The following is a 270,945-nucleotide window of genomic DNA, read 5'->3' on the forward strand; positions in this document are numbered from 1 at the left end:
ACAGGGAAGGAGCCTGTGGACCCTGCTGAGAGGGTCCCCATTTTGGTTCAGGCAGCATGCCCAGAATATCACCATTCCTGATAACCTGGACCCTGGGAGAGAGGTGTTTCACGTCCAGGCACGGGGCTCCGACGTGCGCTACGAAATCCTCTCCCCGGTGCCCAGCCCGTTCTACTCCATCGGCCGTGGTGAGGGGTGTGGGGCTGTGGGTACTGTGATGCCTCTGTGACCAGCCCAGAGGTGACCCTTGCTACCTCCTCACCCTCCTGAGAAAGGAGGCCAGAGCCAGGGCTGAGACTGGGGTGACGTCGGGTTTTGTGGGCCTGGCCTTGGAGGAGAGGTGGCAGGAGCGATCAGCCCCTCCTGGATGAATCCAGCGGGAATGGTGAGTGGGAGTGGGGGCAGGGCTGAACTCTGCGTCGCCGCCCTCCCACCTTGCCCATCAGCCGACGGCGTGATCCGGACCACTGCGTCCCTGGAGCTGGCTCGTGCCCCAGATGCGGCAGTCACCAGGCTGCAGGTGAAGGCTTTTGAGCGGCTCCAGCCGTGGGCCGGCGCCAAGCTCGATCTCACAGTGATTGTTCAGGGGGCCAACCACTGGCCCCCACGCTGCTTCCCGGCACTCCTTGTGTGAGTACGCGCTGGGCTGTGGGGCGAGGCCGGTGGGTGGTTGACAGCTAGGCCAGACTTCCCGCCTGGCCACCCACCTGCCCTACCCTCTCAGGACTCAGATCCCTGAGACTGCACCTGTGGGCATGGTGCTGCGCACCCTGGACTGCACTGACCCGGACGCTGCTGACACCATCCTCGACTACCAGCTGTGGTTCCACAGCCCTCTCAGCCCTGCCAGCCTTCGCCTTCGAGACAGTGTCCTGGAGGTGCCTGGCCCCTGGCTCCCAGGCCCACTCGTAGGGTGCCTGGGGCTGGAAGCCATGGATGGGCCAGGGGGCTGGGGGAGGGAGATGGTGGGGGAAGGGGCCTGGCAAATGGCAGTCAGGGTGGCTCATGGCTCCCTCAGGCCTTGACTGGGCCTCCTCCTCTGCCCCCCTGGCCAGGTGAATGCCACCCTGGACTGTGACGCTCCTGGGGCCTGCATGCAGCTTGCAGCCTCCATCCTGGTGCTCGATGGTGGTCAGCCCCAGATGACCAGTGAGTGCCCATGCCCAGGACAGGGCTTTCCCATTCCCCACTTCCCATCTGCAAAACAATTTCTCTCCCTCTTTAGAAACCAATGGGGCTGGCACTGCGGCTCAATAGGCTAATCCTCCACCTTGTGGTGCCGGCACACCGGGTTCTAGTCCCGGTTGGGGCGCTGGATTCTGTCCTGGTTGCCCCTTTTCCAGGCCAGCTCTCTGCTGTGGCCAGGGAGTGCAGTGGAGGATGGCCCAAGTGCTTGGGCCCTGCACCCCATGGGAGACCAGGAGAAGCACCTGGCTCCTGCCTTTGGATCAGCACGGTGTGCCGGCTGCGGTGGCCATTGGAGGGTGAACCAATGGCAAAAGGAAGACCTTTCTCTTTGTCTCTCTCTCTCACCGTCCACTCTGCCTGTAAAAAAAAAAAAAAAAAAAAAAGAAAAGAAAAGAAAAAGAAAAAGAAACCAACGGGGCAGGATCCTCTCCAGTCTGGACCCCAGGGGTATCTTAGACTCCAGCTGGGGTGGGCTCTCCTCTCCAGTCTCCCTCCAGACCATCTCCCTCCTTAGGCCCCCAGGGCAGGGCTGGGCATCCCAGGCCAGATTTCTGACTGTCAAATGGCCCCCAGCTGAGGTGCCAGTATTGGTGATGGTGACACCCGTCAATGAGTTCTCCCCAGCCTGTGTGCCACAAACGTTCCGGGTTCGGGAGGATGCAGGGCCCCACACTCTGCTGGGCTCCGTGGTAGGCACAGATCTGGATTACCCACACAACAGCATTGAGTACTACGTCTCAGGTGGGCCTGCCACCTTCGCCGTGGACCGTCTCAGTGGTACTTCCACCCAAGGGCTGGGAGGGAGGGCTGGGGCCAGCATTGGCTCCGCAGGCTGAGGCTGTGGCCGCCCCCTCCAGGAGAGGTTCAGCTCCTGGGGCCTCTGGATTATGAGCAGCAGAGGTTGTACAGGCTGGCTGTCCTGCTGATTGACCATGGCCAAGACCAGGACCCCACTTACCACCGCTCAGGCTCCTGTACCATTACCATCGAGGTTGAGGTGATTGAGCCCTGAGGCCTTGCAAGGGCCTGGAAAGACAAGTGTTCGGATTGCCTTTTGGCGTTCTGCTTTTCTATTCTGGGCCTCAATTTCTTCCACTGGTTGGCTGGAAGGGAGTGGGAGTGATGCCTAGGCTCTGGCTGTGGGTGGGGGGGAGTCCGAGGTGCTGGCCTGGGGGTTTGGGGAGTGGGCTGTGCCCATGCCTAACCTGGCTGCCTTTCTACAGGACGTGAATGACCAAGCCCCTGAGTGTGAGCCCCCCTTTCAGGAACTCACCATCTACCCTCCCCCGGGCCGTAGCGTGGAGGTGACTAAGATGTCATGTCAGATCCCCCAGGAGCCCCAGCGCCTGGCCTTCTCCTACAGCATCGTGAGAGGTGGGGTCTGTGGGGACCACAAGGCTCTGGGAGCCGGGCAGGCCAAGGCCAGCCAAGGAGCCCTCCGGCTGCTTCTCTGCTTTCAGGGAATAGCCAGAGGCGATTCAGCCTGCAAGGGGCAGTCCTCATGCACAATGGCCCTGTGTTGGGGCTCCCCTGGCCAGAGCAGCCCCGTACCTATGAGCTGCTTATCCGTGTGGCGGACAAAGGCCCCTCCAGCCCCCACCTCAGCACCACGGCCACCATTATTGTGCATCTCATTCCCTGGAGGGCCAGCACAGTGGCTACCAGCACCCACAGAACCACAATGAGGGTATCGGCAGGCCCTCAGGGTGTGGGAGAGAGGAACTTGGAGGGGGGTGAGGGGTGCCAGTGTGTCCAATGGAACAATGGGGAAGGCATTCCAGAGAAAACTGTTGATTGCGGAGAGACTGATGTGGAAGAATGACCCTGGGGTGTGGGATGGCCGGACTTCTGCCAGGGCAGTGGTGAAGTTGTGCCCCTTTCAGGTTTCCTCAACGATGACACCCCTGCTTGTGACAAGCACAGAGGTTGTCTGGCAGCCAGAGTCCTGGTTTGTGGTGGTACTGACAGCGACTGGTGTGCTTGTCCTCTTGGCTCTGAGCTGGTCCCTTAGCAAGCTCACCCAGGGGTAAGACTCCTAGCCCTAAACCCTCTGTCTGCGTCTGGCCCGCCCATGGCTATAATAGGTGGTCTCACCCAAGATTTCATGACAGTGCCCACACTGGTGGGCAGACAGACTGAGATTGAGGAGGGCCTTTCCTCTAGAGGCCTTCCGATGAAAGTCAGAGAACACTAGGAGGAAGAAGCTCCCATCACTGGCAAAGTCCATTCTTGGGGTGGGATGGATGGGGAGGAGGCTCTGGCCTTGGTCTGTTGTCCATGGGGCATTTATCTCTGTTCCTGACCCCTGCCCTCCACTTGAAACCTGCCTGTCTCCCATAAACTCTTAATTCCTTGTGGGTATAGGACTGAGCCCAAGGAGGAAGGGTGACAATGCGGGCATCACATACAGACATTGGCTGGCCCCGACATAAATAGACAAATGAGTGGCACTAGCTTGTGGAGCCAGCAGGCTTGCTTCCCTCACTGTTTGGTTCCTCCTTTAGGTTGACCCAAGTGCTGCAGGCACCAAGCAAACCAGCCCAGGCCCTCCGGCTAAACAGGTCAGTCTGCTTTGCACTCCCATGGCTGGGAGCCTCCCCTCTTAAACTCAGGCTGAGCTCAAGCCTTGTCCTACACTCCTGTTCCTCCTCTTCCCCAGCATCCAGGGAGCTGACGGGTCCTTTGAAGGGTTCATGGAGGCACAGAGGATGGAGCTGCCCCAGGCACCAAACGGCATCATGAGCTTGGTATATCAACTCCCCATCCCAACCAGGGGACACCAGATCTGCTCCAGGCACTCTCCTGTCCCTGCTGCCCTCCCTGCCTCTCCAGGGTGGGCCTCCCTCTACTCCCCCGTGGGCAGCGTTCAACTCACCCCGCCCTCTCCTTCTCTTCAGCAGCATTTTGATGGCAGAACACAGGACTCTTCTCAAACCCTTTTACGCATGGGCCCTCAGCTCAACTCAGGATTTCCTGCTACCACCAAGCACCTACCACCTGCTTTTTCCTGAATGGGGTATGCTCTCACCCCTACTCACTCTTCAGCCAATTTTTGCCAAATACCAGCGGGACCTGGTCCTGTCCATGGTGGGAAGGGAGATGGTGGTCAGGGGAGATGCCCTCAGAGGCACCAGTGGCACCAGTGAATGCTGGCAGAGAAGTCTGATGCTGGCCTAGGGAGCCGGTGTCCAGTTATGGAGGCTCAGACCTGAGAGATCCGCTGAGGGGGAAGGGGGAGGACAGGGTGAATCCCAGCCGAGGAGGAGGTCACATCAAGGGTCTGGAATGTCTTCGCTTCCCCTTGGGCGGGGGACAGTTCTGCTGATGCCAGCAGGGCCCTCCCCCTCTCCCTGTTATCTGGGCTTGGGTACAGGCCGAGACCACCTGTTCAACACGCACACCAGAGCCCGGCGCTGGGTCTGAGGCCAAGCAGCTGCTCCACTATGGGTGGAATTTTTTTTTCCCGTGATCTTGAGCCATGTTTCCAAGTTGATTCGATAATAAACAAAATTGCAAATAGAAAAGCCCCAGCCTTGTCATCTGCCTGTGGGAAAAGTGCTGAGATCTGTGCTTCCTTGTTCTCCCTTGGAGAAGCGCTCTCTCTGGGTACACTCTATGGAGAAGCAGGTTATTTTTCTTGGAAGAAGGCATTTTGCCATGTACCTACATTTGGAAGAAATGACGGCTATTACATTTGTCATTGTCTGAGGGGCCAGTTCATTCTTCCCCTCAGAGGCCACCTGCTTCCGTTTCCTACTAAGGGGAGCACACTATTGCTGTTTTTTCTTTTTCTTTTAATAAACTTATCTTTTAATTCCATTTTCCCACAAACTTTTGAAGTTTATTCATTTTCATTTTATTTGAAAGGCACAGAGAGAGAGAGAGAGAGAGAGAGGTATCTTCCAATGGCTGGTTCAGTCTCCAAATACCTGCAACAGCCAGGGTTGGGTCAGGCAGAAGCTGGGAGTCGAGTTCCAGCTGGGTCCCCTGTGTGGGCAGCAGGGGTCCAAGCACTTGACCACATCTGCTACCTCCCCAGGATGTGCCTTAGCAGGAAGCTGAAAGTGGAGTAGCTGGGATTTGAACCCAGGTGTGCCAACACGGGATGCGGGTGGCCCAAACAGTGACTTAACCGCTGTGCCAAACACCTGCCCATTGTTGTTTTCTGAGTGCACTTTACCAGCTGTGTGTAGAGATTTTCTTGGGAAGACTCCGAGTTTCTTCTCTGAGTTGAGTAATAGGATAGACTTGAGGACCCTGTAGTTTGGCTGGTCCTGGTGGGATTGATGGAAGCCCCTTTCTGAGGAGTGTTCCACTTTCTTCCTGATATTTCTCCTGCTCCCTCTGTCCTGACTCTCTCTGTGCTTAGCTGAGGTGGCCAGGTCGCCCACAACAACCTGTAGGAGGGCAGGCTTGCTGGACACAGCGCTGGCCTCCTCCCCATGCCAGCCTGGCGTCAGGTCCCAGGCTGCTAGTAGCTTTCCATCACCGTGAATGGGATGTCCCAGGTTATTTCAATCTTCCCTGCTCTGTCAAGTCTGTAGCCTGAACCATCTCAGGGTCCTGGAGGGCCCCCCTTTCTGAGCCAGGCGCAAGAAGAAGCTGAGGCTCTTTTGGGAGAAAAACCCCCTTCATGGGTCTCCCATCAAAGTGCAAGCATTCGAGCAGGCCTCGGGGACAGCCACGGAAGCAGGTGGATACAGAAAGTGGCTGCAGGTGGATTTTCCTGCTCTAAGTGTTACAGGAGCTGGCTGGAATGGAGGTTCTTGTCTTCCCATAAGAAAAGGGTCTCAGACGTGAGACAGACTAGTGGTAAGCAAGGCAGCAAGTTTCAACGAGGAAGGACATCTGTCAGAGCAGCTGGGCACCTCCGTAGACAGAGCTGAGAGAGTGCCCATTCAGGCTGGTGGAATGCATGGTTACAAAGCTTAGTGAAGAGAATGCACCTGACAGGCCACGGGACCCTCAGCAGAGGACTGGGAGCTGAGAGCTGGGAGCACAGCCTGCACTCAGATGGCTGCTGATAAGCGTAGGGGACCCAGGGTCTTACCACCATTCTCCCTCCCTCTAGTCTCTTCTCCTGGAAAACAAACAAACAAACAAACAAACAAACAAAAACACTTGCTGGGGGTGAAACAGGTGAAATTCCTCCTAACTTTATCACCTGATGATGATGACATTATCAAACTGGGTAGTCCTCTTGGGAGCGGGCAGAGAGGGTTCTCCTGGAGTGCTTTCCTTAGGGGGATGGCTAGGACCACCTCTAAAGTTACTGGGTTGCACTTTGTTGTGTAACGCACTGGCCTGCTTCCACCGCACAAGTTCTGAAGCTGCTACTCTGCTACTTGTGTTTGCTTTCCATACCTGCTGTTTTCTTTAGGCCCCTTTCCCACACAAAGACTAATTCCTATCTTTCTACCTAACATAAGGGATCATTTAATTTTTTTTAAAGATTTATCTACTTATTTGAAAGGCAGAGTTACAAGGAGGCAGAGAGAGAAGTTTTTCATCCACTGCCCCACTCCCCAGATGGCTGCAATGGCAGAAGCTGCGCCAATCAAGCCAGGAGCTGGGAGCTTCTTCTGGGTCTCCCACATGGGTGCAGGAGCCCAAGGACTTGGGCCATCTTCTACTGCTTTCCCAGGCCATAGCGGAGAGCTGGATTGGAAGTAGAGCAGCCAGGACTCGAATTGGCGTCTCCATGGGATGTCGGCACTGCAGGTGGTGGCTTTACCTGCTACAACACAGTGCGGCCCTCATTTTCTTTTTATAAAGATTTATTTATTTACTGGAAAGGCAGAGTTACAGAGAGGCAGAGGCAGAGAGGTGGCGGGGTGGGAGGGAGAGAGTCAGTCTTCTGTCCACTGGTTCACTCCCCAGGTGGCCACGCCCGTGCCACCTTCTTAAGTAGGAAGTCAGAAATTGAGCTTATGTGTATGTGTGAGACAGGCCTGAAGACCCACCTGCTCCAGAAGCCCAGCGTCTTGCACTTCAAAGTCCTGCTCAGACCCTGATAACCTCCCAGGTGCTCCCAGCCCTTCCCCCAGGGAAAGCTCCCAGGAGAATTCTCTTTCAGGACCAAAGGGGTTACCTGACCTGATAACATGGGGCAATAAAACCTTCACAGACGCCCTAAGGGAAGCCCCTCTACACTGCCCAGCACCAGCAAATCTGGGGAGGAATTTGCTTATTTTCACGCAACAAACCCTTCCTCTAGGACTCCCCGTCCTGTCCTTTGTCCTGGAGGAGAGGGGGAGGTGGGTAAACAGACTCCCTTAAAAACCTAGGGAGTCCAAACAGACTGCGGCTCAGCAGAGGCAGAGGGCTGGGCCGCTGGCCTGGCCTGCCCAGGTGTATTCTCTCCATTCAACCATGTAACCTCGCTCTCCCCCAGTCCAAGCCACTGGGCGCTCTCTGTGGCTTCCATTCTGATGCCCTATCCCCAATAAAGCCTTTTCATTTTGCTGTCTCACGCCTCTTCACCAGTGACAGCCTGAGCTGAGCCGATCTGAAGCCAGGAGCCAGGAGCTTTTCCAAGTCTCCCATGTGAACGCAGGGGCCCAAGGAGTTGGGCCATCTTCCTCTGCTTTCTCAAGCCACAGCAGAGAGCTGGATCCCTGGCTTTAGCCGCTATACCACAGCACTAGGCCCCCTTCATTTATTCTTTATCTCTAAGAAGCTCAACAAATGTCGTTTTACAGATGGAGCAACTAAGTTAAGAGACGCTAAGACTCACAGTCAGAGTTACCCTACTGGGCATCTGGGTGTGGCCCCAAGGGGTGTGACTGCATGAGGTACCTTAACTGAAGTTAAGCCCCAGGTTAGATGCTGGGATGATCAACGTCCTGCGACTCACAGGTGTGCCTTGGAGGCAGGAACAGGTAAGACGCTCTCAGGCAGAGAAGAGGGAGTTTCCGCTGTGTGCCATGGCTTGTGTTAGACCGAACTCCAGGCAGGACAAGTGTGGGTGAAGGGCCAGAGGCTGCTGGGACAGCGCCCGACAGCGGCGCTTGTCGCAGGTGAGGGGCAAGGCTGACCAAGACGCCAGGAAGAGGTCAGTAAGAGAGGTAGGAGACCCAGTGCCTTCACTTCAAGAGGTGGCGTGACCTTGGTGGTGGGCTCCCCTCTCACAGCCCCACAGTGCAGCAGGGACAACAGCCCCCTTCGGGTGAATGACAGAAAAAAACCAGCACACCGCGGACATTCCCCGTATGTGTGTGTATGTGTGAAGATGCTGCCAGCTCCTCACGGCGCACACGCACACAGATAAGCCAAGGGCGCTTCGGCCTTTGAGTCGCTAGCTAAAGATCCGCCGCCAGCACCTCACGGAATCGCGCGCATGCGCCAAATCGTGCCGTCACAGTCACGTGCCTCGGGCGTTCGGCACGGGCCTTGAGAGGGAGGCTCTGACTGACAGGCCAACCGACCTGTCAGCGGGAAGCATTTCCCCAGGCGGCGGGCAAAGGGACTGTTGATTGGGGGATATCCTCAGTTGGGGGCGGGTTCTTTGCCATGTTGGTTACTATGACGCCCGGCCCCCGCCCCCTCGGCTGGCCGCCATCTTGTTGTTGATCCGTACCCAGTGGGCAGCGCCAGGAGCTGGACCGAGCGGCCGGTTCGGGCCGCTGCTGCGGGGCTCAGCCGCCTGTGCTGCCTGCCAGGGGGCGGGCCGAAACCTGGAGGCCCGGGGGCCCCAGCTCCCGTCGGGAGCCGCGGGCGTTTGCTGTCCGGGCCTGGCCGGTGAGTGACAGGAGCCGGGCCGAAAAGACAAGCCTGACGCCCGCGGGGAGGGTGGCGGCCGGCGCGGGATTGGAGCGGGCGCGCGTGTGGCTGGGGCTTCGGCAGAGCATCTCTGCAGCACCGTTCGAGCGTCCGGACTGGCCGTCTGCCGAGCTGCTCAGGTGCTGCGCCGAGGCCGGGAGGACAGCCAGGGTGGAGGTCGGAGAGCCGGGTGCTCCGGGGCCAGCCGGCGGGATAGCGGGAAGCCCGGGGCTCGGCTGAGCCGCAGCACTGAGGCGTATCCAGTGCCAGCTTGATGCTCTGCGGAGCGGAGCGGTGATGCTGGGTGGCACAGACGCGTACCTCTTTCAGGTATCGCTCTTGTGGTGATGTTCACTCCGCTTGAATTAATCGTAGACGGAACGCTGAGGCTCCCGCGAGCCGGGCAGGCCCGTGTGGCGGTCCTGGGACTCTGCCTCCTTCCCGAGACGCCCAGGGAGCCTCAGGTGCTGCTTGGAGCTCCCCGTTTGTTTCTAGGGGCCTGGTTAAATGCCTGAATTTTATTTTGGAACATGATTTCTTTGGTTCTCGACGTCCGCTTTTTGGACTGTGTGCTTTAGGAGAGTCAGTATTTTATCTGTCTGAGGAGAGATTATGCCAGTTTGTTGAGACAAAGGAAATACGGGAGTGTTCGATTTGGAAAAATAAATGTGTTAGAATTGGAAAAATGAAACTTATGGGCGGTCTTGAGTTGGCGGATTAACTTTTAGTAGTACTGAGTGTTTTCTGCGCTATGAAAACAGCCAGGCACCATTCCTGGGAGGCGCGAGGGTTGGAAATTCAGGACAGAGTGTGTGTGTCTAGGAGGAGTTCTGACTTTTCCAAAACGCACTTTTCTGCCTTTGGTCACTTGGCTTCCCTGCACGGGCCTCTTGTGTGTGGTCAGACAAGGCCTGCATGAGACGACTGAGAAGTCAGGCAACAATACTTCGTGCATTTCTGGTGGGATTTTATCCCCTCTGATAGTTCGGTTTTGAAAGAAACCAGCTCCCTGGCCAGGAAAAACTTTTGAAAGTAGGTGGTGAAACCGGAGGAGGCTGGCAGCTTGTTGCTGTTCGCCTGATACTGTATTTGGAAGAGAGAAAAGTTGTCTTCCTTCCTCCCTTCCTCCCTTCCTCCCTTCCTCCCTTCCTCCCTTCCTCCCCTCCTCCCCCCCTTCCCTCCCTGCCTCCCTTCTTTCCTTCGTTCCTTTTTATTTTATTTATTTGAAAGATAGAGTTACAGAGCGAGGTAGAAACAGAGAGGTCTTCCATCCGATGGTTCACTCCCAGATGGCCACAACAGCTGGCTCTGCGCTTACCCTGAGCCAAGAGCCAGGAGCTTCTTCCAGGTCTCCCGTGTGGGTGCACGGGCCCAAGCACTTGGGCCATCTTCTGCTGCTTTCCCAGGCCGTAGCAGAGAGCTGGATTAAAGAGGAGCAGCTGAGACTAGAAACGGCACCCATATGGGATGCGGGCGCTTCAGGCCAGGGCTTTAACCCTCTGCTCCACAGTGCCGCGCCCCCCCCCCCCCTTTTAAGATTTATTTTCTTTCTTTCTTTCATTGACTTCCTTCAGGGCCATTTTCTGACTCTCTAATGATTTTTTAAGAACTTTTTAAAAAGTTGATTTTCATGTACTTGAAAGACAGTTTACAGAGATACCTTTTTATTGGTTGATTGGATGGGGATGGGAGAGATCTGTTCCATCTGTTGGTTCACTTCCCAAATGGACACATGGCCAGGCAGGTATCCTGCGTGGGTGACAAGAGTGTAAGTACCCTGGTCATCTTCGGCTTTCTCAAGGCACATTAGTAGGGAGTGGATGCAAAGCCGAGCAGCCTAGACAGGAACTGGTGTTTCAGTTTGGCATGCTGACACTGCAGGTGGGATATCTGTCTTCCATCCACTGATTCCCTCTCCAAATGCCCTGCAACAGCCATGAGTCTGGAACTCATCTCAAGCACTTGAGACACATCTGCTGCCGCCGAAGGTGCAGGTGTAGGAAGCTGAATAGGAAGTGGAGTAGCTGGAGCTCCTAGCTGGCACTGCAGTAGAATATGCAGGTGTCCCAAGTGTAGCTTAACTTGCTGTGCCATAACACCTACCCCAACACTGACTTTTATTTTAGGAGGTTCACAAGGATCTATTAAAGCCCAGGTAAGGGGGCTGGCATTGTAGTGCTCCAGTTAGGCCACTACTTGAGATGCCAGCATCCACCGTCAGAGTGCCCATTAGAGTCTGCTGCTCTGCCTTCAGTCAAGTTCTTGATAATGCATCCTGGAAGGCAGTGGGTGATGACTCAGTGCTGGACCTGTGTAAGAGACTTGGATGGGGGCTGGTGCTGTGGCACAGCGGGTTAAAAAGCCCCGGCCCGCATCCCACATGAGTGCCATTTCTAGTCCTGGCTTCTCCACTTCCAATCCAGTTCTCTGCTATGGCCTGGGAAAGCAGTAGAAGATGGCCCAAGTGCTTGGGCCTCTGCACCCACGTAGGAGACCCGAAGAGGCTCCTGGCTCCTGACTTTGGATCGGCGCAGCTCTGGCCATTGGAGCCATTTGGGGAGTGAATCAGCAGATGGAAACCTCTCACTTTATGCTCTGCCTCTCTGTAACTCTGCCTTTCTAATAAATAAATAAATCTTCAAAAAAATCCAAGAACTTCTATTGCTTTTGTTTAATGCTTTTAATACCTCGTGAATATTTACGAGTAGCGGATGATGCTTCATTCAACATAGTTATTACCCGGAAGAGGCTAATAGTGCTAAAGTAAATGAGACTATTATAGTAGTGGACCCTCCATTCATCTGTAAACTAACATTTTTAATAACGATGGATGGTGCCAGCATTAGCAGGGTAACGATACTGCCTGGGACGTTGGCATCACATATGGGCACTGTTTCATGTCGTGGTTGTTGTACTTCCGATCCAGCTCCCTGCTAATGGCCTGGGGAAAGCAGTGGAAGATGACCCTAATGCTTAGGCTCCTGTCACCCACATGAAAGACTGGGATGAAGTTCCTGGCTTCAGTCTGGCCCAGCCCTGGCTGTTGTGGTCATTTGGGCAGTGAACCAGCAGATAGAAGATCTCTTTCTGTGACTCTTCCTTGCTCTAGCTAACATGAATGAATGAATGAATGAAGATCTCTTTGTCTGTGACTCTTCCTCTCTCTGGCTAACATAAATGAATGAATGAATAAATAAATAAATAAATAAATCTTATTTTAAAGAATGACCGTAGGGGCTAGCATTGTGGCACAGCAGGTTAACGCCCTGGCCTGAAGCGCTGGCATCCCATATGGGTGCAGGTTCTAGTCCCGTCTGCTCTACTTCTGATCCAGCTCTCTGCTGTGGTCTGGGAAAGCAGTAGAGGATGGCTCAAATCCTTGGGCCCCTGCACGCATGTGGGGGACCCAGAGGGAGCTCCTGGTCCCTGGCTTCAGGTTAGTGCAGCTCTGGCCATTGTGGCCAATTGGGGAGTGAACCATCGGATGGAAGACCTCTCTCTCTGCCTCTCCTCTCTCTGTGTAACTCTTTGAATAAATAAATCTTAAAAAAAAAAAAATGACAGTAAACACATTTCACAGACTGGAGATCCTATCTTGAATTGGCTGTTTCAGGCTTAGGGGTGAGATCTGTGTTCCGATGTGGCATTCAAGGAACTACTGCCCAGCTAGACTCAGCCTGCCTCCCTCGGGTTTTATTAGTCCCTACTAATAAATGGTTTTTAAAATATGCTGGATGTGTTGTTTCTATTTTTTTTTATATATATTTACATTATTTGTTTGAAAGGCAAAGTTAAACAGAGACAGAGAAAGAAAGTCTTCCATCTGCTGGTTCACTCCCCAAATGGGTGCAACGGCCAGAGCGGGGCTGATTTGATCCGAAGCCGGGAGCCAGGAGCTTCCTCTGGGTCTCCCATATGGGTGCGGGATCTGAACTGGATAGGAAGTGGAGCAGCTGGGACTTGAACTGGCGCCCTTATAGGATGCTGGCACTTGCGGGTGGCGGCCTTATCTGCTAAGCCACAGCACTGGCTCTTCTTATTATTTCTTTTTTTTTTTTTTTTTTTTGACAGGCAGAGTGGACAGTGAGAGAGAGAGACAGAGAGAAAGGTCTTCCTTTGCCGTTGGTTCACCCTCCAATGGCTGCCGCGGCCGGCGCGCTGCAGCCGGAGCACCGCGCTGATCCGATGGCAGGAGCCAGGAGCCAGGTGCTTTTCCTGGTCTCCCATGGGGTGCAGGGCCCAAGCACCTGGGCCATCCTCCACTGCACTCCCTGGCCACAGCAGAGAGCTGGCCTGGAAGAGGGGCAACCGGGACAGAATCCGGCGCCCCAACCGGGACTAGAACCCGGTGTGCCGGCGCCGCTAGGCGGAGGATTAGCCTAGTGAGCCGCGGCGCTGGCCTTCCTCTTATTATTTCTTGGCACAGTTCCTCTTGCCAGCTGAATTCAGTGTCCTTTGCCTCCTTCTCCTTTACTTCCTTCTTCTCCACAGTCCAGTTTAGTTCATACTTCTTTATGAAACACCCCTAGAATACTTGAGCTCCTGGGATATTCTGCTCCCTCTGAACTGCAGTAGCATTATTGCCCTTGAACAAAAAATAGTATTTTCCCTTTTAAGAATAAAAGAATATAGGGGCCGGCTCTGTGGCGTAGTGGGTAAAGCTGCCGCCTGCAGTGCCTGCAACCCATATGGGCACCATTTTGAGTCCTGGTTGCTCCACTTCCAATCCAGCTCTCTGCTATGGCCTGGAAAGCAGTAGAAGATGGCCCAAGTCCTTGAGCTCCTGCATGCACGTGGGAGACCCAGAAGAAGCTCCTGGCTCCTGGCTTCGGGTCGGCGCAGCTCCGGATGTTTTGGGAGTGAACCAGCGGATGGAAGACCTCTCTTTCTGCCTCTCCTTCTCTATGTATAGCTCTGATTTTTAAAGAAATAAGTAAATCTTTTAAAAAAAGAATAAAAGAATATATATACATATATAGTGATGGCAGGTGTTTGGCTTAAGATTAAGGCACTGCTAGAGATACTTGTAACTAGGCTCTCAAGTCCTGGCTCCTCTGCTTCTGGTTAGGCTCTAATGCACACTCTCGGAGGCATCAAATGAAGCCTCAAATACGTGGGTCACTGCCATCCATGTGGGTGACCCAGATGGAGTTCTTGGCTTGGGCATTTGGGGATTGAACCAGCAGAAAGAAGTGCTCTCTCATAAGTCTGTCTGTGTCTCTCTGCCTTTCAAGTAAGATGAAATTAGATCCCAAATAAAAAAAAATTTGATCTGGTCAGACCTAACCTCTTTTCACAAAAGACTTTTTTTTTTTTTTTTAGGACTTATTTATTTATTTGAAAGAGTTACACAGACAGAGGAGGAGAGGCAGAGAGAGAGATAGGTCTTCCTATAAGTAAGTGGTAGTGTTTGTTGTCTTTCATCCCAGTGGTACCCTGACACTTCAGATGATGAGCAAAGCTGGAGAAAGACTGCGAAATGTAGTGTCTGGCTTTGGGCAAGAAGCAGTCAGACATTTTGTATTACACTGGATGTGTGCTTTTGTACTACTTCTGTGTGTGTGTGTGTGTATTTTTCAAGATTTATTTATTTGAAAGGCAGAGTTAGAAGGGCGGGGGGAGAAAAAGAGGTTTTCCATCTAATTGTTCACTCCCCAGATGGCCGCAACGGCTGGACCTGTGCCGATCTGCTGATCTGAAACCAGGAGCTTCTTCCAGGTCTCCCACGTGGGTGCAGGGGCACAAGCACTTGAGCCATCTTCCTCTGCTTTCCCAGGCCATAGCAGAGAGCTGGATCAGAAGTGGAGCAGCTGGGACTTGAACCAGTGCCCATATGGGATGCTGGCACTGCAGACAGTGGCCCTACCCACTAAGCCACAGCGCAGGCCCCTGTACTGCTTTTTTTTTTTTTTTTTTTTTTTTAACAGGCAGAGTGGACGGTGAGAGAGAGAGACAGAGGGAAAGGTCTTCCTTTGCCATTGGTTCACCCTCCAATGGCCGCTGCGGCCGGCGCGCTGCGGCCACCGCACCACGCTGATCCAATGGCAGGAGCCAGGTACTTAATCCTGGTCTCCCATGGGGTGCAGGGCCCAAGGACTTGGGCCATCCTCCACTGCACTCCCTGGCCACAGCAGAGAGCTGGCCTGGAAGAGGGGCAACCGGGACTAGAACCTGGTGTGCCGGCGCCGCAAGGCGGAGGATTAGCCTACCTGTACTACTTTTAAATACAACTTTTCTTCCCTCCCTTCCTCTCTTCCTTTTTTTTTTTTTTTTCTTTAAACATTTAGTTTTTTATTTGAAAGGTGGAGTTACAGAGAGGCAGAGACAGAGACACAGAAAGGTCTTTCATCTGCTGGTTCACTCCACAAATGGCCTCAATGGCAGGTGCTGAGCCATTCTGAAGACAGAAGCCTGGAGCTTTTTCTGAGTCTCCCACGTGCGGGCAGGGGCCCAAGGACTTGAGCCATCATCCACTGCTTTCCCAGGCCACAGCAGAGAGCTGGATCAGAAGAGGAGCAGCTGGGACTCAAAATGGTTTCCGTATGGGATGCTGACAATGCAAGCAGTGGCTTTATCCACTGTTCCACGGCGCTGACCCCTCTTTGTTCCTTCCTTCCTTCCTTCTTTTTTCTTTCTTTTCTTTTCTCTTTCTTTCTCTCTCTCCCCCCCCCTCCCCCTCCCTCTCCCCCTCCCTCTCTCTCTCTCTCCCTCCCTCCCACATCTGTGCTCCTGGGTTCTATTCCCAGCTTTAGCTCCCTATTGTGGCATCCTGCCAGTGCAGACCCTGGGAGCCAGAGCTGATGGCTCAAGTAATTGGGTTTCTGCCCTCCTTGTGTTTCCAGTTCCTGGCTCTGGCCCTGGCCCAGCCCCTGCCATCTCAAGCATTCAAGGAGGGAACCAACCAGAAGATGGAGAGCATTCTCTCTCCCTCCCTCCCTACCTCCCTTCCGAGTTAGAGATATCGAGATCTTCCATCCACTGGTTCACTCCCCAAGTGGCCACAGTGCCTGAGGCGGGGCCAGGCCAAAGCCAGATGCCAGGAGCTTTATCTGGGTCTCCCATGTGGATGGCAAGGACCCAAGTCCTTAGGCCATTCTCCACTGCTTTTCCCAGGTGCATTACCAGAGAGCTGGATTGGAAGTAGAGCAACCAGGACTCAACCCCGCGTTCCTAAGCTATGCTGGCATTGTAGGTGGCAGCTTAACCTGCTGTGCCACACCACCAATCCCAAATTCCCTTTTCTAAGCAGGATTTGAACAATAGATTCTGAGTGGGAAAATATAAAATATCTTGGCTCTTTTATGAAAGATGATACAGATCAAGACTTTCATATTTCCTGCTATGGTTTGCAGTTAGATTTATGTAGGAAGCATAAAAAAGTGAATTTTATTGGGAACACATGTTCACTTCAGTGCTGAATCTCCATTAGGGACTTTTTGTTGAGTACTTAGAAACTCGGCATCTGATCTGTTCTGTAAAAGTCTTACTTGTGGGGGCTGATGTTGTGGCATAATGGGTAAGGCTGCCGCCTGTGATGCTGGCATCCCATATGGGCACCGGTTTGTGTCCTGGCTGCTCCACTTCTATCCCAACTCCCTGGGAAAAGCGGCAGAAGATGGCCCAAGTATTTGGCCTCTGCCACCCCTGTGAGAAACGTGGATGAAGCTCCTGGCTTCAACCTGGCCCAGCCACAGCCATTGAGGCCATCTGGGGAGTGAAGTAGCAGATGGAAAATCTCTGTTTCTCCCTCTCTGTCTGTAACTCTGCCTTTAAAATAAATAAGTCGTCGTCGTCGTTGTCTTTTTTTTTTTTTTTTTTTTTGTAAAGCTTATTTGTGGCTTTAGCTAATTTATTCCTCTGCCGTAATTATATAAAAGGAGGACATGGGAGCAGGTCTGGGTCTGAACATTTTTTAAGTCTAAAATTTAATGTCAATGAGTAAAAGTGCCTGAAGTCTAAAATTCTGAGTGTATAGGCCGGCGCCGCGGCTCACTAGGCTAATCCTCCGCCTAGCGGCGCCGGCACACCGGGTTCTAGTCCCGGTCGGGGCGCCGGATTCTGTCCCGGTTGCTCCTCTTCCAGGCCAGCTCTCTGCTGTGGCCAGGGAGTGCAGTGGAGGATGGCCCAGGTGCTTGGGCCCTGCACCCCATGGGAGACCAGGAAAAGCACCTGGCTCCTGGCTCCTGCCATCGGATAAGCGTGGTGCGCCAGCCGCAGCGCGCTGGCCGCGGCGGCCATTGGAGGGTGAACCAACGGCAAAGGAAGACCTTTCTCTCTGTCTCTCTCTCTCACTGTCCACTCTGCCTGTCAAAAAAAAAAAAAAAAATCTGAGTGTATTATGATTGAATGAACAGTTATTAAATGGCTCAGTATGCAATCAAAAAGAGAATGACAGATGTTGATGGGGATGTGGTGAAACTGGAGCTCTCATACATTGTTGGGGGTGATGTAAAATGGTACAGCCACTTTGGAAAACACTTTGATAATTCTTTCAATGGTTAAATAGCGATCCTATATGTCCCAGCTGTTCCTCTCCTAGGTATTTACCCAGGAGAAGTTAAAACATGTTCACATTAAAGTTGTACAGGAATGTTTATTAGCAGCATTACTCATTAGCAAAGGGAGAAGCAATCGAGTGTCCATTAGCTGAATAGATAAAATGTAGTATATACATAAAGCGGACCATTATTCTGCAATAAAAAGCATTGAAGTAGTGATGCGTAGTATAGCATGGGTGAACCTTAAAATATGCATGTGGAAGGAGCCAAAGTCCACATTTATGTGAGTCCATGATGTGAAATAACCAGAATGGGCAATTCTGTATGATGGTTGTTTAGGGCTTAGGGGTGCTTAGGAATCTCTGTGGCTCAGTTCCAGTTAGTTGTTTTATTATCAGATCTCCAAATGCCTGTAACAGCCTGGGTTGGGGCAGGTCAGAGCCAGGAGCCCCATCTGGGTCTCCCACATGGGAGGAGAGACCCAAGTACTTAGGCCATCATTTGCTGCCTCTCAGGTGAATTGGGAAGCTAGAATGGAAGCCAAGGTGGTACGCCACCTCAGGCACTCCAATATGGCATGTGGGTGTCTCAGGTGGCAGCTTAACTTACTGTGCCCAAACACCTGCCCCCAGTGTCTACTCTTTGACGTCTAAGCTGTGTCATTTTATTAGATTAATTTTTCAGCTGAATCAAGGCATACTTTCCACACAGCATTATGTATCCATTTTAAGTATTCATGTAGTTAAGTGGGTTTTGACAAATATGTATGCATGTGAATACTTCAGTAAAAACATTTTTTTAAAAGATTTATTTATTTACTTGAAAGGAAGATTTACAGAGAGGCAGAAGGTAGAGGGAGGGAGAGAGGTCTTCGTCCCCTGGTTGCAATGGATGGAGCTTCGCTGATCCAAAGCCAGGAGCCTGGAGCTGCTTCTGTGCCTCCCATGTGGGTACAGGGGCCCAAGGATTTGGGCCATGTTCTACTGCTTTCCCAGGCCACAGCAGAGCTGGCCCGGAAGCGTAGCAGCCGGGACTTAAACCAGCTCCCATATGGGATGCCAGCACTGCAGGCGGTGGCCTTACCCGCTATGCCACAGCACCAGCCCCCAGTGAAAACATTTTAATCCGTCACAGAAGGTTCTCTTATTTCCCTTTCCAGTCAGCCACAGCCTGTTTCCTTGGGCACAGCCATGATCTTTCTTTCACTGTAGATTAATTTTGCATTGTTTAGAGTTTCACATAAGTGAAATCCTAATTTGCAACCAATCTTTATGCATGGAGTCTGCGTTTTTGAGTTTGCCTATCTGCCTGCATTCCCTATCAGAGTGCCTGGGTTCAGATGCTGAGTGCTTCTGATTTTGACTTCCTCCTGATGCACATCTGGGGAAATAGCAGGTGTTATTTCAAGTACTTGGGTTCCTAACACCCATGTGAAAAACCCGCATTGGGTTCTGGGCTCCAGGCTTCAGCCTGACCCATCCCTGCTGTTGTGGGCATTTGGGGAGTGAACTGTAGATTGGAAATTTTTTTGTGGACTCTTTCAAATAATAATGAACATTTCAAAAAAAAAAATTGTAAAAGTGTTCAGGCTACACAGCTAGGAAGTACCAGTGCTGGTACATTGCCCCTGCTATATCATAAATAGACTTTGCCTTCTAGTGTTAGTTTAAGCCCAGAATTTTTAATTAGAAAAATTTTATTTGAAAAAGAGACAGCTCCCATCCACAAGTTCACTCCCTAAATGGCCTCCATGGCCAGGGATGGAGTAGGCCAAAGTCAAAAGCCAGGAACTCAGTCCAGGTCTCCCATGTTAGTGACAGGGACCCAACTACTTGAGTCATCACCTGCTGCTTTTCAGGGTGCTCATCAGTGAGGAGCTGGAATCCAAAGTGGAGCTGGATCTCTAGCCTGGGTCCTAAGCACAGATTTCCACCCTCTAAATGATGAGTTTGCCTTGCCTGCTGCATCACAATGCCTACCCCAAATTTATTTATTTGAGGGACAGAGCTATCCTTGTATGTTCTGGCATTTTATTTATTTATGTTTTTAAAGATTTATTTATTTGAATGACACGTTACAGAGAGAGAGGGAGAGAGAGGGAGAGACAGGAGAGGGATCTTAATCTGCTGGTTTATTCCCCTTTGGCATTTTATACCCACAATGACTGGGACTAGGCTAGGCTGTGGCTGCCACATGGGTGGCAGGAACCCAATTACTTTTTCCCCCTTTAATAAAAGTTTACTTGTAAATGTACAGTAGACTGCACAAGATAACACTTCATTCTAGCTATGTTTGGCAGAAGATGCTATGGAGGGAGTGCAGATGTTTAGGAGTAGAATCAAGGGTCATCATCACTTCAGGCACAAGCAACAGCTTTGTCTTTTGCCAGATTGCCTAATTCCACCTGTGGCCTTTGCTTTTATCTGCCTGAGTTTCTTCTGGTCTTTTTGTTTTTGCTTGAAAACCTTATCTTCCTCTTCCATCTCCTTGGCCTGTTGGGCCCTTTCCAGGGTTTGCCGTCTTCCAGGCCAAACATGATGCCTGACATTGAAACTCAATTACTTGAGTCCTCATTGTTGCCTCCCAGAGTCTGCATTAGAGTAAGGAGTGGAACTGAGCATCAAACCCAGGTACTCCAGTACGGGACATGGTCATCCTGAGCACCATCTCAACTGCTAGGCTAGACACCTTTCTCATAGTGATTTTCTTAAGCATATACGGTGGGTGAAATGTGAGCCTAGTTTTGAAACTCGGTTATCCTGACCATTCTTTTCTTCATACCCTGTGGCTGTACTTCCTTACACTGTGAAAAAGCACAGAAATGGTGATGTCTGTTGTCTGAAAGGTTTTGGATTCCTACATCATTTTTCATTTTCTTTTTTTAAATTTTATTCTACTACATCCTTTTATTCTAGGTTTTTTTTTTTTTTTTTTTTTTTTGACAGAGAGAAAGGTCTTCCTTCCGTTGGTTTACCCCCCCCCCCCCAAATGGCCGCTACGACGGGCACTACGCTGATCCGAAGCCCGGAGCCAGGTACTTCCTCCTGGTCTCCCATGCAGGTGCAGGGCCCAAGCACCTGGGCCATTCTCCACTGCCTTCCCGGGCCACAGCAGAGAGCTGGACTGGAAGAGGAGCAACCGGGACTAGAACCCGGTGCCCATATGGGATACCGGCACCGCAGGCAGATGATTAACCAAGTGAGCCATGGCGCCGGCCCCTCCTACATCATTTTTCAAACTATGAGCAAATGATCCTACAGTTACTACTGAGAGCACTTAACCTCATTCAGCCTTGCAACTGAGTAACTGAGTGATGCTGGCTTTTGCAGACTAGACTGAAAGGACAGATATTGATACTCTCCTAGGAAACAGGCAAGGAAAGTGAATGCTGGTCTTCTAAGTACTTTGTAGCTGTGGAACCTGACTTAAGCAAGACTTTGGTGTCTACTACTTTTTCATATTAGTGGGTTGAGGATACCTACTTTCCCTACCTCATAGAGTTGGTTAGATGAAAAATTGTCAAGTGATTAACTTATTACTTGCTGTAGGATTTTTTTTTAAGATTTATTTATTTGAAGGAGTTACACACGCACAGAGAGAGAGAGAGAGAGAGAGAGAAAGAGAGAGATCTTCCATGCAGTGGTTCACATGGCCACAATGGCCAGAGCTGGGCTGATTCAAAGCCTGGAGCCAGAAGCTGCTTCTGGGTCTCCCATGCGGGTACAGGAGCCCAAGGACTTGGGCCATCTTCCGCCGCTTTCCTAGGTGCATTCACAGGGGGCTGGATCAGAAGTGGAATAGCTGGGATGCAAACCCTGGTGCCCATATAGGATGCTGGTGCTGCAGACCATGGCTTAACCTTCTGTGTCACATTGATTGCCGGCCCCTGTGCAGATTTTAATTTTTTTCAATTCTTTTTTTTTTTTTTTACAGGCAGAGTGGACAGTGAGAAAGGGAGATAGAGAGAAAGGTCTTCCTTTTGCCGTTGGTTGACCCTCCAATGGCCGCCGCTGATCCGAAGACAGGAGCCAGGTGCTTCTCCTGGTCTCCCATGGGGTGCAGGGCCCAAGCACTTGGGCCATCCTCCACTGCACTCCCTGGCCACAGCAGAGAGCTGGCCTGGAAGGGGGCAACCGGGACAGAATCCAGCGCTCCAACCAGGACTAGAACCCAGTGTGCCGGCGCGCTAGGTGGAGGATTAGCCTAATGAGCCGCTGCGCCGGCCAATTTTTTTCAATTCTTAAAAATTTTTTTTTAATCTATTTGAGTGTTAGGGAGAGAGAGCAAGTGAGCACTCTTTCTTTTTTATTTATTTATTTGAAAGAGTTACATAGAGAGGAGAGGCAGAGAGAGAGAGAGAGGTCTTCCATCTGCTGGTTCACTCCCCAATTGGCCCCAACGGCCAGAGCTACACTGATCCGAAGCCAGGAGCCAGGAGCTTCCTCCAGGTCTCCCACGCGGGTGCAGGGGCCCAAGGACCTGGGTTATCTTCCACTGCTGTCCCAGACCTAAGCAGAGAGCTGGATCGGAAGTAGAGCAGCCGGGACTCGAACCGGCGCCCATATAGGATGCCAGCACTGTGGGCAGTGGCTTTACCAGCTATGCCACATGCCGGGCCCTGTATTGAGTTCTAGGTTCCAGGTACATAGCTTTGGCCTGGATCAGTTGTGGCTGTTAGGGTATTTGGGGAGTAAGCAAGCCAGAGGATGGAGGTACTCTGTCTCTCTGCCTTTCAAATAAAATGCAAATGAATAAATTAAAAAAAAAATGCGTTTTTAGTCAGGGACAATTTCTGTTCTGAATTTTTTTTTTTTTTTTAACAGGTCTGACTGTTTATTGTGGGCAGGGGCTCAGGAGCTCTTGGTGGGGCGGGTGCGCTTCCTCTTCACCATCACGGGCTTCTGGCTGCGCAGGATGGCGCTGGCTCTGCGGATGGCGGCCATGCGCAGGTCGGGGTGGTACTTGTTCTTGCGAATCATGTGCCGGATGCTGCTGAGCGTGGCCCGGGCGTTCTTGTTGATGGTGGTGCGCACGTACGAGGTGGCCGGCTTCCGCTGGCCGGATCTGCGCTTCATGACCACCACGACGCCCTTGCCGTCGGCCGCCGGCTCCACGCCCACGGTCTTGCGGTGGATAAGCCCGTTGTAGCGGAACGAGTTGCGGGCCTTCAGGTTGTTGGGCTCCGTGCTGTACGTCTGCTTGTTCCTCTTGATCAGGAAGCTGGAGCAGTTGCGCACGACCATCCACTGCAGGTGCGCGGACATGGCGGCGACGGCTCCTCGCGCCGAGGCTGCCGGCGACGGAAAGACTCTGTTCTGAATTTTTAACAAAAGATTTATTTATTTGGAAGGCAGAGAGAGATGAGTCTTCGATCTGCTGGTACATTCCCCAAATGGCCGCAATGGCCCGGGCTGAACCAGGCTGAAGCCAGAGGCTTCTTGTGGGTCTCCCACATGGATGGCAGAGGCCCAAGGACTTGAGCCACCTTCTGCTGTCTTTCCCAGGCATGTTGTCAGGGAGGTGGATCAGAAGTGGAGCAGTTGGGACTCAAACCAGCATCCATATGGGATGTACTGCAGGTAGTGGCCTAACATTCTATGCCACAGTGCTGGCCCCCGTTCTGATTTTTTTTTTTTAAATCACAGATTTGTTTAGCATGTTCTAAAACTTAATATAAATGGAGTCATACTATATGTATTCTTGTGTGTGCTGCCTTTCACACAGCTTGATGTTTTTAGTGTATCCATGCTGATGTCTGTATCTGTAGTTTATTGCTGTGTAGTTTTTCATTGCATGAACACTTCATTTATTCTGCTAATGGACATCTGGACTATTTCCAGTGTTTGCTTTATGAGTAAAGCCTCAATGAAATTTTTTGTATTAATGTTTTTGTGAGCATAAACATTCATTTCTTTTGATGTTGGGTCTCAGGATAGATATACAAGAGTATTTTAGGGGGCCGGCGCCGTGGCTCACTTGGTTAATCCTCCGCCTGAGGTGCCGGCATCCCATATGGGTACCAGGTTCCAGTCCTGGTTGTTCCTTTTCCAGTCCAGCTCTCTGCTGTGGCCCGGGAAGGCAGTGGAGGATGGCCCAAGTGCTTGGGCCCTGCACCTGCATGGGAGACCAGGAGGAAGCACCTGGCTCCTAGCTTCGGTTCGGTGCAGCGTGCTGGCCATAGCGGCCATTTGGGGAGTGAAGTGAACCAACGGAAGGAAGACCTTTCTCTGTCTCTCTCTCTCACTGTCTAACTCTGTCAAATAAATTAAAAAAAAAAAAAGTACTTCAGAAAGTTTGTGGAGGGGCGGGCGTTTGTTGTAGTGATTAAAATGCCACTTGGAACATCCACATCTTCTGTAGGAGTGTCTGGGTTTGTGTCTAAGCTCTGCTGTCGATTCTAGCTTCCTTTTGATGTGCACTGTGCCAGGCAGCAAGTGATAGCTCAAGTAGTTGGGTTCTTGCTACCCAGGTGGGAGACCTGGATTGGGTTCCTGGCTATTGGCTTTGGCCTGGAACAGCCCTGGCTTTTGAGAGCATTTGAGGAATGAACCAGCAGGTGGGCTCTCTGTGACCTTGCTTTTCAAATAAATTTTTAAAATTAACAAGTTCATGGAAAATGCAATTTAAAAAAGGTGAGTTTTAGGTAGGCACTTGGCCTAGCAGTTAATATACCTGTATCCCACATTGGAGTACTTGTGGTCAGCTCTTAGTTTTGGTTCCTGATTCCAGCTTTTTGCTGATGTCTACTCAGGAAGACAGTGATGATGGCTCAAATAGTTAGGGTACCTGTCACTTATTTGGGAGATCTAGATTGAGTTCCTGGCTCCTGGCTTTAGCGCCCTGTGTGTTGCAGGGATTTGAAGGCTAAACTAGTAGAGGGGAATTATCTGTTTCAAAAAAAATTTTTTAAGTTAATTTTGGTGCAAAAATTTTAAAACTCCATTCATAGCTTTTTTATAGTACACATTTTGCACAGACTCTTTGAAGATCTCTTACACATGGAGTTAACAAATTTTTTATACCAAAGTAAACTTACCTGTTTAAGAATTGTTTATTTCTGGGGCCAACACTGTGGTGTAGCAGATACTTAGATAAAGCCACCGCCTGCAGTGCCGGCATCCCATATGGGCCCCGGTTTGAGTCCTGGATGCTTTGCTTCCGATCCAGCTATCTGCTGTGGCCTGGAAAGCAATAGAGGATGGCCTAAGTCCTTGGGCCCCTGCACCTGCCTGGGAAGACCTGGAGGAAGCTCCAGGCTCCTGGCTTTAGATCAGCTCTGCTCCAGCCATTGTGGCCAACTGGGGAATGAACCATCAAATGGAAATCCCTCCCTGAGGCTGAGGCTGATTTCGTGGAACACAATCACTTGAGCCATCACTGGTGCCTCCCAGGGTCTTCAGTAGTTAGCAGGAAGCTGGAGTCAGGAGCCAGAGCTGGGAATCAGACCTAGACAGTCTAGTGTGGGATGCAAGTGTCCCAACTACTAGGCCAAATGCCTGCTCTCATTTGTGTAGTTTAATAAGAAGCTGTAACTAGGGGCCGGCGCTGAGGCGTAGTGGGTAAGGCCACCACCTGCAGTGCTGGCATCCCATATGAGCACCTGTTCAAGTCTCAGCTGCTCCACTTCCAAACCAGTTCTCTGCTCTGGCCTGGGAGAGCAGTGGAAGATGGCCTAAGTCCTTGGGCCCCTGCACCAGCGTGGGAGACCTGGAGGAGGCTCCTGGCTTCAGATTGGCTCAGCTCTGGTCGTTGTGGCCAACTGGGGAGTGAACCAGTGGATGGAAGACCTCTCTCCCTCCCTCCCTCCCTCCCTCCCTCCCCTCCCCTCCCCTCCCCTCCCCTCCCCTCCCCTCCTCCCTCCCTCCCTCTCCTCTCTCTATGTAACTCTAACTTTCAAATAAATAAATCTTAAAAAAGAAAAATGCTGTAACTGTTTTTAAGATTTTATTGGGCCAGCCAGCGCCGCGGCTCAATAGGCTAATCCTCCACCTGTGGTGCCGGCACACCGGGTTCCAGTCCCGGTCAGGGCGCCAGATTCTGTCCCGGTTGCCCCTCTTCCAGGCCAGCTCTCTGCTGTGGCCCGGGAGTGCAGTGGAGGATGCCCAAGTCCTTGGGCCCTGCACCCTCTTGGGAGTCCAGAAGCACCTGGCTTCTGGCTTCAGATCAGCGCAGTGCACAGGCCACAGCGGCCATTGGAGTGTGAACCAACAATAAAAAGGAAGACCTGTCTCCCTCTCTCACTGTCCAATCTGCCTGTCAAAAAAAAAAAAAAAAAAAAAAAAAAAAGATTTTATTGGGCCGGTCGGCACCGCTGCTCAGTAGGCTAATCCTCCACCTGCGACGCCGGCACACCGGGTTCTAGTCCCGGTTGGGGCGCCGGATTCTGTCCCAGTTGCCCCTCTTCCAGTCCAGCTCTCTGCTGTGGCCAGGGAGTGCAGTGGAGGATGGCCCAAGTGCTTGAGCCCTTCACCCACATGGGAGACCAGGAGAAGCACCTGGCTTCTTCCTTCCCATCAGCGCGGTGCCCGGCCGCAGCGCGCTGGCCGTGGCGGCCATTGGAGGGTGAACCAACGGTAAAGGAAGACCTTTTTCCTCTGTCTCTCTCACTGTCCACTCTGCCTGTCAAAAAAAAAAAAAAAAAGATTTTATTTATTTATTTTAGATTTTTATTTTATTAATTTGAGAGGTATAGTTACAGAGAGAAGGACAGAGACAGGTCTTCCGTCCACTGGTTCACTTCCCAGGTGGTTGCAGTAGCTGGAGCTGGACCAGTCTGGAGCCAAGAGCCAGGAGGAGCGAGGAGCTTCTTTCATGCCGCCCGTGTAGGTGCAGGGGCCCAAGTGCTTGGGCCGTCTTCCACTACTTTCCCAGGCCATTAGCAGGGAGCTGGATCGAAAAGTGGAGCAGCTGGAAATTGAATTGGCGCCCATATGGGATGCCAGTGCCACAGGCCAAGGCTTAATCTACTGTGCCACAGTGCTGGCCCATACTTAGAAGTTTTACAGTTTTAGCTTTTGCTTATAGATGTCTGACCCACATTGAATTACTTTTTGTGTATTGTGTGAGATTGGGGTTATGGCTTATTTTTCCTCCCACATAATTATCTGGTGATTGTGGTATCAGCAACATTTGTTGAAAAACTTTTGTATTTATTATCTGTTGCTGTGTAACAAATTACTCCAAAATGTAGCTTAAAATAGCAAACATTTATTACCTTAATTTCTGAGGGTTAGGAATTCAGGAGTGGCTTCCCCAGTGGTTCTGAGTCAGTCTCTGAAGAAGTTAGATTGAAGATGTTTTTTGTAGTCCTGTGAAGGCTTGCCTGGGGCTAAAGGATCTGTTTCCAAGGTGATTTAACTCACACAGCTGTGACAGAAGGCTTCAGTTCAATACAGAGGCCTCTGCACAGGGCCCTCAGAGTGTGATTGTGGCATACGGTTGGTTATCTACTCTAGAGTGAAGAATGGAAGAAGCCATGATGCTCCTTACATCTAAGTCCCACCCTGTCCATTCTGCCATATTCTTTTTGTTGAAAGTGACTCACAGCCGGCACCGCAGCTCAACAGGCTAATCCTCTGCCTTGCGGCGCCAGCACACCGGGTTCTAGTCCCGGTCGGGGCGCCGGATTCTGTCCCGGTTGCCCCTCTTCCAGTCCAGCTCTCTGCTGTGGCCAGGGAGTGCAGTGGAGGATGGCCCAAGTGCTTAGGCCCTGCACCCCATGGGAGACCAGGAGAAGCACCTGGCTCCTGCCTTCGGATCAGCGTGGTGCGCCGGCCACAGCGCACCGGCCGCAGCGGCCATTGGAGGGTGTACCAATGGCAAAGGAAGACCTTTCTCTCTGTCTCTCTCTCTCACTATCCACTCTGCCTGTCCAAAAAAAAAAAAAAAAAAAAAAAGTGACTCACTAAGTTCAACCATATCCAAAGGAAAGAGCAGGACTCTATCTTTGGGAGGAAAGATGTTAAAAAATTTACAACCACCAATTTTGGTTTGCTTTGGTGCTTTTGTCAAGAAAGAGCTGACTGTATAGGTATGGACCTATTTCTGGAATCTCTGTCCTTCCTGTTTATATGCCAGTACCTCACTATTGTACCTTTATAGCAAGTGTTCAAGTAAAGTAGTGTAAATCCAATTTTATTTCTCTTTATCAAGAGTAACGCAACCATTCCGGGTTCCTTGTATTTCCATATAAAATTTAAAATTAGTTTTGTTGATTTGTATAAAAATGCCCTCTGGCATTATGTTTGGGATTTCATTGAAACTGCAGATTGATTAGGGCAGAAATGACATTTTTTTAAAGATTGATTGATTGATTTGAAAGAGTTACAGACAGAGGTAGAGACATAGACAGAAAGGTCTTCCATCCGCTGGTTCACTCCCCAGATGGCTGTTAACAGCCCGAGCTAAGCTGATCCAAAGCCAGTAACCAGGAGCTTCCTCCTAGTCTCCCATCTGGGTGTGTGTGTGGGGCCCAAAGACTTGGGCCATCCTCTACTGCCTTTCCAGGCCATAGCAGAGAGCTGGACTGGAAGTGGAGCAACTGGGACCTGAATCAGCATTCATATGGGATGCTGGCCCTGCAGGCAGTGGTTCCACCGGCTTCACCATAGCGCTGGCCCCAGAAATGACATCTTAACAATGTTGAGTCTTCTATACAAATGTTGTATCTCTCTATTTAGATTTTTGGTTTCTCCATGCTTTGTTTTCAAGTAATGAGATCCACCCCCACCCCACTCCCCGACGCCGCCAACTTTTTTTTAAGAGAGGTAGAGTTGGCCGGCGCCGTGGCTCACTAGGCTAATCCTCTGCCTAGCGGCGCTGGCACACCGGGTTCTAGTCCCGGTCAGGGCGCCGGATTCTGTCCCGGTTGCCACTCTTCCAGGCCAGCCCTCTGCTGTGGCCAGGGAGTGCAGTGGAGGATGGCCCAGGTGCTTGGGCCCTGCACCCCATGGGAGATCAGGAGAAGCTCCTGGCTCCTGGCTCCTGCCATCGGATCAGCGCGGTGCGCCGGCCGCAGCGCGCCGGCCGCGGCGGCCATTGGAGGGTGAACCAACGGCAAAGGAAGACCTTTCTCTCTGTCTCTCTCTCTCTCACTGTCCACTCTGCCTGTCAAAAAAAAAAAAAAAAGAGAGAGAGAGAGGTAGAGTTACAGACAGAGGAAGAGACAGAGACAAAGGTCTTCCTTCTGTTGGTTCACTCCCCAGATGGCTGCAACAGCCATAGCTGCACCGATCAGAAGCCAGGAGCTTCTTCCTGGTCTCCCATGTGGGTGCTGCTTTCCCAAGCCAAATCAGAGAGCTAGATTGGAAGAGGAGCAGCCGGGACTAGAACCGGCACCCATATGGGATGCCAGCTCTGCAGGCAGAGGATTGATCTGCGGCACGGCACCGGCCCTGCCTTTTTTTTTTTTTTTTTTAAGATTTATTTTTTATTTATTTGAAAGGCAGAGTTACAGAGAGAAAGGGAGAGACAGAGAGATCTTCCATTCAGTGGTTTACTCCCCAAGTGTTTACAACAGGCAGAGCTAAGCCAGGAGCCAGGAGCTTCATCTGGGTCTCTTAAATGGGTTCAGGGGCTCAAGCACTTACACTACCTTCTACTGCCTTCCCAGGCCATCAGCAGCGAGCTGATTGGAAGTTGAGTAGCTGGGTCTTGAAGAACCTGCGCCCGTATGAAATGCCAGTATCACAGGCTGTGGCTTTCTTTACCTGCCAGTCCCTACATATTTTGTTGTATTTATCCCAAGGTATTTGATTTTTTTGATAACATTGGAAATGAGCTTTGTTGTGATAACTATACATGATAAAATTCAAAATTTCAACCTTTTTTTAAAAGATTTATTTATTACTTGAAAGTTACAGAGAGAAAAGGGGAGGCAGAGAGAGAGAGAGAGACAGAGAGAGAGAGAGAGACAGAGAAAAAGGTCTTCCATTCGCTGGTTCACTCCCCAATCGGCTGCAACGGCCAGAGCTGCGCCGATCTGAAGCCAGGATCCAGGAGCTTCTTCTGGGTGTCCCTTGTGGGTGCAGGGGCCCAAGGACTTGGGTTATCTTCCACTGCTGTCCCAGGCCTAAGCAGAGAGCTGGATCGGAAGTGGAGCAGCTTGGACTTGAACTGGCACCCATATGGGATGCCGCCACTGCGGGTGGCGGCTTTACCCACTACGCCACAGCGCCGGCCCCTCAGCCTTTTTCTTTCTTTCTTTTTTTTTTTTTTTTAAGATTTATTTATTTATCTGAAAGTCAGAGTTAGACACATAGAGAAGTTCTACATCCACTGTCTCAGTCCCCAATTGGCTGCAATGGTTGGAGCTTTGCCAATCTGAAGCCAAAAGCTTCCTCCAGGTCTCCCACGTGTGTGAAGGGGCTCAAGGACCCGGGCCATCTTGTATTGCTCCCCAGGCCACAGCAGAGAGCTGGACTGAAAGTGTAGCAGCCAGAACTCAAACTGGGGCCCATATGGGATGCCAGCACTGCAAGCAGAGATTTTACCCATTATGCCACAGTGCCAGCCCCTTAACCTTTTTTTTTTTTTTTAAACTTATTGGTCGACATTATGGTGCAGTGGATTAAGCTGCTGCCTACAATGCTGACATCTCATATGGGTGCTATTCTGAATCAGTTCCCCTTTACAGTGCCTGGGAAGGCAGTGGAAGATGGCCTAAGTATTTGGGACCCTGCACTCAGGTGGGAGAACTGAAATTAAGCCCCAGGCTTTGGCCTGGCCCAGCATCAGTTGCTGTAGCCCCTTGGGGAGTGAGCCAGCAGATGCAAGATCTCTCTATGTCTCTGCCTATCTTTCTGTAACTCTGCCTTTCAGACTAGATAGACAGACAGACAGACAGACATACACACACACACAGAGCTCTTCCATCCGCTGCTTCACTCCCCACAGGGCCACAAGGGCTGGGGCTGAAACCAGGAGCCTGGAACTGCATCCTAGTCTGTCATGTGGGTCATAGGGACCCAAGTACTTGAGCCGTCTTCCTCTGCCATCCCTGGCTATCAGCAGGGAGCTGAATTGGAAGCAGAGCAGCTGGAACTTGTATCAGCACTCTGGTATGGGATGTGGGCATTAAGTAAAGGCTTAGCTTGCTGTGTCACAATGCTGACCCTGACATTTTAACTCTTTTTAAAGTATACATTAAAGAGTCATTGAGTCCATTCACACTGTTGTATAACCAGCATCACTAACTGTGTTTTTCGATTAACATGAAATACTTGTACATTTTTATGGGATATAGCACCATGCTTCGTCATATGTTTACATATATATGCACACAGCGTAACTGATAAATCAGGCAACTTGCCTTTTCATTTTGTTTTCTTTGTGCTTGAAGACTACCAGCATCTCTTTCAGTTCTCTATGTGGAATATAATACATCATTGTGTGTGAATCATAATCACCCCATTATGCTGTGGAACACTGGAACTTGTCACTTATGTGTGCTGGTGCCCCTTATCCAGTATCACTGTCTGTCTGGAGGACTTTTTTCATTATTCAAAATGGAAACTCTATTATACAATACTGCTCTATTTTCCCTTTACCCCAGCCCCTGGTACACTCTAATATGCTTTCTGTTTGTATGAATTTGCCTGTTCTAGATGTTTTATGTAAGTGGAATTATACAATTTTTGTTCTATTTTGTCTGGCTTATTTAGCAGAATGTTTTCAGGGTTCATTTATGTAGCATGTATAGAATTTCATTCCTTTTTAGGCTGAATAATGTTTCTGTATAGATAATTTTTTTATTCTTTTATTTGTTGACAGACTTAGGTTATATCTGTCTTTTTAGCTATTGTGAATAATGTTTCTGTGAACATTGTTGTATAGATGCCTGTTTGGATCCCTGCTTTCAGTTGTTTGGGTATGGACCTAAAAGTAGAGCTGTTGAATCATATGGTAATTTGTGTTTAGGTTTTTTAGAAACTGTTATATTCTCGTCTATAGCTGCTACATCTTTTATTATTAGTAGTATTATTATTTGACAGATAGAGTTAGACAGTGAGAGAGAGAGAGAGAGAGAGAGAGAGAGAGAAAGGTCTTCCTTCCATTGGTTCACCCCCCAAATGGCTGCTACGGCCGGTACTGCGCCGATCCGAAGCCAGGAGCCAGGAGCTTCTTCCTGGTCTCCCACGCGGGTACAGGCGCCCAAGCACTTGGGCCATCCTCTACTGCCTTCCCGGGCCTCAGCAGAGAGCTGGACTGGAAGAGGAACAGCTGGGACTAGAACCGGCGCCCATATGGGATGCCAGCACCGCAGGCAGAGGATTAACCAAGTAAGCCGCGGCGCCGGCCCCGCTGCTACATCTCTTTACATTCTAAGGTGTTACAAGTTCTCCACACTTTGTCAGCATTTATCTTCTAGTTTTGTTTTGTTTTACATAATAGAGTATGAAGTATTTTATCATTGTGGCTTTGATTGGCATTTTCCTAATGACTGATGATAGGGTACATCTTTTTTTTTGTTGTTGCCATTTGTAAATCTTTGGAGCACAATCTGTTTAGGTCCTTTGCCTGTTTTTTAGTTTTTATGGAAACTATTAACATTTTTGTGGTTTTTGTATCAAGAGACATTGAAACATATCAGCAAATCAGGATCTGGGTGGCGAAGCAGTTACTTTTTTTGTCCTTGAATTATTAGTTTCATGTTCTTGTATTATTAGGGCAATCTGTTAATAGACTAAAAAGTGGGGGGGAGATGTGGGGAGCTGGTGCTGTAGTATAGTAGATAAAGCCATTGTCTGCAGTGTTGGCATCCCATGTGGACACTGATTTGAGTCCCGGCTGCTTCACTTTTTTTTTTTTTTTTTTTTTTTTTAATTTTTTGACAGGCAGAGTGGACAGTGAGAGAGAGAGACAGAGAGAAAGGTCTTCCTTTGCCGTTGGTTCACCCTCCAATGGCCGCCGCGGCTGGCGCGCTGCGGCCGGCGCACCGCGCTGATCCGATGGCGGGAGCCAGGAGCCAGGTGCTTTTCCTGGTCTCCCATGGGGTGCAGGGCCCAAGCACCTGGGCCATCCTCCACTGCACTCCCTGGCCACAGCAGAGAGCTGGCCTGGAAGAGGGGCAACCGGGACAGAATCCGGCACCCCGACCGGGACTAGAACCCGGTGTGCCGGCGCCGCTAGACGGAGGATTAGCCTAGTGAGCTGCGGCGCTGGCCCCGGCTGCTTCACTTCTGATCCAGCTCTCTGCTGTGGCCTGGGGCAGCAGTGGAAAATGGCCCAAGTCCTTGGTTCCTTGCACCCGCGTGGGAGACCTGGATGAAGCTCCTGGTTCCTGGCTTCAGATCAGTGTAGCTCCGGCCATTGGGGCCACTTGGGGAGTGAACCAGCGAATGGAAGACCTCTCTCTCTCTCTCTGCCTCTCCTCTCTCTATATAACTCTGACTTTCAAATAAATAAATAAAAAACCAGAGAGAGAGAGAGAGTGCTCACTTGTTCTCTCTCCCTGCCACTCAAATAAATTTAAAAAAAATTTTTTTTAAGAATTGAAAAATTTAAAATCTGCACAGGGGCCAGAGTTACAGAGACACAGATCTTCCATCAGCTGGTTCACTCCCTAGATGGCCATCACAGCCATCTCTGGGCCAGGCCAAAGCTTGGAGCAAGGAACTTTGGGTCTCCCATGTGGGTACAGGGGCCCAAGCATTTGGGGCATCTTCTGCTGCTTTTCCAGGCAGGGAGCTGGACTGGAAGTGGAGCAGCACTCCTATGGGATGCCGGCATTGCAGGTGGCAGCTTTACCCACTATGCACAGCACTGGCCTGATACACTTTCTTCTAAAGTGAAAAGTTTTAGCTCTTATATTGAGGTTTTTGATCCATTTCATTCTTTTTTATGTGGATATCTAGTTTTCCTAGCACCATTTGTTAAAAAGACTGCCATTTCTGCAGCTCAGTTCACAGTAGCTAAGACATGGAATCAACTTAAATGCCCATCAACTGAAGACTGGATAAAGAAATTATGGGGGGCCCGGTTCTGTGGCACAGTGGGTAAAGCCACTGTTTGCAGTGCCGTCATCTCATATGGGCGCTGATTCGAGTCCTGGATGCTCCACTTCCAATCCAGCTCTCTGCTAAGGCCTGGGAAAGCAGTAGAAGATGGCCCAAGTCTGTGGGCCCCTTTTCCCACATGGGAGACCCAGAAGAAGCTCCTGGCTTCTGATCAGCACAGCTCCAGCCACTGTGGCCAACTGGGGAGTGACCCAGTGGATGGAAGACATCTCTCTGCTTCTCCTTTTCTCTCTGTGTAATTCTGACTCTCAAATAAATAAATAAATCTTTGAAAGAAAAAAAAATTATGGGATATGTACTAGGTGGAATACTGCACAGTGGTTAAAAAAAAAGGAATCTAGTCATTTGCAACAAAATGGATGAATCTGGAAATAAGTTCTCCCTGATCTGTGATAACTAATAGAGCTTAGACCTAAAAGGAATTCTGTAGAAGTGAAATTGACACTTTGAGAAACAGTGTCTTGAACAGCCTTTGTTTTGACTGTGGAAGAACATTTTTTTTTCCTCCGTACTATTTGTTAAACTCTTTATTTAACATAGAGATAATCGTATGTGTATAAAGTCAATTGAAAATAGATGTGGGCCGGCACTGTAGCTCACCAGGCTAATCCTCTGCCTTGCGGCGCCGGCACACTGGGTTCTAGTCCCCGTCGGGGCACTGGATTCTGTCCCGGTTGCCCCTCTTCCAGTCCAGCTCTCTGCTGTGGCCAGGGAGTGCAGTGGAGGATGGCCCAAGTGCTTAGGCCCTGCACCCCATGGGAGACCAGGAGAAGCACCTGGCTCCTGCCATCGGATCAGCGTGGTGCGCTGGCCGCAGCGCGCCAGCCGCAGCGGCCATTGGAGGGTGAACCAACGGCAAAGGAAGACCTTTCTCTCTGTCTCTCTTTCTCTCTCTCTCTCTGTCCACTCTGCCTGTCAAAAAAAAAAAAAAAAAAATAGATATGAGTATGGCCAGTGCCACGGCTCAATAGGCTAATCCTCTGCCTGCAGTGCTGGCACCCCGGGTTCTAGTCCTGGTTGGGGCGCTGGATTCTGTCCCGGTTGCCCCTCTTCCAGGCCAGCTCTCTGCTGTGGCCCAGGAATGCAGTGGAGGATGGCTCAAGTCCGTGGGCCCTGCACCCACATGGGAGACCAGGAGAGGCTCCTGGCTTCGGATCAGTGCGGTGTGCGGCCGCAGCGGCCATTGTGGGGTGAACCAATGGAAAAAGGAAGACATTTCTTCTCTCTGTCTCTCTCTCTGTCTACTCCGCCTGTCAAAAGCAAACAAACAAACAAACACCCCAAATCTCATTAAGCTGGGTGGTAAAAATACCATCTTAAGTTTTAAAGTGATCATTTTAAGTGATAAAGTGATCATACAGATATGATTACATGTTAAAGGGATCATATAAATAAAATCAAGTGTCTGATAATAGTAATAGATAGAATTAAAAAGGAGGGAATGTTCTAACATGGGAACCAGTCCACACAGCAGGCTCACAGAATGACAATAGCTTTAAATAGCACTCAGACCTCAGAATCAGCCTGTAAGGCATTCTGCTCTGGCTGAAAAGTCCATAAGAGCATTTCAGGCGTGGAAAAGCTGAAACATTCTGGCAAAATTAAAAGTCCTATATGAAGGATCTCTGTGAGAGAGACCCCAGTGGAAAGAAGGATGTACTTTTCCCTGAAGGGAGGAGATAACTTCCACTTTACTTATGGCGTTGTCTAAATACTGATGGAGATTGTGGATTCAAAAGGCTTCCATAGCTTTGGCAGCTCATGTCAAGAGCCTCAGGTGATCACTGACGCCATACATAAAGTTATTAATTGTTAAATTAACAACAGGAGTCACTGTGCACTTACTTTCCATGCAGGACTTCTGTCCTCAATGAGTTTGTGTGTGGGGGGGGGGGGCGCACGTATACTTAGTATAGAGTTGGTCTTCTATGTATAAAGTTAATTGAAAATGAATATTAATGGAGAATGGGACTGAGAATGGGAGAAGGAGGAGGAGGTTGGGTGGGAGGGTGGGTGTATTCCTAAAGTTGTAATAAGAGATTTGTACTTATTAAATAAAAGGTTCCTTAGGGAAACAACAACAACAAAAAATACTGCCATATCTTTTTTTTTTTTTTTTTTTAGATTTATTTATTTATTTGTAAGAGTTACACAGAAGAGAGGCAGAGAGAGGGGGAGAGAGAGAGCGGGAGGTCTCCCATCTGATGGTTTACTCCCGAATTGGCTACAATGGCTGGAGTTGCGCCAATCCGGAGCCAGGAACCAGGAGCTTCTTCCAGGTCTCCCACGTGGGTGCAGGGGTCCAAGGACTTGGGCCACCTTGCACTGCTTTCCCAGGCCATAGCAGAGAGCTGGATCGGAAGTGGAACAACCAAGACTTGAAACAGCTCCCACATGGGATGCCAGCGCTTCAGGCCAGGGTGTTAACCTGCTGCGCCACAGCACTAGCCCCGCCATTTCTTTTTTAAAAAGATTTATTTGAAAGAGTTACAGAGAGGTAGAGATAGAGTGGTCTTCCACCTGCTGGTTCACTCCCCAGATGGCCACAATGACAAGAGCTGAGCTGATCCAAAACCAGGAGCCAGGCGCTTCTTCTTGGTTTTCCACATGGGTGCAGGGTCCCAAGGACTTGGGCCATCTTCTGCTGCTTTCCCAGTTGCATTAGCAGGGAGCTGGATTGGAAGTGAAGCAGCCAGGACATGAACTGGCGCCCATATGGGATGCTGGTGCTGCAGGCCAGGGCTTTAACCTGTTACACTGCAATACTGACCCCAAGACTGCTGTTTCTCCGTTGAATGAGTTGACATTTTTGTTTAAGATTAACTAACCATATATGTGAGTTTTCCTCTGGGCTCTCCACTATATTCCATTGGTCTTTTTTTTATGCCAGTACTGTACTGTTTTGGTTACTGTAGCTTTGTACTTAGTTTTGAAATTAGGAAATAGCATTACTCTGATTTAGTCCATCATCTTCAAGAATATTTTGGTTATTTCAGGGTCCCTTGCAGTTCCACATGAATTTCTGGATAGATTTTTCTATTTTCACAAGACATACTGTTAGATTTTTTTTTTTTTTTTTTTTTTTGACAAGCAGAGTTAGACAGTGAGAGAGACAGAGAGAAAGATCTTCCTTCTGTTGGTTCACCCCCCAGATGGCCACCACGGCCGGCGTGCTGCGCTGATCCAAATCCAGGATCCAGGTGCTTCCTCCCAGTCTCCCATGTGGGTGCAGGGCTCAAGCACTTGGGCCATCCTCCACTGCCTTCCCAGGCCACAGCAGAGAGCTGGACTGGAAGAGGAGCAACCAGGACAGAATCTGGCGCCCCAACCGGGACTAGAACCCAGGGTGCCGGCGCCGCAGGCGGAGGATTAGCCTAGTGAACCGTGGCGCCAGCCAAAATACTGTTAGAATGTTGATGGAGATTGCATTCAATATGTAGATCTGCTTGGGTAGTATTATCTTTTTTTTTTTTTTTTATTTATTTGAAAGTCAGAGTTACACAGAGAGGAGAGGCAGAGAGAGAGAGAGGTCTTCCATCCGCTGGTTCACTCCTCAATTGGCTACAGCGGCTGGAGCTGCGCCGATCTGAAGCCAGGAGCCAGGAGCTTCTTCCAGGTCTCCCACGTGGGTGCAGGGGCCCCAGGACTTGGGCCATCCTCTGCTGCTTTCCCAGGCCATAGCAGAGAGCTGGATGAGAAGAGGAGCAGCTGGACTAGAACTGGCACCCATATGGGATGCCTGCACTTCAGGCTAGGGCGTTAACCCACTGCGCCACAGCACTGGTCCCAAGTAGTATTATCTTAATATGGGGAATTTTCCTTTGTGTCAACATGTGATTTTTTCCTATTTATTTAGATCTTTAATTTCTTTCAGCAGTGTTTTTGGTTTTTAGAAGGTAATCTTTTACCTCTTTGGTTAAGTTCATTCCTAAGTATTTTATTCTCTTTTTTTTTTTAAAGATTGATTTATCTATTTGAAAGTCAGAGTTACACAGAGAGAGAAGGAGATAGAGAGAGGTCTTCCATCTGCTGGTTCACTCCACAGTTGGTTGCCATGGCCAGAGCTGTACTGATCAGGAGCCAGGAACCAGGAGTTTCTTACAGGTCTCCCATGCGGGGGCAGGGGCCCAAGGACTTGGTCCATCTTCTGCTTTCCCAGGCCATAGCAGAGAGCTGGATTGAAAGTGGAGCAGCCGGGACTTGAACTGGCACCCATGTGGAATGCTGGCACTGTAGATGGTGGCTTTACCAGCTACGCCACAGCGCCGGCTCCAGTATTTTATTCTTTTATACTATGGTAAATAGAATTGCTTTCTTAATTGCCTTGATGGATGGTTCATTGTTAATGTATAGAAATGCATTTTATTTTTGTGTTGCTTTTGTATCCTGCAGGTTTTCTCTCTCTCTCTCTCTCTCTCTCTCTCTCTCTCTCTCTTTCTTTCTTTCTTTCTTTCTTTCTTTCTTTCTTTCTTTCTTTCTCCATTCCATTTCATTTCATTTCATTTCATTTCATTTCATTTATTTGAAAGGTAGAGTTAGACAGTGACAGAGAGAGAGAGACAGACCTTCCATTGCTGGCTCAGATGGCTGCAGCACTGGGACTGGGTCAGGCTGAAGCCAGTAGCCCCGTCCAGGTCTCTCACATGGGTACAGGGGCCAAATTCTTGAGCCATCCTCCACTGCTTTCCTACATTAGCAGGAAGCTGGATTGGAAGTGGAGCTGCCGGGAGTCGAACCAGAGTCCGTATGGGGAGACGTTAGCTTAACCTGCTGCACCACAATGCTGGCCCTCCACTTGCAGATTTTCTGATTCATTAGTTCTAACAATATTGTGTGTGTGTGTGTGTGTGTGTGTATAGGGGGAGTATACATTTGGGATCTTCCTGGATTTTTATGAAAGATTATGTCATCTGCAAACAGATGATAGTCGTCCTTTCCCATATGATTTCTTGCTTAATTGCTGTGGCTAGAATGTCCCTTGTGATTTACTTACCTTTATTGTCTTAAAATTTTCACTTATTTGTGAATTTCTCAATTTTTCTATTGACTTTGTTACATTCTATTGTTATTGGCAAACTTCTTTATAATTTTAGTCTTTGAAATTTCTTAGGGGCCGGTGCTGTGGCGTAGTGGGTAAAGCCACCACCTGGGGTGCCAACATCCCGTATAGGCGCCGGTTCGAGACCCGGTTGCTCTACTTCCGATCCAGCTCTCTGCTATAGCCTGGGAAAGCAGGAGTAGATGGCCCAAGTCCTTGGGCCCCTGCACCCACATGGGAGACCTGGAAGAAGCTCCTGGCTTCGGATTGGCACAGCTCCGGCCATTGCAGCCATCTGGGGAATGAACCAGTGGATAGAAGATTCTCTTTCCCTCTACTCTCTCTGTGTAATTCTGACTTTCGAAAAAATAAATAAATCTTTAAAAAAAAAGAAATTTACTAAAATTTGGGGTTGCCGTTGGGCCTAGCAGTTAAGATGTCCCACATCCCATATCAGAATACCTAGGTTTGGGTTCTGGCTCTGCTTCTGATTCCAACTTCTTGCTAATGCATACCCTGTGAGGCAGCAGGTGATGGTTCAAGTATTTAGATCTCTGCCACCCACATAGGAAACCTTGGGTGAAATTCTCAGCTCCTGCCAGGCTGATTTCAGGATGCAGGAACTCCATCCTGGTCTCCTCCATGGGTGGCAGGGGCCCAGGTACTTGAGTCATCTTCACTGCCTTCCCGGGCACATTAACAGTAAGGTGAATTGAAAGTGGAGCAGCTGGTACTTAAACCAGCACTCCAATAAGGGATACTTACGGGATTCCAGCATAACAAACATCTGTTAACCCACTGTGTCACAATTCCTGCCCCTCATGTATGTGAGGAATCACTTGATTCGTCATTTTAAATATTATTTGTTTCTTGGACCAGCATTTGCGTCCAGTTTGCGTCCTAGCTGCTTTGCTTCTGAACCAGCTCCCTATAGATTTGCCTTGGAAAGCAGTGGAAGATGGCTCAAGTACTTGAGCCCCTGCCACTGACATGGGAGACCTGGTTGGAGTTCCAGGCTCCTGGTTTTGGCCTGGCCTAGTCCCAGCTAATAGTTGCCATTTGGGGAGTGAACCAGCAGATAGAATATCTGTCAGTCTGCCCCGCCCCACGGCCTTTCAAGTAAATTAAATAAATCTGTAAAGAAATTCTTTGTCTTTGAGTCTCAACAATTTTATAATGTGTTTTTATTTTATAGTGTGTCTCCTGTGGGTCTCTAAATTTATCCTGCTTGGGGCTGTGGGATTCTTGGGGTTTGTGGGTATGTATATTCATGTCTTTTCCTCAGATTTGGAACGTTTTTGGCCTTTATTTTTTTGAGAGAGAGTGTGTGCATGTGTGCTTCCATTTACTGGCTCTCCTCAAATACCTGCAACCGCTGGGATCAGGCTGGGACTAGAGTCAGTTTCCAGCAGTGCAACCTAAGTCTCATGTTGGTGCAGGGACCCAATTACTTGAGCCATCATCTGCTGCTTCCCAGGGTCTGTATTTTAGGAATCTGGAATTAGGAGCCAGAGCCAGGAAATTAACGCCAGCACTTTGGTGTGGGAGATGAGCATCTTAACTTCTAGGTTGGCTTTCTGGCACCCTTTCTCAAAATATTTTTCTGCCTCTTTTTCTCTCTTTTCCTGAAATTTCTATACTGTATTTGTGTATGTTAGCATGTTTGATATTGTTTCACATGGTCTTCAGATTTTTTTCATGTTCATTCTTTTTGCCTCTCAGATGGAATAATCTGGTTGTCTTACCTTTAGGTTTGTAGATCCTTTCTTCTGCCTGTTCAGATCTGCTGTTGAACCCTTTGCTGATTTAAAGCTCTTGTGTTCATGCTCTCATTGATTTTTTTAAAATGATTTTTAAATTTATTTTAGAGGCAGAGTTAAAGAGAGACAGCTCCTGCATCCACTGGTTCACTCCCCAATTGCTGCGATGGCTGGGGCTGGTCCAGGCCAAAGCCAGGAGCCAGGAATTCTATCTGGATCTCCCATGCAGGTGGCAGGGATCCAGTTGCTTGGGCCATCATTTGCTTCTTAATGAATCTTTTTTTTTTTTTTAATTTTTTTGACAGGCAGAGTGGACAGTGAGAGAGAGACAGAGAGAAAGGTCTTGCTTTGCCGTTGGTTCACCCTCCAATGGCCGCCGCGGCTGGTGCGCTGCGGCCAGCGCACCGCGCCGCGCCGATCCGATGGCAGGAGCCAGGAGCCAGGAGCCAAGTGCTTTTCCTGGTCTCCCATGGGGTGCAGGGCCCAAGCACCTGGGCCATCCTCCACTGCACTCCCTGGCCACAGCAGAGAGCTGGCCTGGAAGAGGGGCAACCGGGACAGAATCCGGCGCCCCAACCGGGACTAGAACCCGGTGTGCCGGCGCCGCTAGACGGAGGATTAGCCTAGTGAGCCGCGGCGCTGGCCCCATCATTTGCTTCTTTCCCAGGTGTGTTGGCAAGAAGCTGGTTCAGAAGTGGAATAGCCGGGGTCGGAGCCGTGGCTCACTAGGTTAATCCTCCGCCTGCGGCGCTGGCATCCTGTATGGGTGCCAGGTTCTAGTCCTGGTGGCTCCTCTTCCAGTCCAGCTCTACTGTGGCCTGGGAAGGCAGTGGAGAATGGCCCAAATGCTTGGGCCCTGCACCCGCAAGGGAGACCAGGAAGAAGCACCTGGCTCCTGGCTTTGGATCGGCACAGTACTGGCCGTAGTGGCCATTTGAACCAACGGAAGGGAGAACTCTCTAACACTCTCTCTTTCTCTCTCTCTCTCTCTGCAAATAAATTAAAATAAAAGTGGAATAGCTAAAACTCCAGTTAGCACTCTGATATGGGATGCCAGTGTTATAAGTAGGGACTTCACTGCTGCAGCCACAGTGCTGTCCACTGCTTTGTAATTTTTTTTTTAAAGAGTTATTTATTTATTTGAAAGTCAGAGTTACACAGAGAGAGGAGAGGCAGAGAGAGAAAGGTCTTCCGTCCAATGGTTCACTCCCCAATTGGCCGCAACAGCTGGAGCTGCGCCGATCCGGAGCCAGGAGCTTCTTCTAGGTCTCCCACCCGGGTGCAGGGGCCCAAGGACTTGGGTCATCTTCCACTGCTTTCCCAGGCCATAGCAGAGAGCTGGATTTGAGGTGGAGCAGCCAGGACACGAACCGGCGCCCACATGGGATGCCTGTACTTCAGGCCAGGACGTTAACCCGCTGTGCCAGAGCGCCGGCCCCTGCTTTGTAGTTTAAGAACTGCACATGTGAGTATTACATAGTGGTAACTTAATTCTGCTCCTTAGGGATTGGTGATTTTTTTTTTTCATTGAATGCTAGAGCCTCCCTTGTGGCTTTTCCAAACCAGTTTTGCGTATATGTGTTCCTTATTGTGTGTGGCTTATGTTCCAGTGTCTCTGTGGTTAGCCAGTGAGAGATATATATATATATATATATTTTTTTTTTTTTTTTTTGACAGAGTGGACAGTGAGAGAGACAGAGAGAAAGGTCTTCCTTTGCCGTTGGTTCACCCTCCAATGGCCGCCGTGGCCAGCGCGCTGCGGCTGGCGCACCGCACTGATCCGATGGCAGGAGCCAGGAACCAGGTGCTTTTCCTGGTCTCCCATGGGGTGCAGGGCCCAAGCACTTGGACCGTCCTCTACTGCACTCCCTGGCCTCAGCAGAGAGCTGGCCTGGAAGAGGGGCAACCGGGACAGAATCCGGCACCCCGACCGGGACTAGAACCCGGTGTGCCGGCGCCGCAAGGCGGAGGATTAGCCTAGTGAGCCGCGGCGCCGGCCAGCCAGTGATATATTAAAGATTTCCTTGAATGGCTGGCTCCCTAAAAAGGAAAAAATAAAAACAAGTACAGTTATCATCTTAAATTCCCTGGAAGCTGTTTCAGCCTGTTGGTTTTGAAACAGTGTTCATGAGCCTCCTTTTCCTGCTGCTCAGTGATCAAAAACAGCTATATCATCCATTAGATTTCACAGCCCTTGTATTTGGAGGTCAAGAGCCTTATTGCCTATGCTCGCTCCTTCAGGACTGCAGGCAGCCATGCCCACTGCCTCATGCCATGGAGCAGGGGATGGGAGTGGGGGTTTGGGTAGCTACTTAAAGACTTAAGTTTGCCAAAATTTACCAGAATCTTTATCAAGCTTTCCTTTCTATCTGCATGTTTTCAGCAAGACCACGGAGTTCTAAAATGGAGTCTTGCCCTGTGTAACAATGTTTTGGTCGATGACAGTGGTGGTCCTTGGATTCTTTAACCTAGTGATATCATAACCATTCATTTTGAGTACATGAACAATGTGAGTTTGAGTACTGATGAAATTGCCTAGCCATGCATTTCTCAGAATGGATGCCTGTCCTTAAGTGATGCATGACTGATTGTAGTCATTTCTGCCAGCAGAAAACTTCCTGCTCTGCCATCTTCTATGATACCAGTCCTATGAATTGTTTTTTAAATCTTGTTTTCCAGTTGTTTTCTGCCAGCATATGAACATGTAACTGATTTTTTATATTGACCTTGAATCCTATGAACTTAATGAGTGTTAGAAATTGTTTTGTAGATTACTAAGGATTTTTATACAGTCATGTTATTTTTACATAGAAAAAATTTATTTTTTCCTTTCTTGTATTTATGCTTTTTATTTCATTTTTTAAAAGATTTTTTTTAATTTGAAAGTCAGTTACAGAGAGAGTCGTAGAAACAGATCTTCTATCCACTGGTTTATTCTCCAGATAGCTACAACATGTGAGGCTAGGCCAGGCCCAAGCCAGGAGTTTTTTCTGGGTTTCCCACATGGGTGGCAGGAGCCCGGGCTGCTCTTTGGGTATCTTCCTCTGCTTTTTGCGGGTCATTAGGAGGGAGCTGGATAGGAAGTGGAGCAGCCAGGACTCAAACCAGCACCTATATGAATGCCGTCATTGCAGGCAGTGGTTTTACTTGCTGTACTACAAACGCCAGCACCTTCCTCTTTTTTGTTATTGTGCTGGCAGATAGTGTTCAAGAAAGTTGTGAGAATGGACATCTTTGCCTTATTTCTGAGAGAAACATTAAGAATTCCACATTGAATATGATAAAGATTTTTCATAAATGCAGATTTTTCATAAATGCCTTTTATCACATGGGGAAGTTTCTGTTTATATTAGATTGTTGAGAGAGTTTTTGAAAATTTGAGAGTCAGAGAGCTATATAGATAGAGAGGTGCTGGTTCACTCCCCACATGCCCGCAACCGCCTAAACTTGATCCAGGTCTCACTCGTGAGGGGCAGGAACCCACAATTATTTGGACCATCAATGCTGCCTCCCAGGATATTATCAGGAAGCAGAGCCAAGTATTGAACTCAGGTGCTCAGATGTGGGACATGAATCTTTTACTCTCTAGGCTAAATGCCTACCCCTGTTGGAAGTTTTAAATGCAAATAGACATTCAATTTTGATTTTCTTGTGTTTTTGACCATATCTTATGTTTTTTCTCCTTGTTTCTGTTAGTATGATGAATAGCATTTTTTTTTTTTTGACAGGCAGAATGGACAGTGAGAGAGACAGAGAGAAAGGTCTTCCTTTGCCATTGGTACACCCTCCAATGGCCGCCGCGGCTGGCGCCCTGCAGCCGGCGCACCGCGCTTATCCGATGGCAGGAGCCAGGAGCCAGGTGCTTTTCCTGGTCTCCCATGGGGTGCAGGGCCCAAGCACCTGGGCCATCCTCCACTGCACTCCCTGGCCACAGCAGAGGGCTGGCCTGGAAGAGGGGCAACCGGGACAGAATCCGGCACCCCGACCGGGACTAGAACCCGGTGTGCCGGCGCCGCTAGGCGGAGGATTAGCCTAGTGAGCCGCGGCGCCGGCCTGAATAGCATTTTATTGATCCTTCTGATGTCTCAGTCTTTCATTACCCACTTCATTACCATATATTGTGTATCATTGCATTTGTTGTCCTAAAAACATTTTTTAAAGATTTATTTGTTTATTTGAGAGTCAGTTAAAGATAGAGGGAAGAGAGAAAGATATCTTTGATCCACTGGTTCATTACCCCAAATGACTGCAGTGGCCAGGGCCGAGTCAGGCTGAAGCCAGAACCGGGAGCCTTGTCTGAATCCCTGACATGGGTGCAGAGGGCCAAGCACTTGGGCCATCTTCTGCGTTCCCAGGCCATCAGCAGCAGGGAGTTAGATCAGAAGTGCAGCGAGCAGGACTTGAACTGGCCCCCGCTAAAAGAAAAATTTTTAAAGATTTACTTATTGGAAAGTTACAGACAGAGGGAGAGACAGAGGTCTTCCTTCTGTTGGTTTACCCCTCAAATGGCCGCGACGGCCAGAGCTGCACTGATCCGAAGCCAGGGGCCCAAGGAATTGGGCCATCTTCTACTATTATCCCAGGCCATAGCAGAAAGCTGGATTGGAAGTGGGGCAGCCAGGACTTGAACCGGCGCCCATATGGGATGCCAGCGCCACAGGCGGAAGATTAATCTATTGCGCCATGGTGCCGGCCCCTAAAAATTTTTTTAAAGAATTTTTGTGTCTGTGTTCATGATGGTTATTGATACGTAATTTTTTAAAAATTTAGGTAAGTAGGTTTTTTTTTGTTAACAGTGATAGTTGACTTCATAAAATGTTAGAAATTTTTCTTTTTCAATTATCAAAAAAAAGTTTGTAGATTGATTTTGCTTCTTCTTTCCAACCCAGAATGAATACAGGTAGTTGAAATTAGGATGAGTAACAAGACTTCTTGTTTTGTTTCTGTTTTGAAATACCAGATTTTATTCGAAAGATGTTATGGTGAAATAGAAATCCTCAGACGGTAGGCACGTTCTCGTCTCCCAGTCACCTCTGCCTCAGTCATGTCAGTTTGCCCTCATTGTGCTCAGCCTCTAATTTAGTTGCACTACAGTAGGACTGAAATGAAGAAAAAGAATCAGATTTGATTGGTTAGGCCAGAAACCTAGGCTGTGACAGTGAGCCTGGGAACATCCCCTTACTTCTTTCAGTGGTCAGAAACTTCTCTCTTTGGCTTTTGTCTTCAGTGAGATTGGTGGTAGGAAATAAATCCAAGAAGCTCCCATTCCATATTTTAGACACCTCATTTTAAGTGCTGTGATACTGTGTGTGTGTTTTTTTAGCTTTATGTACTTGAAAGAACTACAGAAAGAGGGAAAGATAGAGATCTTCCATTCGCTGACATTCTCCAAATGGCCTCAACAGCCAGCACTGGGCCAGGTTGAAGCCAGGAGCTCCCTCCTGGTCTGCCATGTAGGTGCAGGGGCCCAAGCACTCCTCTGCTACTTCTCCTAGGCCATCAGTAAGGAGGGAGCTGGATTGGAAGTGGAGCAGCCAGGACATGGACCAGTGCCCTAGAGGATGGCTTGACAAGCAGCAACTTTATCCACTGTGAAACAACACCAGTTTGGCCTCCTTGTGTTTCTTTTAGCACCATTGCTGCCATATTTCTACACATCTAGCTTTCTTTTTTTTTTTTTTTTTTTTTTGGCAGGCAGAGTGGACAGTGAGAGAGAGAAACAGGGAGAAAGGTCTTCCTTTACCGTTGGTTCACCCTCCAATGGCTGCTGCACACCTCGCTGATCCACAGCCAGGAGCCAGGTGCTTCTCCTGGTCCCCCATGCGGGTGCAGGGCCCAATTATTTGGGCATCCTCCACTGCCCTCCTGGGCCACAGCAGAGAGCTGGACTGGAAGAGGAGCAAATGGGACTAGTACCCGGCGCCCCGACCGGGACTAGAACCCCGGGTGCCGGTGCCACAGGCGGAGGATTAGCCTGTTGAGCCGCGGCGCCGGCCTACACTTCTAGCTTTGACCATATTTAGATTGACGTATAAATGTGCTGGGTGAGACTTAGCTGATTCAGTTATTGCTCACCTGTACTTAGTCACAGTGCAGGCATTCCTGTGGCTTCTTGTTGAAGCATAATCAGGTGCAGAAAATGTTTCAGGTGGGAAGGAGGGGACACTTGTGTTCCTCATTTTGATTTCCTCTAGTACTTCGAAGCTCTAACCTGAAAAGTCTGTCCTTGAATACCCCTTCTCTCCCACTTAGCACAATTGAGACAGCCATTTTCCAAAGGATCTTTACTAAAGAATGTATTTGAGGAAGCACAGATTTTTTTTTTAGATTTATTTATTTATTCGAAAGTCAGAGATACACAGAGCAGAGGGAGAGAATCTTCCATCCACTGGTTCACTCCCCAGTTGGCCACAATAGCCAGAGCTGCGCCAATCCAATGCCAGGAGCCAGGAGCTTCTTCTGGGTCTCCCACGTGGGTGTAGGGACTCAAGGACTTGGGCCATCTTGTGCTGCTTTCCCAGGCCGTAGCAGAGAGTTGGATTTGAAGTGGAGCAGCCAGGACTTGAACCAGCACCCATATGGGATGCAGGCACTGCAGGTGTTGGCCCCAGTACAGATTTCTAATATAGAAATCAAGTAAAAACAGGAAGGAGACTCACTGGACTCCAGAATCTTTCCTTGTCCTGAATTAATTCTGTGGTAGCTCTTCCTTGATGGGCTGGCACATCTCAGGCCGCCTCCAAGATTCCTTTCCTCCTTTCTTGGGATGCCAGTGTTACCCAGCTTCTGCGATAGGACCCAGGAATCTAAACAGTCCTTCATCTTTCTCTGTGGTCAAATAATAAAACAAGCTTTTTTTCACTTTGTGTGTTACACCTCCCAGATTGTTCCCGGGCTCTTTACGCAGTTCTGGATTCTAGTTCAGGGATGTTTCAGCCCTGGTAGGTTGGTAGGTTCAGATTGGTAGTCCTACTTAAGAATGTTTCCTAATTTCCCTCCTCCTCAAAGGCAAGTAGCAGTGGCATCCATCTGTTTGAGACAGTCCATGAAGGTGGAGGGAAATAGAGTGTTGTCTCACCGTCATAACTGATCTGTATCAGCACCTGCAGTTTCACATGTAAAGGCAAGAATGGACTTGAAACTTGTGTTTAAGAAGGCCTTAGGTTCCTTCCCTTACGTGTTTTCTTGTCAGCTTTCTGATGTAGGTTTTTTGTTTTAAGATTTATTTATTTTTTTGAAAAGCAGAATGACGTGGGGAGAGCGAGAGTGAGAGAGAGCTATCGATCTTCATCCCCGGTTCACTCCTTAAACGAACACAGCATGTTTCTGGGTCTAGGCCAGCATGAAGCCAGGAGCTAGGAATTCCATCTGGGTTTCCCATGTGGGTAACAGGAACTCAAGTACTTGGGCTTATTATCTGCTGTCTTCTGGACACATGATCATTAAGCTGAATCTGAAACATGGAGTAGGTGGGGCTTAAACAAGACATTCATATAGGATGTGAGCATCCCAAGCTGGAACTTCACCCACTGTGCCCTAATGCCTGCCCTGCTGGAGTTTTTTGGCCCATGAATTTGAAGGTGTTTCATTATCCTTTCCTGTCAGCCCATATTGATGCTTGCTTATTTCTGGAGTTAATTAGAAGTTAGTTTTCATGAAATCCAGATTCATGCAACCCAAGCTTTATGTATTCTTTCTGTTATAGTGACTTATCATTGTGTTCTAAAATTACAGTAATTTTACTATTTTCCCCTTGGATTATATCAGACAGTGAAAAACAAATCAAAAACACATTTGCCAAAACCTTCAGAAATACTATTGCCACAATTTTGTTTAACATTCCTAGCTTAGCAAGCTTAACTTTAATTAAAATATATATATATATATGTTTGTTTATTTACAGAAACATGTTTATTTGAAAAGCAGAGACAGAGGAAGGCAAAAATTTCCCATCTACTGGTTCACTCCCCCAGATGCCCACTACAGCTGGGGCTGGTCCAAACTGAAACTGGGAGCTGGTAACTCAGTCTGGGTCTGTCATGTGGGTATCAGGGACTCAGGTTATGTGAACCTGCTGCTTCCTAAGGTGTCCATGAGCAGGAAGCTGGAATTTAGGAATAGAATTGAAACTTAAACCAAGGTACTTGTTTATGGATGTGAATATCTAAAGCAATATTTTAACTTTTTTAAGAATATGATTTTTAAAGAACATGATACTCTGTCATACTTTGCATGCTTAAGTGGCCCTATTTAATTTTAGGAGAGGTAATAGAAATGCTGGGTTTATAAACCAACTTTTTAAAAATTGCATTTGTTTTATTTTTCACCGGTTCATTCCTCTAAATCAGGGGCGTGGGGAATCTTTTTTTTTTCTTTTTCTTTTCTTCTTTTTTTTTTTTTTGACAGAATTAGAGACAGAAAGGTCTTCGTTTCCATTGGTTCACCCCCCAAATGGCCGCTATGGCTGGGGCGCTGCAGCCGGCATGCTGTGCTGATCCGAAGCCAGGAGCCAGGTGCTTCCTCCCAGTCTCCCATGTGGGTGCAGGGCCCAAGCACTTGGGCCATCCTCCACTGCCTTCCTGGGCCACAGCAGAGAGCTTGACTGGAAGAGGAGCAACTGAGACAGAATCCAGTGCCCCGACTGGGACTAGAACCCAGGGTGCCGGCGCCACAGGCGGAGGATTAGCCAAGTGAGCCGCGGCGCCAGCTGGAATCTCTTTTTCTGCCAAAGCCATTTGGATATTTATAATATCATTTATGGGTCATAGAAAATGATCAGGTTAAATATTAACCCTCCCCCCCCTAATAAATATTAGCCTGCTATAGAGTTACTGAATTTCCCCAAGTCCTGCCTATGGTTGCTGTGGCAGAGCCAAACCAAATGATTTCACCAGCCTTATACAGCTCATGGTCCACACATTTCCTACCCTTGCCCTAAATGCTCACAACAGCCAGAAATGGGCCAAGCCAAAGTCAGGAGCCAGAAACTCAATCTGGGTCTCTAACCTGAATAGCAGGAACCCAAGTACTTGAGTCATTGCTACCTTCTCAGGGTATGTGTTAGTGGGAGGCTAGATCAGAAGTAGAGCTAAGACTCAATCCAGGCACTCTAATGAAGGGTGTGGGTGCCTTTTAACAGCTACACCAAATGCCTGCCTTTTTTTTTTTTTTTTTTTTAAGATTTATTTATTTATTTAAAAGGTAGAGTTACAAAGAGACAGGGGTGGAGAGAGGTCTTCCATCTGCTGGTTTACTCCGCAAATGGCCACAACAGCCAGAGCTGGGCCAAGCCAAAGCCAGGAGCTTCTTCCGGGTCTCCCATGTGGGTGCAGGGGTCCAAGCACTTGGATCATCTTCTACTGCTTTCCCAGGCCGTAGCAGAGGCAGCTAGATTGGAGGTGGAGCAGCCAGGACTTAAGCTGACGCAGGTGGCAGCTTTACACGCTGCTGTGCTGCAGCGTTGGCCCCCAAGTGGTTTCTTCATTGCAGCACCAAGCAACCACCCCACATCCTTTGGATGGCCCCAGGGCTTCAACCCTGCCTGCCTCTTAAACCAGTTTCTTAGAAAATTTTGAGGTAATTTACAGAAACATGTGAAATATGAGGGTACCAATAATGCTTTGCTTTACACTATAAAAAGATATCAAACACAAGTGAATTTAGCATTTTAACTGAGTTTGTCAGAGTACATTCTGGCTGATCTGCAGTTTATGTCTGTACCTGCCTGCCTGAAGAATCCAGTAACCAAGTATTGTCTTCCAGTTGCTGTGGAGACAGTGCCTTTCTGTTCTTAAAATAATCCTGACCTTGTTGGCCTCCCTATCTGATTGCAGTTGCTCTTTGTTTGCCAGGGCTTTTATTCATTGCTACTTGCTGTGTTCTTGAATTAAAACAGATAAACAAAACAGAACAAAAAAATGCTACATACATTGTATCTCCTAAATTTGGTTCAATAAGTTCTTTGATCTGGGCCATCCTTTATCGTTAAGATTATTTGTATTTGCTTCATTTTACTGCCTTTGTTTCTCTTTTGTGTCATTGATAAAAATTATCTAATCCTGTTCTTCAAAAGCTATCTTCTTTTTCCTTCCATATTTTGCTTAGGTTTTTGCTGTTTTTCTTTTATATAGGTAACATTTAAACTCCTTTATTCTCCGTAAATCAAGTCTGTTTGAGTCAAAGCACATAATTTTATGTTGCCTTTATTTGCCAATTTGGAATTGCCACTTTGTTCTTTGTAAAGGCCATGTTAACTCTCTGTTCTTGTTTGGTAGGTCTAAATTAGAAGTTTGTGAATTCTTTGGGCTTATGTTAGTTTTTTTTTTTTTTAAACACCTTGTCTCTTTACAAATTTTTTTTAAGATTTGTTTATTTGAGAGGTAGAGTCATAGGCAGAGAGAGGGAGAGACAGAGAGAAAAGTCTTCTATCCACTGGTTCACTCCCCAAATGGCAGAAACAGCCAGAGCTGGGCCAATCTGAAGCTAGGAGCCAGGTGTTTCCTCTGGATCTTCCACGTGGGTGGAAGGGCCCAAGGGCCTGGGCCATCTTCCACTGCTTTTCCAGGCCATAGCAGAGAGCTGGATCCTAAGAGGAGCAGCTGGGACTGAAACTAGCACCCACGTGGGATTTCAGCACCACAGGTAGAGGCTTAGCCCACTATGCCACAGCGCTTGGTGGCCCCCAAATGTTTTTCGTTATGTTACATACTTATTCTATATACATCTATTCCATAAATTGAAGCATTCATTCATTTATTCAGGTAAATACATTGTGTGACCACTGTGTGCCAGGCACTGCTCTGGTAGAGTGAGCAAAATGTATAGTGAACAGTATAGTGAACAAAATGGACAGTGCCCTACCTTCATGCATCTAATATCATCATAATAAATAATAAACATTGTCAGTAAGTGAAGCATATAGTATGTCAGAAAGGCAACAGAACCATGGGGGGAAAGGAAACCCTGAGATTAAAGGGGAGTGGAGAGTACGGGTGGGATTGCAGTTGGGAGGATAAGGTAAACCTTGGCTGAGAAGAAGCGTTTGATCAAAAACTTTTTTTTTTTTTGAAGATTTATGTATTTATTTGAAACACAGAGTTACAGAGAGGCAGAGGCCGAAGGCCTTCTGTCTGCTGGTTCACTCCCCAAATGGCCGCAACAGCTGGAGTTAGGCCAATTCGGAGCCAAGAGCCAGGAGCTTCTTCCCAGTCTCCCACATGGGTGCAGGAGCCCAAGGCCATCTTCCACCGCTCTCCCACGCCTTAGCAGAGAGCTGAATTGGAAGTGGAGCAGACAGAACTAGAACCCGCACCCATATGGGATGCTGGCACTAGAGGCGGTGGCTTTACTCACTATGCCACAGTTCTGGCCCCAATCAAAGACTTTTTCTTTTTTCTTTTTTTTTTTTTTTTTTTTTTTTTACAGGCAGAGTGGACAGTGAGAGAGAGAGACAGAGAGAAAGGTCTTCCTTTTGCCGTTGGTTCACCCTCCAATGGCCGCCGCGGCTGGCGCGCTGCGGCCGCCGCACCGCGCTGATCCGATGGCAGGAGCCAGGAGCCAGGTGCTTTTCCTGGTCTCCCATGGGGTGCAGGGCCCAAGCACCTGGGCCATCCTCCACTGCACTCCCTGGCCACAGCAGAGGGCTGGCCTGGAAGAGGGGCAACCGGGACAGAATCTGGCGCCCCGACCGGGACTAGAACTTGGTGTGCCGGCGCCGCTAGGCGGAGGATTAGCCTAGTGAGCCGCGGCGCCGGCCCCAATCAAAGACTTTTGAGAGTTAGCCATCATGTCTGGGGACAGAACATGTAGGCAGAGGAGATGGCTAGTACAGAGACTAAGTACGAAGTGCTAAGATGGGAATATGTGTGGTGTTGCAGAACCACAAAACCTGGGTCTCTGCCCAGAATGCAGTGAGTCAATTACTGGCACAGGAGTGATAGAAGAAAGTAGATAGTTACTGTTGCAAAGCACCGAGCAAAACTGAGGCTAACCAGTCTTACTGACTGAAGGGGTTGAGAAATGTATGCTTGTGCGCAGGTCTCTGGTTGGTCCATCCACAGTGTTTGTGGCCCTTTTTTGATTGATCAGTGTTAGAATCGCAGTTGTGTTGCTTTGGTAATTTTGATGATAGCAAACTGAGCTCTGGTCAGTATCAGGGCTATCTGCAGTTGATTGTTAATTTTTGCTTAGGGCCTAGAGTTTCTGTAAACAATAACAAAACCCTTAAAACAGAACCTGACATCAAGATGTTATCAATAGACTCATCAGTGACTTCATGAGTCTTGTGATCTGGGACCCTGTGAGGCTGACTGGACCTAATGTACCTCTCCCTCAATTCAGTGAGTTAATCTTAGCAGCAGGTTGATTTGCTACCTTCGGAGCAGGGTAAAGGAACTTTAAGCTAAGGGAGGAAAACAAAGACCTACATTAGAGACACTATGTAGGGACTTGGGTTCCCTGTGTGAGGAACAGCATGGAGGCTAGTATGACTGGAATGGGATAATCAGCGAGAGGCAGAGGGATAGGAAATGAGGTCAGAGGAATGTGTAAGGAGTAAGGAAGAATGCAAATCTTGTGGGTTATGGTAAGCAGTTGGCTTTTATTCACAGTGAGATGGGAGCCATTGTAAGGTTCAGAACAAAGAAAGTCATGTGCTCTGACTCTGCTCTTACCAGAATCACCATGACTGTTGTATTGCGAACAGACTCCTGGAAGGCTGTAATAGAAGAAGGGAGGCCAGTTGGTTAGACGTGAGAAGTGCTGGGGCGGGCACTGAGGCATAGCTGGTAAAGCTGCCACCTGCAGTGCCAGCATCCCATATGGGCACCGGTTCAAGTCCTGGCTGCTCAACTTCTGATCAAGCTCTCTGCTGTGACCTGGGAAAGCAGTGGAAGATGGCCCAAGTCCTTTGGGCTCCTGCACTCACGTGGGAGACCCGGAGGAAGCTCCTGGCTCCTGGCTTCAGATCTGCGCAGCTCTGGCCATTGTGGCCAGTCAGGGAGTGAACCAGTGGATGGGAGACCCCTCTTTTTCTCTCCCTCTGCCTCTCCTTCTCTCTCTCTGTGTAACTCTGACTTTCAAATAAATCTTTAACAACAAAAAAAAGAACTGAAAAGTGCTAGGGATCATACTGATATCAGAGTATGAGTTGCCAATTATATTACCATGTGCTTATTAATAAACTCAGAATATTAATAAAGCCTATTGGTTCTTGCCTAATATTCAGAGAATTCAGAATACTGGCACAAATGAACGAGGCAGGATTATAAGTTTTACAGCTTTTTATTCCGTGAGAGAAATGCATAAGAGAGGGCCTTATCTAAAGGATAGAGAAATCTGGATTCATACTGAGTACCAGGAGCCAGCCATGTGTAGGAGCATGCAGGCCAGGAAGCATGGGGCAGGTGGCCCAAAGGCCACGCGTCCCGAAAGCGCAGGGCAGCAAGGGCTCACAATGGCAGAAGGACCAAAAGGGGCCAAAAGGGCTGGGCCCACCATGTTCCAGGCCTTTAATCTATTTCCAAAGGGGAGTGGTTAATTAGCCTGATACACACAGGTGTGGTCAGGAGGGGGTTATGAGGTCACAGAGGGGCATGTTGAAAGCGTGGTCTTCCAGCTCACAAACCTGATCAATTTTATTCTGTATGCCTACCCACAGCAATACCATGGCAGTCACACTGAAGATAGTAAGAAGTGGTTGAAATCTGGGAAAATTCTGGGTTGATGCTTAATGGGGTTTGACAGAAGAGGAATCCAGAGTGACTGCCAGGTTTTTGGTGAGACCAGCTGTAAAAATGGAGTTGTGATTTTTATATTTTATGTCTTGTTTATGGAATTTTCCCTAATTTTTGTAGAAAGGCATTTAAATTTTTTTCTATATAAGTTTTATTTTGCACATTTAGGTACTTTTGGGAATTCAATTTGGAGACTTGTTAGAGGTGGTGATGTAATTATATCTATGTAGATGAAGATACTTCAGAAAATTTGTGATGACATCGGAAGTGGAGCAGCTGGTAATTGAACTAGTGCCCATATGGGGTGCTGGCATTGCAAACGATGGCTTTACCCGCTACGCCACATTGCTGGCCCCTGTGCCCTCCCCCCCTTTTTAAAGATTTTTTATTTGAGAGGTAGAGTTACAGACAGAGGGAGAGAAAGAAAGGTCTTCTGTTCGTTGGTTCACTCCCCAATGGCTGTAATGGCCAGAGCTTTGCTGATCCAAATCCAGGAGCCTGGTGCTTCTTCCCAGTCTCCAATGTGTGTACAGGGGCCCAAGGACTTGGGCCATCTTCTGCTGCTTTCCCAGGTCATAACAGAGAGCTGGACCGGAAGAGGAGCAGCCGGGATTAGAATGGGCGCCTATATGGGATGCCAGGGCTTTAACCCTCTGTGCCCCTTTTTTAATATTTTTCCAGAGTAAGTGCAATTGGGGTCTCCATCATCATTTTTAACTTTGTTTAAGTAGGATTATACCACATGAAGAGTTTTGTGTCTAGATTTTTTGTTGCTACATCATGCCTGTGAAAGTCACCAGTATTGTGTGTGATAGCAGTTCTTTTTAATTTCTATATAGTATTCCATTGTGTGAATATGCCGCGATTTATCCATTTTAATGTTTTATAGAATTAAATATCTCATTTATTAATTTATGAATAATAAAAAATGATAATCATTTCCTCTTACCAATAGCTCTTGCTTTGAAATTGGAAAACAAATCAATATACAAATTTCAGCAATGTCAGAAACTTCATTTTACTTGGAAGAGACATAATTCATTTTGGAGTTCAATTATTTGTTCACAAAGTTTCTTTCGGGGCTGGTGCTGTGGCTCAGGAGGTTAAACCACTGCCTGTAACACTGGTATCCCATATGACTGCCAGTTCAAGTCCTGGCTGGCCCACTTCTGATCCAGCTCTCTGCTAATGTGCTTAGGAAAGCAGTGCAAGATGGCTCAAGTTCTTGGGCACTTGCCACCTACATTGGAGACCCTGACGGAGTTCTAGGTTCCTGGCTTTGGCTTGGCTAGCCCCAGCCATTGTGACCACTGGGGAGTGAATCAGTGGATGGAAGATTGCTTGCTCACTTGCTCACTCTTTCTGCCATTCAAATAAATCTTAAGAAAAAATTTGGTTACCTTAATGAGAAAGCCAATATACTATTGTAACTGACATTTTTATAAATAACCTCCTTCCCATTTTATCTAGTAATTACCTTAAAATAGGGAACGGAAAGTTTTTTTAAAACAAAGGCACAGTTAGCGAAAAAGCTGCCGCTTACAATACCAGCATCCCATATCAAAGCACCAGTTTGTATCTCTGCTGCTCTACTTCTGATCCAGCTCACTGCTGATGTGCCTTGGAAGACAGCAGAGTGCTTCAGCACTTGCCACCCATGTGGGAGACCCTAATGGAATTCTGGGCTCTTGATTTCAACCTGACCCAGCTCTGACCTTTGCATCCATTTAGGAAGTGAGCCAGTGGATGGAGAGATCTCTTAACCAAAGTATCTATTTTGGCAAACCAAAACCTTGCTTGGTGCTATCGTTTTCCTGCCTTCCCTGGTTCTGATTCAGACCCTAACATGAACAACATGAACAACCCAACAGAAGGAGACATAGTAATCAGAACACAGATCTAATGTATAATTATCCTATAATCTTGACTTCATTTCTGTTTTTCAAGATTTTATTTATTTATTTGTGAGGTAGAGTTACAGACAGTGAGAGGAAAAGACAGAGAAAAGTCTTCCTTCTGTTGGTTTACTCCCCAAATGGCTGCAATGGCTGGAGCTGTGGTGATCTGAACAGCCAGGAACTTCTTCCCGGTCTTCCCATGTGGGTGCAGGGGTCCAAGCACTTGGGCCATCTTCTGCTCCTTTCCCAGGCCATAGCAGAGAACGGGATTGGAAGAGGAGCAGCCGGGACTAAATGGGCGCCCATATGGGATGCTGGCGCTTCAGGTGGAGGATTAACCTACTGTGCCACGGCACCGGCCCCCATTTCTGTTTTCTTTTTCTTAAGATTTACTTATTTGAAAGACAGTGTTACAGAGAGGGAGAGACAGAGAGAGGCTTTCCCTCCACTAGTTCACTCCCCAAATGGCCACAACAGCTGGGGCTGGGCCAGACGGAGCCAGGAGCTTCTAAGTCTCCCAGGTGGGTGCAGGGGCTCAAGCACTTGGACCATCTTCCACTGCTTTCCCAGGCGCGTTAGCAGGGAGCTGGATTGGAAGTAGTAGAAGGTGGCTCAAATCCTAGGGCCCCTGCACCTACGTAGGAGACCCAGAAGAAGCTCCTGACTTCTATCGGCTCAGCTCCAGCCATTGCAACCATTTGGGGAGTGAACCAGCGGATAAAAGGACCTCTCTCTCTCTCTCTCTCTGCCTCTGCCTATTTGTAACTCTGCCTTTCAAATAAATAAATATTAAAAAAAAAAAAAAAAAGGCAGGCTGGCGCTGCAGCTCACTAGGCTAATCCTCTGCCTGTGACACTGGCACCCCGGGTTCCAGTCCCAGTCGGGGCGCCGGATTCTGTCCCGGTTGCTCCTCTTCTAGTCCAGCTCTCTGCTGTGGCCCGGGAAGGCAGTGGAGGATGGCCCAAGTACTTAGGCCCTGCACCCGCATGGGAGACCATGAGGAAGCACCTGGCTCCTGGCTTTGGATCGGTGCAGCACGCCGGCTGTAGCAGCCATTTTGGGGGTGAACCAACAGAAGGAAGACCTTTCACTCTGTCTCACTGTCTAACTCTGCCTGTCAAAAAAAAAAAAAAAAAAAAAAAAAAGGAAACTGTTTTGATGGGGCCAGCATTATGGCATAGCTGGTAAAGCCACCCCCATCAATAGTGGCATCCCATGTGGGCACTGGTTTGTGTCCCAGCTGCCCCGCTTCCAATCCAACTCCCTGCTAATGGCCCAGGAAAAGCAGCGGAAGATGGCCCAAGTGCTTGGGCCCTTATTACCCATGTGGGAGACCCAAAGAAGCTCCTGGCTCCTGGCTTTGGCCTGGCCCAGCCTTGGCCATCTGGGGAATGAACCAGCAGATGAAAGAGATCTCTCTCTAACTTGACTTTCAAACAAATGAAATCTTTAAAAAAAAAAAAAAAACTGGTATGACATATCACAAATTCTTCCTGTGGTGCCTGTGGCTGCCTAGATAAGATCTGAGCAGTAGAGTTAATTTAATTAAAAATTTATTTGAAAGGTAGATTTACTGGGTGAGGGGGTGGGGGACAGAGAGGTCTGCCATCTGCTGGTTCACTCTCTAAATGGCTACAACAACCAGGGCTGGGCCAGACCAAAGCCAGGAACCAGGAACTTCTTCCCAGTCTCCCACATGGGTGCAGGGGCCAAGCATGTGGGTCGTCCTCTGCTGCTTTTCCAGGAGCATTAGCAGGGAGCTCGATAGGAAGTGGAACAGCCAAGAGTAGAACTGGCAACCATATGGGATCTCATTGTTGAAGGCCATGGTGGCTTAACCTGCTATGCCACAACATTGACCCCAAGCAGTAGAATTTAAGTGGCTGGTTTTTTTTTCCACTTTTTTTTTTTTTTTTTTTTTTTTTGACAGGCAGAGTGGACAGTGAGAGAGAGAGACAGAGAGAAAGGTTTTCCTTTGCCGTTGGTTCACTCTCCAATGGCCGCTGCGGCTGGCGCGCTGCAGCCGGTGCACTGCGCTGATCCGATAGCAGGAGCCAGGTGCTTCTCCTGGTCTGCCATGGGGTGCAGGGCCCAAGCACTTGGGCCATCCTCCACTGCACTCCCTGGCCACAGCAGAGAGCTGGCCTGAAAGAGGGGCAACCGGGACAGAATCCGGCGCCCCGGCTGGGACTAGAACCCGGTGTGCCGGCACCGCAAGGCGGAGGATTAGCCTGTTGAGCCGCGGCGCCGGCCAAGTGGCTGTTTTGTAATACTTAAAAACCACCCTTTACTTCTTTCCTTGGCACACTCTTGCCAGCACAGAAGTCTATATTTCCATGGATTTCCCAGAGAAAATGTTCTTGGGAAAGTAGTACAAGAGAGGGAACTTAAGAATACATTACAAAACGTGATGGCAGTTACCCTGTTAACTTGAGTCATCATATGCTACCTCCCAGAGTGTGTGTTAGGAAACAGAGGAGCTGGGACTCCAACCAGACACTCCAGTATGAGATGCAGGTGTCTTTCCCAAGTAATGTCTTCACTGCTGCACCAAGTGCCTGCCCTACTTTGTAGTTTATGAAGAATTGTCAAGTCTTTCTTTTTGCTAATACTTGTTTAATTTGATTAAGTCTAGGAACATCTGTGAAAGCTGTTGTTTTCTTGAATGACATAAACTTCTTGAAATAAAGTTAGTGTCTGTGGGTGTTTGGCACAGGAAAGGGGGCACCAGCATCCTCTGTTGGAGTGCCTAGCTTCAAGTCCTGGTGCTCCTGTTTATCCAGCTTCCTGGTAATGCACATTCTGGGAGGCAGCAGATGGCAGCTCAAGTACTTAGGTTCCTGCTAGCCATGTGGGAGACCTGTAAGGAGTCCTGCTGGTACTGGATGAGGAGTCTGAACTGGGCAGTTGCCTTCTGCTTTTTCCTGATCCCACCTGATGATTGTAACTTTCTGTAGCTCTAACATCAACTCCTTAGAGCAAGTACTGTGATTACAGCACCTTGGATCCCCGCATCCCGTGTCAGATTGCCTAGTTTGAGTCCTGGCTATTCCATGCTTCTAATCCAACTTCCTGCTAAGTCGTCTGGGAGGCAGCAGATGATGGCTCAAGTATTGGGTTCCTACCACCCACATGGGAGGCTTGAATGGCGTTCCTGGCTCCTGGTTTCAGCCTGGCCTAGTCTAAACTTGTCTGTTGGGGCATTTTGAAAGTGAGCCAGCGGATGGAAGATCTCCCTCTGTCATTCTGCCTTTTTTATAAATAAATCTTAAAAACCCTTAGAAGACTTTGAAGGGATCTGAGGAACTAGTAAAGAAAAAGAAAGTGGGCGTGCGAAAAAGATGTATGTGGAGCCCAAAGTTGCATCATTCAACAAAAATTTACCAACTGCCTCTCAGTGTTATATGTGCTGGGGATGTGCTTAGTAGAGAACAGAACAGTCCCTGTTCTCACTCATGGAGCTCTTAGGGAAATGGTGATTTGCCAGGTGTTTTGATTGCCTCTTCCTCTCTTTTCTGTAGGACACAATAATAAGCTGAACAGCTCTGACCATTGACTTTCAGCTCACCAGAATCTACAACCTCAGTCTGCTTTTGTGGCCCATGTGCTGCATCCTCTGCCCTCAGTGTGCAACCGGCCCCCAACGCAATGTGTGTTTGTCAAACCATGGAAGTGGGGCAGTATGGCAAGAACGCAAGTCGAGCTGGAGACCGGGGAGTCCTCCTGGAGCCCTTCATCCACCAGGTGGGCGGCCACAGCAGCATGATGCGCTACGACGACCACACTGTGTGCAAGCCCCTCATCTCCCGGGAACAGCGCTTCTACGAGTCCCTTCCTCCAGAAATGAAAGAGTTCACCCCTGAGTACAAAGGTCAGTCACTGGCCAGTTTTGTGAGAGTAGCAGCCTTGGGTGTATGGGCTCTTGGCTCAATTTTTCCTGTTTGTTTGCCATTTGATGTGATTGTACATGACTGTTGTCTCAAAGCAGTTCAGTCATTTTGTTTGGCAAAGCCTGAAGCTAGAAGCAGCAACAATATCTTTAGATGTTGAAAATTGAATTGAATTCATTGATAGATAAAGGTGAGAAAAACAGTCTTAAGCCCTCTTGGTGGCAGGAGGCTTGCAGTTGTCAGGGAGATTCCCTGTTTGGGGGTCTAGGAGAGAAAGGGAAGTACTTTTCTGCACCAGAGGAGGACAGGTTGATGCATTCCAGGATGGCTGGAAAGGAAGCTCTGGGAGCCTATCTTGAAGAGCTGATGAGGAATTCAGAGGATTTGTGGGTCCTGGAAGTCACAGCATTTCAAGGAAAAACAGTTTGTTTCAAAATACAAACCAGCTTTATAGAAAAGAGCCCTATGAATGTCGTAATTTTATTTTAAAATGTGGTCAGTATCACTGTATATTCATTTTTGTGATGATTTATTTACCTCTTTTTTTTTAAACTATTTGAAGAGTTACAAAGACAAAGGCAGAGAGAGAGCGAGCGAGCGAGCTTATTTCTGCTGGTTCATGCCCCAAATGCCTACAGTGGCCAGTGCTGGGCCAGGCTGAAGCCAGGAGCTTGGATCTCCATCAAGATCTCTCACATGGGTGGCAGGGGCCCAAGCACTTGGGCTATCCTCCACTGCTTTCCCAGGCACGTTAGTAGGGAGTTGGGTTGGAACTGGAGCCTCCTGGACTTGAACTGGCACTCATATGGGATGCCAGCATTGTACTTGGTGGCTTATCCCACTACACCACAACACTGGCCCCTGCATTCTGCATTTTAACTTTTTCTTTTCTCCCTCTCTTTTTTTTTTAATTTAAACTTTTTCAAAGCTAAATGATTTCAGACATATTAATATCATCCTTAAGGGATTTACAGTTAGGAAAAATCAGTTCATTTCAGAATTAACTTTAGTTTCATTAATTTTTAAAATTGTGGTAAGGTATATATAGCATAAAATTTACCATTTTAAGTGAATAGTGGCATTAAGTACATTTCTAGGGATAGTGTTGTGGTATAGTATAGTGTGTTAAGCTGCCACCCCACTGGCATCTCATCCCGGAGTGCCTGTTCAAGTCCCAGCTGCCTCACCTGTGGTCCAGCTCCCTGCTAGTGTGACTGGGAAAGCAGCAGAAGATGGCCCAAGTGCTTGAACCCCTGTCACCTATGTAGGAGACATGGATGAAGTTCCTGGCTCCTGGCTTTGGACTGGGCCCAGCCCTGGCCAGGAGTGAACCAGTGGGTGGAAGATCTCTTTCTTTCTAACTGCCTTTCAAATAAATAAACCTTTAAAACAAAACGAAAGAAAGTACATTCACACCGGTGATGCGGCTCACTAGGCTAATCCTCCGCCCGCGGCGCCGGCACACCAGGTTCTAGTCCCGGTCGGGGTGCCGGTTCTGTCCCGGTTGTCCCTCTTCCAGGCCAGCTCTCTGCTGTGGCCCGGGAAGGCAGTGGAGGATGGCCCAAGTGCTTGGGCCCTGCACCCACATGGGAGACCAGGAGGAAGTATCTGGCTCCTGGCTTTGGATTGGCGCGGTACGCCGACCGTAGCAGCCATTTGAGGGGGTGAACCAATGGAAGGAAGACCTTTCACTCTGTCTCTCTCTCACTATCAAACTCTGCCTGTCAAAAAGAAAAAAGAAAAGGAAAGTATATTCACAAGATTCTATAGATATGACTGTCCATTTCAGGAACTTTTAAATTATTTAATGGAAACACTGGACTTAGTAAACAGTAACTTTTTTTTTTTTAAGTTTAAGCAGTATCTCTGACCTGAGCCTCTAATAACCTCTAATCTACTTTATGTCTCTATAGATTTACCTGACATTTTTGTCTTTTTGTGTTTGACTGACTTCATTTAGCATAATGTTTTCTTTCTTTTTTTTTTTTTTTTAAGATTTATTTTATTTATGTGAAAGAGCTGCAAAGAGAGGTACAGAGAGAGAGGTCTTCCATCCACTGGTTCACTCCCCAGATGGCCAAATGGCCGGAGCTGCACTGATCAGAAGTCATGAGCCAAGAGATTCCTCCGGGTCTCCCACATGGGTGCAGGGGCCCAACGACTTGGGCCATCCTCCACTGCTATCCCAGCCCATAGCAGAGAGCTGGATTGGAAGAGGAGCAGCCGGGACCAGAATTGGTGTCCATATGGGATGCTGGTGCCTCAGGGCAGGACTTTAACCCACTGTGCCACCGCGCCAGCCCCCTTAGCATAATGTTTTCAGAGTTTATCCATGTCATAGCATATATCAGAACTTGATACTTTTTTTTGGCTGAATAGTATGCCATTCTAAGTATGTATCCATTTGTTTATCCATTTATCTGTTGATGTTGATGAACACTTGAGTTGTTTCCACCTTTTGACTATTATGAAAAATGCTGCTGTGAACAATAGCTTTGTAATCTGAGTCCCAGTTTCAGTTTTTTGGGGTGTGTGTGTATACACAAGAATGGAATCACTGGGTCATACAGTAATTGTGTATTTACCTGTTAGCCACAGTGACTGTATCATTTCACATTTTCACTAGCAGTGTACAGGGTTTCTATCTCTCCACATCCTTGTTAACACTGTTTTCTTAAAAAAAAAAAATATTTTCATTTTTATTTGAAAGGCAGAAAGACAGATGGAGAGAAATTTTCCACCTACTGGTTCACTCCTCAAATGGCCACAACAACCGGGGCTAGGCCAGGCCAAAGCTAGGAGCCAGGAATTCAGTCCAGATCTCCCATGTAGGTGGCAGGGATCCAAGTATTGAGCCATCATCTACTGCCTCCCAGGATGCATGTTAGCAGGAGGCTGGTTCTGGAGTGAAGACAGGGAGTGGCTGCTTTACCTGGTACACTACAGGGCTGCCCCCACCCATTGGTTCAATTTTAAAAATGCTATGATGTGTTAAAAACGTATGTGCTGAGGCTGGCGCCGCGACTCAGTAGGCTAATCCTCCACCTAGCGGCGCCGGCACACCGGGTTCTAGTCCCAGTCGAGGAGCCGGATTCTTTCCCGGTTGCCCCTCTTCTAGGCCAGCTCTCTACTGTGGCCCAGGAAGGCAGTGGAGGATGGCCCAAGTGTTTGGGCCCTGCACCCCATGTGAGACCAGGAGAAGTACCTGGCTCCTGGCTTCGGATCAGCGCGGTGCGCCGGCCGCAGCTCACCAGCCGTGGCAGCCATTAGAGGGTGAACCAATGGCAAAGGAAGACCTTTCTCTCTGTCTCTCTCTCTCTCACTATCCACTCTGTCAAAAAACAAACAAACAAACAAACAAAAAAAGTATGTGCTGGGCCGGCGCCGCAGCTCACTAGGCTAATCCTAGTGCAGCGCCGGCACCCCAGGTTCTAGTCCCGGTCGGGGCGCCGGATTCTGTCCCGGTCGCTCCTCTTCCTGTCCAGCTTTCTGCTGTGGCCCAGGAGTGCAGTGGAGGATGGCCCAAGTCTTTGGGCCCTGCACCCCATGGGAGACCAGGAAAAGCACCTGGCTCCTGGCTTTGGATCAGCGCAGTGCACCGGCCACAGCGGCTATTGGGGGATGAACCAACGGAAAAGGAAGACCTTTCTCTCTGTCTCTCACTGTCCACTCTGCCTGTCCAAAAAAAAAAAAAAAAAAAAAAAGTATGTGCTGGAGTAATGGCATTTGGCCTCGTTAAAATGCCTCCGTTCCGTATTAGAGTACTGAGTTTGATGCCCTTTTCTGGCTCCCAGTTCCAGTCTCCTCCCAGTACAAACCCTGGTAAGCAACAAGTGATGGCTCAGTTGATTGAATACCGAGACCCAGATTGAGTTCCAGGTACTTGTAAGCCGTTGTTGACAGCAGTTTTCACAGTTGTCACAGGGTAGAAACAATGCAAGTGTCTATCAACAGATGAATGGATGAACAAATGGGATATATACTTGAAATAGCATACTGTTCAGAAAAAAAATCCTGATACTTGCTATGACATGGATGAATCTTGGAAACATTACATTAAATGAAGTAAGCCAGACACAAAAAGAATTTACATGAATCAACTTACATGAATTATCATCAGTAGGCAAATCTGTAAATACCAGAAGTAGATTGGGGTATCAGAGGCTAGAGGAAAGGCGAAATTGGGAATTTAAAAAAGTCTCTGTGAGTGGTGGTGATGTAAAATATTAATACCAAAAAAAATTTTTTAAGCAAATAGATTATATGATTCATTTACTCACCAAATCCAAGCACCGTTATGCCCTCCCCATTGTTATTTCTCCCCTGGTCAGGTATGATGCTGTTTGTCTGCCAGACTGTTGGAGTGCTCAGTGGTATATACTTGAGAACAGATTGAAGATTTCTAGTAGAGCAATAGATGGTACTACAAAACAGAAAAAAGCTAATTGTAAAATGATACAGTAATGTTTAGTATGTGACTGTAAAATTAAAAAATTAGATTCCTCAAAATATAGCTCTAGTGAAAATGAAGAGGTATTTGCAACAGATGTAACTAAGGATTTGTTTCCAAAATACATAATAAAATAAAATATATATATAAACAGGGTGGCAGAAAGACACAACCATTCCCTTCCACTGATTCACTCTTCAAGTGGCAGCAACAGGCAGGCCAAAGCCAGGAGCCAGGCCTCCCACATGGGTGATGAGACCAAGTACTTAGGCCATCTTCCCACTGCCTTCCTATTGTGGATGCCTGAGTTGCTTAACCCATGTACCACAGTGCAGCTCCTCAACATTCATTCTTGATAAAACAACAACAGCAAAAACTGTCAGCAAACTAGAAATTGAAGGAAACTTCCTCAACCTGATATAGAGCATCTTTGAAAAGTTTACAGTGTGCATGCTAGTTAATGATGGAATGATTGCCTTTTCCTTAAGTTCAAGTAATGAGATAAAGTTGTCCACGCTCTCCACTTTTAGGGAACATTTCACTGGAGGTTCTGATCAGTGCAGTTAGATGAGAAAACAAAGTAACAAGAATCAAGAAGGGGAAAAGTAAAAGGGTAATTGCAGACAAAATGGAATTCAAGACATTAATTTACTTGAAAGGCAGAGAGAGGAAAAGGGTAAGACAGAAAGATCTCTTCCATCCACTAGTTAAGGCCTCAAATTCTCATTATGGCCAGGGCTGTGCCAGGCTGAAGCCAGGAGCAAAAGGAACACCATGCGGGTCTCCCCACATGGGTAGCTGGGGCCTGAGTACTTGGGCCGATATCTGCTGTTTTCAGGAGCATTAGCAAGAAGCCGCATTAGAAGCAGAGTAGCCAAGACTTGAGTCAGGCACTCTAATATGGAATGTGGATGTCTCAAGTTTTAGCTTAACCTGCTGCACCACGGCACGTACTCTCTGAACATTGTTTCTTCGGTGGTTACTGAGGATTATTACAGCAAATAAGGAGTAAATCAAGTTGGGTGGGGGTGGGGCAGAGGAGAGGCTGGTGGAAAGAATGGCTTCACTCCTGGTCAGCTGCAGCAGCCTGGGAGCTGTGTAGCAGCTGGGAGGATGTGTGAGATCAGAATATGACAGGGCCTAGGAACCAACTCTGATGACCACAAGGCTGTCAGACCTGAACAGAACTGGGGCTCTGGTAAAGACAAAGGTACAGCCTTTGAAACCGCCCTCTCTTCTGAAGAGGCAGGATATTTGTGAAGCATGCGTTTAAGCAACATCTGGGGCTATAAGAAAGAAGAGAGGGGGCTGGCACTGTGACATAGCCTGTGGCGCCAGCATCCCATATGGGCATCGGTTTGAGTCCCAGCTGCTGCATTTCCAATCCAGCTCCCTGCTTATGTACCTGGGAAGTCAGTGGAAGATAGGCCAAATGCTTGGGTCCCTGCGCCCACATGGGAGACCAGGAGGAAGCTCCTGGCTCCTGGCTTTGGACCAGCCCAGCTCCGGCAGTTTGTGGCCATTTGGGGAGTGAACCAGCGGATAGATTTCTCTCTTCCTCTCTCTAACTTTGCCTTTCAAATAAATAGATAAATAAATATATTAAAAAAAAAAAAAAGGAAGAAGAAGAAAGAATCCATTTCACTTTGATGTTGGAAGGAATTTTCTTCTCCAAGGACCCAGGGATTGAATAGCAGTCCTCATTTGAAAGAAGAAATGGGCCAGAGAAAAGGATATTCTTGTCCTGGAATATTTACATACTCATAAATGCTTTCCAATAGTTTTCAGGTTATAGCAGCAAGAAAGTAGAAGTAGAAATATAGCTGACAGGCAAAAGGTAGGATGTGGAAGTTGGATAAAGAGCAGGTGGATAAGTCCGGTGCCTGTGGTGCCAGCGTCCCATATGGGCACTGGTTTGAGTCCTGGCTGCTCATCTTCTGATCCAACTCTCTGCTGTAGCCTAGGAAAGTGGTAGAAGGTGGCCTGAGTCTTTGGGCCCCTGCACCTGTTTGGGAGACCCAGAAGAAGACCTTGGCTCCTGGCTTTGGATCGGCACTGTTCCAGCCAACTGGGGGGGTGAACCAGTGGATGGAGGATATCTCTCTCTCTCTCTCTCTCTCTCTCTCTCTCTCAATTCCTCTCCCTCTCCCTTTCCCTCCCTGCCTCTCTCTCTGTGTCTCCTTCTTTTTCTGTGTAACTCTGACTTTAAAGTAAATAAATAAATAAATCTTAAGGAAAAAAAAAAGCATGTGGGGCCTTTTTTTCTTTTGTTTTTCAAAACCTTTTCAAATTTGATTTCTGGGTATTGTGTATGTCTTAACTTTCTTGGTAATGATCCAGAAGAAACTATGAACAATGTGTTTGATAAAAATAGATAAAACAAACTTTTCTGTAGGGATAGCATAGAAAACAGAAAGGTGTTTCACCTTGGTGATGCTGGGGCAGAAGGTCTGTGTGGTGTGGCTAGAATAACCTGATGCTGCTCAGTGCAGTCAGAACATATTTTTGGGACTACCTTGGAAGGAGAGGTGTTGATACCTATTTCCAGCTGACACTACCAGATCTAAAAGATGGAGGACATGGGGGGCCAGCATTGTGGTGCTGTGGGTTAAGCCACCACCTGCAATGCAAGCATCCCATATGCATGCCGGTTTGAGTCTCAGCTGTTCCACTTCTGATCCAGCTCCCTGCTGATACACTGAGAAAGCAGTGGAAGATGGCCTGGATGGAGTTCCAGGCTCCTGGCTTTGGCCTGGCCCTGCCCTGGCCATTGCAGCCATTTGGGGAATAAATCAGCAGATGGAAGATATTTTCTCTCTATCCCTCTCTCTGTCTTAAATCTTTCAAATTTAAAAAAGACTACATTTTTTTAAAAGATTTATTAATTTATTTGAAAGGCAGGCAGAGTTACAGAGAGGCAGAGAGAGGTCCTCCATCTGCCTGGTCTCCCATGCAGGTGCAGGGGCCCAAGTCCTTGAGCCATCCTCCACTACTTTCCCAGGCTGTAACAGGAGCTGGATCAGAAATAGAGCAGCTGGGACTTAAACCAGCACCCATATGGCCCCAGAATATATCTTTTTTAGAAAGCATAAGAGGGGCTGGCGCTGTGGGGTAGCAGTTAAAGCTGCTGCCTGCCGTGCCAGCATCCCATGTGGGTGCCAATTCAGGTCCCAGCCACTCCACTTCTGATCCAGTTCTCTGCTGGGAAGGCAGTAGAGTATGGACCAAGTCCTTGGGCCCCTGCACCCATGTGGGAGACCCAGAAGAGGCTTCTGGCTTCAGATCAACCCAGCTCTAGCCGTTGCAGCCATTCTGAGGGGTGAACCAGCAAATGGAAGATCCCTCCCTCCCTCCTTCCCTTCCTCCTTCCCTCTCTCCTTCCCTCTCTCTCTCTCTCTGCTCCTGCCTCTCTAGCTCTGCCTTTCAGATAAATGAATAAATCTTAAAAAAAAAAAAAAAAGGAAAAGCATAAGAAAAAGAGGTTGGGAAATACAAATTTATCCAAGTTCAAAGGTAAACAGTAAACTTAGTGTTGGAGTGTTTAATATCTTCTGGGTCTGGTGTTACTGCAGTTGATATCTGTGTGCTGTGGGAAAGCACGTGTGACAGTCTACTGCATTGACCCCATCTGTGTTGCTGTTTGTTGACTGCTGCCCTTCTTTTTTCAATAGGTGTGGTATCTGTCTGTTTTGAGGGGGACAGTGATGGTTACATCAACTTGGTGGCCTACCCATATGTGGAAAGTGAGACCGTAGAGCAGGATGACACACCAGAACGAGAACAGCCTCGGCGCAAGCACTCCCGCCGCAGCCTACACCGGTCAGGCAGTGGCAGTGATCACAAAGAGGAGAAAGGCAGCCTGTCCCTCGAGGCCTCTGAGAGGTAAGTGGGTATGAGCGAAGCTGCAGCTGTATGTTGTGTCCTCCTGGCGTAACTATTCTGGGCATCCCTGGGGTCCTGACAGAACAGGGGAGCAGGGCTTGACGTTAGGGAAGATGGCTGGTGTTCTAGGGCCACCCACACAAGTGTGATCTCTTCTGTGTGTTGCATTACCCCAGTGATGCCTCTTTCTGGATGTTTCTGTACCTGGCTCTGAGAGAGTAAAGCCGTCTCATTCCTCTGAAAGCAGGGATGCCCTGTGATGGTGGTAACAGTTTCCTGGCTTTGTTAAGTCTTGTAGCTATAGGGTGGGAGACTGAAATGCGTTAGTGCACAGTGAGGCCCCAGATGCCTTCTGACCCATAGGCTGTAGAGTCCTTCAGGCTAGTGTTCCCTAATGGTTTTGTTCTCAGCCTCTCTGAGAATCTGATGTCAATCTTTTTTTTTTTTTTTTTTTTAAGATTTATTTATTTGAAAGTCAGTTACACAGAGAGAAGAGAGGCAGAGAGACAGAGACAGAGAAGTCTTCCATCCAGTGGTTCACTTCCCGATTGGCCACAGCGGTGGAGCTGCGCCAATCTGAAGCCAGAATCAGGAGCTTCTTCCGGGTCTCCCACGTGGGTGCAGGGGCCCAAGTCTTGGGCCATCTTCTACTGCTTTCCCAGGCTGTAGCAGAGAGCTGGATTGGAAGTGGAGCAGCCAGGACTCGAACCGTGCCCATATAGGATGTTGGTGCTTCAGGCCAGGGCGTTAACCCACTGCACCACAGCGCTGGTCCCTGATATTAATCATTAATCCTTCCCCTGTACCAAAATTAATTGCATTAGAAATTTATTTTTTTCTCATAGTTTATAAAAATAGTGTTTATGAAGAGTTACGGTTCTTGAAATTTCATGCAGGAATTAATGTGGACTGCATTAGGATGGTTGTAATCAAAAGGACAGACAAGGGGTGGTGATGTGGTGTGGCAGTTAAGATGGTGCTTGGAGCACCTTCATCCCATCATCGACTGCATGGCTCAAGTCCCAGCTCCACTTTCTGTGCTGCTTCTTGCTAATGTATTCTGGGAAGGCAGCAGATGAGCTCAAGTACTTGGGCTCCTGCAACTCATGTGGGAGTCTTGGATGGAGATCCTGCCCTCCTGGCTTTGGCACAGGCCAGCCTGGGCTGTTTGAGAGCATTTAAACCAGCTGGTGGAAAATTGGTGATCTGTCTGTCTCTCTGTCTCTGTCTCAGACTCTCTCTCTGCCTTTCATTAGGATTTTTTTATTTATTGTAGAGATAGAGTTACAGAAAGAGGGGGAGACAGAGAGAAAGGTCTTCTATCCGCTGGTTCACTGCCTAGATGGCCACAATGGCCAGAGCTGGGCCAATCCAAAGCCAGGAGTTTCCTCCGAGTGTCTCATGTGTATGCAGGGGCCCAAAGACTTGGCCATCTTCCACTGTTCCCTAGGCCACAGCAGAGAGCTGGGTCAGAAGTGGAGCAGCCGGGACTCGAACTGCTGCCCACATGGGATGTCGGCACCACAGGCAGAGGCTTTAACTCACTACTCCACAATGCCAGCCCCTCCCTCTCTGCATTTCAAATGAATAGCTTTTTTTTTTATTTTTATTTTTTTTTATTTTTGACAGGCAGAGTGGACAGTGAGAGAGAGAGACAGAGAGAAAGGTCTTCCTTTGCCGTTGGTACACCCTCCAATGGCCGGCGCGGCCGGCGCGCTGCGGCCGGCGCACCGCGCTGATCCGATGGCAGGAGCCAGGAGCCAGGTGCTTTTCCTGGTCTCCCATGGGGTGTAGGGCCCAAGCACCTGGGCCATCCTCCACTGCACTCCCTGGCCACAGCAGAGAGCTGGCCTGGAAGAGGGGCAACCGGGACAGAATCCGGCACCCCGACCGGGACTAGAACCCAGTGTGCCGGCGCCGCTAGGCAGAGGATTAGCCTAGTGAGCTGCGGTGCCGGCCAAATGAATAGCTTTTTAAAAATGACAGATGATAAAAGTGTTGGCAACAATGTGGAGAAATTTGAACTTTTCTACATTGCTGATGGGATTGTAAAGTGTTAACAGCCGCTTTGGAAACAATTTGGCAGTTCTTTGAAATGTCAAACCCAGTAATTCAACCACTTGATATATGCCCGAGAAAATTAAATACATTTATTCACCCAAGACTTGTATATGAATATTCTTAGCACTATTTCTAATAGCCAGAAAGTGAAAACCACTCAAGTGTCTACCATCTGGTGAATGGATAAATAAAATTTGGTATGTCCATACAATGGAATATTTAACCATCAAAGGAATAGAGTTCTGATACATTCTGGAACATGGGTAAACCATGAAGACATTTGTGTTCTTTCACTTAACATAAAGAGAACATACTGTATAATACTGTTTATGTAGTTTTCAGAACAGGCAAATCCATAGAGAGAGAGCAGTGTGGTGCTTACTTTCTGTTAGTGGTTAGGAGACCAGAAATAGTGAGGAATAGGGGACAACTGCTAATGATAACAAGGTTTGCTTTTGGTGTGATGAAAATATTCTGAAACATAATGGTAATAGACAAAGATTTATGTATGTATGTATATCTATGATTGAAAGGAAGAGTGACAGGTAATCTTTTTTAAAAAATTTTTTTTAATTATAAAGACTTTATTTATTTGTAAGTCAGAGTTAGAGAGAAAGAGAGAGAGGTCTTCCATCCACTGGTTCACTGTCCAGATGGCCTCAACGGCCAGAGCTGCGCTGATCCGAAGCCAGGAGCCAGGAGCTTCATTTGGGTCTCCCATGCTGGTGCAGGGGCCCAAGGACTTGGACCAACTTCTACTGCTTTCCCAGGCCATAGCAGAGAGCTGGATTGGAAGTGGAGCAGCCCAGACTTGAACCGGCACCCATATGCGATGCTGGCACTGCAGGCGATGGCTTTAACTACTGTGCCACAGCGCCAGCCCCAGATGATCTGATCTGCTAGTTCACACCCAAATGGGTGCAATAACCAGGGCTGAGCCAGGAACTCCATCTGGGTCTCCTGCATGGGTGGCAGGGATCCGGATGTTCATGGGCAGTCACTCGCTGCTTTCCCAGGTCATTAGTAGGGAGCTGGAAAGAAACAGTGCAGCCAAAACTTCAACTATCATTCCAGTGTGGGATGCGGGAGTTCTAAGTGGCGGCTTAATCTGCCACAGCACAGTGCTGCCTCTTGTTAGTGGTGATATTTTACAACCTTGTGAATCTAGTGAAAAAAGAATCACTGAATTATAAAAATAAGAATTTTTTTAAAAAAGTTATTTTACTTGAAAGAGTTATACAGAGAGAGAAGGAGGCAGAGGGAGAGAGAGGTCTTCCATCTGCTGGTTCATTCCCCAAATGGCCACAACAGTCGGAGCTGCACCAATCCGAAGCCAGGACTCAGCAGATTCTTCTGGGTCTCCCACGCTGGTGCAGGGTCCCAAGGACTTGGGCCATCTTCTGCTTTCCCAGGCCGCTGCAGAGATCTGGATCGGAAGTGGAGCAGCCGGGTCTCGAACCAGCGCCCATATGGGATGCTGGCACTGCAGGCAGCCGCTCCACTCGCTATGCCACAGCTCCAGCCCTTAAAAATAATAAAATTAAAATGAACCAGGGCTGATGATGTGGCATGGGGGTAGAGCCGCCACCTGTAATATCAGCATCCCATATGGGCACTGATTCATGTCCTGGCTGCTCCACTTCCAAATCTGCTCTCTGCTAATGCACCTGGGTGGGCAGCAGAGTATTGCCCAAGCGCTTGGACCACTGCTCCCACGTGGGAGACCCAAATGAAGCTCCTGACCCCTGCCTTTAGCCTGGTTCAGCCCCAGCTGTTGCAGCCATCTGGGAGGGTGAACCAATAGATGGAAGACTTCTCCCTCCCTCCCTCCGTAACTTAGCCTACTAAGCCTCATCACTGGCCCCTAAGGATTTATTTATTTGAAAGAGTCATAGAGGCCGGCGCCGCGGCTCACCAGGCTAATCCTCCGCCTAGAGGCGCCGGCACACTGGGTTCTAGTCCGGTCGGGGCGCCGGATTCTGTCCCGGTTGCCCCTCTTCCAGGCCAGCTCTCTGCTGTGGCCAGGGAGTGCAGTGGAGGATGGCCCAGGTGCTTGGGCCCTGCACCCCATGGGAGACCAGGAAAAGCACCTGGCTCCTGGCTCCTGCCATCGGATCAGCGCGGTGCGCCGGCCGCAGCGCGCCGGCCGCGGCAGCCATTGGAGGGTGAACCAACGGCAAAGGAAGACCTTTCTCTCTGTCTCTCTCTCTCACTGTCCACTCTGCCTGTCAAAAAAAAAAAAAAAAAAAGTAAGAAAGAGTCATAGAAGGAGAGAGAGACACAGATAACTTCCATCCACTGGATCACTCTCCCTGTGGCCGCAATAGCAAGGGCAGGGCCAGGCCAAAGCCAGGAGCTTCATCCAGGTCTCCTACGAGGGTGCAGGGACCCAGTTACTCCAGAACCCCAGCCCCAAAGCACTTTTTTTAGTGCTTCCCCTTTTCTCCCGAGAGGCTTTTCTTGACTGATGACTGAGGAGGCCTAAGTTGGTCATTCAAGTGACAAGCAGTGTTCTCCTAGTCCCCATGTAGTTGGTAGCTGCTGGTAATCTCTGAGCAGCTGTTTGAAGTGGGCTTGCTTTTGTTCTCTTGAGGTACGGAAGTTGCTTCATTAGTCACCTGGTGAAGAGCTAGGGAACAGAGTAACAGGAAGGTCTGCCTGTGCCCAGGTTCGAGGCCCTGTTCTGAAAGTGGCAGCTCTAGACTGCAGTGACTAGACTTCTTAGCAGAGAATCTAAATTTTCCAGGAAAGAGTCTTATTTCTTTATGAGGGCTAGACTTTTAACATCAGGTGTCGTGTCTAGTGTCACAAGGAACCTATCCAGAAAGAGGACTTACTTAGGTTTACTTGACACATCAGTCAATCTTGCTGTTTCCTATAGGGGGTCACAGAAAAGGTATCCCAGTCTCTGCAGTGCCCCACCAGAAGGAAATGAGGGTTTTGTTATGCTGAGAAGCACAAGTGCACTCCTGTACAGCCAGTGTTTCACTGCTCGCCCAAGTACCTGACCCTTTGGGGAGGGTCACCGTTTCTGGCACATACAGTAGCTTGAAACTAGGATTCGTTCCACAGTGGGAGGAAAGGCCAGCAGTTCTGGAGTGGAGAGAGGCAACTGAACTGGCTGTAGGGTTCTGCCTCTGCTGTGAGCTTTAGACCTGCTGGAAGATTCCAGGGCACATGACTTCACCATGGTGTGATTTTTTTGGCCTATCAGTGTAGAAAAACAGTACTGATGGTTCAGGCAACTGTCTATGTTTGTGTCTAATAAAATTGTGGCAGAGTTCCATTATTTTCTTTGGAGTTAATGTCTCCCCAGAATTCCTTTGTGCTATAATTTTTTTTTTCCTTTTTAGAAATAAAATTTTCAAGTGAAGGTATTTGGTGCAGTGATTAAAATACCCTGCCTGGGATACCTGCATCCCATTTTGGAGTGGCTGGGTTCAAGTCTTGGTTACACGTCCAGTTCTAGCTTCCTGCTAATACGTGCACCCTGGAAAGCATCAGGAGATGGCTCAGGTGGATCCCTGCCCCTCACATGGGAGACCTGGATTGAATTCCAGGCTCCTGGCTTCAGCCTGGCCTGGCCCTTGCTATTGTGGGCATTTGGAGAGTGAACTAGTGGATGGAATATCTCTTTCTCCCTGTCTCTATCGCTGCCCTTCAAGTTAAACGAAAATAAATAAAAATAAAGAAGAGATAAAATTCCTTGACTTGAATAACTTTGTGTCTTCAGTGGGCAAGAACCTTATCCTAGTCTGCCCAGGGTATATGATGTCTTGTATTTTTTTTTTTCTGCCGTCCTCCTCTCAGGCCTGATGCAAAGACACTCAGAAGAATGATGTCATACTCTTTCTCTGAATCTTATTAAAGGAAACTTCCAGATGTTATGGACAAGTATAGAACGGTTACTCATGTCCATGTTCCACCTTGCTTTTTTTAGTGTGAAACTGCATTTATATCACATAATTAAAATTTTATTGCTATAAAATATACAAAACAAAATGACCACTTTATTGATTTTTAAGTGCACGGCTTGGTGGCATTGAGGGCGTTCACGCTGCTGAGCATCTGCCTCCCCCTCCTCAGAGCAGTTTGGGAATAAACTGTTCTGTTTTTTAGTTCTATGAACTTAACAGTTACTTCATATGAGAAGAATCATAGAATATCTGTTCTATTGTGTCTGGCTTAAGTTCATCTACACTGTAGCGTATATCTGAATAGTATTTCATTGTATGTGTATACCACATTCTGTTTGTCCCTTTACTGATGGATACTTGGGTTGTTTCCATCTTTTGTTTATTGTGAGTAATGCTGCTGTGAACATTGGCATACAAGGATAGTTTTGAATCCTTGTTTTTAATTCTTCTAGGTAAATTGCTTGGTCATATAATTCTATGTTTAACTTTTAAAAACATTATTTTTGGGCCAGTGCCGCAGCTCACTAGGCTAATCCTCCACCTGCGGCACCGGCACCCCGGATTCTAGTCCCAGTTGGGGTGCTGGATTCTGTCCCAGTTGCCCCTCTTCCAGTCCAGCTCTCTGCTGTGGCCCGGGAGTGCAGTGGAGGATGGCCCAGGTGCTTGGGCCCTGCACCCGCATGGGAGACCAGGAGGAAGCACCTGGCTCCTAGCTTCGGATCAGCGCGGTGCACCAGCCGCAGTGCGCCAGCCACAGTGGCCATTGAGGGGTGAACCAATGGAAAAGGAAGACCTTTCTCTCTGTCTCTCACTGTCCACTCTGCCTGTCAAAAAAAATTTTTTATTAGACAACTCTTGTTTGCTGATTCACTTCTCAGATGCCTGCAGTGGCTGGGCTGAGCTGGGAGCTGGCAGCACAATCTGGGTCTCCCATGTGGGTATCGGGAGCCCAGTTCCTTGAGCCCTCATCACTGCCTTTCAGGGTGTGCATTGGTGGGAAGCTGGAGTCAGGAGGCAGGAGCAGGAATTGAATCCAGGCACTCTCATGCAGGACACAGGCATCTTAGCCCCTAGGCTACACACCTGCTTTCTGGTTAACTTTTTCAGGAACAGCCAAACTATTTTTACAGTGGCTGTACCACTTTACGGTCCCATTAGCAGTGTAAAAGGGTTCCTGTTTCTTCATATTCTGGACAACACTTACCCCAGTTTTTTTCTTTTGATGATAGCTATCTTCAAGGATGTAAAGTGGTAGATCATCACAGAATTTAACACAAAAAATTATTTTTCAGACAGTTTTCATAGACATAAGGGAAAAACCCTGTGTCATTCAGTGACCTTCGTTGTGTCCGGAGCCCTTGTACCACCTGTCAGCAGGGTTAGCGGGTGGCAGATTGGGCCTGGCCCAAGTCTCCCCTACTCTTTGCACTGAGACCCAGAGGATGACTTACGAGAATTCCTTGGCAATGTGTGTATTCTTCTTCTTAGCTCCCAGGAGGCAAAGAGTCCAAAGGTGGAGCTACACTGCCACTCCGACGTCCCTTTCCAGATGCTGGACGGCAACAGCGGCCTGAGCTCTGAGAAGATCAGTCACAACCCATGGAGCCTGCGCTGTCACAAGCAGCAGCTGAGCCGCATGCGCTCCGAGTCCAAGGACCGAAAGCTCTACAGTATCCTTGCGGCCCGTGGCTGAGGTCCCTCATTTCCAGGGACACCTCTCTGACCTCATCTCCCTGTTCATAGGCTCTTGCTTTCCTTTCGTTAACATGTTGTTTTTTCCGCATGCTTTTCAGGTAGAAGCTGACTGAAGGTTCCTAAGACGTGGCAACCTAGCACAGTTCTGTCTCTGTAATGATAGAAATGCTCTGTACCTGTGCTTTTCAGTGTGGTAGTCACTGTAGTCACTGGCCGCGTTGCATAGCTGACATGTGTTTATTGTGACTCAGGCACATTTACGTTGTAATTAAAATTTACATTTAATTACGTTTAAGTCACATGTGGCTCGTGGCTATCATGTTGATAAGTGTATGTCTGGAATCAGATTTTTGTCTGGAATCAGATTTTAAAAAATGATAAATACTATGCCTGTGAAACATAAAATAATGAGGTTTTGTTTTCAAATGAATTTTTAAAATTTAAAAATTTTGAGAGGCAGAAGAGACATACAGAGAGCTCTCATCTGCTGGTTTACTCCCCAGGTGCCGTGAACTCAATCCAGATCCCCTGTGTGAGTGGCAGGAACCCAATTAATGAAGCCATCACTGCTGTCTGCTAGGGTCTGATTTAGCAGGAAGCTAGGGTCAGGAGCTGGAGTAACATGTTGAACCCAGTCAGCTTGGCATTCCTAATTGCCAAGCCAAACACCTGCCCCATAAAGTTGATTGTTCTTTTTATCTAATTGAACGGCAGACTTACGGAGAAAGAGAGAGAGAGATCGAGATCTTCCATCTGGTTCACTCCCGAATTGATGGCAACAGCCAGCACCTGGCCAGGCTGAAGCCAGAGCCAGGAACTCCATCTGGGTCTGCTACATGGCTGCAGGAGCCCAAGTACTTAGGTCACCATCTGCTGCTTTCCCAGATGCACTATCAGGGAGCTGGATTGGAAGTAGAGCTGCCCAGGACATGAATTAGTGCTCCCATGGGGTGCTGGCATCACAGGTGGTATCTTAACCCACCGTGCCTTGATGCTGGCCCCTAATTTCAAGATGCTAAAAAGTATGGTAAGTCTTACATGTACTATACTGAAGCAGTAGACATCTAACAACAAATCCCGCCCGAGAAGCTGAGGGAAAGCACATGGAGTACTTCACATGTAGATAATGCGGTTAATTTTCACAGCCATCTGTAGAGGGAGGTTGTAACATTGATTCCCATTTTACAGATGAAGAAGTGGAAGCATGGGGTGAAATGTGCCTGAGCTAATGAGTGATGAAGCCAAGATGAAGAGCCTTTGCTCTCAGGTGCTGTTGGGAGGTTCCTGCAGCCTCCTCAGCTTTCATCATCATTGGTTTACAGGTTACAGCAGGTGATGACGTTGATTACAGGCCAAATTTATCGGTTTTCTGTTAAGTTTCTTTCCATAGAATTGGGAGGTATTAAATGTTCATTATCAGAGTGGTGCCGAATGTCTGTCCTCAAAAATGTGATTACCTTCCAGCATCCAGATGTGGCTTTGCAGCCTTGGCAAGCATGCAGCAACTCCCTACCTTTTATACAAAAGCTCAAAGAAAGAATGTTGCAAGTAGTATATTTGGATGAAGATAAGAATGTAAATGCCAGGATATTAGGGCTATAGAGCTACTTTGAGCAGTAGATCCTAATGTATTAAGTTTGAGTGTATATTCTACTGGCTTGAAATTGAGTGAGATCCAGCGTTTTCTGAACTTTGCCATTTGAGCATGTTAGAAACTGTTTTCCTCATTTTTGTAGTGATGCTGTGAAGATAGCTTGCTTAGATCTTAGGCTTGGGTGAGGTGCTGGTTTACTGGTGATAAGGATGTGTCCAAATCTGTCCCTGGCTGCTTGACTGTGTATTGCCTGCAAGATAGATCTGAAGGATAAAACATGAGTGGGCATGGTGTAAGCACACAGTGGGAAATTATTTAGCCCTGGAAAGGAGGGTCTTCTGGTACATGCTCATAGCATGGTGAACCTTGAAGACACCATGCTGGATGAAATAAGCCAGATGCAAAAATGGCTGCTGGGAGAGCCGGCGCCACGGCTTACTGGACTAATCCTCCACCTGTGGCACCAGCACCCCAGGTTCTAGTCCCGGTTGGGGTGCCAGATTCTGTCCCAGTTGCTCCTCTTCCAGTCCAGCTCTCTGCTGTGGCCTGGGAGTGCAGTGGAGGATGCCCAAGTGCTTGGGCCCTGCACCCCATGGGAGACCAGAAGAAAGCTTCTGGCTCCTGGCTTTGGATCAGTGCAGCGCTGTGGCGGCCATTTGGGGGGTGAACCAACAGAAAAGGAAGACCTTTCTCTCTCACTGTCCACTCTGTCCCCCCCCCCCCAAAAAAATGGCTGGTAGGATTCCACTGACGTGGTACCCAGAGCAGACACATTCACAGAGGCAGAAGGGAGAACAGAGGTTCCCAGGGACTGCAGGCAAGATTGGGGAGCTAGTGTTTCATGGGCATAGAGTTGCAATTGAGGAAGATGAAAAAGTTAGAGATGGATGGTGGTGATGGTTGTGCGTTGTGAACTGTGTGTTTTAAAAAGGTGAGATTTATGGTGTGTATATGTTACCACAAAACATTTTTATGAAGAAGCCAGAGCACATAGCCCACACGAGAGGCGGTGAGTTGAAGACTGATCACATCAGTGGAGAGCGCCCTCTCCCATGAGAGACGCGCACTTGTGCTCTGCTGGCTGGGCAAGGCCAGTGTTCTTGTTGTGCTCCTTGACCATGGCTCAGAGTTCCTCCTGCTTGAAAACGTGGTGCACCACTTCAAGTACCCCTGTGTGCTGGACCTGAAAATGGGCACCCGGCAGCATGGTGACGACGCGTCGGCCGAGAAGGCAGCCCGGCAGATGAGGAAGTGTGAGCAGAGCACGTCCGCTTCGCTGGGTGTCAGGGTCTGTGGCATGCAGGTGAGTCAGCCCTGGAGGGAGCCTGGGTGCTGCTGCCTGCCACCAGTATCCTCCTGCTCCGTTTTTTGGTCCAGAGTTCCTCTGAGAAGAGTCGCGGGGGTGTCCTTAGGCGTGTCTTGCCTGAGCCCTCTGTCCTTACCTGTTGACCTTGATCTGGACTCCAGGTACAGAGCCACTCTGAGAGCCTCCTGCCTCAACTTTGGGGCAAGAGAAATTCTTGTCTGTCAACAAGATGTTCTGAATTAGAGACTATCTGAGCCCCATAGCAGCTGGAAGGAGGGCTCCCAAGGTGACGGCAGGAAACTCAGCATCTGGTATTGGCTGTCTTGGCGCTTGATGGGAAAACCTGAGAAGGTGGCTCTCCAGCTGGGGTAGGTGGTGAGCGGAGAAGCTCAGGGCCATCAGAGTGCCTTCCAGAGCATGCTTCCTGGTAACTCACCTGTGTGTCTTCTGGGGTTTCAGGTATACCAGCTGGACACAGGGCATTACCTCTGCAGGAACAAGTACTATGGCCGAGGGCTCTCCATCGAAGGCTTCCGCAATGCCCTCTATCAGTACCTGCACAACGGCCTGGACCTGCGACGCGACCTCTTTGAGCCTATCCTGAGCAAACTGCGGGGCCTCAAGGCTGTGCTAGAGCGGCAGGCCTCCTACCGCTTCTACTCCAGTTCCCTGCTTGTCATCTACGATGGCAAGGAGTGCCGCTCTGAGATGCGTCTCAAGCACCTGGACATGGGGCTCCCTGAGGTGGCTTCACCCAGTGGCCCCAGCACCAGCCCCAGCAGCACCAGCCCTGAGGCAGGCCCTTCCTCTCCACCCAAGGTGGATGTCCGTATGATTGACTTCGCACACAGCACATTCAAGGGCTTCCGGGATGACCCCACCGTGCACGATGGGCCGGACAGAGGCTATGTGTTTGGCCTGGAGAACCTCATCAGCATCATGGAGCAGATGCGAGACGAGAACCAGTAGGCCTGGTTCTGGGCCCCCAGAACCCTTTCCTCTTCACCCGCAGGCAGGGACCATTGCTCTGAACTCGCCAGGAGGACACACAGACTTGCTTTTAAAGGGTTATATTTCTCTTTGGTGTAAACTAAAAGAAATGTTTTTAGCTGTAGCCTGGAATCCATATATATAAAATGAAGGAGGGCACAACATACGTCCTCTCAGCCAGGCTCCTTAGCTCTGTGGCTCTGACTGCTGTGTCCAGGCTGATACAGGAAGGCAAAGATGCCCCCGGTGGGCGTGGCAACAGGTACAGGGTGCCCTGGGACATTGGTTTCTCTTGCCTGGATCTCTGGCTACAGAGCCCTGCTGATTGTAGGGTGAAGCCCTGGGCTGGCGCAGGGCCCCTTCATGCCCACTCATCCTTTGTTCCTCTGAATTAGAGAGGATTGGCCATCCACCTTTTGGGGGCTTTCCAGTCTCCTCCTGCTGCAGGTGTCAGCCAGCTCTGTAACAGGTGCCTCAGGGCACAGCAGAGCTGACTGCCCACTGCATCCTTCTCAGTTCGGCCTCTGGTGTGGGGCGAGATTCGTGAAGCTGAGCTGAAGCCAACTCACGGCAGTGCGCAGGCCCTGGGTTCCTCAGGCACCCATTGGCAGGCCAACCTGCTCCTCCTCTGCCCGCAACCCCGGCCAGCCTGTCTCACCGAGATCCCTTGCCTAAGGAGGCCACTGCTTTCTGCCCCACTGAAGGGGACACAGCTCTGTGGGCTGGCCTCAGGGTCTCTGGTGACTCTGGCCCTGACAGTATTTGCAGCTTCCTGCTTTGGGTTGGAGGCCACTGCCTCTAGTTAGGGTAGCTGTGCTGCCTCTGGTGGGCCACTCCTGCCAGGGCACAAGGGCTGTGGTCCACTCAGGGTCTCACTTTCCCCCAGGCCACGCTCAAGACAGCAGCCTGTTGGGAGGCAGCCCAGCTCCTGGGCCTAGAGGAAGAACCTTAAGCTTGTCTATTCATAGGGACATTGGGCCCTGGGTGCAGGTGCCCAGATTCTGCTAACGAGAATGTCTGTGTTTGATCCTGGGCTCCCTCAGTTTGTCCATTTGTTCACCCACCCGCCCCTGTCTCCGGGAGGCTCCCCCTGGGGAGGAGCGTCGGTTTTCAGCGTGTACTGATTTCCTTCATGCTCTCCTCAGTGCAAGATTCCCTGGCCGTTTCTGAGGTTAGCTTTTACGCCGGTGCCCTTCCTCAGCAGGTGCTGCGTGTCAGAGACCTGGTAACAGGACGGGTTGTAGACGGCACTTCCCCGCTGGCTGAGCGCCTCCCCAGGGGCCTGGAGCGTGGCGGCCTTAGCACTCACTGGGGCAGTGAAGGCTCAAGAAGCCAGCCTTCTTTCCCATCCTTGTCGTCTCCCTGCTGCCTCTGACACGGGTGGCCAGGTGACATAGCACTCAGCCATTGCCAAGGTTAGCACCCTCTCCAAACCTGGGGCCACCATCGTCCCCTGGGGCTTTGTCCCTGTCTTGGTGTTGAAGGTAAACCTGCTGGCCTGTGTTAGTGAAAGATGATGTGGTCCTTGGCAGTGCAGCTTCTTGAGAGGGCTCCTTGAAGGATCCCATCCCCCCGCTCTCTGACCCTGGTGCCCATGGGGCAGGTTCCCATTGCTTGGGCCTGGGAGGGGCAGTTTGCCTGTTTCTGGTTTGTAATGACCATCTTCTCTCTTGTACCATTCTGTGGCTTCCTTAGTGTAGACAGTCGTTCCCTAGCAGGGTAGGGGATAGGACAGAGGGTCTGGGGCCACTCTGGACTGCCCAGTTTGTAGATTGGGGAGCAGATTCTGCCCTGTTCTGCTGCTGCTCACAGCGAGGGAGGCTGTCCCCACTTACACTCAGTGTTTTCCTGGCACTAAAGAGGAAGGGCCTGCAATCTCCTGCTGCTTCCCAGGGCAGGGACCTCTTCAGCACTTTGACACCTGCAGACAGCCAGCCCTGTTAGGGGTGAGGTGTGTGCGTGCACATACATTCTCTTCCTGCCAGGGCTGCTTCTCCCTGTCCCTGCTAGGCCCTGTCTCCCCAGCCCCAATTTGGGACCAAAGTGCAACGTGGGATCATGGGTTGGGGCCCTCAGGTGACCCCTCTAGTGCTTTCCTGGGACAAGCTGACACCAGCCCCCGGGATTGGATGGGATGGTGGTGCTTAAAGAGGAAGGGGACCAGTGTAGCAACTTGCCAGGGGCCCCGCCCCTACCCCTCTGGGCCTGTGCAATGGGCGTGGGGATTCCCAGCAAAAGCCAGGGGCCTGCGCTAGTTCTGTAGCTGCTGTTCACGCGCTCACACCTGGCCACGTGCACGTTCCCTAGATGCAGATTGCTTTGAACTTTAAAACTGTACCTACCATGTGGTTATGTTTGTGTCGATTTAAATTTTTAACGGGAAAAAAGCGGAGAACCCTGGGAAGGACTTAGTTCCTTTGCTTCTCCGGGGGAAGTTCGGGGAATCGCTCTCTGCGCTTTCATAGAAACTCAGCCTGTCCACGCCTCCCGAGGCCTGCGTCACATTCGACACGTGGCTCCGCCGGCTCGGCGCAGTTGCTTTTTCTCGGGACCCTGCGTGTGGGAGGGGTTGCTTGGGCGGAGCCCGCCCCTTTCTGTGCACCTAGCGCTGCCCGCCCCGCTTGTGTCTGAGATCGTGTATGTCCAAATAAAGCCGCTAGAAACAAGTGTGCCCGCGTCTTTGTGAAAACCTCGTGGCTTCCGGAAAGACCGGCCTAGCAGGCTGCCAGCCTCATCGCCGCCGCCGGCTCCATCCTCGTCCCGCTCGCCCGCGCCGAGGCTGGGGGAGTGCAGCTGCGTCGCGGCGGACGCTGGGAGGGATAGGGGAGGAGGCCGCGCCCTTGCCGCCAGTTCCGCCTTTGGATCCGCCAATGAGGAGCTGACCCGCTGGGTCCCGTGTGGGTCCCCATAGCAACCCGGCGCGCTCAGCCTCGCATTGGCTACGTCGGTTGCTGCGGCGCAGACCGGCGCTCCGACGCGGCGGCGGTGCCACGTATGCGGCAGCTGATTGGTGCGCTCCAGGACACGTCACTGGCCGCGCCGGGTCCGGCCCGAGTTCCGGGCCCGCGGCCCTCTGCTCCGCGTTTGCTCCTGGTTTGTGGCGGCCCGGCCCTGGCGTCCGGCGGAGAGTGGACCAGGTGGAACCAGAGTCGGTCAGTCTGGCTGGCAGAGGGCGCGGGGCGGGGCACGGCCGGGCGGGCCGCTCCGCCTTGGCTCCTGGGACTGAGTCTCCCGTCGCCCGCAGGCGCGATGAAGGCACTGATCTTGGTGGGCGGCTATGGGACACGGCTGCGGCCGCTGACGCTGAGCACTCCGAAGCCACTGGTGGATTTCTGCAACAAGCCCATTTTGTTGCACCAAGTGGAGGCCCTTGCCGCGGTGAGGTCCGGGGACAGGGTTGGGCCAGGCGGGACGAAAGATGGCTGGCGACGGGACCGGCGGAGGGGTTGGTGGGAGCCTGTGCCTCCCCTGCTGAGCCCTCCTGCCTGTCCGCTGTGCTGTCCAACAGGCAGGTGTGGACCACGTGATCCTAGCTGTGAGCTACATGTCGCAGGTGTTGGAGAAGGAAATGAAGGCGCAGGAGCAGAGGGTGAGGCCTTGACTCTTGCCCTTTTCTTTAGTGCCTGGCCAGCTTCCCACCTTGAGGGAGAAGTTGACCAGGTGATTTCTCCCTTCCAGTTGGGAATCCGAATCTCCATGTCCCATGAAGAGGAGCCTTTGGGGACAGGTCAGTGCAGATAGGAAGCCCCTTGGGAAAGGTTTAGAGCTTTCGGGAAAGGGAAAGACCTGGCCTGGGTGGAGTCCTGGTCCAGGTGTTCAGAGCCTTAACAAGGCGGCACCTTGGTCCTGTTTCCCTAGCTGGGCCCCTGGCCCTGGCCCGGGACCTGCTTTCCGAGACGGCAGACCCTTTCTTCGTCCTCAACAGTGACGTGATCTGTGACTTTCCCTTCCAAGCCATGGCGCAGTTCCACCGGCACCATGGCCAGGAGGGCTCCATCCTGGTAAGAGACCAGGTCTTCCTGCTCTAACATTCCCTCTCCCCGTGCCCAGCCTTGAACCACCTCCTTTCGTTACGGGTATGGAGCTGTGCAGCATGTATCTTTGAAGAGATCAGAGCATGCACGTCCAGGTTCAGGAACGCTGGACCAGGCCTGGGCCCCCCTGTATTCAGGTGACCAAGGTGGAGGAACCCTCCAAGTATGGTGTGGTGGTGTGTGAGGCTGAAACAGGCCGTATTCACCGCTTTGTGGAGAAGCCGCAGGTGTTTGTGTCCAATAAGATCAACGCAGGCATGTACGTCCTGAGCCCTGCCGTGCTGCAGCGCATCCAGGTGTGTAGGGACAGCTGCTGGGGGGCTGGGCTGGGACAGGCCCCTGGCGCCATGACCCTGCTCACGAGCTGCCCACTCCCACAGCTGCAGCCCACGTCCATTGAGAAGGAGGTCTTCCCCGTTATGGCCAAGGAGGGGCAGCTATATGCCATGGAGCTGCAGGGTGAGGCAGGGAGGCACAGGGTGGGGGTGGTCTGTGGCTGGGCTGAGCCCCCTGATGCACCCGTCCCTGCAGGCTTCTGGATGGACATCGGCCAGCCCAAAGACTTCCTCACCGGGATGTGCCTCTTCCTGCAGTCGCTGAGGCAGAAGCAGCCCGAGCGCCTGTGCTCGGGCCCTGGCATCGTGGGCAACGTGCTCGTGGTGAGCTCCCTGCCCAGCCCCTGCTGGTCAATTTGTTAAAGATTTATTTATTCATTTGAAAGGCAGAGTTAGAGGCAGACGCGGAGAGACGTCTTCCGTCTGCTGGTCCACTCCCCAAATGGCCACAACGGCCGGAGCTGAGCTGATGGAAGCCAGGAGCGTCTCCGGGTCTCCTGCGGGGGTGCAGAGGCCTAAGCCCTTGGGCCATCTTCTTTCCCAGGCTGTGGCGGAGTAGCCGGGGCGGCACTGTGGCATCGCCTCCTGCAGTGCCCACATCCCATGTGGGTGCCGATTTGAGTACCGGCTGCCCCACATCCAGTCCAGCTCCAGCCATTGTTGCCAGTTGGGGAGTGAACTGGAGGATGGAAGACAAATCTCTGCCTCTGCCTCTGCAATAAATAAATCTTAGGGGGGAAAAAAAGAAAGGAGGGGAGCAGCCGGGACTCGGACTGGCGCCCATATGGGATGCTGGCATTGCAGGCAGTGGCTTCATGGGCTAGGCCCCCAGCCCCTTATCGGTTCTCTCAGGCCTGGGTGACAGGTGGCCCACTTGCACTTTCCCCGTGGCCCTCAGGACCCAAGTGCCCGGATTGGTCAGAACTGCAGCATCGGCCCCAACGTGAGCCTGGGGCCTGGTGTGGTGGTGGAGGACGGCGTGTGCATTCGGCGCTGCACGGTGCTGCGGGACGCCCACATCCGCTCGCACTCCTGGCTCGAGTCCTGTATCGTGGGCTGGCGCTGCCGTGTGGGCCAGTGGGTAAGCCTGTGGGTGGGGCCAGGTAGGCGGAGGGGCGGGGACGCACTGTGGCTGACGCAGCCTGCTCTGTCCCCCGGAGGTGCGCATGGAGAACGTGACTGTGCTGGGCGAGGACGTGATCGTCAACGACGAGCTCTACCTCAACGGGGCCAGCGTGCTGCCGCACAAGTCCATCGGCGAGTCGGTGCCGGAGCCACGCATCATCATGTGAGGGCCCCGCAGGCCGAGCTGCCGTGCCCTCGGGCCGGGGTGAGGGCCCTGGACTTGCGGGGGAGGACTGAAGGCCACCGGAGCTTGTTGGACACCTGCCTTCTCCGCGGGCTCCCCACTGGGCACCCTGCACATGGCCCACTCCCCCGAAGAAGGGCCGCGGCCAGGGCTGTCTGGAATAATAATTTAATGCTCGCTGTGGCCCTGACTCCTAGTTCAGCTCAGGCACAGTTAGGGCCGTGGCTAGGCTCCCACCAATCAGACTGCACACAGGCTAGGAGGTTGGAGGTGGCAGGGAAGGTGGCAGGGTGAGGGGAGCTCATAAATAGGGCCCAGCCTGGGGTCTGGGTCCGAGGGTGGAGGTTCCAGAATGCTGTGGGCTAGGCAGCCGAGGAGGTGGAGGTGGTGGTGGTGGTGGTGGTGGCGGCGGCGGCGGCGGCACCACTGGCACTGGCTCCCTTCTCCCAGTCCTCTACTGACACAATGGTGGCTTTGCAGAAGAAGCAGTCCTTGTTGTTCATCAGGTGCTGATCGATGCAGGCTCTGCAACACCGGGGCGGGGGGCGGGGGTGAGCGCTGCACGGGGTCCCTGTGCCCCTACCTGCAGATGCCTGGAGGCTACTTACTTGCAGGACTTGTGGCCACAGGGCTGGAACACGGCAGAAATGGGGTGGGCGTAGCAGATGGGGCAGAGGTCCTCCTCACTGGTGGGCTGTAGGAGGGAGCGTTAGGGCGGGCTCAGCTGGGGCTGGACGCTGCTGTCTGTGGGTGTGCGGCGCTCCTACTCACCAGGGAAGCAGCTGCTGCCTGGGCGGAGGCGGAGGTCAGGTGCGCCAGCATCTGTTCCACCTGGGCCAGCTCCTCAGCACTGATGTAGTCCGCATCTGGGGGGCAGGAGGTGGGGTCAGGCCCACTACGGCCCTGGAGCCTAGTGCCTCCCTTGTCCCAGTCTGGGAGCCGGCTGTTCTTGGGGCTGAAGACCACGCCCAGTCTCTGGTCTTGCCCTAGGCCACTCACAGCTCTGCAGGGAGAAGCGCTTCCGGTCAGGGGCAGGCAGGGCAGCGCCAGGTGCTGGGGGCTCTGGTTGCCCCAGAAGGTAGCTGATGGAGCGGAGCTGGAAGCAGGGGTCAGCCAGGAGCACGGACGTGGCTCGCTCTGTCCTGGGGAGGGGCGGGTTTAAGGGCAGTGAGAAGGCTTGGGGCCAGACAGGAGTCTCAGGGAGCAGGGGGTGTGGCAATTCCGACCATCCGTTAGCACACCCTTTGGCCTTTTCATCTCCCTGCTGCTTAGCCAACCCTCCGAGGTCCCGGATTCCAGAAAGATCCTACACAGCCAGGCCACCGTAAGGTACTCAAAGCCCACAGTACATTAACCCTTCCAAGCTACTTCAAATAAACAAACACGAATAGCTTAGAGACGTTCTTGCCGGATTCCCAACCGCATTCCCAACCGCTGCCCTTGGGATAGTGGCCCTCTGCTCGCGCCCCCTCTGGCGGCCACCCGGGACGCAGCCGCTCCGCCCCTTGCGACGGGAACCAATGGGAGCCGAGCGCCCCGCCCCCTGAGCCATGGCCTCCCGGGGAGTATTTAGGAGCCCGAGCGGGGCAGCACCGGGAGGCGGCTAGGAGAGCCGACCCAGGCGCGGAGTGCAGCGCGGCCCCGTCTCCCGCTGGGGGCCGTGGAGCGGCTGCAGCGCGCCTGGTGCCGCCTCGGCCCCAGGCCGTCCTTTGAACCACAGCGAGAGTGGGTGAGTCCAGGAGCTGCGACCCGCGCCCGGCCGCCGCCGCCACCATGGCCTGGCTGTTGCTGGGCGCAGTGCTGTGCATGCTGCGTGTCGGGCTAGGCACTGAGGGCTCCCCGCCTGCTGCGCCCCACAACTGCCCCTACAGATGCGTCTGCGCTGCCGACCTGCTGAGCTGTGCGGGTCTGGGGCTGCAGGACGTACCAGGTGCGTTACCTGCCGCGGCCGCACACCTCGACCTGAGCCACAACGCGCTCCAGCGCCTGCGCCCCGGCTGGTTGGCGCCCCTCTCCCGGCTGCACACCCTGCGCCTAGACCACAACGCGCTGGATGCGCTGGGTCGCGGCGTCTTCACCAATGCCAGCAGCCTGAGGCTGCTGGATCTATCCTCTAACGCACTGCGGGTCCTTGGCCGCCACGACCTCGACGGGCTGGGGGCACTGGAGACGCTGTTCCTGTTCAATAACCGCCTGGCGCACCTGGACGAGCACGCCTTCCACGGCCTGCGCGCACTGGGCAGACTCTACCTGGGCTGCAACGAACTCGCAGCCTTCTCGTTCGACCACCTGCACGGCCTGGGCGCGCCGCACCTGCGGACCCTGGACCTCTCCTCCAACCGGCTGGGGCACATCTCCGTCCCCGGGCTGGCAGCGCTGCCGGCCTTCCTCAAGAACGGCCTCTACCTGCACGACAACCCGCTGCCCTGCGACTGCCGCCTGCACCACCTGCTGCAGCGCTGGTATCAGCGGGGCCTCAGCGCCGTGCGCGACTTCGCCCGCGAGTACACGTGCCTCGCCTTCAAGGTGCCCGCCTCCCGCGTGCGCTTCTTCCAGCACAGCCGCATCTTTGAGAACTGTTCGGCTGCCCCAGCCCCGGGCCTCGAGCCACCGGAAGAGCTGCTGCACGCGCAGGTGGGTGGGTCCCTGAGGCTGCACTGCAACACCAGCACCCCGGCCGTGCGTGTGGCGTGGGTGTCACCGCAGCACGAGCTGCTCGTGGCGCCCGGCTCTCGCGACGGCAGCATCGCGGTGCTGCCCGACGGCAGCTTGGCCATAGGCAAGGTGCAGCAGCAGCACGCAGGCGTGTTCGTGTGCCTGGCCGTCGGGCCGCGCCTGCACCACAACCAGACCCTTGAGTACAACGTGAGTGTGCACTTCCCGCGCCCGGAGCCGGAGGCTTTCAACACGGGCTTCACCACGCTGCTGGGCTGTGCCGTGGGCTTGGTGCTGGTGCTGCTCTACCTGTTTGCCCCGCCCTGCCGCACCTGCTGCCGCTGCTGCCGCAGAGCCTGCCGCTGCTGCTGCCCGTGGCCTCGCGCGCCCAGCCCGCTCCAGGAGCTCAGCGCACAGTCCTCGGTGCTCAGCACCACGCCACCAGACGCGCCCAGCCGCAAGGCCAGCGTCCACAAGCACGTGGTCTTTCTGGAGCCGGGCAGGAGGGGCCTCAATGGACGCGTGCAGCTGGCAGTCGCCGAGGACTTGGATCTCTATAACCCGGTGGGCCTGCACCTCAAGGCCAGCTCCGAGTCTGCCAGCTCCACGGGCTCTGAGGGGCTCATGATGAACTAGGGGCCCAGACCTGGCCGGGCCCCGCCCCCTGCTGCAGGCAGAGAACGGCCGGAAGCTGCTGGAAAGCTCTGCACGGTCTCCCACATCCCGCGTGGGCCTCGACCTAAACCGCGATGGCCCCGCGTGCTGGCAGAGGGGTCGGCCTTAGCTGCCTCTGCCTCGCTGGGCGTGTAGTGCTGCTCTCCCTGCACACTCCCAGTGCCCGCCGGCGGGAGCTGAGTGCTGTTAGAGCCCTGGCACTGCAGCGCCAGGCCCCCGACAGGCTGCGGCAGCTTGCCCAGGAGGTCGCTCAGATCTAAGGAGGGGCTCCCAGGGACAGTAAGCCCCCACCTTCCAGAGGGCAGGGAGACAGACCTCCCCTCGGGTACAACACAACTTGCCCCTCCCCACCACCCTCCCTGCTCACAGCTTCAGCACGTCAAGCAGAGCCTGGTGGGCAGCCATACCCCGTGGGCGCCCGGCGTGAGCCCCCGCCCGAGGGGCTGTGCCCTCTCTGGGCAGAGGCGTCCATCACAGCCTGTCCCGTGGGCTCGTGGGACCACAGTGCAGGGCGTCCAGTGGTAAAAAGCCTGCCGAGCTCTGCCAGGCTGGGAGCGCCGGCCGGAACCCCATGTCCCTCGGGGGCAGGAGCCTCTTAAGCGCTGGCGCGGGCTGCAGTCTAATGGCTGGGGCGGTGCCCGGGCCTCATATGCATCTCACCACTCCTAAGAACGCGGGGGAGCGGGGGGGGCTGGGGACCCTCGAGGGTGGGGGTTGAGTGGGGAATCCACGGTGGCCCGGCCCCTGCGGTTGTGGAGTTTCTTAATAAAGGCGGTGCATGCTCATGCCGGAGCCTTGGCAGGTGCGGGGGCGCTCCGCGTCAGGCCTGGGTCCAGCAGCGCTCTCGCAGTGAGGGAGGCCCTCACCCCCACCCTGGCCCTCGTGCGCCGCCTGAGGCACGGCCACAAACCCCGCCCTGCGGGGGTCCCTGGTTCTCCTGCCCACCGGCTGTTTGGGCAGTTCAAGCCTCACCCTCTTCCCTGTGCTCCAAAGCCTGTACTGAGTCCCATTTCCACGACAGGCACACTGAGCCCCTAAGACACACGCAGCTCCCACGGGGGGCCCGCCCCCAGCACTCACTCTGAGGACGGACCGTGCACCAGGAGCCGCACCAGGATGCCCGTCACTGCCACCAGAATGGGGTAGTGGTCCACGCTCTCCAGGCCTAAGGGAAAGGTAGGGAAGGGATGACCCCAGGTGGCCCACAGCCCCAGGCCTGGCTGACTCAAGGGCGAGCCTGGCCGTCCCGCTGCAGACAGGCCGCCAGGAGCCGGGCACCCAGGTCCTCACCAGGCAGCCGCAGGGTGACCACACGGTCAAACAGGTTCCGCTCAGCTGTCACCCGGTTCAGCACCTGGTTCAGCAGCTGTGAGGGCAAGAGCCCATTGGTGGATGGGCAGGCTCGCATCAGGGCGTCCCCGGGGTCCCGCCCTCCTTGCCCGGATGGACACACCTGTGCCAGACGCCGCAGCAGCATCTCAGAGGTAGGCCGGGCCCAGTCGAGGAATATCTCGGGCACCAGGGTGATGGTCATCTCCAGGACACGCAGCAGGCTGACCGAGAGGTCAAAGCAGGTCGCACATACCTTGAGCTGCCGGCTGTCCACGAAGTTTCGCTCCAGGCGCTCTGCAGCCTGCTGGATCTGAGCCCCCAACACATGAGCAGGAAGCAGTGACAGCCTGACTGACCGCAGAGGCCCGCGACCCCCGGCCCGCAGGCCCCACCGCAGCCCACCTCTTGGATCATGCCGATGAACTCCGAGAAGGCCCAGTTGAGCTGGTTCAGGACGCTGTTGAGGAAGCTGGGCGCCACGTCGGGGCCCTGCCGCAGCAGGTCCGCCATGTGCTGCTGCAGCAGCGTGGAGGGGCAGGGCTCTGCGGGGCACAGGAGCTGGCGTCGGCAGGGGCTCCAGGACAGGGGCCCCTGCGGTCTGTCCCTGTCCTCACCCTCCGCCCTGAGCACAGATGGCTCCCTGGCGATGCTCAGGTCAGGAGGACAGGGGCGGGGGTTTAGGGCTAAACCCACCCTCTCCCTTGGCTGTACAACCACAAGCTCCCGCACCAAAGCCCTCCTAGCCAGAGCAGCCGCATGGCTCTGGGCCCCTCTCTGAAACTCTGGGTCAGACCTAGCCAGGGCGACTTGGATCCTTCCCCCCCGATTTCAAAGCCACCTCCAAGAGCCCACTCCTGTGCCTGTTGTCCTCTGTTGTGCTCCTCTGCCGCCCTTGGCCTGGCCTTGGCACATGGCCGAGGAGGTGGGCGCCATGTCTGGGCTGGCGGGCAGCAGTAACCAGAGCTCTCAGCCGCAGCTGGCCCGCATGCCTCCCCTCCCCTCCCGGTGCGAATCAATAGTCCCTGCCGCAGCAGGCTGGTATCCGCTTGCGGTTCAGTTCCGCCCCAGAGACAGGACCAAGACAATCGGCAAGGGCTTGCTGTGTGACTTTGCACAAGGCACTTGGCCTCTGTGGGGACACCTCTCAGACCAAGACACAGTCCCCAAGGGCAGACACACAGCAGGTGGCCGAGAGAGCCATGTTGCGGGGTGAGCCGTGTGTGGCGGGCCCTCTGCAAGCTAGACAGCCCAGGACCCTGGGCCAGGCTGTGGTGAAGGGCTTAGGCTCACCAGACTTTGCTGGACCCTCGACAGACAGCACAGCCTCTGTTCCCAAATGCCCCTTCCTCCAGGAAGCCCATGAGCACCCTCTGGGACTCTGGCCGACCAATCTGTGCCTCCAAGCCCTCGCCACATGTCCAAGGCTTAAGCCAAACCCTGGTTCTGGGGCCAGCAGATGACAAGGAGCAAAAGGACGCAGTGCTGGGACAAGGCCAGAGGTCAAGGAGCTGGCTCAGAGGGCGAGGCAGAGTTCACTGCAGGAGCTGCCGGGGGCTGGAGGGATGGGGCCTCCTCACAGTGACCCCTGCAGGCGTGCAGGCCCGGAAAGCACACATGGGGCTGAGGAGCAAGTGGGAGCAGCCCAGAGTCCCTGGGCTGGAAGGATGCAGAGAAAACGGAAACCCCAGAGGCCAGGCAGGGGCTCTGGGCCTAGCACAAGGCCAGGAGAGGCTGGAAGAGCCTCCAGGAACCCGAGCGGTAGGCACTCACCTGACCCGATACTTACTCTGCAGGCTGGGCAAACTGGCATCCTCGGGCTTGGTTTTCAGCAGGTGTGGTAGCCGTGTGTAGCGGTACCCAAACCCACAGCCCTGGGGGACGGATGGCAGTGGTCAGCAGAGCAGGGCAACCTCTCCATCCAGCTGGCCACAGCCACCCCCTCCAAGTCAGGCTTACCCTCCAGAGTCGCACCAGGATCCAGTTGGTCTGCGCCCAAGGCCGTTGCTCATAGGGAGCCAGGAGGCTCCTCACCATGGCAACACGCCTGTGAGGGCAAAGGGGTGGGAGTCCGGGGATGAGGCTGGGCACGTCGTGTGCAGGGCAGGGTGTGTGTGCCTCCCCCCAGACCCCCACTCACTGCTCCTCGGGGATCCGCTCCACAGCCCGCAGGGAGTGTGGGTAGCACACATAGCTGGCCAGGGCCTGCATCAGCGAATCTCGGATGTCTGCCGGGATAGGCCGGGCCTCAGCAAGTGCCTGGCCGGAGCCCTGGCCGCATGTCTTATGCCCATTCAGAATGCAGCCCACCAGGGCTGCCAGCCCAACCCCATCCCCTGGGCCCTCTGCAGGGCTTCTCACCAGTGCCCACGATACGCGTGTCGGCAAAGTGCTTGGCAAGGATGGCGGCCAGGCGTGTGAGGGTCTCTTCGTAGCCTGCAAGGGTGTGCAGTAAGAACTGGGAGCAAGGGGCTGGTGCTAGGGCTCAGTGGGTTAACGCCCTGGCCTGCAGAGCCAGCATCCCGTATGGGCGCCGGTTCTAGTCCCAGCTTCTTCACTTCCAATCCAGCTCCCTGACAGTGCACCTGGGAAAGCTGTGGAGGATGGCCCAAGTCTTTGGGCCCTTGCACCATGTGGGAGACCCAGAGGAAGCTCCTGGCTTCGGATAGGATCAGCTCTGGCCATTGTGGCCATTTGGGGAGTGAACCAGCGGATGAAAGACCTCTCTGCCTCTACCTCTGTAACTCTTTCAAATAAATAAACAAACCGGGAGCTGGGAGTGGGGGATCCCGAGGCAGGAATGCCCCTGGCAGGGTGGAAGGATCCAGGGTGGCATCTGGGGACATGGAGCAGGGCACTCACTGGCTGCTGGGGAAGGGGCAAAGGCAGATTCACTGTGGGGTGAGGACAGGTCCTGGACTCAAACCCGTGTCAGCACATGTGCCTATGAGCTGCACTCAAAGCCCCCGGGCACCCACAGCTCTGCCTCTGAATACAAAAGCCCACGCCGAGGCCAGGGTGCAGCACCAGGCAGGCCAGAGGCCCGACACTCAGCCCGACCCAAACCTCGGGTGCCCGGCCCGGCCCAGCCTGGAGTCAGTGTCTGCCAGAAGCCCCGAAGTGAGCCATTCCGCGCCGACCCCTGCCACACTCGGACACGGCAGCCACCTGGCAGCACCAGGAAGGAGAGGAAGGGGTGAAGGCCATGGGTCCCTCACCCTGCACTCCGCCTGGCCCGGGGAGGAGCGCTTGGTCCTGAGGCTGAGGCTGCAGGTGCCAGGGAAGGGAGCAAATGTTGGCTGTGGGCTGACGCAAGCAGGAACCTGCTGCCCCTTGTCCCTGTGGGGTGCACGCTGCGGGCAGGGGTGGCCCAGACCAGGGCTCATGCTAAGGGCCCCCTTGGTGCCACCCTTCCCTCACCCCAGCCAGAGTGGTCCCATTACCTGGGAGCTCCTCCATGCTGTGCACAGGGCCAAAGTAGTTCTTAAGAGCGCTGTAGCTGTTGATGGCCACGCTCAGGTAGAACTCGGGCATGAAAGCAAAGAGAGAACCCGTGCGATCGCCATGCTCGATGGTGCGCAGGCAGACACGCAGCAACCAGTAGATGTCCAACATCTTCTCCTGCAGAGAGCACACGGGGGCCGCTGGGCTGTCGGGCACGGCCAGGGGATCAGGAAAGACCTCCCTGGGGCCAGAACATCAGACGGAGAACTGGACTGCACCAAGTGTGGGCAGGGGCAGGCAACAGGTGTGCATGGGGCCTGGTGAGGGCAGCGCTGAGGACAGATGAGACCCAGGACTGCAAGAGGTGCTCACGACCACAGGTGCCTAGTGCATGGCAGGACAGCGCCGTGAGGGAGCCACAGCCTCGGCCTGGCCCGGGAAGGCAAGGCAACTAGATGGCCCGGGCTGGGAATGCACCACTGGGCTGTGGGGTCTATACTGCTTGGCGTAGTGGGGCCTCCATGGAGGTTAGAAGCACTACAGAAGCAGGCCTGCTGCTGGGCAGAGGGGCTGTAGCTTAGACTGACCAGAGCAGGGGAAGAGGCTCAGAGCAAGGCAGGGCGGAGCAAAGAGAAATTTTATTCTGCAGCTCCAAGGAGAGGAAGACGGGGATGGGGGTCCGTGTGAGCGCCACAGGGAGAGGCCACAGAAGACAAAGTCTGCCAAGGACGGCAGGAGGTGTGGGGCTGGGACAGCAGGGCACGTCGTGGCTAAGGCGGCCAGCAGCCCACACAGGAGGCCTGGTTCAAGTCCCAGGCGCTCCATTTCTACTCCAGCCTCCTGCTAATCTAAGGGGCAGCAGACCATGGTCCAAGTGCTGCCACCCACGTGGGAGACCCAGACTGAGTTCCAGGCTCCTGGCCTCAGCCTGGCCTGGTCCTGGCTACTGAAGGCATTTGGAAAGTGGACCAGCAGACGGAAGATCTCTCTCTCTCACTTTTTCTGTTGCTTTGCCTTTCAAATAAATGGAAATTAGAAAATAAACTTTTGGGGCTGGCGTTGTGGCGCAGTCGGTTAACACCCTGGCCTAAAGCGCTGGCATCCCCTATGGGCATTGGTTCGAGTCCCGACTGCTCTACCTCCATCCAGCTCTCTGCTATGGCCTGGGAAAGCTCCTAGCTCCTGGTTTCGGATTGGCACAGCTCCGGCTATCGCAGCCAACTCCAACTGAGGTGTGGACCATCGGATGGAAGACCTTTCTCTCTTTGCCTCTCCTCTTTCAAATAAAAAAATAAATCTTATAAAAAAAAAAGGAAAAAGTAAACTTTTTTTTATACAAGTCATGGAGGGGGCTGGCACTGTGGGCTGCAGGTTAGGCTGTCGTTCGCAGTGCTGGCATCCCATACGGGCACTGGTTTGAGTCATGGCTGCTCTTCCAATCCAGCTCCTTGCTCATGTGCCTGGGAAGGCAGCAGAGGATGGCCCTGGGCTTGGACCCCTGCACCCAGGTAGAAGACTCAGATGGAGCTCCAGGCTCCAGGCTTCAGCCTGGCCCAGCCCCAGCTGTTGTGGCCATCTGGGGAGAGAATCAGCGGATGGAAGACTGCTCTGTCTTTCCTTCTCTCTGTGTAACTCTACCTTTCAAATAGATGAATGTATTTTTTTTTTTTTTTTTGGACAGGCAGAGTGGACAGTGAGAGAGAGAGAGAGACAAAAGTCTTCCTTCCATTGGTTCACCCCCCAAATGGCTGCCACGGCCGACGTGCTGCGCCGATTTGAAACTAGGAGCCAGGTGCTGCCTCCTGGTCTCCCATGGGGTGCAGGGCCCAAGCACTTGGGCCATCCTCCACTGTACTCCCGGGCCACAGCAGAGAGCTGGACTGGAAGAGGGGCAACCGGGATAGAACCAGTGCCCCAACCAGGACTAGAACCCGGTGTGCCGGCGCCACAGGCGGAGGATTAGCCTAGTGAACCACGGCACCGGCCTCAAATAGAATGAATTAAAAAAAAAAAAAAAAAGTCATAGAAATCTGGAACTAAAAGATAAATCAAAAACAAAACAAAACTGCTAAGGGAAGGCCACAGTGTGGCTCCCGGTGGCTGTGTCAGGCCTCTGGGCCCCATCCCAGAGCCGGGGGGGGGGGGGGGGGGGCATCTGGACTTCACAGCAGCTCTGCACCTGCCCTATGCCTGTACACAGGAGGTCGCAGTGTGGGCCTGGGCGGTGGAGGTGGAGGCTCTGCTGCTGTGGGAGGAGGCGATGACAGCAGTGCAGGCGGAGGCCAGCAAGCGCAGGGACGTGGGCAGAAGGTGGGCAGGACTGTTTCTGGAAAGTGAAGACCCTGGGCCGGGCCAGCCGAGCGGGGAGGCAGGGTGAGGGAGCTGAGACACGAGACAGCCAGCGGCAGCTGTAGGCGCAGGGAGTGGCAAGGAAGGGCCTCCTGGGGCTTCTCCTTTCCCAACAGCAGCAGCTGAGTGAGGAGTGCTGAGGGCTGAGGGCGGGAATGCAGAAGCTACTTTAACATAACAAAGGTCAAACAAGACCTGCAACACCGCGGCGAGCCTGGAAACTCTAAGGCCCAGAGCCAGGTAAGAATGTCTGCTGTTTCTATTCACCATGGTAACTGGAATACCTAGCCAGAGCAACTAGGCAAGAAAAATAAATAAAAAGCAGCCAAACAGGAGGAGACTATGGTTCACAGACAGGAAGTGAAATGGAGAAGACTATAAGTCACACACACCTGTCAGACTCAACAAATCCAGCAAAGTCGCAGGACACAAAATCAACACACAAAAAGTAAGTTGTGCCTTGTCTACACCAACAAGGAACCACCCAAAAGGAAATCAAGATAAGAATTTCACTTATAATAGCATCAAAAATAGCAAAATACTTAGGAATAAACACAACCAAAGAAAATGTGGCTGAAACAAGTTAAGCATCTAATAAATGGAGGGAAACCTGTGTTCATGCATTGTGAGCTTAATTTTTTTTAAAGATTTATTTATTTATTTTTACTTGAAAGAGTTACACAGAGAGATAGAGAGAGAGAGAGAGAGAGAGAGGGAGGGGGGGGGGTCTTCCATTCGCTGGTTCACTCCCCAATTGCTGCAAAGGCCGGAGCTGCGCCAATCTGAAGCCAGGAGCCAGGAGCTTCTTCCCAGTCTCCCACGCAGGTGCAGGGGCCCCAGGACTTGGGCCATCTTCTACTGCTTTCCCAGGCCACAGCAGAGAGCTGGACTGGAAGAGGAGCAGCCGGGACTAGAACCGGCACCCATATGGGATGCTGGTGCCACAGGCGGAGGATCAACCTACTGTACCACGGCGCCGGCCCCGCTTAATGTTGTCAAGATATCAACACTGCCCAAAGGAATCTACAGGTTCACTGCAGTCCCTATCCGAATCCCAACTATATTTTTTGCAGAAAGAGAAAAGCCCACCCATTCCAGTGCAGTGGTGTAGCATGTGAATCTACCTCCTATGAGGCCGGCATCCCATATGGGCGCCGGTTCGTGTCCTGGCTGCTCTACTTCTGATCCAGATCCCTGCTAATGGCCACGGAAAAGCGGCTGAAGATGGCCCAAGTGCTTGGGCCCCTGCACCCGTGTGGGAGACCTGGAAGAAGCTCCTGGCTCCTGGCTTCAGCCTGGCGCAGCTCTCGCCGCTGTGACCATCTGGGGAGTGAACCAATGGATGGAAGCTCTCTCGCTCACTCTGTCTCTCCCTCTCTCTCTGTAACTTGACTTTTGAATAAATAAATGTCGTTTTTTAAAAAAAGAGAAATAAAAACCCATCCAAAAATTCATTTGGAATTGCAAAGGACTTAAAACAGGTGTGGGAAGTCTCACGCTCCTGATCTCAACCTTTGCAACAATAAAACGTGTGAGGCGGCCGGCGTTTGGCCCTGCAGTCAGCCCCTGCAGCCACCCCAGCGCAGACGCTCCAGTTCCTGACTTCAGTCTGCAGACCCTCAGAGGCTCCAGGAACTGGGCTCCTGCCGCTGCAGAGACCGGGGTGGACGTCTGGGTCCCTGCCTGCCTCAGCCTAGTCTCAGTCATTACAGGTATTTGGGAAATAGATCAGGAGCTGGGAGCTCTTCCTGTGTCTCTCAAATAAATTTAAAAACCAAACAAACTTTCAGAATCAAAATGCAACAAAAATTTAAAAACAAGGAGGAGGTGTTTAGTCCAGTGGTTAGAATGTCAGTTGGGAAGCCAGTGTCCTGTATCAGAGTGCCCAGTTCAAGGCTGGCTCCTCTGCTTCTGAGCTGGCTTCCTGCTAACGCTTACCCTGGGAGGCAGCAGAGGACGGCTCAAGTACTTGGGTCTCTGCCAACCACACGGGAGACTTGCGTTCATTTCTGGGCTCCTGCCTCAGGCCTGGCCCAGCGCTAGCTGCTGCCTGCATTTGGAGTGAACCAGCAGGTGGAAGATCTCTGCTACTGCTTTCTGCCCTTCAAACAGAATCAAAATAAACAAATTCTTCAAATTAAAAAAAAAAAAAAAAAAAAAAACATTGGATGGAAGATCTGTCTCTCCCTCCCTCTCTGTAACTGACTTTCAAATAAATAAACAAATCCTTAGTACTACAAAACAGCATAGTATTGGCATAAACACAGGGCTGGGGATGTGATGACATACCAGGATAAGCCTCCACCTGTGGCACTGGTTTGAGTACTGCCTGCTCCACTTCCCAAACAGCTCGCTGCTAATGGCCTGAGAAAGCAGTGGAAGATGGCTGAAATCCTTGGGCCCCTACACCCCCATGGGAGACCTGGAAGAAGCTCCTGGCTTCTGGCTTCAGATCAGCCCAGCTCCAGCCATTGCGGCCATCTGGTGAGTGAACCAGCAGATGGAAGTCCTCTCGCTCTATCTCTACCTCTGTGACTATGTGTCTCTAAATAAATAAATCTTAAAAAAAAAGATACACACACAGACCTATGGGATAGAACAGCCCAGAAATAAACCTGCAGATGTATGCTCAAATGACTTTTTCTTCCCAAGATTTATTTCATGATGTCGGATTTGGCACAATGTAGGATTCGGCAATGATACCATGGATATGATACCAAAAGCATATGCGACAAAAGAAAAACTAGATAAATTGGACAGGATCAAACCTAAAACTCTCAGGGCTGGTGCTGTGCTGTAGTTTAAGCATCTGCCTGCAGTGCCAGCATCTCATATGGGTACCAGTTCAAGTCCCGGCTGCTCCACCTCTGATCCAGCTCCCTGCTGATGGCCGGGGAAAGTGGTGGAAGATGGCCCAAGTGCTTGGGCCCCTGCATCCACCTAGGAGACCGGAAGCAGTTCCTGGTTTCAAAACAACCCATCTCTGGCCGTTGCAGCCATTTGGGGAGTGAACCAGCAGATGAAAGAACTCTCCATCTCTCCCTCTCTCTGTAACTCTGCCTCTTAAGTAAATAAATAAATCTTGAAAAAAAAAAAAAAAAAAAGCTCTTTGTGCACCAAAGGGCACAATCAATGGAATATAAAGGCCACCCACTGCTCACGAATCATGTATCTGACTAATATCAGGGGCTGATATCCAGGACACACAGAGAATTCCTACAACTCAATCACAACAAACCAAACAACCCCATCAAAAATGGGGAAAAGCACTTAACAGACATTTCTCCAAAGATGACGCCCAAATGACCAATAAGCACACGAGAAGACGCTCGACATCAGCAGTTGCTAGTGGGGTACAAAGACCCAGAGAGGCGCCGAGTCGGACTCACTGGGGTGGCTACTATCAAAAATACAGCAGAGGCCGGCGCCGCGGCTCACTAGGCTAATCCTCCGCCTAGCGGCGCCGGCACACCGGGTTCTAGTCCCAGTCAGGGCGCCGGATTCTGTCCTGGTTGCCCCTCTTCCAGGCCAGCCCTCTGCTGTGGCCAGGGAGTGCAGTGGAGGATGGCCCAGGTGCTTGGGCCCTGCACCCCATGGGAGACCAGGAGAAGCACCTGGCTCCTGCCATCGGATCAGCGCGGTGCGCCGGCCGCAGCGCACCGGCGCGGCGGCCATTGGAGGGTGAACCAACGGCAAAGGAAGACCTTTCTCTCTGTCTCTCTCTCTCACTGTCCACTCTGCCTGTCAAAAAAAAAAAAAAAAAAAAAAAAACCACAGCAGACGAGCGCTGCAGAGGCTGTGGAGCAGCTGGAGCCAGCGTGCACTGTGAGCGGGATGGTACAGGCCAACTTACACACAGAACTACTGCCTGACCCACAAGTCCCACTCTGGTTACATCCCCTGAGTGCATCGTGGCACAGTGGGGTAAGCTGCTGCTTGGGGTGCCTGCATTTCATAGGCATGCCAGTTGGAGTCCTGGATGCTCCACTTCTGATCCAGCTTCCTGCTAACGCACCTGGGAAGGCAGCAGAAGGTGGGAGACCAGGATGGAGTTCAAATAACTTATTTATTTGACAGAGAGAGAGATCTTTTATCTGCTGGTTCACTCCACAGAATGCCCACAAGAGCTAGGTCTGGGCCAAGCAGAAGCCAGGAACTCTAGCCTTGTCTCCCATGATGTATTCCAGCCACATTAGCAGGAGGCTGAATCAGAAGCACACAGTAGCCAGGACCCCAAAGAGGTACTCTGATATGGGACACAGGTGTCCCAGTGGCAACTTAACTTGCCACGCCACGACGCTGTCCCCATCATGTACACTCTATCCCAATTTAAAAAGAAGGCAGGGGTCGGCGCTGTGGCAAAGCAGGTAAAGCTGTGCCTGCAGTGTCAGCATCCCATACGGGTGCCAGTTTGAGTTCTGGCTACACCACTTCTGATCCAGCTCCCTGCTATGGCCTGGGAAAGCAGTACAAGATGAACCAAGTCCTTGGGTCCCTGCACCCGTGTGGGAGACCTGGAAGAAGCTTGAGGTTCCCGACTTCGGATCGGCACAGCTCCAGCTGTTGGTGGCCATTTGGGGAGTGAACCAGCAGGTGGAAGACCTCTCTCTCTCTCTGCCTCTACCACTGACTCACCTTTAAAGTAAATAAATTAAAAAAAAAGGGGGGGGGAGCAGAGAAATAGGAAGGCAAGGGTCCAGAGCAGATGGTGTGAGAAGGGGTAGCCAGACTGCGTAGGGAGGTCGGTGGTCCCTGTGCTGAGAAGAGGAGGTTCCTCTGCAAAGATCATCTGCAGGAGGCGAGGCTGTGGCAGCGGGGGGAGGGGGGCAGCTAAGAGGTGGCGGTGGTTTGGGTTTTGGGGAAGAGCCAGCAGAGTTAGGGACACAAAGGCCTGTATCCCTAAGCTCTGGGACAGGGCACACCCAAGACAGCAGATGCCCTGACACGGGCACTTGGGACAGTCCCGGCGCACGGGCTGGTGGTGGAGAGCTGCCACCACTGAACTTGCCACCTCAGACCCCTTCTGCAGTTCCTGTCCCTGATGGTGCTCCCTCCACATGACCTCTGGCGGGAAACCTGGGGCCACCTGACTCCCCCTTCACCTGTGCCCTTCTCCTGCATCTCTGGCAGAGGCCAGTCTGTCCATCCACACAGCCCAGCAGGCCTGGAGCCCTCGGAGGGCGAGGGCATCCTTCTCTTTCCCTGCCATGCATCTCTGGCGTCCAGGACAGCACGTGGCACAGTCCAGGCTTGGGGTTTATGTCACTGAACGAATGAGCAGGTGAATGCATGGGCAAGAAGGGAACACACGTGTCCTGGGGAGTGGTAGGTGAGGCGGGGGTGGGGTTCAGGAAAGACCACAGAGCCCCTGATGAGCTGGGAGAAGAGGCAGGCAGAGACAGACCTTGTCCTTGAGGCAATGATGCATGAGCTGGAGGCACACTGGTGGTCCAGAAACGGCCCCTACTCAAATCCTGGGGAAGTGGCGCGAGCCCACGGAGGGTCTTAAGGGGAAGGGGCCTCTGCACCAGAGGCCTGGGCTCAGGGGCTTCAAGGGTCCTGGCATGACCCTGCTTAGTCCACGGTCCTGCAGTGAGGCTGTGGGGGGAAGCCCCTGGCCAAGGTCACCCCGACTCACCTGGGAGTAGACAGTGGCATGCACCCACGCAAGGCGGCGGCTCAGGTGGTCAAGCTTCTCCGAGAACACCTTCTGGCTCTTGGTCAACTCCGCAAGGATGTCCTTCCTCTGGCAGCCACAGTGGAAGGACCATCAGGATGCTGCCCTAACCACCAGCGCCTGGGCAGCCGGGGGCTGGGCTCTGCTGCTGCTACTGACCCGCTGGTGACCCTCAACAGCTCTCAGGACGTGCAAGTGAGGCCCAGCTCGGGCCTGGATGCCAGAGCTGAGGCCCGGGGCTCTGCAGAGCACGGAGGGGAAGTCTGCCAGGGAGGCCCAGCCCGGGCACACTGGCCACGCTCCCCAGGCCAGGGACGGTGTGGCGGAGGGGCTCCGGGGGTAGGGGCTGGACTCCATTCCTGCTGACTCCGCGAGTGGCTGCAGAAGCACTCAGGCTAGATCCATAATTGACGAGGAGAGCGGTGCAGCAGCACTTAGTGGGCTGGAGGGGGGCCCCGGGCGCGGCGCTTGGATGACAGGGCTCAGGTCAGGCCCTGCTGCCAGCCCCGCTCTCACTGGTGTGTTTGGTCAGGGTGGGGGTGGGGACGAGGAGAACTAGGGGGCAGTCCCTGGAAGCAGATTCCCTTTGCAGGCTGCCCTAGGACCCCAGCAAGCCCCTGTCCCTGCCTAACCCCCTCTCCCAAGACCTGCCTGCCTGTCCGAGCCTTACCCGCTTGGGGCACCGGCGGATCTTGTCCTCTGTGTCCCTCAGGGCCGTGGCGTACTCGTTCACGTCGTCAGACACACCCACCATCTAGCACGGGACACCAAATGTGCAGGGCAACCCTTGGTCACCTCACGCAGGCTTCTGCAGACCCAGCCTGCACCCCGGCCCTGCCTAGTTCCCACTCTGGGGCCCAGGGCAGCCCCTCCTCAGAAGTCAGCCAGCTCAGGCCCAGACAGTAGCGGCAGAGAGCGGTCTTGCTGCATGCTCACGTGCTGCCCCCGGCACAGGCACCGTGGCAGGGCACACGCACCACACCCCCGCCCGGCAGGCAGGGGCCACCGCCGCGAGACCTTGCCCAGCTGCTGGTGCACGCTGAGATTATACATCATGATGGCGCCATCCAGGACTTCCAGCAGCGAGTTCTCGGTGAGCGGCTGCTCCGGCTCCTCAGGGGGCCGCCCCAGCAGCAAGCCTTCGTTCCAGTGGCTGCCCTCAACTGCGGGCGGAGGGCGGGCAGGTGAGGGTCGGGGCAGTCGGGTCCTAAGCCTGAGCCTGTGCAGGCTGGGTGGGCCCACAGCGAGACAGCGAACCCTCTCCCCCTCCCTGAGCCCAAGCCGGGGCCTGCAGGGAGCATGTGGCTGGCGGGGGAGGGTGGCAGGGCGAGGCCCGCCAGCACCAGGAACTATTTCTGCAGCATTGATTTCCTGCGCCCTTGGGAGGCTGCCAGGCCCCGGGGCTGAGGGGCGTGGGGCGGGGGGGGCTTCTCTGGCTTTGCTGGGGGCAGGGATGCCCTCCCGGCCACACCCGGCACCTACTGTCCTCCCGGGTCCTCTGCTCCACGCTCAGGGTGCGGACCTTCACTTTCTCCGAGGTGCTCAGGGGCCGCCGTGGGGTCATGAGGCTCACGGCTGCCGTGCTGAGGAAGCGGTTCGCTCGGCCCAGGGTTGGAGAGCTGAGCCAGCCGGGCCGAGGCAGGGGCAGGGCACCCCCCACGGCGAGGGCCTGTACAGGGCGCTGCAGTAGAGAGAGGGGGCCAGAGCAGCTCAGCTCCCAGCACCAGGCCCGCTCAGGGTTCCCCTGATCTGCGGGGTGGGGAGTGGAAGGAGGAGTTCCTCCTGCCCGCACTGTGGCAGGTGCCTGGTGAGAAGTCTCTTGGTGCGGAGGGGATGGCCCTGTGACACTCGCGCACATCTGAGGAGGGGAAGCCCCCTGGGAAGCCCCCAGCCTGTCCCTTGTGCAGCACCTGGGCCGCAGCAGGGGCTGGCTCCTCATCCTCGTCCAGGTCGTCCATGGTGGTCGCCTGGAGCTCCAGCGGGTCGATTACAATGTTGGCTTTGGAAGCAAGGTCATCTAGGAGGAACAGCAGGAGGCCTCTTAGGCTGGGGGAGGAGTGAGAGGCCCCTGGGTCGGGTTGCCCAGGACAGCATGGGATCACAAGGCTAGGCAGGAGGCCTCGGGGGGCCCCACACACCACTGTGCCTGTCCCTCAGCCCCCACGTACCCCAGCCCAGCCTCCTCTCTGCATCCCAAGGGCCCCGTGCGCAGCAGCAGCTCGGCTGCAGGGGGCATGCCCCCCCCCCCCCGCTTCAGGTCCTGCCTCCGTTTCCCCGACCTCACACTCTCCTCCTCTGCTCCCCAAACAAGAGGAGACCCCTGGGCTGCCCAGGCCTCTGCTCGCCCCACCCTGCACACTGCCCTGGGAACCAAGCCTCAGCCCAGGTCAGTGCCCCTCCACACTGACAGCTGACTGTACCAACTGTGGCTGCAGCCCAGGCCCCACTCCCAGTCACGGCCCTGGGCACCACAAACATCCAACGGCCACCACTGAACTTGCCACCTCAGAGCCCTTCTGCAGTCCCTGTCCCTGATGGTGCTCCCTCCACGTGACCTCTGCCGGGAACCCGGGGCCACCTGACTCCCCCTTCACCTGTGCCCTTCTCCTGCATCTCTGGCACAAGCTCTCACCCTGCTGCCTGGAAAAGGCCTCCCTGCCTCCTTTGCAGCCCCTGCACTCTGCTTTCCATGCTGCAGTAGCCAGCGCAGACCCCCAGCCTCACCCCCTGCCTCTATGACACCTGCTTTGCGGCCTCTTAGGGCCCTATCTCCCAGCACCCCGCCTCCACAGCACTGCCCGGCACCTCGGGCCGTGCTGGTGCCCCGTCTTCGCTCACCCTGTGCTCCCAGCCTTGCCCCTGCAGCACCTCTATGTCCCCCGCCCCCAGCCCACCCAGATCCCGGGTCCCGTCAGCACGCCTGACCCTACTTTGCGACAGCCCTCCCAGCCTTCCTGGGGGCGGGTACTGCAGGGAAGGGAGAGCTGGCTGAGCGGCAGAGGCTTGAGAAGCCGAGCCAGCAGAGGCACACCGCCTGCTGGAAGGGTGGAGACGCGAGCGCCCTCTGGTGGGCCCAGCATAGCTCAGCACTTACAGCAGAGCAGGCTCAGGGACTGCTCACTGCCCAGGGGACTGCACACACCTTTGAGGGTCTTCCGAAGATGTGAAAGGAGGCCCCCGAGGCGCTGCAAGTCAAAGTAGTCCACTTTGCCATTATAGAAGACCTGGGGTGGGATGTAGGCCTCTGCAAGGGGTCAGGGAGGCCGAGCCGTCAGTCAGGGCCCAGCAGAAAGACCCTCCCCAAAGCCCCCTTCCCCCCAGCTCGGGCCTAGCACAGCCAGGGACTGCTGGCTTTGGCCACCCACCCACCAAGGCAGAGAATGGGGCCGAGAGCCTAGGCCTCCCCTAGCTCCCCCACCCCATCAGTAACAACGCAACTAGGGAGGAAGGGGGAGTTCTCATCATCAGTCACTCGCGGGACAAGCAGTGAGGGCCCACCCCCAACCCTTGGGATGCCCTCATTCAGGGTGGCTAAAGCTCCCGCTGACCCCTGGGGACTCTGTCCCACACAAACAAAAAGGTCCCCCAGCACCCACCCAAGGCAGCCTTACGAAGGACTGCACAGAGCTGGGTGGGCTAGGGACCGAGGACAAGAGCCCGTAATGGGAAGGAGCCTGTGGGGACAGTGAGAGCAAACGTGGGTTCAGCAGTCCAGGAGGGCAGGGCTCCTGCTGCCCCAGTGCAGAAGCCACCTGTAGGTAGGGAAGGACTCAGCTGGGCGGGAGGCGGGGGCCAGCCCCCTCCCCACCCCTTTAGCTCAGCGCTCCACACCAACACTGCAGACTGCTCTGGGCCTGGCCCTGCCTAGCCTCGCCGACCTAGGGCCCTGGCACCACTCACCCTCACTGCAGGAAGCACGGGGGTTGGAAGCCTTGTATTCATCCCAATAGTACCGCAGGGCGGAAATGAGCCGGTGCAAGAAGCAGACCATGTACTCGGGGGGGCAGAGCATGGGCATGTTCTGGGGGCAAGGGAACACAACAGGCATCGGTGCCAGGCCAGAGCCCAGCTCATCCCAGGCCCTGCCCCGGGACCCTGGGGCGAGCAGGGCTGCTGCGGCCCGAGAGGTACTGGAAGCCAGGGCGCAGCCCCCACAGCAGAGTCGGGGGTCCTCAACAGGCAGGCAGGCCTTGAGGGCACCTACCCCCCGGCCACTGGCGTTCTCTTGCAGAAACTTTCGAAACTTGGTCAGGAAAATGTACCTAGAAGCTTCACCCTTAAAAGGAGAGGGGAAAACGAGCCTGAAATGAACGGAGCATGCTGGCCCAGCCCAGACGGGCTCAGTGTCCCCTGGTCTCGGGGCCCAACATGCTACCCCTCCCCTGGGACCCGCCGGGCGTGTGGGAGTCACTCACCCCATTGTCATCTTTATTGTCCAGCAGCAGCTTCAAGATCTGGACCTGCAGGGCTTCCACCACTAGGGGTGGGCAGCGAACAGGGCCCTCAGCTCCCAGGAGCAGGAAGGGGTAGCAGGTCTGGGAGAAGCCTCCACCCACCAGTAGGGCTCCTCAAACCCAACCCAGGCATGGTCACTACCAAGCACCCCGCAGGGACAACCACCAGGGACCACCACCAGGGTCCCCCCGCCCTCGCCAGGGCTGACCTTCAATGCGCTTCTTGAGCCGCTGGCAGCCCCGTTCGTAGGCCCTCCGGCGGGGCCGCTCCTCCGCGGCCTCCGCCCGGTCCTCCGCGCTGTCTTTGCCCTAGACAGGAACGTGGGCACACACCACAGAGGAGTCACCTAGAACCCACCTAAGGCTACTTCAAAGACCCCACCCCAGCACCAGGACTGCAGGGACCAGAGCTGGAGAAGAGATCTCATGGGCTAAGCGCCAGGTAGCTCGGCTCCCCTGAACCACCCTCAAGGGATGCTGCTCACCTCCCTGCTGGAGCGGTGGGGCCACCACGTGGTGGGAATGAGCTCCTGCAGGCCGGCCTCCTCCACGCGCAGGGGGCTCTTGATGTAGAAGAAGACCACTGACCGGAGCACGTCGAAGCTGGTGGCAGTCAAGGCCCAGCTCTACTCACCACGGTGACCCCTGTACACCGTCATGGGGCCGCCTGGGAAGTCCACACCAGGCCGCGCCCACCAGGGCTCTCCCACCATCCGGGGTTCCACTGCCGCTATGTGCCGCCTGTCTCCCCAGATCATGAGCCTCGAGAAGACCTCTGGCTGTCAAGCCCATCAAGCCCAGCACCTAGCAGGCGCATGGCAAGGCTTGTCACAGGAGCAGACGGCTGCGGGAAGGGAGGCAGAGAGGCCCTGGGTCCAACCCTGGTCCCCGTGTCGCCCAACTTTTTCTGCCTCTCGAGCCCAGAAGACCCAAGAGCAGGAAGATGACCCTAAGGTTAGGCCTCCCAGCCAGGGGCCCAATGCTGGGCTTGCCCTCTAGATCGATGCACGTCTCAACATTTTGGGGAATCAGCAAGGGCTGCCGCCCCGATCTCCGTGGCAGAACACGGTCAAAGGGACAGGCACCTGCAGAGGACAGGCCTTGGTGGTCCTTCCCCCACTGCCACATAGCCTGGAGCCTGCAGTCACCCACAAGCCCTTACTCGGGTGGGCTGCGGGCTCGGGTCCTCTGCCCTGTCTTTCCTCCGTGGCTGCCCCTGGGACAAGGGCTCACATACTGGGCAGCTCTGGGCCTCCTGAGCCTCCTGGGGGACTGATCACTGCCCTCCCTGGCCTCTGCTGACCCCACAGGATGCCACATGTCTCGCTGGCCTGGCAGCAAGGGGAGGATACAGGACGTTGCTAAGCAGAAATTTGCGGGACTTCTGATGTCTCAGGATGGCGATGGTGAGCCGCAGGTAGTGGATCTGTGGAGAACGGGTGCTCAGGGCGGGTGGGTGAGACCCAAGGGGCTCAGGGCAGGGACAGGTTAGGGTGCTCCCACCTGCAGGCCCAGGTCCGGGACGATGGGCGAGAACCGGTACAGCCGCAGCAGAGACATCATCAACTGCTTGAGGCAATCCTGTACCTCGTAGTCCTGGGGGGCGGGGTGGGGGGAGATGCCAGGGCAGCCATTTCAAGACCCTCCCCTACCTCTCCCTCACCCCAGCGGAGCCTGGCGGCCTAGCCTGAGGCTGGGGTCAGGAGCCTCACCTCCATGAAGAGCCACAAGAGGTCCAGGATCTGGTGCACCGCCGACTGCGCCTGTGCGGGTGTGGCCTTCTCCACGATGCCCAGCAGGAAGCTCATGAGCACAGCCTCCACCAAGTACACCTGGTGCTGCGGCGAGAGCAGGCGGTGAGGGCGGCCTGCTTGGGCACGTGGCCGAGGCCCTGCTGAAGGCTCAGGCCTGAGGCAGAGCCGTGGGTCCCACCAGCAACCCCGACGCGTGGATGAGCCCTTCCAGAGGCTAACAGGGCCAGGAAGGGTCTCCGTCCCACGGCCCTTCTCGGGCTCAGCACACGCGCTTTTCTCACACCCTGCAATCCTTTCTCGATGTCCCCTCCTCCCCGGGGAACGGTCCTTCAGGTCTGAGGACCCCACGCCCATGGGGATCCTGTAGGGGACACTACTGGGCCTCGCGCACCACAGCATCCCAACGCCTGGCATGGGCGTGTCCAGCCAGACACGCCTTCCCGCCTGCGAAGTCCCCTCACCAGGAGCGGGGCGAAGCGATGGAAGATGTGGGCCAGTGTGAGGAGGACAGTGGGCTGGCCCTGCAACTGCCACTCAGAGCTCTCCTTCTCCACCAGCCGCCCTTCCTGGTGGGGAACACGGGGAGAGAGGGCTGTGAGGCCCTGAGGGCCATGCAAGGGCCCAGAGCACCCGGCCAGCCCCTGGCTCACCATGGGGTCCAGCTCCACGCTAAGCACTGCCCGGAAGCAGCCCAGCAGCCTCTGTGCCCGCGTCAGGTCAGCACACGGGGGGTCCTGCAGGGGCCGATAGCCCGCCACAGGGTAGGTGCCACAGAGTTAAGGCAGCAATACCTGATCTGTGCTCAGAGGCAACCCGCCCTCCCCAGGAGACCCGAGGAGGGGTCAGGGCCCCAGGGCAGGGCCGTGGTGTCCGGTCTGCGTCACTGCTCCCCACGGCCTCTCTGCGGAGTGAACGTTCTCTTGCCACTTCATGGTCGACATCTATTCAGGGGAAGCAACAGAGGGCCCCACCCGGCCAGGTGGCTGCAAGGTTGTGGTCCTCGGCACCCACCTAGGCTGCGCCCTCCCACTCCTCACAGCAGCAGCCCACGATGCTCCAGACGCAGGAAGCCTCTCAGCCCAGGTTCCCTGGGAGTTTCCAAGCGGCCCGCAGCCACCTTCCCAAAACGATATCGCAGCGGACGGCTGCCGAAGTTGAAAGCCACGGACTCCTTGAAAGAGAGGCTGATGGCAGGGAAGTAGGCCATCCCCAGACCCCTGGACAGGTTCTCAAAGGCGGTGCCCAGCGACACACCGTTTCTGGAGGAGAAGGGGGGTGTTGTGAGCCAGTGCTAAGAAAGGCGTGGCTGCCCACCCTCAGGCTCCCCTCACAGGCACAGGGAACCTGAGGCCGGTCTGCGGGGCCTGAGGCCTGAGGTGGGACACTCACAGGCAGAAGGAGAGAGTGCCATCGTCCAGGTCGATGAGGCAGCTTACAATGTCCCCCGCTGCCCATGCCTGCCGCAAAAGGTGGCCCTGAAGACACACAGAAGCCCAGCGGCCCACCCCCTCTGCAGCCCCAGCTGCGCTTCCAGGACCGCCCAAGGAGCCTGGCCACACGAGGACAGAGGTGCCGCGCAGTCTCTCCTGCCGGTCCAGTGGCTCCAGATTAGCTTGGGGATGGTCACAGGGCAGGTGACCCAGCTGACTCGTATGAGGCGTGCTCTCACCTTGCCGTAATTTGTGGTGGTCACGTTCCACTTGCGCACCCGGTTGCCATCATAGGCGTAGGAGTTGTGTGTGTCGCCCACCCCCTCCTAGGGAGGAACTGCCCGTGAGGTTGGGGGGCAGGGAGGGGCAGGACCAGAGCCCACCTGTCACCACCCTCAGACCCACCTGGCTCTGGAGAGGGCAGCTGATGCATTCAGGAAAGGGGAGAGGGGTTTCTCTGGGCTGGGGGCCCTGGGCTGAGGGGGGACGCACTCCTCCTCCAGAGAGAAGGCCAGGCCCAAGGGCTGCCAAAGGCCCCTCCACCACGTGTACCTCCTGATTGAAGCGGCAGTTGATGGTGCACCAGCCGATCTGCATGAGCCCCTGCGAGGAGATGAGCACCTCGTAGACCCACTTCCCTGGAGAGAGCCGAGTCAGGCGTTACGGGTGGACAAGGACCGCCTCTCGCCTCGGACTTGGGTCCTCAAACTTCCTCCCGACTCCCTGGGCTGCAGCAGAGGATGGCCTCACCTTTGTACACACACGTGGTAGAGCGGATGGTGCCAAAGTTGCTGTGTCCAATCACCTGGGTGAAGGAGAGGGGTGGTCAGCTTCCTTTTAGCTATATAGACTTCCTTCCCCACCTCCACCTGAGCCGGCCCTGGGGTGCTTCCCTCCACGGCAAGCACCACACTGCACCTGAACAGTGTGGCAGAGGCTAGGCCTGTGTCAGCAGGGAATCTGGGTCAGGGCCATGCTGGGAAGACCTTGGGGCTGTGGCTACCTCAAGAGGGTTTCAGGGCTATGTCTGCAGGTTTGGGGGCTGAGGACATCATGGGCTGGGGCCAGGTCAGGACCAGGTTAGAGCTGTGGCCCCATCCAGAGGAGTGCAGAGACCAGGGCCACATCAAGAGAAGCCTGGGCTATGTCACAAGGAGATGGGCAGGACTGGTGCTGTGGTGCAGCAGGCTAAGCTGCCGTCAGTACTGCTGGCATCCCACAAGGGTGCCAGTTACAGTCCTGGCTGCTCTTCTAATCCAGCTCTCTGCTAATGAGCCTGGGAAAGCAGCGGAAGACAGCCCAAATCCTTGGGCCTCCGTGTCCAGAGGGAGACTCAAAATAATCTCCTGGCTCTTGACTTCGGTCTGGCCTGGTTCTGGCTATTGTGGCCATCTTGGGGAATAAACCAGCAGAAAGAAGACCTCTCTTATCCTCTCTCTCTCTCTTTCAAATAAATAAATAAATCTTTAAAAAAAAAAAAGAAGAAGAAGAAGAAGATGGACCTGGGGCCCACATTTCAACACACTCACCCCCAGGAGGTCATCGTCCACAAGGAGAAGCCCTTCAAAGCCACCCGTGTGGTCCAGGACCACGGTGGATGGGCCGAGCCGCCCTTCAACCTGTCCTGCAAAGGGGAGAGGTGTGGGGTCAGGCAGAGCAAAGCATCTGACAGAACGTAGAGAGGGTACTGAGCTCACCAGAAAAGTCTCCAGGGCCCTCCAGGTCCCCGTTCTGCACCCCAATGCACTCCAGGCTGTCACATACCCTGGCTTTCTTCATCTTCACTGTCCACCTGCAGCAGCTGGTCCAGGTGTTCTGGAAGGTTCTGGAAGTTCAAGGGTTTCCTGGGGAGAGTGAGAGGCTGCCAGGGGCCCACAAGTCCTTGAAATCAGCCGGATGACACTAACCCCTGACTCCCCTCCCTCCCCAGAGCTTCAGAGGGTGGCTGCCTAGATCCCAACACGCAGAAGTGTGGAAAGCTGGATTATCCTCTACTCGCAAAATGGTAACAAATCCTACTCTGCACACTGAGGACTGTTAAACGTGACAGTTCCTCTAGGCCCTAATCCCCTAACTGTAAAGAGCAACAGCTCCACGTCAGAGACACCTGAAGAGTCTAGGAAGCACACACGTCCTGGGCAGAGCCCAGGGCTGTGCACTCTTGAAGGTGGTTGTGTTGATACCTGAGAGAAGGCTGGAGAAATTCCAGTCCCCGCAATGGCCAGCACCAGGCTCACCTGGGCCAGCCCCTGACCTAGGCCTACGGTTCCTTTGCAGGCAGATTTCCAGTCTCCCACCACCCAGCCAGGGGAGTCTGTGCAGACTGACATGTCCTGGCATTAGCTGCTGTGCTGGCTCTGTCCATTTGTCCATAGATGGCCAGCAGAGCACAGGGCACACCTGTCTGACACCTGCTGCAGCCAAAAGGCTGGAAAAATCTGTCAGGGCAGCCCCATGATCCTCTTAGTACACATGCTCAGAGAAGAGAAAGGTCACTGTGAAGTGCTGGCCAGCTCTGTCCTGAGCTCAACTGCTAAGAATAGCAGAGAGCAGGGTGGTGGTAACCAGCGGGACTTGGAGCAGAGGCCTGATGCCCCTCTGCAGCCAGCCCCAAGACAGTCAGCACCTGCCCTGACGCCTTTAATCCCAGTTCCCATCCCACTCATCCGACCAGACAGTAGGCTCTGGAAGGCTCTGGATGGGTCAAAGCACCACCTCTGGCAAGGTAGACCAGGTTTGGGGGACCAAGCCTTTCCCTGCTGTAAGCTGCTACTGACCCTGAGCTGCAGGAGGTGGACATGTGCCAAGGTCCCCCCTCACCCCTGCTGAGCCCCAGGCCAAGCCACGCGGTGCCCAGTAGCATGGAGGGCTAAAGCCTATCCCATCTTTGAATACACAAATGGGCCCAAGGGGAAAGGAGGTTCCTCAAAAGCAGTTCTTGCTGGCCCACACTTGAGAGAACTACTGGGTACCATCCCCCAAAACAAAGCTTCTGGCTGCCCCAAGAACTGACCCCACAGCTATGGGAAGTCATCCTAGACAGCCTCCCCAGAGTGCCCGCAGCACCAGTTTGGCCAATCCTAGCACTTGCCTGCCGCTTCTGGATTCCCAGGTCCCAGCCCACACCAGTGATGGACGGCCCTGCCACCTGCTCTCCCTCCTGGCGGCCACAGCGCTGGCAGCAGGACCATCTCTGGTGTCAGACGAGGTAGGGCTCAGATGGCCCTGGAAACGGGCCAGGACTAGGGCTGGGTACAAGTAGGAACCCTCTGATCATCACAGCTACGGAAATATAATAGGCAATGACACAGCTTTTGGGGGCTGGCAAAGGAGAGGGATGGGGGCAGGGAGAGCTTCTATAGTTCTTTGAAATCATTTGGCAACCATCTTAAAGTGATTGTGGGGGGCAGTGCTGTGGCGTAGCGGGTACAGCCACCACCTGCAGTACCGGCATCCCATATGGGCACCGGTTTGAGCCCTGGCTGCTCCACTTCTGATCCAGCTCTCTGCTTTGGCCTGGGAAAGCACGGGAAGATGGCCAAGTCCTTGGGCCCCTGTACCCATGTGGGAGACCCAGAAGAAGCTCCTGGCTCCTGGCTTTGAATCGGCCCAGCTCTGGCCATTGCGGCCAGTTGGGGAGTGAACCAGTGGATGAAAGACCTTTCTCTTTCTGTCTCTCCTCTCTCTGTGTAACTCTGACTTTCCAATAAATAAATAAATCTTTAAAAAAAAAGTGATTGTGATTCACTTCAGCCACATGACTCCTACCCTGAGCATCCTCACAGCACCGTTTACCACAGCAAAAGCTGCTCCAAACCAGGGCAGTGGTGTGCACCACAGCAGACCCTGGCCTAACAGATGCCAATGGAGATGAATTTATAATGGGGAAAGAAACTCATGGGATAATGTTTAATGATAAAAAAAGGATTCAGGGACAAGGGTTTGGCCTAGTGGCTGAGACACTGCTTGGGTTGCATGTGTTGCATATCACAGTGCCTGGATTCAAATCCCAGATCCACTCCCAATTCCAGCTTCCTGCTAGTGTACACCCTGGGAGACAGCAGGTGATGGATAAAGTATTTGAGTCCCTGAACCAGGTTACTGGATCCCAGCTTTGGCCTGGCTCAGCCTAGCCCTGGCTGTTGCAGGCATTTGGGGGCTATTGCAGGCATTTGAACAGTTGACAAGATCCCTGTCTCTCAAATAAATTATTTTAAAGATTAATTTATTTGAAAGTCAGAGTTACACAGAGAGAGGAGAGGCAAAGAGAGAGAGGTCTTCCATCCAATGGTTCACTTTCCAATTGGCCACAACGGCTGGGGCTGCACCAATCCAAAGCCAGGAGCCAGGAGCTTCTTCTGGGTCTCCTATGTGGGTGCAGGGCCCAAGGACTTGGGCCATTCTCCACTGCTTTCCCAGGCCATAGCAGGGAGCTGGATCAGAAGTGGAGCAGCCAGGTTTTGAACCAGCGTCCATATGGAATGCTGGCACGTCAGGCCAGGGCGTTAACTCACTGTGCCACAGCACCGGCCCCTCAAATAAATTTATTTATTTATTTATTTATTTATTTATATATATATATATATATATATATATATTTGACAGGTAGAGTTACAGATAGTGAGAGACAGAGACAGAAAGGTCTTCCTTCTGTTGGTTCACTCCCCAAACGGCCGCCACAGCTGGCATTGCGCCGATCCGAAGCCAGGAGCCAGGTGCAGGGCCCAAGGACTTGGGCCATCCTCCACTGCCTTTCTGGGCCACAGCAGAGAGCTGGACGGGAAGAGGAGCAACCAGGACTAGAACTGGCGCCCATATGGGATGCCGGTGCCGCAAGCAGAGGATTAACCAAGTGAGCGACAGTGCCGGGCTCCCCCCCGCCAAATAAATTTTTAAAAAATGTTTTTATACATTAGAAGTAGACAGTGAAAAAAAAATTTTTTTAATGGATCCTGGGGCTAGCACTGTGGCACAGAAGATTAAGCAGCATCCATATGGGTGCTGGTTCAAGTCCTGGCTGCTCCACTTCCCATCCAGCTCCCTACTAATGTACCTGGGAAAGCAATGGAGGATGGCCCAAGTGCTTGGGCCTCTGCCACCCATTTGGGATACCTGGAAGAAGCTCCTGGCTCCAGCATGGCTCAGCCATGGCTGTTGCAGCCATCTAAGGAGTGAACCAATAGATGAAAGACACCTACCTCTCTCTTTTTCTCTCCCTCTTTCTCTGTAATTCTGCCTTTCAAATAAATAAATCTTTTTTATTTCATGGAAAAAAACAGAATTAAAAAGATCACATATATAAAATAAATCTTTTTTAAAAAGACCATGTGTATTAGAAAAAAATAAGAATCAAATGTCTATAAACTTCCAGAAGTGAGGGCTGTTCATTACCTCCACGGTGATGATGGCTTCACAGGTTACGTGGACATTAAAACCTACCGAGCTGTTGCTTTAAGTGTGCAGTTTATTCTAACGATAGCTCAGTAAAACGCTTCCTTAGGGGTGCCGACTGCAGCACAGCAGGTCAAGCTCTAGCCTGTGATGCCAGCACCCCATATGAGAACCAGCTAGAGTCCCAGCTGTTCTATTTCCCATTGAGTTCCGGCTAATGTGCCTGGGAAAGCAATGGAAGATGGCCCCTACGTCCATGTGGGAGATCCAGATGGAGCTCCAGGCTCCGGGCTCCAGCCTGGCTCAGTCCCAGCTGTTGTAGCCATTTGGGGAGTGAACCAACGGATGGAAGCTCGCTCTGTCTCTCCGTCTCTCTCTGGGACTTTTTCAAATAAAATAATTCTTAAAAAAGGAGGGGGAAGGCCGGCGCCGCGGCTCACTAGGCTAATCCTCCGCCTAGCGGCGCTGGCACACCGGGTTCTAGTCCCGGTTGGGGCGCCGGATTCTGTCCCGGTTGCCACTCTTCCAGGCCAGCCCTCTGCTGTGGCCAGGGAGTGCAGTGGAGGATGGCCCAGGTGCTTGGGCCCTGCACCCCATGGGAGACCAGGAAAAGCACCTGGCTCCTGGCTCCTGCCATCGGATCAGCGCGGTGCGCTGGCTGTAGTGCGCCAGCCGCGGCGGCCATTGGAGGGTGAACCAACGGCAAAGGAAGACCTTTCTCTCTGTCTCTCTCTCTCACTGTCCACTCTGCCTGTCAAAAAATAAAAAAAATAAAAATAAAATAAAAAAAATATAAAAAAAAAAAAAAAGGAGGGGGAGGCAGCACTGTGGTGTAACTGGTTGAGCTGCTGCCTACTCTGCAGGCACTCCATACGGCACTGGTTTGAGTCCTGGCTGCTCCACTTCCCATCCAGCTCCCTGCTAATGCACCTGGGAAAGCAGCGGAGGATGGCCCAAGTGTTTAGGACCCTGCACCCATATGGGAGACCAGGATGAGGCTCCTGGCTCCTGGCTTTGGGCTGGCGCTGCCCTCAACATTGCAGCCATGTGGGGAGTGAACCAGTGAATGGAAGCTTGCTCTCGCTCGCTCTTTCTCTTTCAAATAAATAAATCCTAAAAATAAAAAAGAATCGAAGGTGCCAGAAACATTCAAGGCTTTCTGGACAGCATAATCTGAACTACATGCATTGTGAGATACAGGAAACAGAAAGGAATCATATTCAAGTGGTCACATTAAAACAACAAAGTGACAGACGCTTTCCTTCTGCGTCTAAGCTTCTACTGAAGTGTACTTGTACCTTTCACACATTAAACGCGCGAGGAGGAAAGCCTGGCGAGGTCTGTATCTACAGGTTCAGGTGGGCTACACTGGGCCAGGGTGGGGCAGAGGTGTGGGCAGGCACCTGCAGAACCAGACGCTGAGTGCGGAGTAGGTGCCATGTGTTACCTGGGTACTGAACCTGTGCGTGACCTTCACGGTACTCGCAGAGGGAAGGAGCTAGACTGTCTGCAGAGAGGAAGAAGTGGGTCCACAAGGCAGCCCCTCTGGCCAGAGGTCTCAGAGCTAAGAGCAGCAGAGTGAGGCCAGAGCCCGAGCCCCCTTGCCCACACCTGCAGCCTCTGGGCTGGCCCAGCACAGTGAGGAGGGGCTACCACCTGGCCATACCTGCTGGTGGCTGTGGGCGTCGCGTGGTCAGGAGAGGAAAAGATGCGGTGCAGGTAGTCATTCAGCAGCTTCTCGTGCACAATGCCTGGGCCGCAGGTCAGAAAGAGAAAAGGGTTACAGTCAGCGCGGCTCCCGGCCCCTGCCGGCCCCGCAGACCACTGGTCATAGGGCAGCCACGGCGGTCAGAAAAACAGCCCCACTGGAAGAGCTGGCTCACGCCAACGGGAGCAGCAAGTCCTGAGGCTCTCAGGACCCGTCTCTCCTGTCCTTCCCCCGTCCCCAGCGCGCGGGCCCTCCCTGCCCTACCAGCCCTCACCTGTGACCCTGGGCCTCTCCGTCTCCGAGGTCAGCCGATAGCTCTTGCGGGAGAGAGGCACGCCGGCCCCCTTGGACGCCATCCCTCATCTCCCATGGGCAGTCCGTGCTCCTGGAGGCTGAGCCAGAGCAGAGCCCGTCTACACAAGGCCTGCCAAGGGCCCCCACACCTGACCTCCGCCTGCAACGGCAGGAAGGCTTGGGAGCAGGTGAGGCCAGAAGCACACACGTGTACCAGCACCGGCAGGGAAAGCAGAAACTCCCAGCTGCCCACACGGGGAAGGCAGGTGGGGTCTGGGCCCATCGACAGTAACCACGTCTTCTTCCCTGCTGTGTCCCAGCGCTCAGCACAGGACCCAGCAGAGTGCAGGTGCCAGGTGTGTGTCTGCTGAACCATACTAAATGTCTCAGCTCTGGGGAGATCAGACCAAAGCAAGATGACCTAGGCAGAGCCCCTGTATCCAAGTCTGTCATAAGCTACACTGGGCCCAGCTCACACTCAGGACAAAGAACCCCACAGCACATTCCCGCAAGTGCAGACACGGCTGCTGGCTCCACCCTCAGCCACAGGCCCAGGTACACCGCTGACGTCAGGACCTCTCCTCAGGCCCGGTCCCACCAGTTTTCTCGTTCCCACTCACACATACGACTTCCCACTCCATCCACGCACCACGCCTGCTCAGCCCTCATTGCAGACTTCATTGTTCTTCCCACCACGGTCAAGCCCTCACGTGTCATTTGCTATAGCTGCTCCAGAACCTGCATTAAGTTCCTGGTGCTGGCCTATGGCCTACAGCTGTGTTGCCCAACACAGTGGTTATTTAAACCCGAATTAAAGTTTTAAAAATTAAAAATTCAGGGCTGGGGCTGGGGCTGGGGCTGGCGCTGTGGCATAGCGGGTAGAGCCACCACCTGCGGTGCTGGCATCCCACATGGGCAGCAGTTTGAGTCCCAGCTACTCCACTTCCAACCCAGCTCTGTGCTATGGCCTGGGAAAGCAGAAGATACCCCAAGTCGCTGGGCCCCTGCACCTGTGTGGGAGACCCAGAAGAAGCTCCAGGCTCCTGGCTTTGGGGAGTGAACCAGCAGATGGAAGACCTCTCTCCCTCTCTCTCTGTCACTCTCTTTAACTCTTTCAAATAAATAAATAAATCTTTAAAAAAAAATTCGGGGCCATTGCTGTAGCACACCACGTTAACCCGCTGCTCGCAACGCAAGTATCTCATATAAGAGTACAGGTGCAAGACCAGGTTACTCTCTCTTTTTTTTTTTTTTTTTTTTTTGACAGGCAGAGTGGACAGTGAGAGAGAGAGACAGAGAGAAAGGTCTTCCTTTGCCGTTGGTTCACCCTCCAATGGCTGCCGCGGCCAGTGCGCTGCGGCCGGCGCACCATGCTGATCCGATGGCAGGAGCCAGGTGCTTCTCCTGGTCTCCCATGGGGTGCAGGGCCCAAGCACTTGGGCCATCCTCCACTGCACTCCCTGGCCACAGCAGAGAGCTGGCCTGGAAGAGGGGCAACCAGGACAGAATCCAGCGCCCCAACCAGGACTAGAACCCAGTGTGCCGGCACTGCAGGTGGAGGATTAGCCTAGTGAGCCGCGGCACCAGCCTTCAAACATAAATCTTTTTTAAAAATTAAAAACGTGGGCCTAGCCTTGTGGCACAGCAGGTCAAGCCACCACCTGCAATGCTGGCATCCGTGTGAGTGCAGGTTTGAATCCAGCAGTTGCACTTACCGTTCCGTTCCCTGCTAATGCGCCTGGGAAAGCTGCGGAAGATGACCCAAGCATTTGGGTCCCTGCTGCCCCGTGGGGGAGACCTGGATGAAGCTTCTGGCTTCAGCCTGGTCCAGCCCTAGCTGTTTCGGCCATTTGGGGAGTGAACCAGTGGACGGAAGATCTCTCTTTTCTGTCTTTCAAATAAGTAAACCAATCTTTTAAACAAAATTAAAAATTCAGTTGCTCAATTAGCCCCACTTCAAGGGCTCAGCGACCACATGTAGCTAATGGCTGCCATGCCGGACAGCACAGCTGGAGCGCATCTCTGCCATCACACAAAGTTCTAGCCGCTCCCTTCTAGAGCTCGGCCCTCCGGCACAGCCTTAGCCCAGTCTCTTATCTCACCCCAAACAGGCCCTCTGCTACCCTCACGAACCCTCGCCTCCCCGCACCACCCTTGCCTGCTGGGTGATTCTCCCGCCCTGCCACCCATCTGCGGACCCTCGGCGGGCGTCCACGATTAGAGCCCCGCCTCCTCTCACACCAGAGTAGCTGTAGGAATGATCTGACGCGGTCACTCCCTGACCAGCAAACCTTGCAGACACCCCCCACCCACCCACCCACTCCAGCTGTCAGGCGCTGAGGACCCAGGTGAAAGGCGGACCCTGCCCCTGTCCGAGGACTCCTTGCCACGGCAATCCTGCCCAGTCCCGCCAAAGGACTCCGTCTCGGAGTCCAAGGACGCCGAGGGCAGCAGCGCACGGCTCCCCCAAGTCGCCCCCGTCTAGCCCCAAGCTCCAGAAGACCTGCCAGGACAGCACCCGCCCGGAGTCCCGCACCACAGGCCGCCATTCCACGCGCGGCGGGCGCCCTGGCACTGGACATGCCTGGGCCGCGAGGGGAGCCACGGGGACCCGCCCCGCTCAGAGCCCGGCCTCCCCTCACTCACCCCCAGCCTCGGCCGCCGCGACCGGCTCACAACATCCGCCCAGCCTCTCAGCTACGGCGCCCGTCCAGGGCCAAGCCGCGCACCCAATCGCGCGCCGCCGTCCGCGCACGCGCACCGGCCCGCGACCGGCCTCCGCCGGGGAGCCCGGTTCCGTGGCCACCTGCCGGGTCTTCCTGGCGTTGGCTTCCCGAGAGGGTCCACCTGCTTCTGACCCCTGCGTGCCCTGGGGCGCTCCTAGCCCACACGCGATTTCCCATCGGGGACCCTAGACCACCTGTCAACTCCTACCTGACCCAGATGTCCCCCAGCCCGTCTGAAAGGCCCCGCAGCAGGAGTTCCGCTGCCTGTCACCCCCCTCCCCTATTTAAGGCCAGCGCGTGCCCTTACTCACCTTCGCAAGATGAGGCTTCTGGCAGGTGGCGTGGGCCTCCCTGGGTTCGGCTGCCAGGGGCGTGGCCTGACTTGCCTACAGCTGGGGCAGATAAGGCACCAAAAGGGGGTGGCCGTGCTGCGGTTGGGGCAGGCAATGTTCCCCACATCACAGGGGAAAACTGAGGCTCGGAAAATGTTCACGTTACCAGGCAGGGGCTGGAACCCAGGCCTCTGGCAGCTGCCATGTCCACAGGTTCTCTGGCAGTCTAGGCTTGTCCACCCCTGGTCTGTGGCACCTCAAGTGTCCTCACTTCCTGATACCTGCCCACTACATAGAGAGGCCTCTTAGGGGCCTAGCTGTGTCAGGATGAGGCTTCTGCATCTGACTCACGGAGCCTGAGGCCTGGGCCCTACTGGCTCCTGCCACAGGGTCTCTCTGGCCGTGGGGGCGTGGGCCTCGAGCCACCCAATCCCGAAGGGACAGGTTTCACAACTTCCCGGATGGGGCTGTGGTGGGTCACAGTGCAGCCTCCAGCAGGCAGGATGAGGTGGCTCCCACTGTTGCTGCTTCTGACGTGGTGCTCAGGGGCCCCTGGTGAGTGCCCCCTTCCCCGATCCCTGTCTGCATTCAGGAGGAGGTTGGCCTCGGGCCCACGCTAACCTGACCACGAGGTCAGTTCCCGGCTGGGCATGGCCAGGTGTCCTTGACTTCTTGCAGGGAGCTGGGAAGCCCTGGGAACGCACAGCCACGGTGTCGCTGAGGCCTCCATCTGCTGCAGCACTGAGGCAGTGCTGGGACCAGAGGCACCCACACAGCAGGCAGAGACCGCCCCTGAGCCTGCTCTCCCCTCTAACCTAGCAGGTGCCATTGTGCTCCTGACAGCCCAGACACAAAGTGAGACTGCCTAGGCTGGGTGCCCGCCGGAGGCACCAGGGTTCTGAGCTTTAGCATTCTCCTTTAAGAGATGAAATGGGACGAGCTTTATAGAGCAAGCCCCATCACCCAGTGCTGCCACGGAGTGCACATGTTACACCTGAGCCCGGTGCCTACTGGGAACCACTGTGTCTGGGCCTGCCTCTCCCACCCTATGCAGGGGGCGCTGAGCTGGCCCTGAGAGTGCACACAGGACCCATCTTGTATCTTTGATCCCCTGAACGGACAGTGTGGGGTCATGCCAGTACACACACCGTGACTCACGCTATGACATGTGCTCCCACCTGCCCTGTGCCCACCACTGTTGGCCACCCTGCAGGGCAGCGGTCAGCACTGAACGACTTCCAAGTGCTCCGGGGCACAGAACTGCAGCACCTTCTCCATGCAGTGGTGCCTGGGCCTTGGCAGGAAGATGTGGCAAACGCTGAGGAGTGTGCTGGGCGCTGCCAGCCCCTACTGGACTGCCGGTGGGTGACCAAGGGACCCAGATGAGTCCAGGCGCATGGGAACCGGGGGCACTGGGTGACTCGGTGCTGCCTTTCTGCCCAGGGCCTTCCACTACAATGTGAGTAGCCATGGTTGCCAACTTCTCCCATGGACCCAGAACTCGCCCTACACACGGCTGCAGCAGTCTGGGCGCTGTGACCTCTTCCAGAAGAAAGGTTGTGGGGAGGGGCAGGGGCAGTGGGATGGGGCTCTAGGGTCTCAGTCAACGTTGACCTTCGATCTCTTTCTGCCAGACTATGTACGGACCTGCATCATGGACAACGGGGTTGGGTACCGGGGCACCGTGGCCACAACTGCAAGTGGCTTGCCATGCCAGGCCTGGAGCCACAGGTTTCCCAATGACCACAAGTGAGACAGGCATCTTCCCTCTGTCCCTATCCGGAGCTCACCCCCAGCTAGCGCTAGAGTGACACTTTCTGCCCCCAGGTACACGCCCACACTGCGGAACGGCCTGGAAGAGAACTTCTGCCGCAACCCGGACCGGGACCCTGGGGGTCCCTGGTGCTACACGACAGACCCTGCCGTGCGCTTCCAGACCTGCGGTATCAAGTCCTGCCGGGAGGGTAAGTGCAGTTAAGCCCGGGGAGGGAAGGACAGGCCCAGGCCGGTCCGCGAACGCTCGGGCCTTGGGTCTCCAGCCGCTTGTGTTTGGTGCAATGGCGAGGATTACCGAGGCGCGGTGGACCGCACGGAGTCGGGACGCGAGTGCCAGCGCTGGGACCTGCAGCACCCGCACACGCACCCCTTCGAGCCTGGGAAGTAAGTGCGAGGAGGGATGGCGCCCTCCGGGGGCGGGGATCGCTACAGAAGGCGACTGGGCGGGGCGAGACGGTGCCTCCCCCCCACCCCCGTCGTGTTCACGCCTCCCTGTCGCCCCCAGGTTCCTCGACCAAGGCCTGGACGACAACTACTGCCGGAATCCTGACGGCTCTGAAAGACCCTGGTGCTACACCACCGACCCGAAGCTGGAGCGGGAGTTCTGCGACCTCCCTCGCTGCGGTAGGGCCGCGGGACCCGGGCCCGGGGCGTGCAGGGGAGGTGGGAGGGGCGAAGGGCTGGGCGCGGCCCGGCGGCGGGTCAGGTCCCAGCCGCAGCTCCGATCCCCTCCCGCTCTGGTTCCGACTCGCCTCGGTCCGTCCAAGGTCCTGAGGCACAGCCGCGACCCCAAGCTACGACTCTCAACTGCTTCCGCGGGAAGGGTGAGAACTACAGGGGCACCGTCAATGCCACCGCCGCAGGCGTGCCCTGCCAGCGCTGGGACGCTCAGAGTCCGCACCAGCACCATTTCGAGCCTGCGAAATACGAGTGCAAGTGAGGCGGTGGGCGGGGCGCACCCCGCGGAGGGCACCGCAGGAGGGGGCCCCCGGGGCTGGCTGGCGAGCCAGGTGGGACCTCGGCCCTCCGCCAATGGCAGTGCCTGCTCAGGGACCTTCGCGAGAACTTCTGCCGGAACCCCGACGGCTCAGAGGCGCCCTGGTGCTTCACCACCCGGCCTGGAATGCGTGTGGCCTTCTGCTACCAGATCCCGCGCTGCGCTGACGACGTGCGGCCAGAGGGTGAGGTCCGAGCAGAGGGGCGTGTAGTCGGAGAGCTGGGTTGAGGCGGAAGCTGACAGCTGTCCTCGTCTGCCTGCTGCAGGCTGCTACCACGGCGTAGGGGAGCACTACCGCGGCCGGGTCAGCAAGACTCGCAAGGGCATCCCCTGCCAGCACTGGTCGGCAGAGACGCCGCACAAGCCGCAGTGAGCGTGCCCGACTCCGCCCGGGCCTGAACCCTCGGTTGCATGCCTGCCGTGCCCTCCTGGAGCCAGGCGAGGGTTTGAGACTGGCGGGCTGACTGCTCCCTTTCTGCCTAGGTTCACGCCCACCTCAGCCCCACAAGCTCAACTAGAGGAAAACTTCTGCCGGAATCCAGATGGAGATAGCCACGGGCCCTGGTGCTACACTACCGACCCAGGGACCCCATTTGACTACTGTGCCCTGCGACGCTGCGGTGAGGCTGCTGACAGTCCCCCCAAAACCCGTGGTGAGCAACCATGGCCAAGGGCTGTCTTCCTTAACCTGGATGAACTTGGTGTTTCAGATGATGATCAGCCACCGTCCATTCTGGACCCTCCAGGTATGTACCCTGGTCAGTAGCAGGTGGAAGCCCCTTTATCCTTTTCCTCTACTCAGCTGGGGTCTCGCTGCCTACCACCCGCCCCCTCCCTCTCCAGACCAGGTGCTGTTTGAGAAGTGTGGCAAGAGAATGGATCGGCTGGACCAACGGCGCTCCAAGCTGCGAGTGGTGGGGGGCCAGCCGGGGAACTCACCCTGGACTGTCAGCTTGCGGAACCGGTGAGGACAGCTAAGGCCGAGTCCTCTGTGGTTATGCCAAAAGACGGCAGGTCCTACACTTGTCCCAAGACTCACGGTTCCCTCTCCTAACCCCCACTCCAGGCAGGGCCAGCATTTCTGCGGAGGGTCCCTGGTGAAGGAGCAGTGGGTACTGACTGCCCGGCAATGCTTCTCCTCCTGGTGAGCCCCACTTGGACCTGGGGTCCCAGACCCACCCCCTCGCCCTGCCCCCCCACCCCCAGCCACCTGAGCCTGGGGCAGCAGACTGGGTGTCTGAATGACCCAGGAGAGCCTCTTTCCCAGCCATGTGCCTCTGGTGGGCTACGAGGTATGGCTGGGCACCCTGTTCCAGAACCCCCAGCCTGGGGAGCCGGGCCTCCAGCGGGTCCCAGTAGCCAAGATGGTGTGTGGGCCCTCGGGCTCCCAGCTGGTCCTGCTCAAGCTGGAGAGGTATGTAACAAGCTGAGGGGGGAGGCAGTGCTGAGCCTCGCCTCAGGCCCTGAGTGCCTTCCTTCCTGCTGAAGACCGGTGACCCTGAACCAACGTGTGGCCCTCATCTGCCTGCCCCCGGAGCAGTACGTGGTGCCTCCAGGCACCAAGTGTGAAATCGCAGGCTGGGGTGGCACCCAAGGTAAGAACAGAGTGCACAGGAATATGCTATGCCGTGCCGGGAGGCCCAGCCCTGGACCCTTCCTGAGGGCCCGCTCCTCTTCCTCATTCCCCTTGCCATAGGGACAGGTGATGACACGGTTCTGAACGTGGCCTCGCTGAACGTCATCTCCAACCAGGAGTGTAACGTCAAGCACCGCGGACGTGTGCGAGAGAGTGAGATGTGCACTGAGGGACTGCTGGCCCCCGTGGGGGCCTGTGAGGTGAGTGGCCGGCTCCGGGCCAGCCCGGGGAGACCTGTGCGGTTGGCAATGACTTCCTCACCAAGGGGGCTAGTCACTGCCATGGCCCAGCATCCTCACCTGTTCTCTTACCTGCCAGGGTGACTACGGGGGCCCACTTGCCTGCTTTACCCACGACTGCTGGGTCCTGGAGGGAATTATAATCCCCAACCGAGTGTGTGCACGGCCCCTCTGGCCAGCCGTCTTCATGCGTGTCTCTGTGTTTGTGGACTGGATTCACAAGGTCATGAGGCTGGACTAGCCTGGCTCCGGCCCCACGTGCCCTGGGGAGGACATAGCTTCCTGTCAGACATAAAGCCACCTTTCCTCTTTAAGCTTCTGCTTCCAGGGAATGAGTCGGCGGCTCCTTGCCAGGACCCGGGTGGTCTGAACCTAGGCCTGACTCGGCCTGTGGGTGCCAGGGAAGGGCAAGGGCTCACTGGTCCTCTGGTCACACTCTTGGGAGGAGGAGGGTGCTACGCAGCAGCTTCTAACAGGCAGGGCTGTGACGTCAGAGCTAGCCAGGTCAGAGTCCTAGCTGGCCAGGACGGCAGACTGAGCCGCTCACTGCCTTTCCTCTCTCTGGATGCAGATGAAGCCCTCGTGGCTGCCACACCCAGGACCTGGGGTCTGTGAGCCCCGAGGGGGCCTAGGGATGGCCTGGTACAAAGTACCAGCAGCAACCAGCTCTCTGCCCCCATTTATTGTGACTACACAGCCCACATTCCTTTGCCCACCCATCCACGGAGTCCAGATCCCAGGAATCCTTTCGTGGCTCTGCCAGACCCTGGCGCTCCCCAGGAGCAAGCGGACATGGGCTGACCAGCTTGGGTAGCATGGCAGGGCTTCAGGTGCCCAAGTGTGTGCGCAGCCAGAGCACAGCGTTCATGAAGCTGTCTGATTCCACCTCCACTTCCGAGAGTGCGTGCGTGCTTTTGGGATACAGCAAGAGCCTGTAAGGGGTGGGCAGCAGTATTTTCAGACTGGAGGTTCTCGCGTGCTCACCTGCCCCCCAGCTGCCAGGGCTGTCCTGCTGCACTCACCGCACAGGCACACTCCGGGCCTTGAGGGCACGGTAATACTCTATGCCCTGCTTGAAGGGCACGCGCCGGTCCTCCTGGCCCAGCATCAGTAACAGGGGCGTCTTCACCTGGGTGTGTGGGGTGGGGGTGGGGTGGCACGTGAGTTGGGCCCTGGGGTCTGGAGACACGCGTGCGAGTGGCCCAGAGGAGGTACACGTACCTGCGGGATGTACTTGATGGGTGACTTGTCCAGCATGTCTGCCCACACACTGAGGTCTGGCAGGCAGTCATTGCTGTACGGGAAGCCAGCCTCCACCACACACCTGCAAGATTTTGCACTGCTGCAGCCCCCAGAATCCGGGGGCCTACAGAGCTGGAGAGAAGGGCAGGGACCTGGGGGCACACCCACCAGTCAGGGATGTCTGTGGAGCCCATCATGGAGGCGATGTTGGTCACAGGGTTCCTGGCCACACAAGCACCGTAGGTCTCTGGGTACTGGCCAATCAGGTGGCAGGAGAGGAAGCCACCATGGGAACCACCCATAAGGGCTACGCGGCCTGTGTCAAAGCGCTCCTCCCGGAGAACCTGCTCCACTGCGAACTACAGGAAGGGGCAGAGCACACTGCAGCCAGCTGCCTGCCCAGCTGGACGGAGCCACCTCGACAGCCCACCCTCCAAGCCTGTCCCGGAGCCCAGTTTCTGCTACCTGGACGTCTTTCACATCCTGCTGGCCCACATTGCCTGGGAGGGAGAGGATGCTGTCCTGGCCAAAGCCCGTTGAGCCACGATAGTTCACTGGAGGCCAGGGAAGGACCAGACAGGGTGGTCAGGCCACTGTCCCAGCCCCGAGACACCCTTCCACCCATCCGGGCAGTGGGTACTAGGACTCGCTACCTCTCAGACTGGGGGAAGGAGCCTGGAGATTTGAAGCTACAACCCAGTGACCACAGCACCCTTTCCATGAAGTCCCAAGTTAGTTCATGTTATTACCACACCACGGAGCCAGAGGCTGGGCACAGGGAGTTCCTGGGAGTGCTTACCAGGTCAGGTTACAGAAAGGCCCAGAGACTGGAGTGGCAACCACGGTGCTTGTACAATCCAGAACCACCCATCGCTCCACCACAGTCCTAACAGAGCCACAGGTCCCTGCTCGCTCACCTAGTAGCACTGCAAAGCCCATCTTGCAGAGCATGGCTGGGAACAGCATCCAGGCAGTGACAAAGGATGAATGGGGCCCCCCTGCAGACAGGGAGCAGAGGGTAAAAAGGCCAGCTGGGATGGCTGGGAGGGCAGGGGCTCTTGGGCTCGATGCCTACCGTGGGGCATGACCACCATGGGCACCTGGGTCTTGTCCGAAGGGCTGCCGGGCTGCATGAGGATGGCTTCGAAGTCGAGGCCAGCTGCAGGAAGAGGGCAGCAGTCAGCAGGGCAGGCAGGGCTGTCCACATCGACAGCTGTAGGTCTGGGGCTGACTCCTGGAACCGAGTCCTGACCAAGGTAGCCCACCCGGCTAGGTGAGGACCCCAGAATGCTCACGCCCCTTCTGTCCTAGTCAGGGAGCCAGCAGCATCCTGGAAGAGGTGTGGTCACAAAGGCCTCGGTTTCCCCACCACACATGCTCTGGCCTGGTGGTGCTCAGTTCTGATATTCAGAGCAGGTGCTCAGAGGCCTGGACGCCACTCCCCGTTACCACCCACAAAGGGGACAGCAAACTTCTCAGAGGCAATCGCAGGAAACCCCGTAACGCGCAGACAGGACGCTGTGTGCTGCAGGTGTCCCTCTGCCCACGCCCAGCTCACCGTACTGCGCATTCTCTTGCTCCGGTGGTGGCTGCAGCACCCGGATGCCCCAGTGAATGTCAGGAATGGGTTCAGCCTCCTCCAGGGACACCCATGATACTGACTGCTCCTTCCCCGCAGGAGGCAGGAACCCCACTTTCTGCCAAGGGGAAGGAGTGTGTCACAGGTGGTCTAGGTGCCTCCCTGCTCTGCTGCTTCTGCCCCGAGTGGGAAATGGGTAGCTCCACTCCAGAGGATGTGGCACGGATTCCTGTTTGAATCGGTGACTACCAAGGTGCTCATGGAAACACACACACCCCTCCCTCCTGAGGGTCTAGCCTTTGCTGTCTCACTGGGCCCTGTAGTGACTATGTACTGGCCACTTCCCCAGGCACCCTGTCCTATACACAGCAGTGCCTTGCCCAGCAGTTCCTCCTCATGAGGGCCAAACCCTACTGGACTACACTGGACCGGGCCCACGTGTCGGCCTCTAGGGCCACAAGGAGCTCTGCCCTCCCTCTCGGCCTGAGACCCACCCATACTCACCAGACTTGGGGGCAGGCTGGGGGTGGAAAACTGGGCCACCATGAGGTCCTGATCAATTGTGAGCAGCTTCCAGCTCCCACCGGAACCCCCTGGAGAAAGCAGATGCCACTCATCGTCTGGCAGGGGCCACCACCTTTCTCAGATGCTCTCTGCAGAGTCCCAGGCCAGAGGTTCTATGGACAGCTGCCCCCTCACAAACACCCAACTGCACAGAGCCTCGCTCACCTGGCCGACACTGGGTATGCCCAGGAACTGCCAGGCTTGGGGACGCACCAAGGTCCATCCGCCCACCTGCATGGCTACAGTGGGCAGGAGTGGCAGCTGGGCCCAGGGAGTTGGGTGGGGGTGGGGGATTGTGCTGATTCTGAGAGGTGGGACCCTAGAGCAACCCTTTGGTAGCTCTGTGGAGGAACAGGTAGAGGCAGGACAGGCGGAAAATTCAAAAGCTATGTCAAGGACAGAATCACCAGGCTTGAGGGTGGGACAAACGGGAGAGTCAACACCCAGCTTCCCCTGGGCACGGCTGCCTCTGCCTGTGATAGGGCCCCCGAGGTAAGGGGAGGGAACAGGATGACTCTGGCAGACCTTGGCAAGGGACAGTTTTGTGGGTTTCAGGCGCAGGGGTGTGGCCAGGCTAAGGCCGAGCCAGGACCTATGGGCAGAGCTGATACTGCAGGGCAGGTGAGCAGCACAGGTAGACGTTGGCTGGGTAAGGTCTGGCACCGCTGCAGAGCACCAGTCCTACCCGTCACCCCCAGCGGCCTGCTCACCAGCTGTGAGGGAGGTCACACTGCCCGTCTGCGTGTCCACAACAAACAGATCCTGGAGCAGAGAGAAAGCCTTCTGTGGAACCACATCCGAGAGCCCCATGGGTCGCACCCCCACCTCTCTACTCTCTTGGGAACTGCTGGGCTAGGACAGGGCCTGAGCAACCGTGGCAACGGCTACCCAGTGCAGCAGGGAGTAGCCTGAGGGCCTGGGTTCGAATTCCGGCCCTACCACAACTCGCTCAGCGCCTCCGGGCCAGGGAAGGAATGCCTCTGAGCCCCTGAGTCAGCGCAGGAGCAAATGATAGCACACTCAGGACCTGGCACACTGTGGGTGCCCGGCCCATCCCTGGGGGATACACAGTGCCCCCCCTACGAGCTGCTCTTTGAGAGCATCCAGGGACACACTCAGGGGCATGGGAGGGTCCTGTCATGGGGGACCGGCAACCAGTCCCTTCCAGCATGAAAGCAGGCAGGTTTGAAGGGGCCATGAGGACCCGTGCTGGGCACTGAACCCCAGGGCCCAGGCTGCTGGGGGCTCATCACGGTGGCCGCCCCTCAACACGGTTGGGGCACCTTACCTGCCGGCTGCGCTGAGCGGAGTCGAAGACCACTCTCTGGCTGTCAGCCGACCAGCACCCCAGAGGCAGAAGGCTGCAGTAGATTCCAGAGAAGTTCTCTGCAAAGATGGGAGGGTAACACCTGTCTGCCTGCCCCCGTCGTGCTCAGCACAGCGCCTGACACAGGGTGCTCAGTAAGTCCTACCCGACAAAGAAGGCAAGGCAACCGCCCCTTCACAGATGAAGCGGAAGCCGGGGCCGGGGCCACACAGCTAAGACAGGACAGGGCTGGGACTGAGACTCGGCTCCCAGCACTGCAACCTTGCGGGGGACAAGTGAGCCCCCCGGCGATGGCATTCCTGGGAACCGACGGGCTGGCCTGAGCAAGCAGGCGCCTCTCTGCGACAGAGCCCACCCAGGGCCCTGGCTGACTGAGCCCGGCTGCCGGGATGGGATGGCAGGACAGCACCCACCCTTGGACCCGGGGTGCGCTGTGGACCTAGGGTACTTCCTCCGACCCACTCGAAGGAGCCGGGGCCCTCAGAAGGAACGCAGGGCAGGGAGGAACAGACGGCAGGGAAAGAGCTGGCTGCAGCCTCCACGCCACCACCCTGCCAGGCCCCCCTTACCTCCCAGCTGCCGAGGCACAATGTCCACGACCACCGAGGTGACCTTGGTGTACCAGTCGTACTGCAGAAGAACACGCCAGTCAGGTCCACCGGGGCACGGACAGTGTCCTGGCCCCCTTCTACGACAGCCTCAGAAGGAAGGGGCCTGAGACGAGCCTGCCTCCTTTCTGGTGATCCAGACCAGACGCCTGGAAGGGCCTCAGACAGGCCCGGCCCTGACTTCTTCCATCGGTGCCGAAAGCTCTTCCTGGACAGGGACTGGGACTATGTAACTTCCCACCCTACCTAGGCCCACACACAGCTGGCTACACGCAGAGAACTATGGGGACAAGCACTCCTGTCCACGAAAGACACGGTCAAGGCAGCAGCGCTCACGGTGAACACAGTGAACGCCCTCTGGGCCAGCACTCAGCCTCTAGGCCCTGCCCACATGACTGCTGCACCCTGGACAGGAGGGCATCCGCTGGGGGCTTCTGGGGAGAGGACACTGGTCCTTCGGCTTGCAGTCCCTCCTCCAGCTTACCAGGCACAGCTGGCTACACTGATGATGGGGGACTAGAGATGGGTACCGCAGGTATACAATGCGACACTGGTCTGGGCTCAGCCGTGGAGAAGAGATGGCCAGGGAGTCATCTGAGAGGAGCTCTGTGCCAAACGGAAATGTGGGCATCACACAGGCAGGTAGGGCCCACGTGTGCCAGAGACGGTGGGTGCAGGCAGGTAGGGCCCACATGTGCCAGCGAAGGTGGGTGCCTGCCACTTACCATACTTCCCCCCAGTGAGGTCCACATAGTACAGGGCTGACCTGGAACCGCCAGAGAAGACACTCAGCTTCAAGGCCAGCTGGGCTGCGGGGGCTCCTGCCCAGTTCCCCTACCTCACCTGCGATTGGTGCAGAAGCGGATGCCTAGCCGGAAGGGCTCATGCCACCAGCCCACAAACACCACACCCGTGTCTCCAGGGGCCCAAAATGCCTGTAAACAAGACCACGCGGCAGGCATGGTTAAGGGACCGTGGCTCAAGCAGGGACCCGAGGCTCCAGGAAGAACACAGGACAAGGCGCTGCTGACCTGGCCAGGGGACACGTTCTCAGGGACCCCTTCAAGCACCGAGATGTTGCCGCTCTCAACATCCAGGACGCAGAGCACAGGGGTGCTTTTGGACACCATGCTTTCTCCCCAGTCTTCATAAAACACAAACTGATCCCCCTGGGAACACAAGACCGTCAACGCCCAGGCTGTCCACAAGACCCTGCCCTGCCGCCTTAGAAGCCAGTGCCTCCCTGGTGCTGGCAGGCACAGTGTGGCAAGGGAGCACACTGAGCGCCTGCAGGGCCTTCACGGACTGGCCACAGCCTCGAGCACCTTGACGGCCTGGTCTGGCTTCTTCGGCCTGGCCGTCTCGTCCTCGCCGGCACTGACGTCCAAGGCCTTGGTCTGAAAGAAGGACTCGGCCTTCGGCCGCTTCTTCTCTGCCACGTACAGCAAGTGTGTCTCCGAATGCGACCAGGACAGGCAGCCGAAGCAGTCTGGGCGTGGGGAGGGCCAATGAGGGAGGAGGCAGGGCTACAAGCGCCCTCCCGTCCACCCTGCCTGCTCGCCAGCGGCATCTCACCATCTTCATATACAGGCCCATGCTTCTCCAGCGCCGACAGGTTGAAGCTCTTGAGTTTCCGGTTCTTCTCCCAGACCTGAGGACACGCGGGCGTCAGGCTGCCCGCCCCCGCCCCCGAGTCTCCTCTGTGGGGCCTCCAGGTGCCCACCATCTGGCCCCAGGGGGACTCACCTCCAGGAACTGCTTCTCCTCCCCGGGGCCGGTGCCTCCAGCCTTGCGCAGCACCGCCTTCAGGGTGCCTGAAGGGGACTCTCGGCTCAGCAGCCTTGGGGAAGGCACGGGGTGGGCGGTCAGGAACGCCTCCCCCCTCAGCAACAAGCCCAGTCACGCACCCCTACCTGCCACAACCTCCCAGAGGAGATTCTTGAGGTTCTGGCCCACACCAGCCCCTACAGCACCTCAGGGCTCTCCAACTCCCACGGCAGCTGGCCTAGCCTTTCCCTGGGCTTCTGGGGGCTCCAGTCTGGCCCATGCCTCTGGTGCGGACCATGTCACCGGAGAGCCGATGAGCTCCCAAGGGCAGGAGCGCGGCTCCCGGCCTCGCTCTGGGCCCACGCACAGCCAGGCACCTGGCGAGCCTTCGCAAAGGCTTGCGTTAGACGGCGGTGGCCTTGTCCGTGACAGTCCTCCCTCACACTTACTCCCCCCGGGTCTCCACACTGCTGCCTGCAGGCCCTGCAAACACCACTGAATCCTCATCGTGGAACACCAGGTACTGGCGGCAGAATCGGATGTTCTCCATGCGTTCCAGGTCCCTCTGGGTCCATTCTGTGAGGGGAAGTGCGAGACGGCTCAACTTGTCTTGGCCAGTCCTGGCCACTGTCCCTTAGCCCAGGCATGCCCAGATCCACCTTCCCCAACCGCTCTCCAGACACCCTGGGTGCAGGCTGGCCCACGCTGGCCACGCTCAGCCCAGCCTCTTGGAGACAACTCACTACTGCCTCCAGCACCCAGCCTAGAGTCTTGAGGGCAGCCTGGCACGTGACCGAGGAAGGCCCACACTCAGCACCCAGGTCAAAGTTCGACTCCCACACCCTCGACTCTCGCACTCCTGGGCACGGCCTGGTAACGCCCCGCACACCCCTGTGCAGGAACCTTGGGGGGCTTACCCTCCAAGCCCCGGCTTCTCCACACACTCGCGTGCACGGTCACGCAGCGAGCCCCACACGCCCCCTCTACGCCCCCAGAGTGTACGGCCCCGCTGCCACCCAGCTCCCCACTGTACACACACCAGTGTGCACTGTCCGGTAGCGGCCCCCGTACTGCGTGGTGACATCCGGGCCCAGGCAGGCGGCGCTCAGCGCGGGCTGGCGGCTAAGGACCCGGTACAGCGCCGCCGCCTCCTCGGGCTCGCTCAGCAGCACCTGCGCAGGGGACACACCAGGTTCAGGCCCGGCCCGGGCTGCACGGACCACGGGCACCGCGGGCCGAGCCCTCACCTGACGCTCCATAGTCTCCGCAGGCGGGGCGAAGCGGCGCGTGCAAGCGCCCGGAAGTGAGGCCTCGCGGGGCGTAGCCTGGGGCGGCCCGGCCTGTTTCCGCTACGGCCCGGAGGCGATCTGGGAGCCGGGCCTTCGACGAATGGCAGAGGGCCGTTGGCAGACGGGGCGGGACCTTGAGGGAAAAGTCCCGGAGAGGAGGAGGGGACCCTGAGGAGAGCCGCAGGCCTTTCGGGGCAGGGCGAGGCGGGGCTGGTGGGAGGCGGGGTCTGCGGGTCGAGCTGCCCGCCGCTGACTGACAGGGGAGGCAGTGGGATCTCCGAGGAAAGGGGCGGCCCTTTGGAGGCGGCGTGCAGGGGCAGGTTGTCGGGGAGGATCGACAGGGCCAGCGTGAGACTAGGGTGAGGCCAGAGCACTGGGAGGGTGGGGCCTGAGAGGAATGCCGACCAATGAAGACTTGAGGAAGCGGGTGGGGCGGGCCAGGTGGGCTGCAGGGCCGGTTGCAGGGTCGCTCCCCATCCTGGGGGCCTCCCGGGCAGAGGTCGGGACGAGGCTAGGTCCGGGCGGAGCGGAGTTGTGGCATGGCGGGGGGGGGCGGGGGAGGGCAAAGAGGCACGGGGGCGGGGCTCACAGGGTGCTGTCTGGGCTTATCGGCCACCAGACCTGACCCATGAGTTATCAGTCCCCGCAGCCCTCACCGGCTCTTCGCAGGGGCGCCTTGCTGGGGATGGTGAGCCGGTGGGCCCGAGCTCTTGGGTGCAGAGGGCCTGGTGGGGGTCAGGCCCCTCCTAGGCCAAGGGAGCTTCCTGTGGAAACAAAGATCCTGGACAGGCAGGCTTCCTCGGCAAGTGGCACGGGACTGGAGAGGCTGCACCGCAGTCAGGCCAACTGGGACGGCCCCTTCTTCCCCCTCGAGCCCGCCTGCTTTCACACCTAGGTCCCTGCACTCTGCCTTGCCTTTGACTGACATTCCACTTGCCTGGCCTGCAGCCTCCCCTTCCCTAACAGCGACATCATTACTTGAACATTAGTGGTTAAGTAAAAACCATCCCTGCATTCAGAGGTCACCTGCATTTATTGAGCACTCAGTGTGTGCAGGACTGTTAAGGCCAGAACCAGGAGTCCAAGAGTGACCCCAGCCATCTCTGGAAACCGGGAGGTTCATCAAGCGTTGTTTGTGTTAGGAAAATGGAGTATATGGTGCCTGTCCCTCGGAGTGTGTGCAGCAGACTGGCTGTAAACTCCCCTGGTGTGTCTCTGGGGTTGGGCACTGCGCAGTGAACACGTAGAAATAAACGGAAGGCCAGCAAATAGGATGTTCTGCACCGTGGCCTCTGCTGAAGGTGAAAGACAGGAAGGAAGGATATGTCTCAAGATGTTAACTCTAGGGGAAGGGCCAGAGAGGGGATGGTCGACAACAGACGACGGTATTCCTTTCATTTATCTGTGTTTTTAAAATTTTCTGGCAACTCTGGGTTATGAGGTGGGAGTTGGGAGTCGGCAGAGCAGGGCAAGCAGGTGTAGGACTCGTTAGCAGCACCAGGGGGCAGCAGCTGCTCACCTGTCTTCCCAGCACAAGATCGCAGAAAGCTGTGTGTGCAGCCTGGACGCCCACTGTGCAGGTCCAAGCTTGGAGCCTCCACCTCTGTGGGGGGTCCCTTGTGGCTTGACTGACTTGGTGCGAATTCAGCCACAGGCACGCCAGCCCTTCCGCATCTCTTCCCTTTAACCATGACACGAACTTGGTGATTTGCTCCTTTGGTGAAGCCTTGCCACTTTAGAAACCAACCCAGAGACAGTGTGTGGATTGTTTATATCAAGTCTTTTTATTCTGATACCACAGAATTACCTTGTCACAATGCAGGGGGAGGGACACTGAAAGTACCACAAGTTCTCACAGAGCACGGGAGGACGGCACACAGTTCACGAGGGCGGCTGGAGGACTCGGGTCATTGCACTTACAACTGTAAACTTGTTTGTGTGACTTTGTACAGCACTCTTCCCCCCTCAAATGAAGAAGGAGAGAAAGAAAGAAGGGAAAGAGGAGGGAGGAAGGAGGGAAAGCCGAAAACAAGACGTGGAAGCTGGAGGAGAAGGTGTGGATGGCCACTCCTCTCCAGGGTGCTGCCTAGGGGAGGAGGAGCTGAATGAGACAGACACGCACACGCGCACACACACACACACACACACTCATACATAGGTTCGCGTGCACACAGTCTCACAATTTCCATGGCTCTCCAGGGCCTCCCCAGGGCAGCAGGCACCCAGGGAGACGGAGCTGGCATCTCGGAGGAGTTTTAGTTCATTAGGCCTGTCCCTCTGACCCTGTCGGAGTCCACAATGACAAATATTTACAGCATGGCGGGGGCTGGGTGGAGGAGGAGCCGCTAGGGCAGGAGCACACTGTCATGGCAAAGAGCCTGCCTGGAAAGCGCCCCCACAGGCTCCAGGAGAGGGGCCACAGTTGCTGCTACTGCTGCCCTTTCGTTGTTGGCCCTGAGCCCTCACATTCCACCCAAGAACTAAGAGGATGGGGGTGGGGCTGCCACCTGACATGTGCACTGGGGCCCGGCGAGGGCAGAGGAGGCGACACCCTGGCTGTGACGCAGGGGAGGGAGGTACGGAGAAGGCCTAGATGGCCTCCCCGAGACCCCTTGCCCATTTGGAAACAGGTCTGCTGTTCCCTGCTTCCCAAGGCACCAAATGCTGGTCCCTCAGCCTCCGGCTACATTGCCCCGAGAGTCACAGGGTTCAAGACACCTACAGCCCAGATGCCTGCCCCAGCCACCTCCACAGAGAGGCAATGACGTGTCCTGGGGATACAGAGGGGCGTGAGGAATGGCAGATGTCAGATTTTTCAAACTCAGAGACCTTGGCCAGAAAGGAAATCTGCTAAGAAGTTAACACTTCAGAGACAGACAGGGCCCGGTGCAGGCGGACCTGCTGACATCTTCCCGCTTGCACCCTGCTCCTAGCCCATCCCTGGCCTTCAGTGGAGAGGATCACTGCTCTGGCCTCCAAGTACCTAGGTGCATCCCCACAGAGATGCGGCCCCAGCCTCCCTTAGCCAGACCGCATCTTGGGGATGAGCAGGTGTCCCACGTGCAACGTGAAGGCTCGCAGCTGCTTGTCCCATCCTAGTCGCCAGAGGTGGGCCAGGCTCTGTCTCTGAGGGGCGTGCAGACGTTAGAGAAAACCAGGAGAAATGTGGACCCCTGAGAAACGCACGGTGCAAACCAGAGCACTCTGGAGGCAGATCAGACCTCAAGGCATCAGGCAGCTCCCGCCTGCCATGCTTCAGCTCAGTGGTGGAGAAGCTAATGAGGATGGGTGGGCTTCAGAGAAGGTGATGGGCAGGGATGATACGCCCTGGCAACAGAGGCAGCAAGGCCCGCACAGGACCTTCAGGGACGTTTTGCTATTGAGAAACTTCCCAAGAAACTCTACTTGCAGCCATTGTCTATGTAAATAGTTCACCTGCTCTGGTTCCAGAAGACACTGTCAGCCAAAGGCCACAAGCACTAAAGGTTCAGCTCTTCCCGAGCACCCACTGACCTGCTGGCTCCAGCCCACGTCTCCTGGGCTCCCAGTCCCTCCAGGCCTCCAGCCACAGGGGAGAGGCAGGGAGCAGCTGCACGCAGAAGCTGGGCCCACAGAGCATAGCCAGGTTCTGTCTGGCCTCTGCCTCTCTGACTGTGAATGCTGCCCAGCTCTGCCCTTAAGCAGTGCCCCACTGGGAAGGGGCAGTCAGATGCCTCCGGTCTGGGGCTCGGGTAGGAGGGGAGAATGACATACGGACAGCAATCCTACAGCAAACCTTCAGAACATTCGCACACATGCATCCTGGGCAGGCTCCCACCATCATGTCTACTCCGTGGACTCCTTTTTACCTGCTTCTTGGATGAGAACGCGGCAGGGCATGTGGGGCCTCACACTGCCTGGCCCGCAGCCTGGCACGCTCAGGCGACAACTGGTGGGTCCTCACCAGCTGTGCAGAAGTCAGCTAGTAGTGCTCCTGAAGGAGAGGTTCTGAGGCAAAAAGAACTCCAAGCAAAGGGGTCGAGCGTTTAAGATGGATGAAGTCGTGCAAAGAGGCTGCGAGCTGCGCATGCTCCGCGGCGGGGCAGGCGGTGGCTCGCCCGGCAGCAGCGAGTCCTGCCGCAGGTCAAGCATGCCACAGACGGAGAATTTCACACACACGGGAGAGGGGCGGGGGGGGAGGAGGGGATGTGAGCAGATCTATCCAGTTTCTCAATTGCACGGTTGCAATTAACTCCTTATACATAACATGGAATTTATTAAATATTAACAGTTGTCTTTGAGGGTTTATATTTCATTGCATAGAACATCAGAGATGAGACTTGTGGCTGTGCCCAAGATGAAGGGAGGCCCCCAAGGAAAGGGTCCTGGGGAGGAATGCCGCCCAGGCCACCAGGTGGAGAAACGGCGCCACGCTTCCCCACGTGGGGCTCTGGGCCTCTCCCTGGGCTGGCAGAAGCCCTGGCCCCTCTGCTCTGAGCACACGCACTGGTGATGGCTTAAGAAGGACTGGGATTGCACAGTAAACAGAGGCGGGCGGGGGGCCTCCCTAGACCTCGCCCCGGGGTTGTGCTCTTGGTGGCAAGCCGCCCCCTATTGCTTCTAAGTCAACATTCTCCCGTGCTGAGCAGGGGCAGAGCAGAGAGGGAACCAAACCGTCAGTCACAATGTGGTGCTGCAGGGAGAGGCAAGGGGGTGAGCAAAGAGAAGAGAGAAAGGGAGAGAGAGAAACGAACGTGAATGTTTATGAGGTATACACGTAAATCAAAGCGGAATGATTAAGGCTGTTCTCGAAATCAAAAGAAACCCCCAGGTGTCGGGACGAGGAGGAGCCGGCTGGTGGCTGGTGGAGACAATGGCGGTGCCGCTGGGATGTGCACGATGGTTAGGGGGATGGCTTTAAGATGATGGCCTGCGTGCTCGCACGCTGCCACCCAAGGGCTGGGAGGAGCCTCAGCCGGCGCCCACGCTGCTTGTCGGTGCTATGGCCTCTTAGTTCAGCGATGAGACAGTGTTAGGTCCTAATGTTTGTAAAGTTCTCCCAACCCTACGCTGGCCACTAGAAGGTCTGCTCCCGTGTCACCCAGAGGGCAGGGTGTGGGGGCAGGGCCCTGTGGCCACAGAGGGATCTGGGCCAGCTGGAATGTGAAGGAAACGGAGCCCAGGGCCCCCAGCCCTCAGGCAAAGCCCCTCTCCAAGGCTGTGGAAAAACGTCTGGCATCTCGGAGGGAGGGCAGTGTGTGTCCAAACTCTGCGTATAACGCACCGGGGCAAAAGGCGGCTGTGGGACGCGTGGCGAGACAGCCATGGTGCAGGCTGCTGCAGAGGGCGCCTCCCTCCCAACGGCCGATGGCTGTGCCTCAATGGCGGTGCCCTGAGGAGAGCAGGGTCTCGGCAAAGACAACCAGGGTTCCCCCAGGCCAGTGGTCCCACTCATCCAGCAGGTATTTCACGCAGGCAGCTGCTGTCAGGTGACTCTCCGTCCTCAACTGAGGCCAGCCTGCCACGTCCCACCTGGTGTGAATCTTTGGGCCAAGGGTTTGCCAGAATGCAGATGCTTGGAAGAGAAAAGGAGGGAGGGAAGGAAGAAGAAAAAGAAAGAAGGATTTTGACAAGAATCATGGATGGCTGCTTCCCACCCCCACACTCGTCTCAACCATCTGCCTGGGTATCAGGGCCCACACCACTGAGGCCCGGGGTGGGGGGGTTGGGAGCCTGGGCAGCGTGAAGGGCACAGAGAAGGCAGGAAAAAAGAAGGCTCAGACTCTGTAACCCTTAGTACGTACAGCTACACCTTTCAATGAAAATACAAGGCGTGGGGCAGGCGTTCGGCCTGGCAGTGAGGTCTGCATGCCTGTGGCCCATGCTGGAATACCTGGGTTTGAGTCCAGCTCTGCTCCTGTTAGTGCACACACTGGGAGGCAGCAGGTGATGGCTCAAGTAGTTGGGTGCTTGCCACCCATGTGGAGACCTGAATTAAGTTGCTAGCTCCTGGCTTCAGCCTGGCCCAGCCCTGGCCACTTGGGGAGTGAACTAGCAGATGGGAATTCGCTCCGTCTCTCTGCCTCTTAAGCAAACCAATAAATCAGGTCAGCCGGAAAGGGACATCTCTTTTAACGTGACAGAAGTTTCTCCTGTTTTGCTTAAGAGTGAAATAGATGGAGCCATGTTTAAAATGGCAAGCCTCTCCCAGCCCATCCCTGAAACTTCTAGAAAGACACCAGACAATGGGCATTCACTGCGGCGTTGACCACTTGGCTCTATCATTAGCCAAATGCTAGAACTTGAGCATCTGTGAAGTCAGTGGCCTCAGTGGCAGGACACAGAACAAAGCTACATCTGTGTCTCCTTTTCCTTCTCAGTAACGGGGAGCTGGCCCTGATCCAAGGTGGGACTGCCATGCACCAGGGCCACGGGCTGTCTCTCGTCTCTCCCTGCAGCTCCATGTCTAAGTTCATGTCTGCTTCAGGGCAGCAGCTGCAAGGAAACATGTGGACGAGAGGGAAGGCAGCAGGGCCCCCTGGCGGGTGAAGGCAGGAAAACCACTGGGCCTGCACTGTGGCGACTGTAATCAGAATACATTCAAGGCGCAGCTGACTCCCACCTGCCTCAGACTTCGCCCCTGGCCACCTCTGCCCTGCGCTGTGCTTCTGGCTGTGCTGGCTTGTGCCGTCCCTGAAATCCAGCAGTCCACCAGAACCTCCGCTGGGGTGACTCCCTCAGCCGGCCACAGCTCTCGGCTCCTCCCCGAGGCCTCACCTCCACGCCCGCAGCTCTGACCCCTTCCTCTAGAGCTGGCCCGCCCTGCTGCACCAGCTCCAAGACGTCAGAAATCACCTTTCTAATTTAATCTTATTTTCTAATCTGTTCATTCGCTGTCTCCCTACGTGGACCATCGGCTTTGGAGGGCAGGAACTTGGTTTTGTTCCCTGCTGTATTCCCAGTGCCTAAACTAGGGCCTGGCATACACCTGAGCTTGGCCAGCATCTGCTGAGTAAATGGGCAGAAACGGGGCTGCCCAACGCCCCTCCACACAGAAGCCCTCTTGGCACCACACCCAGCTCCTCCCTTTCCATAAGCAGCTTGGCCTGGGCAAGGGCTCCTTTGAAGTGACCTGTTTGCTGACTGCCAGGCCCTGCCACGGGGACCACACACACACCTGCCCATGTGAGAGTGCCCCAACTTCCATCTTCTTACTGTGGCTGCAGGATGGGGGGAGGTGGTCCCTGGCTGAGCACAGAGCAGCAGTATCTATCGACAGCCAGGCTACCAGCCTGCCCCAGCCTAGATGCTGCTCTTCCCTCCTCCACACAGCGAGGCAGGGGCAAGGCCAGCGGCAGGGCAGGCCCCAGATGACCTGCCTTGGCTATTGCAGGCCACACAGAGCCAGGGCTGCTGTCCTTAGGCCCTTCTACTCTCTCCCTGGGCTGACAGCCCGAGACCGAGGCTGCCTATCTCGTGACTGTCCTTTCTTTTGAGTTCCTTTCCTGTCTGCCTCTCTGCTCGTTCTACTCTTCCATCTTGTTCTTGAAAAGCTCAGCCTGGAAAGCCAGCAGTGTCTGGACTTCACATCCAGAGCCACGACGCCCTGTGGGGTCTGGGAGCTCCAGCCTCTCCCCATTGGCTGGACCAGAGATGCCCGGGAAGGGATGCGTCCCCCAACAAGAGCCACAGGCTGCCCTGTCCTCCACAATCGTGGACTCAGTGTCCAGTGCTCTGATAGTTGTGGGGCACAGCTGGCACCGAGTGTACCACCTGACTCATTGCCACTGTCTCAGCCAGCTCAATGGCACTGGCCCAGGGGCTGCTGGGCGCACCACACCCTTTCTGAGGCACACGCAGACTGGATGGCTGTGTTCATCCAGGTCACAGCCCTTTACCCCCTTCTCTGCCCATCCCTCCCTGGCGCTGAAACTCACTGTTATACGCAGAGTCCAGAGCTGCGCCCAGATCTCTGCCTCCAGAGATTTTTCCACAGCAATGTTATCAACCTCTCTTCATCTCTTCAAGAGCCTGTGGGGCATTTATAGGGGAGGGTTGGGGAGGAACAGCTCCACAGTGGGTCCCACCCAGAACCGGATGCCAGCCCACTGCTGTGAGAGCCCCACAGGGGGACAGAGGAAGGTGAGGAGGACGACGGGATGTTGACCCTCTTCTTCCTCCTGGGGCTCTACCGCGCTGGCCCTGAGTCAGGAGTCTGTGCACAATCCCTCATCCTTCCGTGTCTCAGGAGTGCACACTGCAGCTCTGGCCATACCACCTGCTCAAGACTAGACTTCTCCCAGGAAACCCACTGGGACCTGGAGCTCAGCCCCCCACGGTGCCCCAGGCCAGGAGAGGCCAGGAACAGGCTGCTCATACTCACCCTGCTGGGCGTGGTCACCAGAACGAGGAGAATTTTTTGCCAAAAGCAGAGACAGCTGTGACACAGAAAGAGAGAGGCATTAGGGAAATCAGGGAGGCCAGGTCCCTCTTCGTCATGGCCATTGGTGTAGTGAAGGCACGTATAGCCCAAGAGACAGGGACTGGCCATAGGACTGGGTGGCTGCAGGTGCACCCTCTGGCGGGCCAGTGCTCAGGTGCCTGAGCCTGGAATCGTCCACAGACCCCACTTGGCCAGCTCAGGGCCCTGGCCGCAGGCAGCGCAGTGCATACCTTCCGTCAGCTTGCCAGCTTGTTCTGCTGCCCCGCCAGGGAGGATCTTGGAGAGCACACTCTCCCCATCAGCACCCGGCTGGCCTGCGGGAGCCCCTGGGGCGCCTCCAGGCCTGGCTCCAGTCTTCAGGCCTGGGGGAAAGAAACCACCAACACGGGTCTGAGTGGGAGAGTAGCCATGAAGGACTCTGAACCCAGCTGTCCTGTGAGAGGCAGGGAGGGGGAGGCTGGAGGAACGTGAACATAGAAAGAGAACAGGGAGGAAGAGGGAAGTAGGCAGAGAGGAAAAAGCAGGGGACCAAAGGAAAGGGAAAAGAAGGGAGAGTAAGAATCTAGAGTCTTGGCCCTGGGCTCACCATGCCCTTCTGGGTTTTTCACCCAGAGCTTCTTGGGCCCTAAGGCCCAAGTGCTGGTGACACCATCAGCTCATTCCAAACCCAGGCTTTGGGGAGGTCTGCAGCCCACTGGGCACCTTCTCAGGGGCGAGTGAGGGGGACTTGGGGCACAGGTGGCTGTGTGGGGAGAAGAGTCTGCACACTCGGGGCTGTGACCGAGGGAACCAAAGGGTAGGCTTACCTGCAGATCCAGGTCCTGGTGTCGGCTGAGCCTGAGGAGCCCTCCCCTGTTGGGGTGCCTTGGCTGTGGCTTTAGAGCCATTTGCTTGTTCTGCCCGTGGCTGCAACACAGAACCCAGAGCTGAGATTCTGCCAGTGGATGCCACCCACACCCGGCCTGGAATCCAGAAGATGCCTGAACTTCAGTTGCAGCACCCACCCTGGGTAGGCTCCATACAATGACAGCCCTACTTACTGGTCCTGCTGGCGGGGGGCCTGCGGCTGGCGTGGGGCCTGGCTGAGGTTTCCCTGCTGGCTGGCTGGAAGCAGGGGCCGGGCCCCTGGCAGATGGCTGGCTCTGCTGCTGCAGCCGAGCCTGTGGCGGCGCCTGCTGTGGAGGCTGCTGTCCAAGGCCTTGCTGCTGCTGCTGCTGCTGCTGCTGCGGCTGCGGCTGCGGCTGGCGTGTGGCTGCCCCTGAAGGCAGCTGTCTGGATGGCGGTGGCTGTGACTGCTGTGGCCCTGGAGTTGTCTGTCGACCTGGAGCTGCCTGTGGCTGTGCCTGGGGTTCTGGCTTTGGCTGCAGGGCAGCGGGCCCAGAGTGGGCCTGCCGGGAGCCCTTTTTGCTGTCGGAGGCATGATGGTATGCTGACGGAACACGTGGTGGCTGTGAGTATTCTGCAGAGCTGGGGTACCCAGGCTGACCCTTCTTCGGCATGGCTGGGGCAGGGCTGGGTTGAGGGTGAGGCCGGGCCTCGTGGCGACCCATGTCCCGAGCGTGCGGTTTGGTGGCACGCCGTCCTGGCTCCTCGCCAGTGTGGCGACTCGAGTGCCGCCCATGGTCACTGTGATGCCGGTGTTCCTTGGCTGAGGCATGGCGGCCAGGGCCACCCTCATCGGGAGCCCACAGGCCCTCCTCGGAGGGTTCGTCGTAGTCATGGTAGCTGTGCCTGGCAGGGCCTCGCTTCTGGGAGGAGGAGACTGCATGGCCCCCATGGTGCCTGAACCGGTCGGAGCGGGCATCCCGGGGCTTATCAAACCAGTCTGTCTCCTCCTGGCCCAGGTGATACGCTTCAGAGACCAAAAACAGAACACCATCAACCCCCGGGCTGGCCACAGGGGGAGGCCTAGCTGAAGCCATGCAAGGACACCAGAGAGCGGGCACCACAGCCGCAAGCAGATCACTGGACCCCCAGCCCCCGCCCCCCTCAGCCGGGGCACCAGGGCACAGGTGGAGCAGACAAGGGCAGCCTGCGGCAAGGCTCACTGCACGAGGGGCCAGGCCAGACCCTGCTGGGACATCTCGGGGCCCAGGGACCCACGCGCAGGCAGGCCCCCCAGGTGCTGAAGCTGCAGAAATCACCCCCAGCTGCCATTACCTTCGCTGTCGGAAACCACGCAGTGGGAGTCATCCAGGATGTAGCCCTCCTCACGCTTATACGCGTGGGCCCGAGGCCCGTCCTTGACGTGCTCCTGGACGTCAGGCATGGAGTGGCTGGAGCAGAACTGCGGGCAGCTATCCCCAGGAGGGAGGGTCCCCCCGGCAGGGCGGGGCCGTCCCAAGGGGCTGACGGGGCTCTCCTCTTCAGAAGCTTGGCTCCGCATGGGGGGCCGTCCCCGGCTGTGGGCCATGCTTAAGGACGAGGGCTTGGGACCTGCTTTTTGAAGTCGCTCCACAGTCTCCCGTTCCCGTTCGTACCCCTTGCCTCGGCCACTGAAGTCGTGGCTCGACAGCTTCTCCCCACTATAAGCGGATGCCCCCCGGGACCGGCTGCTCCCACCATACATGCGGTCATCCTCCTCCACTGCGTCCCGGCTGGACACCCCGTAGTACCTCTGCTGTTCATACACGTTCTTCTTGAGCCCGTAGGTGATGTCGTCCTGGAACTTCCTGCCCCGAGAGGCCAGGCTGCTGCTGACGGCAGAGGGGGGGTAGGAGGCCAGGTCTGACTCCACGTCTTTGGCCTCCTCAATAGGCGAGAACTTGGAGATCTTTTGCTCCATTCCCTGCTTCCGGTGCTTGCTGCGCTTGGACGGGATGGCAGCAGGGGCCAGGCTCTTGGAGGGATGCTTGGGTCCTGAGGGCCCCGGACCATATTTCTCTGCCCGGGCCCCATGTCTGTAGTCACTGTCACTGTAGTAGTGGGCACTGGCTGGTCGGCCATTGCTCTCCACGCTCCGGTGGTGGCCAACCTTCCCACGGGGCTCGTAGGAGTCCTCCTCGGATTCCTCCTCCCCGCGGGCATAGCAGCAGGGCAGTGCCGACCCCTCAAGGATGCCAGGCTCTCCAGGCTCTTTCCCTGGACGTCCGCTGCCACCCGGCCCCGAGGGATCCAACCGCTGGCTCTCTGGGGCCGTGGAGGTGCTGTCCTTGGTCAGCTCACTGATGTCGTCGATCATCACGTAGTTCCGAGGAACATTCTGCTCCAGGCTGGTGTAGTGTGAGTCAGGAGGGTAGGTGGGGGCTGGGCTCTGGCTCACACCACTACGGTCGCTGGCCCGGGGCAGCTCAGGGACCTTGCCCTGCTCGTAGCTGCTGCTCACTGCTGGGCCACTGTAGCTGGTTTCAGAGGTGGCTGAAGACACGGCTACAACGGGGCTGGTGATCACCTCGTAGTTGGTGGGCACCTTCTGCTCCAAGTCAGCCAGTGATGTCTGGCGTGGCTTCTGGTGGAGGGCACGGCTGTCAGCTGGGACTGGAAAGTGGGTGCTCTGTGTGGCTGGCATGGACGTTTGGGCTGTATAGTGGCCTGTGGGACGGAAAGCCTGCTGGTTTGTCAGGCCAGGCTCAGTTGGGTAACTGGTGCCAGGAGGAAAGGCAGGTGCTGGATAGGTGCTAGAGCCAGGGTAGGTGGGTGCCTGGTGGGCTGGGACTCCGTTCTGAGTCATCCCAGCACTGCCTGCAGTGTACTGTGGGGCCGGAGGTGGGAACCGTGGCTGCTGGAAGGCAGTGGGGCCAGAGGGGGTGGCAGGAGCGGCGGCAGTGGCAGGGAAGTCCCCATACTGTCCGGCTGGAGCCGTGCAGCCCTGGAGCCGCAGCTGGTTGAGCTCACTGTCCGATAGGTAGTCACGATGCTCACCAAGACCACGCAAGGGTGGGTAGTCACGGCCACCCCGGTCTTTGGCCAAAGACTCTTTGCGCTGTGTGATACCCAGCTCCAGGTACTTGAGCTTGGCGTCAATCTCCTTCTCCTCCTCATCCAGCTCTGCCTGCTTCTTGCGCAGCTTGGTGGACTCATGCTCCACCAGCCGCAGGTCCCGGTCCAGCTCCCGGAGCAGGCTGGCCTTGGTGGCAGGGACAGCGGTGGGCCCCGCCAGCCCTCGCTGCAACAGGCTGGCTGCATACAGCTGTGGGGGGGCCTGGCCAGCCAGGGGAAGGTGAGCCTCCTCTGGAGGGGGGCTGGGCAGTGTCCGCTTCACCTTGCGGACCAGGCCGTTGGGTGGCAGCGCCGACACCTGAGACAGAGGGAAGGGTGGGCAGCACTGAGACCCAAGGTGTGGGTGACTTGGTGGGGTGTGGGGTCTGAGAACGTGGCTTGGGCTGGGGCAGGAGCTGGGCTCCACACGTTTTGGTGCACAGATTCACCAGGCAGCTTTGAGGCCTACCCTGCCCACCCACTGGCCTTGGAGAGAAGGCCCACGATCACCCTAAGGTTCTTCTCCTCCCCAGAGCTCTGTGCACTGGGAGGGCAGGGAAGGGGCAGGATGCCCTTTTGTTTCCAGTACTGGCCTGGCACACAGTGGCCTTGAGAACCCCTGCACATCTCCAGTGAGCTTGCCACCCTCTGCCTCCTACTAACATGAGGAGAAGACAGGTCTGGCTTGGGATTCGGGTTCTAAGCAGCCGCTGGGGGCTGAGGGCAGTGGAGGGCATGGACAAAAGGAATGGGTGGGTCCGGAGGCTCCCTAGAGGATTGTGGGAAAGGGGCACATGCTGACTGCAGGCTCTTGAGTCTTCTCCTTCCTGCCCACCTGCCTGCTCTCCACTCTCATCACTGTGCCTGCACCACCCTCTGTCAAACCCCCCAGGCTGCATTTGTGGTGCAGCCCCTAGCTCCCTGCACATCCCTTGGTCAACTGCTGCTTTCTGGGGCCATGGGTACACCTCTAGGTACCCTCTGGCGCCATCTGCGGCAGCCTGGCTTGCTGCCCGAGGTTCTCTGCAGCGCTGTCTGCCTCCCCACTTGCCTCTGACACTCTGCATGGCCTGCAGGGCCACATCACCACCTGGTTCACTCTGGTCCTCCCTTTATCTCTAGCTCCTGGTCTCTGGAGAATGCTCCATGGTTTTGGGGGGTCATGGACCACCCTGATCCCCCAAAATACTAGGACTGACATTAGGATTCTTAACTTTTCACCTTGCTAAGTAACTACATAAAAACCTCCCACCTACTTTTTCTTAATTCACAAAGGAAATGACAGAATGCCCCCCAAATCTCAGAACAAAGGGTGACCTTTAATGAAATGAATTTAACTTCTGAACTCCTCACCCTATTGTCTGTCTTTCCTTATTTTGGCCACAGACCACCAGTGTGCATGATGGCCTGGCCCCACATGGCCAGCTCATGGGAACCTCTGTGCCTGGAGCCAGGACCCCTGCCCCCACTCCTGCGACCTGCTTTCCCTGCCAGCCCAGACTCCTGCGCCCATCCCCACCCCTCCCAGGCCTGCACACACCAGGCTCGTCACTGCTAACCTCTCCGCTCCCTGCATCCCACCCAGAACATGGGCAAATACACCTCACGACATCTCTAGCCCCTACCTCCTCTCCCCATGATCTTCACTGCAGCCTATGGGCCCACATTCCGTCCCAGAAACGGAAACATCCGCTTTGTCTCATCTCTCTTCTGCCTGGAACCTCCAGGAGCTCAGCCTGGCACCGGAAGTCCTTGGCACACCCCTATCCTCACTGCACTGTGGCCCACAGCCCCGAGTGCATCACTGACAATGAAAGCTGCAGCCAAGGGCACGTTTATGCTCCAGGAGCCTCACTATAGGGGCAGACAGGGCTGGGTCGGGGCAGGGAACTCGAGGAGGCAGGGAACACACTGCAGCATCTGGGACAGGCCTCAGGGGCGAGGCCGCTGGGCTCGGGCTTGCTGTGAGGCAACGGGAGCCTGGCCAGGGCTGGGAGGCGGGCAGCAGCTCACTCAGATACATGACTGACTTTCCTGGGGACATTCAGAGATGAAGCCTGGAGTACAAGTGGCCCAGACTGCAGGTGAGGGCTGCAGCGACCTGAAGGGGAAGGTGGCAGGGGCGGCACCAGGTAAGGGCGGTAAAGGGATGGTGCTGGGGAGAGGCTGAAGTTACTAAGGGGAGTCTGGAGGAAGGCTGTGAGGCCCGCGTGCTGCCTGTGTTAGCCCCGGCATCCCTGCTGGGCTGCAGGCCCTGCCAGACATGCATCCGGGAGGCCTGCTCCTGACTCCTCCTCTGAGCCTCTGGAGGCAGAGGAAACTCCACTCCCACCCCAGAAGCCCCTCCCTGCAGGGCCCCTCGGGCTAGGCAGAGACCCCTGTCCCACCCTGGACCAGCCCCGGTGCCCATACCTGGCTACCCAGCCCCCCCTGGTGCTGGTAGAGGGAGAATCTCTCTTTGGCAGACTCCTCGGCGGTGGGGCTGAGGGGCTTAGGGTCAGACAAGGACCTCTGCAGGGTCTTCATGGGGCGAGGCAGCGTCTGCTGGCGGAGAGTGCTGTCAGCTGCGAAGTGCTTCTGGGGACTCACGTGAGCCTTGTTCAGCCTCTCACTGGAAGCAAAGGAGGTGTCCAGGAGCCGGTGTGGGGACAGGGGCGACACTGGTGAGTAGAGGACCTGAGGGGACTTGGGAGGCTGGCGGCTCACGAGCTGTGAGAGGGACTCCGGGGGCAGGTGGGCCTGGTACCCAATCTCCAGGGGATCTGGCTTCTTTTTTTCAAATCTGCCCAGGGGCCCTGGGGTGACGATTTGGATGCCAGGCAGGTAGGGGCTGATGGCAGTTGGCCCTACAAGCTGTGTCCCGGCCACAGCCTGGGCCTGCGCATCTGGCTCTGTCTGGCAGGCCAGGCTTTCCCCACGCCCCGTCTTCTCTGGCGCTGATATGTACTTGACGATCTCCACCTTGGGGTCAGTGGCAGCTGTGATGTGGATGGCCGGAGAGACCCTGGGCAGCGGGTCAGGCTCCGTCTGTACAGAGCAGTCACTGATGGTCTGGATGCCCACACTGCTCACGGCCCTCGCGGCAGCAGCGGCAGGGGGTGCTGAGGCAGTGGCCTCGTGCTTGCTGTCGGAGCTGGAGTCCGAGTGGCGGGACAGCCGGGTCCTGCGGCGGCGCACCGGCTGCTCCCATTCGGCGTTGTCCTCGTCGTCGGTCTGCACACTGCAGTCAGCACTGCGCCGTGTGCGGCGCCGCCGGGGCAGGAGGTAGCGGCCCTCCCCGTCTTCGTCGTCCGTCTGCACGCTGCTGTCTGCAATCCTCCTGACGGCGCCGGGCTCAGGTCCCGGCTCTGACTCACACGCATCCCGCAGGCGTGGCATGGAGTGCCGCTTCTTGATGCCAGCCCGGCTTGTCTCCCACTGCTCCTCAGTCTGCAGGGACATGTCTGAGGCGGAGCTGGGGAGACCCCGGTGCAGCACAGGCTCACGAGGCTGCCCAGGCCCCTCAGGCCCTGCCACAGCAATGAAGGCTGTGTGGCTTAGGGGCGGCCAGTACTGGCCATTCTGGGCCAACTCAGGTGCAGCCGGGGGAGGCCCTCGGCCGGGTGCCTCACAGGCTGCGGGGAAGGGAGCCTTCTGCCGCTGCTTCTGCTCCTCTAGCTGCTGCTGCAGCTGCTGCTGCAGCTGCTGGATCTGCTCCAGCTGCAGGCGCTGCTGCGCCAGCTGCTCTCGCTGCAGTGCAAACTGAGCCTGGCGCTCCTCCTGCTGCTGCTGCAGCACGTGGTGCTTGATGGTCTGCAGCTCCTGCAGCTCCCGCTGCACCAGCAGCTGCTCTTCCTCGCGGTGCCGCTGAAGCTCCACACGCTCCCTCTCCAGCTCCTCTTGCAGCCGCAGCTGTCGCAGCTTCTCCAACTCGACTCGCTCCCGCTCCAGCTGCAGCAGCTGCTCCTGCTGCTTCCGCTGCCTCTCCTCCTGCGATGCTTCCTCCTTCTCGGGCCCTGGCCGGCTGAGGGCTGCACTGCCAGCCCCAGGAGCAGCATCTCCTGGCAGCTTCTGGCCAGCTAGTGGAGCAGAGGCTGGGGCGGCCACGGCCTCCTTAACAGCAGCTGGGGTGGTGGTGCTAAGAGGTTCTTCCCGTGCAGCCCCTGCTGGCAGCTCTGGCCGTGGTGGGCCTCCGGTCCCAGGGGCCTTGGCAGCAGCAGGTTTCCCCAGGTAGACAGGCCCCTCCGCAGGTGGGACACTGGAAGCAATGGGGAATCTACCCGGTGCAGGGTATCGGAACAGGCCTGGGGGCCCAAGAGGTACCCGGGGTGCAATGATGGGCATGCGTGTCAGGCTGGTGAGGGGCACAGCTGTAACCCCACCAGATGCATAAGGCCTGTACATGCCACCACGCACCATGGGCCGCAGGACTGAGGCAGGCTGGGTGGTGATGGGCAGTGTTGCAGCAATTGGGGTGTTAATAGTAGAATAGATCATGCCATCAGCGGCACGCACAGTGGCTGTGGATGGCAGCAGCTGTCTGACTGCTGTTCCCTGGCCTGCCGCAGGTCCGTACTGGGCCAGGTTCCCAGGACTCGGGTGGCCCTCTGGGAAGGTGGGGTTACCAAGGAGGCCAGGTCTGAGGGGAGCCAGAACCTGCGGAGCACTGAGCCCAGGCCCATGCTGGGGCTGGTACTGCGCAAGGTCAGGGCCACCACCACTGCTGCCACGTCGCCCGCCGTACTGGTCCATGGAGTTGAGGGCGGCACACATGCGGCTGATCTCACGGGCCGTGGTGGCACTGTACTGGGCCAGACTGGCCTCTTGGAAACCAACTGCATCTCCCCGTGTGCCATACCTGTGGTCTGAGTAAATGTTGGACACTGAGCTATAGCGCCGCATGGGAAGCGGGTGAGTCAAAAGATCCGTGGGCTGACGCAGGTCTGTAAACGAGCCATACTGCAGGCCCTGCCCTACGTAGCGTCCGTCTGTGAAGCCCAGGCTGTAGGAGTGCTTCAGGGAGCTGAGGTCCATGGCCGAGTCTCGTCCAGCACCCTGGAGGAGCTGCCCAATCCTGTGGGCGTGGTAGTTGAGACCAGCCTCAGCCAGATTGGTGTCAGACATGGAGGAGTATAGTCTTCCAGGGAGGCCCTGTGGGTAGGGCCTCTGTTCCTCATGGGGCCCGGGCCCCATGACTCCCTGTGCCCGGTAGGTGGGGGGCTCAGGAGGCTCGGAGTCCCGGGGACCATAGAAGGGGCCACTGCTTGGGCCAGGTGGAGCGGCATCTGACACACTCTTCTCAGGTGCGCTGGGGGCAGGGTGGAAGGTGCCAGTGCAGCTACTGCCAAAGGGGAACTTGTAGACCATGTCACAGCATGCCAGCTGGCTCTCTGGTCTCATCCCCGTAAGGTCCAGGGCACCTGCTGGTTCCTCTGGGAGCAGAGTGGTCACAGTGCCTGCTGTGCCCTCTCCCATCTGCACCACCACTGTGTGTGGCTTCCTGGCACCTGGCAGAGCATGTGACCGCAGCTCTGCTGGGGTGACCCGGTGGGGCTCAGCTCCGGGCTCTGGCACTGGCCCAGCCTTGAGGCCCACGCTCTGGGCAGTGCCCATTTGAGTGATCAAAACATCTCTTCTGGCCAGAGGTGCCATCTGGTTGGGTAGGTTATACCTAGCAAACTTGGCCTCCCTGGGTCTTCCCCGGGGTCCCCCTCGGTACGGGGCTGTCTGGACAGCTTGTTCTACCTGCTTGACCTGGGCCAGGCACACAGGGCTCCCTGACCCCTGACCAAAGTCAAGCCGGCTCTGGAAAGGGTCTCCATAGACCACGGGCTGCTTTTGCTGAGCCATGAGCACAGAGGAGGACATGGTGATGCTCACGGTGGTGGCAGTGCCGAGAAAGGTGTGGGTCTGCTCCTGGGCATTGAGGTTGATAACCAAGGGCTGCACAGCGGTCGACTGCCGTCCTGGAATTGGATCCAGAGCGAGGCCATATTTCCTTGCTTCTGCAGCAAGAGAGGTCAGGTCCATGCCCTGGTCAGTGAGGATGATGGGTGTGGGCTTGACAGCTGTACGGAGGTCTACCACTGCACTGCCAGGAGGCCTGGGGCCCGGCTCAACCCTGGATGTTCCAGGGACAGAGGAGATCCGGCACAGGGAGATGTTCTCAGCAGGGAGGGCGCCCCAGCCATACAGGGCCAAGGGCCCGTCTGCCCCAGCACTGGGTGCCCGTGGGAAGCCAGGGGGCCCAGGTGGCTCTGGGGGCATCTGAGACCCACTGGGAGGTGTTGTCTGGCTGTAGCTGTGGGCGGTGGGCTGGGTGTCTGTAGGTGAGCTGAGTGGGGAGGTAGAGGCGCTGGCATGTACCATCCTGGTCTGGCTAGAGGCGTCTGATGCCAGGGTGATGACCATAATGGGTGCCTCCTGAGAGGACTGCTGCCACACCAGGCGAGGCGTGCTGGGTCGATGTGGTGTTTGTGTGCCCTGGGCTACCATGGGTGTCGAGGTGGGGGCACCGGGGCTCCGTGGCATGTCCAAGGCAGGCACTGCACTTGGCGTCTGTGTAGAGAACTCTGCTGTGGCCCGTGGGCCCAGCTTGCCGGGGGAGAACGTGGGACTCTCCGAGGGGGAAGACGGGGAGACTGGTGGGCTGGAACCCACAAAGTAGGAATATCCCCGGGAAGTCTGTGGAGTACCAATGTCACCATCGCCCCCGCTCAGGGACTTCTCTCTGGAAGCCCGTCCACCTGCAGCAGTGCCACCGGGGGCCTGGGGCAGCTCCTCGGTTTGGGACGCATAGTTTGCAGTGCTTGGGCTTGGGCCATAGCCGTGGCCTGCAGAGGATGGTGGAGGAATGCGCTCAGAGCCGGCAGCAGGGGCCGGGGTTATATACCCTCGTGGCAGACCAGCTGGACAAGGAGCCACAGCTGGCGTGGCTGGCGCCCCAGGCCCCTGGGAGACAGACACACCTGCCTCCTTGGAGGCAGAGCTGGGGGAGGCAGCAGAGCTGTGCAGCCTGAGGGGTTCCTGAGGCTCCTTTGCGAAATGCTGAGTGACACGGACATCGGGGATAACTCGGCCTCCGCTGCTGTCTGAGGGGGTGGAGGTGGAGAAGGACACGGGGGCAGCGAGCTGGGTGGGACTGGTTCCTGGCGTCAGTGGGCCACCATTTTGCTTCATCGGGTCCATGTATGCACTGTCAGCATTCAGAAACTGCTTCTCCTTCTTCTTGTCCTCAGCGAAGGCCAGGTCCCTCGAGGAAGCCTGCCGCATGCGCGCGATGCTTTGTGACGTCTGAAGGATCTCCTCGTACACGGCTGTTCCCACGCCAGCCGGCGGGCCCTCTGGGGCAGGCTGGGCGGCCCTGCCATAGTCACGGTCTGGGGTGTCCTGGTAGTCAAAGGCGCCCTGGCCTGCATGAGGCCCCCTGGCCCCCGGCCCCTGGCCCTGCTGCCGCTGCAGCAGCTCAGCCTTCCGCATCATCTCCTCATAGGCCTCCTCCGCACTCTTGAGGGGCCGTGCGGCGCTGGGTGTGGGGGCGCTGCCCACAGGCGTCTCGGTTGGTGAGTAGAGGGACATGAAGGTGGGCAGGTTGTACTCACTGCCCGACTTATAGAGCCGGCTGGGGCCTCCGTCCAGGGCCTCGGCCTCCGAGTCAAGGGAGGGCGAGGGCGAGTACTCAGAGCACGAGGAGCGGTGCAGCTCCTCCATCTCTGCTGCCTGCCTCAGTTCCTCCGTGGGGGACGCGTCCTCGATGGGCGACAGGTTGCTGGGGGGTGTTTTGGAGCGCTCGCGCCGCCGCTGGGCCCGCAGCTCCTCCTTGTCACGCCGGGTCTTGCGGGCCGTGCTGCGGATGCGCTGCTGCTCCACCTCCCGCATCTTCTCCTGCTCCCGCAGCAGCTCCTCTTCCTCCCGCAGCTCCTCCTCCTCTGAGGAGTCCTCGATGGTGGGCAGCAGGGGCCCATGGGAGCGGTGCCGGGCCTTGCGCTGCTGTTTGGCTTCTTCTAGTCGCTGCCGGCGGCTGGGGCTGCTGTCACTGTCCTCCTCCAGTGAGGACAGGGAGGTGGGGGAGGTGCCCGACGTGTAGCTGGGTGTGGAGGCGGGCAGGGTGGAGGAGTGCTCCCCACGGGAGCGGTCCTCTGGCGAGCCCGTCAGGCTCTCCATCTCCAACTCAGGCTCCCGGTCGAGGCTGGGGTCAGGGCCTTGGCCCAGGTCTAGCTCATGACCATAGCTGCCCGTGCTGTTGAGCTCAATGGTCTTGAAGCGTCGGAGTCCACCCTGCAGCGACCCGCTCCCGTCTGTGTCCTCTGACGGCCCCGCCTCAGAGAGCAGTTCCTCATAGCCAGTCGTGGCATTGTGGGGCAGGCGCCTCTTGGGCAGGGCTACTGGTTCTTGGCCAGGCTCAGGCCTGGTCCTGGGGCCGCCCTTCTGGGTACCAGGTTTGGCCAGGCCGTGTCCGGAGGTGGCAGTGTCATCGTCTTCTAGGTTGTCTTCCTCAGCACTCATCTCCAGGATCTGCCGTCGCATGAACTCCTCATCAGTCAGCTCAGCTGCCCGGGCCGGGGGCTGCGGTGGAACAGGGGACAGGCCGCCCTCGCTGCTGTCCTCCACATAGTCGTGCCTCAGCTGGCTGCCGAAGTCGTCTGAGGACTCGGCGGCATCCCGCTGCTCCCGCTGGCGCTGCCACTGCAGGGAGCCCTCCTCCTCCTCCAGGATATCCTCCAGCTCCTCGTCAGAGTCGAAGGCCTCGGGCATAATGGACAAGGAGTGGGGCCGCCGCTTCTGCTCCTTACCAGTGCTGCTGCTGGGGGCCTTGCTCCGCTCACCACCACTGGGGGCCAGGCCCTGTGTCTCCAGCAAAGGACGCATGCTGCTCCCCACCTTGTGGAGCTCAGAGGGGCTGGGCGGCCGTGGCCCTGTCACCCCCGCGCTGTCCAGCTGCTCCACCTCCTGCCGCACCACACCTGTGATCTCACTCTGGGAGCTGGAGATGCCGTCGGAAGAATAGCCTGTGTCACTGAGGCTCTGTGGGCTCCGTGACAGGTCCTGAGGGTAAGGCTTGCCCACCGGTTCCTGCAGTAGGGCAAGAGCAGACACTGACTTCCCGTGGCAGCTCAAAGTGGAGCCCAGCCCTCCCTGTCAATCCCAGGGCCCCGGGGAAGGGACCCCTCCCCCCCATTTCCCAAGGGTTTGGGGCCTGCCACCCAGCCCCCCTCTCTGGCCTTAAATAACTTGCAGGTTCCATGGCAAACCTCAAGCAGTCCTAGAGATTCAAAGAGCTTTACTAGACCAAAAGGTGTCCAAACCCATCAAGGCACCAGACACAGGTCACTCTCAAACTCAGGGCTCCCAGGCCTGCCAGAGCCTTATTCAGGCTTTCCTTCTGCTGGGGCAACCCTGCCCTCCTCTGTGGCTCCACAGGGCCTGGCCCAGGCCTGCATCTTCAGTCTCCCAGGGAGGCAAGCCCCTCCTGAGACTGTCCCAATCTGGCAAGTAGGGCTCATGGGAATGAATGGACTGACCTCTGCTTCCCCACCCTTGGGGGCTTCTGGAGCTGCCTTGACGACAGGGGGGGCAGGTTCAATCCTCCTCACCCCGCTCTTTACTTTAGGAGCCCCAGGGGGCGGGGTCGTTTCTGGAGGTGGCTTCGGCACAGACTCAGCTTTTGCAGGGACTCCTGTCTTCTTTTCCTGGGCACTGCTTGGGGTCTTGCTGGGTTCAGAAGCTCTGAGGGGCTTGGACTGGGTGCTGGCCTTTGTGGGCAGGGGGCTGGTCTTGGTGGGTAGGGGGCTGGCCTTGGCAGGCAGAGGGCCTGGTGGTTGGCTGGGCCCCTGTGGCCCTTTCTGCTTCGGAGGGGCTGTTCCAGCGGCACGGTGAGGGGTCCCCGAAGGGGGCTGCTGTGAGGTGGGCAGCGGCAGCGGGGTCGGCTCTCCCAGGCCGCCCTCCAGCAGCCGCTTAGTTTGGCAGTTCAGACAGAGCCACTCTGTTTTCTGCAAGCAAATGGGAAAGACAGTTGATGAAAATCACAAAGACACTGAAGTACTCAGAGTATTTCCAAAACTGCTTCCACAACCTTAGGAAGAAAGAGCACGACGCCAAAGCCCAGGGAAGAGATGATGGCCGGATTTACTTTCTGGTCTTTAATTGAACATACACAGTCCAAATCAAATGACAGACAAAAGAAGGGTCCCTTCCTTCCCCTACAGAACCTATAACCTGGACAGAAAAGGAGAACCATGGGGGAGGGAGGCCACAAGCAGCAGCACAAGGGCCTGGTGCCAAAAGCGCAGGGGAAGCTGGGTCCCCCTCTCAGGGCGTGACCCGCTGTTTGGGGGATGGCGTGGAGTCCAGCCACTGGGAACCCTGGCAGAGCAGGGATGGTGCTGCCCCTCCCCGGCCTTGTAGCTCTCAGCTCTGACAACATTCTCCTCCACACCATTCCCCAAGTAAAGGCTATGCTGGGGAGCGGCAGACTCCTGGGCAGGGGTACAGGGGAGGGCTGTCTGCGAGACGCTTCGCTTGGCAGGCAGGGCTGAGTGATCCTCTGCTCAGATGCGCGGCCCAAGTCACCTGAGCTACGGCTAACAAAGACCCTCAGGCAGAGGCCCCCTCTTGCCCCAGGACTCCTCAGATGGGAGGTGTGTGTGGTCACCCTTGGCCAGGGGCTCTGCTCCTTTCAGAGCTTGGTGACCAGTCCACCACTCTCAGGGTCACCATTCTGTTTCAGACCCAAGGCTGCCGCAGCTTAGACAGGGACCAGCATGCAGTGTTCTTGGAGCCCACAGCCCCAAACAGGTCACGAGTATGACATGGTTATTAATCAACGGTGAAGACCCCAGAACACCACAAGTCAAAGTTCCCAGGCCCCAGCTGCCTATGCAGGTGTGGGGTTTGGGCACGCCGAGCCCTCCGTGAGTGATTCCTGCAGTTGGTCTCAGGCTGACAGTGGCAGGTCTTCCAGGAACCTCGTGCACAGTGAGGATGCCAGGCCCTGCCCTGACCCACATGGGATGTAAGGAATGAGGGTTGGTGCAGTCTAGAGCAGGGCCCCACCAAAGCCATGAGTACAGAGCCCTGACATGGTCTCCTTCCTGCTGCTCCTCCTCCTGGGTCCCTGGGCACTCAGGCGCAGGCTCTGAACTGGGAAGGGCCACTATGAGAACCAAAGGGTCACAGAGAAAAGGAGGGTGCAGGGAAAGGAGGTAGCCCTTGGTCCTCATCAACCCTAGACAGGCCAAAAGCCTTAATACCCTCACCTCACACGGTGCCTCCAGGCCCAAGTCAGATCCTGGCCCACCTGGCAGAGCCCTGGAAGCTTGGTACACCCAAGGCAGCTGCCCTCAGGGTGAGATCCTCAGGACACCATGGCTGGTCACATCAGTGATGCTGCCCTGGGCCTCAGCAGAGGCCAGGCTGGCCTGGTGGCTGGGCCGTGGTGTGTGCTGAGGGACAGGCCTGCTCCAGGTTTACTCACCGTCTTGAGGCTGCTTCCCTGAGACTAGAGCTCCTGCTCGTCCGTGAGGCTTAGCCCCAGGCACAGGTTCTGGATAGGGGGATGGGCAGTGGGGTCCAGCTGTGGAGGGGGACCCTTTAGAAGCCCTACATGTACTCACCCTGTTCCCTGCAGGGCTCAGCCACAGTACCCCTCTGACAAACTCCCCTGGGCCTCAACTGATGCTCTATGTATCGCGCACAAACCCCTGTGAGGTGCTGGCCACTGGCTGGCCCTTCTGCTTACCTGCTCTGGCAGGGTCTACCCTTAGAAGTGCCTAGGGAGAGCACAGGACAGAAGGAGACCAAACCTTAAGAGGGACAGGGCATGGGAAAGCATGGAATCTGATCTAAAAAACCCAGCCCACAAGTCCCAGCATCATCTGGGGACACAGCAGAAATCCCCCATGTTATAAAGGACGGTGAGTGAGCAGAAAGACCCGGGGGGTGGGGGGGACAGAAAGCAGAGACCAGGAGAGAGTTCTAGAAATGAGCAACAGCCCATTTCCAAGCCCAGGGTCACCTGATGGGATTAGAATCTGGGCACATACAGGGGGCGAGGCCAAGGCAATGCTGTCCTGACCCCTCCTTGGGTCCCTGCACACAACTATCTGAGATTAGGCTTCTTAAAGGTGGATCATAGGTTGGCAAACATGTGACCCACCTTCGGCCTGCAGACCTCTCTAATAAAGCTAAGGTTCCTTGGAAGGTAGTCTAGATGGAGAAGGCAGACTCAATGCCACGTGCTCAGAGCCAGCCGCCGAAGAGACATGCTAACCTGAGCCCAGATGCCCAACCCACCACAAAGCATGTCGCTGTGGTCACATACTCCCTGGGGTTCTACTCCTCCATGCACTGATTCATGGAGACAGCCAAGTTGCAGAAGGAGCTGCTCAGTCAGCCTCCTTGCTCCTGGCTCTGCTCTAAAAGGCAGCGGGGGGTGGGGGGCAGGGAGAAGGAGGCTCAGGCAATAAGCTAAAAATAAACACTTGACTTGGTTCCTGGGGCAGGAGGAGGACGAAGGGTACAGGGTACTGGGACCAGTATGGGTGAAGCCAGGGGAGACCTGGTCCAAGCCTGAGGCTTCTGGGGAGTGGGATGGTAGAAGGCAGCCCATGTAGAATCCCTGTGCCAGTCACTAAGGTCTGAATTCTTTTGTTTACTCTACTCTCATCTCCCTTCACCCCAGAGTGCCCCCAGCCCTGCCTAATTATTCATTCCCTTCAGTGGTAATCCTCCACTAGCACATAGTCCTGCTCTCCCTCAACCAGCCCCAACAGACCCCAGCCCTGGGGAAACTGCTTTCTGCTAGTCCCCTTGGCAAGTGGGCAGGGCGCACACAATGGAGAGACTCTCATGACCACTTCTATCTTGCCTCCCTCTGTCCAGTTCCTTTCTGGGAGCAGGAAGGCACCATTCCCCCAAGAGCTACCATCACCTAAAAGTGGGAGGTACAGGGGTGTACTCCACCGATGGAGCTCAGTGGCTCAGGAAGAGGAATTGAACTGAGAGAGTTGAGGGGTACCCCACAGGTGGGAGAGACCTGCTGCTTCCTGGGCCCACAGGCCAAGGGAGCCCGGGGGGCTGTGCAGGATGCTGGGCAGCCTCCCTGCACCATCTGCCATCATCTGAGCTGCAGCCTGTCTCATTATCTCAGGGCATAAGCATCTGAGGTTCAGCACCTCACCTGGTCCCCACAGGAGCCTCAGTGGGATGATCACTGCTCCCACTCCACAAGGAGGTGATGGGTCTCCCTGAGGTCACACATCCCAAGGCAGCCTGAGGCAGATGGGGAGCACCAGCAGCTGCTGGCCTCCTGCCTGATGCCTCACCATAGCCCCTGCTCAGAAAACCTAGCTTAGACCCATATATCACAGGTGCCAGGCCCTGGCCCAGGGAGGCTGACTTCTCAAGGGTATAGCTGGTATGGCAATTATAGTATGCTAACAAACTGGCAGTATTACTGTAACAATTCCAATTCCACTAATTTCTTCAAAAACTCTACTTTGAACTGAAAGTCAATTAAAAATTATGCCAAAGGATGTTATTATTCTTCAAAAAGATAAATAGGTAAAAAAAAATTGGAATCAACAACTCTTAATTAAGAAATGACTCACTAAATAGCAGTATGGTTATTTTCAAAGGAAAAAGGACCCAATTGTGTTGCTGCCTCTGTTACATGCTCTGGACTCCCGATCTAGAGAGGAAGACAAAGATTTTTCCAGCTCAGGGATGGTCAGGAACATTCCCGACCTATTGGTCCAGACAGCTGGCTCTGCCCTCAGGAGGAGCCCCAGTGGGGAACCGGTGGAGCTGTGAATGGGGCTCCCCTGGCTCCCAGCCTGCCTCGCACTGTGCACAGACACAGCAGTCTCCCTGAGCCTGGCACCCCAGCCTTGGCCAAGCCAGGTGCTGGGAGGGACGCCATTGCAGACCTTCCTCAGGACCTGCACAAGGACCTGCAGGCCCTGCCAGCTCACTCCCAAGGTAGGATGGATGTTGGAGGGCCCTGCTGAGAAATCAGAAGCCTCAAACCAAGAATGCACGAAGTAGGTCACAGGGAAGCACAGAATTGCTCCGAACACCAAGCGGCCATCACTGAGGTGAGATCGAAGTGAGCCACGGCTGCGGAAGTGAGGACAAGTGAAGCTGGAGCCTGGGCAGGAGCACAGCGGGCACTGGCCAGTCCCCAACAGCCTTCACTAGACCCGCAGCAGGTGAAGCCACGAGAAGGCTTTGGTCACTGTGTTGGTCAGGGAAGACAAGGAAGGGTGGAGAGGAGAGGCCAGCCAGAGTCTCCTGAGAGTGGGGATGTGAGGCTTGGTCTGCAGAGTGGATGCTGGAGGGAGGGGAGCAGCTGGCATCTCTGAAGGTAGGTGAAGGTGCAGTCTCCACGGTGGGAGCCGTGGGAAGGGGCCTCGCTGTCTGTCTACGCCCTCCCCAGAGCAGCCATAGGGCCTTGGGACAGCAGTGTTGGCAGGGAAAGCCGTGAGGAGAAAGGGGTGAGGGAAGGGCACCACCCTCGGAGCTGCTGTTAGGAGCAGCAGGCAGGGAAGCAGAGCCTGGGCTGGCGGAGCTAGCACCAGGGCATTCATCAGCTTTGCTCTCAGACCCGAGGAACCCATCAGTCCCTGTGGAGGCAAGAGAAGTCCTGGGCAAGGAGCTGGCAGTGCGGAAGGGCAGGGAGAAGGTAGGACTGGTAGGACTGGTGGGGCTGGGCAGGGCAGGACAGGGCAGTGCAGGGGACAATGCTGGGCACAGAGAGGAACAAGCTACAGGGTCCAGGAAAGCCAGAACAAACCAGCTAATGAGAGGCTTAGATCAGAACCCAGATGCCTAACCTAGAGTCAGCATGTGACTGAGACACTTGTGTTTGGCCTGATTCAGCACTGCCGTGCCTGGCCCAGGGGCTGCCAAAAGGAGCTGTCAGGAACACTTACACTCCTGGACAGAGGCAAACTGCCTCCTCTCTGCACATCTTGCTCAGTGAGGAAATGTAGGCTGAGAAAGTCTCTTGGGGACAAGGGTCCTCCAGGCCAGGCCAGCTCAGGAGTCCATCAGGCCTCATAGTTCCGCAATGTCAGGGTACCCCGCCAAACCAGGAGCGAGCTTGTGCTTGGAGGTCTCTGGGTAGAGCAGCCAGCTGGGGCTCCCCCGGCCCTATAGTGACCCCTTAGTGCATACCCCAATTCCCAAAGCAGCCAGGCAAGCTGTCCTCCTGTGAGCCACTGGGCCTACAGCTTAGGAAGGCGGCAGTGTGGGGCCTGAGGGGCCACATGGCTGTCACATGAGGGGTCACTTGTCTGAATCAGGAATAACCCCTCTGCATGTTGGGAAATATGGCCATCTTCCTAGTCAAACTGAGTGTCTCCCAAGAAGGCCTGGTCCAAGGGAAAGAGTCAGTTACACACCCGAGAGGGAAGGGCACCCCGGTATGCTCAACAGCCATGCTGTGGTTCACTTAGGTGGCCCCGGGCATGGGATAATGGGTGAGGAGGTTGGAGGAGGAGCAGAAGCAGCCCCTGGGCCCAGCATGGTCCAGTTCTACCAGGGTCCAGAGTCTCCATCTCCACCTTCCAGAGTCTCCCTGGCTGGAGTCCAAACTCCAAGAGAACATTAAGCCCAATGCTGGGCCTCTGCTCCCTCCCACCTGGTTCTGCACAGTGCCCAGTGCTAACAAGGAAGTGCAGAGAAACCTGTACTAACCCAGCTCTCCCACAAACCTTCCTACGGGTAAGAAGAGCATTTCTGAGCACTCCCACAAGCAGCCCCAAGGAAAGCCAAGGCCCAGACAAGGAAAAATACGTGGTTTTGACGGGCAGACATTAACAACCATGACTTCAGAAGAGAGGGCTGAGTGGAGTCCAGCTGGTTTGGCTGGTGCCCCACCATGGGAGAGCCTCCCACCCCACCCTGGGCATGGAGCACCCCTGTGAGGGTCACAGACTGAGGGCAGGGTGGGACCCTAGGTTCTTCCAGCCTGAGCAGGGGAAGCTGTCACCTTTCATCAGGACCATGACCATGGTAGCTGGGAATGGGAAAGTCAGCTCAGGGCTTCCCAAGCCCAGCTACCACTGGGAGCAGACTCAGGGCACTGGCCAGGCAGTCGGAGACATTAGGCACCACTATCTCCAGCTACTGTGCCACTTTGTTTAGTGAGTAAAGACTGGTGCCTGAGGCCGGGACAGGAAAGAGAGTGCAGCCCCTTTGAAGCACTGTCTGTTAGGAGCAGTCCCATGCCTGCTGCAGACCCAGCAGTACTTTGCAGCCTTTCTGGTCCCCATGCCTCCCACCACCTCAGGCCCCAGTCCCTTGCCAAGGTTCAGGGGAACATGCTTGGTACAGCTCTCTTACCTCTACCAGGTGGGGTGTTGGGTTAAAGCCACACAGGTTGCACACCTGGAGCTTGCAGGTGGTGCAGGTGTTATAGTTGGCTGGGCCCTTGCTGCCCACGTTGAGCTCGGCTTGGCACAGCGGGCAGGTAGCCCTTTCCTTCGGCATGGTCTTTGGCTTGGCAGCAGCCTTGGATGCTGCCTGATGTTCTGCTCTGCCATGTTTTGGACTGGTTGTTCCTCCAGTTTTTGCCAGGGCTCCAGGCCCTGATCCAGGGCCTGTTCTAGCCCCAGGCTCAGTTTTGGCTCCAGATACTGGTCCAGGCCCAGGTCCTGAGCCTGGAGGTCTTGGACCAGCCTCCTTGCTGGCATCGCTGAAGACGATCTTGGGCGGCCCCTTACTGGGTGCAGCCTGGCCCTGGGGGTCAGCCTCAGGCTGCACAGACATGAGGGTGCTTGCCTGGGTTAGCAGTGATGCGCCAAGGCCGAAGAGCTTCCCAGTGAGGCCCTCTTGGGTCTGCTCGGCAGCACCAGGCCCAGAGGGCGCTGCAGTGGCACTTTTTGCTGGGGCCTCTCCTGCAGGTGGCCTAGGCTCAGTTGTGGAAGGCTTGGTGGGGTGAGGGGGCTGAGGAGATGCCCTCCCCACCTCTGGAGGGGCAGCTGCTTGTGCAGGCCCCGGCACTGAGGTGGCCCTGGCTGCCTCAGCCTGGCGGGGGCCAGGCTGCGGTCCCCCTGGGCCCCGAGATCTCTCTTGCTCTGGCTTCCCCAGGGGCTGTTTGGCTGGGGAGTGGGCAGGAGACAGGGCTGGGGAGTGCAGCTGCTGCTGGCTCTTGGAGCGAGGCGCAGTGGTCATGTCCATTCCCAGAGCCCTCTGCATCTGACAGTTCAGACAGAGCCACTCCTTCACCTGAGGAGAGAAGTATTGTGGTCAGTACGGTAGCCATGACTGGTGGTGCTCATGACCCAGAGCACTGCAGGCCCACAGTGGCCAGGGCTAGCTCCCGGCTCAAGCACGAGCACAACGCTCTGCTCAGGTGTTTCCTGGCTGCCATGGGGCACTCGGCACTGCCCTGCCTTCTAGGAGCTTGCAGGCACACGGGGCACCCTCAACACTCAGGCTGCTCCCTGCTGGCCCCTCTTGTTTGAGAATCATCCCTACCCGGAGGCTGTACCCAGATCTGGGTATGCCATTCCACCTCACCGGTCCACGCCATTGACCTCCTTGCTGGATGGCCTCAATAGCCTCCTCACCCTCCCCATGCCTCCTTTCGGCCATTTCTGTTTTTAAAGATTTATTGCAGTCGGTGCTGTGGTGCAGCAGGTTGAAGCCCTGGCCTGCAGCACCACCATCCCATATGGGTGCTGGTTCAAGTCCCGGCTGCTCCACTTCCAATCCTGCTCTCTGCTATGGCCTGGGAAAGCAGAGGAGGATGGCCCAAGCCCTAGGGCCCCTGCACATATGTGAGAGACCAGGAAGAAGCTCCTGGCTCCTGGCTTCAGATCAGTTCAGCTCAAACCAATGCAACCATTTGGAGAGTGAACCAGTGAATGGAAAACCTCTCTCTCTCTCTGTAGCTCTTTCAAATAAAATAAAATAAAATCTTTTAAAAAAAGATTCATTAATTTTTATTTGAAACACAAAGAGGAGAAAAGAAATCTTCCATCCCCAAATGGCAGAATAAAATAAGCATTTTTCCCCTTAAGGAGTACGAGATTTTTACAGAAAATGGGATAGTATCTGCCTCCAGAACCAATGAGACACGTGCTGCTCTTCACAAGGTGCCAGTAACCCTGTGCAGGAATGGGAACGGGCTCTGACCAACAGGGCCAGTGAGAGCCCTCCAAGTTTTCTGACCAATGGCTGCCAGGCAGGGGAGGCCCTTTCTCCTTCTGGATTATCAGACAGAAAGATGCAGCCTTGAGGTGGTCAGCCACCTTCTTCATCATGCAGAGAGATGCTAAGAATGAAGTCAACAGGCAGTTGGAAGTAGAGCCAAGAAAAGAAGAAAAGAGCAGATGTGATGGCTTCATTTAATTCCCTGGATAAAGTTGTGCCTTAGTCCGCCCTTACACTTCCAGTCTCATGAGCCAATAATATTTTTTCCTCCGAAACCTACATGCAAATTAGAGCATATCACTTACTATTGCATCACATTTTTTAAAAGATTTATTGGTTTTTATTCGAAAGGCAGAGTGACAGAAAGAGGGAGAGCTCACAGCCCCAGGGTCTACCCCAGCCTTCTCCTCTCACTGGCTCCTTTCCCTGCTATCTCCTCATGGTTCTCTCAGCCCAGACACGCAGGGCCCCTGTTCTGCCACGTGCTTCTCTGAGCTCAATTCTGCATCAGGCTCTCTGCACTCATGGTTCCCTCTGCTCCTCGGACCCCGGCTTGTTGTATAGAAATCGCTTCCCTCAGGCTGGGCCGGGTGGGACTGGGTTGGCGCTGTGGATGAGCAGGTAAAGCTGCCACTCGTGGTGCTGGCACCCCACATAGGCACCGGTTTGAGTCCTGGCTGCTCAGTTTCCAATTCCACTCCCTGTTGATGTGCCTGGGAAAGCAGTGGAGGGTGGCCCAAGTGCTTGGGCCCCTGCACCCACATGGGAAACCCATAAGAAGGTCCTGGCTCCTTGCTTCAGACCAGCCCAGCTCCAGCCATTGCAGCCAGCTGGGGAGTGAACCAGCAGATGGAATCTCTCTCTCTCTCCCCCTGTAACTCTGCCTATCAAATAAAAGAATACATCTTAAAAAAAAAAAAAGGTATCATTTCCCCATAAATGCCTCCTTGGGCAACAACGTGAGCCCTATCCTCTTTCTCCATATTCTTATTTTTCCTAAGAGCTTATTCCATCCCAAGGTATCTACTAATTAGCTCACTGGTACCCCCTGTGCCCCAAACCTCAAGCTCTGGTAGATGGGGCATTTCCGGGCTGCATACAGTGTGTGGCACAGAGCAGACCTCATCCCAGAAAGGTCTGCCTGGAAGAGAAATCCTGATGATGAGATGTGGGTGCAACTCCCACCAGGCTGAAGCGACGAGGTCAGGCGCCTCTACAACCAGAGCTGAGGCTGGAGGTCATGTGGTTCCACTGTCTGTGGTTCTGAATCCACCCTGGCAGGCCATTCACCACCAGGAAGAGACCCAGTCTGATCTTGGGGCAGAAGGTCCTTACGTTCACCCTCAAGAGTGCCTCCAGCCCTGCTCTTTGCCACAGGGCCCTGGGCGGCATTATTAGGTGAGGACCTGGGCACAGCGTCTTGCCCCAGCAGCCCAGGAGCAGCGTCCAGGACAAGGAGAACACGTTGGTGAGGTGAGCACTCCTTGTGCCCAGCACCACATCAGGCACGCTCACAGGCATTCTCTCATTTTGCCAAGTAGAGAAAATCAAAGTTGGAGATGATTCAGCGACATGCTCTTGTGGTCACCTGCCACGACAGCCCTGACAACTCTGCCCAGCTCCTGAGCCACAGCGTGGGGAGCCCAGAGCCAAGGCCACTCAGCAGCATGCAGGCCAAGTGAGGGGTCCAGAAGTTACCCTTGTAAGCCCTGGCAGAGCCCCAGAACGGCAAGGTTCAGAGCTGTCCCCCAGGCGGGAACTGCAAACCACCACATGCTCATGGAGCCCCAAGGCAGCTTTGTCCATGCCTGGCAGAGAAAGCCACACAGGAAACAATTCTAGTTCCTGAGGCTCACTCTGAAGGCCCCCTGGGAAGGTCAAACTTGGCAGGGAGGGATTCGGCCCCATCAAATGGGAGTTCCCAAGGGCAGCTGGTTTCTGCGCATCTTGAGAGAGGCCCTGAAAGGATCGTGATCCTGAGGTGAGGCCCCACTCTGGCCCAGGGTGGCAGGCACTGTGGGGAGCAACTGGGAGCAACTAGGACTAGACTAAGTTACTGGAATTAAGACTTATTCTATGCATCTGCTCTCCCACAATATGGCGCTGGGAGAGGAGGCAACAGCTTCTACACAGCTGCCTCCAGTTCAACCAATAAACTGTAGGACCTGCTCCTGATTGGAGGAGAGCAGTGTACTCGGCGTGTGGGTAGCAGAGTTGGGATTGGTGGAAGAGGACTATAAAGGAGGAGAGAGACAACATGCACCAGGAACATCTAAGAGGAACATCTATCTGAAGGAACACCTGTGCAGCCCCCGAGAGAGCTGGCCGGCGGTGTGCCGCTCCCCCGCGGAAGTGGGGAAAGTGGCAGGGGGAACCGCCCTTCCACGGAGGTGGAAGGGACGGTAGCCAACCCGGGAAGAACCGGCAGCAAACCCGGGGAGGGCCGAGCAGACAAAAGAACAGCGCAGGGTCCTGTGTCGTTCCTCCACGAAGAGGGGGAGCGACAGGCACAGATGCAGATCCTGTGGTGGGGGCCCGCCTACACTCAAGAGCTTACTCTCCCGCACACCTGCGGTCTGCCCTGAGATGAGGCTTCCAGAGGGGGGACCTGGGAAGTGAGTTTCCGCTTCCTGGGGTTCTGGGTGGGACTGAACCAAAGCATGTGCTTCACTCCTGCACACGGCACAGAAGCTTCCCCTCCCCAGCCCTCATCACCCAGGCTGTCACAGGCGCCTCACCTAAAATAGAACCTCTTCAAGAAAGGGCTCAAACGCCCTGCGTGACTCAGCACCCAGATGGGCACAGCTATTTCCATCCAGTCTCTTCAAACAGTGAGGCGCCTTGACCACACCCTGTCCCAGCCCCTCCCAGGCTCAGGCTCAGGCCCAGGCTGAGAGGCCCAGCGTGCAAGTCCTCTCCAGGAGGACACTGACTGAGGGAGCGCTCTGAACCCAGGGGTTCCTCTCATGTCACCCCACGGATCCCAGGAGCCTGCTGGGAGGACCCAGAGGGAGGTCTCCCTCCCTGCTGCAAGGTCTCTGACCCTGTGCAGTGGGGTGGAGGCTGCCCACTGGATAGGGGTGGGAGGACAGGCTGTGGCAGACTCCTCTGATCTTGGGACCAGCAGCAGCGGAACCTTCCAGAGCTGCTCAGGTATTCTAGCTGGCTGCCCACCAGAATCAGAGAGGATGACCTACTAGTGTGAAAGGAAACCTCTCTTACGGTCCTGTTGTCCTCACCTGGCTCTTGGCCAGGAGATGTGGAGGTCACCAGGAGCCACAGTTGGAACAGGGCTACCCTGAGGTGGATGGCTCCACCAGATACTAGGTTGATTAAGCCCACTCTTAGCAAGAAAGTCCATCCTACCATCTCAGAGGGCTGGCAAGGACCTCCTGTGGATGCCCATGCACCCCAGCCCTGTAGGAGCATGGTTGGCAGTCAGGATGGGAAGGCTCTGCATGCTACGCAGGGTCAACAGGTGGTCTGGGGGGCAGAGGAAGCAGAAGCTTAGACATGAAAGGGGCTTCCCGTAGAGAGCCACTGCCTACCCTACCAGGAGCCTGCTAGGGATCTGGAGAGGTAGGGCCACTGGGCTCTGTGGCTCTCAGAGGACTTTCTCCCTGAGAAGTCTTTCCAGTTGTCCTTTCACTCGGACCTTTCAGTGCACAGAAGGGCAGCTAAGGCAGCACTGCCCACCGAGAGTCCACTCTGTGAACAGCAGTTGAATGAGCAGCTACCAGTGGCCTGTCTGTGGTGGTCACTCCTGCTGTGCCCTCCAGTGGGCTCTGGGGCAGAGAGGGAAATGGGGCAGTTCTATGAAGAGCTTCTACCTCTTCCCCACAGGAACAGTGGCAGCAGGCCTCCCCCAAAGTGTCTCAGCCCTACACGGTGGCCTTGCTTGCCAGATCTGGCACCAAAGGACCCTCCCAAGGTAGAGCCTGACTCATGGTCACCTCCATGGCTACCAGGACACACTAAGGACCCCCTGCAACAGTGGGTTCTCTTCCCAGGCCCCTCACCAGCAAGAAGAAGGAGCCTTGCAGACATCACTTAGTCTTCCTGTGGAGCAGCCGCCAGCCTGAGAGCAGGCATTCAGGGTGTCAGCTCGATCAGCACTGACATCATGCCTTATACCACATTCATGCCTTGCATTCGGGTACAAGTTGAAACATCATAAAGGAGCCTCCCTGCTGGTACCAAACCCAGAGGTTCCTATAAGGGACCCACTCTGGCCAGTGTGACTCTCTGCCTTTCGGGGCTATGAGTCACTGGCCAGGCCGCAATAGGAGGGGCCCCTGGACAAGGTCAGGCCAGAAGGAAGGAGTCAGGGTTGGCCGGGCCCTCCCACTCCCACACCAATGGACACATCACCTGGTCCACACGGCAGTGGCTTCCCTGCATCTGCCTGCCATCTGCTTCACCTGTCAGCTGGCTGACCTCGGGCTCAGGAAGCAGGCACCAGAGTCCCAGAGTGCAGCGGCACACTGCACTGACCCAGAGCTGGCTCAGACAGACATGGCCCACAGGGGAGGCCTGTGCACCACCCTGGTCAGGCCTGCAGGGAGGCCTTGGGTACCTGTCCAGCATCTGAGGCCAGGATTTGGGGGATGGAGGCAGAACCTAATCACCCCTTGGGGCTGGAAGGCCTCAGTGACCTGGAGCCATGAAGAGGACAGAATCCATTCCTGGCTGATCCGTAGGCACATTTGCCTCTCCATCTCCCAGTATCCCTTAACTCTTCCCATGCTGCTCTGGACAGCCCCTCACTCCTGCCCCAGGTACGTCCACTGCGCTTTGTAATACACTCTGTCCACCCTACTCAGCTCCTCCCCCAACACACACATGCACACACACTCCACTTGGGCCCCAGTCACCCTTCCTGAGAGAGGCTGCACTCCCCGGATTTGATTCAGCCTTTAAAATTAAAAATTAATTTTTCTATGTAAAAGAGTTAATGCAGAGAGAGGGAGAGACAGAGAGCTTGTCCATTTGCTGGTTCACTCTCCAGATGGCCACAATGGCCAGAGCTGGCCCAGGGTGAAGCCAGGAGCCAGTAGATTCACCTTGGTCTTTCACATGGGAGGCAGGGACCCAAACACTTGGGCCATCCTTTGCCCTTTTCCAGGCCATTAGCAGGGAGCTGAAGTGGAGCAGCTGCTACATTTTAAAATCCCTGGGGGTGGGGGGTGGGGGAGTATTGGGATGCCTGCACCCCATCCCATATTGGAACGCCTAGGTTGGAGCCTGGACTCTGCTTCTGACTCCAGCTTCCTGTTAATGTGCAGCCTGGGAGCCAGCAGGTGATAGCTCAAATGCTTGGGTCCCTGCTTCCTACACAGGAGACCTGGATTGAGGTCTGGCTCTTGGCTTTAGCCTGGCCCAGCCTCAGCTGTCGCAGGAATTTGGAGAGTGAACCAAAGGTTGGAAGATCTTTTTCTGTCTCTGTATCTCATTCTTTGTTTCTTTGCCTTTCAAACATAATGAAAATACATAAATAAAAGTTAATTTAAAAATCCATCTTTAAAAAACCATCAAATTCCTGGGAACTTTGGGTTTCATCACTTGGCTGCCCTATCCCTTTCCCCCTCCTGGGTTCTGCTGCCTTCCAAGCCCTTCATTCTGGCCTCTTGGTCTTGAAAGTCTTTGGGCCTTCCATTGAGCTGAACCCCACAGCTACTGCAGATGACCTGCACTCCCCACAGGGCTGACCCACTGGCACCTCCTCCAAGCTCACTGAATAGTATTTTTTTAAGTGCTGTACACTTCATATATGTAAGTTTCACCTTAAAAAGTTAAATAAATACTGAACTCTAGTTAATGATACGCTTGCTGAAGTGTTTTGTGGCAGTATCCTGATATCTGCAACATACTTTGAAATTTAACAAAAAGAAAAGGTTGCTGGACACATGCACACACAGAGAGATTGACAAAAAGATGGATATGTGATAATACAGGAAGAGAAACAGGTTAATTATAAATCCAGGTGATGGATTTGAGGGCGTCCTTGCTATTATTTCAGATCTCCTGCAGGTTTAAAGGTTTTTGTAATATGATGTTGGGGGAAAAAAGAGTCACCCACCTTTCTATTCAGTGTTGCTCCTCTCAGGCAGGCACAGAGAGCTCTCGGCTGGGCCCCCTGTAGCTGACTCCCCACCCCTCATCCTGGACTCCCTGAGCCCCAACTTGCTGGTCTTTCTGCTCTTCTTGCTTATCCCCTCCAGCCATCTCTCTGGGTTCTTCTTTGTAGTGTTGGATCCCAGATCCTGACCCCTTTTCTCTGTCCACCTCTGCTCCCATGGCACTTCCAATGGCTGCTCAAACAGAGGTCTCTATCCCAACCTGTCTGCTGCGTGCCAGAGTCTTAGATTTGCCAACTGAGCGGCCCCTGCCACTTGGAATCTCACAGACACCTTCAACTTGACATGGCCCAAACAGAACAATTCTCTATCTCCATCTCCCGCTCTGCATGTCCTTCTAAAACCTGTCAGTTTGGTCACCAAAATATACTAAGAATCTGTCACAGCCATCACCACCAGTACCCCAGCCCTTCTGGCTCCCGGAACCCACTCCTGTCCCACAGAGCAGCTCGTGTGTGTGTGTGTGTGTGTGTGTATGTGTGTGGTGGTGGTGGTGGTAGCGGTGGCAGTGTTTTGGTAAGTATATACAGGGGTTTCAGAAAGTTTGTGGAAAGATGGAATTAATAGACAATCAAGTTTTCCATTAACTTCTTGAAGCCCCCTCATATATGCATACACACACATTTTTGTGGTATATATGTGCATTGTAAAAAAAATAACAAAATCTGTCATAGTAACCATTTTTAAGTGTTCAATTCAGTGGCATTTATTACATTCAAAATATTGTGCAGGGTAGGCACCTGGCCTATCAGAGATCCTTTGGTACCTACCTCTGGCTCAAGCTTCCTATTAATGTCCACCCTTGGAGGTAGCAGGTTGGGTCCCTGCCACCCACATGGGAGACCTGGATTGAATTCCTGACTCCTGGCTTCCGCCTAGACTAGACCTGACTATTGCAGTCATCAGAGGGAGTGAACCAGCAGATAAGAACTCTATCTCTCAAATAAATAAATAAAGTTTGGCTGGCACCACGGATCACTAGGCTAATCTTCCACCTGCAGCGCTGGCACCCCGGGTTCTAGTCCCAGTTGGGGCGCCAGATTCTGTCCCGGTTGCTCCTCTTCCAGCCCAGCTCTCGGCTGTGGCCCAGGAAGGCAGTGGAGGATGCCCCAAGTGCTTGGGCCCTGCACCTGCATGAGAAACCAGGAGGAAGCTCCTGGCTTCAGATTGGTGCAGTGCCAGCCACAGCAGCCATTTGGGGGGTGAACTAATGGAAGGAAGACCTTTCTCTCTCTCTCTCTCTCTCTCTCTCTCTCTCTCTCTCTCACTGTCTAACTCTGCCTGTTAAAAAAAAAAAAAAAAGTTGTACAATCATCGCCACTATCCATCTCCAGAACTCTGTCCTGTAAAAGTAAAAATCTGCCCAGAAACAATAATTTCTCACTGTCCCCTCCTCCCAGCCCCTGGCAACCATCATTCTACTTTGTGTCTGATTTCTGAGTCCTCTAACTGTACTATATAAATCGTACTGTATTTGTATTTTTGTGACTGGCTTATTTAACTTAGTATACTGTCCTTGGGGTCATCCATGTTACAGCATGTCTCAGAATTTCCTTCATTTTTAAGGCTGAATATTATTCAATAGTATGTATATACTACATTTTGCTTATCAATTCATCTGTTAATGAACACTTGGCTGTCGTCTGTGTTTCAGTTATTGTGATAATGCTGTTATGAACATGGGTGTACAAAAATACGTCTTCAAGACCCTGCTTTAAATTCTTTTGGGTACAGACCCAGAAGTGGAATTGCTGGCTCGTACGGGACTTCTATTTTTAATTTTTTGAGGAACTGCCAAAATGTTTTCCACATGGCTGCACCTTTTTATATCCCCACCAACAATGCACCAGAGTCCTAATTTCTCCACATCCTTGCTAACATTTGCTATTTTATGGGTTATTTTGTTTTTCATTTCTTAAAGACTTATTTATTTGAGAGGCAGAATGACAGAGGGAGGAGAGAACTTCTGTTCACTGGTTCACTCCCCAAATGGCCACAACATCAAGGCCAGGCCAGACTGAAGCCAGGAGCCAGGAGCTCCATGCAGGTCTCTGATGTGGTGGCAGGAACCCACCGGGGCCATCACCTGCTGCCTCCCAGGTGAATTAGCAGGAAGCTGTATTAGAAATAGAGGAGCTGCAGCCGGTGCTGTGGTGTAGAGGGTAAAGCCGCCGCCTGCAGTGCTGGCATTCCATATGGGTGCCAATTCAAGTCCTGGCTGCCCCACTTCCAATCCAGCTCTCTGCTATGGCCTGGGAAGGCAGTGGAGGATGGCCCCCGAGTCCTTGGGCCCCTGCACCCGTGTGGGAAACCCGGAAGAAGCCCCAGGCTCCTGGCTTCAGATCGGCGCTGCTCCAGCCATTACGGCCATCTGGCGAGTGAACCAGCAGATGGAAGATCTCTCTCTCTCTCTCTCTGACTCTCTTCCTCTCTCTGTGTAATTCTGACTTTCAAATAAATAAATAAATATTTAAGAAAAAAAGAAGAAGAAGAATTAGAGGTGGGACGTGATCCCAGATACCCTAAACGGGATGTGGACATTAATGGCTTAACCTATTATACCACAGTGTTTGCCCTGTTGGTATTTTTTGTCTTTGTTTTCTAAAAAGACTTGTTGTTTTTTTTTAAAAAATAGTAGTCATTGTAATGAGTGTGAAGTAATAACCCATTGTCATTTTGATCTGCATCTCCAATGATGAGTGATGCTGAGTACATCTCTTTCTGTGTGTACTGGTCATTAGCACATCTCCTTTGGAGAAATATCAATTCAAGTTCTTTGACCAATTTTGAATCAGACTGTTCTTTTGCTGTTGTTGTTGAGTTGTAGGATTTCTCTGTAAATTCTGGATATAAATTCCTTATTTAAGTATATGATTTATAAATATTTTCCCATTCTGTGGGCTGGGTTTTTATTCTGTTGATGTCTTTCAACACACAAAATTTAAAAATTTTCATGAAGTCCAATTTGTCTGTTGTTTTTTTTTTTTTCCTTTGTTGCCTGTCTTTGGTGTCCTATCTGAGAAATCACTGTCAAACCCACTGTCATGATAGTTTTGCCCCATACTTTCTTCTAAGAGGTTTTTAGTTTTAGCTATTATTTTTAGGTTTTTGACCAATTTTGTGTTAAAAATAAAAAAAATGTACAAAAATTAAGATTTATTTTTATTTATTTGAAAGAGTTGCAGAGAGAGGTAGAAACAGAGAGAGAGGTCTTCTATCTGCTGGTTCACTCCCCAGATGGCCACAGCGGCCAGAGCTGCGCCCATCTAAAGCCAGGAGCCAGGAGCTTCTTCCCGGTCTCCCACGCGGGTGCAAGGGGCCAAGGACTTGGGCCATCTTTCACTACTTTCTCAGGCCATAGGAGAAAGCTGGATTGGAAGAGGAGCAGATGGGACTAGAACCGGCGCCCATATGTGATGCCGGTGCTTCAGGTCAAGGCTTTAACCCGCTGCACCACACACCGGCCCCATGTATATGGTTTAAGGTAAGGGTCCAATTTCTTTCACATGGATATCTAGTGCTCCCAACATCACTGTGCTTTCCCCATTGAACGGCCTTGATGTTCTTGTCAAAGAGCATTTGACGGGCCAGCACTATGGCGTGGTGGGTAAAGCTGCTGCCTGGAGTGCACTGGTTTGAGTCCCGGCTGCTCCGCTTCCGATCCAGCTCTCTGCTACAGCCTGGGAAAGGAATGGAAGATGGCCCCCAAGTCCTTGGGCCTCTGCACCCACATTGGAGACCCAGAAGAAGCTCCTGGCTCCTGCCTTGGGATCGACGCAGCTCCAGCCATTGCGGCCATCTGGGGAATGAACCAGAGGATGGAAGACCTCTCTCTGTGCCTCTGTCTCTCTGTAACTCTGCCTTTCAAGTAAATTTTAAGAAAAATTGTTTGTTTGTTTGTTTGTTTTTTGACAGGCAGAGTGGACAGTGAGAGAGACAGAGAGAAAGGTCTTCCTTTACCATTGGTTCACCCTCCAATGGCCACTGCAGCCAGTGCGCTGCGGCCGGTGCACCGTGCTGATCCAATGGCAGGAGCCAGGTGCTTCTCCTGGTCTCCCATGGGGTGCAGGGCCCAAGCACTTGGGCCATCCTCCACTGCACTCCCTGGCCACAGCAGAGAGCTGGCCTGGAAGAGGGGCAACCGGAACAGAATCTGGTGCCCCAACCGGACTAGAACCCGGTGTGCCGGCGCCACAAGGTGGAGGATTAGCCTAGTAAGCCGCAGCACCGGCCCCAGAGGGATGTTTTTAAAATGCACATCTGACTTTCCTATTGTCACCTTCCAAAGCCTCCGGAGTCCTACCTGGAGACCCCAGCAGGCACAGCAGAATTCGCATGCCCTTTGGTCTTGGCTTATGGCAGCCAGCACCCTGGACCTGGCTGCCCCGGGGCCTCTCCAGTGGGCCAAGCCTGTCCCAGCAGGCCTCCCTTTCTTCTAGCTGCCTCCTAGTCAGCTCATTCCGACCTCCAGCAGCCCAGTGTCCTCCTCACTGGAGCCCCGAGCAGTCTGCTATGGCGTCCATCAACTCCCCTTGCTCCTCAGCCCGGCATGTGGAATGTAGAGTTGGCGTGTACAGTCTGGAGCTGGGCAGTGTGGCTGCTTCACTGCTCTCTGTTGCTCTAGAGCCAACGGCAGCTCCTGTCTCTTCAGAAGGACTCAAGGAACATTCTAGAGGTTGGAAAGAATGGGAAGGAGGGAGGCGGTCGCACTTTGAGTGGAACCAGCAGGCCTGTCCAAGACAAAGGCTGGGCCAGAAAGAAAAACAGGAACAGCAAAACCGACAGGTTAGCAGCCCACCCCCAGTCACTCTGCTAAGATTTCCAGGTCCTGCCTCTCTCTGCCTCGGCTTTCTCTCCCTCCCCCCTCTTTTCCTGCCTTTCCTCTCTCCCTCTCTCTCTCTCTCTCTTTTTTTTTTCTCAGTTTGTATAACTTATTGCAGTTAGCACACAGTTTAAAATTTCAGCAATACACCAACAGTACAAAACTAAACAGCATTATGTTATCCCCCCTCAGGAAAAGAAAACATACTATCATTGTCAAAGCTAGATGTCAGTCTAAGCTTTAGAACAAAGGACGAATGTGAAACTAAGAAAAGGAAAAAGCAACCACTCACAAGGACCACAAAAAGAAAATCCAAAGAAAAGTCTGTTTTCTCACAGACATTGCTTGTCTTCTCTAAATTAATAAAAATCATTTTTAACATAAACTGTATTTAAAGAAAAAAAAACTAGAAATTCTTCAAGGAACTAAAGATAATGCTCCAAGGCCATTTTCACAGCTTTGTTTGTTTGCGTTAAATGCCATCACAGCCAAATTAATGCATATCTGACCAAGCATTCTCAAGACAGTCCGGCCACACACAGTGCAGCTTTCCATTCAGCACTGCTTCCCCCCTCAGGCCTCTTCCCCCTCTTTTCTCTCCGTGCAGTTTGCTTATTTCTCTTTTTTCTCTATCATCCATTCTCTTTTCATTCTGTTTCCTTTGCCCTCACATATGAAAACAACCGTTTGAAGAATAAAATGTCATATTTTCTGTTCTGAACTAATTTTACATTCATTGTTAGCTAACCTCATAGCCTTCTTTCATGGCTGAAAGGTAGGGTTCCCTGCCTGCTTGTTCTTGTCATGAAACAGCTCCCACCCCAGGGCCGCTGTCCTCGGTGGCTCTGGCCTCCACCCTGCAGCAGTCCTAGCAAGTAGGCCAAATTCACTCTGTGCTGGGAACTTGGTCTGCCTGGGACGGGAGCTTGTACTAACAGACGAGGGGCGCTTCCAGCGCTGACTAAAGAGTGGAGGATACTTCCCTGGTTTTTAAAAATTTATTTATGTATTTATTTGCGAGAAAGGGAGACAGAGAGAGATACAGCTCCCATCTGCTGATTCTCTCCCCAGATGCCTACAATGGCCTGGACTGGGCCACGCTGAAACTGGGAGCCAGAAATTCAATCCAGGTCTTCCTTGTGGGTAGTAGGAACCCAACTACCTGAGCCGTCACTGTTGCCTCTCAGGGTCTGCATTAGCAGGAAGCTGGAGTCAGGAACTGGGAATTCAACCTGGCACTGCTATGTGGGATGTGGGCATCTTAACCAGTGTCTCCAATGTCTGCCCCAGCATTTCCCTACTGACGTGGAGACAGTTTAGGTCAAAGCAGCTATTTGAAGGCAAACTGCCCAAGGAATAGACATGCAGAGGGCAGAGGGTCTCCTAAAGGGCCTGATACCTGGGAATTCATGTCCATCTTATTCACGTCCAGGGACAGGTAAGGCTCAGGCAGGCAGACACCTTCTCATGGGCCCAGTGAGGAGGAGGACACCTTTGTCTTTCCTCGGCGCATTGCGGGTCCCATGTCCTTCCAATACCTGCTCCTCATTCCTGTCTGGCTCAGGCAGCAACGAGGCCAGGAGGAAGCAGGGGGTGGGGGCAAGGCTGCCGGCTGCAGCGGAGGGATCTGTGCTAAACTCACAGCACCACCCCCGGGCCATCTGGTGCCCTGGCCCTTTCTGGAAAGGAGAGAGATGTAGGCAGTAGAGGGAGAGGCTTGGAGCCATTGCATTATTTCCCTCCCTTCCCACACCATCCAACCTGGGTAACTGCCTAGGCTCAAAGCTTACCATTGGGTAGTGGTAGGATGTATGGTGGTTTAAACATCCTTGGCTTGGTTTCAGTAATGTCCAGACCTTAGAACACATGAGGGAAGACCATGCTCATTCCTCTGCAGTTTCCTTAGAGGGGCTTATCTGTGATTCTCACTAGAGCAGGGAGGGTGAGAGGCAGAGATGCGCTGCCTACACCTGACGGCTGAAGATGGGGTGGCAGTCCTGCTGCTTCCCACTGGGGCAGAGGGAGGGCCTCCCACGTGCAGGCTGCAGCCTCCCTGGGTGGCACCTTAGCAGAACTCAGCTGACGTGGCCAGAAGTCAGCCTGCCTCTGCACTGCACTCACTCCTGAATACTGTTCCACAGAGGAGGACACACATGCATCTCGGGGAGCTCCAGGCTGGGGTGTGCTGCTGGGACTGCTCAGAGTGAGGCAGAGAAGTGGCTGCGCCTGCGGTCACTGTGCGTATGCTCCAGCAGCTCATTCCCAGCCTGCTACTCTGAGGTCCTTCCCCAACCTCGCCTACCCATGCCCTACCCAACAGGCTCATGCCCAAGCCTTGTCTCCTTCCCCCAGCTAGCTACCAGAACAGAGGCCTGATAGGGGCAATCATGGCCTCCCTCCTGGTGGAGATGGGGATGGCAGGACTGAATATAAGTTACTGAAGACTGGAGAGGTGGACAAACAGCCTGAGCAGGTCCATGGTATCAGCAAAACCTGGGCTCCTGCTCTCCGTCAGAGGCATGAGATGTCCAAAACCCCACATTTAGGGAGAGAGGGAGGGGAGCCATCTTCTTGCCTCTTTCCCACACTGGCCACTGAATGCCAACACTTCTGGCCTCCGAGTGTCAGTGTATTACCAGGGGAAAGGTCTCTCGTGGGTGGTGAGAGATGTACAGAGCCCAAAAAAGACCACCCCTATCTCTGTCTGTGGTTTCAAACAGGTGAAATCACCAGCCCTGAGCTGCCATGACTGCAGAAATCCAGGGAGAAACTACCTCCACCTAGAAAGGTAGCTGGGACAGCCCTATTCACTCTGAGCCAGCCTCAGCTTGAGCATACATGGAATATGGATGGTTGAAATGGAGCTGGGAGTCCCTGGAGGAGAACTGGAGACTTAGCCAGTGGTTCTGAGTTCACAGATCTTTTGGTCCAGAATGACGCATTCTAAGACAATCTCCTTGTTTGCAAATAGCTCCTTCCCCAGTTTAAATGAGCTCTCCATGCTCAGAAACCCAGCAAAGTGCATGGACAGGCCTCCTCCTCTCTGTGTAGCCATGAGAGCTGGCCAGCTTAGGCATGAGTACAGCAGTGTGCACCATGTCTGTGTGAGTGTTGAAGCCACCCTGGGGCTCACAGGAGAAGCCTGAGTTTGTGAACCAGAAAATCCACAATTTCAGATCTCAGACACTGCTTCTGGCCAGACGGGGCTGACTGTTCTACCTGTGCAGGATTCTCATCTCTAGACCTGCTCTGCTGTTTTAACAGCACCAGCTGAAGTACTAAGACCCTGACAGAAGCTGAGACACAAAACCCAAAACACTGACTCCTGGGGAGCACTGCCCAGCAGCGCCTGGTTCTTCCTCTCCTTTGTGCTCACATGTCCTCACACAGCCACCTGGTACAGCAGTTCCATCATACTCCTCAGCTGCACAGCCACTGGACTTACAAGCCACTCAGTGAATCTCTGCTTGGAACACACATGAAAAGGTTTCGATTTCCATGTTTTTTTCCAAACACCCAAGACTCGCTTCATTAGCAGTCTCAGAGAGGCTTGGAAGCCCTCATCTCCCCTATGTGGCACTGGCCTCTCTCTGGGACTGCTAGGTCCCTCCTGCCAGCAGGAAGCTGAGGAGAAATGCACCTGCTGATAGGCCTTGGATGCAGGCCCTGGGCTGCCAGCCCTCCACTAGGGCTCAGTGTTACCCACACCGCCAGTCCCAGGGACATGCTCCACCCCAGACAGGGTCCCCAGGATGCTCCCCCATGGCCAGTGTGTGCAGTGCTCCTACCCTTCCCTATTCCAATTGGACCACTCCCAGGAAGACAGAAACTGAAAAAGGAGTGAGGGCTACAGTGAGTTTGCTGGAGGTCACGCTCCCTGACTCCCTGCCACCAAGACACACCTGACCTCAGAACCAGCCCCAGTATAGACCCAGAACCTCAGCTGGACACTCCTAGAAATGGCTTTCTTGGCTGATACAACATCAAGCCGCAGGTGACCAGAACAGATGTGCTCCGACCAGGATGGCTCTAATAGCACATGTGCAAGCAAAGCCTGTGAATCACGTGGAAGCACACAGGGCATGGCTCGGTTCTGAGCAGTATGACACGGGACTGACGCTACACCACGCACCTCGGGGAAAAAAGGCTATGCTTTCTTGACGGAAAAGCCAACTCTGGGAAAGCAAAGGTTCTGCCTGGAGACCACAGTAGAAAAGAGGTGTGCATGGAGAATGGACTAGGTCAGCACTTCCCAAGCTGGGTGCTGAGACAGCAGCCCCTGAAAGGAGCCCAGTGATGCCCTCCAGATGCGGAAAGCCCCAAGGAATCCTGCAGCAAAGAGCCATTTCCTTGGTGCGGGCCAGCGTTTGCTTGAGGAACTTGGCTCGGAAGGCTGGTTTCCCCAGCACTGTGCCTCTGCAGTAAGGCTGAGGCCACCTTTCCTCCTGGCCCTGAGCCTTGGCTTCCTCTCCACACGGTGAGGCAGATGGACTGAGTGGCTCCAGAGCCCTCCCACTCTGCTGTTTTTCCAGGCACAGCCAAAGGCTGACTCCCTCCCACCTCAGCGAAGGTCCTGGGTCTGAGGGAGTCCGGAGGCAGAGGCTGTGGTGTGCTGAGGGCTGGGACGGCCTCCAGGAGCTGGTGGGATGCAAAGGGCAAGGCCAGCCCAAAGAGGAGGTGCCCCACGGCCAGCTACCAAGGCTCCCCACTCCCCTGAGACCAGGCGCTTCTGGCGAACGTCCCCGGCCTCAATCACACTGTTCTAAATACTGAGAGGCAAACACTTATCTAACTGATCAGCGCAGGCCTGTTTCTAATCGCAGATGCAATCATCACGAGCACACACGCCTCCTCAGGAAGCCTCCACACTCCAGGAGCGACTCCAAGGCACTGAGTCATCTCCCCACACGGATAGCTCCCTCCTTGGAATCTCGCACTTACCTCTCGCAAACCACACATCCCACACCCACAGCACCTCATGCATATATAGACCCTGACCTGTGAACAATAATTCTCACTCATTCTCCCTCCCACACAGTCCAAACAGCTCCAGCTGCTGGTAATCGCAAGGAGGCCAGGCCTGTGCTGGCCGTCAGCTGATCCCTGTCCTATCCGAGAGCAGAGCCTTCAGGGGAGAACCAGAGACTTCCATGTGTTACCCTGGAGGAGTAGGGGGAAGCCAGGAAACCTATTCAGTTCATTTGAAAGGGGTGGCCTGGCTCATCCCATACATAGGAGCACTCAGCCTCCAAGTCAGCAAATAAGGCCTCCTGGGGCAGGGCAAGGCATCCCACAGCAACGCACAGCACCCAGAACGAAGTCAGGTGTGTGTGCGTGTGGGGGGGTGCTGTGGATTCAGAGTCCTTGGGGGACAGAAGCCAAACTCATGGAACTGGTCCTATGGTGGCCTCTCAATGGACATGGGACACTGTTACCCTCTGTGAACGCCTGGCACGGCGTACTCAGCCTGGGCACAAGTAGCTACTCCATCACCGCAGGCCCCAAGCTAACTGGAACAGAAGCCCAGAGAAGGAGTGTCCCAAGTCCAGCTGGAAGGAGGGAGTTAGGGAAGCTGTTGCTGGTTACCCATGGGCTTCTGGGAGTCTTGCCCCTGAACCCTTTTCTCCTCACCAGCACCCCTCCAGGACCCACTATTAAAGAGAGAGGCAGACCTCAGGCCAGGGATGTCAGTCTCCCTTTGTGTCCTCTAGCTGCCCATGGCCCTCTCCCAATGAGTGTACATTGGGAAAAGATGTTCTAAGACGGCCTTAGATGTCTCCAAGACCATTTGTCCTGGCCAAACTTAGACCAGCTGGGGAAACATCTTCTACTGAAAGCTGCCCAAGCACTCAGGGTATGCAGGAATCCCTCAGAAGATGTAGGGCCACATCTTAGAGCCAGGACTGCCCCTCCCCCCAGAAGACAAGGGAAATGAGTGGGAAAGGAGAGCTGGAGAAAGAGCAGAAGGGAGCAGGAGAGGGGGTGTGGTGGCGACGCAGAGGGGGTTTACCTGGGTGAGATGAGGGTTGGGGTTGAACCCACACTGGTTGCAGACTTTGTTGTGACACTGGGTGCAGGTGTTGAAGTTTGGCTGGCTGGGGGTCGACGTGAGGTCCGAGGTCTTGCATATGGGACACAGGGTGCTGCTGGGAAGGGGGGCAATCTGGGGGACGGAGTAGGGTGATGTGGGGGTGCTGCCTCTGTCCGGCGACACCGAGGGGGACCGCCCTGCTCTCTGCGTCCTGCTGTCTACCTGCAGCGTCCTGCGGGGGCCATCAGCCTCCTGGCCTGCTGGGCCCTGCGCCCTCGTCTCCCGGGGGCTCTCTCGGCCAGGAGCAGTAGTGGAAGCCTGCTTCGGGGTTGGGGAAGCTGCTCTCTGGCTACCCACAGGTTCCTTGGGGTCCAGTCTCCGGGAAGCGCTGAAATGACATTGAAAATGACTGTGTTAGAGACACATCTTAGAGAAGCAGCCTGCAGAGAGGACTCTATGAAGCTAAGCGACGTTGCCAAGCCCCACCACCACCCTCATCCTCCTGCCCAGTGGCATCATCTCAGCCACCATTCGCTGTGCTCTGCTGAGCCCTGACAAGCATCTCCCGCTTGAACCATCAGTACCAGGCCATGTGGCAGGGTCTTGAGTGTCCCTCTTACATCCTGACAGAGTGTGGATCCCCAGTCAGTAGGTCTGGGGTCAGCTAAAAAAAATTTTTTTAGATTTATTTATGTATTCAAAAGGTGGAGCTATAGAAGAGAGGCAGAGGTAGAGAGAGAGGGAAGTCTTCCATCCACTGGTTCACTCCTCAAATGGCCACAATGGCGAGGGCTGGGCCAGACCAAAGTCAGGAGCCAGGTGCTTCATTCGGATCTCCCGCATGGGTGTAGGGGCCCAAGCACTTGGGCCATCTTCTGATGCTTTCCCAGGTCCATTAGCAGGGATCTAGATGGAAGGAGAGGACCCAGGACTCAACTGGCGCCCATATGGGATTCTGGTGTTGCAGGTGGCAGCTTAACCTACTATGCCATAGTGCCAGCCCTGGATGCAATGTTTTAAAAAGATTTATTTACTTGCTTATTTGAAAGGCAAAGGGGACAGCACTGTAGCAAAGAAGTGCCTGGGCCTCTGCACTCACACAGGAGACCTGGTAAAAGCTCCTAGCTCCTGGCTTTGGCCTAGCCCAGCCCTAGCTATTGCAGCCATTTGATGGAAGATTCTCTCTCTTTCTCCCCCCACCCCACACTCTCTCTTTCCTCTCTCTGTATTTCTGCTTTTCAAATAAATAAATAAATCTTTTAAAAAACACAGAAAATTAACAAAATGAAGGGCAGAGCAACAGAGAGAAAGGGAGAGACAGAGATCTTCCATTCACTGGCTCACTCTTTTAACGCCAAGTTGAAGCCAGGAGCTTGGAATTCCATCCTGATTGCCCATGATGGATGGCAGGGGCCCCAGTGTTTGGGCCATCTTCTGCCACCTTCCTAGGTACATTATTAGAGAGCTGGATCAGAAGCAGAGCAGCCAGGACTCCAACCTGCACTCTGATATGGGATGCCAGTGGCTTAACCCACTACACCTCAATGCCGGCCTCCTCGGCTATAATTTAATAAGTTCACAAATCCTGGTCTGTGAACTACACTTTGAGTACCAAGGCTCTACACCAGGGGTAAAGGAACTTTTTCTGCCAATGGCCACTTGGGTATTTGTAACATCATTCACAGACCATACAAAATTACCAAATAAAAAATTAGCCTGCTAATAGATGTATTAATTTTCAAGTCCAGCCAGACCAAATGATTTCATGGACCTTATATGGCCCACAGGCTGGATGTCCCAAACCCCTGCCAAATCAACACAGCAGAAACACCTAGGGTGATTTTTTTTTTTTTTTTTTTTTGATAGGCAGAGTGGACAGTGAGAGAGAGAGAGAGAGACAGAGAGAAAGGTCTTCCTTTGCCGTTGGTTCACCCTCCAATGGCCGCCACAGCCGGCGCGTTGCGGCCGGCGTACCGCGCTGATCCGATGGCAGGAGCCAGGTACTTATCCTGGTCTCCCATGCGGGTGCAGGGCCCAAGGACTTGGGCCATCCTCCACTGTATTCCTGGGCCACAGCAGAGAGCTGGCCTGGAAGAGGGGCAACCGGGACAGAATCCAGCGCCCCAACCGGGACTAGAACCCAGTGTGCCGGCACCGCAAGGCAGAGGATTAGCCTAGTGAGCCGCGGCGTCGGCCCTAGGGTGATTTTTAAACTCCAGAACCCCAGATGGATCACATCGGATTTTGTGGGGGAAGCCTCTTAACATTAGTAGTTTTCGTTCCTTAGGTGATCCAATACACAGCCCACGTTCAGTGCTACTGCCCTGGACAGTCTGTTGTTCTTATTTGTCACCTTCAGAGGCTGAACCCAGACTGTGGGTGATCCCAGCAGTTAGCAGAGCCCAGGCCCATTTCTCCCCAACCTCCCCCTTTTGCCAATCAGGTAAACTGCTCAAGGGTGTGGCCCAGGCCCATTAGGCCCACCTGGAAAGCTGCGTGACTTTCAAGCTGATAGGAGAAGCATATTGGCGCCAGTATTGGTTCTGTCCTATAGTCAGTGTTCCCGAGTTAGGCCCCTTCTCCCTGCTTTTTAAAAAGCCTACATGGCTGTTAATGAACAGACATGTTCATCGAAGCCTGTCTGCAGTGTTTCTTGGTGGGAAAGGACACCGCCCCCTGCTCTCCTCGACCATGTGGCTTTTAAGGACCAAGCTGCACCGGACAGCTGGGGAAGGAGGGGCATTTAATGCCATTTCCAGCAGGGACCTCTGTATCCAAAGTAAGCCTAATTCCAAACCAAGTCTAGTAAGACAGGATGAGGGTGACTTTTGCACGAGTGCAAGGCTGGGTAGGGCTGGAGCTCTGCAGCGCGGTCATTGAGAAACCAGCTGGCCTGGCTGCAGGAGCCTGCAGAGTTGGGAAGTTCAATAAAAGGCAAAAAACATCAAACAAAAATTCAATCCCCTTATATTTCTTCTCCTTTGATCCAAATTAAGCTTACTTCTTCCAATTTTCTTCTTTTCCAATTTGAAAGAGGCTGAACACAGAAAATCAAAAGCAACGCTTTAAATTGCTTCCTGAAATTCTCTATTTACCTTGGACTGGGTTCATCTGGGTGGATGCTGGCACCCGGGAGTCAGAGCAGACATGCTGAGAGCAGCTACCGAAGCCCGGCCACAGCTGCCTGCCGAGCAGCCTGCCTTGGCCCTTTTGCCCCAGTCTCCCCAGTCCTTGGAGGCTCTGCTCCCGGCTGAAGGCCATCTAACTTGCCAAAAAGATCCAGGAGGCAAATGGTAGCGACGTCTTAGGTCATGAGTAGAGAAGAGGAGCCCACCTCAGGAGGCTCATCCTGAATCACTCCACAGGTGGCCTCCCTTCTGAATAAGTGGGGGTAGAGACACATATGTCAGTCCAATAAAGATCATTCCAGAGAAAAGCCACGCTAGTAAATGTCCATCGAACATTCCTTCCATCAGCACGAACATGCGCCTAACCACACACAGACCTGCCATTTCCTTTAGCAGTAAGACACCAGAGCATGAGTCTAGCATCTCTGTCCCAGCTGTGGGGTGTACCCTGGTAGGGGCGCAGTCTGGTGGGGGCACAAACTGGAGGGGGCACAGCCTGGGGGGGCGCAGCCTGGAGGGGGTGCAGCCTGAGGGGGCACAGCCTGGGGGGCATAGCTTGGAGGGGGACACAGACTGGGGGGTCAGCCTGAGGGGGCACAGCCTGGGAGGGGTGCAGCCTGGGGGGGGTGCAGCCTGGAGGGGGCACAAACTGGTGGGGGCACAGCCAGGGGGCACAGTTGGGGGGGTGCAGCCTGGTGGTGGCCACAGCTTGATCGAGGCACTGTCTGGGGGGCACAGCCTAGTGGGGGCCACAGCCATGCTGGCCCACATGCAGAACGAGGGCTCCTCCATGGTCTTTCAGGAGACTGATTTCTAGGTATCGTAAAGAAAGATTTCCTATTTGTTAAATTAATGTTTCATTTTCTCACTTAAATTATTTGTGGCTGGAATTTAAAAGCAGCGCTTGAAAGCTAATCAGAAGCAATGGAGAGTCCTTTATTAGACAAGAATGGGCCACAGCCCTCCCCCCAGGCCTCTGAGAAACGTAGCAATTTACATGGGTTGACTAGTGAGTGACAGGCGATCTTTTGTGTACACAGTGACTTTTTTACTTGAATGTTGCATCACAGTGTGATAGTTCTGGATACATTTTCTCCAGATCCATGGCCTGGCCCAAACCAATACGTATTTCCTGAACAGATGGGCCACAGACACATCACGGCTCAGAACAGTCAAACGTGGCCCCAAAGCGTCAGGCTGAGGAACTATGGCAAGGGCCTAGCACAGCCCTCAGCTCTCTGCAGATGGCCTTATACACTGGAGCCCTGCAGGCGCAACTCCTGGAGCCCTCCCTGGCTCAAGCCCACCGCAGAGGGTTTTCTGCTGACAACCACAGCGGTAATGTCGTCGCAAGACACCTGTCACATACCAACTGGGAAGCCTCACAGAAACTTCACCGGGTAAGGATCCATTCTGCTCATTTTACAGACAAAGAAACTGCCATGCATACAAGCTAAGCAGCTTGCAAAGCCACCATGACTTTCAGGTAATAGAGCTGGGATTATGGGATCCAGTCCGCCTGGCCCTGTCCTTAACCACCGTCCTGCACTCTGTAGACAAGCACAGCATAGCTGTTGAGGGGTGAGAAGCAGTGCAATTTGTGTTCTTTGTATTCTTGTTTCTTATTTTCTCAAGAGCTGGTTAAGTTCAAGTTCTGCAGGAGGCAGTCTCTGACCACTCTGATGCCACACTATTCCCAGACCCGATTTCATGCACATGCAAAGGGAACAGAAAGGTGTGTGAACGGTAGAGTGAGCCACAAAACATAGCCCAGTTGGGGCAGTGACATCATTCCGTTATGGCCATGTTGCCTGGAGCATGCTCAATACCACCAAGAGACTCACAGAGAAAATGACTCCAGTAACAGACATTCGTTCATGCATTCATTCAGGCACTTGTTCCATCTTTTAGTTATTCACATACATTTACTGATTCCTGGACCAGTTCCAGGCCCTGTGATAGGTTTTGAAGGTATAAAGGAATCATTTCTCTTATAATGGGATGTAGGGCCACAAGTGCTCACTGTATTGTCATTCTTCACATCTTATACATATTTTATAAGCCTTCTTGCTAAATACCTATTCAATATTTCATTAAGATACATTTTTATAAAAGTGAATCAGACAGGGATCCAGTCCTCCAGGGGCCTTCCATCTAGAGTAGAGACAGATGTGCAAGCAAATCACTGCCCCATGGTCCAGGGAGAGGCAGAAGCCACAGAAGGCTTCAAGGACATGGAAACATCTAAATCAAGTCTCCTAAAGAATGGGCTGTGCACCCAAGGTGAAAGGGAAAGTGCCACACACACAAAGACCCAGAGGTGGGTCAGGGCATGCTTGGCCTGGGTGGTTGTACAGGCAAGCATGCAGATGTAAGCCACTGCTATTCCCAGCATCTAGACGAGTTCCAGCCCTACTGTGTGGTGAATGACCTGTGTCAAATGGGACATTCAAAGTTAAGTGAAAAGGACCAGGACAGCAGGGCCTGTAAGGCTTTCAAACAGGGAAGTGTGTAGGCTCGGTGTCAGGGAGAAGATGGTGGAGGTAGGCAAGCCAGTAAGAAGGCAACAGCCCAGTACAGTCCGTGGGGGAGGGGGAGGGAAGGGACAGCAGGAGTGTCTGGCTTGAACCCCTTTCCATTGAGATGGGGAATCCAAAGAGAGAAGCCAAGGGTGGATGGGGAGTGTAATAGTAAAACCAAAAGTTTGAGTTTGGTTGTGTTGAGGTTGGAGGCTGGGGATCCAAGAGATATCAGGAGACAGGCCATAGCTTGGGCTTAATTCACATTAGTGTAGACATGTTTATATGGAAGTTAAAGGTTAAGCACACAGACACTTCTCGGGGACAGAGATCACCGAGAGAGCAGTGGTCCAGGAAAGCACCATTGCTTGTGGGAATACAGGAGATGCCAGAAAGGGAGCAGCTCCACAGGACTAGCTGTTCCCATGAGAAGAGCACTCAGCAATGCCATGTGTTGAGTTTACACATCTGAAGGCTGAAAAAGGCCACACACACAGAGGTCACACACGGTGAACACCCAATTCCTTCATAACCCAGCCCAGCTCGGGTGATGTCAGCCACTCTCCTGTTGAACACACGGGTCCACCACGCAGGAGCTGCAAGGGTCATGTCAGTCCGTGGACACCAGTTCCAAAGAAGCCAGGGAGGAACAGCTGTAGGCCCCCTTAGGAGGAGAGGGTGAGCTTTCTAGAGAGAGGCAAAAACAAAGATCTGCACCAAAACATGATTGTGGGAGTGAGAGAGGAGGGAGTGAGGAAAGGAGAGGGAAGTGCGTGCAGTCAGGGTCCAGCCCAGCCCGGAGGAGGACCTGTGTTCAGGGTAGAGGAACCGTCTCTCTCACCATGGGAGGTGGGTCCTGCAGAGAGGCCCCTTGAACTCAGAGCTCCTGACTGCAGCCTCAGGGAGCCCTAGTACTTGGGGGTCTGCCGGGAGGGGAGGGGACATTGCCATAAAGCAGAAAAGACCCAGGCAGACAGGCAGGTGGAGATGGAAGGAGAAAGCAGAGACCTGAAGCAGTGGCTAGAAGCCAGAAAGGGAGACCAAAATGTCTTTCCCAGGGATAAGCATTTTTAAGAAGGCCACAAAGAACAGAGGCCATAGAAATAGCTGGACTTCTGCCAGCTTTCCTTCATGGCAGCATATAGGGCTATTAATTGATCAGAAACAACTCAACTCAAAGCTGTTTGCTAAGGAAAGGCGGCGCCCTCTGGCCACAGGAGGGCTGCTGGGGAGTGGGCTGAGCCCTTTCCATCAGCCCCTCTCTCACCAGTCCTCTGTAGCTCTGAGGCCCCTTGACCCATACCACAATCACTCCTGGGAGAAACCACACAGGTGGTGCTGAGCGGAAGCTGGGATCCCCTGTCGGGCACCTCCCAGACAGGTACAAGGCCAACAAGTTCCTGTGGTTAAGAAGACACTCCAGACACCAACTATGTCCATAGGGCACCCTGGCCGCCCTGGTGTCTAGTGGGAAAAGGGAGAGGAGCCACTTGGGAGAGAGGGGAGCTGCTCTCAGGGAGGGCCTGCAGGGCTGAGCCGGACAGGAGGCAAAGCAGGGAGGTTCGCGGAGGAGCCCACGGCTCCACCTGGCAGTTTTCTAGGGCATGCCCCCACTGCCTGCACTCCACCACCTGAACATTCCGCAGTAATGAACAGCCACCTTTGTTCACCAGTGGGGGTGGACTGAAGAAAACCGTCTAAGAGCAGCAGGACGGGCTGCCCAGCTTCAAACAAGGTTGTGATAAATTCATGGCTGACCTTTCTGTAATGGGCAGACGCGGCTGGCAGACGCGGCTGGCAGACGCTGCGGGGCGGGAGGCACCCACTCCTCTGAGGCCACCGCAGTGGTCCCTGCACATCCAGGAGGAACCAGAGGCGGTGGAATGGGGGTGCTGGGCTCCTCTAGCAGAAAGGAATGTGAGAAGTCAGGAAGTTGGTGCCCAGAAAACATTCCAGTTCTCACACACGAAAGCATTTCCTGACCACACCACCCTGCCGTGCCCCGCCCAAGCTTGCAGGCCGGTGGACTCTTACATTTTTCTTGGTCATGTGCCCCTATCTAGAAAACACCCCAATGCGAGTGTTTATTCACCAGTTATGTGCTTAGTATTGTTGATGAAACCTATCTTCCCAGACGGAAGAGCCAGGAAGGATGAGGTAGAAAATCAACACCAAACAGAGTTTTCATACTTTCTGCCTGTTCCTTCTTTGGGACATAGGTGCCCAGGTTAGAGGCTGAAGTCATGGAAATTCTGAAACTCCCAGGCCTCCGTCTTTAAAGGAGTCTTGTTGGTTGCATAGATCAGATGCTATCCTGCCCCCAGCTCTGCTCCATGGGAGATGAACATGGGGGCAGTGACAGAGAGGCCCCAGGCTATCAGAAGCCAGCCTCACCAGACTCCTTGACTGTCTATGGACCAAACAGAATTTGCTCTGCTGTTGGCAGCAGCACGGGACAAGGATCTTTGTGTTCTGAGTCACAGCACTCACGGGGAGCCACTGACTAGATAAGGAGCTGGCACCATGGCATTAGAGCTTCAAGATGCTGTCTTTGAGCCAGGGGATGCCCTGCTGGCTGAGAAGGGAAGGCATCCTACCCAGTCCTCCAGGGCAGTTTCCCAAGAGCCTAACACCTTTCTCTCCTAATTTCCCAGGTTCTTGAAGCTGGGGCCACACTCTTGAGAGTAAGTTTGCAAGACCTAAAAGACTCAAGAGTAACCCAGAGAGCTAGCTCCTCCTTGGTACGGGTGGGGACAAAGCACTATGCTGGCCTAGTGACAGACCCCAAAGCAAGTGTGTACTAATCACTTGGGCATACATGTACTCACACCTTCCCCAGATAAACACAAGAAGGAAGCACCCACCACCTTCACTCATCCCTTCCATTCAGACACCTGGGAAGGACTCTTCCTATGGCCGAACAACAAGCTTCGGGCAGGCCCAGGTCAGTCTGTGCAGAGAACACGCTGACAGCAGCGAGCGCTGACTGCGTCACGGTTACTGAAAGACAGAGTCTGGGGTGAAACTACAAGTGGGTCAGGCAGGAGGGCCTGGGAGAACCCAGAGCTGCTGCCATCAAACATGGGCCAGCACAAGCTGCCAGCAAGGTGGGAGCCAGGCCGTCACTGCAACAGGAGAAAGCCCTGGGGGGCTTGGCCTGCAGGGTTAAGCACTTCGCTCAGGACAATCTGATATGGCTGGGTGCTTTCCAAGACTTGCCAGTTTCCAGAATCCACAGCAAGGGTGGGAAATAAGGGGAACTTCCAATAACCCCAATTAATTGGTGATGACTGCATGGTAGGCTGGGCTGGAAAAGGAACAGTGGGAAAGCATCTTGTCATTGATTAAGCACAAAAGGCCATGGACTTATCATCCACAACGTAAAATAAAACCAAACCCTTAGACCTGCTTGAGCGATATTCAGATTCTTGGAGTGTCTCACTTGGACCTGGGTCAGGCCCACCTCAGTCTAACTTCATCTCCCACTGGAAAGGGACCACTCAGTATATAGTAGTTCATGTTGTATTTATCTTTGACCCTCCTTGAGCCCCATTTTCACCATTTTCACCTCTATCCTGTGGCTTTTCCCGTGTCACCAGAGCTGCCTGTGGGCATCAGTCAGTGGAAGCATCACATGCCATGAGCTCAGTGTAACTCGAAGGCTGAATGTCTCCTGCACTGGTGCCTGTGACAGGCATTGTGAAGGCCAGCAAATGCCGGATGCAATCCTCTCAGCTTAAGGGGTCACTGTGGAGGGGTCACTACTCCTTTGATTAAGCTTCTCCATTGATGTCTTACGAGTTCATCTCTACAAGTTTATTTTTTATTGCCATTTATTTATTTTCATTCTATTTGTAAAGCAAAGATTATATATATATATATATATATATAGAGAGAGAGAGAGAGAGAGAGAGATCATCCATCTAGCAGTTCACTTCTCAAATGCCTGCAATAGCTGGGGCTGGGGCTGGGCCAGGCCAAAGCCAAGATTCCCTCTGGGTCGCCAGCATGGGGGCTGGGGCTGGCACTCAAGTACAGAAGCCATCACCTACTGCTTCCTGAAGAGTGTGCACCAGAAGGAAGTGGGTGGGAAGGGGAGCTGGGACTCCGATACGGGATGCAAACATCCCAAGCAGCATCATAACTGCTGTATTCCCAGAAAATTTGACCTATTCATTCAGTCACTTAAAAAGAACTCACAATAACAATATTCTCTGAGTTCTTGAATGTCTGAACACATCTTTGTGACCTTTAAATTGGAACAACAGTTTGGCTGAATATAAAATCCTAGGCTTATACTTTCTTTCCTCAAGGACCTTGCGGTATAGCCACTGTGTTTTTTGTCACCATTTCTGCAGAATGCTCTGGACCAGCCTTTGCCCCCTACAGATGTATTAACTTTTTTCCTCTGGGTGCAATAGAACTTTCTTTCTCTTTGACATTTAGTATTTTTTAAAAGATTTATTTATTTATTTGAAAGTCACAGTTACACAGAAAAGGAGAGGCAGAGAGAGAGAGAGAAAGAGGTCTTCCATCCACTGGTTCATTCCCCCAGTTGGCCACAATGGCTGGAGCTGTGCCCATCTGAAGCCAGGAGCCAGGAGCTTCTTCTGGGTCTCCCACATGGGTGCAGGAGCCCAGGCACTTGGCCCATCTTCCTCTGCTTTCCCAGGCCATAGCAGAGAGCTGGATTGGAAGTGGAGCAGCTGGGACGCAAACCAGCACCCATATGGGATGCTGGCACTGCAGGCAGCAGCTTTACCCGCTACACGCCAGCACTGGTCTTGACATTTAATATTTTAAAAGATGTGTTTTAGACTTGAATATTCCATATTTATGCTTCCTGAAATTCAGTATTTATTCAGATTTATTTGTTTATTTCATTTCAGGGGGAAAGTTTTCTTCTATTACATCTTTGAATGTTTCTGTGTTCCCTATGTGTTTTGCTCTTTTCTCCAGGGATATCAATTATACATATTTTGAATTTCCTTTTTCTTCCCACTAATGGCAGCTCCTATCTGTCTGTCCCTATCTGTCCCCCACCCTACTCAATTCCTTGGGCAATGCCACTTCCCTAATAATTCTTTGACATCACACAGGGTTCAAGGACACTCCCCAGTTTCTCCCATCTGTGCAGACCAAGAAAGGATTCTAAGCCCTCTGCCCTAGTCTCACAGAGGAAAGCGCCCCCTCCTAGGGTTCTCCTTCATCTGGACTGACTTTTCTGTACTTGAACACTGCTCTTTATTTATTGTGCAAGTATTTCAAGTATTTCAGGTCATAGATGTTGGTAGCTTTGTTGAAGGTAGAGTTTTCTATTTCTTGCACTTGTAGTTTTTTCATTATTCAGAAAAGAGACTGAGTGAAAGGATGCTTTTAATTAATCATTTATTTATTTTTATTTTTATTTTTTTTGACAGGCAGAGTGGACAGTGAGAGAGAGAGACAGAGAGAAAGGTCTTCCTTTGCCGTTGGTTCACCCTCCAATGGCCGCTGCAGCCAGCGCGCTGCGGCCGGTGCACCGCGCTGATCCGATGGCAGGAGCCAGGTACTTATCCTGGTCTCCCATGGGGTGCAGGGCCCAAGCACTTGGGCCATCCTCCACTGCACTCCCTGGCCACAGCAGAGAGCTGGCCTGGAAGAGGGGCAACCAGGACAGAATCCAGCGCCCCGACCGGGACTAGAACCTGGTGTGCCGGCGCCGCTAGGCGGAGGATTAGCCTAGTGAGCCGCAGCACGGCGCTTTTAATTAATCATACTTAGCCAGAAGACAACCAAAAACAAATGTCATTTCCTCTGATTTTCTACTTGTGCAAATTCTGAGTTTTCTAAATCATGAACCCTTTACAATTCTGATTTAAAATAGAGATTTTTGGGGCCAGTACTGTGGCATAGCAAGTTAAGCCACCGCCTGCAGTGCTAGCATCCCATATGGATGCCAGTTTGTGTCCCAGCTGCTCCAGTTCTGATCCAGTTCCTTGCTAATGTGCCTAGGAAAGCAGCAGAAGATGGGCCAAATATTTGGGCCCCTGAACCCACGTGGGAGACTTGAATAAAGTTCCTGGATCCTGCCTTTGGCCTGGCCCAGAGAGAGAGAGAGAGAGAGAGAGAGAGAAGAGAGAAGAGAAGAGAGAGAGAACCTCTATCCACTGTTCATTCCCCAAATACCTACAACAGCCAGGACAGGGCCAGGCTGAAACCAAGAGACAGGAACTCCATCTGGGTCTCCCCTATGGGTGACAGGGCCTTAAGTACTTGAGCCATCACCTGCTGCCTCCAAGGGTGTTCATCAGCAGGAAGCTGAATCAGAAGCAGAGTAGTCAGGACTCAAACAAGGGACTCTGATAAGGGATGCAGATGTACCAAGTGGCATTTTAACTGCTGCCCCAAATGCCTACCCCAAAGACTAGCTTTATACAACGGAGTAAAAGAGCTGGTTTCTTCAGCTAGAACTCAGAAGGGAGAGGGTTACAGTTTTGCAACCTAATGCTCCTTTCCCCACTTATTCATCAAATGTGGGCAACAGCTCATTAGCAGGAGATTCCTGGGGAAGCCAAAACAGTGAGGACCCATAAGGACCAAAGACGGGAAGAGATGGCAGGCAGGTGGCCAGGCCAGACTCCCTACCAGAACCAAGATCCAATTCCTTGAAGGGCTCTCTCCTATCACCTCCTGGGCTTCCCAGATGGCCCTGACCTGGGACACCAGAAAAAACAAGAGCCCTAATCTTAGGGACTCTTTCTTTTGGGAACCATAACGACTGAACCCAAGAGGCTGACATCTGTCTGGGCAAATCACAGTGCATCCTTGCCCTACATCATGTACAGCATTTGGTTTGTAAGGAGCTTTCTGGCTCCAGTGTGTAGTGGAGGGACCCCCTACTAGAGTGTTCCAGGCTAACCAGATCTCTCTGTGGACTACCCTATCAGGCCCAGCTTTCTGAGAGGGTGCTGGCTGGCCAGGAGAAGTTTCAATCACCTGTCCACGGCCATCTCAGAAGCTGTGGCCCCTGTTCTAAGCCTCTGTTCACATTTCCCCGCTTCTGTCTCTTGGGAGGGCTGCACACATCTGCACTGGGACCCCACACAGGCACAACTTTGAGCTGTGTACTGTCCCAGTTTTCTGGCTCCAGGGAGAGTGCCTAAAGATAGGGAGCTCTCATCAGGAGTCGGAAGTCATTACAGAAAGCTGAGTCAGCTGTCCCAAAGTTCCAGTTACTGCAAATTCTATTACTACAGCCCTTTACCAAGGGGACAGCACTATGCTTGTCAGCTTTCTTCCAAATTCTGCTGCAACCAGGAAGTTGAGGTAAGCTAAGAGAAAACTGCAAGCTTTTGTGACCACGGAGAAAGCAGGCCCTACTCCCCCTACCCCAGTTCCCAATTCTGGCTCAGAAACCTCAAAAGTTCTTGCCCAGTCTTCAGACTCAGCATTCAGCCTGCCCTCAGGGGCTGCCAGGATACAGTCTCAGTCCACAAAGATGGCTAAGGGTCTACTTCATACCCAGCCCTGGTCTAGGCACAGGAAGGAAGACAGCAATGCTAATTCACTAACGCGTGAATTAGCAGAACACCTGCTATGCTCGGGAAACAGCCCTGAGCCTGCTGCTGGAGAGTTCCAGGAACGCCACCTCACCTGAGACCCCTTGCCTCCTTTCTCACAGGAAGTCAATGGAAATGTGAAACTTACATCTGGGCAAGGTCAGGCCGTGGGTCGGGACGCCCACAGCCCGTACCATCGTGACTAGGTCTGGGTCCAGCTCCACTTCTGACTCCAGCTTCCTGTTAATGCGAGCACTCAGAGCAGCTAGTGATGCCTCAGCTGACTGGGTTCCTGACCCCCATGTGAGAGACCTTGATTGAGCTTCAAGTTCCTGGCTTCTTCCTGGCCCAGCCTCAGCTATTACAGACATTTGGGGAGTGAACCAAAGAATGGCAGTTCTGTCTCTCTGCCTCTCAAATAAAAATATAAATATAATGTGATAAATATATATATCATGTGATATATATATATATATATATATATATGTATGTATCACATTATGTTTGTTATCTATTTTGGGGAGAAACACCAAAGTAACATCTGCCCATTCCAAGTTAAAAATCTGCCTGTCCAGAAATCAAGCCTACTTTAAAAAAATTTCTCTGTGTATTTATTTATTTGAAAGGCAGTGACATAGAGTAAGAGAGAAGGAAAGAAAGACAGAAAAATAGAATTCTTTGATTCACTGCTTCACTCCCAAAATTCCTCAACAGCCAGGTTTGGCCACATGGAAACCAGGAACCAGGAACACCATCAAAGGCCCCTGTGTGGATGGCAGGGACCAAAGTACTTGAACCAACATTTGCTGCTTCTCAGGTACATTAGCAGGAAGCTGGACTGGAAGTGGAGAAGCCAGGACTAGAACCAGCATTCTGATACAGGATGCCAGGGTCATAAGTGGCAGCTTAACCTGCTGTACCACAATGCCTTCCCCAAGCCTGCTTTTCTTTAAAATTTAAATTAAAATAAATTTTACTAGCAATAGCCTGCTTGCTTTTTATGTTTCTAGAAGAAAATGAAGAAAAACTTATCTGTGACTCAAAAGCAATGACAGAACATTGTGACTGGGGATTACCTGTGATCCTTAGTTTTAGCTCATAGTAAAACAATAGAAGAGCTCACGTTTTTCCAACCCTCCTCAGCCCCTAGAGTAACACTGTTGGCACCTTTTGTCACCTGCAGCCACAGGCTGAGGCACTGTGCTAGCTCTTGGGCAGGGCTGTTCCCACAGCTGAAGGATGTCACTTTTGAACAAAGGGTCTGCAGCACTGTTTGGCACCAGAAGGGATAGGCTATAAAAGCAAAATGCAAGCCCCAGGCCTGTACCATTGCCTTGCAATTTCAAATTTACTACAAAAAACTCACTCAAAACAAGTATTCTCACACACAAAGCTCCATATATCACATGCAAAAAAATGGAAACTTGAATATGCACCTGTGTGTGTGTGTGTGTGTGTGTGTGTAGGGGCTGTGGCCAGGTGACAGAGAAAATCCTGAAGGACGATGTGGGAAAAGAGAAGGGATCCAGAGAAAAGTGGGCCCTCTGGCTTTCCTCCACACATGGTCACTACCGAGTCTTCAGTGGTTGGCCCAACAATGTTTGTGGGCTGAATGACCAAAGGTCAATGGGCTGGTAACTGATCAGGGAATCAGAGGCTGTCCATGGTGTCGGCAGAAGGAAACCCCAATGCAACAATCCTGACATGTGCCAGGCATCCCAGGTAAGTGGCAGACAAGTCTAGGAGACAAAGAATTCTGACATCTGAGATAGACATGATGGTATGTTTGTCTAGGAGTCTCATTCACAAAGCCCATTTGAAAAAGGGCCTGGTATGCAGCCAGTGTTGTGGCACAGTCAGTTAAGCCACCACCAACAACCCTGGTATCTCATATGGACACACTGGTTCAAGTCCTGCCTGCTCCACTTCAGATCCAGCTCCCTGCTAATGTGTCTAAGAAAGCAGCAGACGATGGCCCACATCCGCATGGCAGACCCAGATGGAGTTCTTGGCTTCTGACTTTGGCCTGGCCTAGACCTGGCTGTTACAACCATTTGAGGATGGTTGTAAGATCTCTCTTCATTCTATGTCACTCTATGTCTCTATATATGTCTATATATAGATAAATATATAAATATTTAGAAAAAGGCATGGCTTTTCCTGTGGCAGGTGCCACAATTCATAGCCACATGGCACAAAGCCCACACAGTAACACAATCACACAGTCATATTATGCTAGCTGCTTCTTCTTCCTACCCAAGGAGGCACAAGGGCAATGCCACCAATCCCACCCTAGCAGGTGTAACACTGCCCAGCAGCCAGAACCAGGGTTACCACCCCACACTTGGAGCACTTGTCCACAGCCTCCTGAGCACTCTACCAGGCAGGTAGAATGAACCCCTGCACTTCACCTGCACCCCTACCTGCTCATGTTCTGGTCTTACTCTACAAGGCTCCTCCCTTAAAACCCAATTCAACTTCCTAAACCTGGCTCAAGCTCCCAACCTTCTACACCCTTCTCCAAATGCCCACCTCACAGAAATCTGCCATGCCCTACTACAGACTCCTCATGGCCTCCTACAGGCAGGGCTCCTCGTGTGCTTGTGGGCCCTTCTCCAGCCTCACCTCTCCCCTCAGCTGCCTTTAGCATGAGGCCAAACACCTGAGACAGGGCAGGTGGAAGGAGTGCTGACCTGCTGCCTGCAATTGTTTATAAGGTGTGAGAGACACAAGAATGATGACATATGGCATCTCAAGCACGATGCACGATTCCAGCAGGAGAAGCATCCCTGCTTCCAAACAACACTCACAACATCAAAGGACATCAAAGAGGAAAGCCACCCACCCCCGTCACCGGGGCCACTGTTTTGCATGCCTGCCTGCTAACTGCGCACGGAGCTGGCTGCTTTTCCTTTCCTGCCAGCGATGCAGCCTTCCCTCTGTGGCTTCCTTGCTGTTCACTCTGACTGGGAATCTGATGTCTATCTGTGTGGCACTCTGGCTCCTACCCCTCCTCCTCCCTCGGGCTGCACGACAGGAAGTGCTGGGGGTCCATTTCTAGATCTCTTCTGTGGATGATTCACCTATCAACCCCTGGTGAATATGCCCAGGAACAGGGTTTCTGCGGGAGCTGCCCCCACCTTCCTCTCTCCCCTTTTCCCACGCATCCCTCACTGTTCTGCCTGCCATGGGGGAAACGGAGTCTTCCTATGTCTGGCTCAAGGCCCAAACATCCCATCCCAGGAACCAGCAATCCTGACCCGGCCTGCTCGGGAGAGGCTGACCCCAGGAGCTGCTGCTATTTACTTCCTTTTCCCAGAGCTCCATCTGCAGGACAAAGGCCCGGGGGTGCCCACACTGCCACCTGATGTGATGTTTCACATGTTGGGAGTGTTGAACTCAGTGACGCAGGCTTGAATTCCATCAAGATAGATATGCCTGGGGCCAGTGCTGTGGTGCAGTGGGTTAACGCCCTGGCCTGAAGCACTGGCATCCCATATGGGTGCTGGTTCAAGCCCCGGCTGCTCCACTTCCGATCCAGCTCTCTGCTATGGCCTTGGAAAGCATAAGATGGCCCAAGTCCTTGGGCCCCCTGCACCCACGTGGGAGACCTGGAAGAAGCTCCTGGCTCCTGGCTTCAGATCGGTGCAGCTCCGCCCATTGCAGCCAACTGGGGAGTGAACCATCAGATGGAAGACCTCTCTCTCTCTCTCTCTCTCTCTCTCTCTCTCTCTCTCTCTGCCTCTCTTCTCTCTGTGTAACTCTGACTTTCAAATAAATAAATCTTAAAAAGATAGATATGCCCACAGAAGTGTGCCTGCCATGGGGCCGGTGCTGTGGCACAGTGCGTTAAAGCCCTGGCCTGAAGCACTGGCATCCCATATGCGCCCTGGTTCTAGTTCTGGCTGCTCCTTTTCTGATCCAGCTCTCTGCTGTGGCCTGGGAAAGCAGAAAAAGATGGCCCAAGTCCTTGGGCCCCTGCACCCAGATGGGAGACCCAGAAAAAACTCCTGGCTCCAGCCTTTGGATCGGTGCAGCTCTAGCCATTGTGGCCATCTGGGGAGTGAACCAGAAGATGGAAGACCTCTCTCTCTGTAACTTTGTCTTTCAAATAAATAAAAATAAATCTTAAAAAAAAAAAAAAAGATACACGCCTGCCTATGGATCTGATTAAGACCTGAGAGAGGGGGCCGGCACTGCGGCATAGGAGGTAAAGCCACCGGCTGCAGTACCGGCATCCTACATGAATGCCAGTTCAGGTCATGGCTGCTTCACTTCCGATCCAGCTCTCTGCTATGGCCTTGGAAAGCAGCAGAAGATGGCCCAAGCCCTTGGGCCCCTTCACCCACATGGGAGATTTGGAAGAAGCTCTAGGCTCCTGGCTTCAGATTGGCCCAGCTCTGGCTTTGCGGCTGTTTGAGGAGTGAACCAGCTGATGAAAGACCTCTCTCTTTCTCTGCATCTGCCTCTCTGTAACTCTGCCTTTCAAATAAATAAATAAATCTTAAAAAAAAAAAAAAAAAAAAAAAAAACCTGAGAGAGGGGAGGGAGAGTAGGGTGGGAAGTATCACTGTGTTCCAAAATCTGTCTATATGAAATACATGAAATTTGTATAACTTAAATAAAAAAATTTTAAATGCAATGCAAAAATACTCTACACACACATATACACACAGACCTGATAGAGGGCCCAGTGTTGTGGCACAGCAGCTTAAGCCACTGCCTGTGTTGCTATGATGCATATGAGCGCTTGTTTGAGTCTCAGCTGCTCCACTTCCAACCCAGTTCCCTGCTAATGCACATGGAAAAGCAGCAGATGATGGCCCAAGCACTTGAGCCCCTGCACCCATGTGGGAGACTCAGATGGAGTTTCAGCTCCTGGCTTTGTCCAATGTAGGCACTGGGGAGTGAACCACTGGACGGAAAATCTCTGTCTCTCCCTCTCTCTTTCTCTGTAACTCTGCCTTTCAAATAAATCTTTTTTTAAAGAAAGACCCAAGAGAAAAGCATAATGGATGCCATATGCATGTTTATGCATGTGGGCACCAGCGGGTGCTCACACGTGAGTTTGTATGTACACTAAATGCCTGTGTAAGCATGTGAGTGCCCATGCAACCACATTTTCCATGGCATGTGGCTAACTGCTGAGTGATGAGTATGATCCGCCCAGGAGGGCTGCTCCCAAAGGAAAAGGCCAATGGACGGAGGAAGGCCTCACCCAGACCTGAAGCACTGTGCAGAGTGCCTGGGCCAGCCTGGGCCCTTGGTAGGCCCAGCGCCACCAGCACAAGGCAGTGCAGTGCCAGGGGCACAGAAGGCACTGATGAAAGCACTCGCCGTTCTGCCTTCCTTTCCTGGCTTGCGAGCAAGCAGAGTGGGCAGGAGGCCTGGGATTCGATGCCAAAGTCTCAGGGAAGAGGGAAGTAATGAGAAGTCCAGGCAGCAACACTAAGCAAAAGTGTGTGGCCTATGTCTGTCAAGAGAAGAGAGACCAGGGTCTGACAGCCAGCCTCAGGCAGCAAGCCCAGAAGACCCCCAGCCCAGAGGAATAGACAAGTGGGTGAGGGTCCAGACCTCCCTGCTGAAGGGGTGAAGGGAATACCAGAGTCAGTCATGCCCAGGTTTCCACCTGGCAGGAAGTGAAGGCCATGTCTGGGGAAGCCGCTGGGGACCCAGAGCAACTTGGGGGTTCCAGGGAACAGAAAGCGGTACCTGGAATAGAGGATGTAGTGGGTGCAGGTCCAAATCTAAGAGGGAGTGATGGAAGGGGTTAGGGCTTTGATGGTGGCCAGAGCAGCACATACATGAACATTAGAAACTCATCAGGAACTACAGGGTGCCTTGCGTGGGCTGCATTACGGACACTGGCTACCTACAGTGAGCACAGCAGACAGCCATCAGCTCACAGAACTAACTTTCTGCTTCAAGATTTAGAGGATAGACCAAGAAGACAAAGAGGGAGCCAGATTCCTTCAGGGCATGACAGGTGCTTAGAAGAAGGGAGACCACCCTGGTGGGTAAAGGGCGCTTCTGAAGACCTGAGGCTGCACACATCCTGGGAGGGGCAAGGTCAAGGCCCAAGAAAGGGCAGCCCAGGGAGAGACGGCAGGGCCCTGCAGGCGGACGCAGCAAGCAGGCCATGTGAACGGAAGGGTGTAGGAGGCAGAATTAGGGAGGGCAGCGGTAGAGGTGGAAATTTAAGTCCAGGAGGCTTGGGCATAGGAACAGACACTGCTTCTAGACCCTCTCTGAAGCTTAGCATCTCATCTTGGGGTCCCTCCCCACGTCTCTGGGCCAGTTGTTCATCAAGATGCAGTCCAGAATCCCAGCATTATTCACAGAAGTCTTGGGCAGAAGCCACCCAATGCCCATCAGTGGATGACTGGATAAACAAAATATGGTATAATCTTATGATGGACTGGTGTCCAGCCTTATAAAGAAGGAATACAACTTTGACACATGCTACAACATGGGTGAATCTTGAAGACGCTAAGAGAAATAAGCCATTCCACAAAAGGGCAAATGTATGATTCCACTTATGTGACATGAGCCTAAAATAGTAAAATTCATAGAGGTAGAAAGTAAAACAGTAGTGGGGCCAGCGCCGTGGCGTAGTGGGTAAAGCTGACACCTGCAGTGCTGGCATCCCATATGGGCAGTCCTGGCTGCTCCACTTCCAATCCAGCTCTCTGTTATGGCCTGGGAAAGCAGTAGAAGGTGGCCTAAGACCTTGGGCCTCTGCATCCACAAGGGAGACCCAGAAGAAGCTCCTGGCTCCTGATCGGCACAGCTCCAGCCATTGTGGTCATCTAGGGAGTGAACCAGCAGATGGAAGAACTTTCTCCCCCCACCCTCTCTCTGCCTCTGCCTCTCTGTAACAACTATGTCTTAATAGTAGTTACCGGGGGCTGAGGAGTAATGGGGAGTTGTTGTTCACTGGGCACACAGAGTTCCAGTTTGGGATGATGGATGGTGGAGGTGGTTCACAACAACGTGAATGCACCAGATGCCACTTAACTCTACACTTAGAATGGTGAAAATGGTGCATTTTATGCAATGTACAGTTTACCACATACACACACACACACACACACACACAAAGACAAAACAAAAAAACTCAGCACCGACCCATGCTACAGTCTAGAACATGATGGTAAGTGACAGAAGCTGAAGCCAGGCACAAAAGGACACATACTGGGGCCGGTGCTGTGGCACAGTGGGTCTGCTGCTTAGGATGCCTGCACCCACTCCCAGTCCAGCTTCCTGCTAATGTGCACCCTGAGAGGCAGAAGATAATGGATCAAATCCTAAGGTCCCTGCCATCCATATAGGAGATGCAAGTGGAGTTTCTGGCTCCTGACTTCAGCCTAGCCCAGCCTTGGATGTCACAGGTAGTTGGGGAGTGAATCAGCAGATGGAAGACCTATCTAGCTATTGTCTCTATCTCTATTTTCCTCTGTCTCTCAAATAAATAAATACATGCATGCATACAAACAATTGTTAAAGAGAGAAGCCCCTCTGCCCCAGCCCCAGCTCTCTGGCCTCCAGTTTGGCCATGTGACCTCTGCATACACTCCTGACATTATGCCATTAGGTATCACCAGAATCTGGACCAATGGGGCTGCCAGATCTTGGTCTTCCAACTTCCAAAACTGTAAGCTAAATAAAACCTCTTTTATTTATAAAGTAGTCTGTCTCAGGTTATTTCATTATAGTAACAAAGAGCTGACTGATACAAGTTCCCAGAAGTAGAAGTGGCAGGCCAGGCCGCAACCACCAGGGACAGCAAGTACAGCCAAGTGGGTCAGGGCAATCTGCTGATGAGGTGCAACCCTGCAGGGAGCTACGTGGGCTGTCAGCAGCTTCTGTGCCGCGCCCCTTACTCAGAGAGCACCTCTCTGCTCTGCACTTGAGAGGGATCTGTCACTGGCAAAGGCACAGTGTGCAGAGAGGAGCAGGCCAGACCCTGGGGGAGGGCAAGGCCCCTTCCACCCAGCATTTCAGTTAACCCGCACAACAGCTCCGCAGTGGAGGTCTAGATGAGGAGAGGAGGAGACACACACCAGGCAAGCTACCACTGGTCCCTAGGACTCCCCTGCCCCTCCCTCGTGCTGCTTCATGCTCCCAAGACCCTTCCTGACTTAGGAATTGCCACCTGCCCTTAGAGAGCCAATTCAGTCAGAATGCGTTGTCTTGCTGCCCCAGGGACACAGCAGGCTGGGAGGACCTGAGGAAACCATCCCTGCACTGGACGCTCCTCTTCTGACACTCAACGGGCAAACCCAAGGCAACTCCACAATAAAGGAGGCAGAACTCAGTGGACGAAGATCCCTTAGCTCCTGCCCCTGCCCCAGCTTGCCTGGCATGGGCGGCACACTGCAGGGATCTCAAGCTGAAAGGCTCTCAGGAAACAGAGCCACCTCCTCTTTAGCTGGACAAGGCTTGTGCCTGACAGGGAGGGCCAGTCATGGTGAGCTCACGGAACACCAAGTTCTCCTGCTTCCCTTACAGCTCAGTCACACAACAGAACTGGGGACCACGCAAAGATAACAGATGGAGTCCTCTCTATTTTAGCCAAATGCTCTGACTCATTTAAACAATCCTACCATTTTCAGAAATCTAATAACTACCCCCTACTGAAAAATAAAAGGATAAGTTCTTCAGAAGCAAACTATGCCAGTGAGCCAGTGATAGATAAAAAAAACCTGGAAAACTGTTTTCCTGGTGCCATTTTGAGCCTGGTTGTACGCTTGGTCTTGACCAAAAGGCCAAGAAGCGAGATTGGATGTGAGGTAGGCGAGACTCGGAGTCAGTCGTCACTCTGAAGGAGTTGCAAGGAGCAACTTCTGGAGGAAAATGGCTTCAAGAAGAACCTGACCCTCCCCAACTCCTCAATCCCCGCAACCCATGCTAACACCGGAGCCTGGGGGCTCTATTCGCCAGGCTTGGCCTCACCTTCAGCCTTTTTAGTCAAGACACAGAGCCACAAGGTAGCACTGAAGGCGGTGGCATACTCAGAAGACCAACCTCAGAGAAGCCATGGGAAAGGAAGCAAAGCAGATCACAGGGCCTGCCATTGTGCCTGCAGTGCGAGTAAGAACCTCCTGGATGCCTGCAGCGATCCCCTGGGCAACGTGCAGGCTCTCATGAGTGCTACCTCTTCTGTTCTTCCAGTTCTCTGGACCAGCGGTGCAGGCCACTCTAGCCTGGCTTCCTTGCTCTGCAGTTCAGGGCCTTCCCCGCTTGCCTTCCTCCTGGAGAACCTGTCTGCTCTAGAGGGATTTCTCTGATGCCGACTGGAGCTGCCTTTATCACGGGAGCTCAGGAACAAGAACTGAGGCTTCCTGCTCTGCCTTGACCAAACCTTGAAGATTTTCTTCACCTTCTCCTTCCTCATTTCCTGCAGGTCATTCTTTGTTTCAGATCCAAGATGGGTCTCTGGGCTGTGTCTACAGCCTTCACAGAACCCACCCCAATAAACTTACATTTTAATTCAATTTCACACAAACATTCTTGATACCCCTCCATAGGACATAACAAATTAGCATATGAAGAGATGTTCAACATCATTAGCCATTAGGGAAAATCAAATCAAGATTTACTAAAAATTATAATAATAACTAACAGTTTTAAAAAGGATATCAAATGCTGACACGGATGTAAGGAAACTGGATCAGGCCGGCGCCACGGCTCACTAGGCTAATCCTCCGCCTTGTGGCACCGGCACCCCGGGTTCTAGTCCCGGTCGGGGCACCGGATTCTGTCCCGGTTGCCCCTCTTCCAGGCCAGCTCTCTGCTGTGGCCAGGGAGTGCAGTGGAGGATGGCCCAAGTGCTTGGGCCCTGCACCCCATGGGAGACCAGGAGAAGCACCTGGCTCCTGCCATCTGATCAGCACGGTGCGCCGGCCACAGCGCACTGGCTGTGGCGGCCACTGGAGGGTGAACCAACGGCAAAAGGAAGACCTTTCTCTCTGCCTCTCTCACTGTCCACTCTGCCTGTCAAAAAGAAAGAAAAGAAAGAAAGAAAGAAAGAAAGAAAGAAAGAAAGAAAGAAAGAAAGAAAGAAAGAAAGAAAGAAGGAAGGAAGGAAGGAAGGAAGGAAGGAAGGAAGGAAGGAAGGAAGGAAGGAAGGAAGGAAGGAAGGAAGGAAGGAAAGAAAGAAAGAAAGAAAGAAAGAAAGAAAGAAAGAAAGAAAGAAAGAAAGAAAGAAAGAAAGAAAGAAAGAAAGAGAAAAAAAAAAAGAAACTGGATCACTCATACACTGCTGGTGAGCTATAAATGACACAGCCAACCTGGAAAAGAGTTGGGCAGTTTCTTGAAAATGCAATAATGCAGGAGGCCAGTTCTGTGGCGTACAAGGTAAAGCTACCTCCTACAGTGCCAGCATCCCATATGGGTGCCAGTTCAAGTCCTGACTGCTCCACATAGCTCTCTGCTATGGCCTGGAAAGTAGTAGAAGATGGCCCAAGTCCTTGGGCCCCTGCACCTATGTGGGAGATCCGGAAGAAGCTCCTGGCTCCTGGCTTTGTATTGGTGCAGCTCCTGCTATTGCGGCCATTTGAGGAGTGAACCAGCAGAAACGAGACCCCTCTCTCTCTGCATCTGCCTCTCTTTAGTAACTCTGCCTTTCAAATAAATAAATAAATATTTAAAACAAACAAACAAACAACAAAAGTAGTAACACAGAGGCTGGTGCTGTGCTGTAGTAGGTTAAGCATCCACCTGTGGCACCGACACCCCATATGGGTGCCGGTCCGAGTCCTGGCAGCTCCCTGCTGATGGCTTGGTAAAGCAGTAGAAGATGGTCCAAGTGTTTGGGCCCCTGCACCCACGTGGGAGACCTGGAAGAAGCTCCTGGCTCCTGGCTTCGAATTGGCCAGCTCTGGCTATTGAGGCCATTTGGCAAGTGAACCAGCAGATGGAAGATCTCTCTCTCTGCCTCTCCCTTTCTGTAACTCTGCCTCTCAAGTAAAATAAATAAATATTTTTTAAAAAAAGTAATCATGCAGGGACAGGTGTTTGTCCCAGCAGTTAAGCTGCAGATTAAGACACCTGCGGGGCCGGTGCTGTGGCATAGTGGGTATGCTGCTTGCATTGTCAGCATCCCATATAGGCGCCAGTTCAAGTCCTGGCTGCTTCACTTCCGATCCAGCTCTCTGCTATGGCCTTGGAAAGCAGTAGAAGATGGCCCAAGTCCTTGGGCCCCTGCATCTGCATGGGAGACCTGGAAGACCCTCCTGGCTCCTGTCTTTGGGTCAGCGCAGCTCCGGCCATTGCAGCCAACTGGGGAGTGACGCAACAAATGGAAGACCTGTCTCTCTCTCTCTCTCTCTCTCTCTCTCTCTCTCTCTCTCTGCCTCTCTCTCTCTCTCTGTGTAACTCTGACTTTCAAATAAAATAAATTAAAAAAAAAAAATGACACCTGCATCCCATATCAGAGAACCTGGTGCAATTCCTGGCTGCATCTCCTGATTCCAGCTTTCTGCTAATGTGGACCCTGGGAGACAGTGGTGTTGGCTTAAGTAGTTGGGTTCCTCATGTGGGGGACTTGAATTGAGTTCCCAGCTCTAGGCTTTGACCTCCAAGTTGTTGCAGGCATTTAGGAAGTGAACCAGCAGATGGGAGCTACATCTATCTTTTTCTTTCTGTGTGTCTCTCAAATAAATAAAAACTGACGAAAAAAAAAAAAGCAACCAAACAAAAAAACCTAAACACACAGGTACCCAGAAATCCAGCAATTACACACTCCTGGATACTTATCCCAGAGAAATGAAAATGTATGTTCAAACAAAACCTGTGCAAAAAAATTCACAGAATGGTTATTTGCAATAGATCACACCGGGGTCAGCCCAGATGACATTCAATAGGGAATGGCTGAAAAAACTGTGATACATACACACCACAAAATATTACTCAGCAATAAAAAGGAATGAACTACTAGCAGATGCAAACTTGGGTAAATCTCTACAGATTTATGCCGACTGAAATGTCAACCCTAAAAGGTCACACAATAAATGATTCCACTTACGCAACATATTTTTTTAAAAGATGTATTTATTTTGTTTGAAAGGAAGAGTTACAGAGAGAGAGGGAGGGAGAGACAAAGAGAGACAAAGATCTTTCATCCTCTGTTTCATTCCTCAAATGGCCCCAATGACCAGGGCTGGGCCTAGCCAAAGCCAGGAACCTAGAGCTCCAGCTGGGTCTCCTATGTGGGTGGGAGGGGCCCACGCACTTGGGCCATCTTCCACTGCCTTCCTTGCACATTAGCGAGGAGTTGAATCAGAAGTGGAATAGCCAGGACATGAGCTGGCACTCATATAGGATGTTGGTGTCACAGGTGGAAGATTAACCTGCTACACCACAACACTGGCCTATACAACATCCTTAAATGACTAAATTTTTTAAATGAAGGGCAGATTTGTGGTTGTCAGGAAGTAGGGATGGGTGAAAAGGAGGGGCACTGGGAGGTGAGTGTAGTTGTAAAGGGACAACACAAGGGATCCTAATAGTTGGAACTGTTCAATAGTTTGACTGGCAGTAGATACACAAATCTACACAGGTGATAAAACTGTATTTAATTAAAAGTACATATACAAATGAGTACAAGTTAAATGGGAAACCTAGATAAGATTGGTGGATTGCATGCATGCTGATACTATAATTTTACAAAATGTTACCACTGAGAGAAATTGGGAAAAATGTAAAAGAAACCTCTATATTATTCCTCGCAACAGCACATAATTTTACAATTACCTCAATTTTTTTAAAAATTACCTATGTTTCAAATTATTCTATTCCATTGACTTGCCATTTTTAAAATTGTAAGATATGTCTTGATAGTTCCTCATTTCATATTACTTTGTCTGAAGTTCTCAATCTTACCAGAGCTAATAATCTTTTAAACAAGTACAAAGTGAGCTTTAAAAATATCCAGAAAAAAACTAATAATTTTCAAATGAACACACAAAAAGATACTAACAGATAAACAAAAGAGAAAAAAGACGTTGACAGCAGGTGGCTATACAGGAAGTGATAAAGGAAGTTCCTCAAGCAGAAAGCAAGTGACAGCACAAGGTGATCTGAGACTGCACAGAACCAGAGTGCTGGGTCCAGGCGAGCACGGAGGAAATATTAAAGAAACATCCCTGCATATTCCTTCTCTTTTATTCTCTTAATTGATTTAAAAATAAACTGCAGAAAACAATATATGTTTATGTGTGTGTGTATCTATACAGTTGAGCTTTTAACACAGAGGAAAGTAATGTTTTATGAAGAAAACACAGAGAAGGTGGGTGATAACAAACCTGTATTGAGAAAGGAAATAGCATGAGATTGTAACTCAAATAAATTCACGGGAAAAATCAGGAGAATCACAAACAGCAAATAAGAAGATGAATATAGGGGCTGGCATTGTGATGCAGTAGCTTGAGCCATAGAAGAGCTGGTTCAAGAACCACTTCTGGAGGCCGGCGCCGTGGCTCACTTGGTTAATCCTCTGCCTGCATATGGGCACTGGGTTCTAGTCCAGCTCTCTGCTGTGGCCCGGGAGGGCAGTGGAGGATGGCCCAAGTGCTTGGGCCCTGCACCCACATGGAGACCAGGAGGAAGCACCTGGCTCCTGACTTCAGACTGGCACAGCGCCGGCGGTGGCAGCCATTTGGGGAGTGAACCAACGGAGGGAAGACCTTTCTCTCTGTCTCTCTCTTTCTCACTGTCTATAACTTTACCTGTCAAATAATAATAATAATAAAAAAGAACCACTTCTGATCCAACTCCCTGCTATTGTGCCTGGGAAAGCAGCAGATTATGTCTCAAGTGGCTGCTGTGGGCATTTGGGGAGTAAACCAATAGATGGAAGATCTCTCGATATCTGTCTCTCTTACAAATAAAAACTAAGTAAGTAGAGCTGGTGCTGTGGCATAGTGGGTAAAGCTGCGCCTGCAGAGCCAGAATCCCATATGGGTGCAGATTCGAGTCCAGGCTGCTGCACTTCCAATCCAGCTCTCTGCTATGGCCTGGGAAAGCAGCAGAAGATGGCCCAAGTTCTTGGGCCCCTGCACCTGCATGAGCTCCAGGAGCTCCTAGCTCCTGGCTTTGGATGGGAAGCCATCTGAGAAGTAAACCTGCAGATGGAAGACCTGTCTCCCTCTCTGCTTCTGCCTCTTTGTAACTCTGCCTTTCAGATAAATAAATAAATAAGTTTGAAATATATGTCTAATTAAAAATTTAAGGAGGGGCCAGCATTGTGATGTAGTGGGTAAAGCTACTGCCCACGAAACCAGCATCCCATGTACGTGCCAGTTCACATCTCAGCTGCTCATTTCCAATCCAGCTGGTTCAAGTGCTTGGGTCCCTGCAACCCACTTGGGGAGCCAAGATGGAATGCCAGGCTCCTGGCTTCAGCCTGGACTAGCGCCGGCCATTGAAGCCATTTAGGGAGTGAACTAGCAGACGGAAAATCTGTCTCTCTCTCTCTCTCTCTCTCTCTCTCTAACTCTTTCAGATAAATAAAATAAACACATTTTTAAAGATTTAATTATTTATTTATTTGAAAGTCAGAGTTACACAGAGAGAGGAGAAGCAGAAAGAGAGAGAGGTCTTCCATCTACTGGTTCACTCCACAGTTGGCCCCAACAGCCAGAGCTGTACCATTCCAAAGCCAGGAGCCAGGAGCTTCTTCTGGGTCTCCCACATGGGTGCAGGGGCCCAAGGACTTGGACCATCTTCCACTGCTTTACCAGGCCACAGCAGAGATCTGGGTCAGAAGTGGAGCAGCCAGGACTTGAACCAGTTCCCAAATGAGATGCCGACACTGCAGGCGGCAGCTTTACCCTCTACAACACAGTGCTGGCCCAAATAAATTTTTTTTAAATATTTAAGGAATTGAAATATTACATTAGGAAGTGTCCATATAACAAAAAAGGCAGTAAAGGTTGAAGAAAGGAACAGAAAAGTACGAGACATAGTAAACAAAAAGACGTAAATCAAACCATATCAGTAATATTAATTAAATGAAATTAGATTAAATCATCTAATCCAAAAGCAGAGATTATCAGACTTGATTTTTTTTAATAAAAGATTTATTTTATTTACTTGAAAGACAGAGTTATGAAGAGAGAAGAGAGTGAGATCTTCCGTCCTCTAGCTCACTACCCAAATGGTTGCAACAGCCAGGGCTGGGCCAGGCCAAAGGCAGGAGACTGGAATTTCATCTGGGTTTCTCACATGGGTGCAGGTGCCAAAGTCCTTGGGCCATCTTCCATCACTTTACCAGGTGCATTATCAAGGAGCTGGATGGAAAGTGGAGCAGCTGGGACTCAAACTGGCACCCGTATGGCATGCCAACATTGCAAGAGATGGCTTAACCCACTGCACCACAACGTTGGCCCCTAAACTTGATTTTTTTTTTTTAAATCCAACTATGTACTATCAAGAATACTTTAGACTAAAGAAACAAATAGGTTGAAAAAAATTTTTTTTGACAGGCAGAGTGGACAGTGAGAGAGAGAGACAGAGAGAAAGGTCTTCCTTTGCCCTTGGTTCACCCTCCAATGGCCGCCGCGCCCGGGCGGCCAGCGCACCGCGCTGATCCGATGGCAGGAGCCAGGAGCTTTTCCTGCTCTCCCATGGGGTGCAGGGCCCAAGCACCTGGGCCATCCTCCACTGCACTCCCTGGCCACAGCAGAGAGCTGGCCTGGAAGAGGGGCAACCGGGACAGAATCCGGCGCCCCGACTGGGACTAGAACCTGGTGTGCCGGCGCCGCTAGGCAGAGGATTAGCCTAGTGAGCCGCGGCGCCGGCCAAAATTTTTTAAAACAAGAATAGATCACCATGCAAACAGCAGCCATAGGAGAACTGGGGTAGCTATACTAATATCAGATGAAATGGACTTTTAAAGGTTACTACTGAAGATGAAGACTGATGAAAGGGATGACCCATTAGGAATGTAACATTAGGTATAAATACCTAACAACAGAGCCTTAAAACACATGAAGCAAAGCAGACAGAATTGAAGGCAGAAATAGACAATATAAAAACCACAGCTGGGGGCTAGCACCATAGCATAGTAGGCTAAGCCACTGATTGCAGCGCCGGCATCCCATCTGGGCACTGATTCATGTCCCGGCTGTTCCACTTCCGATCCAGCTCTCTGCTAACGTCCTGGGAAAGCAGTAGAAGACGGCCCAAGTCCTTGGGCCCCTGCACCCACGTGAGAGACTTGGAAGAAGCTCCTGGCTCCTGGCTTCGGATTGCACAGCTCCAGATATCGCAGCCATTTGGGCAGAGAACCAGCGGATGGAAGACCTTTCTCGCTGTCTCTTCTCTGTAACTCTACCTCTCAAATAAATAAATAAAATCTTTAAGAATAAAATAAAAACAATAGTTGGAGACTTCAATATCTTATAATAATAAGAGAATGAAGCAGACAATCAACAAAGAAGACTTGAAAAACACTATAAATCAACTAGAACTAACAGACATCTATAAAAAAAACTCCACAAAATAATACAAAGCATATTATTCTCAAGTGCACATGGAAGATTCTCCATGTTAGACCACAGCTAAGCTAAAAAGATCTCAATACACTAAAAAGGACTAAAGTCACACTCAGTATGTTCTCTGAACCGAACATAATTAAATTAGAAGTAACAAAAGAATTTGCGGAATTCCCAAATACATGTAAATTGAACAACACACACTCCTAAAATGGGTTATATAAAAAGTTCATGAGGCGGGGCCAATGGTGTGGCACCACAGACTGAGCTGCTGCCTGCAATGCTGGCATCACTGGCATACCATTTGGGCTCTGGTTCATGTCCTGGCTGCTCCTCTTCCAATCCAGCTCTCTACATATGGCCTGGGAAAGCAGTGGAAGATGGCCCAAGTGCTTGAGCCTCTGCACCTGCATGGGAGACCCAGAAGAAGCTCCTGGCTCCTGGCTTCGGATCTGCCCAGCGCCAGCAGTTGTGGCCATTTGGGGAGTGAATCAGTGGGAGGAAAACCTTTTTCCCTCTGTCTGTAACTCTGTCTCTCAAATAAATAAATAAAATCATTTTTAAAAGGATACTACAGATTAATCTTCCTTATGAATAGAGATGAAAAGATCCTCAAGAAAACTAACTATTAGCAGCATCTTATAAAGATGATAAGAGTCTTCAAAGAAGTATATTACAAAAAACTACTTACCAATTTCTAATTTTTTGGCACCAAAATAGACTTAAGTTTGTTTTTTTGTTTTTTTTTTTTTTGTTTTTTTTTTTTTGACAGGCAGAGTGGACAGTGAGAGAGAGAGACAGAGAGAAAGGTCTTCCTTTGCCGTTGGTTCACCCTCCAATGGCCGCCATGGCCGGCGCGCTGCGGCCGGCGCACCGCGCTGATCCGATGGCAGGAGCCAGGAGCCAGGTGCTTTTCCTGGTCTCCCATGGGGTGCAGGGCCCAAGCACCTGGGCCATCCTCCACTGCACTCCCTGGCCACACCAGAGAGCTGGCCTAGAAGAGGGGCAACCGGGACAGAATCCGGCGCCCCGACCGGGAATAGAACCTGGTGTGCCGGCGCCGCTAGGCGGAGGATTAGCCTGTTGAGCCGAGGCGCCAGCCCCTAGACTTAAGTTTTAATTCCATTTTTCACAAACTTTTTTTTAAAGATTTACTTATTTATTTGAAAGGCAGAGTTACAGAGAGGGAGAGAGATCCTTCATTTGTTGGTTGACTCCCCAAATGGCTATAAGGGCCCAGGCTGGGCCAAGTCAAAGCCAGGAGCCTAGAAATCCATGAAGGACTCCCACATGGGTGGCAGGGGCCCAAGCACTTTAACCACCTTTTGCTGCTTTCTCAAGCACATTAGTAGGGAGCCAGATCAGAAGTGGAGCAGCCAGGACTTTAACCAGCATTCGTATGAGATGCCACTATGCCACAACACTGGCCTCCACAAAATTTTTGAAGTACCCTGATACATCACACCCAAGTGAGATTTATTCCTGGAACACAGGTCAGTCAGTGTAAGATACCACATTAATATAATGAAGTGGGAAAAAACCACATGCTCCATCTCAATGCAGAAAAAGCATTTGGAAAACCCAGTATCCTTACATTAAAAAAAAAAAAAAACTCAATAAACAAGGAATGGATGAGAATTCTTCAATATAAGGGGCATTTATGAATCCACAGGCAATATCATATTCAGTAGTGAAAAACTAAAAACCTTTCCTTCAAGATCAGAAATAGAACTAAGATGTCCGAGGATGTCCCACCCTTCCCATTTAATGTAGTGCTGGAAGTTCAAGCCAGACCAATTAGGCAAGCAAAAGAAATAAAAGATATCAAAACTGGAAAGGAAGAAGTAAAATTACCTCTATCTATAGACAACATGACCTACACACAGAAAATCCTAGGATACTACCACAAAAGTTATTTGCAACTGATAAATAAATTCAGCAAAGTTGCAGGATACAATATCAATACCAAAATCAGCTTCATTTCTGTACATGAACAATTAAAACAATGATATTAAGAAAATAATTCCATTTGCAAATAGTATCAAAAAGAATAGAACATTAGGGAATAATTCGCGAAACATTGATAAGATAAAGAATACACAAATAAACAGAAAGACATCTTTTGCTGATGAAATGGAAGACAATATTGGTAAAATCTTCAGATTCAACTTAATCCATTAAAGCCCCAACAGCATTTTCCTGTGTTTTCTTCAAAAGTAGAAAAATACTAAAATTCTGGGGCCAGTGCTGAGGTATAGTAGGTAAAGCCGCTGCCTGCAGGGCCAACATCCCATATGGACGCCGGTTCAAGTCCTGGCTGCTCCACTTCCAATCCAGCTCTCTGCTATGGCCTGGGAAAGCAGTAGAGGATGGCCCAACGCCTTGGGCCCCTGCACCCATGGTGGGAGACTTGGAAGAAGCTCCTGGCTCCTGGCTTCAGATCAGCACAGCTCTGGCTTTTGTGCAAAAATTAATTCAAAATGAAGCCGGCACCGCGGCTCAATAGGCTAATCCTCCACCTAGCGGCGCCGGCACACCAGGTTCTAGTGCCGGTCGGGGCGCCGGATTCTGTCCCGGTTGCCCCTCTTCCAGGCCAGCTCTCTGCTGTGGCCCGGGGAAGGCAGTGGAGGATGGCCCAAGTGCTTGGGTTCTGCACCCCATGGGAGACCAGGAGAAGTACCTGGCTCCTGCCTTCGGATCAGCGCAGTGCGCCGGCCGCAGCGCGCTAACCGTGGTGGCCATTGGAGGGTGAACCAATGGCAAAAGGAAGACCTTTCTCTCTGTCTCTCTCTCACTATCCACTCTGCCTGTCAAAAAAAAAAAAAAAAAAAAAAATTCAAAATGAACCAAATATTGAAACATAAGGGCCAAAACCTTAAAACTATAGGGTAAAAGTTTCATGGCATTGGATTTGGTGATTTATGGATTTGACACCAAAAACACAGGAAATAAAAGAAAAACCAGATATATTGGACTTCATTTAATTTAAAACTTGTTCATCAAAGGACAGAAAAGATAACACATGTGATATTTACAAATCAAATAACTGATAAGAGAGCAGAATATATAAATATAAAATATAAAAAATCTGTACAACTAATAACAAAAGAATCAAACAACATAATTTAAAAATAGGTAAAGGACTTGAATAGACATATCCCCAAAAGAGATACTATATATTAATGACCAGTGCTCACCATTGTTAGTAATTAGAGAAATGCAAATCAAAAAGTGAGATAATACTTCACACTCTTTAGGATGGCTATTACTAAAAACTAATAAAAACAAAAAGTGTTGACAAAGATGAAGAAACTGGAAGCCTCCTAGGATGCTGCTGGGGATGGGAAACAGCAGCTGCGTCACATGAGGAACTTTTCAGCAGTTCCTCAAACACCTAATCAGAACCACTGCCTGATCCAGGAAGTCCACTCCCAGGGATCCGGCCAGAGGAAGTGGAAGCAGGAACTCAGATGTTGAAGGTCAGTGTTCACTGCACTTTTATTCTCCATATTTGCAAAGTAGGAATAACCTGTGTCCATGAGTACATGAATGGATAGACCAAATGTGGGAACACACACACACACACACACACACACACACGAGAGGACTTCACAAAGCTTGTGGGAAATGGAAATTAAAACCCATGCATACAAGGGGTCTTCAAAATGTTTGTGGAAAATTCAGATTATGAAAAAACTATGCACTGATTTCATTTTTTGCACCAAATTAATTTTAACTCCATTTTTAAAATTAACTTTTTGAAGTACTCTCATATTGTTCAGTCAGAAAAATGAACAGTTTTTTGTTTAGTTTTTGTTTTAAAGATTTATTTATTTGAAAAGCAGAGTTGCAAAGAGGCAGAGGCAGAGAGAGATGGGGGGGTAGGAGGATCTTCCATCTGCTGCTCACTCCCCAAATGGCCACAACAGCCAGAACTGAACCACGCTGAAGCCAGAAATCAAGAGCTTCTTCCAGGTCTCTCATGTGGGTTAACTGACCCAAGCACTTGGGCCATCCTCTGCTGCTTTCCCAGGTGCATCAGGAGGGAGCTGGATCAGAATGAAGCAGTTAGGACCCAAACCAGCACTCATACAGGATGCCAGCATCGCAGGCAGTGGCTTAACCCACTAAACCACAGCACTGGTCCCTGGAGTTGTTAATGCTTATTTATTAATCCCTTTTTTTGAAAGGCAGATCAGCCGGCGCCACGGCTCAATAGGCTAATCCTCCTCCTAGCGGCGCCGGCACACCGGGTTCTAGTCCCGGTCGGGGCGCCGGATTCTGTCCCGGTTGCCCCCCTTCCAGGCCAGCTCTCTGCTGTGGCCCGGGGAAGGCAGTGGAGGATGGCACAAGTGCTTGGGTTCTGCACCCCATGGGAGACCAGGAGAAGTACCTGGCTCCTGCCATCGGATCAGCGCGGTGCGCCAGCCGCAGTGCGCCAGCCGCGGCCATTGGAGGGTGAACCAACGGCAAAGGAAGACCTTTCTCTCTGTCTCTCTCTCTCACTGTCCACTCTGTCTGTCAAAAAAAATTTTTTTTAAAAAATGTATTTGAAAGGCACAGTTACAGAGAAAGAGATCTTCCATCCACTGGTTCACTCTCCAAATGCCTGCATTGGCTAGAGCCAAAGCCAGGAGCCAGGAGTTTCTTCTGAGTCTCCCAAGGGGATGAAGGGGCCCACGGACTTGAGCCATCATCTGCTGCTTTCCCAGGCACATTAGCAGGGAGCTGGATTAGAAATGAAGCAGCTGGGACTCAAACCGGCGTCCATATGGGATGCCAGCATTGCAGGCACCTGCTTTACCTGCTATGCCACAATGCCAGGCCCTGATTATATATTAGTAAAGCTGTTTAAAAAGAAGGAGTAGCAGTTCCTCAAAAACTTTTCCAAAAAAATTCAAAAAGAGGAGCTACTTCTCAATTCATTTCATGAGGCCACTATTATTCTGATATCAAAACCAGACACAAGGATGGGTGTTGCGGTACAGCATGCTAAGCCTCCACTTGGGATATCCACATCCCATATCAAAGTGCCTGGACTGAAGCCCCACCTCCACCTCTGCTTCTGATTCAGTTTCATGGTAATGTACCTGGGAGGTAGCAGATAATGGCTCAAATGCTGAGTCCCTGCCACCCACATGGGAACCCTGGATGGAGATCTTGGCTCCTAGCTTCAAACTGGCTCAGCCTGGAAGGTTGTAGGTCTTTGGAGAATGAGCCAGCAAATGGAAGATCTCTCTCTCTCTCTCTCTCTCGCTCTGTCTTCCTCTCTCTCATTTTACCTTTAAAATAAATAAAAATGAATAAATAAATTTTTAAAAAGACATAGATATCACAAGAAAAACAGACCAATGTCCCTTAGAAGAGGTACAAAAATTATCAAAAAAATAAAAGCAAAAATTTTGAGTCCATTAACGTTAAAAGAATTTAAGATGGGTGTCTCTCTCTCCTTCTGTCTGTCTCCTGATCTCTCTCTCCTTTGATCTCTCTTAATCTCTCCTTCTCCTCTTTTCCTTCTTTGCCTCTTCCCGCCAGTCTGTCAGGTTTCCCCCAATGAACTATTTCCCTAAAAAAAAAATTTAAGATGATAAAAAGGATTTATTCTGGACATGAAATTATAGTTTTTTTATTTTTTTAACTTTTATTTAATAAATATAAATTTCCAAAGTACAGCTTTTGGATTACAGTGGCTTTTTCCCCCCCATAACTCTCTCCCACCTGCAACCCTCCCATCTCCCGCTCCCTCTCCCATTCCATTCATATCAAGATTCATTTTCAATTATCTTTATATACAGATGATCAATTTAGTATATATTAAGTAGATTTCAACAGTTTGCACCCACACAGAAACACAAAGTGTAAAGTACTGTTTGAGTACTAGTTATAGCATTAATTCACATTGTACAACACATTAAGGACAGAGATCCTACATGGGAAGTAAGTGCACAATGACTCCTGTTGTTGACTTAACAAATTGACACTCTTGTTTATTGCGTCATTAATCACCCTAGGCTCTTGTCATGAGTTGCCAAGGCTATGGAAGCCTTTTGAGTTCGCTGACTCTGATCTTATTTAGACAAGGTCATAGTTAAAGTGGAAGTTCTCTCCTCCATTCAGAGAAATGTACCTCCTTTTTTGATGGCCCGTTCATCAAACGGTGGGAGTGGGAGTGGGAGTGGGATCTCACTCGCAGAGATCTTTCATTTAGGTGTGTGGTTTGTTTGTTTTTTTTTTTTTTTTTTTTTTTTTTTTTTTTTTTGCCAGAGTGTCTTGGCTTTCCATGCCTAAAATACTCTCATGGGCTCTTCAGCCAGAGCCAAATGCCTTAAGGGCTGATTCTGAGGCCAGAGTGCTGTTTAGGACATCTGCCATTCTATGAGTCTGCTGTGTATCCTGCTTCCCATGTTGGATCGTTCTCTCCTTTTTAATTCTATCAGTTAGTATTTGCAGACACTAGTCTTGTTTATGTGATCCCTTTGACTCTTAATCCTATCATTATGATCAATTGTGAACTGAAACTGATCTTAGTGAAATGGACACTAATAGTTTTTTTTTAAGAAATTAATTATTTATTTGGAAGACAGAGTTGAGACAGAGATCTTCCATCTGCTGGTTTACTTCCCAAATGGCTGCAATGGCCAAGGCTAGGCCAGGAGTGTCATCTAGGTTTCCCATGTGGGTACCAGGGTACCAAGGACTTGGGCCAACTTCCACTGCTTTCCCAGGCACATGAGCAGGGAGCTGGATCAGAAGTGGAGTAGAGGCTGGCACTGTGGCATAGTGGGTAAAGCCACCACCTGCAGTGCTGGCATCCCATATGGGCGCTAGTTCAAGTCCTGGCTGTTCCACTTCCAATCCAGCTCTCAGCTATGGCCTGGGAAAGTAGTGGAAGATGGTCCAATACCTTGGGCCCCTGAACTCACATGGAAGACCCGGAAGAAGCTCCAGGCTACTGGCTTCACATATGCACAGCTCCAGCCATTGTGGCCATTTGGGGAATGAACCAGTGGATGGAAGACCTCTCTCTCTCTGCCTCTCTCTCTTTCCAACTCTGCTTTTCAAATAAAATAAATAAATCTTAAAAAAAAAAAAAAAGTAGAGTAGCCAGGACTCAAACCAGTGCTCATATTGATGCTGACACGATAGGCAGCTGCTTAATTTACAATGCCAGCCCCATAAGTATGGTTAACATCTAAAAGTCAATGAATGTAACATACCATATTAATAGAATGGACAAAAATTATATGATTATCTCAATAGACTGAGAAAAAGCATCTGACACCTTTTCCAACCCAATGTCTTCTCATTATTAAAAGAAATGAACAAAATAGATGAGAACTTCAATCTGTAAATAGCATCTATGAGAAACATACATCTAACATCATACTTAGGGATGAACGTACAAATAAAATGTAGCATATTCATACAATGGAATATTATGGGTAATAAAAAGGAGTAAAGTTCTGACAAATGCGACATCATGGATGAGCCTTGCAAAACATTATACAAAGTAAAAGCGATCAGACCAAAAAAAAAATGCACAATGCATGATTCCACTTATACACAATGTTCCGATGAACAAGTCCACAGAGGCAAGACCAGTGGTTGTCTAGGGGTAGAGGGTAGGGAAGGGAGAAGAGCAGGAAGAGATTGCTGATGGGCCTGGGTTTTCTTTAAGGGGTGATGAAAATATTCTACACTGAGATTGTACACGTCTAAAAACACCAAAAACCACTGAGACGTATATTTAAATTAGGTGAACGTGAATTTCATAGTATGTGAATTACATCTCAAAGACATTTAAAAAAGAATATTAGAGTCTATATGACCAATATGCAGTATTCATTTCCAAATTTTAAGCATGAACTACTGTGCTAATATATTAATCACTCAGAAATTAGAAAACAAGCAGTGGTATTTAAGGTTGGGCATTTAGCCTAGCAGCTAAGACCGCAGACAAGACACCCATGTCCCACGTCAGAGTATCAGCGTTTGATATGCTCTGGCTCTTGACCCCCCTTCTTGCTAATACAGACCCTGGGAGGCAGCAAGTGATGGCTCAGGAGGGCTCCTGACACCCACCTCAGAGATCTGGATTGAGTTCTTGGCTCCTGGTTGCAGCCCTCCCAGCTGTTGCAGGCATATTGGGAAGGAACCAGAGAATGACAGCTTATCCTCTCCCTCTTTCTCTCTCTCTCTCTCGAATACATTTTTTAAAAATTGAAAAGAAAAAAGTGACATGTACAGTGAAAAAAAAAAAGCTATAAAAGTCGGGAATGATTTCAGTGCCTTTCGCCTTTCATTGCTGGGAGTCAGGACAGGGACACAGCCACCCAGCTGCAGCTACTGTGTTCCCAGCCCACCCTGTGTGCCAGGTTCTCCTCTTACATAACAACCACACAAGCAGGTATTCCTATCATTGCTTTTTTTTTCCAACAAGAAAAGTGAAGATTTAGGAAAGAAAGCAGCACAAGTTCAGGAGAATAGGCAGTGAGGCTGGGACCTGGCCTGGGAAGGGACCCACGGCCACCAGGCACTGCTCTGACCCTCCCAACCTCCAAAACGAAGATGCACACCGGGAAGGCCAGTGCCTAGGAAACAGGTCTCCCAGGTGTTTGCCATTTCATAGAAGATGAAAACGTTCCTTCCTAGTAGGGTGGAATCTGAGTTCAAGCCAGGGGCAAACAGATGACTGGATGGGCTGGAAATTCAGACGCACCGTTCTGGGGCAGAAGCCTCCCACAAGCAGTGGGGAAACCAGCAAGATGGAGAAAGCTGGGAGCAGGACACGATTGGTAGCCAACATTTAAGACTGCCTAGAACAGTGTCCAGCACGTAGTAGGTGTCCAATAAATATTTGAATGAATGAATGACCCCAAGCACTACTCTGCCCTAGAGAAAAGATCTGATCCAAGATGGAGCTGGGCTGCACTAGGGGGAAAAAAAAGTCCAAATGCCAAATACCAAAACATTCAGTGGGAAGAGTCCAGAGAGACAGTGACTGCCCTTCAGGTGTGGAATTGAGTCTCTGAAGGGACACAGGTGATGTATAATAATACAGGGCTTCAGCTGGCATCAAGAAAAAAGGCAGAAGGCTGGCTGCAAACGACTGCTCATGCTACAGCGCCCTGCTCTCAGCAAACCTCTATAAGCAGTCTTCTGCTCAGATGCTTATCAGTCTCTGCAAGGCCACCTGCAGAAGGTGTGGATAAAGGAAGTGAATTTACACCCCATGCCAGGGAAGAAAAAAGAACTTCTTGGGGCCAGTGCTATTGTATAAAGGGTTAAGCTGCAGTCTGCAGTGCCTGCATCACATAAGGGTGCTGGTTCAAATCCTGACTGCTCCACTTCTGACCCAGCTCCCTGCTAATGTGCCTGGGAAAGCAGCAGAAGATGGCCCATGTCCTTGGGCCCCTGCACCCATGTGGGAGACCTGGAAGAAGCTCCAGGTTCCTGGCTTCAGCCTGTCCTCGTCCCAGCCACTGTGGCCATTTGAGGAGTGAACCAGCGGATGGAAGATCTCTCTCTCTCTCTCTCTCTCTCTCTCTCTCTCTCCTTGTCTCTCTGTAACTCTGCCTTTCAAATAAATAAATATTTTTAAAAGAGAGAGAGAGAAAAGAAAAAAGAACTGTCTAGGGGCCTTTGCATGCAATAAATGCTCCAGGTCAGAAAGGGAGAAGTTCTCTGGAGTCCAGAGCTGGAACCTCAGAGACCAAGCCAGTGTTTCACCCTGGTAGCTCATGGTGACCTCAAAGGTTGAGCAAGCAGATGTCCAACTGGGATGGAGAGTACAGTAAACTGCTTGGACACATCTGGGACACAAGAGGAGAAAACAGCCCTGGGAAGACATCAGGGAGAGCGCCCATTCAGGAAAGGATGAAGTAGCAAAAAGTTACCTGGGGCTGAAAGTGCTGATTATTTGGAAAGTGAGAGAATGAGGGAGAAGCATCTTCCATATTCAGTGGAAACAAGCAAGCTTCAAAGCAGTGTATTCAGTATGATCCTATTTCTTCAAAAAAGTGTGTGCATGTGTGTTTGTACACAGAACAGATTCCTGGATATGTTCATGTACAGAGAATGATCTTAGAAATATGCACAGAAAAGGAATAATACTGGAAGAGGAAATCTATGTTTTATTACATATATCACTGAAATATTTTAATATTAAGCCAAGAAAGGTTTAATGTCTTACCTGTATAATTTTAAAATAAATGTTTAAGATTTATTTACTTATTTATTGAAAAGTCATAGTTACAGAGAGAGAGGGAGTGACTGCGGGATCTTCCATTCATTTGTTCACTCCCCAGATGACCACAAAAGCCAAGACTGGGCCAGCCCAAAGTCAGGAGCTTCACGCAGGTCTCCCATGTGGGTGCCAGGGGCCCAAGCACTTGGGCCATTTTCCGCTCCTTTTCTTTTTTTTTTTAAATTTCTTTTTTTTAATTTTTTTCTTTGACAGGTAGAGTTACAGAGAGAGACAGAGAGACAGAGAGAAAGGTCTTCCTTCCGTTGGTTCTTCCAAATGGCCGCCACGGCTGGTGCTGTGCCAATCCAAAGCCAGGAGCCAGGTGCCTCTTCCTGGTCTCCCATGTGGGTGCAAGGCCCAAGCACTTGGGCCATCCTCCACTGTCTTCCCGGGCCACAGCAGAGAGCTGGACTTGAAGAGGAGCAGCCATGACTAGAACCGGGTGCCCACATGGGATGCCAGCGCTGCAGGCAGAGGATTAACCAAGTGAGCCACAGCGCCGGCCCCACTACTATTCCATTAGCAGAGAGCTGGATCAGAAGCAGAGCAGCCAGAACATGAACCAATGACATATGGAATGCTGGCATCACAGAGGGTGGTTTTACCCACTACATCACAACACCAGCCCTTAAAATAAATTTTTTAAGATTTATTTATTTATCTAAAAGGCAGAGTTACAGAAAGGGAGAGGCAAAGGTGAAAAAAGAGAGATCATCCATCCGCTGGTTCACTCCCCAAATGGCCACAATAGCCAGAACTGGCTGATCCAAATCCAAGAGCCAGGAGCTTCTTCTGTGTCTCCCATGGAGGTGTTGGACTCAAGCACTTGGGCCATCTTCTGCCTCTTTCCCAGGCCATAGCAGAGAGCCGGATTGAAAGTAGAGCAGCTGGAACTCAAACTGGAGCCATATGGGATGCCGGCACTGCAGGCAATGGCTTCACCTGCTACGTCACAGTGCCCGCCCCTTAAAATAGATTTTTAAGCCAAAAAACAATTGCCAAAAGAGTCTCATCAATGCAGTTAAAACTCAAAAACACCTGGACCCAGAGCTCAGGAGAGTGATAAGGAAGGGACACGAGGCATACAGACAGAAAAGCTACAGTGGCAAGGAGAACCCACTCAGTAAGATCATGAGAGCCAGGGTGAGCAAGGTCCAAAGAGGGCCAGGAGGCAACCCCAGGCAAGTCTCCCTCCCAAAGCTGCTGCTGAGCAGCCAGCACCGCTCCTGGCAGGGCCCCTCCCTACTTGGTACTCAGCACCGAGGGCCCATGTGAACCAGTCTGGGAAGGGAATATAATAAACAAGCTCCCCATGCCCCAGTCATGCTAAGTGACCATTCAGTTAGCCCTGTGGTCACCTAAGGGAAGCTCCCAGGCTTTCTTGCCTCAACTCTCCAATGCACCTCCGGTCTCTGGCTTCCATGTCTCCTTTTCCTCATGAACTTGACCAGACAATGAGGTCAACTCTGGGGAACTCTTAGATCTGTCTGGAGATCTAGTATTAGTTTACCAAGGGTGCGGCTTGTGCTGCTGGGGTGTTAAGAGGCTCATCCGCAGTCCAGTTGGTAAAGAAGGCTACCCTGTGAGCCCTGTCACAGAATGGCGAGACTACTGGGCTTACTCCAAGGTGCCCTTGCTGCTTAAAGAGGAGGAGACCCCACAGGACAGGCCAAGCCTCCCACTCAGGAGAAACCCTTGGGCCCATGTCGCTCCCCCATTCACGGAGGAACGACACTGGACCCTGCACTGTTCTTTTGTCTGCTCGGCCCTCCCCGGGTTTCCTGCTGGTCCTTCCCGGGTTGGCTGCCGACCCCTCCACCTCCGTGGAGGGGCGGCCCCCCCTGCCACTTTCCCCGCTTCCACGGAGGAGCGGCACACCGCCGGCCGGCTCTCTCGGGGGCTGCTCAGGTGTTCCTGCAGATGTTCCCGGTGCATGTTGTCTCTCTCCTCCTTTATAGTCCTCTTCCACCAATCCCAACTCTGCTACCCACATGCCAAGCATGCTGCTCTCCTCCAATCAGGAGCAGGATCAGCTCCTGCAGCTTCTCAGTCAAATTGGCGAGAGGCAGCTGCGTAGAGGTTGTTTGGTCTCTCTCTCAGTGCCATATTGTGGGAGAGCAGATGCATAGAATAAGTCTTAATTCCAGTACCTTAGTCTAGTCTCAGTTGCTCCCCACAGGCCCACCCACTGCCAAGGCTCCTCCACAGGGAGGCCACAGCTCATGACGGCCAACCCTGAGTTCTACTCCTCCCTAGTGTTTCTTGATGGCCAGCACAGAGCTCCTGCCCCTGAGAGCCTAAGGATTGATCCGCGGTAACTGCTTACAGCTGTTCAGCACTGTTTTGCCACCAGAAAAGGGGGGAGCACAGCCTTTCCCTGCAGGTACACCTGCACCAAGCTTCTGGACTGCTTTGGTTTGAGTACTGTGTCCCCTCCAAAAATCCATGCTGGACTTCAATTCCAACGTACTAGTAGTTTCGAGGTGAGTAAGGGACTAGCTGGGCACTTCTGTGCCCTTCCATTTCTCTTGTCCTCTGGAGGACACAGCAACAAGGCACTATCTTGGAAGCCAAGGCCCTCACCAGATACTAGACCTGTCAGGCCCTAATCTTGGACATACGTAACTGTAAAAAAAAAAAAATTTCAATTTTATGTAAATTACAGTCTCAGGTACTTTGTGGTGGCAGTGACAATGAACCAAGACATGGACACAGCAACAGCCACAGGCAAAGGCTCCATGCCATGGGTAGGGCGTATTCACAGAAGAGGGAATGGAAGCAGAGGCCAGGACCTGGCTAGGGAGGACTGGAGCTTGGAAGCCCCAGAGTGGAAAAGAGCAAGCAAGCACACTCATAGCCCCAGAGCACAAGAAGAGGCCTCAGAATCAGGCTGCAGGGGTGGAGGGGAAAGGCTCTGCAACGAAACCCACGGGAGTCTGCGAGGATGGAAAGCAGTGGCAGCCTCAGGCTGCGAGAATATATTCTCTCACCCAACAAGCGAAGGACAAGGCTCGGGAGCCGTCCTCTAGTCTCTGGAGCACAAGCCCTGGCCATTACCCTGACACACCTAGCCTTTTCTATCCCACCTGGACAGCATGTCCTCCAAAAGACAGAGTACCCCAAATTCATCTCTTATCTTTTTTTTTTTTTTTTTTTTTTTTTTTTTTTTTTTGGACAGGCAGAGTGGACAGTGAGAGAGAGAGACAGAGAGAAAGGTCTTCCTTTACTGTTGGTTCACCCTCCAATGGCTGCTGCGGCTGGCGTGCTGCGGCCAGCGCACCGCGCTGATCCAAAGGCAGGAGCCAGGTGCTTCTCCTGGTCTCCCATGGGGTGCAGGGCCCAAGGACTTGGACCATCCTCCACTGCACTCCCTGGCCACAGCAGAGAGCTGGACTGGAAGAGGGGCAACCGGGACAGACTCCAGTGCCCCAACCGGGACTAGAACCTGGTGTGCCAGCACCGCAGGCGGAGGATTAGCCTATTGAGCCATGGCACTGGCCCATCTCTTATATTACTCTCTCCTGTCCAATGGTAGAGGCTACCTTTCGGACTACCCCTAGATCTGCACAGGAGTCCTGTGCAGATGGTGTAACTGTAGCCCCAGTTGCCTCCAGCTCAGACCTGGTGCTGGCCCCTGGCCCACTCTGAGCCTCAGTCTCCCCTGGAAATCTGAAATGGAAAGAGAAAGGAAAGCAGGAAGAACAGGTGAGCTGTGAGTTGCTGAGACTGAACTGGGAAGCTGGAGAAGCCAGAAGGGCTACAGAAAGAGAGAAAGCAGCACAGAGGTCCAGAAGGGGCACAGTTTCCCCAGTTCCTCATCCCTGTCTGAGTCCTGGCTTCAAAATGCCCTCGGGTTCTAAAGAACACCACTCTAATTGTAAAACAAGGCTCTCTTTTTTGGCCTAAGGCTGCCCAAGTTGACCCTTTATTTCCCACCAGAAGCATTCTCAGATCCAACAAGCTCACACTATTCTGTTGCTCCCAGTAATCTTGGGGCCCAGGGAAGCCTAAGCCTGGGACTGGGAAGAGGCTGTATTCCAAAAAGGAGAGGAGAGAGGAGAGGGGAGAGGGGAGAGGAGAGAGAGAGCTCTTATGGACACCTGGACACCAAACAAAATCAACATTCCTGTCCCCAAAAAGTCTTTAATGTCACATTAATTCTATCATGTTACAAACTGAAGTTTTCCCAAGAAAAGAGATCCTATAAACCCAACATCAGTACTATTTCAGCCAAGGGGAGACATGACAGCACCCTGCACCAGAGGTGCCAGGGATGCCCCAGGGAGACGCCCTCATGAGCTGAAGAGAATTTGGCCAGCCAACACCATGCAGCACTGTTCAAGCAGAGGCTCTTGGGGGCCTTATCAAGAAGGAGAAAGACACAGCTAAGGACCAAGTTCTGGGCCTCAGGCAGGCACACAGCAGTGCCACAGAGACTGAGAAGTGAATAAGGAGGTGCCACCCAAACCTAGAGGACAGGTGCTATGGGCAGCTTGGGATACCCTCATCCTATATTGGGGTGCTGCATCAAGTCCTGACTAATCCACTTCCAATCCAGTTCCCTGCTAATCTGTCTGGGAAACAGTGGATGATGGCTCAAATACTTGCGTTCATGCCACCCACATATGAGACGAGGATGGAGTTCCTGTCTCCTGGCTTCTGCCTGGCCCAGTTTGCCTTTCAAATAAATAAATCTTAAAAAAAAAAGAAAGAAAGAAAGAAAGAAAGAAAAGAAAAGAAAGGAAAAGAAAAGAAAAGAAAAGAAAAGAAAAGAAAAGAAAAGAAAAGAAAAGAAAAGAAAAGAAAAGAAAAGAAAAGAAAAGAAGGGCATTTCCAGAAGGAAACTCAGAGGGGTCTTAGCCACGGGGAGGTCTAGCCAGCTAAAGACAGGAAAGTATCCATAGAACCTGGCCCATAGGCTATCACGGGAGCCCTGGGACAGCAGCATCAGGCCACATGTTTGCATTCGTGCACGTGTGCCTTTGTGTCAGGGGAGGAACAGCTATAACCTGAGGCTCAGGCCCACCCAAATACAAAAGAAATTCTGCCTAAGACTGGCAGGACACCAGCACTCTGAGACCCACAGGGGGCTCCAGAGAAGTCTTGTAGTCCCTTTGTGTGAACTCCACGGCTCTGGTTGAGCCCTTGTGTCCCGCCCAGCCTGTGGGATCCCAGTAGGCTGACTGCTATGTTTCCTCTGTGGACGCTGTGCCTGGGCAGCCCAATGATAGATAACAAATGAATGGACAAAGAAACAACTTTCTCAGTGAGGCTGCATCTTCTGAGAAGCAAAGCCTTTCTGAAGACAGAGCAGGGTCTCTAGAGAGGCTAATTTGTTGGGGCTGGGGTGGTGTCCCATATTCCTGAGCACCTCCACTGCACCCCCTGAATCTGCATGGTGTAACTCTCTCCCCTGAAGGCCGGCAGTCTGTACACCTCGAGCACGCTGGCTTGTTACTGGGGTGTCCCTGAGTCCACGGCAGTTCAAGGGGGAAAGGACTGAACAATCTCTGTCCTCATTCCAAAGCTGAGCTCTGCGGCCCGGAGGCCTGGGAGGCCTGGCCAGGAGTGAGCAGCCTGCAGGAGTGGGCTGTTCCCCGCAGGGTCACTGCAGCAGAGGCCTGGCCTCATCTCTTCTTCTGGCCCAAGGCAATCCTGAAGCCAGTCCCTGCTCCCCAGCCCCAGTCTATTCAACCAAAAGGCCTGTTCTCCCTGCCATAGGGACAGGAAAGGTGCCAGTCCTGCACACCCATATCCTTTCCTGGACACACAAAAGCATCCTCATCCCCCAGGGGCCAGGGAAGCTGACAAAGCAGAGGCTGGATTTGCTCTGCAATCTGTCTTTCCAGCCCACCAGTGACCCTGAGCATCTATTAGCCGAGCAATGCAGAGGAGAGATGCAGCTTGTGAACAAAAGCCCTCAATTACCACGGGGGCTGCTGCTGTCTTCAGGTGCCGTGTCTGCACCTGAGCTGCTCGGTTTTTCCTGAGTCACGGCAGGGGTTAAGGAAAAGGAAACTGAGGGAGATTAACTGGGGTCTACAGTGCAACCGAACCTTGCTGAGAGGCTCCGCCCTGGTCATCACCGGGCTCACTGCCCCTCCACTGCACAGGCCTGAGTCCCACAGTAAGCACTCATGTTTTCCCAAAGGCAATGCTTCTAGTTTGCTCTTTCTACTCACCCCTGACCACAGATTCTTAGCACCACTAGGCGAGCCTGGAGAAGTGGGCCAGGGTCTTGGCACTGGAAGGAGAGATGTCATCCCAAGGGTCCCCACCAGCTCCACAGGTTGAGGTCAAAGAGGGCATTTTTGCTTTCCTTGCTCACCACTCAGGGGCGTCACGGTTTTGTCACCTCTTAGTAAATAAAGGAGCTGATCCTGTGGTGCTGACATCTGTTCCTGGAATCCTGGATGGGCTTCCCAGGACTCCTTGCACCTAGCTGGGTAGCTGGGCAATGACAGTGCCAGGGCTCTGTGCCTGCTACTGTGCAGGCTCTGTGCTTCCATGGATCAGGCAAGTCAAGGGCTACAAGATGGCCAACTGATGCAAAGTATCAACAGCAGGGATACTTGGGAGGGCTCTTATACACACCCTGACAGAGCTGGGGAGTAAAGGGTGGGGGCCAGGCAGCAGGGCCGACTTGGTCTGTTGGGAGCACCACAGCAAGCTGCTGGGTCTGTTCCCTTCCTCTTTCTCCCACTGGATCACCTGTATCCCAGCTGCCTGAAAGTGCCCTGGCAGGACACCCCTCTGACTCTGCCCACAGGTGGTGTATCTCAGACTCTCAAGCAATCAGCACAAAACAGCATCATTTGCAAAAAGTGCTTTCAGCACAGGAGGGGAGCAGGGATGAATGCTGGAACATTGGAGAAGTTCTATTCCAACCTACTGGCATCTGAACCAGCCCCATGTGCCACAGTGTGTACCCTGGACTCTAGGCACAAGAAAAACACATGCCAGAGTGAAACGATGGTATCTCTACCCCAGCTGCCCACCAGCAGATCGCAATCCCAGAGCAGCAGCCTCAGACCTGGAGCTCCCTCCCTCCTGCTCTCTTCCCAGTCCCCAAAGCCTGCCCAGCCCACTCTCACTCTAGCCAAAGGCCAACATCCTTAGCCCAGCTTCACCGAGTTTAGCAACAGGCATGAGGGCTAAGGAGTCAAAGTGACACTTTCCCCAGTGTTCTCTGAGGCTCTAATGGTCTAGCCTTCAGCTGCAGATCCTGAGAGGCTGCAGGATGGGCCTGGCCTCAACCTCAAATTCTGTGTCTGTTGTAGCAGGTATCTATGAAAATGAGGGAGAAAGGCCGGCGCTGCGGCTCACTAGGCTAATCCTCCACCTAGCGGCGCCGGCACACCGGGTTCTAGTCCCGGTTGGGGCGCCGGATTCTGTCCCGGTTGCCCCTCTTCCAGGCCAGCCCTCTGGTGTGGCCAGGGAGTGCAGTGGAGGATGGCCCAAGTGCTTGGGCCCTGCACCCCATGGGAGACCAGGAAAAGCACCTGGCTCCTGGCTCCTGCCATCGGATCAGCGCGGTGCGCCGGCCGCAGCGCACCAGCCGCGGCGGCCATTGGAGGGTGAACCAACGGCAAAAGGAAGACCTTTCTCTCTGTCTCTCTCTCTCACTGTCCACTCTGCCTGTCAAAAAAAAAAAAAAAAAATGAGGGAGATGGACCATGGTTGGCCCCCTGATCCCTCAGACATCCCCCCACTGAATCAGATGCAGTTCCAACATGCTCTGGGTAGGAAATAGGAATTGCTCATCTACCTTATTCACCTTCCTGTGCTGAGCTCTAGGCATGAACCTGACATCAACCTTTAGGCATTTAATGCCAGGCCTCAACATTTCATTTGATAGATGCTTTTGAATTGAATGTGCCTTACTCACTGTCTTTTTTTTTTTTTAAAGCTTTATTTATTTCTTTGAAAGTCAGAGTTACAGAGAGAGAGAGAGTGTTCCATCTGCTGGTTCACTCTCCAGCGCCCCGACCAGGACTAGAACTCGGTGTGCCAGCGCCACAAGGTGGCCTAGTGAGCCGCGGCGCCGGCCTGCAATCCTTACAAATTGAATGCTAACTAGAAAAAAAAATCTTAGTTTTGTATCCTGTTACTAGCATTACCAAATAGAGAAGAATCATTTCTAATATTTCTAAAACACAAAACTATGCATCTCTAGAGATATAACCCAAGGACAAAAGAAATCATAACATTAATTAGTATTCTTGCCAGTAATTTACATTCATCAGTGTTTTTTTTTTTTTTTTTTTTTTGATTTATTTATTTGAGAGTCAGAGTTACAGAGAGGAGAGACAGAGAGGTTTTCCATCTGCTGGTTCACTTTCCAAATGGCTGCAACGGCTGGAGCTGCACCAGTCTGAAGCCAGGAGCCAGGAGCTTCTTCTGGGTCTCCCATGTGGGTACTGGGGACCAAGGACTTGGGCCATCTTCTACTGCTTTCCCAGGCCATAGCAGAGAGCTGGATTGGAAGTGGAGCAGCCAGGTCTCGAACCGGCGCCCAAATGGGATGTCAGCACTTCAGGCCAGGGCGTTCACCCACTGCGCCACAGCGCCAGCCCCCGTTAGTGTATGTCAGTGAATATATCTGTATTATTTTGAAACAAATACACACATTTTCATACACACAATGCCATCAAAGAAATATTCTTATCAAAAAGATTGAGTCTGAGATATTCTAGAGACAAATGTCTGGATTTCTCCACCAAATAAATGACATGGATTAAAAAAAAATAGCAAGAGAGACAGTTAAGAGAATACATCAGCAAAATGCAATGTGTAGATAGTGTTTGGATCCAGATTTTAACAAACTGACTCTAAAAAGTTGTTTTTGAGACAATTGAGGAAAATTGAACATGGACAAGATATTAAATTATACTAAGAAGTTATACCTAACTATTGGCTGTGATAATTTCATTGGATTAAATTTAAAATACTCTGTCACAACTAGAGGTACATCTTAAATTATTCGTAAGTGAAATGATATGTTTGGATCTGGAATGAAATACACCAGCTAGGGGTCAGGGCTGTGGCACAGCTTGTAAAGCCACTGCCTGCAGTGCCGGCATCCCATATAGGTGCCGGTTCGAGGCCCAGCTGCTCCACTTCCGATCCAGCTCTCTGCTATGGCCTGGGAAAGCACAGGAAGATGGATCAAGTCCTTGGGCCCCTGTACGCGCATGGGAGACCCAGAGGAAGCTCCTGGCTTTGGATTGGCACAGCTCCAGCTAACTGGGGAGTGAACCAGTGGACAGAAGACCTCTCTCTCTCTCTCTCTCCCTCCCTCCCTCCCTCTACCTCTCCTCTCTCTCTGTAACTCTTTCAAATAAATAAATAAATCTTAAGAAAAAAAAAAGAAAATACACCAGCCAAAAAGCAAAAAATCTTGAGGAACATGGATGAGACAAGTTGGCAAAACACGGATCACCACTGAGGACAGGTGACAGCTTCATGGGAGGGAGTTAATCATATCAGCTTTTCTTTTTTTTTTTTTTAAGATTTATTTTATTTATTTGAAAGTGTGGGGAGCAATCCGGACTAGACTAAGTTACTCGAATTAAGACTTATTCTATGCATCTGCTCTCCCACAATATGGCGCTGGGAGAGAAGTAAATAGCTTCCGCACAGCTGCCTCCAGTTCAACCAATTAACTGTAGGACTTGCTCCTGATTGGAGAGCAGCGTACTCGGCGTGTGGGCAGCCGAGTTGGGATTGGCGGAGGAGGACTATAAAGGAGGAGAGAAACGGCATGCACCGGGAACATCTATGGGGAACATCTAGCTGAGGGAACCCGTGCAGCCCCGAGAGAGCCGGCCGGCGGTGTGCCGCTCCCCTGCGGAAGTGGGGAATGCGGCCAGGGGGAACTGCCCTTCCACGGAGGTGGAAGGGATAGTAGCCAACCCGGGAAGAAGCAGCAGCAAACCCGGGGAGGGCCGAGCAGACGAAAGAACAGCGCAGGGTCTAGTGTCGCTCCTCCACGAAGACGGGGAGCGACAGAAAGACAGAGTTAGAGAGGTAGAGACAGAGAGAGAGGTCTTCCATCCGCTGGTTCACTCCCCAGATGACCGCAATGGCCGGAGCTGTGCTGATCCAAAGCCAGGAGCCAGGAGCTTCTTCTGGGTCTCCTACATGGGTGCAGGGGCCCAAGGACTTGGGTCATCTTCTACTGCTATCCCAGGCCATAGCAGAGAGCTGGATCGGAAGTAGAGCAGCCGGGCCTTGAACAGGCGCCCATATGAGATGCCGGCGCTTCAGGCCAGGGCTTTAACCCGCTGCACCACAGCGCCGGCCCCCATACCAGCCTTTCTACTTTACTGTGTGTTTTAAATTTTCATTTGCACAGCACTTGCTACTCCTGGGGACATCAACCCAACAGAGCCAAAGAAAGACTAGCATTATATGAGCCTCCAGGAAAAGACAGTCCTGAACAGGGCCTTGCTCTGTAATGCCCAAGGGCTGCCCTGGCAAGGCTGCCCAGGGTGGTCACCTCTCCAGTCCAACCCTGGCTCTCCAGCTCTCCTCAACTAGCACCACTCTAAGCCTAGGCAGGCAAGAAGAATCCAACACTGGCCACGTAAAGTTAAATGCAGGGGGTTGGAAAGTGGGCTCTCGGGGCCATAGGAAGGGGAGCAGGCCTCACAGAAGGATTCCCAAAACAAGCACATAGCCTCGGTTGTTCCGCCCAGTTTGTGGAACAGTCAGGATCCTAAAGGGTCTCACCAAGCTGGAAATTATCTCAAGTGCTACCAGCAAAGACACAGCAGGGACCATGCCAGCCCCCACAGATTCACACCTGCTCTGCACATGTCCAGAATCTGTCAGAGATGCTGAGCTGGACAAGTGTGGGAGTAGCAACCAGGAAGCTCAGAAAGGCGTAGGAAGCTGTCCCCATGCAGCCTGAGTGAGTGTCTCTCATCCTTCAGATTATGTCACTCACAGTCCATGTGACAGTCCATGTGACCTGCCGAGCCCTGGTCCCTGTTCTCTGAACCTCCCTGTCCTCAGGACACTGACACCCTCAGGAAGGGCAATCCAGCTGGGCAAGGGCCCCAGACTCCATCACAGCCATCGTAGCTGGAGAGACTAAGTCCACAGAAGAATGGGGATGAGGTGAGAGCATAAGGGCCCTCCACCCTGGCACACAGCAGGCCCAGTGAACACCTGCTAAATCTGTGAGCAGGTAAGTCCGAAGAGCCAAAGGGCAGAGCCAGGGCCAGCATATGGAAATTTAAGGAGATCCACTTCAGGCAGATAGAAAAAAGCACTTCCCAATGGTGGCGTCACCTGTCTGGATGGGCTAAGAAGTCACTGACTAGGCTGTTCACACCAAGGCAGAGCCTGTAAAGAGTGTGAGAGCAGACATTCTGGTATCTGTTAGGGGTTGGAATCAATGCTCAAAATGAAAGGAGAACAGAGCAAACACATCTCCTGCTGAAGCCAGACTACATTCCTGAAGGAAGTAGGTTCATAGGCCAGACCTCTACACTGGAGAGACCTAGCCTGAGCCCACAGAACCCCTAGAGTTGCAGAAGCTGCAGAGGGTACCACATCCCCCTCTTTACTCTATAAATGAAGAAGTCTGTCCACCTGCCCATCTGGAGGGTGCAGAACTAGTCTCTTTCAAGTGAGCCTTTTCCATTCCCCTCCTCCCCCACTGCAAGCCAACCCGGCTTCCCTGGAAACCACAGGCATACTGGCTATTTGCAGAGCACCTGCAAGGAGTGGGTGGAACAGCACTCAGGAGACAGGCATTTCAGCACAGCTGGAAAAAGGGAACCTGCAGCAGGCTCCACAGGCCTAAACAGAATCCTTGCTGGCTGGTCAACTGATCCACGCAAGGAGGACAACAGCTTCGCAAGGGTACCTGCCTTCCAGCAGCAGGCCAAAGGGACAGGCATTGTGGCACAGTGGGTTAAGCTGCCATTTGGGACACCCGCATTCCATACTGTATCTGGTTCCAGTCTTGGCTACTCTGTTTCCAATACAGCTTCCTGCTAATTTGCACACTGGGAGGCAACAGGTGATAGTCCAAATGCTTGGGACCCTGCCACCCATCTGAGAGACTCAGACAGAGTTCCTGGCTCCCGGCTTGGCTTTGGCCTGGCCCAGCCCTGGATGTTGTGGGCATCTAGGGAGTGAACCAGTAGATGTAAGCCCTCTTTGTGTGTGTGTGTGTGTGTGTGTGTGTGTGTCTTTCTCTTTGTGGTTCTGCCTTTCAAGTAGATAAAAAATAATATACTTTTAAATGTATTTCAAAAAAATAAAGCAGCAGTGCAGAGGCAGGGTGCCAGCCAACCCCTCTCTTGGGTCCAGCTTAATTAAGTGGTCATGTTGTCCATTCTGAAAAAATGCCCTCCAATGTGATAGAAAAGCAATCCATCTAACGACCCTGAAGAGTGCATGCTGTACTTCCGATTTATGACCTTGCTTTCACATCATCAAGGGGGCTCAAGAGCAGTGGCAAGCACCACCCTTCCTTTTTAGTCATCTCACAGAAGATGGCTGTCAGAGGCAGAAGGCACTTTGGATATTATCTGGTTAAATCTCTCATTTTACGGATGAAAAACTGAAGTCCTACCCCAGCCAGCTTCCAGCACCATTAAGATTGATGAAACCCTGAATTGCGGACCCCCACCCAGGATGACTCCACCGCTCTGCACTCTGTGCCCCACCCCACCCCATCCTCTGCTCCACACCCTACTTCCTGGTCCTTCTTCCCCCCTCAAAGCCCTCCCCACCCTCTGGCTACGTCTTCCATCTTCTCAGAATGGAGGCAAGGAAGTGACACAGCTCTCCAGCTGTGTTCAGTATACGCTACTCTGCTCTGCTGACGGCTGCTGGCTGCTTTTCTTCTCAATCGCTCATCTTAGGCCTTTGGAGCTCCCGACAGAATAAGTTAATGTTGTGAATGTGTTTTGTAAGCTGCAAAACACCATGCAAATCTAGGCTCTACTATTTTAGAAAATGAAATAATACAATCCCTTTTAATCATGCTCTCATTTATCTTCTGCAAAGACTAGGCAGTAACAAACTCTTAGGAAGAGAAAATTGAGGGTAAAATCTCCATCCCAGACTGTGAGCCCTTGAGAGCAGAGCCCATATTGTCCCTTACTTTGTTCCCGACATGTCACCCAGAGAAAGGTATCCAATAGGTACTCAGCAAAGACTTCCTAAATCCACGTATACAATTTTACTTTAAAAGTTTTCTAGGGGCCGGCACTGTGGCATAGCAGGTAAAGCTGCTGCCTGCAATGCCAGCATCTCATATGGGTGCTGGTTCGAGTCCTGGCTGCTCCACTTCCTTTTTTTAAGATTTATTTTATTTACTTGAAAGACAGAGTTAGAGAGAGAGGTAGAGACAGAGAGAGGGGTCTTCCATCCGCTGGTTCACTCCCCAGATGGCCACAACAGCTGGCACTGCACCAATCCAAAGCCAGGAGCAAGGAGCTTCTTCCAGGTTTCCCATGCGAGTGCAGGGGCCCAAGGAGTTAGACCATCTTCTACTGATTTCCCAGTCCAAAGCAGAGAGCTGGATTGGAAGTGGGGCATCCGAGACTAGAACTGGCACCTATATGGGATGCCAGTGCTTCAGGCCAGGGCTTTAACCCGCTACAACACAATGCCGGCCCCTGGCTGTAGAAGCAGCAGAAGAAGGCCCAATCCTTGGGCCCCTAAACACAGAAGCAGCTCCTGGCTTCGGATCTATGCAGCTTCAGCCATTGTGGCCATCTACGGAGTGAATCAGCAGATGAAGACCTCTCTCTCTCTCTCTCCATCTCTGCCTCTCTGTAATTCTGCCTTTCAAATAAATAGATAAATCTTAAGGAAAAAAAAAAAAAGCTTTCTAGGGGCCAGCACAGTGGCATAGCAGATTGAGTCACCTGTGATATCAGCATCCATATAGGTGCTGGTTTATACCCTGGCAACTCCACTTCTGGTCCAGCTCCCTGCTAATGCACCTAGGAAAGCAGCAGAAGATGCAGAAGACAGTCCAAGTGCTTGGGCCCCCACATCAACATGGGAGACCTGGAAGAAGCTCCTGGCTCCTGACTTTGGCCTGGCTCAACTCCAGCGCTGGAATCATTTGGGCAGTGTACCAGCAGATGGAAGATCTCTGTCCCTCTGTGTCTCTCCCTCTCTCTCTGCCTTTCAAATAAATAAATAAACCTAAAAACAAACAAACAAAACTTTCTACTGGAACAGGTTAGGTTGCTGCCTGTGAGGCTGGCATCCCATAGGAGCATTGGTTTGAGTCCTAGCTGCTCCACTTCCAATCCAGCTCCCTGCTAATGTGCCTGGGAAAGCAGCAGAAGATGGCCCAAATGTTTAGGCCATTGCCACCCCTGTGGAAGACCCAGATAGAGTTCCTGGCTCTTGGCTTTGGCCTGATCCCGTAACAGCTGTTGCAGCCATTTGGGGACTGACCCAGCAGATAGATGGAAGACATTTCTCTCTCCCTCTCTCTCTCTCTCTCTGCCTTTCAAATAAATAAATAAATCTTAAAAACAAAACCAGAAGAAAAGACACCTGTGTCCCAAATCAGAGCAACTGGGTCTGATGTCCAGCTCTGGCTCCTGACTCCAGTTTCCTGCTACTGCAGACCCTGGAAGGCAGCAGTAATGGCTCACACAGTTGGGTTCCTGCTACTCACATAAGAGACCTGGACTGAGTTCCCAGTTCCCAGCTGTTGCAGACATTTAGGGAATGAACCAGAAGATGGAAGTTCTCTGTCTCTCCGTTTCTCAAAGAAAGAAATTATTTACATTGACAAAATTTTATATATTATGTATAATATGTACATATTGTAGAATTGTGAATCGAGATAACTAGCATATTAATTACATTATATACTTGGCTATTGTAGTGATAACAGTTAAAATCTACTCTTGGGGGGCTTGCATTGTGGCATAGCGGGTAAAGCTGGCAACTGCAGTGTCAGCATCCCATGTGAGCACCAGTTCAAATGCTAGCCGCCCCACTTCTGATCCAGCTCCCTGCTAATGCACCTGGGAAAGCAGCAGAAGATGGTCCAAGTGTTTGGGCCCCTGCACTCGTGTGGGAGATTTGGAATAAGCTCCTGGCTTCTGGCTTTGGATTAGCCCAGCTCTGGCCAGTGCAGTCATTTGGGAAGTGAACCAACAGATGGAAGATCTCTCTCTCTCCCTCCCTCCCTCCCTCTCTCCCTCCCTCCCTCCCTCTCTCTCTCTCCCTCCCCCTCCCCATCTCCCTCTCCCTGTCCTCCCTGTCCATGTAACTCTGCCTTACAAATAAAGAAATCTTAAAACACACACACACACACACACACACAGATAGTAATATGTCTGTGGTGAAACAGCCACCCAGTATTGCTAGTTATAATTATTAGGACAGCTTTGCCAATATACCTCCACAGGCAGCTCCAACTTACTGCACATGACCCAGGAACAAACTTCCCTCAAGGAAGGGCCAGTCCAGTAGGTTAAGCCACTGCCTGCATCAGTGCACCCCATATGAAAATACCGTTTCAGATTCCCACTGCTCTGCTTCTGATCTACCTCCCTGCTAGTGTGCCTAGGAAAGCAGCGAAAAATGGTCCAACTCTTTGGGCCCCTGCCCCCCATGTGGAAGACCAGGATAGAGTTCCAGACTTCTGGCTTTCGCTTGGCCCTGCCCCAGCTGTTGCGGCCACTTGGGGAGTGAACCAGCAGATCAAAGATCTCTGTCTTTCCCTTTTAAATCTTCTTTTAAAAATTCCTTCAAGGAGGCTCAAATGGTAGGTTCTGGCCCTCCCCACCTCCATCACAAGTTAAAGGGAAGGGCCCTGTCGCTCCCCCTCTTCGTGGAGGAACGACACTAAACCCTGCCTAGGCTTCATATCCGAGTCACGGCACCATTATGTCGCTCCCCCTCTTCGTGGAGGAACGACACAGGACCCTGCGCTGTTCTTTCGTCTGCTCGGCCCTCCCCGGGTTTGCTGCTGGTTCTTCCCGGGTTGGCTGCTGTCCCTTCCACCTCCGTGGAAGGGCGGTTCCCCCTGCCACATTCCCCACTTCCGCAGGGGAGCGGCACACCGCCGGCCGGCTCTCTCGGGGGCTGCACAGGTGTTCCCCTTAGGTGTTCCCCTTAGATGTTCCTGGTGCATGCCGTCTCTCTCCTCCTTTATAGTCCTCCTCTGCCAATCCCAACTCGGCTGCCCACACGCCGAGTACGCTGCTCTCCTCCAATCAGGAGCAGGTCCTGCTGTTTATTGGTTGAACTGGAGGCAGCTGGGTAGAAGCTGTTTTCTCCTCTCCCAGCGCCATATTGTGGGAGAGCAGATGCATAGAATAAGTCTTAATTCGAGTAACTTAGTCTAGTCCGGGTTGCTCCCCACAGGCCCATTCAGAAATGCAGGACCAATGACGCAGGGGAAGATTTACTGAAACTCCTAAATCCCATCTCCTGGTAACTTCCTACCCACCTATGAAAAGGCAGACCCAGGGGCCTCTGAAAGTTGCCCTTAAACTTATAAAAAATATATTTATTTATTTGAAAGTCAGAGCTACAGAGAGAGAGACAGAGAGATCTTCCATCTGCTGGTTCACTCCCAAGATGGCGACAATGGCCAGGGCTGAGCCAGGCTGAAGCCTTCTTTTGGGTCTCCCACATGAGTGCAGGCACAGTAGCAGGGAGCTGGATTGGAAGTGGAGCAGCCAGGACTTGAACAGGAACCCATATGGATGCTGGTGTCGCAGGCAGTAGCTTTACCCAATACACCATACTGCCAGCCCCCCTGCCTTAAACTCAAACTCAGAACAAAACTGAATGAGGCCGGCGCCGTGGCTCACTGGGCTAATCTTCCACCTTGCGGGGCCGGCACACCGGGTCCTAGTCCCAGCTGGGATGCCGGATTCTGTCCCGGTTGCCCCTCTTCCAGGCCAGCTCTCTGCTGTGGCCAGGGAGTGCAGTGGAGGATGGCCCAAGTGCTTGGGCCCTGCACCCCATGGGAGACCAGGATAAGTACCTGGCTCCTGCCATCGGATCAGCGTGGTGCGCTGGCCGCAGCGCGCCGGCCACGGCGGCCATTGGAGGGTGAACCAACGGCAAAGGAAGACCTTTCTCTCTGTCTCTCTCTCTCTCACTGTCCACTCTGCCTGTCAAAAAAAAAAAAAAAAAAAAAAAACTGAATGAGAGGGGAGAACTTTAGAAAAGGAACAGAAAAGTCACCTACTGTATTGTTCTCTGACTCCCAAGTCAGTCCAAAGCCTGACTCCACCTTCAGTGATCACCTGTCCTCTCCATGTCTGAAGCCTTCAACAAACCCTTAGAAAGCTAGAACCTTGGGGCGGTGCTCTGGCACAGTGGGTTAAGTTGTAGCCTGCATTCCATATGGCATGGATTTGAGCCCCAGCTGCTCCACTTTCCATCCAGCTCCCTGCTAATGCTCCTGGGAAAGTAGTGGGCCCCTGCACCCACATGGGAGACCCAGAAGATGCTCCTGGCTTCAGTCTGGCCTAGCCCCAGCCCCTTGACTGTTGTGGCCATTTGGGGAGTGAACCAATGGATGGAAGATGTTTCTCTTCTCTGTCTCTGTAACTCTGACTTTCAAATAAATAAATGCATTCCTTACCTCTGCACTCACGGCCTGGGCACATGAAGTTAAAAAAAAAGAAAGAAAGAAAGAATCTCACAGGAGCTGAGATGCCACCTGGGACAATGGCATCCCATGTAGGCATGACTGGATTCGAGTCCCAGTTCTGCTTCTGATTCCAGTTTCTTGCTGATGCACACCCTGGGAAGCAGCAGGTGATGGCTCAGGTACTTGGGTCCCTGCCATCCACCGGGGAGACACAATTTGTTTGAGTTCTGAGTTCCTTTTTTTTTTTTTTTTTATGTATTTATCTGACAGATAGAGTTAGACAGTGAGGGAGAGAGACAGAGAGAAAGGTCTTCCTTCCATTGGTTCACCCCCCAAATGGCTGCTACAGCCAGAGCTAAGCCAATCTGAAGCCAGGAGCCAGGTACTTCTTCCTGGTCTCCCACGCGGGTGCAGGCGCCCAAGCACTTGGGCCATCCTCCACTGCCCTCCTGGGCCACAGCAGAGAGCTGGACTGGAAGAGGAGCAACCTGGACTAGAACCCGGCACCCATATGGGATGCCGGTGCCACAGGCGGAGGATTAACCAAGTGAGCCACGGCGCCAGCCCCAAGTTCTGAGTTCCTTTGACCTGACTCTGCTCCCCAGCTGTTGAAGGCAACTGGGAGCAAAGCAGAGGATGGAAGATCTCTCTCTCTTCTCTCTCACTCTCTTATTTCAAACAAATAAAAATAAACAATTTTTAAAGCAAGAATTTCTTGGCCAAAAGAATAAAATTTGAAAATGAATAGCTTCTAGGTTTAATGCCCAGCTTACAGGAAAAATATGGGACACATATCATAAATGACATCACAGGGAAGTAATCAGCATGACCCAGAATCTGGGAAACCACAGGGCAACAGACATAGTTCTCTAATGTAAATATTGCAGGGGGTAAAAAGAAGGAACCAACAGATTTAAGGAAATTGCAAATACAGATCAAACAAATGCAATGTGTAGATCACCATCCAAACAAGTGAACTTTAAAAAATAAATTCAAGGGGACCAGCGCTGTGGCATAGCATATGGGTGCTGGTTCTAGTCCCGGCTGCTCCACTTCCGATCCAGCTCTCTGCTGTGGCCTGGGAAAGCAGTGGAAGATGGCCCAAGTCCTTGGGCAACTGCACCCATGTGGGAGACCCGGAAGGATCCCCTGGCTCCTGGCTTCGGATTGGCACAGCTCCGGCTGTTGCAGCCAGTTGCAGAGTGAACCAGCGGATGGAAGACCTCTCTCTCCCTCTGCCTCTCTCTGTGTAACTCTGACTTTCAAATAAATAAATAAATCTTTTTAAATAAATAAATAAATTCAAGGGGCCGGTGCTGTGGCATAGCAGGTAAAGCTGCTGTCTGCAGTGCTGGCATTCCATATGGGTGTCAGTTCATGTCCCGGCTGCTCCACTTCCCATCCAGCTCTCTGCTATGGCCTGGGAAAGCAGTGGAAAATGCCCCAAGTCCTTGGGCCCTTGCACCCACATGGGAGATGTGGAAGAAGTTCCTGGCTCCTGGTTTCAGATCAGCTCAGCTCCAGCCATTGCAGCCATTAGGGAGTGAACCATTGGATGGAAGACCTCTCTCTCTCTCTCTCTCTGCCTCTGCCTCTCTGTAACTCTGCCTTTCAAATAAATAAATAAATGTTTTTTAAAAAATAAATTCAAAAGACAATTAGAAAAATTATCTGGATATATGTTGTATTAAGGGGTTGTTATCCTATTTAGATGTGATTATGGCACTATGGTTTTGCTTATGCAAAGTCCTTATCCTTGTAAAAACACACTGGAATTCTTAGGATGAAATTTTGGGATGTCTGGAATTTGTTTCTGTGAGGAGGGGGAAGTGAGGGAGGTGAACACAACTTGATTGACTACAAGATGATGGTATGTATGGCCAGCAACAGGAACACAGGAGTTCCTCTGACCATTCTCTCTACTCATATATTTTAGAAATTTTCCATAATTTTTTAAACAGATAGCCTTTCTTCTCCAATATCCTCATTATAAGTTTATTATTAGTTTTTTAACTCAACAGCATCTTATCAGTCTTACTAGCACTGGGAGCGACTATATTATCAAAGCTACCCCTCTTTCTTGCAAAAATGGTTGCCCACTTTGGGTAAAATTTTGACATTATTACCATTCAGAGGTGAGATCACTTTAATGCATTCCCTATTCTCTTCCTCTCTCCCTGTCACTCTGCCTTTCAAACACTAAATAAATAAACCTGAGAGAGAGAGAGACTGAGTGTAGTTCTCAGAGCAGCCTTGCCCACCTTCTAGCAAATATCCAGGTTCTCTGTACTCAGCTGCCTTTCGCTCAAAATATTTCCATGGTGTAGGAGGTAAAAGTGAGCAGAGGAGACCTGGTTGTTGATCACGGATTCCGACAGGAAATGAGGGAGAGATGCCTCACCTGGCTTTGCCAGAGCTCCTGCCCAGCCCGTCATTCAGCCTCATTCTTTGGTCACTGTCCCTGCCTACACAGACCATACTCCCATACTGTTTCTCTCTCCACCTCTCCTAACTCCATCATTGTTCCAGGATGTCTCAGGTCTCTCTCTATCCAGAAGCTTGCCTCTGCCTTTTTTTTTTTTAAGACTTATTTACTTATTTATTTGAAAGTCAGAATTACAGAGCGGGGGTGGGGGAGAGACAGAGATAGACATCCATTTGGTTCACTCCCCAAATGGCCACAATGGCCAGAGCTGGGCCAATCCAAAGCCAGGAGTCAGGAGCTTCCTCCGGGTCTCCCATGTGGGTGGGGGGGCCCAAGGACTTGGGCCATCTTCCACTGCTTTCTCAGGTGCATCAGCAGGGAGGGAGCTGGATCAGAAGTGGAGCAGCAGGAACTTGAATCGGCGCTCATTCGAGATGTGAGTGCTGTAGATGGTGGCTTTACCCACTACACCACAGTGCCGGCCCCTTGCCTCCACCTTTCTACTCCTCCCACTTGACAAGTACAAAGCTGCCCACAGACTCTCTTCTGGGTTTTTCCATGATGTGGCTCAGCAATAGCCAAAAGCCAAATATGACCAATCAGACTGTGGCAGTATAATCATGTGTGTCTGTATAGATGAACTCCATTAATTAGCATACCTCACTGTACATTGGACATATATTCATAAATAAAGAAACCAATGAATGAGAGAATGAATGAATCATGCCCCTTCCTCTAAGAGGATGCAGCCCACACTGCGGCACATAGCTTGGAGGTGGAACAGGAGACAGAGTTCAGCCTTCTCCCACTCTGGCAATCCTTGGGGAAGACACTGCCTATACAACAATACCTGGCAACCCTCATGGTTCAGAAACAGAAAGCCCTTCCTTGAAGATCCTGACGCCCAAAACTCCCTATCACCCTGATGGCTAAGAGGCAACACTATGGGTGTGGCAGCATTGCTGCTCGTGGGATTCAAACGCTGGAACCACCCCCTCACAGAGCCCAAGTCAGCTCAGTCTGCGGACGACAAGATGAATTCAGCCTGGGGGACAAGGGAATTCCAAGTCCCCAGAACCTCTGTTCCATTTCCCTCTGGGGTTAGTAAAATGACTTCTCCTTTACCTGACCCCTACCCACTCTGTGAGGCTTCTGGCTGCTCCAAAATTCACAGTCTTGCTGGAAACAAGTATGTCCCTGTGCCAACACTCTTTCCTGAATGCCCAGAAGCACTTGCCACAGGGTTCTTTCTCCATCAATGGGCCAATCTGTTCAGCAGCATTTCAAAACAGAACATGCTAAATTTGGCATCAGGTACCCGAGACGCTCTGGTGAGAGGAAGTAGGAGCCACTCTGACACTGAAGGAGAAACGGACCGTGGAGGTGCTGCTCAGCCGAGGTGCTATGCTAAGCCGAATACCAGCTGGAAGAGGAAGTCCACTCCTAAAGGCCCTAGTGCTATGCTTTGGTGACAAACAGCCAGCTCATCTCCCGGACCTGCGAGCTGCAGGACGTCAGCACCACAGACCCACGTGCAGGCCCAAATGAGAGACGGTGTGACTGGTGAACCCAGCAGGGGCTCATGGCTCCCCTCACCCACAGCAGTCTGCCCTGCAGCAGCATGCATAGAGGAAACACTGAGTAGGGTTATGAACGGTGGACAGCAGGCTCCTTTCTGCCCCTCCGACCCACCCAAGTCTTCCCAAAATACTTCACGTGCTTGGTTCTGCAACACCTGAGAAGCTACAAGCAGAGCAGCCTGTTTGGTTACTGGACGAATAACGCCAAATTCTCCATGTCGAGAACTCCCCCAGAACGAGGTGTTTTTCCATTCAGCTGTGGCAGGTTCCCCTTGGAGGGAAAGCACTACAGCCTGGGTGAGGCTTGCTCAAGGTAAAACCCAAACAGCAACTCAACACGCAGCAAAATGGACAGTGCTCAGTGCTGGCTGTGCTAAGAGCCGTGTGCCAGGCAGCTGCATTACTGTAATGGCCAAGGGAAAATGCACAAATGCCACCTCTAAAAAGGGTGCTCCCAGGTTTTCTTGTCTGCGGCAGGTTTCAGGCTACCTAAGAGCCTTTATGACTACTGGCCGTCTAAGACAAGACTTCCGAGGAAGTCAACACACGAGAGGCACAGCTGGACGGCTGGAGAATCCAGAATTATGCTCCCTCAGAATGGATGTGCTCCCACACAGAAAAGCCAGCAGACACAGAGCGGGCAGCAAGCGCCCCCTCCTCCAGGTTCTGCCACTCCCTGGGTCTAGCTGCTGTCAAGAGGATGCCTCCCATTGTATCCTGTCATGTCTTGCTCCTTCCCCTGGGTCTTTAGTTCACTGACTTAATACACTTTGGCATTCCCCTGCCCTGCATTCACTGCCACCTGATTATTTCTGCAGGACCTGGGTTGGCATACATCTAAAGCAAGTTGATTCCGTAGTATTTGATCAGTTCTGTTCTGTGTAAAGCATTCTCTGTGGGTTTCAGCTTTCCCATCGGTTTGAGGTGGTGATGTGAATCATGAGGCAATAAGAATATAGCTGGTGCTGGAGGATTCCATAGCATTTTGCTTCACCCCGAAGTGCTTCCCTAAGCCTTACTCAAAGCACATGACCCTTTGAGTATGGTTGGGCCTGCTGGTGTACAGTGGGCAGTTTTCCTTCTCCCAAGATGGTTACAGCCACTAAATGCCTGAGGGAAGTGCAAGACCAAGTTCATGGTTCAACTATTTCTCTATCTTTCTGTTCCTCGCAGTGACACTTATCTTCCGTGACAGCCACTCCCATTGTGCTCTTTCCTCGGCCCAACACAATGGACATATGCAGACACTGGCAGGCAGGGAGGACGTTTTCCATCCCACTGCCTCCCTGTGCAGAGGGACCAGGCTAAGGTTACATAAGCCCCTCCTGGGCGGTTGGGCCCGGCTACGGGGGGAAGTGAATTTGGGGTTCGTGACGGAGTCACGGTCTGCAGGCCCCGACTGACCCTGTGCTCGCCATACTCCCTCAGCAAGGCAGGGCAGTCGGAAAGGAAGAGCCGCTTCCCTGTGACCACCCGGCTCACAGCAGCCTGTCAGGGTTCAAAGCATGGCCTGACGTGGAACCTCCCCGTCCACCCCAGATCGCGGGGTCCCAAGCTCCGGCCCAGCCTCAGGCTGCAGCTCCCCGCCCCCCGGTCGCCGAGACGCGCGCTTACCTGCCCGAGCCCGAGCTGGGACCGGGGCCAGGGCCAGGGCCAGGGCCAGGGCCCGGTGGTCCCGCGGTCGCCCGCGCCGCACCCGCCGTGGGGAGCTGTCCGCCGCCGGCTGGTGCTGAAGGCGGCTTCCCTGCGCCGGGGCCCGGGCCCGGGCCGGGGCCTCCTGGCGGCAGCGGCCCGTCGCCAGCACCGCCTTCTAGGCTGGCCTCGTTGCCCATGGCAGGCAGGCGGACGGGCGGGCAGCGTTGGGGTCGCACTACGCCCAGGCGGGCGGCTCCCGGGTGGTGCTCACACTCTCGGAGCCGCCGCCGCCGCCGCCGCCATCTCCCGGCTGGGCTCGCGCCGCCGTCTGCCGCTGCGCATGCGCGTCGCGCTCGCCCCTTCCCTACACACGCCCACCCCAACCCCCGCCCCGCGCGCGCTCCCGCCTGCCCGCGAGGACGCGTGTCCACGCGCCAGCCTCGGGGTCGCTGGGAAACGGCCGCCGGCGCCCGCGCATGCGTTCTCCAGGGTAGGCGCGCTCCGACAGGATCCCAGCTGGGGTTCTCCGGACGTTCCTACCGCACAGGTGTGGAAGGTCACTGGCGGCTAGATACGGCCGCGGGAGCGTAGCGTCGTGCCCTGCCCAGGAATCAGTGGTGCTCTCGGCCCCGGGGACTCGGGACTGGGGACTCTCCTTCGGATATAACTTGACAGTCGCAGCGGGTGGGAGCCGTGGGGTCCCCAAAAGATGCATAGGAGTTGGAAAGGCAAATGAATGAAGATGCTCAGAGACCTAAGAGAAGAGATGCTGGGTAGTTGGGCCGGATTGCGAGGGTCTCATAGGCCAGCCGGGGAATGAAGTCTTTATCCAGATGGCCGTGGGAACCATCTGGGATGCATGCTGAGGCCTGGCGCCAAGGAATCCGAGTCTCGGGAAGTGCCCCGGGGAAAAGATGGAAGGTTTGTCACGGCTGGCCTGACACCAGCTGGAAGGTTGCCTCAACAGGCCCTGGGACACTGACCTTGGGGATGGGGGAGAGGAATCGATGTTTTTTTTTAGCAGCCTTGAGCTGTGGCTTCCAGAGATGTCGAGATGAGAGGCTACAGGTGGTCTGTGCATTTCCAGCTAGCCCTACCTCGCGTTTGCCAACTACTCAGGAGTCTGCACTTTCCAAAGGGAGGGTGTTTCCTAGAAGATCCAGACCACGTTCCAGACCATCTCTGGCTTCATAAATGTAAGAAAATGCTCTATGGCTTGTTTTCAAAGAGCATGACCAGTCTCAGGCCATAACGTGGACTTCCAGCTAAAAGTATTGTAGTTTTAAAACAAAGTGAAAGGGCTGGGGCTGGAGCTTAGCGGGTGGGGCTGCTGCTTGCAGCACCAGCATCCCATATGGGTGTTGGTTCGAGTCCCGGCTGCTCCACTTCCGATCCAGTTCTCTGCTATGACCTGGGAAAGCAGTGGAGGATGGCCCAGGTCCTTGGGCCCCTGCACCCGTATGGGAGACCTAGAAGAGGCTCCTGGCTCTTGGCTTCAGATCAGTGCAGCTCCAGCTGTTGCGGCCATTTGGGGAGTGAAACAGCGGATGGAAGACCTCTCTCTCTCTCTCTCTCTGTAACTCTGCCTTTCAAATAAATAAATCTTTTTAAAAAAATGAAAGAAACCTCAACTGCTAAACTTGCTAAAACAAGTATTTGTGTAATCCCTAATGCAATCTGTAACCATAAGGCTCCTGTTCTTGGTATAGTTCTAAGCAAACAGTTGTAACAAGTCTTCCAGTACAAGGCCTCTGCCACAGTCCTGTTGGCCCAGCAACAGGCCTGGGAACCCAATCATCTGCTCCTTCTTGGGCTGCAGATTGTGACTCCCAGAGTACTCAGCCAGTGAGGAACTGGGGGAAGGGACAAGCTCACTAGGAGATAAAAGGGTGCTCGGTTCCTGCAGGGTCATAAGTAAAGCCTCACTTCTCGCTACCTTCCTGTGTCTGAGTGGGTAGATGGCTCAGGCGGGTTTATTTCCTACAATAAATCATGGCTGTGTAGAAGGGCTTGGGTAACTTGAACCCATTTTTTTTTTAAAAGATTTATTTTACTTGAAAGGCAGAGTTACAGATGGAGAGGGGGAGAGAAAGAGAGAGCTTCCGTTCGCTGGTTCACTCCCCAAATGGTGGTAACAGCCAGGATAGGGCCAGACAGAAGCCAGAAGCCTGGAAGCCCAGCCAAGTCTCCCAGGTGGGTGGCAGGGACCCAAGTACTTAGGCCATCTTCTGCTGTTTTCCCAGACACATTAGTTGGGGGAGAGGATGAGACTCAATTGCTAGTGGAGCAGCTGGGACTCGAACTAGCGCTCATATGGGATGCTGGTGTCACAGGCAGTGGCTTAATGGTGTCACAGGCAGTGGCTTAACCCACTATGCCATCATGCCAGTCCCAACTTGGACACATTTAACAAACTCACTTCATTCTAATGATGTGGGCTGTGTCACATGGGAATTCAGCAGGTCCAAGCTGACCTGGAGTAATCCAGGGATCCCAGTGGGCACTGATAGCCAGTGTGATGGACAGATCCGTGCAGTGTCTGTTCTGGGGAGGAGTCCAGGGCCTGCCCTTGTGCCCTCCTGAGCGGCTCCACCCAACAGAAAGGGAGAAATGCAGAGCCCCGCCCACTTCCTGGTGTTCTCTGCTGCCCTTCAGGCAAGCCTTGTTGGGAGGAGCCTCTCCCCACACTGTGAACCTTGCTGGGTTTCCTCCCTAGCTGAAGGGTGTTTGATTCAGCTTTGTGAGTGTCTGCCGACTACATGTACACATTTAGGCTCCACAGAGGGGCACGTCTCATCCCTGCCACTCCCCAGATGGGACCTTGGCGACTTCCTAGTCGGCAAAGTTAGGCTATCAGTAGCCCCTCCAATATGGGAGTTTGTAAGGGTGGACAGGTGCCTGGCATACACATGACGACTCTATTGCTAGTTGTCCCTCTGGTGGGATTTGGAAGCTATGCCACACCTTTCCTCCTGGCAAAGACACACACACACACACACACACACACACGCACACATGCACACACATACACACAAGCACTAAGGGCGGGCCAGTGGCCTGACCTTGTCTCAACTCAAACTGTTCTGGCTTCAGAGACACCAGTCAGTAGGGGTTGGATTACCTGGAAGGGGAAAAAAGATGTTTACTTCTTGCTTTGGTAGAAGCCACAGGAGCTGCGGCTTTCCATACATTTAAATCAACAGGGCCTGGCTGGCTCCTGCGGGAGTAATTAGCCCTACCCAGCCAGGGGGCCTAGGGAGTTGCCCTGCTCAGAGCAGCAGACCTCCAGAGTCCTCGCTGCCTTGGTGACAAGGAGCACAGCACAGGGTGGGTTAGCAGCAGTGCCCCTCCTCTCTCCTCCGTTTTCCCCAGTTCCACAGTCTGCAGACCATCCCCAGGAACAGGCCTGCCCTGTCCACGTCGGCCCTGGCATTCAGCCTGGGGACTCCTGCCAACCACAGTGTGGCGCTGGCCTCTAGCTGACTGGGTCTCCCATTCAGTCTCCCATTTTTATTCCCTGTCTCAAGGGTAATTTCCTTCCTCTAACTCGACTGGGGCTGCTCCACAGAAAGAACTTGTCTGACCTGACCTGTCCCCTGGGCTGGACCTCAGCAGGTCCTCAGGGGCTGATGTTTGGGCTGAGTTCTCCAAGTTGCTCTAGACATTTCCCTGACTGCACTTCCAAGGGGTTCACCAACCACCAGGCTTTAAAGCAGCCCAGAGAGACTTCTGCTTACAGCTCCCGCGTCACCGGGTTTCAGCTGCTGATCCAATACATAAGATGCTGAGGCTGCATTTGGTTTATCCGCATGGAGAGTCCGGTTAATGAGCTGTCTTCACTCACCCAGGAGAATTCGCTCCCTGAACTTGATGACAAGTGAATGAACACATCTCTCAGTCGGTACAAACCAGCTGAGCGGTGTGTCTGGTCCTGTTGCCTCCTGCTGTACCACCAAGGACAGAATGAACTTGGAGACTCTGCAAGAGTTTCTCAGCCTCCTAAGCTTCGGTGCTGGAAGTTTCTTCTTCCCAAGGCAGCTTGACACGTGACACATGGCAGCCATTCTGGAGAAAGGTCAGAGAGAGAGAAGTAGAATCAATCCACACACCCAAAAAAAAAAAAAAAAAATCCACCCTGGTAGGAAAAGGCCCAGTGAGGACCAGCTGGGATTAGTGGGAATGATTAGTTACTGGAAGGCAAATCGTGGGGAACCGAAGGGGTGGCAGACCCCAGGAACTGCAGCCAGAGGCCAGCTGGTCCTCAGACAAGATACCATGCAGATCAGCCAGAAGCATGGAAAGCTGCCGGCGAGGGTGGGGGAGTGGAAGAGAATCGGGAAGGGTGGCTGAGGACAGACCGGATGATGCTCCCCAGGCTCCGGCCCTTCCCAGAGGCTGCTGGCTGTGCACGGGGCTCCCTGAACCCTGGGCCCTTCTTTCTGCTACTGAGGCCTGTCTCAGGATTTGTTTCCCGGTAGCAGGTCTGCTTGCCCACGCCTGCTGTGGGAGGGAAAAAGAACTGACAAGGAAGAAAGCAAGGAGAAGCAGGGGCTCCGCCTCCGGGCTGGGGTTTGTCAGCGCTACCCAGGACATGCGGGAGAAGGCGGCTCCTCAGTCCAGCCTCAGATTGGAATGTGGCTGCCAACAAGAGAGCTGGTTTTTGTCTCATTCAGAAGCCCATAAGGCTGCTCTAATAACCTCACACATACGCTAGGATCTTCAGCTGGCCAGGGCCCTTGGGAGGGCAGGGACAGGGGAGAAGGCTGGACAGCACAGAATTTGCTTGAGGTCTTGCCTGCGTAACTGTTTTCCTGTGGCAATGTGCAAATCTTTACTTGCATTATTTGAAACAAGGCAGTAAAAATTGTCAGCAATGTTTACCACCAGCCTAACCCTACCGCCCATGCATTGCTACCAAGAAGGCTAATTAAGGCCCATCGCTATTAGAGTCACACACTTCTTCAGGCTTGTTATGACAAGAAAAAATAATGAAGCCACCGTTCCTCCAAGTTGTAAGCGTCGAAGTCAAAACATGCTGCTTTCCTGGCCCCTCTCTGCTTCCCCAGACAGGCCCCTGCCTACTGCCTATCTCACTCACACATGCACTCATCCTGCGTCAGCCAAGGCACACTCCGCTGCCACTCCAGGCCAGGCCCATACACGACGTGGGGCCTGCTCTCGTGGAGCACTGTTCACAGCAGGGGAGACAGGCACATAAACTATAGAAAATCCCTATTGTGATGCTTCCCACTAGGATCCCAATTCCCATGGAGTGCCCTCCACCCACCTCCATCCCATGGATGGGGCACGGCTGACCCAGGTATCAAGTGATGCCCCTGTGCCCCTCCTGCCTGAGGCGGCTGGGGGAAGGGGCAACCTGCTTGGCCCCTCCATCAGGCCAAGTTCTGCTTGGCTACAGAAAAGTCTCTTAGAGAGGCCCTTCCTCCTGACCCCCTCGTGGCTCTCCTACTACTGAGAAACACCTTGTACGCGAGGACCTCGGGCCAGGAGACACGGTCACTCTGCCCTGAGCCTCACTGCTGTCCTGGCCGGAACAGATTTCAGTAGGGCTTCTTTGCTCTGTTGTCTTTACTCAGTGGTCACAAGAGCACTCGTCATCTAGGAAAGATGGACAGAATGGGGCAGGATGTGAGGTTGTGCCGTAGCAAGTGGAAAAGGTTCCAAGACCTCTGCCAGGAATGGACGATTTCAATTCAGAAGAATTGAGCGCTTGCTGAGTCCTAAGTTGAGGGCAACACCCAAGGATACAGCAGAAACCAAAACTGTGGAGTCTACTCTGTCCTCACCGAGGCCTTGAACCAGGGGGGCTGGGCCCCCGGCCCTCTGTGGGGACCATTATCTTGCCTCGCAGTGGCAGGCGTGGCCCCAGCATCACCAGGCCAGGCTGGGAGGCTGAAACGGTACTCGGGCGTCAGGGTTGTCTGAGGAGAACCCTCCCAGGTTCTGCTGCTGCATGGCAGCAGGTATCAGTTGAATAGCAACATCTGGGTTACCGCTGCTATTTAGGTATTAATAACCCCCTCCAGCTGGGAGGCCCGGCGTGGGCATCAGCTTTCCGGGAAGGCAGCCTTTCTGACAATGAGCTGACAGTGCAGACAGAATTCCTAGTAAGGCTGAGCAAAGGATCTTCATCCTCCATCTGCTACCAAGAGAGCGGAAAGGTCAAGTGCTCAGCGGAGCCCTCCTCCCACCTTGGCTAATGCATTTTTTTTTTTTTTTGACAGGCAGAGTGGACAGTGAGAGAGAGAGACAGAGAGAAAGGTCTTCCTTTGCCGTTGGTTCACCCTCCAATGGCCGCCACAGCCTGGCAGGAGCCAGGTGCTTCTCCTGGTCTCCCATGGGGTGCAGGGCCCAAGTACTTGAGCCATCCTCCACTGCACTCCCTGGCCACAGCAGAGAGCTGGCCTGGAAGAGGGGCAACCGGGACAGAATCTGGCGCCCCGACCGGGACTAGAACCCGGTGTGCCAGCGCCGCAAGGCGGAGGATTAGCCTAGTGAGCCGCGGCGCCGGCAGCTAATGCTAATTCTAAGAGGCCCACCTGCCAACCCCAGCTCTGCTCAGAGATCTGCTTAGGGTGCGCAGGGTGAAGATGTCCCTCTCCCTGCCCTGCCTGCCTCTCTGAGGAGCCTGGCGTCCCATGGATGAGCTGATGCGCTGCCTGGGAGCCAGGGCAGAGCCTGAGGGGCACAGTGGTTTCTGGGTGAGAGCCGGTGGAGTCACATTTGCACTCTGGTCTCTACACTAGATACAGGAAGACAGAGCTGGCAATGCCTCTGCACACACACATCATGAGCTGCTCAAACAAACACAGGACTACATCCTTTCAGCAGCCCCTGTGCCCAGTTCTTTGGGCAGCCAAAAAAGCACATGCTTCCTGAGGATGAATTCATCTAGGGCAAAGCTGGCGCCTCCCTCAGGCAACTCCAGAGACAAGTGCTATCACGCCACCTCGCGTTGTTATGGCAGGAGCCAGCCCCCTTTAAAAGAAAAAAAGTTTTATTGGAAATGTAGAGTCAGAGAGAGAGAGAGAGCGAGAGAGAGACCTTCCATCTGCTGGTTCACTCCCCAAATGGTCACAACAGCCAGGGCTGAGCCAGACTGAAGTTAGGAGCCTGGAACACTGTGCAGGTCTGCCATGAGGGTGCAGGGGCCCAATGACTTGAACCGCCATCCCAGACACACTAACGGAGCTAGATGGGAGGTGGAGCAGTAGGGACTGGCACTAGCGCTCATATGGGATGCAAGCATTGCAGGTGGCAGCTTAACCCACTGTACCCCAACGCCAGCCCTGAGCCAGCCCCTCTGTGCACCTCTTTCTCCCGCCTTTTACAACAGAGGAGCACTGACTGCATTGCTCTGGAAAGGGGGGGGGGTCCCAGCCAGGCCTCAAACCCGGGCTTAGTCTGCCCTCTGCAGCCTAAGACTGCTGCACCACGAAGACCAAAGATAACAGTACCTTCGGGCCCGGCCCTGGAACCCTGGCCAGCTGCCAACTAGACGCACGGTCCCGGCTGTCTCCGTGTGCCTGGAGCTGTGGCGACAGCTTTGGAAGAGGTGTTCCCTGAGGCTTCAGGGTAAATGAGAGACCAGCTGCCCCCATTCTCATCTGCTTGTAGTGCCAAGGACACAGACCAGGGGGACCCCAACCACACAACCAGCGGCGCCTGGCCTCATCCGGGACCCTGACAGATCCCGCAGTTCCGTTGGCGGTCATACCCCGCCTTTACGCGGTGCCCTCAGGAGCTCTCAGGCTGGAAGAGGAGAGAACTAGGAAGAGCAACAGGCGCCGAGCTCCACTGTGTGCAGGTCCGGCGCGGGGCACGAAGCCCGCGGGCGGGCAAAGGCAAAGCCGAGGGAATGCGCAAAGGGTTCTTACTGGTTCCTGACCACAGTCATCCAAATTCGGGGTCTGCGGGCTGAGCCCGAGTTCGCCCCGCCCATTCCATGCAGGCTTCCCTTTCCGAGGGAGCAGGGCTGCGATGCGCCCCGCCCCGGCCCCGCCCACAGAGGCGCTCGGCCCCGCCCCCCCGGGCTTTTCATCCAGTCCCCTGCCGTGTCGGCTCGGCTGTCGGCCGGACTCCGCCTTCCCGTCCTAGGCGCCTTAGTCCCGCCTACACGCCAGCTCTTCCCGGCTCTCCTCCAATCCAGAACAGCGGCAGTCTTAACTCCGCCCACGACTGGCCGCTTGGTGCTCTGGCGCCACCTCCTGGGAGCCCTGGCGCTATCCCACCTCCGGCCCAAAGCTGCCGGCAGCCCACTCCACCGGGATCCCAGAGAGGAGGGTGTGGGCGCGGGCAGCTGGAGCCATTAACAAAGCTGAGAACTGGCCCATCCCCGCCCCGAACCGGCCCGGCGGTCTGGTCCTGGCCACACGGAAACGCACAGCTCCCCACCTCAGCTGAGTCTCCGTCAAAGCTGGGGGCAGTGGGGCTAGTGAGTGCCCCCGCGGCCAGGTCTCGGCGCTGCCCCTGCCCCAGGGTGCCCCCGAGCAGGACAGGCCTCCCCTGCAGGAGCACCCCAACCCTGGCAAATGGATACCTCCACTTTGAACTTCTTGCCTCATCTCCTCCTAAATTTAGGCCGTCCAGGGTCCCCCGACCACCATCCCACAGTAGAAGTTTCAAATAACTATGCAGTTCTGCAATACAAACACAACTTTATAATCAGAAAAAACCCTAGGGGTAGGCGTTTGGCGCAGCTGCTTAAGTCACTGCTTGGGATGCCCGCATTCCATATCCAAGTGCCTGATTGGAGTCCTGGCTCCTCTGCTTCCAATCCAGGTCCCTGTCAAAGCATAAATACTGGAGTCCTTGCCACCCATGTGGGAGACTCCAGAATGAGTTTTGTGCTTGACACCAGCCAAGCCCAGCCCTGGTTGTTGGTGGGCATCTGGGGAGTGCACGATGGAAGCTATGTCTGCTTTTCCAATAGAAGTGAAAATTAAAAAACCTAAAGAGTTTGTCCCATTTTGCATGGCACCTGCCTCACACGGTTGCTAGACCTGACCAGTCATGCCCTCAGTCACTCTGCTTCAAGACAAGGTGGAGAAAGCAGCAAATCAGGGGAAGTATACGCTACCGACAAATTTGGAGTTTGAAGATGAGAGAACGAAGCTCACCCTGGAGTCGGGAGGCTTGGGTTGTCTTCCACATTTTAGAGGAGCTGGGTAGAAGCCCCTCCTAGGAATTTCTTTAACCTGTCGGGGACAAAGGCAGGGCCAGGCTGGCCAGAACTCCTAGACACACAAGATTCTCCGGCCAAACAGCCCTGGCCTAGGACTGGCCCATGGAAGTGCCTTAATACCTCCAGCCTCACTGGATTCTCTGCCACTACTGAGGGGTAACCCACTGTCTCACCCCCACCTACTTTCCCAGAACTCCTTGGAGGCTGATGCTCTGTAGATAGGAAAGGCAGGTCAAAGGGATCCTAGAACTTGCTCTGGTCAGAGGCAGGTGGGATGGCTGATTCCTGTCCGTCTTAACAGTCCTTTCCTTCCTGTCCCTTCTGCTACCCTCTCTGGAACTCCAAGAGCTGAGCAGTCCCCACCCCCACCAAGAAGTCCTAGAGATCTGGCAGGAATGCTGGGGCAGATGCTCCCCCCACCTACCACAGGAGGCAGGGCAGGGGCCACGTGTCCTTGCAGTTTCTCTTCTTCCTGCCCTGCTGCCTTTACTGTTCCTTATTTGAATTTAGGAGACATTAAGCAGGATTTCCTGAGAAGGACAGGGCCATGGCTTTTCGGCCTACGGGGTGACCTGTGTCCCTAAACACATGCTAGGGACAGCCTTTGCTGGCACCTTCCGCGCCAATGCACGCCCAGGTCCTAACTCCACAAGCAGTCACTTGACCTTCGACTTGGGACTCAGCTCTGCAGTATGGGATCAGTCTCCTCTCTAGAACTTGAAGGCTGTGAGCTGGCCAGCAGACTGGAGGTCATGGGAGGAGACAGCTAAGAAGCTGGAGGTGGCACAGCTGAGGCCAGAAGAGGCAGCAGTTGTTCTGTGACCGATGGCCTAATCCCCTTCTGAAAACAGCTGCTGTGGCTCCTGCTTCCCACACTCCAAGCAGTATCCCAGGATGGCCCATCTGCCCCTTGCTAGGCACTGCTGCTTATGCATAGCCTACCCTACTGGCCTCTCCATCCCACGCTAGGTTCTCAGGATCAGCCACCCAGAATCCACAGGCCCAACTGAGAGGCAGAGCAGCCAGACCAGAAACCATTCTCCCCTTCTGTCTGATCCAAGCCCAATGCCAAACCTACCTTGAGACCACCAGGGAGACCGGCCAGCCCCAAGCCCACAAGGCAATGAGGGGAGGAGCTGGGGTGAAGCTGCAGTCAGAAGCATCCTTAGATTCCCAGCCTAAAGCACACCCGGTCCTGGAGCTGCAGGGGCCGCTGCACTCTGGGGCAGAAAGTCAGTGTCAGGACCTCTCCCCTGCACCCCACCCACATGAGGTAACCGAGGACCAGGCAGCCTTGTCTCAGCCGGCTGCCTCACAAGCAGGGGTGCTGGGGTGGCAGCGGGGGGCAGGGTAGGGTGTGTGTGCTGATGTGTTGGCAGAGCTTCCGGGGCACACACCCAGCTGCCCCAGGGGCGCCAAAAAGGCAAACTTCATCCGGAGGCTGGCAAGACACTTCCCAGCGGGCTCGGCACGGGACCCTCCTCTCGCAGTCAGGCCAGGGAAACACGCTCAGAGGCCGTGGCGTTGTAATAAAGACACTGCTTTTATTTAGTTTGATATGTTTCTATACAGAATGCAGAAAACACATCTTAAAATCATACAGAAGGAAATAAAAACACATCAGTGGTTGGTGAACACTTGAATGTGAGATTGGCTCTCCGTCTCACAGAGTCCAACAGCCATCGCCAGCCCAGCACTCAGGGGAGGAGGCTGCCTGCAAAGGCATTGTTGCTCTTGTTATTCTGTTCACTGCCCCTTCGCCTCCGGTTGCTATGGCAACAGGCCATTCTGGGCCAGCCACGTCTCTGTGTGGCAGTGCCCGGTGGTGGGGTTGCTAGAGGCAACGGAGCTATTTGGAAGGCCTTTCAAAGCCCTCACCTGAAACAGTGGGAACTATTTATTTTTTGACAAGGTCATCAGAAATCTCACCAGGTCAGATTCCGCTCGCGCTCCTGACTCTGGGGCGTCAGGGAAACTCCGGCTGGGACCAGGGCTTGGAGGCTTGAGGCCTGACAGTCACCGACTATCTGCTGAGCCCCAGGCACAGGCTCCCCACAGGGGCGCCGCTGGTTCCAGAGCACCCTGCTAGGGTATGGGCAGGGGAGAGGGGCTGAGCCCTGTGGGAGAAGAGTGAGGGGAAACGCCCTCCAGAGAACAGCAGAATGGAGACCCCTCCCCTCCTGGCCAGCCCTCCCCTCCTGAGGCAGCACACACAAATCCTCTGCAAAACAGTCGATATGGCTTAGAAAGTAGCTGCTCCGTGTGCAAAGGGAGCCTGGGTCCACCCACCCATCCTAGATCAGGAAAGGGAAACATTATTGCGAAAGGCATTCCTCCCTAAAAGGGACCCGAAATAACTCAGACACCAAGAAAAGTCATGCTCAGAATGGTTTCTTCCAAAGGAGGAGAATCGAGCAGAGTGGGCGCCCCTGAGTCATGGGACAGAGATGCAGATGGACGGACGGATGTTCTGCTAAAAAAGGCAAAAGAAGCCCAGTGTAATTCCAGAATTTAAACTGTTAGGAAAAGGTGGGGGGAAAATCAAAACGAGCAAAGCCGTCAGTTCCATGGAGTCAACACTAAGAGCTTGTACAAACTGCTGTAAGCATCACCGTTTTTAATCTATTTTTTAATAAAACAATTTGAGGCTGTATAAAAACTTTAGTAAAAAATTAGCTTTGAGAGCCCACAGATTGTTTACTATGAACTATTGCTGGCACTCCTCCCCAGCCAACCAGGCCTTTTCCAGTCGTTCAGGCCCAAGGCCTGGGACGGGAGCGCCAGAGAAGAGGGATGGGGTGGATCGGGGCAGGGCTGTGGACTGTTGGGACAAAGTGGCCAAGGTCAAGTGAGGAAAGAGCATCACATGACATAAAAATATTGCATCTTCACCAAAATGTCCCCCACTGAGTGTTTCAAAAACCGTGATAATCCTTTTAGGAGGGGTGGGGAAAAAAAAAATAAAAGGTGAAAGGAAACAGGTCGATGTGGTCGAGTCCCTCAACCTCCCCAGGCGCCCCCACGAGCAGCTGGCCCACCTTGGAGCACCCGGGGTGGGGGCCACGGCCACCACTGCCTCTTGGAGTCCCTTTCCCATGGAAATGAAGACCCCTTGGTGGTGGGCCACTAGCATGCATGGGGTGGAGGTGGGGATGTCCACGGCCCGAGAGGCCCCTCCAGCTTCCAACTCCTGCCAACAGCAGGAGAGCAAACCCAGCACCAGGACCCTGGCCCCTGAGCCAGGGCCAGGAGGCCCCCGATCGGGCTCTGGGATATCAGAGCAACCAAGTTGACATAGTGTGAAAAAATAGGATTCCTTTGATAAAAAATACTGTCCCTTGGTCTTCTCTTAAGTTTGAAACACCCTGGGAGCTTATTTTTAGCAAAGCAATTCCCCATACCCACCCAAAAATTATACATACAAGTTTAGGTAAACAGCAGATTAAATGTAAAAACTTAACCTTAACTTCTGAAAGTCCTTTGAATTTAATCTTTAGCTACTGTTTTCCATGTTACATCCTGCAGCTAGACACACGTGAATAGAAAAAACAGTACAGTTAGTGTTAAAGGCAAAACGCAGAGAGCCGGGGGGCTGCCCAGCACTGCCTGCGAGTTCACCCACGGCTCCTCGCTCCCTCCCTCTACCTCTACTCCAAATGGTGCTTCCAGAGCCAGCCATCAAAACGCAGCGAAGGATTTTCTATGAACAAACAAAAAGCTGTTAGGCAAAAAATAAAAATAAAAAAAGTCCCCAAAGTCTCTCCAGCTGCTTTGGGGTTTGGGAGGACCAGAGAGGGCGGGCTTGTCCAGGCCCCGTGTGCCAGTGTGTGCTAGGTCTGGTGTCAGCGCCCAGTGGGCGATGGTCTGCGGGCCACCGGGCTCCACAGACAACACTGTGTTGTCCCCAGGCCCCTGCCCTACCCTGCCTCCACCCAGGCGCTTGTGGGTTAAGGGGGAACATAAGGAGGGGGTGACCGGTAAGGGGTCATGTTCTTGGGACGGGAGCCCTTGCCCTCCATCGGGGCTGTGAAGGGTGGGGGGGGCTGGTAGGGAGGCGCGTTGGGATCCTCATCCCGAAGGGGCGTGTACTCCCCCACAGTGTCCTGGTTCAGAGGCGTGGTCTCGGGCACGCTCTGGCTGGGATACTCTGGGGGGGGAAGGGGAGCCTTCTCCTCCTGCAGGATCAGCGGCATGCTGGAGGAGGGCGGGGGCTTGGAGTCGTCCAGCTCGTCTGCAAAGATGATGGGCACCCCCTTCTTGATGAAGGTGGCCTGGTCCTCCAGGGTGAGCTTGCCCTTCCGCTTCTTGCGGTAGCAGATCATGGCAATGATGCCAGCAATGAGCAGGATGGCCGCCACCACCACAGCCGGAATGACTGTGTGTAGGTAGACGTCATCCTCACTGCTCTTCTCGGGGTCCCTGTCTGGCACCTCCGTGGGTGGTGTCACCGAGGACGGGATCCCAGGCGGTGCCACGGGGATAAACTGCAAGTGCCGACAACTGCCAGAGCCCGTTATGGCGATGCTCGTGGCCTTAAAGTCAGGCTCCAGGGCATTGGTGAAGGCTGGCCGAGGCTGCCCGTTGTCCTCGGCGATCCTGCGGCTCAGCCCCGTGATCTGCTCCTTGGGGCAGGGCTCCAGCGGCAGTGTGTTGTTGGTCCACTCCACCACAATGGAGCCGCGGGTGATGTTCTGCAGGGTGACAGTGCTGCAATTGCGATCCCCAAAGGCAAAGGCCAGCTTCTTCACCAGGGCAATCTTCTTGTGGATGTCATTCACCACTGGCGCTGGGTCACCCACGAACTTGGCTTTGAAACGAGCAGGAGCTTTGTCCCCTTGAGGGCGCTTGTGGACATGGATCTCAAAGGCATCCACGGCGGACAGGCCTCCCTTGTCTGTGGCATGCATGAAATACTCGTGTTTGCCCACGTGGCTGCTGTCGGGCAGGCCATACATGAGCTGGCTGTTGCTGTTGAACTGCACCCAGGACTTCTCGCCCACCAGCTGCTGCTCTCGCAGCTTCAGGGTCAGCTTGAGCTTGTCGGTGGTGGTATCCTCCTTGTCGTAGAAGGTATCGGATGGGATCTTCACCTCAAAGTAGGTGCCGACCCAGGCGTCCACCCTGTCGATGTGGTTCTTGAGCTCTGGGCGCTGGTTGGGTTCTCCCCCGCGGGGCACCCCGCTGGTGGTGGTGCGGATACGAGTAGGTGGGGAGGCCGTCTCCAGCCTGGTGATGGGAGCTTTAGTGGTGACCCGCGGCACCGGCCTGGGTGTCCGTGGCTTCTTGGTTGGCCTGCGAGTCGTGGTGGCTGAGGAGTCCGTTGAAGGCGTTGCTGGTTTTGGTGTGGACACTCGTGGCTTTTTGGTTGTAGTTGTGGGAGGGGTGGCAACTGCTGTAGGCTCCACGTAGCCAGGAATGGTCACCGTTGCACGAATCTGGCCAGAAACTACGGTGCCAGCGTCTGACACCCGAGTGGGCTGGATGGGGCCTAGGGTTGGGGTCTGAATAATGGCACCTCGAGTCCGAGTGGTGACCGTGGGCTTCCCAGGAACAGGATCCCTGACTGGAGGAGCCATCGTCTCTGTGGGAGGAGCAATGGCTGGAGAAGTGGGGGTAGGCACGATCCTGGACGGCGGCTCCTGGATGGCCGTGGTTGGGGGCCCAATGGCAGTGACAGGTGTGGGTGTGGCATGGATCTGCCTTCGGATACGCTTGGGGAGAGGTGGCTTCTTGTTGGCAATGTGCCAACCCACCACAGGGTAGCCAAGCTGGGCAGACATAGTGCCCTCCCTGGCAGGGGCCTCCACGCCGCGAATGTCAGGCACACTGTTCTGGTTCAGGGAGCAGCCCAGCTTCCAGGAGAGCAGGGCCCCGTTCTCTACCACCTTTTTGGCGTTTCCGGGGCCGGCCATGAAGGCAGACATATCAAACAGTCTGTTATTCACCACCGGCACCAACTTCATGTTGTGGAGCTCCACCTCCGAGAAGCTCTGCATCCTGTGCAGGAGGTCGATCCTCTGCTTCGGAGTCATCTTGGTGAGATCGGCATCCAGAATCACGGTCAAGACGGTCACCGGCTCCTCGGCAGCACAGGCAGACGCCGCCGCCTCGCCCAGGTCTGGAGAGGCCGCCCGCACAGACTGCGGCTCACTGTGGTCTTCGGGGTAGACCTCGATGGAGAACACACTGGAGGTCTGAGGGATGTGGCTTCCGTTGGCATCCAGCTGTGCAGCGCTCACTGAGATGTAATGCACACCCTTGTCCGTGTCCAGCGGAAGGCCCTCCAGGGTGTGGCTCTGTGGATCCCAATGTAGCCACGATGGCAAAACCTCCTTCCCCGCCGTGGATACCTACAAGAGACACAAACGTGAGCTGCAAGGGCTGCCACCGCTGTGTAACAATCGCAACAGCAAAGCCCTGGCCCGGCCTGTTCTGTGTCAAAGGCCTGAAAGACACTTTGGAATTCCTACTGGGGAAGCCTCTCCCCGAGAGGGCACAACCAACCTCATTTACCTGTCGGGAAAAGCCTGGGGCTGCTGGGTGGGCTAGCCTGGAGGGCAGATAATTCACCCCAGGCCACACAGTAGGGAGACAGCAGCACTGGCACTCAGACACGCTTCATCCCACAGAGCGGGTGTCGTGCAACACGAGAATGCTATGGCTGCCGATACCAGTGGTGCACCCTGCCGCCCACCTGCAGAACCAAGTCAGTGTCTCCCCAGCTCCCAGCACTCCCGCCGTCAGCAGACACCACACCTCTGCTCAGGACACAGCCTGGACCAGAACACCTTCTTGTCCAGCAGTGGAAATGCACACGGGACTGGGTACAACAGGGGAAGGCTCCACATCCCAAACTTGACTCACTCTACAACCACCAGCTTACATTCACGTGCAGGGAAGCACACTTGTGCAGCAAACCCGGTCAGTCTTATCTAATGTCTTACTTAACCCTCTCAAACCTCAAGAAGCACTTGCCTGGGGAGGGGTGTCGGGAATCAGCTGTCCAGCAACAGTGTTCAACAGAGGAACCCCAAGGCGCTCAGGTTCCTCCAGGTCAGTGCCTTCAGTCAGTCAAGCACGGGCCATGTGCAGACTGCTTCCGATTTTGCAGCCAAAGCACCTTCCTGACTTCTCCCGGGGGGGAGGGGGGAGTCCTTGTCCACAGGGATGTAACTGGTAATATTCAGACCAGCAAAGGGAATGCCACCACAGAAACTCCCTCTAACAGCTAACAAGCAGGAAGGAAGGCACGCCTCTTGTCCACGCCTCATCTGTGGCTCCTCTTACCTCTGGGCAACACTCGTTACCAATGCAAGAAATGTGGCACCCTCTCTAGTCTGCATGGAGGTGCTCACGAGTTCCACTGTTCTGAGTCCAAACAGTGGCCAACAGATGGCACACCTCACCGCCAGGGATCGATCCAAACCTCCCCCGCAGGGACTGCCCCGCAGAGCCCTGCTTGCCAGCAGACGGTCCTGCAGCAGGACACTAAGTCCATGCCTGGTGGGCTCCTCAGCGGCTGACTCCTTGGCTTTCACCTGCCAAAAGCCAGGTACCCTGAGTTAATGGGGAGGAGGCCCTTGGCTCGCACATGATATTCCTCGCCAGGATGCAGGTATCCAGGCAGCAAACTAGGTATTTCACCCCCCTTAAAATGGATTTAAACAGGTTTGCTACATCCAGGAAAAACCCACAAGGGGACAACTTAGATATTTTTTTTTTTTGGACAGGCAGAGTGGACAGTGAGAGAGAGAGACAGAGAGAAAGGTCTTCCTTTTGCCGTTGGTTCACCCTCCAATGGCCGCCGCGGCTGGCGCGCTGCAGCCGGTGCACCGCGCCGATCCGATGGCAGGAGCCAGGTGCTTCTCCTGGTCTCCCATGGGGTGCAGGGCCCAAGCACTTGGGCCATCCTCCACTGCACTCCCTGGCCACAGCAGAGAGCTGGCCTGGAAGAGGGGCAACTGGGACAGAATCTGGCACCTCAACCAGGACTAGAACTCGGTGTGCTGGCGCCATTGGTGGAAGATTAGCCTATCGAGCCGCAGCGCCGGCCTAAAAATCAATCTTAATTAAGAATGAGATGGAAGAGGAAGTAGGAGGTGGGATGGTTTGGAGATGGGAGAGCGGGTATGGGGGAAACAGCTATAATCCAAAAGTTATACTTTCAAACTTTATATTTATTAAATAAAGGCTTTTTTAAACTTTTATTTAATAAATATAATTTTCCAAAGTACAGTTTATGGATTACAATGGCTTTTTCCTCCCCACAACTTCCCTCCCACCTGCAACCCTCCCATCTCCTGCTCCCTCTCCCATTCCATTCACATCAAGGTTACTTTTTATTTTTTATTTTTTGGACAGGCAGAGTGGACAGTGAGAGAGAGAGACAGAGAGAAAGGTCTTCCTTTGCCGTTGGTTCACCCCCCAGTGGCCACTGCGGCCGGCGCACTGCACTGATCCGAAGCCAGGAGCCAGGACACAAGCACTTGAGCCATCCTCCACTGCACTCCCGGGCCACAGCAGAGAGCTGGACTGGAAGAGGAACAACCGGGACAGAATCCGGCGCCCCGACCGGGACTAGAACCCCGGGTGCTGGCGCTGCAGGCGGAGGATTTCAATTATCTTTATATACAGACAATCAATTTAGTATATATTAAGTAAAGATTTCAACAGTCTGCACCCACACAGAAACACAAAGTGTAAAGTACTGTTTGAGTACTAGTTATAACATTAAATCACATTGTACAACACATTAAGGACAGAGATCCTACATGAGGAGTAAGTGCACAGTGACTCCTGTTGTTGACTTAACAAATTGACACTCTTGTTTATGGCATCATTAATCACCCGAGGTTCTTGTCATGAGTTGCCAAGGCTATGGAAGCCTTGAGTTCGCTGACTCCAATCTTATTTAGACAAGGTCATAGTCAAAGTGGAAGTTCACTCCTCCCTTCAGAGAAAGGTACCTCCTTCTTTGATGGCCTCACTCACAGAGATCTTTCATTTAGTTGTGTGTGTTGTTTGTTTGTTTTTCTTTTTTTTCTTTCTTTTTTTTTTTTTTTTTTGCCAGAGTGTCTTGTCTTTCCATGCCTAAAATACTCTCATGGGCTCTTCAGCCAGATCCAAATGCCTTGAGGGCTGATTCTGAGGCCAGAGTACTGTTTAGGACATCTGCCATTCTATGAGTCTGCTGTGTATCTCGCATCCCATGTTGGATCGTTCTCTCCTTTTTAATTCTATCAGATAGTATTAGCAGACACTAGTCTTGTTTATGTGACCTCTTTTACTCTTAGACCTATCATAATCAATTGTGAACTGAAACTGATCACTTTGACTTTGACTAGTGAGATGGCATTGGTACATGCCACCTTGATGGGATTGAATTGGAATCCCCTGGCACATTTCTAACTCTACCGTTTGGAGCAAGTCAGATTGAGCATGTCCCAAATTGTACCTCTCCTCCCTCTCTTATTCCCACTCTTCTATTTAACAGAGATCCCTTTTCAGTTAAATTTAAACACCTAAGAATAACTGTGTGTTAACTAGAGTTCTATAATCCAAAAGTTGCACTTTCAAAATTTATATTTATTAAATAAAAGCTTTCTATTAAAAAAAAAAAAAGATGTATTCATTTGAAAGTCAGAGTTACACAAGAGAGAGAAGTAGAGGCAGAGGGAGAGGTATTCCATCCACCAGTTCACTCCCCAGATGGCCACAATGGCCGGAGCTGCGTTGATCCGAAGCCAGGAGCCAGGAGCTTCCTCTGGGTCTCCCTAGTTGGTGCAGGGCCCAAGGACTCTGGCCATCTTCTACTGCTTTCCCAGGCCACAGCAGAGAGTTATGTGGAGCAGCCAGGACTCAAACTGGCACCCATGTATATGGGATGCTGGAGCCGCAGGCAGCGGCTTTACCCATTACACCACAGCACCAGCCCCAAGACAACAGTATTGTGGTGTAGTGAGTTAAGCTGCTGCCTGTCAATGTCGCATATGAACCCAGGTTCAAGTCCAAGTCCCAGCTGTTCCACTTCTGATCCAGCTCTATGCTAACGTGCCTGGGAAAGCACCGGAAGATGGTTCAAGGCCTTGGGCCCCTTCCACCCATCTGGAAGACACAGATGGAGTTCCTGGCTCTTGGCTTCAGCCTGGCCCTGCCCCAATGGTTGTAGCCACTTGGGGAGTGAATCAGCAGACAGATCTGTCTCTCCCTCTCTCTTTCTGTGACTCTGACTTTCAAATAAATTAATTTAAAAAAACTCTAAATAAATTTTCCTAAAACCTTTTCTAGCTATAAAAATCATTCTTATTTCAAATGTTTTAGCCAAAAACTTATGCTTAAAAATGTTTTCCATTGATTTATGCTGAATATGAAAACTGTCATATCCACAAGTAAACACATAAAGCAAAAGCTGAACGCTCTTATTTCTGCGAAAAACAGGCAGCAAAGAGGTGGCGCCCAAATGAAGTGTTCATGGAACTACGCGATGTTTTACAGCAGTGGGGTCCAAGCAAGGGTCCTGAGGGAGCGGCGTAGGTGAGCTGAGGCATGCACCCAGGTTCTCAGCCACCCACGGCTGTCTCCCAGCCCCATGCCGTCCCACTGCGATGGAGCTCACGCGACAGAGGGGGCCTGCAATGTGCTCTGGGTAGACAGCCAAGGAGAAACCACTGCAGAGAAGACTAAACAGGACCAGAAGAGACCAGGAGGGGCTCCCCAGGGGCTATCAACTGGCTGGCCACACCTACGGGACCTTCCTGAATGGTCAGGCGGCTGGGCCTGTGCCCCACCCTGTGCACTCCATCAGCACAGAGAGGTGAGTAGCCAGTGCTTCTTCGCCAAGTCTCTCCAGCAACACAAGGGCACTTTCTAACCCAGAAAACAGGGAAGGGCCCCACCCCCTCAAACCTTCCAGTCTGGCTCACTGCCTATTCTGCTGAGCCCAGCAGCCAAGTTCTGCCGTCACATTTCCTACAGAACAAATGCAGGCCACCAGACTGGGAAGCCACACACAGTATGACATGCTAGTATCGTGTAGTGCAGAACACAAACATCAAAGGAAACCCCAGGCTTCACCAAACCAAGTTATGATGCTCAACTTCAAATTAGGAGATGGGAGATGAGAACTGGTAGTTTTATTTTGATCAATGAGAATAAATTCTTTCACTGTTGTCCACTCAGAGATTTACAAACTTTTAGGGCAAGCAAGGACAGAAAAGGAGCGAAGCCTCTGCTGAACCTGTACACCTGCTTTCTCCTGCTTTCCCCTCTGCAGCCTTGGGGTCCCCGTGCACCATCAAACCTGGATGTACAGACCTAGAGCTTGCAGTGCTCCCAGAGTACAGATCCTCCTCGGAAAAGAAGGAAAGTGCAAACCTGAACTTCCTGTCCCCTGCACCTCTGGGTATCCTTGTACCAGGGACACTGGGCCCACGTACGCAGCGATCAGAGTGGCCTCAGGAAGCGAAACAAAGCTAACGTCCACCTGGAGCCTGGCCAAGTCACAGACGAGCTGGCACCTCTGCATTTTCAAGGCCATCTAGGGAAGGTCTCTGTCCCAGGAAATCTGAATGCGTCTGATGGGCTGTCAGCTCCTCTCCCTGCCTCCCAAGGCTCACAGCAGAGGTGCTTGAGGACTAAACATCTGTTATAGCTGACCAAACAGGCCTCTCTCAGCCCACAGGCACTCTGGGGTACTCCCCCAGCTTTCAGAACTTACAAGCTCTTCCTCCCACAGCCCAAGGATGCGCGGAATATGAAAGTTCCTTCGGACAGATGCAGCCCCTTCAGGACGGGACTCCTCCATGACAAGAGCCTCGGCTCGCACTCAGTCCCAGCTCTGTGCAAACTGAGCCTTGACAACCTCAGCCCTAGTGTCTGCAAGTGTAAACCGGGCAAGTGCAGGCTTACAGCACCAGGCCCAGGCTGCAACTCTGGTTCCCACCTGTTCCTGTGGGCTGTGAGAAGACCTGGACAGCAACGTGAGGACTCCTGCACCAAGTCCAGGCTCTTTCCCAAACAGCTTCGGACCCAATGCACAGTGAGGGCCTTTTCTCCGTGCACACCCCGGAGCACATGGGAATTAGGGATGCTTCAGACAACAGGAAGACAGGCTCCTGCGGGGGAGTAAGGCTGAGGCTGGGGAGCCCTTAAGGAGTTGCCTGCCAGCCAAGAGTCACAGGGCGATTAGATGGTCTGCTACACTGAGCCCCAAAGCAGCATTCACCCCTTCAGTCCTGAAACAGGTGGACAACAGGACAAAACCAGGGACCTTGAACTTGGCATATGCATCCCTGGGATGCTGAGAATCCTGAGTCCTTGGTTTACTCAGCATAGAGAGTTTTCTCCCCAGAGCTGGCACCATGGCGTAGAGGGTAAAGCCGCTGCCTCAAGCATCCCATACGGGTGCCAGTCTGAGATCCGGCTGCTCTACTTCTGATCCAGCTCCCTGCTAATGCACCCACATGGGAGACCCAGAGGCAGCAACCCAGAAGTCCTGGTTTTGGCCTGGCCCAGCCCTGGCCACTGCAGACATTTGGCGAGTGAAGCAGCAGATGGACGCGCTCTCTCCCTCTCCCTAATTCTGCCTTTCTAATAAACAAATGAATCTTTAAAAGGGGGGGGGGGGGGATTTCCTTCCCTAGCTGTACCACAACCATTCACATCTACTCCTCTAAGTTAGGCTGCCAGGTCAGAAAGGGCACGCAAGAGGCAGGAGCTGGGGCTCTGTCTAAGGTGCTCGGCGGCAGCAGCAGCACACGGCCAGTTCCAGGCATGGAACTCAAGTGTTCCAGGTCTCTCGACCCTACGCCAGCAAACACCAACACCGCCGTGGAGCCAAGGGAAGCAAGGCCTGCCAACCCTGTAGCTGCTGTCTTGGAAAGGAGGCTTCAGGTAGCTGGTAGGCACATTTGCAGGAGGCAGAAACTGCAGGGGGAAACCTGATTCAAGAGTATCACAGACCCTAGCTCAAAGGTCAACTAGAAAAGAGCCCAAAAGCTTTTGAATTTCAACAATCCTTGGACAAGATGAGATGGAAGGTGCACTCAGCACCAAGAAGAGCAAGATCTCAACCAGCCTCGTGTCTAGCTTCAGATTCCAAAAACATTAGAAATCAAAACCATACAACATGAGCAGAGCCACAGAGAGTTCTAAACACTACCTGCCCAACAGCGCCACAAGGAATCACCAAGACCAAAGACTGGGCAGCTGCCAGATCAAAGTTTGGGTAGATACACCCCAGTCTGTTCTACCAGGTCACTAGCAACTGAGTCCTGGCTCAGTTCCAGGAAACTCCTTCCAGCTGCTGCTGTGAAGACCATGGCTAACGGGTCGCAACCTGAACATGCTCGCGAGCCCAATCACAGCTATGAAGCATTTTCTCTCATGTGACGTGGTCTCAATGGAACACAAAGATCAACCTTTTCTGGGGTAGGCGTTGGGCCTGGCCTAACGTTAAGACACTCGCATCCTCCACTAGAGTACCTGTTGCTTGAGCTCCAGTTTCTCACCCCAGCTTCCTGACAATGCCCACCCTGGGAGGCAGCAGTGATGCTCGGGTAACAGCGTTCCTGCCCTCTCGTGGGAGTCTGGACTGAGTTCCTGGGTCCTGGATTCAGCCCCAGCCAGAGGCCACAGTGAGCATCCCACAGAGTCAACTAGTGACTAGGCACTTGCTTGTGTTCTCTCAAATTTTTTTTAATTAACCGCTCCCCCCAAAAAGGAACAGTTTAACACAGTTTAGTCACTAATACTCAGAATCGGTGCTTCAATCTGAGGACCTGACATCACGTATCTTCAAGAGTCTGTCATGTTCTCTCTTGGTCCTTGTCGCTTTTTGTTTAAACACAGAAGCCTGTAGTTTCAATAAGCATTTGAGTTGATGAGTCTGGGCAAATGCCATCCTGACAGCCCACCCCCAAGGATGCCTTTCTTCGCCAACCCCTATTTCCCGGTGTGCTGGGTTCACAAGGGGTCTATTCAGAACTGGGGAACACCCACTGGAGGCAGGAAGAAACTGCAGTTCATCTCATGCAGGCGGGGTCACCACAAAGCTCTCAAGCATCCAAAGAAATGCTCCTTTCATGAACTCCCCTTCCTGGCCAAAAAGAGTGCTCATTGTTCTTGGAGAACAATGGAGGGCCCACGCCAGCAGCTGAGAGCACAGTCCCAGAAGGGCTGCTTCCAGCCGGCCGACATCTTGGGCCAAGGGAAAGCCCACATTGTCCACAGGCAAGGAGCTGAACGAACAGGCCAGTAAAGCCACCCTCCTCGCAGGCTCTACTACAACGAGACATCTGAGGGTGCTCTAGAGGGAGCAGCCCAGTCATTTCATGAGATGCGAAGACATCCGTCTCTGAGCATCCCAAGGAGGAGGGGTGGGAAGTTCTCCGGGACACACGTGCTTTCCTGGGCAGGCCCTGCTCAAGTCAGGGCAGAGGTGACTACAGGGAGCCAGCAGCAGTCCCGAGCGGCCAAGAGTCACGGTGACTTACACTGCAGCCAACCCAGGACAGACTGGGATCCACCAGGGACCAAGCTGGGCTCTATGGGACCCATCCCCACAGGCTGGACAGGGAGGGAGGGCAGTCTCGGATCCAAAGGCAGCTGTGAAACCAAAAGAGAACTTTGGGTACAGGCACCCAGTCAGACCCATGGGAGCACACACCAGGACCATCTGCTTTTGGCTATCCTGAGGCCACATGCGAGGAGACAGGAGCCCCATTGCGCAGGCCTCTCAGCACAGCTGTGTTAGCTGTGAGGACCCAGAGGCGGTCCCGTCTTACAACATCTGCTCAAAGGAGTCCACTGGGAGTTAAGCTGGAGTTAAAAAATAGCAAATCAGTTGCTGCATTAATTGTGTGAGAAGTCTAGAGAAACGGGTTCTCCTCTAACATAATCTGTGCCTGGCTGCTTGTGTCCCTTGTTTTAAAAAAGGGGGGGCATGCTGTGGCATAGTAGGCTAGGCCTCTACCTGTGCTGGCATCCCATATGGGCACCGGTTCTGATCCCGGCTGCTCCTCTTCTGATTCAGTTCTCTGCTAAGGCCTGGGAAAGCAATAGAAGATGACCCAAGTCCTTGGGCCCTGTACCCTCATGGGAAACCCCTAAGAAGCCCCTGGCTCCTGGCTTCAGATCTCCTGGGCTCTGGCTGTTGCAGCCATTGGGGAGTGAACTAGTAGATTGAAGACCTTTCTGTCTCCCCCTCTTTCTGTAGCTCTGCCTCTCAAATAAATAAAATTTAAAAAAAAATCAATTTTCGGGGCTGGCACTGTGGCATAGTGGGTGAAGCCACTGCCTGCAGTGCCGGCATCCCATATGGGCACCAGTTCAAGACCCAGCTGCTCCACAATTGAGCTCTCTGCTGTGGCCTGGGAAAGCTGTAGAAGATGGCACAAGTTCTTGGGCCCCTGCACCCGCATGGGAGACCGGGAAGAAGCTCCTGGGCTCCTGGCTACAGATTGGCGCAGCTCTGCCCATTGCAGCCATTTGGGGAGTGAACCAACGGAAGGAAGACCTTTATCTCTCTGCTTCTCCTTCTTGCTGTGTAATTCTTAAAATAATAAATAAATAATAAAGTAATAATAAATAAATCTTTTAAAAAATCAATTCTCAAGGTGGGGGCTGGCATTGTGGTGATGCAGGTACAGCCACTCCGAGCAATGCCGGCATCCCATACAGGCACCAGTTTGTGCCCTGGCTACTCCACTTGTAATGTAGCTCCCTTCTAATGCGCCCAGGAAAGCAGCAAAGGATGGCCCAAATCGCTGAGGCCCTGTACCCAAATGGGAGACCTCGAAGAAGCTCAGTTCTGGCCATTGCGGACATTTAGGGAGCGAGACAGCAGATGGAAGACCTGTCTCTCTCTCTCTCTCTTTCAAATACATAAGTAAATCTTAGGGGGGGTACGCTCCAATGGCCCAGATGATGTCCTCGTTGAACCTGAGACAGCTGTACCCATACTGAAAGAAGAACCAAAAGCCTGGGAAGAGGCAGAGCCCGGGATGTTCATGGGGCAGAACGGAGCTGGTGTGGCCAGGACAAGGTACGCAAAGGAGGTGGATCAGACTGAGCTCAGTAACAGCAACTCTGAGCACACGGAAGCATTAGGAAGATAAAGTCGGGTCTTGCGGCAGTGTAGAGAACAGACTGGCCGGGGAAGAGATGATATGCAGCAGCTAGGATGAAGGACGATAGCAATGGGACCCGGATACGATCTGGGGTCACCCCACCAGGATATGGAATGTTCCTCACACACAGCAGCCATTAAAAGTTAATTTCTGAGTAACATTGAATGACTCTGGGGACTAACTCAAGCCACAGCAAACGAAAAACAGCTAAAAAACATGCTGAGTACGCTCCCAGGTCTGTCCGAGATGTGTGTGGCACGGACACCTCTTGATGAACACAGAAAATGACGTAGGAGTCCACTCTGAATGGTACAAACTATAATAGATTTTTTTCTCTTTTCTTAAGTTTCCACAGTGCACACTGATGCATAATTGTAATAAGAAAAAAAAAATACCTCCTTTAATATTGAGACTTTTTCAATCGTGTTTTACAAAGGGTACAATCCAAACTCCAGGAAGAAGACCAGGCTTTCTGGCCTGTACAGTTCCGATGGCTGAGACTGGGATGAAGGGTCACACATCATCTGGCTTTCCACAGGCTCATCGGCTACTAAATTGTCTGCTCTCCAAAGATAAATATGCTCAGATGAAATCCTGTTTTCCCAGTAAAATCTCTTTATTTCCCTTGCTGAATAAGCCTGTTAAGTGTCTCTTTGCCAGATACAGCAAATATCCAGCTCACTGTATTAGTTCAAGGCACGTCTGGTCAAGACTAATCCATGTAAAACATTCCAACGGCCATGGGAAAAAGGGAACAATTGCAGGGCTCGGATACTGAGAATCAACTCTGAAGTTGGGCAAGAAATGTGCATTCCAGAACCGACACTCTATCTAATGGTCAGACCAGCATCTGGCTTACCAGGACATCATGAAGATTACGTGGAAACCTAGACAGACACTCTGTGCACTACACAAAACCAGACTGTGGCCCTTAATCAGGTCTCATATGAACCCCCAGATGCTAAAGAGCCCTGCTGTGTTCCCCATTCGTTTCCGTAAAACCTCCCCATCCTACTCTTTAGCAATAGGTTCCAACCATAAAAGGTTACTGAATCCATTTTTTTAAAAAAGATTTATTTATTTGGAGCCAGCACTGTGCAGAAGCAGCTTAAGCCACTGTCTGTTGCACCGACATCCCACATGGGCGCTGGTTCAGATCCCGGCTCCTCCACTTCCAATCTAGCTTCCTGCTAATGAGCCTGAGAAAGCAGAAGATAGCCCAAGTACTTGGATCCCTGCACCCATGTAGGAGACTCGGATGAAGCTCCTGGCTCCCGACTTCAGCCTGACCCATCCCTGGCTGCTGTGGTCATTTGGGGAGTGAACAAGCAGATTTCTCTCTTCTGCCTCTGCTATTCTAATAATATACTCTAATAATAATACTCTAAACAATAAATTACCCTAAACCACTATTTCTTAAGTTGTTTTTACAGGCTTTACTATCAACCTGGCCTAAATCAGTTTTAACGAGCTCCAGGCCAACCAGCTGGGTGACACATGCACACCAAAAAGGACTGTAACTACAGATGACACCCAGAACCAAAGCTGTGCCCCTCCACAGAACCAAGAACTGGTGATGAGCAGAACAGAGGGGCAGAGTGAGAGAGTGAGGGCTCTGACGAGTACAACAGCCATGGACCGCACTCTTCCTCACACTGGTGTCACACATGGTAATGCCACGGGCCCCACCAGCCAGGAACTGCCCTATCAACGTGTTCCACATCCTACCTCCTCTTCCCTGGCCCTTAGAACTTTCTCCAGACCCTGATGATCAGGGAAGCAGATCTGGGTTTTACCCTGTCTTCATCCAGCAGCCTTTCTTGTCTTAAAAGACCAGTGTCAGAAACTGCTAGTTGGGCAGTAGCAGGCAGAAGTGAGCTGTTACATCAGCCACTCCTGAGATCATGAGACCACCGTGACCTGAAGAGCGGCGGGCCAAAGGGAAAAGGAAAGCAGCACAAGAAGGGTGCAGGCAATGCAGAGGTGCACGCAGACGCCAGGGGAAGGCCCACAGACTCCTCTCTCCAGGAAAAGAATGGCATAGAATGTGTGACCGTTTCTAATCTAGACGCCCTGGAGGGCAAGGTGGCAAGGATCCACCAGAACCTGAATGTGCTTCCAACCAATGGAGTACAATGGAAATGTTGCTGTGCAAATTTCCAAACCCAGGCCTTACGTGATTGGCAGCTTCTACTTCCTGTTTCTTGGAATAGCCAATCTTAAAACCCAGGTGGGAGCAGGCACTGTAACACAGAAGGTTAAGTCAATGCTTGGTACACCCTCTTCCCCTAACAGAGTGCCTGGGTTGCAGCCTGCCTCCAGTTCCCATCCAGCTTCCTGCTGATGCACATGGGGGCTGCAGCA

General features: G+C 53.2%; 10 protein-coding genes across 43 annotated transcripts in view; 5 read left to right on the top strand and 5 right to left on the bottom strand.

Annotated features, from left to right (window-relative positions):
- The window catches only part of CDHR4 (cadherin related family member 4), a 7,496-nt gene extending 2,405 nt beyond the window's left edge, over window positions 1–5,091 (top strand). For 2 of the 5 annotated variants that reach the window (XM_008260655.4, XM_051852434.2), the window contains exons 7-19: window positions 52–188; window positions 447–630; window positions 725–878; window positions 1,056–1,149; window positions 1,762–1,965; window positions 2,046–2,185; window positions 2,412–2,562; window positions 2,649–2,875; window positions 3,072–3,214; window positions 3,693–3,749; window positions 3,848–3,935; window positions 4,086–4,204; window positions 4,562–5,088. In XM_008260655.4, the coding sequence (XP_008258877.1) occupies window positions 52–188; window positions 447–630; window positions 725–878; window positions 1,056–1,149; window positions 1,762–1,965; window positions 2,046–2,185; window positions 2,412–2,562; window positions 2,649–2,875; window positions 3,072–3,214; window positions 3,693–3,749; window positions 3,848–3,935; window positions 4,086–4,199 (1,693 nt within the window). In that variant the 3' untranslated portion in view covers window positions 4,200–4,204; window positions 4,562–5,088. Of the gene's footprint in view, window positions 1–51; window positions 189–446; window positions 631–724; window positions 879–1,055; window positions 1,150–1,761; window positions 1,966–2,045; window positions 2,186–2,411; window positions 2,563–2,648; window positions 2,876–3,071; window positions 3,215–3,692; window positions 3,750–3,847; window positions 3,936–4,085; window positions 4,205–4,556 lie in introns of all 5 variants that reach the window. The other 3 variants (XM_002713202.5, XM_070050803.1, XM_008260656.4) reach the window with 3 other exon arrangements.
- A 3,623-nt stretch (window positions 5,092–8,714) lies between these two features.
- On the top strand, window positions 8,715–82,344 carry IP6K1 (inositol hexakisphosphate kinase 1). Of its 5 annotated transcripts, none has more exons than XM_002713200.5 (6): window positions 8,715–9,089; window positions 59,414–59,763; window positions 67,904–68,114; window positions 75,581–75,762; window positions 78,509–78,684; window positions 79,147–82,344. In XM_002713200.5, exons 2-6 carry the CDS (start codon window positions 59,541–59,543, stop codon window positions 79,654–79,656), a joined length of 1,302 nt encoding a protein of 433 aa, XP_002713246.1. In that variant the 5' UTR covers window positions 8,715–9,089; window positions 59,414–59,540; the 3' UTR covers window positions 79,657–82,344. The 5 variants fall into 5 exon arrangements, with proteins under 5 accessions (XP_002713246.1, XP_008258876.1, XP_051708398.1 ...); XM_008260654.4 differs by having other exon boundaries at window positions 8,715–8,928; XM_051852438.2 differs by having other exon boundaries at window positions 8,715–8,928; window positions 59,414–59,636.
- On the bottom strand, window positions 22,250–23,722 carry LOC100358162 (large ribosomal subunit protein eL28). Its single transcript, XM_070050805.1, has one exon. The coding sequence runs from the start codon at window positions 22,709–22,711 to the stop codon at window positions 22,298–22,300; it is 414 nt and encodes a 137-aa protein (XP_069906906.1). The 5' UTR covers window positions 22,712–23,722; the 3' UTR covers window positions 22,250–22,297.
- A 326-nt stretch (window positions 82,345–82,670) lies between the features above and the next one.
- GMPPB (GDP-mannose pyrophosphorylase B) lies at window positions 82,671–86,750 on the top strand. Of its 3 annotated transcripts, none has more exons than XM_017343818.3 (10): window positions 82,671–82,829; window positions 82,922–83,055; window positions 83,186–83,266; window positions 83,356–83,404; window positions 83,536–83,678; window positions 83,849–84,007; window positions 84,092–84,170; window positions 84,243–84,370; window positions 84,945–85,127; window positions 85,188–86,750. In XM_017343818.3, exons 2-10 carry the CDS (start codon window positions 82,927–82,929, stop codon window positions 85,647–85,649), a joined length of 1,413 nt encoding a protein of 470 aa, XP_017199307.1. In that variant the 5' UTR covers window positions 82,671–82,829; window positions 82,922–82,926; the 3' UTR covers window positions 85,650–86,750. The 3 variants fall into 3 exon arrangements, with proteins under 3 accessions (XP_017199307.1, XP_002713245.1, XP_017199308.1); XM_002713199.5 differs by having other exon boundaries at window positions 85,207–85,538; XM_017343819.3 differs by lacking the exons at window positions 83,536–83,678; window positions 83,849–84,007; window positions 84,092–84,170.
- Window positions 85,508–119,694, bottom strand: RNF123 (ring finger protein 123). 6 transcript variants are annotated; one of them, XM_051852430.2, is made up of 39 exons: window positions 119,553–119,694; window positions 116,496–116,613; window positions 116,180–116,264; window positions 110,887–110,966; window positions 110,652–110,746; window positions 109,873–109,927; window positions 109,675–109,760; window positions 109,362–109,448; window positions 109,082–109,149; window positions 108,826–108,951; window positions 108,343–108,457; window positions 108,154–108,258; window positions 107,651–107,776; window positions 107,442–107,534; window positions 107,291–107,364; window positions 106,424–106,541; window positions 106,148–106,247; window positions 105,900–105,961; window positions 105,689–105,760; window positions 105,385–105,505; window positions 104,627–104,728; window positions 103,395–103,501; window positions 102,967–103,165; window positions 102,502–102,647; window positions 102,155–102,238; window positions 101,446–101,553; window positions 93,458–93,635; window positions 92,376–92,450; window positions 92,155–92,242; window positions 91,974–92,061; window positions 91,804–91,888; window positions 90,420–90,559; window positions 90,139–90,327; window positions 89,976–90,051; window positions 89,766–89,850; window positions 86,355–86,497; window positions 86,127–86,221; window positions 85,964–86,049; window positions 85,508–85,880 (listed from the first exon to the last, which is right to left on the bottom strand). In XM_051852430.2, the coding sequence occupies exons 2-39, from the start codon at window positions 116,575–116,577 to the stop codon at window positions 85,718–85,720; spliced, it is 3,987 nt and encodes a 1,328-aa protein (XP_051708390.1). In that variant the 5' UTR covers window positions 116,578–116,613; window positions 119,553–119,694; the 3' UTR covers window positions 85,508–85,717. The 6 variants fall into 6 exon arrangements, with proteins under 6 accessions (XP_051708390.1, XP_051708389.1, XP_051708392.1 ...); XM_051852429.2 differs by lacking the exon at window positions 119,553–119,694 and adding an exon at window positions 119,162–119,258; XM_051852432.2 differs by lacking the exon at window positions 119,553–119,694 and adding an exon at window positions 119,162–119,201 and having other exon boundaries at window positions 110,820–110,966.
- AMIGO3 (adhesion molecule with Ig like domain 3) lies at window positions 86,907–96,297 on the top strand. The gene has a single exon (XM_070050804.1). It carries the CDS (start codon window positions 87,129–87,131, stop codon window positions 88,644–88,646), a length of 1,518 nt encoding a protein of 505 aa, XP_069906905.1. The 5' UTR covers window positions 86,907–87,128; the 3' UTR covers window positions 88,647–96,297.
- Window positions 119,695–119,888: 194 nt separating the features above from the next.
- Window positions 119,889–124,535, top strand: MST1 (macrophage stimulating 1). Of its 4 annotated transcripts, none has more exons than XM_051852436.2 (18): window positions 119,889–120,128; window positions 120,787–120,934; window positions 121,017–121,129; window positions 121,208–121,322; window positions 121,401–121,537; window positions 121,613–121,725; window positions 121,851–122,001; window positions 122,117–122,285; window positions 122,400–122,530; window positions 122,613–122,715; window positions 122,830–122,966; window positions 123,057–123,092; window positions 123,190–123,310; window positions 123,413–123,490; window positions 123,614–123,760; window positions 123,835–123,941; window positions 124,043–124,182; window positions 124,301–124,535. In XM_051852436.2, the coding sequence occupies exons 1-18, from the start codon at window positions 120,035–120,037 to the stop codon at window positions 124,460–124,462; spliced, it is 2,202 nt and encodes a 733-aa protein (XP_051708396.1). In that variant the 5' UTR covers window positions 119,889–120,034; the 3' UTR covers window positions 124,463–124,535. The 4 variants fall into 4 exon arrangements, with proteins under 4 accessions (XP_051708396.1, XP_051708397.1, XP_008258874.1 ...); XM_008260652.4 differs by having other exon boundaries at window positions 119,971–120,128; window positions 121,613–121,733; window positions 121,855–121,973; XM_008260653.4 differs by having other exon boundaries at window positions 120,020–120,128; window positions 120,856–120,934; window positions 121,613–121,733; window positions 121,855–121,973.
- Window positions 124,536–124,888: 353 nt separating this feature from the next.
- On the bottom strand, window positions 124,889–132,881 carry APEH (acylaminoacyl-peptide hydrolase). Its single transcript, XM_002713192.5, has 22 exons — window positions 132,556–132,881; window positions 132,348–132,480; window positions 131,758–131,884; window positions 131,288–131,381; window positions 131,117–131,192; window positions 130,867–131,030; window positions 130,573–130,710; window positions 130,385–130,476; window positions 130,267–130,307; window positions 130,026–130,147; window positions 129,503–129,563; window positions 128,895–128,992; window positions 128,317–128,368; window positions 127,547–127,635; window positions 127,022–127,160; window positions 126,539–126,622; window positions 126,381–126,461; window positions 125,929–126,017; window positions 125,632–125,822; window positions 125,443–125,545; window positions 125,244–125,350; window positions 124,889–125,153 (listed from the first exon to the last, which is right to left on the bottom strand). Exons 1-22 carry the CDS (start codon window positions 132,565–132,567, stop codon window positions 125,048–125,050), a joined length of 2,199 nt encoding a protein of 732 aa, XP_002713238.1. The 5' UTR covers window positions 132,568–132,881; the 3' UTR covers window positions 124,889–125,047.
- Window positions 132,882–134,356: 1,475 nt separating this feature from the next.
- On the bottom strand, window positions 134,357–243,593 carry BSN (bassoon presynaptic cytomatrix protein). 5 transcript variants are annotated; one of them, XR_007921917.2, is made up of 13 exons: window positions 243,229–243,593; window positions 180,288–180,453; window positions 180,045–180,197; window positions 161,261–162,145; window positions 154,438–154,905; window positions 147,350–153,988; window positions 143,180–145,256; window positions 142,060–142,871; window positions 141,826–141,925; window positions 141,250–141,381; window positions 140,960–141,014; window positions 140,514–140,607; window positions 134,357–138,151 (listed from the first exon to the last, which is right to left on the bottom strand). XR_007921917.2 is itself a non-coding variant. In XM_051852441.2 (11 exons), exons 1-10 carry the CDS (start codon window positions 243,444–243,446, stop codon window positions 140,974–140,976), a joined length of 11,781 nt encoding a protein of 3,926 aa, XP_051708401.1. In that variant the 5' UTR covers window positions 243,447–243,593; the 3' UTR covers window positions 134,357–138,151; window positions 140,960–140,973. The 5 variants fall into 5 exon arrangements, 1 of the variants encoding a protein (XP_051708401.1); XR_007921916.2 differs by having other exon boundaries at window positions 154,510–154,905; window positions 180,045–180,453; XR_007921915.2 differs by having other exon boundaries at window positions 180,045–180,453.
- A 10,385-nt stretch (window positions 243,594–253,978) lies between these two features.
- Window positions 253,979–270,945, bottom strand: part of DAG1 (dystroglycan 1) — a 79,425-nt gene continuing 62,458 nt past the window's right edge. For 11 of the 12 annotated variants that reach the window (XM_051851075.2, XM_017343645.3, XM_017343644.3 and 8 more), the window contains one exon: window positions 253,979–258,804. In XM_051851075.2, coding sequence (XP_051707035.1) covers window positions 256,402–258,804 — 2,403 coding nt within the window. In that variant the 3' untranslated portion in view covers window positions 253,979–256,401. 12 annotated transcript variants of the gene reach the window in all.

Source organism: Oryctolagus cuniculus, chromosome 10 (assembly GCF_964237555.1).
Source record: "Oryctolagus cuniculus chromosome 10, mOryCun1.1, whole genome shotgun sequence".
Lineage (NCBI taxonomy): Eukaryota > Metazoa > Chordata > Mammalia > Lagomorpha > Leporidae > Oryctolagus > Oryctolagus cuniculus.

What these genes read in the sequence shown, in the direction of transcription:
- LOC100358162 (XM_070050805.1), bottom strand. Translation starts at nt 22,711, where the DNA reads ATGTCCGCGCACCTGCAGTGGATGGTCGTGCGCAACTGCTCCAGCTTC.
- IP6K1 (XM_002713200.5), top strand. Translation starts at nt 59,541, where the DNA reads ATGTGTGTTTGTCAAACCATGGAAGTGGGGCAGTATGGCAAGAACGCA. An exon ending in TCCCTCGAGGCCTCTGAGAG is followed by an intron (nt 68,115 to 75,580) that starts GTAAGTGGGTAT and finishes TCTTCTTCTTAG; the next exon opens with CTCCCAGGAGGCAAAGAGTC. An exon ending in TCAGGGTCTGTGGCATGCAG is followed by an intron (nt 78,685 to 79,146) that starts GTGAGTCAGCCC and finishes CTGGGGTTTCAG; the next exon opens with GTATACCAGCTGGACACAGG.
- GMPPB (XM_017343818.3), top strand. Translation starts at nt 82,927, where the DNA reads ATGAAGGCACTGATCTTGGTGGGCGGCTATGGGACACGGCTGCGGCCG. An exon ending in ATATGCCATGGAGCTGCAGG is followed by an intron (nt 84,171 to 84,242) that starts GTGAGGCAGGGA and finishes CCGTCCCTGCAG; the next exon opens with GCTTCTGGATGGACATCGGC. An exon ending in GCTGCCGTGTGGGCCAGTGG is followed by an intron (nt 85,128 to 85,187) that starts GTAAGCCTGTGG and finishes TGGCTGACGCAG; the next exon opens with CCTGCTCTGTCCCCCGGAGG.
- AMIGO3 (XM_070050804.1), top strand. Translation starts at nt 87,129, where the DNA reads ATGGCCTGGCTGTTGCTGGGCGCAGTGCTGTGCATGCTGCGTGTCGGG.
- RNF123 (XM_051852430.2), bottom strand. Translation starts at nt 116,577, where the DNA reads ATGGCGTCCAAGGGGGCCGGCGTGCCTCTCTCCCGCAAGAGCTATCGG. An exon ending in CCACCACAAATTACGGCAAG is followed by an intron (nt 109,150 to 109,361) that starts GTGAGAGCACGC and finishes CTTTTGCGGCAG; the next exon opens with GCATGGGCAGCGGGGGACAT. An exon ending in GCTCAAGAAGCGCATTGAAG is followed by an intron (nt 105,962 to 106,147) that starts GTCAGCCCTGGC and finishes GCCCACCCCTAG; the next exon opens with TGGTGGAAGCCCTGCAGGTC.
- MST1 (XM_051852436.2), top strand. Translation starts at nt 120,035, where the DNA reads ATGGGGCTGTGGTGGGTCACAGTGCAGCCTCCAGCAGGCAGGATGAGG. An exon ending in CCTGCGAAATACGAGTGCAA is followed by an intron (nt 122,286 to 122,399) that starts GTGAGGCGGTGG and finishes GTGCCTGCTCAG; the next exon opens with GGACCTTCGCGAGAACTTCT. An exon ending in ACTGTCAGCTTGCGGAACCG is followed by an intron (nt 123,311 to 123,412) that starts GTGAGGACAGCT and finishes CCCCCACTCCAG; the next exon opens with GCAGGGCCAGCATTTCTGCG.
- APEH (XM_002713192.5), bottom strand. An exon ending in AGTGTGGAGACCCGGGGGGA is followed by an intron (nt 131,382 to 131,757) that starts GTAAGTGTGAGG and finishes GCCTTCCCCAAG; the next exon opens with GCTGCTGAGCCGAGAGTCCC. An exon ending in TGGGCCTGTATATGAAGATG is followed by an intron (nt 131,031 to 131,116) that starts GTGAGATGCCGC and finishes CCCCACGCCCAG; the next exon opens with ACTGCTTCGGCTGCCTGTCC.
- BSN (XM_051852441.2), bottom strand. Translation starts at nt 243,446, where the DNA reads ATGGGCAACGAGGCCAGCCTAGAAGGCGGTGCTGGCGACGGGCCGCTG. An exon ending in AGGGGGGGCTGGGTAGCCAG is followed by an intron (nt 145,257 to 147,349) that starts GTATGGGCACCG and finishes CCTCTGTCTCAG; the next exon opens with GTGTCGGCGCTGCCACCCAA. An exon ending in GCCCCCCGCCAGCAGGACCA is followed by an intron (nt 141,926 to 142,059) that starts GTAAGTAGGGCT and finishes TCTGTGTTGCAG; the next exon opens with CCACGGGCAGAACAAGCAAA.